Source organism: Dipodomys spectabilis, unplaced genomic scaffold (assembly GCF_019054845.1).
Source record: "Dipodomys spectabilis isolate Male_0828 unplaced genomic scaffold, ASM1905484v1 ptg000053l, whole genome shotgun sequence".
In the NCBI taxonomy this organism is placed as follows: Eukaryota; Metazoa; Chordata; class Mammalia; order Rodentia; family Heteromyidae; genus Dipodomys; species Dipodomys spectabilis.
This window is the reverse complement of record NW_024870730.1, coordinates 3967555-4255912: the sequence shown is the minus strand read 5'-3', so window position 1 is coordinate 4255912 and position 288358 is coordinate 3967555. Positions and strand designations below refer to the sequence as shown.

Sequence of the window (288358 nt, the reverse complement as noted above, 5' to 3'; positions counted from 1 at the left end):
TCAACAGAAGATTGGTTACATTATGGTATAACCATCAATTAAATCTTACTATACATCTCTAAAAGTTGCATTTCTTTTGCAATAGAAAAGACCAATATCTAATATATTATGAAATATGACAGTAACAAACCTAGTCACAGATAAAATTTCGTTCAAAGCTAGTGGTTTTGCAAGAGTTGGGGAAAGCTTAGAAAACATCTACTAAGGGCTGGGAAGGTGGCTCAGTGGTAGAGTGCTTGTTTTGTGTGCATGAGGCCCTGGGTTCGATTCCTCAGCACCACATAAGAAAAAAGAAAAAAGCCGGAAGTGGTGCAGTGGCTCAAGTGGTAGAGCACTAGCCTTGAACTGAAGAGCTGAGGGACAGCGCCCAGGCCCAGAGTTCAGGCCCCACAACCGGACCCAAAAAAAAAAAAAAGAGTTTCAGAAAACATACACTAAATTGGAGATTTAGAGAGTTTTCCTCATTAACATTTTAAATTTGTGTGTCTGTTTATTTTGAAATGGCATCACATCCTGTGGTCCAGGCTGGCTCTGAACTCCTAGGCTCAGGTGTTCTCCTTCCTCTGCCTCCCAAGGAGCAGATGACACATGCTCCTGTGTCTAGGTCTGTTCTAACTTTTCTTTTTTAATACTGGTGTTTGAAATCAGAGTCCCATGCTTCTTCAGCTAATGCTCTACCACTTGAGCCATGTCTCCAATCTTGTTTATGTTGTTTATTTGGGGATGGACTTTCATGCACTTTTTCTCCCGAGTGGTTTTGAATTTCAATTCTCCAGACTTCAGTCTCCTAAGTAGCCATGATGACGGGCCTGTCTGTACCACCAGTGCCCAGCTCCACTTTAACTTTAACACACACATAGATGAATTCTACATCCACACAAATCAACACATTTTTCAGAGGAAATTTGGAGATTATCTTAGGCTAATTCCTCTTAATTTACTATTGAAAAATTTGAGCCTAGAGGATTGTTCAAGGGATCTTTGTCTTTCACAACCCTTACTTTTCATCTGAGCCCAGCTATTTCTTTTTTGGGGGTTCTTTTCCCTGTCTGATGAAGCATAGAAATAAGCACGTGATTCTGCCTGGCCAATCAGAACACTCATCCCCCCAGACACAGGTCTAGGCAGCTAGTTTTTATTGAAACTACTTCTAAAAACACAGTGAATTTGCAGTGCTTTCAATAGTTAGTTACAGGGAGAAGAACTTCACAGTTTTAGCCTAGGCTGATATTTATGAAGAATATATCTCCAGACTTATCTATGCCACCATAGAATGAACCCAAACAGGCAAAGAACATTTAAGAGAGAATTGTACCTGATCAGGTTGTACCTATGGTTGATCCATTCCCTTGGAATTCCTGTTTCTGATGACTAGGTTGAGAGGTTTGTTTTCTTTGGGGGGGGGGGCAGGTGTTTATTTTTTAGTTGTTTTGTTTTGTTTGTTTTTGTTTTTGCCAGTCCTGGGGCTTGAACTCTGGGCCTGGGCACTGTCCCAAAGTTCTTTTGCTCAAGGCTAGCACACTACCACTTGAACCACAGCACCATTTCTGACTTTTTCTGTGTTTAATTGGAGATAAGATTCTCCTGGACTCCAGCTGGCTTTCAACCTTGATCCTCAGATCTCAGCCTTCTGAGTAGTTAGGATTATAGGCATGAGCCACCAACAACTGGCTGAGGGGTTTTTAGTTTTGTTTTTGTTTTGGCCATATAAAAGATTGACCTCAGGGACTTGCACTTGCTAGATATACCCTCTACCATTTGAGCTATTTCCTGGGATCCATTTAGCTTTAGCATTTTGTTTTACTTACTTTTGTTTGTATGTTTGTTTGTTTTTATTCTAAGAGCTACTGTTTTTACCCTGGACAATCTGAACCATGACCCTCCTTTATATGACTCTGGCATCAAAGAGATCACAAGTGCCCGCACTACACTTACCTTTGTTTGTGGAGATGGCATTGTACTAACTTTTATCTGAGCTGCCCTAGAACCATGATCCTCTCAGTCTCTGCCTCCCAGATATCCAGGATTATAGATATGAACCATTTGTTCCTATCTTGCTTTTATGTTTACATTCTGTTTTCAGGAAATAGAAACCACTGATGACTGCTCAAGAGGTCAGAGCTAGACTTATTCCGGGCCTACTACCTCTCATTCTAATGACTGCTCCCCAGTGCTAATTCTTCATGACAAGGCCTAAAGTGTTTGTTGTTCAAATGTATCTCTTTGGTATATACGCACTTGTAGAAACTCTCTACAAGGTCACTGTACGTTGTGCATCATGAGCCTTCGAAAATATCTACTCTGTCCTATGACAAGAGAAAATATGCTGGTGGTAATTATATTCCTCATTGGAAATGAATATATCTCCTGATTTTTATGTCCATACCCTCTCAACTCACCATCTCCATTTGGATAATAGGTGCTATGGAAAGCTCCTAAATTATGAACAAAGGTTTATAGAGAAACATGTTCATATAAAGTAGAAAAATGTGAGGTGTCCAGAGGTATAACAGCGATGAAGCAAATTAGGATGTATGTGTAGAATAGAATATTAAGCAGTAATTTTTTAAAAGCTGTTGCATATTTATGGTTTTTTAATGACAGGAACAATACTTATGGTTAAGTGAAAAGGTAGGGTTTCGTTTGCCTATTCCCGTTTATTACACCTCATATATCTTAGAAATGTTCCACTAAAATTACCTAGAGTTTGAGAAAGAAAATGACACAAGATAGCCAAGAATTAGATTTGTGGGTACAAACTATAGTGGCAGATCATTATTATTATTTAGTTGAGATAATCTCAGTACATAAAATATACATCGCTAAGCACATTTCCAGTCGTATCCAATACTCTTCACATCCTTGCTACCAATGCCCAAGGATCCCACACAGAAAAACCTTCCAACAAGTAGCCCCAGAATGATGCCCTTGAAGCAAGCCACTGAATGAGATGGCAAGCTTGCATGGAGAATTGCACCAGATCCCCTACAGGCAAGCGTGGCCCTTCCAGGCCAGTCACCCAAAGCCAGGCACACAAGAGCCCCCACATAACTAAGACAGGACATTTCCTCTTCAGAATGAATATCGTGTGCCCTCTGGGACCACTCCTAACCAAAGGGGAAGAGTTCTTGCTTACTGCTTACTGCATCAGTAACTTTTCACCTTACCAGGTGTCTCTGATGAGAACGATCTGTGTCACAGGGAATCATGCCTTAATTCTATCCTGGATAGATGGACTAAGATATTTGTATTACTAGGACAAAAATTTGGGAAATATTGATTATTTGGTATATTTTAGAAATTATATATAATGTATATACACGCACACACACTATCCCAGAAGCAGTGTGCTATGGCAAAAAATTTTTGTTTTGGAGTAACAGAGGCCAGAGTTCATATGCTGCTGGTATCATTTTAAAGTATTTAACTTGGCCAAGCTTTAATTTCCTCCAAGCATAAATCCTGCCACGTTTCCAGGCAGCATAAACTTGTGTTTTGCAATCCTGCCAACACATTGTGGAAGCTTAGTAACTGGTTTCTGAAGGAATGTCCTTCAATGTCTGCCTGTGGGTCAGAAGTTTTAAAGTGCATGTGGAAACAATCTTGAGAAAACACAGATTCTGATTGGGCCAGATATCCCAGCCAGCTCCCACATGCAGCCTGCCCTGCTGCTGCACAGGCCAAGCTCTATGCAACCCTTTGTACCACTGGTCCCCAACTTCATTGCACCTTGGAATTACCTGAGGAGCTTTTTATTTGTTTGTTTTGTTTTTGTTTTTTTGCTAATGTGGTGCTGAGGAATCGAACCCAGGGCCTCATGCATGCAAGGCAAGCACTCTGCCACTGAGCCACCTTCCCAGTCCCTGAAGAGCTTTTTAAAATATGATGGAACTCTGTCCTCCGAGCTTCTTGTGGTGTGTGTGTGTGTGTGTGTGTGTATGTGTGTGTGTGTGTGTGTGTGTGTGTGTGGTGTGTGTGTGTGTGTGTGTGTGTGTGTGTGTGTGTGTGTGTGCCAGTACCAGTGGTTGAACTCAGGACCTTGTGCTCTCAATTGGCTTTTTCACTCAAGGCTAGAGCTCACTTGAGTCACATCTCCACTTTCAGCTCTTTGCAGGTTAATTAGAAATAAGAGTTTCATGGACTGTTCTGCCCAGGCTTGCATGAACCATGATCCTCAGATCTCAGTCTCCTGAGCAGCTAGGATTACAGGCATGAACTACCAACTCCTGACTAAAACTGGGATATTAAACATACAAACACACATGCACACACACACACACACACACACACACACCTCCCTAGCTATCTCTGAGGCCCAACACTCAAGTTTGAAAACCACAGCTTCACATAGTATATGTTTAATAAAGAGAATATGCTATAATTATGAATTGATAAGGATCAAAATGATTGTGATCATGATGAATATATAACACACTACAATACTAATATAACCTAATATACAATAGTATATGAATATGTATATATTTGTACTAGTAAGTTAAAAAATACATACAGAGCAGAGAAAATTGTACCAATTAGTGGGCAAGTCTTTTTCGAAAGAAAGAAAGAAAGGAAGGAAGGAAGGAAGAAAGAAAGAGAGAGAGGAAGGGAGGGAAGGAAAGAAAGGAAGGGAGAGAGGGAAGGAAGGAAGGAGGGAAGGAAGGAAGAAAGGAAAAGAGAGAGAGAAAGAGAAGCCAGGTGCCAATGGCTCCTGTGAGACTCTTCTCTCCTATTAAGTGTCAATAAAGTTGGAAATGGAGCTATGGCTCAGTGATAGAGCACAATCCCTAAGCAAAAAAGCTTAAAGACAGCACCTAGATCCTAAGTTCAAGTCCCAGAACTGGTGCTCACACACACACACACACACACACAGAGGAATGTAAGCTAATTTTCTAAACTTTAAATACAACTACTTGAATGTGCATGCAACATTTTAAAGAATGTGTGTGTGAGAAAGAGTGTGTGCATGTGTGGGTGTGTGTATGTATGTGCGCCTTTAAGGGTTCCTCTTGAAGATACACATAGAGAGATTGCCATCTATCTTGCTAACTGAAATGTTTGCGGGGTTGTGTTTTTTTTTTTTTTTTTCTTAACTGTGTAGTCCCATTTCCAACAGAGAGTTGGGAGCACAAGACACACCATACAGCAGGGAGACGGTGGAGACAGCCCTTTCAACCCCAATCACCAGAATGTGAAGGGACACGCAGTTCAGAAGAAACAGCGAAAGTTGATCCCGCCAGGAGACTAGACAGCAGGTGACGCAATGTGATGTGACGCTCCCATGTCAGATCAAACACTGTGACGCGAGAGAAACACTTCATTTGGGAATCAAGTGAATTGTTACAAAGTTAAGAGAGAGAAAGAGGACCGAGGAGATAATAGGACTGGCTTTCAGCCACCACATCTAAGGACTTTGCCCAGAGGAGCTATTCAAGTGCTCATTCAGAACACTCTGACTGCAAGCTTAATGAGAAGTGTCCAGGATTCCAGAGGGACCTGCCAGTCTCTGCCCTCCTCCATCCAAACCCAGGATGCGCCCCCCTCCAATGTCTCCCTTACCTTCGTAATCTTCCTCAAACAGTTCCTATCTCCCCTCCGTGAGATGTTCTTGTATTCAATCAGTTTAATGAGTTTGGCACTTCACTTGAATTTGAACTACCTTATTATACATGCCATTATTTGTTTTTAATTTAAAAAAAAAAATAAAATGTATGCCTGGCCTGGAGCTTAAACTCAGGACCTGAACACTGTCACTGAGGTTTTTGCTCAGGGCTAACCCTCTATCACTTGAGCCACAGCTCCTCTTCCAGATTTTTGGTAGTTAATTGGAGGAAAGAATGTCATGAAATTTTCCTATCTGGGTTGCCTTCAGCCTCCTAAGTAGCTAGATTACAGGTGTGAGCCACCAGCACCCAGCCAAACATGCCATTATTTTTAAGTTTTAAAATCTTATTTCCCCATATTTTCAGATTATCAAGTATCTTTTCATACTCCTTCACCCTAAATAATTTTATGTTTTCTTAAGATTGAACTTCTGTCATTTTACTGTTTGTAGAAACATTTCACATGAAGTAATTTTAAACAGCAGTTAAGTATCACAATAGCAGGTACGCCTGCATAATAATTACCTCTTGAGTGGTCTAGAGAGAAAGGACTGAATGGTTTTCTCTGGAGTTCGGTTAGTCTTGGAGGCTTTCTGTGTTAAGCAAAACATATACTTTTTTCTTTTTGTTTTGACAGTTGTGGGGCCTGAACTCTGGGTCTGGGCACTGTCCCTGAGCTCTTCAGCTCAAGGCTAGTACCCTACCACTTGAGCCAAGGCACCACTTCTGGCTTTTTCTGCTTATGTGGTGCTGAGGAATCAAACCCAGGGCCTCATGCATATAGGGCAAGCAGTCTACCACTGAGCCACCTTCCTAGCCCCTACTTTTTTCTTTTTACTATTTTTTTTTCTTTTTTCTGGTGGTGGGTTTGGGGTTTAAAGTCAGAGCCTTGTATAAAGTGCATAGGCTCTCTGCCTCTTGAGACACACCACCAGCCTCTTTTAGTTGTTTTTTTATAGAGTCTCACATTTATGTTTATGGGGTCTCATTTATGTTTCCTGTATACCTAAGACAGCAGGCATGTGCCACTATACTCAGCTTTTATGGGTCAAGGTGAGGTCTCACTAACTTTGTAACCTGGCTAGCCTTGGAGCATGAACCTCCCCATTAGCTAGGATAATAGAAAGGAGCCACTGCAGCGATTTCTTATCACTTCATTTTATCCATTCAGAAGGATCTCAAAAATATGAACGACTTTTTATGAAAGGGGTACAGTGATCGAGATTCTTTATATTTCTGTGTTACATTTGGAATGGCCACTCCTTTGTAGAGCCATGTAACGATAAAAATTAATTTTTAAAAATTGCTTCACTTTGCTCTCTTTTTCTCTCAGGCCCGTGGCGCCGGCAGGATGGGCAAGTGTCATGGTCTTTGTACTGCCAGGAAGCTCCATAGTCACCGACGTGACAGAAGTGGCATGATAAACAATACAAGAAAGCCCATTTGGTCACAGCCCTAAAGGCCAACCCATTTTGGGGGCGCTTCCCATGCAAAGGGGATTGTGCTGGAGAAAGTAGGAGTTGAGGCCAAGCAGCCAAATTGTGCTATCAGAAAGTGTGTCAGGGTGCAGCTGATCAAGAATGGCAAGAAAAATGCTTGAATTTTATTGAAGAAAATGATGAAGTTCTGGTTGCTGGATTTGGCCGAACAGGCCAGGCTGCGGGTGACATTCCTGGAGTCTGCTTTAAGGTCGGTAAAGTAACCAATGTGTCTCTTTTGGCCCTATACAAAGGCAAGAAGGAAAGGCCAAGATTATAAATTTTAATGATTAAAAACACATTAGTAATAAATTTTCATAGTTTGAAAAATAAAAATAATAAAATAAATGGCTTCATTTGTATCATATATTTTGAAGAAAAATAACAATTTGGAAGGAAAAAAACATGAATGATTTCACAAAATTCCTCACAAAGATACAACTTGAAATTTTTATCAAGGCAAAAGTAGGAGTAGGACTAATATGAACTAGTGGTACAACTTAGGAGGAATTTTCTAAACAATATTCTAAACAATAGAATTATGTTTATATTGATCTTAAGTCTTAATAAACAAAATTAAAAGAATACCACAGAGCTAGTAATGATAATTGAGTTTAAAATATTAAAAATTTCATAATCATGATCAAAGTCATAAAAGACAGAATGAAAGCAGTACAGTACAATGGAACAGAGCAGCCAGAAGGACCTGGCATTGAAGAAGAAAGCTCCATATGTGGATCCACTCAATGAAGCTGAAGGCTGGCTCTCATTCTAAGTACTAGAAGGAAATACAGTCTGCAGGTGAAATGTGCTTTCTCTCGGAAGAGTTTAGTCACAAAAAATGATGCTTGGAACACAGCAGGTACTTAATACCTCCTGGATGGATGGATGGATGGAAGGATGGATAAACAGATGGATGGATAATATATCTGCCAGATCAAAGACTGTGACAGGATAGAAACATTCATTTGAGGAAGTGGCGCTGTGGCTCAAGTGGTAGAGCGCTAGCCTTGAGCTGAAGAGCTCAGGGACAGTGCCCAGGCCCAGAGTTCAAGCCCCACGACCTACAAAAACAAAACTAAAACTAAAATAACCATTTATTTGAGAAGCAAGTGAATTCTTATAAAGTTAAGAGTGAAAAGGAGGACTTGGAAGATAATAGGACTGGCTTTCAACTACCATTCTAAGGATTTTTGCCCAGAGGAGCTATTCAAGTGCTTGACTAGAAGCTTAATGAATACTGTCTAGGATTCCAATAGGATCCTGTCTCTAAATGTCTCCATCCTAACCTAGGGGCCTCCAATGGATGGATGGATGATGGATGGATGGATGGATGGATGGATGGATGGATGGATGGATGGATGGATGGATATTCTGAGTCAGAATGTGTTCCCTACTAAGCAAATCAGAGACATAAGAAATACAGGAGGCCCAAAAGACAGGCAGCATCAGAAATCTCTGCCAGCAGGTGGAAGGTATTCAGGGAGAGAGATGAGAGAAGTTCTAAGAAGAGTAGTACGTCCACCCTAGAAAGAAAATGAAATAAATGGAAAATTGTCAAAATAATAATTCATACATAGGCAAAGAATACAAAATGTAAACAGAAACCAGTAACAAATGAATCTTTTCATCTCTAAAAATATAACAAAACAATGATTCTTTAGTCCTAGATAAAAGCTCAATTCTGAGAGGCACAGGCTGAGGTGTCTCAGAGTCAGTATCCAACTTCACTGGAATTCAGGCATAGGGACAGGGCTGTACTAGCAGGTTCTGAAACCTGGAAGTCCTTAAATCCCTCCTGTATGGAGGTAGAAAAAATTCTGGAGCTCAGGCCAAAAGTAAGACTTACAATTAGTTCATGAAAAAAACAGCCTTAGGGTAGAAGAGATAACAAAAGTTGGGGGGAAAAACAATCTCAGAAGCAAACAGGACACTTGTGACATCAAGGAAAGGGGAAAAAACTACAGAGTCCAATAAAGCACAAATATCAAATCCCATAAGCCATTATAAGTTCTAATATATATACATATATACCCACTTCTCAGATAGCTTGTGGTGACAAATTCAAATCCTCATGTGGTAGTACTTATCTGAGCCAAGACCTATACTTGTGTCCTTGTAACCTAGGAACACTGCTGACACCAGCCATTAACACACACTATCTTCCTCTCCACACACAGTCCTATTCCAGGCTTCCACCAGAAAGACAATTTCTATGTTAATAATCTAAGATACCATCCTTGTACTGCTAAAACTGAGCAAGAATTATGTGAAACATATCCAAAGTCAAAACCAATACAAGGGCTGATCTCTCAGTCTCTGTCTCTGTCTCTCTCTGTGTCTCTGTTTCTCTCTTCCCTCTTCCTCTCCTGCTCTTTTCTCTTCTCTCTTCTTTCTCCTTCCCTCCCCTTCACTCTATTTCAAGACAAGGTCTCTGCTATGTAACCTAGGTTGGTGTAAATCTCACAATCCTCCTGCCTCAATCCCTGCTGGGATTGATGACAGGCATCCACTATGATACCTAGCTCACTCCATTGCTAAGGAATCCCGCTGTCCATTGGGAAGAATGGGAAGTGACCCATTGGGTTCACAGAATCAAAGATCCAGAGTTTGCAGAGGCTATTTCCCTTTGTAGCTCAGATCCACACCCCTTATCGCTTTAAGCAGCTCAGCTTCAGTGACAAAGCTGCTCTCTAACCAGACAAAGCAAAGAGCTGAAGCTGTGACTCAGTGGCCCAAAATGTGAGCATTTTGCTCCTATGGAAAAGAAGCTTCTTACCTACCTCATCAGCCGCCTTTCTAAGGAGCCTCCTGCACATCAGTATTCTGTAGCCACTGTCTGATACCCAGTGGCACTGAGGCTCAGCCGTTGTCTGGGTTTTAGTCCATTCTGTATTTTTAGCTCCCAGCATAGCCTCTAGCCACTTGCACTTGCTTAAGAGGATCATTTGCTACTGATGTTTGCTCGGAGCATCAGCAAGATGTGATGGTGCTGCCTTTGCTTAGCAAATAAACCCCATTTCAAAAGAAGGGAGACAAGCTGCCTTGCAAAGCAGAGTCACTGTGGAAGGCTCCAGAAGGGAAGCTTGGCTTTCCAGAACCAGGGCCTGTGGGTGCCTCAAACCCACAGCTTTGTGAAGCTCCTTACAGAAGCAGCAGCCCCAGCCCTGCGGCAGAATGCAAGGCTAAAAAAGTAAATGAAGTGTGACTTCTTGTACTGAAAGAGCAAAAGAGAAAGAAAAAAAAAACTATCTGAACTCTGAATGTCACCAGAGGAGACACAGCCCCGTGTGGAGCTGTGTAGTTTCCTGTAGGAAGTTTCCTGTCTCACCCACCCCACAGCTCCGAGATGCTGGTACAGAGGCCAGGGGGGTCTCTCCACCATCCCTGCCCTCAGGGCTACTTGATTTTCTAAAGAAGAATTTGGTCAGCCCACGCATGTCTCATACCAGTGCAAAAAAAAAAAAAAAAAAGCAACAACAACCACTCATGTGTGTCTGAGTATGAAGGATCAGGATGGAGTCCCTTGTCCCCTTAGCCTCAACCTTCTGGGTCTGTGCAATCCGTTAACCTTTTAACCATTAATTGCTCCCAAAAAGCGAAAGGAAGGATTGGGGAAAGGACAAAGAAGCAAAGGACATAGATGAGGTTAAGGATGGAGGTGTAGCCAGTGTATTTTTTCCAACACTATTGAAGCTAGCTGTCTTAGCAAATCCTCCATCGTCATTCTGGAAGAAAGTCAAAGGCTTCTCCTCTCTGAGCCTATGTTTCCTCCACCAGAAAAGAAAAAAGAAAAAAAAAAACCTTTATCATAGGCCTGCTGATAGAATTGAATGACATACTGAATATACAGGGCCCAGCATACAGTGCGCATATAGTAAATGGCAACTGTTTGCATGGTTTTCATCCCAAACAAGTCAGATACGTCAGCAACCTGCATACTACTATTGCGTTCACTAGAACTGGGTACAAGTCCCACAAATAGTTCCACCTCACCACACAAGGTGCATGCAATAGTACCCCAATCTTGCTGCCAACCGCTGCAGTCCCTGGGCCCCTGAGCTTTCTCATCCAGGCTAGGAGAGTTCTACAAGACAAACTAGGCTTTGCCGTCAGAGAGGGACTGACCTTTAAACTCAACTGGAAATAAGACCTAAGTTCATTTTTCGAATTCAAAATACCTAGGTAACTCTCTTCTCCATTCCATAACTCTTTCCAGTACTTGCAATTACAGGCTAGTCTCGGGGAACAATGTTGTAATTCTCAGACCAGACTATATCAGTATTTCTTGACTCACCTGAAACCATGTAAGTGCCCAAGAAAATCCTGGGCACTGTAAGATTTACAGACCAATTTCCTAAAGCAGAGTGGTTTGCATAGCTACGATAAGATCTGAAAGTGTGTGTCCTTTATCTAAAGAAAGAAGTTCGAAGATACAGTCCGAGCTTTCCAGGGAGTGGTTTACAGAAATATAAGACCAGGGAAAACAATTATCTGGAAAATGAGTGTTACAAATCAACAGTTCCTACACTGAAAAGGCAAGATACCACATGTAGCGCTTGGAAGTATACACTAGGAATAACTACTAAGAAACAAAAATCACCCATGGAGCCCGAGTTGTCTTTGGACCCTGACTGCTGTCTCTCAGACTATGAAGAAAGGGCTGTGATAAGAAGAGATACTGTCTATCCGGATAATATCTGGGACTAATTAGGTGCCATAAATCTTCACAGGAGCTAACCTCCCATTACAGCCTATATGCACCTCTCACCAGGGAAGTAATGGCAGTTCATGGAGCCCATTCATCTCAGAGGGAGCAGAAACACAGAACTCTGGGAGCTACAGGAGAGGCCCATGGTTTTCTGTTTTCCTCACTGAGTCAGCATCATGTAGTCCTAGAGTTGGGGACTGGGTGGGGGGAGCAATAGTGGAGTTTGAACTCAAGACCTGGGAACTGTCCCTTAGCTTTTTCACTCAAGGCTAGCTCTCTACCATACAGCTCCACTTCTGGCTTCTTGGTGGTTAGTTGGAGATAAGAGTCTCATGGACTTTTCTGTGCAAGTTGGCTTCAAACTGCCATCTTCAAGTCTCAGTCTCTGGAGTGGCTAAGTTTACAGGCGTGACCTACTAGTGCCCGACAGTCCTAGAATTTTATTGGAAAGCCAAGAGGTATATTCTTAGAAGCGGGAACATTTTCCACCTTGTTGATCACTTGAAGCCTTCAGACATCATTTTGATCTTCAAATGAATTTCCTATAATAATCCCATCACTCTGTGATCTCAAAAATAATTTCAACATTGAGCTAATTACCTACTTCCAAGAAATGAACCTCTAAGACCATTTGGAGAGGGATACTAGTAAAGTGGAATCCAAGAGTGAAGGATGGAGATGTTCCATGGGGAGTTGGTATGAAACTGTCTAATTGTATAAAGTAAGTACACAAATATTCTCTCCCGTCCACTTACATCTGCCTGCCTGCAGGAAGGGCATGGCCTCCTGAGCCTTCGCGGCCTGTTAGCGAGACATTTGTAAGAAAAGTGCTTTGCTACCAGTCCCTCTCATTACACTCCCATTATTCACATACCTGTTCCACCTTGAGCGTTTGCCCAATGCTTCTCCTTTCTGCCAGATTCTTCTCAGACAGGAAGTATCTGCAGCACCTGGAAGAGTGTAAGAAATACAGATTCTCAGAACCCACTCCAAACTCCTAAATAAAAATCCTAGTACCAAGATCCCCATGCGACTCCCTTGCACAAGGAAACTGGAGACTCTGGTGCCAGGTAACACCAACCCCATTTCTAAACTCCTTTCCAACTAGCCCCCAAACTCTTACACTGTGTGTGTATATGTGTGTGCGCACATGCGTGTGTACCACTGCTGGGGCTTGAACCAAGGATATCAACCTCTGAGTCAAGAGTGTCATCAGCCAAAACTGAGTAAGATAACAGCAAATGAATTATAGCTCTTGTAGGAAAAAGAATATCCTTTTTAATTAAGAAAAATGCCTAACTCTCCTTTCTTAGAATCGGTGGCCAATGCCTAAAGCAGAAAAGCACCAAGCACCCTCTTGCATCCAAGATGCTTTCTAGCTCCCTCTTAGTAAAACTCTTGCTGGTGCAGATGAAGCCCATTTGACATCTTTACCAAATTAACCATAGGGAAGCAACTGAATACATTTCCATACTAGGTATCAGGTCTGTCTCTTAGCCGGCTTACACCAATATGAATACCCAAAGTGGGAACCTATGTTGCAAAGATGACTTCAAATTCCTTCCACTCTCCCCACATAGTTTTTTAATCCAAGTTTTCCCAATGACTCTGTGTTAATTAGCTGTCACTACCACCAAATACCTGAGACAATTGATTTTGTGTGTATATATGTACTCCTTCTGGGGCTTAAACTCAAGGCCTCGGTACTGTCCCTGAGCTTTTCTATTCTAGTCTAGCACTCTACCACTTGAGCCACAACTCTACATCCAGAATTTTTGGTGGTTAATTGGAGATAAGAGTCTCATGGAGCTTCTTGCCCAGGCTGCCTTTGAACCGTGATCCTCAAGTCTGAGCCTCTGAGTTGCTAAGATTACAGGTCTGAGCTACCAGTACCTGGTGTTATTTTAGTTCATAGCTTTGGGTGTTTAGTTCACCGCTTTGGGCCTGTAAACAGACATCCCACCATTGCATGCACACTCAGGAAAGAAAAACCACTCATCTCACCTCAGGAAAGGAAGCAAAAGAGAGAAAAGAAAAAGCCAGCATCCTCAAATCCTCTTCAAGGTCATGCCCCAATTGACCTTGACCTTCCACTAAGCTCCATCTCTTAAAGACTCCATTATCTCACAATAGCACTACCCTGAGGACCAAGTCTTTAATCCATGGACCATTCAAGACCCAAACCATAGTACACTTCCACATAACCAGCCTGCAGTCAACTGATAGCTTAGCTGCAGTCCAGGTGCACATGAAATAATCACAGAACACATAGCCAAAGTGGTCCAGATGAGCAAGCAGCCAAATATGTGATGATACAGGAAACAAGTGAGCAGAGTGGTAAATGACCTTCCTAGAGAGATGTGAACATCTCCAGAGTGATGACCCGTGAATCTCAGCCAGCTGAGACACCCTGCCACCCTTCCCCAAAAACTACGCACTCTGCCACTTTGATCGATGTTCAGCTCCAATGATAGCATGCTGCTAAAGAGAAGGAAAGGTTCTACACACAAAGTAGTCAGGCTCATCAAAGGAGTGCATGATCTCTAGGAATCACACCAGAGGAAAGTCTCCAGACATTTGCCAAGAGAGCTGGATCGCTCAGAAGCAACAAGCCCCAGCAACCTTCTGATCAAATGCAATCACCCCTCAGACTGCAGTCCTCCATTCTCTTCCAAAGCTGAATGAAGAGCAGCACAATCAACACCCCCATTTAGAATTCATTCCCAAAGAGCAGGAGGCTGAGTGTAGAGAATGGCCCTCCCGAAGGGACTAGAGATCCTGCATGATAAAATCCACCTCTCACTATTCGCAGAGTGCAGCAAAAAGCTATGAGAAAGACAAAGGGCTACAAGCGAACGGGCATGTCTCCTACGTTTCTCAAATGACAACACAGGAAGAATCAAAGTTTGTGGTGTGGTGTACTGGACCATTGAATGAAAAACTCAATAAAAGTTAATGCCTAATATACAGTTGACAATGCCCTGGGGGAAAAAAACACATGAAAAAACTTATGTCAAGTCATAATCACCCAAAATTAGGGAAGCAATTAAAGTCATTAGGGTATATTTATATAAAAGTTAATGTTAGGGCTGGGAAGGTGGCTCAGTGGTAGAGTGCTTGCCTTGCATGCATGAGGCCCTGGGTTCGATTCCTCAGCACCACATAAACAGAAAAAGCCAGAAGTGGCACTGTGGCTCAAGTGGTAGAACGCTAACTTTGAGCTGAAAAGCTGAGGGACAGTGCCCAGACCCAGAGTTCGAGCCCCATGACCGACCAAAAAAAGAGGGAGAGAGAAAACTTACTTCTGATATGGTAAGTGGTTATAACATAATGTTGAGCCATCCTAGACACATGCTTCAAGCTTTCTGTGCCTGTTTCCTGCTCTATAAATGGGACTAACGGTACTATATTTCGTTAACTTTGAGATTCTCATTTTCTCACATTTTATCATCTCTGAAAACAGAAGGAATAATGTGCGGTGACTTATAATTGCTTGCACTGTAGAATCTGGAGCATCTTAGACTTGATGACAACGTAACAACTATCAAACTAGGTAAAGCAGAAACTGAAAAAAATGAAGGAAGGGACAACCTAAAAACAGAAGTGGGATCATGAGGCTATAGAAAGGGACCTGGGGAGAGAAAGGAAAGCAAGGCAAGAAAACAGAAAGAAGGGTGGATGCTCAAGGCACAGTATTTACACATATGTCACATTGAAACCAATGCATCGGCACTGTTGACATGTAGTCATAATTCCAGAAGAAGACAAAAGAGGAGGCTTAGAACTCTGCCTCGAAAAGGCAGGTTTCTTAGAACTGATATCAGATGAGCCATTGCATAGAAGCTCTCACCTGGACAGGAGCAGCTGCTAGGGAGAACTGAGACGCTGATGAGCAGTTTCAGCCAAAACAAATCTGCTTCTGTCTTTATCGCAGTGTCCAACTTCTTAGAGCGTCCCTTCCCATCCCCAAGAGCAGGGCTTCTCAACTCAGTGTGCCAAGAAACCACCTGGGGATCTTCTCAAAATGCCATTGGGAGCTGGCAGTTCATGCCTATCATCCTAACTACTCAAGAGGCTGAGGTCTGAAGATTTCAGTTGAAGCTAGCCCAGAGAAGAAAAACCTATGACGTTCTCATGTCCAATTAACCAACAAAACGCCAGGAATGAAGGTGTGGCTCAAGTAGTGAAGTGTCAGCCTTGAGTGGAAAGTGAGAATGTGATACTTGAGTTCAAGCTGTGTGTGCATTGGACACACACACACACACACACACACACACACACACACACACACACAGGCCAATGCCTGGGATACCATCTTCTTCTCTCCCCTCTTCCCCTTCCCCCACAAACCAACACAACCTGGGTTATAGCGCTGACATTGGGATTTTTTTAACTCCCTAGAGGATTCTGATGAGCACCCAAGTTGGCAAGCTATTGCACTGAATTATCAGATCTTTGAGACTAAATGCCTCTCTAGGAAGAAAATCAATATAGCAGTGCTGTTAAATGCCTGGAGTCAGTCTACTTTCTGCTCCTCCCTTTGACTTGCTCTGTGACAAATGGTTCAACTTCTCACAGACTCAATTCCTTCATTTGTGTATTAGAAATAACACCTACTTGATAGGATTATTGGGGGGGGATAATGAAATATCATCAAATGAGCTAGTCATGCACATTTCATAAGTAAGTTATAATGGGTGTCATTATTTGACCCCTTTGGCATCTACCCAGTGATTTTTTTCCAGAAGAAGTGATTAATAAATATTCATTGATTTGAATTGGGAGAGTGTAGAAAGACACTCCCACGAGAGAAGAGCTTACTTGAAGGGGTAATGAAATTCAAATGCCAGGTAAGGACCAAACTCATAATTCAACCTAGATTTGTCAGGGATTCCCATGGTAGGAGCTCAGCAATAACCATGCCCCATTCACTGGAAGGGAAGCACTCCATCCACCTCAATAACCTCTACCCTCAAAACTCCTGGTTCAGCTTCATGGGGCAGTTAATGGATCACCGATCGTATGTAAGAATTTGGTGAGAAACCCAGCTGCTCGTGGCTCAGACCTGTAATCCTAGCTAATCTGGAGGCTCAGATCTGAGCATCTCAGGTTGAAGACAGCCAGGGAAGAAAAATCTGAGAGATTCTTATCTCCAATTAACCAACAAAAAGCCCATGGTGGAGGTATGGCTCAAGTGGTAAAGCATCAGTCTTGAGAGAAAGGGCTAAGCAAGATCACAAGGTCCTTAGCTCAAGAATTTGATAATAGGCACAATGTGAGAATCTTTTCTTTTTCTTGTGCCAGTCATGGGGCTTGAACTCAGGGCCTGGGCCCTGTCCCTGAGCCTCTTTTTGCTCAAAGCTAGAGTTCTAGCCCTTGAGCCACAGTGCCTGCTTTTTCTGAGTGGTTTATTGGAGATAAGAGTCTCATGGACATTTCTGCCCAGGCTGGCTTCAAACCAGGATCCTCAGATCTCAGCCACCTGAGTAGATACAATTACAGGTGTGAACTACCAGAGAGTAAGGAACTTTATGAACAGGGATTTGAAACCAGAAAACATTCATGCTGTATTTGATGCAATGGTGCTCCAAGAATAAACCCTGGCCTCAAACACTGATCAGACCAAAATTCACCACCCCCCAAAGAAAGCCTGAGCCAGAGCACCAGCCAGCACCTGCCACACTCCATCAATAACCTGTACTAACAAAAATATCCAGGAAAATGAAACCCTATTCCCATTCCTCCCAATAGCACTGAAATTTTCTTCCTTGACAAAACAGAAGCTGGGCAGAAGAGAAGCAAGATGACTTTTAAAACAAAACTACATTGAAAGTCATTTGCTGCCCTCTAGTGGCTGACCTAGTACCCTGTCCTGCCTCTTATTTGTACTTCCTAAGTATTTAAAAAAAATTTTTTTTATTGTAAAGATACTGTACAGAGGGACTATAGTTACATGAGCAAGGTAATGAGTCCATTTCCTATCGAGCACTGTTACCCCCTCCTTTCTTTTTTTTCTACTATCCCTTCCCTCCCCAGCACCCCAACTCCTCCCCCCCCACAAAGTTGTAAAGTTTGTTTTTAATATAGTGTCTTGTGCATCTCATTGTTACAATGGGTCAACCTGTATCCTTGCTCCAGAATTTTGTTATTTCTCTTCCCCAAATTAGAAAATACAATGTACAAGATGCAGGGCACAGGGCTAGGAAGTTGGCTCAGTGGTAGAGTGCTTGCCTTGCGTGTATGAGGCCCTGGGTTCGATTCCTCAGCACCACATAAGCAGAAAAAAAAAAAAAAGTGGGCTGGGAAGGTGGCTCAGTGGTAGAGCGCTTGCCTTGCATGCTCAAGGCCCTGGGTTCGATTCCTCAGCACCACATAAGCAGAAAAAAAAAGCCGGAAGTGGCACTGTGGCTCAAGTGGTAGAGTGCTAGCCTTGAGCTGAAGAGCTGAGGGACAACGCCCAGGCCCAGAGTTCAGGCCCCACGACTGGACCCAAAAAAAAAAAAAAAAGATGCAGGGCACCAGAATCAAATACAGTGACAACAGGAAAGGACATACAAAAGAAACATAAATATCACAGAATACATTAAAAACAACAGCAGCAAAGATAAAAACCTCTTATATCCATATCTTGGGGTTCATTTCGCTTAGCATCATCTTATATGGTCATTTGTATATAGCTTTTGACCTTTTGACCTTTTCTGCTTGTTTGGTAAGATTATCCTAGACATATACTAGTTATTGCAAATAAGGGAAACCAAGGGACCTATATTTCTTTGGGTCTGGCTTACTACAGTTAATATAATTTTTTCCCAAGTCTTTCCATTTCCTAATATATATATACATATATATTCATATATATACATTCTCTTGATCCATTCATCTACTGAGGGCATCTGGGCTGGTTCATATCTTAGCTATGGTGAATAATGGTGTGATAAACATAGTTGTGCTGGTAGCTTTAGTATGGCCTTGTTTGTGATCGTTTGGGTAAATGCCCAGATGTACTTCTTAAATATTTATTAATAATTGTCATTCAATAGAGCAGTTTATGAATACAATGCATTCTGATCAAAGTCACGCCCTTCAATGTTCTCATCCATCTCTCCCAATTCTACCCCTTCCCTCAATTTTCTTAATTTTGTAGGATATTCATTGAACTTATGACTTCATTCTTTCCCTTCTACCTCTCTTCATTTGTCTACATTCCTCCTCTTGATCCCTCCCCCATTTCAAGCACCTACTTCCTGGCATTTATTTTGTTGGAATGTTGAGTTTGCTTTTCTAAATAATTATGTTGAGTTGTCCCTTCAATCGACCATATTTCAGTTAATATACTATGCACATTTGGATATCATCCTAAAGCGTTTACATATATGTTTATAGATTAATTCTAGGTTCCACATATGAGGGAAAAATGAATCTTTCGTCTCTCTGGGCCTGACTTATTTAACATGATTTGTTCCAGGTCTTTCTATCTCTTTGCAAATGATGCAATATCATTCTTTCTAGGGCATGAGTAATATTCCATTGTGGATAAACACGACCTTTTCTTGATCCATGCATCCACTGAAAGACAGAGGCATCTACACTGTTTCCATAACTTGGCTATGGTGAACAGCAATGAACATGGTTGTGCAGTTGGCCTTACTATATCCTAGTGTGTAATCTTTTGCTGAAGAGTGGAGTTGCTGGATCACAGGGTAGTTGTATATTTAGTTTCTTGAGGAATCTCCATACTGCTTTCCAGAGTGGTTGAATAAGTTTACATTCCTACCAACAGTGTACCAGGCTTCCTTTTCACCCACATCTGCACAACATGTTATTGTTTCTACTCTTGTTTTCCTTGGCATTTCCTTTATGGCCAGAGATGATGAGCATTTCTCATATGTCTGTTGGTCATTTTTACTTCCTCTTCTGAGAAGTCTCTTTTTTATTTTGTTTGCCATTATTAATTGGGCTGTTGATTCTTCCAGGGTTTCCTTTTTAAAACTCCCTGTGTATTCTAGGTATAAGGTCTTTGTATGATATATAACTTACAGCGATCACCTCCCATTCTGTAGGCTGTCTTTTTAGCTTGTTAACTGTGTCCTTGGTCATGCAAATATGTTTTACTGTGATGCGATCCCATTTGTTAATACTTTCTCTGCCTCTTTGTAAGACTAGAGATTGTAATGGGGAGAAAAATTCACCTGGAATCCAGAGTGTTGCTGGCATTTGTGATCTACTTACTCATCCTTTAAGATCCAGGTTCAAAATCACCTCCTCCCACATCTCCCAGGACTCAGTCCCTCACACAACTACAACAGCTCTTTGACTTACAATGGAGTTATGTCCTGATAAACCCATTGTAAGTTGAAAATATTGTAAATCAAAAATGCATTTAAAGCAGGGTGCCAGAGGCTCACAACTGTAATCCTAGCTACTCAGGAGGCTGAGATCTAAGGATCGCAGTTCAAAGCCAGCCTGGGCAAGAAAGTCCATGAGACTCTTATCTCCGATTAATCAAACACCAAAAAAAAATTCTAGAAGTGTTACTGTGTTTCAAATGATAGTTCAAGCCCCAAGATAAACAACAAAAAAAAAATTCATTTAGCACAACTGATCTACCAAACATCATAACTTAGCAACCCAGTATACTGTAGAACCAGTCATTTTTACCATTATGGTTGAGATTGATGAGTCAGTAGGCTAGAGCATGCTGACATTGCCTGGTATCTTGAGAGGGAGTCACACTGCCTTCGGATACCCAGGAAAAGATTGAAATGTAAAGCATAGTTTCTACTGAATGCACCTTGCTTTCACCCAATCAAAAAATTGAAAGACGTGTTGAAAATGGTAAGTTGAAGACCACCTACACAGCGTTCGTCAGCTTCATGGATAATCCCCACTTGTCTATCTTTATTAGTTGTGCTATGGTTTGTCCCCCAAAGGTTTGTGTGCTGAAAGCTTGGTCCCCCGTGTGGTAGTGGTGTGATGGAATCCTGAAGCAGTGGGGCCAAATGGAAAGCAATGAGGTCATGTCCTCGTGAATGCATAAGCATCAGTAACCTGGAATAGGTTGGTCTCTTACGTTGGGTCTCTCGCAGTGAATTCATTTTCAGGAGAACCGCTTGTGTTCTGAATAAGCCTTGATTCCTTCTCTGCTCTTCCTGCTTCTCTGCCATATGTTGGCATGACCAGGAGGCCCCCCTCAGAATGCCCACACCCTGCAGGCATCAGAATTAGATGCTAAGTAAACTTTACAAGTTTTCCACTACCTAGCACTGTGGGATATCAACACAGAACATACTAATGCAGCTTCTCGATTGTTAGTCATATATTTCATTTTTAAATAGTTATTTGCAAATTTTGAGAACTATTATTTTTCACACTAAGGTGATCTTTGATCCCAGCATTGTTCGAAATAGAGCTCTTAATAAATTATCTGTCTTGCCAGGCACTGGTAACTCATTCCTGTAACTCAGGAGGCTGAGATCTGAGGATCTCGATTTGAAACAGGGTTGGGCAGGAAAGTCTGTGAGACTCTTATCTCCAGTAAACTGTCAAAAAGCCAGAAGTGGAGCTGCGGTCCAAGTGGTACAAAATAGTTCAAGAGTGCCCGCCTTGAGTAAAATAGTTTGGGGACAGCATGTAAGCCCTGAATTCAAGCCCCACAACCAACACAAAATGAATAATCATCTTGAGGGTCTAAAAGAAATAAGATTGAACTGGGAAGCAAGAAGCCTCAAGTCAAATGCTTGCTCTAACCCAACCATGTGTGGGTAATCTAAAACACTAAATCTCTCTCTCCCTCTCCTTCTCCTTCTCCATCTCTCTCTCTTTCTCTCTCTCTCTCTCTTTCTCTCTCTCTCTCTCTCTCTCTCTCTCTCTCTCTCTCTCTCTCTCTCTCTCTCTCTCTCTCTCTCTCGATTTATTACATGAAGATTTGGATCTAATACTCTCAGAGCTACATCCCAGGAGGAAGCCTACGGGAAGATGAGGATAACAAAGGTATGACACTGGAGGATGGGAGATATTCATTCTTCCTAAGGAAACTACATCTAAATCTGTTTGTTCCCCCTGCCCCTGCCCAATTCTTACCAAGCTGGATTGTTTCCGTAGACTAGCTCCAGCACAGGCACCAGCCATCCAAATCCTACAGCCAAATCAAGACACATTGCCCTGGAGCAATCTGCCCAGGGCTGTACTCTCCTGAGTTGTGGGTTAGAGATGAGTTCTCAGATACTAGAGTATATTAGGGACACTTGAAGGTTCTGAAAACTCCATTACCCATCCAGGTCTTGTGAATTGGCTGTGAATGCGATGAGGACTCCGTTCAAATGTCACTTTCCAGAAAGGCTCAGCCTAACTTCACTGGCCCACTCTCCTACCCCAATAGGTAAGATTTCATCACAACCCTTGTAATTATCTGACATTATCTTTGCTATTTGTTGTTGGTAGTTTTGTTTTTTTTTACCTCTGTGTCCATACACTAACTAAAGTTTAAGCTCTGATAGGAGCAGAACTACTCCCAGGGTTCCCCTAGCATCTAGAATAATGGCTGACACTCGATAAACCTATTTAGTGACTGAATGAATAAAGGTGGTTGGCAAAGTTATATCAGCATCATTCCCATAGTGAAATCTAGAGTTTTGGTGTGGTTTAGTCCTCTTGCCTCAGCATTGTGTTTGAGAAAAATCTCTTTATTGCCCTAATATATATGAATGTGTATGTATGTATTTAGAGTCAGACACTTAGCACCAGAGTGCCCACCGAGGAGGGTTATCCCAGTTTTCCTGTAGCTTTGTGAGAGATACAACAGAGTTCTTCTCATTGATGTCTAGCGCTATAAGCAAGTGAATCTTAACTAATCCTAGAGGAAGTATAATCCATTCCATGCTGCAACACATGACTCTGTCAATTAATATTTCATACAACAGATATCATCGTAACATGTGGATACTTCCTTACAGCAAAAATAAATGCATGGATCAAAGTGGGCTGGTTGACAGCAAAGAAGGCATCCAGTCTCTTTCAATGGCAAGATGAGGTGTATTTTGTGAAAGTCTTAGCCCTTACTGTCTATATAACTTGAACAAGCAGCCTAATTTCTCTTGGGCTTTCTATTAGAAGAAACTAGTGAAATGGTGTCAAGGCTCTCCAGATTGCAAAAGCTTGTATCTTACCAAGGAAAAAGGAACAAGACCTAGAAAGTACAGACTCAAAGAGGAAGAAAGTGAAGATGGAGAGGTGAGAATAAAGGAGTCTTTAATTTGTGCACGGGGTAGCCTAATTGAAGCCCTGGCAAGTGAAAGATTCAAGAGGAAAGAAAAAGGAGTGTTGTTGAGGAGGTGGGAGAGAAGAGATGGTAGGAGAAAAACAAAGGAGGAGGCAACAATGCTGGATAAGAAATGTACTCATCACCTTGCTCGTGGAACTGTAACCCCTCTGTCCAGTATGTTCACATAAAAAAAAACTTATTTTTAAAAGAGGAGAGAAAATGCATGAACAAAGGCATGTGACAAGAATGTAAAGAATGCAAACAAGGGAAGAGGAGGTGAGAAGGAAGTATTGAGGGGCTGGGAAGGTGGCTCAGTGGTAGAGCGCTTGTCTTGCATGCATGAGGCCCTGGGTTCAAGTCCTCAGTACCACATACACAGAAAAAGCCAGAAGTGGCACTATGGCTCAAGGGGTAGAGTGCTAGCCTTGAGCAAAAGAAGCTCAGGGACAGTGCCCAGGCCCTGAGTTCAAACCCCAGGACTGGCAAAAAAAAAAAAAAAAGAACTAAGGCACCAAAGGGCTTAGGGCCTGGCTCAAATGGGAGAGTGCTTGCCTCGTAAGTGCAAGGACCTGAGTTCAAACACCAGTACCTCCAGAAAACAGAAAAGTAGTTCCAACAAGATTAAGTCAACCAGATTAAAGCACTTTCAGAGGGGCTGGGAAGGTGGCTCAGTGGTAGAGCGCTTGCCTTGCATGCCTGAGGCCCTGGGTTCGATTCCTCAGCACCACATAAGCAAAAAAAGAAAAAAGCCGGAAGTGGCGCTGTGGCTCAAGTGGTAGAGCGTTAGCCTTGAGCTGAAGAGCTGAGGGACAGCGCCCAGGCCCAGAGTTCAGCCCCACAACCGGACCCAGAAAAAAAAAGGAAGTAATGAGGCTCTGCTTTCCCCAATTCTTCCTGGGTCTACGGACAGCGCTCTCGCCAGCCTCCACCCCTCAGCCAGTTTGATCAATTTCAACTGGCATTCACGTAAAGCACATGGATCATACCAGAGTTTTAACTTCCAATTCAATTTTATTACTAAAGGTGTCTTTTCCCAACACAGATTTCTCTCAGACTCCCTGCATCTCCCCTTTTCTTGTCATCACATATTAAAGATTTCCAGGAGGCCCTGAATTTCCCATCTATGCTGATGCTCCCATTTGGTATGCTGAAGGTACTTCATCGCCATTCGTTATGAATGAGCTACAACAGTACTGCAACAGCACTCAGCAAACAGCTCCTGACTTTCAGACATCGTTACATGCAAGTTAAACTAAATGGATGAATTTTTAGCAGGAATAATGTAGTTCATGTTGACATTATTCACAGCTTTCCCAAGAAGGCAAGTATTAATCAGACAACACTCATGTAGGTCTCAGTATATAAATATTTGGGTGTCTAGCTAAACAGTGCCCTAACCTTTAAAAGGCATATAGACCTTATGCTTTAAATAGGATCATCAGTATAAAGGGCAATTCAGGACAAATAAATGGAAGAACTTCTTTGCACAGCAGTATGGATGTACGTAGAACTCATTATGTCAAGAGGTCGAATGGCATAAAAATAAAAATAAGCCCACAAAAAATTGCAGTAAGTCAGTAATCACCACATCACAACATTCCACAAATCTTCCCCTCAGAATCATCATGCATTAGAAGCATGCCTGTAATCCCAGACACTCTGTGACAGTGCCCAGGCACTAAGTTAAAGTCTCAGGCCTGTGCACATGTGCAGAGAGAGAGAGAGAGAGAGAGAGAGAGAGAGAGAGAGAGAGAGAGAGAGAGGAGGGAGTACCACATACCTCTTCAGATGAGGACCCATGCATAACAGGTGAATGGAATTCAGAGCTTTGACTACCACCTTGACATATTAATAACAGAACTCCAACTAGTTTGAGGCTGAAGTGATCTCTCAGCTTTTCATTATCTAAAAGGAAGCAGTGGAACCATAAGGTTTGCCTGAAATGTGACATCAGGGGAAATCAAGTCCCAAGGGGTTGCCTGGTTTTATGACACCAGCCACATACATAGGACAGCACAGAAAAGAGGACTGAAAACAAAGACAAACTACCATAAATTCAAGTTTCTATTATGAAGAAAATGTTATGGCAAGAGATGAGAAAAAAAAGAGAAAGAGGCGAATTATCTCCTATCACCCAGAATTTCTCCATCTATCTTTGTGGGCAAAATCAGGCTAAAAGTATGTAAGCAAAAGATGCATCATTTTATACAGTCATATGCACATAGTTATTAAGCTACTGTGCTTACCTGTTAAGAATATTCTAGGGAGGGAGTTCCGGGAAGATGGCGGAGGAGAAGCTGGAATCTGAACAAGCTCTCGCATAGAAAGCAGGTTTAGAGTCCCAGTGAACAGTCCTAAGCCAGAGAATCACACCAAGTGTGCCATCACAGGACAGAGAGTTGGACAAGAGAGGGGAAGCCAAGACAAGGAGACACATCTGAGCGCCTGCCAGCAGCCGCGGCGGCGGCAGGGTCGCAGCGGCGACCACAGCCGCGGCCATACCTGAGCGCTCACACAGAGAGTCCGGGACGAAGGAGCCAGACGCAGCGGGCGAGCGGATTCTACTCAACACCAGCAAGAACCGACAAGGAGCGGACATCTTCATCCTGCAGTTTGCAGACCAGAGACGACCCAGGATCCAAGACTCGGCGTGAGTAGAAGCCCCACTTCCTCACTCCTTCCCAGGGAGCAGAGGAGGGAAGGCCACCCCTCCCCCCCAGCACCGGTGATCTCCATCTTGGATACCGACGAAGCTCGGAGGAGCTGCTAGCTCCAACTCAGGCCTTGGAATAAAACGAGTCATATAACAGGTCACAAGAACTTAACGGCAAAGTGACCTCACAGACTCAGTTCCATCCAGGGAAAAGTCACCCAGCTCAGGCGCCAGCCATTGGAGTGGCTTTCCTCACTGGGTAACCAGAGCCAGAGGCTGCCCCTCCCTCTAGCAGCCTCCACAATCAATTGAAAAACAGAAACCCTGAGAATGGCTCCAGGGTGGGCTCTGTGAATTTTTCACAAAATAGCCCCAGGGAAAAGCTACTGTTTGTTGAAAGGCCTCAACTCTACCAGAACCTAGCCTCATCACCCCTCTTTTGTGATTCTCAAAGCAGATCACCCTCCCATTAAACTAACCTGGGAGGGGGATCTCAAAATCTTGGGTAAAGCAGAGCATTTTTCTGCCTGTTTGAACAAACTGACTCAAGAAACCAATCAAGCCACAGGACCTCAAGCTGACCAGAGACTCCAACAAGAGGCTGGGTACAGACAAAAGGGAGATACAGGATTCTTCCCACCCCTCCCAAAAAAATAAAAAAAATAAAAAATAAAAGAACTTTTTTTTCTTCTTTTTTTCTTTTTTTTTTTTTTTTTTTTGGTACCTTATATATATAAAATTTTTTTTTCCTTTTCTAAAACTTTTATTAATCTTTAATTTTTGCCTTTTTTGAAAAAATAATTGTTTTCCAGTAACTTTTTTTCCCCTCTTATAATTTTTATTTTAGGAATACGTGAATGTACGTTTTCCTTTCTTTTCTTGTCTTCTCTCTCTTTTTCTTTCTTTCTTAATTATCTTTTTGTTTTTTGTCTAGCTCTACTGAACTTCTGATCTTTTTTTTTCTCCCTTTCTTATCCTTTCCATCTTTTCCTCTTTGTTCTTCTGTATGTGACTTAACTCTTGTCCTGCACATCCTCAGATAAACCCGTAGTTAACCAGTAGACCCTACCCCCCATTGTGTACACACTTAATCCACAAACTTATTACTCAATTCAAAACCTCTGAGACTTAAATTCATTAATAGCAGTACTACCTCTTTATACCTATATAATATTTTAAGCATTTTTTAAGTTTTTCACATCTCCTCTATCTCCCTCCTGTTTTCTCATTATATTCACATTCCTCCCTAAATAGATGGTCTTTCAATCTCCATAACTATATTAATTTTTACGTTTCTAATTTTTTTTCTGGTCTCTTTTCATTTCCCTTTCCCTTTCTTCTTTTTCTCTCCCTCTCTACTTGCATCCTACCCAACCTATTTCCTACATTGAGATTAGGACATAGTTAACTCTCCCTGTGCCTCCCCACACCAATCTATTCCTAATTTTTACCCACATCTCTCCCTAACCCTAAAAATTTCTGGTTTTCCAAATTCTTCTCTGCCGTTCGAAGCCCATTAACATATAGTTGTTTGATGTTGAATAGATGTATCTGTTGAACTAGATTGTATCTGTAGACTATTGACTGTACAAATGCAAACTTTGGTTGATGGTTGCCTTAAGATAGTGTTCTAGCACAAAACTGGTGCTATCTTCATCTCAAATGGGCAGAGTAAGCCGGAAAAACACAAGAAAAATGGCAAATCCGGGTATCTCAATTCCCAATCTTGATAATCAGGGGTCAGATCAGATAATGAACAATCTAGAGGAGAGTTCCCAAATAGCTCTACAAACACTGGTGGCAAACATGATAAATGAGAAGTTTGACAACTTACAAAGGACTCTGTATGAGCGTGATAGGGAGAGAGAGGAGGCATCCCAAAAGTTTATACAGGAATATCATAAGCGTGAGGAAGCTACTCAAAAACTGATACAGGATTTGCGTGAACAACTTGAGAATACTCAAAGAGAAAGGGAGGAATGGCATGAGCAGGCTGAGAATACTCAAAGAGAACTGCAGGAATCCCACGAACGGGAGGAAAGAGAACTGCAGGAATCCCACAAACGGGAGGAAGCTAATCAAAGAGTAATTCAGGAATTGAGAGACCAGGTAGAGAACACACAAAGATCACTAAAGGCATTCATGGAATCCATTAACAAAGAGCTGAAGGAAGTCAGGGAGACCACAAAGGGAATGCTGAATGGAACCCAACAGAAGGAATGGGAGTCCAAAGAAACCATAACCAATCAACTAAGTGATTTGAGGACAAACACTGAACACCAAATTAAGGAAGTAAAGAAATTCATACAAGACCTAAAACAGAGCTTCAATAAAGAACTTGAAGCCATCAAAGCTGACCAATTAGAAGGAAAAGAGATAAAAAACAAAGTAGAGAGTCTTGACAGCAGGTTAGACCATGCAGAAGATCGAATCTCAGGGATTGAAGACAGCCTAGATATTATAGAGAAAGAACATACAACCATCCAAGACAAGTCCAAGAAGTATGATAGATCTATCCAACACCTGGAAGACACCATCAGAAGGCCTAATCTAAGGATAATGGGTGTAGAGGAGCACCTAGAAACAGAAGTTAATGGTCTAGGAAATTTGTTTAACAGGATCCTAGCAGAGAACTTCCCAAACATACAAAAAGATAGGCCTATTCAGATACAAGAAGCTTTTAGAACCCCAAATAGACCAGACCAGAATAGGACATCCCACCGTCACATTATAATCCATACAGGATCAACTCAGACCAAGGAAAAGATCCTTAAAGCTGTCAAGGAGAAAAGGGTAATCACCTATAAAGGGAAACCAATTAGAATCACCTCAGATTTCTCAGCAGAGACAATCAAAGCAAGAAGAGCCTGGAATGATGTATGCCATGCCCTAAAAACAAACAACTATCAACCAAGAATACTGTACCCAGCTAAACTCTCCTTCATAACTGAAGGCCAAATAAAAACCTTCCATAGCAAAGAAAAATTGAAACAATACATCTCCACCAAACCAGCCCTACAAAAGATTCTTAAAGATGTCCTACACATAGAAAACCAACAAGACCACAACAAAGGCCAAGAAACTGCACCCAAACTGAGAATCCAAGAACCATAGGAAGAACCCAGTTTTCGCAGCCCCCAAGAAGGTAGATAACATGGCAGGAACTCCCAAATACCTCTCAGTCCTATCTCTTAACGTTAACGGACTGAACTCTCCAATTAAGCGACATAGACTGTCTAGTTGGATTAAAAAACAAGACCCTTCTATCTGCTGCCTGCAAGAGTCACATCTTGCCCGTAAAAACAAACACATTTTCAATGTTAAAGGCTGGAACAAAATCTACCAAGCAAACGGCCCCCATAAGCAGGCGGGAGTTGCAATCTTAATATCAGATAAAATAGACTTCAAATTAAAATTCGTGAGAAGAGATAAAGAAGGTCGCTACATACTAATTAAAGGATCTCTCCTTCAGGAGGATATTACAATTCTAAATATCTATTCGCCAAACAATGGAGCACCCAAATTTATCAAAGAAACACTACTTTCCCTCAAATCCCATATAGATCCAAAGACATTAATTGTTGGGGATTTTAACACACCACTCTCCCCACTAGATAGATCAACTCGGCAAAAACTCAACAGAGAAACCGCAGATCTAAACAGCTGCATAGATCAACTAGACTTAACAGACATCTACCGAACATTTCACCCAGCAGCATCAGAATACACGTTTTTCTCAGCAGCACATGGAACGTTTTCTAAAATAGACCACATTTTAGGCCACAAAGCAAACTTGTCTAAATTCAGAAACATTGAAGTTATACCTTGCATTCTCTCTGACCACAAGGGAATAAAATTAGAACTCAACACCAAAAGCCACCAAAGAAAGTGCAGTATCACATGGAGGCTGAACAACACACTGCTGAATCAAGAGTGGGTCATGGAAGAGATTAGAAAGGAAATTCAAATGTTCGTGCTATTCAACAAAAATGAACACACAAATTACCAGCTCCTCTGGGACACAGCAAAGGCAGTACTCAGAGGCAAGTTTATAGCTCTGAGCTCCTACATCAACAAATTGGAGAGATCTGAAACTAGCAATTTAATGACACATCTAAACCTCCTTGAAAAAGAGCAGCAAGATAAACCCCAATCCAGTAGACGGAAAGAAATAATCAAAATTAAATCAGAATTAAATGAATTAGAATCCAAAAAAACTATAGAAAGAATCAACAAAACAAAGAGTTGGTTCTTCGAAAAACTTAACAAAATTGACAGACCCTTAGCAAATCTTATCAGAAAAAGAAGAGAACACACCCAAATTAATAAACTCAGAGATGAGAATGGAAACATCACCACGGAAACAACCAAGATTCAGAACATTATAAGGGAATACTTCTCAAAACTTTATGCTAATAAGTTTGAGAACTTGGCAGAAATGGACCTTTTCCTAGCAAATATTGACATGCCAAAACTAAACCAAGATGAGTTAAACCAGCTTAACAGGCCCATATCAAGCATTGAAATAGAAACAGCAATAAGAGACCTCCCAGCTAAGAAAAGTCCAGGACCAGATGGTTTTACAGCGGAATTTTACAAGGCCTTCAAAGCAGAGCTCACACCAATACTCCTCCAACTCTTCAATGAAATTGAAAGAGAAAGCTCACTACCGAACACATTCTATGAAGCCATCATAACCCTCATCCCAAAACCAGGCAGGGACTCATCAAAGAAAGAGAACTATAGACCCATTTCTTTGATGAACATTGATGCAAAACTTCTCAACAAAATTTTGGCCAACCGACTTCAACAATTCATCCAAAAAATCATACACCGTGATCAAACAGGATTCATTTCAGGGATGCAAAGCTGGTTCAATATACGCAAATCAATTAATATTATTCATCACATCAACAGGAGCAAGAATAAGAACCACATGGTTATCTCAATAGACGCAGAAAAAGCATTTGACAAGATCCAACACCCCTTCATGATGAAGGTTTTGGAAAAATTAGGAATCCATGGAACATTCCTCAATACAATAAAGGCTGTATATGACAAACCTACAGCCAGCATTATACTCAATGGTGAAAAACTAAAGCCATTTCCTCTTAACTCAGGAACAAGACAAGGATGCCCACTCTCTCCACTTCTCTTCAATCTAGTATTAGAATGCCTAGCTACAGCAATAAGACAAGATGCAGACATAAAGGGGATCCAAATAGGGAAAGAAGAAATAAAACTCTCCCTCTTTGCAGATGACATGATCTTGTATTTAAAGAATCCCATAGACTCCACTCCCAAATTACTCAAGCTGATTCAAAACTTTGGCAAAGTAGCAGGTTATAAAATTAACCCCCCAAAATCAATGGCTTTTCTGTATGCCAACAATGAGAAAAGTGTGGCTGAAATTAGGAAAGCAACTCCATTTGTAATAGCCCCACAAAAAATAAAATACCTAGGAATTAACTTAACTAAAGAAGTGAAGGACCTCTATGATGAAAACTTTAAAATCTTGAAAAAGGAAATCAACACAGAACTTAAAAAATGGCAAAACCTCCCATGCTCCTGGATTGGAAAGATTAACATCGTGAAAATGGCAATACTTCCCAAGGCTATCTACAAATTCAACGCAATACCTATCCAAATTCCACCCTCATTCTTCAAGGAAATAGAAGAGGCAATCCAAAAATTCATATGGAACAATAAAAGACCCCGAATAGCAAAAACGCTCCTCAACGGAAAGAACACTGCTGGAGGAATATCAATACCAAATTTCAAACTCTACTATAAAGCCATAGTAATCAAAACAGATTGGTATTGGCATAAGAACAGACCTCAGGACCAATGGAATAGAATTGAAAACCCAGAAATGAACCTACAGACCTATAGCCATCTAATCTTCGATAAGGGAGCTAAAACAATAGAATGGAAGACAGACAGCCTCTTCAGTAAATGGTGCTGGCAAAACTGGTTAACTACATGTAGAAAACTAAACCTAGATCCTTATATATCACCCTGCACCAGAATCAACTCCAAATGGATCAAAGACCTTGAACTCAAAGCAGACACTCTGAAAACATTACAGGATGGAATAGGAGAAACCCTGGGTCTCCTTGGCTCAGGCCGAAATTTTCTGAATAGAGACCCGGAAACATAACAAATCAAAGAAAGGTTGGACAAATGGGATTGTATAAGGTTGCAGAGCTTCTGCAGCTAGCAAGATCAATAGAAAGCCCACGGACTGGGAGAAGATCTTTACTAGCCATACAACGGACAAGGGTCTCATATCTAAAATATACTTGGAACTCAAAAAATTAAACCACCCAACAACAAATCCTCAAAGAAACAACTGCCCAATAAGTAAGTGGGCGAAAGACTTAAAGAGAAGCTTCTCTGAAGAAGAAAGAAGGATGGCCAATAGACACATGAAGAAATGTTCAACATCCCTAGCCATAAAAGAAATGCAAATCAAAACAACATTGAGATATCACCTCACTCCAGTTAGAATGGCAAAAATCAAGAACTCTAACAACAACAGATGCTGGAGGGGATGTGGACAGAAAGGAACCTTACTTCATTTTTGGTGGGAATGTAAACTTGTTCAACCACTTTGGAAAGCAGTATGGAGGTTCCTCAAAAGACTTCACATAGAGCTCCCCTATGACCCAGCAATCCCACTTTTGGGCATTTACCCTAAGGTTTACAAACAAGACCACACTAAAGCTACCAGCACAACTATGTTTATTGCAGCATTATTTACCATAGCTAAGATATGGAACCAACCCAGATGCCCCTCAGTAGATGAATGGATCAAGAAAATGTGGTATATATACACAATGGAATTCTATGCCTCCATCAGAAAGAATGACATTGCCCCATTTGTTAGGAAATGGAAAAACTTGGAAAAAATTATATTAAGTGAAGTAAGCCAGGCCCAAAGAAACGTAGGTCCCATGGTTTCCCTTATTTGTAATATCTAGTATATGTATGAGTCAAGCAGAAAAGGTCAGATAATGTGATGTCAGGAAAATGAACCCTTAGATGTGTATTTTAATGTTTTTTTTCTTTCATGCATGTGTTTCTAACACATTTATAAGATTATCTCTTTGTTGCTTTGTATGTCCCTCCTCCACAGTATAACCCCTGCTTTCACTATATTTGATGTCAGTATAACTTGTGGAGGAGATGGGGAAAAACCAGTTGTTTAAGGATACAGGTGGACCTGTTGCAACAATGAGAAGTACAAGTTGTCATGTCCAAAACGAGCTTTACAACGTTGGTGCGGGGGAGGGGGGGGGGGGAAGGAGAAGGATTGGGATTAGGGGGGGAGGGGGGAGGCTGGGAAGGGATGTGAAGGATAAACAAAGGAGGAGGCTGCAATGCTTGGTAAGAAATGTGCGCATTATCCTGCCCATGTAACTGTAACTCCTCTGTACAGTATGTTCACAAATAAAATTAAATTAAATTAAAAAAAAAAAAGAATATTCTAGACATATTCTAGTTATTACAAATGAGGGAAAACATGCAGCCTATGTTTCTTTGGGTCTGGTTTACTTCACTTAATATAAATTTTTTTCCAAGAATGGCAATGCCATTCTTTCCAATGAAAATAAGAGGATTTGTTTTCTTTTTGTGTGTGAGTACTGTTTGTAGTTCTTTCTTTTTTTTTTTTTTTTTTTGTTTCTTTGGTTTATTCCCTGTTGTCATTGGTTTTGATTTCTGTACCCTTTGTCTTGTGTATGAGTTTAACTGATTTGGGGAAGGGAAAGGTAATCACAGAAATGGTGGGACAAAGAGTGAACCAATGAACAGCAATGCTCACTCGACACTATGTTAGAAATGAACTTTACAACTTGTGGCAAAGGGGGGTTGAAAATGGAGTGGATAACATTGTTCAAAAAGAAATGTACTTGTGACCTTACAGTTACTTATGTAACTGTAACCCCTTTGTCCATTACCTTTACAATAAACTTGTTAAAAAACATTCATCATTAACCCCAATCTGCTTCCTATAGGATGCACCAATCAACAGCTAAAAAGAATATATCTAAAGCTTCAAGAGAAATCCATACACTGTTTTAGTATAGTCAGTCTCACTAACTAGTTCAATGCATTGAAACAATGTAACACAAATAAACAACTGTGTTTTGGGTAGCCAGGGATGAAGACACCAAAAGTGGGAGATGTCAACCAAAGACTTTATTGGGCAACATGAGTGCTGGGATGGAGAAAAACACAGTGTCAGCCACGGTCAGGACTTGGAATTCATATCCATGGTAGATGTATGTCAAGGAAACAGGAGCTATTTGAATTATGGGGCTATAATTCCATCGAGGGATGCTGAGGAAAGCATAAACCACTTGAGCCTGTAGAAATGACTGCCCATATTTCAGTCACCTGTGTTTTGTCCTGTGAGTAATTTACTGGCTGCCTTCACACAGTGTGTTGTGTCAGACTTCAAACTTTGGGTATTTCGTTGCAATTTGATTTGTCTTTTGCTTCAGAATCTGTCCATTCCTGGAACAAATCTTTATTGAGCATTTACTACGTGTATCAGGCTGTGGACAGAAGTGGGCATTGCATCTTCTTTGACCAGCAGCTGCTGAAGACTTTAAAATCTGAACATTTCCCCAGTAGAAATCAGATGTCCTACAGCCAGCCAGGGATCCCTGCGTAAAGAATAAGAACATGACAAAAATGAAACAAAGCTTTAATCAGGATACAATCACCAGCCATTCAGGAAGGAGCTCCCAGGCTCTGTTGAAGCAGTTTCCTGGACTCTTCTCATAGGAGAGAATGAGTGCATTGTGAGTTGGGGAAGCTTGTTTTAAGGAGAAAGGGACTCTTCGTGGATGCTAAGACATCAGACACATACACACAACCAACCCTCACCACCTGCCTCCAAGCTGCTAACCCAGTGCCATGAAGTAAAACCCAGTCCTTTCCCACCACAGATACACTCCACATCCATTTTCACCAAGCTAGAACACCTCACCACCCCTTCATCATGAGCATTGCTCTATGCTAGTGTTTCTTCCTGTATAAGCAGCTCTGGCAGAGAGCAAATGACGGTGTGAGTAACCTCAGGAGGCCAAGGATGCAATAGATCCTCACACTTAGTCAAATTCAGGTTCCTTCTTTTATGGACTATCATGTCTTAGCTATTCCCAGCTTCTGAAAATATACTTAACCCAAGAATGACTTGTTTACTCCTTTCTCTGCTAGAGACAAGCATTTCTGGTATTAGACCTGGGAGGAAATATATATAATAACCATCAGTACTAGGACATGCAACAATGGAGAGAGGCAGAGTCTGGAAGGACACCTCGCAGAGGCTCCCGTGCTTCCGGGCTGGAAGGATGCTGTCCACCAGCATCCAAAATATCTTATTGTCAGCATCTAGCTTTAGTCAAGCCTTAGTGAGTTCATCCATTATCTTCCAATCAGAGTAGGGCCAGTGTTTATCTTCATAGCTATCACTGAGTTAGGGGTAGGTACCAAGAGAAACTTAACCAAAAGGAATTTGGGAGGAGGAGGAAGAGTCTTGCGATCTGCAGTCTGTAAGCTGAGTACTCACTGGTATAAATCACAGTACTGGAATTTATTCAGAGCCCATGAGCTTGAAAACCAGAAGAGCTGATGTGTAAATCCCAACCTGAGGACAGGAGAAGATGACGGGGATATCCCAGCTCACATAGCGAGACAGGAAAAGGTGAGGTGGAAAGCTTCCTCTTTCCTGTGCATTTGTTCTATTCAGGCACTCAAAACATTGGCTAGGAACCTACTATATGGAGGAGAGTTGGAAAAAATTCTCTAGCTTCTAGAGCTAGGAATAGGAAAAAGTATGCATGGTTTCTGTTCACTTAGATGTTGATGAATTGTTCTTCAAAGGTGGAGGAACATCTCCAGCCCTTTGAGAACGCTTCTTTTACAGTACATGAGTTCCTGCAGTGCTAAACTAATACACACACACTCTCTCTCGCAGACACATCCAAAAAACGTTTCCTTTAGGCACATATGTCCATTGAGGTTGCCACATAAAATTAGCAAGAATAACATTAACATGAGGGTTACTAAAGTTCACCACTCATAACCCACTGACAAAGAAATAATACCTATGGGGATGATGGTGGTGATGATGATTGTGATGTGATGGTGATGGCAATAGTGGTGTTGGTATTGAGGAAGAGGAGGAGGAGGAGGAGGGTGACAATGACAGTATCTCATACGATTGTTCTGAGAACTAAAGGAGTTGATATATGTTAGCTGTTAAGAACACAGTATATAATGTGATGTGTAAATGTTATATATAATTCCTTGATTTGTCCAATAATCTCCTCTTTCCATGAGAGAGAGGTGGAATTCACCTTCGGGGAAGGATGGAAGGTTTGAGCTGGAAGGCACCACAGATCAACCTGCCAGCCTCCTTGTTTTATTCACCAGGGCCTAAGACTGACTCCAACATTATCTTAAAGACAATTGAACATTATACAAATGCAAACTCTTGACCACTGCTATTTTCTCCCCAGCCCATTTGTTTCTACCCCTTCAAGGCTGTGGTTGCACTTTAACCCCTTCGCAGGTTCCAGTCCTGCCTCTCCTCCTGGAGCATCAATGGAAACTTCAGGGTCACCTGAAGGGCCTCCCTCATCCCAGTGACTCTCGTGCCAAGGAATCCAGTGTTTCTTCTCTTCCCGCCTGCACCTGCCATTCCCTCAACCCATTCCCCATCTTAGGCCTCCAGCTCTGCTCTGAGCCACCAAAATCACCAGCCAAGTACTCACATGAATCTTATTTAAACATAGTACCCTTTCATCCTGTTAGTCCTCTGTTCAAAATCTTTCCTCATAAGCCAGGTACTGGTGGCTCATGCCAGTAATCCTGGGTACTCAGGAGGCTCAAATCTGAGGATCCTAGTTCAAAGCCAGACCAATGACACACCAAAAAAAAGCTGAAAGTCGGTAGAAAAAGTTCAAGTGGTAGAGTACTAGCCTTGAATACAAAAGCTCAGAGACAGCACCCAGGCCCTGAGTTCAAGCCCCAGGCCCAGTACCAAAACAAAAACAAAAAAATAAAAAAGAAAGGAAGGGAGGGGTGGGGAGGGGAGGGGAAGGAAGGAGAGAGGAAGGGAAGGGAAGGGAAGGGAAGGGAAGAGAAGGGAAGGGAAGGGAAGGGAAGGGAAAGGAAAGGAAAAAGAAAAAGAAACAAAAAAGCCCTCCTCACAATCTGGGGATATCTCCCAAACACTCTGGCAGCATCGCCCCTCCTCACATACCCATTTCCTGCCTGATGCTGCACTGTCTGATGTTGCTTGGTAGAATTTCTGCCATCTTCCTTTGAATTCACCTACCAAGGTTGAAAGGAGGCCTGTGAGCCTGTGAGGGCAGGAAGTCACAGTGTTCCTGCACAATTAAATCCCCCCTATGTGCATAGGCAGGGGGGAGGAGAGCCCTGGGGAAGCCCCCAGGTGCAGTCTGCCCTGTGCCTTCCTTTCAAGGATCCCTTGACTGTGCCTTTTTTAAGTAGGATTTGCCAGGATGAGTTACCCAGTCAACCACATCCCTGGGAAGGTAAACCTCAGCCCCTATACTCAAGAGGGCTGCGTGTCTTCATAGCCAGAGTGCAGGCCCACAACAGAGCAGGTGCCTTCTGGGACACACAGAGCAGCCACAGCAACATTCCCTGAGAGGAGCTGGGTTTCTCTTCCCTCTTTGTTTTCTAAAATTCCCTTTCATCCAAAGAATACGCTGCTTTAACCTTGGCAGTTTTTAAAAGCAAAGTCTGTTGCTAAGAGGATGCAGCCCAGCTGGGAAGTGTTTAATGGGTGTCAACAGTAGCACCATCCACAAACAACACAGACAGCTCCTGAGTGAACAAGAATCCAGTTCTTCTGCCTCTCCCCAGGAGGAAAGGATGAACCCTTGAGTACTGAATCACCAGAACATTCTGTACAAAGGCAGCAAAGCCTTCGTCTCCACATTTCTGAAGCACAGTATGTTGGAAAAGAAAACAGCTTCCTTCCCTCCAGTGAGTTCCAAAAGGAACAAGAAGAGTAATGCTTCCCTAACAGAACAGACAGCAAAGCTCAAAGTTCAGGACCCCCACACAAGTTCCAGAAGGGTCTGGTGCCCAAATTGGAATAAATGTAGATTCATCATCAAACATTTTTGATTAGAGTTCATGTGAATAAAGCAGGGCTGACTGAGTAGAATTTAATCAAACATCTTCAGAATGTGAGATTTATAGGTGGTGGTATCTAATTCCATGAATTAGATATTTTTTATGACCAGAGGCCGGACTTTTGGATGTTATTTTACTGTAATTTGTTCTAGGTGATGAGAAGCTAATGTGTGAGCATCATGTGGTCAAATTTTAAGATCCTATTTCAAGAATTCTACATGCCTATAGCCACTGCTATCCACGAAAATGTCGCTCCACACATATCTCTGTGGAACATTTAGAAATAAGATTTACATTTCCAAAACCTTACTGTGCATCTCTGACCCCAAAACATGGCCTGTCCAAATTTCTCTTCCGATGCCCCTTTTTTCATCTGTAAAATGAGAACCATGATGACTTTATGAACGATAATACTTATACAAGTAGTTGGTCCATTACAGGGTCTAGCCACAACAAGTCTTAAGGGGTGTGTGAGAGTTGGGAGAGATGGGGTGAATGGTGGAAGGGGTGACACTGACCAAGAAACATGGTACTAATAAACTGACGTGTTGAATTAAAACCCCTTTGAACAACTACTTAGAGATAATAAAAATAAATGTTAAAAACTCTCCCTCTCTACCAGAGTGCTTAACAGGGTAGGACAGGAAGAAGGTGAAAAACAGCATATTCCAGAGGCCTATTTCTATTTTTTTAAATAAAAGTTATTTGAAATCTATCAGAAAGTTACATGTCTAAAAATGTCAACACTTTGTTCTAATTTTACAAGAAGTTTACAACTGAAATACCCCACCTACTCATCTAAGAGACCACCTCTTGGCAGTATGGTAAATGGAGAAATTACGGATCTTCCCGTAGGTTTAAGGTTTCAACGTTCAAATTTGCAAAAAGAAAAGTGAATTGGAATGAACACATTTACAGCAAGCTATTTCATATCTGTTAATTATCATTTACACATCAAATACATACAGCATTAAGACCAAATATACAGAATTTCCACGTTTATATACAGTAATGAACATAGTGCATGGTTCAAATCTATCTTACAATCAAGTGTACAAGTTTAAATATGGCTTTATAAACTATGAACAGTAACTGTGCTAAAGTAACTCACAGGTCCAGAAATAAACACTGGAATACCACCCCCACATCAGGCCCGTGCATCAAGATGCTAGTCGCAGCATTTGCAAACCAGATGGTGCAGGTTAACGTGCTCAGGCAGTATCCACTGCGGGCTCCCTCAGAGCTGAAATGTTGGGTTCAAATGGCAAGACTGGCCCTTGCCATCTCAGATCTGTGAAACTAAATCTGTGCATCTGCCACATCTTTGGATACTCAAGGTTGAAAAGTAGAAGAAAACACATAATCGGTGAGGTGATGGTTTTCAGGTACTAACAAAATTCTCTGGAATGCTCTAACGATATACTGTACATTTGCATTATTTGGGTCTCTTCCCTTTCTCCTTTCTTATTTTGTGTACATAGGTGTATTGTAAACTTTTTTAGGAATTTTCAAGGCATTCTAGATCAAGTGGTCCCCAAACCAGAATTAAAAGAGCAACTATAAAAAGTGGCACCTCACTGTTTACCCTTTCCTTCACTTAAGTGCCTATTAAATAAAAATCAATAAGTACCTTGACATCAAACCCCTGGTCCATGCCTACTGTATGTCTACTTCGCCACACATTACAGACACATGTTTTATGCATCTATAGCCTCCCAAGCACTACCTCTGAAATTCCTCACCCCATTTCTTAGAGTCTATGGAGTACCAGAAAATATATTTCTTAAATTTCTCTATCTGCTATGTTTTGTGTGTGTGTGTGTGTGTGTGTGTGTGTGTGTGTGTGTGTCTGTCTGTCTGTCTGTCTGTCTGTCTGTACTAGTACTGGAGCTCGAACTCAGGGTCTAGACGCTGTGTCTTAGCTTTCTTGCTCAAAGCTAGCACTCTACCACTTCTGCCATAGCTTTACTTCTGGCTTTTGTGTGTACGATCAAGAGAAGAGTCTTGTAGACTTTTCTCTCTGGACTGTCTTCAAACCCCAGTCTTCAGATCTCAGCCTCCTTACTAGGATTACAAGCATGAGCCACAGGTGCTCAGCCCTTGCTATGAGACCAGTATATACATATACAGCAGTGTATACGTATATACATATGTGTATATTACAAAGAAAAACACTGAGAGCTATGCATAGAATGTCTTACTAGTGAAGTGACTAAGCACAATGATTTGGAGCCCACTTCCATAACGAGGGATGATTTGAGTGTCTCAAAACATGTAAAATCCTTTCTACAAAAAAAAAGTACTTTATAAAATGGAAAGTAAATACCCCAACACTTTGGGGAGACTAAGAAAGAGTTCAATATCCAGGGAGGAATATATTAGGGCCAGACCTCCCCTCCCCCACCTCCTCCTCAAGCTTCTCTGCAAGTTCCCAGGCTCAGCTTCAGAAGGGCATGTGCATAGAAGTCAGGATGAAAGCAAAGCTGGTTGCGTACTTTTCTGTGCACTTGTACATCAGCAGACAACCCTTTCCCTATAGAGAGTATATACAGAGACTATATTTGCCTTTGATTGAGGAAACCTGCACATTTTACTGCTGAGTAAAAACAGCACCATGACACATCTTTCCATGTCCATGACACATCTCTAATACAATCACACCACGCGGCTGTTGGTTGCTATTTCCTTCTCTCCTCCCACTCAGGGAAGTTCTAACTCCCAGATGAAGGACTCAGTGCCTCATTTTCCCAATCACGACCCTGAGAAAGCATCGCTCACATCAGTGTTTGAGTTTGTCAGATGTTTGATATGATGCAGTTAACCAGGAAAGCAAGATCTGATCCTCTGAGGCTTATTGCTGGACATAAAATTGTTGGACATGAGTCAACCCTAATGAAGCAGAGACCTCCTAGAATACGTGAACGTTGTCTTTAGTCAAATCTCTCCCATAAAAAAAATATATAACTACAGATTAAACTACAAACATCAAACTTGGTTAACAAGCCTCCAAAGTTAAGGGCATACAAAGGAAATGTGAACGGACATTCATATTCAGCTCTGAATACCTATTAAAAGAGAACATTTGAGAACAGGGCCTGGGCACTGTCTCAGAGCTATTTTTGCTCAAGGCTCATGTTCTACCACATGAGCCACAGTTCCACTTTTGGCTTTTTGGTGGTAGTTGGGGATAAGAGTCTCAAGGATTTCCCTATCCTGTCTGGCTTTGAACTGCAATTCTCAGATCTCAGCCTGCTGAGTAGTAGGATTACAGGCATGAGCCACCAGCACCCAGCTAAATCCTATTTTTAAGGAAAACCATGAGGTAAATTTTTTTATAGTGCTAACAAAAGAAAAAAGAAAAAAATCACTGATCAATGAACATTACTATATTCTGTAGCCACAAAGTAAAAACAAAGAAACAAGACTAATAATTACAGTTAGAAGGTGGGAGGCCAAGTAGTCCACTTAGCAACACTGCTTTTAATAAAATTTACCACTTACAATAAGTGTGAAGTATTACTCTACCATTAGTAGATTATTTCAGAATATTTATAGCTGTAATAAGGAACAATAGTGATTGGCTAATGCAAGATGGCTATCAAATTCATTGCTGAGATTGTCTGTATTCAGAATACCATTCATAGAATGATCAGGAATTTGGGGTTGGCTTGACCACATTCATTCAGGTACTTCATTATTGCAATGGCCCCCTTTATTCATCTGTCAATATACTGGACATTTTGATACAACAATCCTCATAAAATCTGAGCTCCTGAGTTTGTCATGGTCTAGTTGGCAACATGAGTTCTACAGAGCCTGGGTCTGGGAGCAAGTTTCCTGTCTTGGTCAAGGAGGTTGCACCATCTGCTCTCAGACAGCTGGGTCCCTTTCCCCCCAAGCTATCTTTCAGTACCTTCTAGAACCACTGCTAAGGGGAAAAGCAAAAAGCTGCTGGATCCAGCAACCTTACTTTAAGATTTAGGAAATGTAAATATTTTCAAAATGTTCTTGAAAGTTAGGGACTAAAATAATAGCAATGTTAGTAACAATGAGAAAGAGGAAAGGCAGGAGGAGGAGGAAGTGGAATTATTGAAATTGTTTCCAGCACAGAAATCAAATGAGGAAAACACCTCAATTATGCAGGCCTCTTACCCACACCACTAGCCAGAATCGCCACAGACCAGGGCACCTTCATCTCAACCACCAGAGGGAGGGATCCTTATGACCTTTGCAACTCATTCAGCTCCAAATAAAAGTCAGGTACTTCATAACCATGCACAGGTTTGGATTTTGTTGGTTGGTTGGTTGGTTTTGTTTTGTTGTTTCTGGCCTGTTAAACATTGGCTGGAAGAACTCAGCACTCAGACTGGGAATGTACCGATGAAAATCAGCTCTTTTCTGACTCAAACAGTACCACATGAAAAAGAGACAAAAGATCCTAGGACATAAACAGGAACACCAAAAACAACTTTACTCTGCTTAAAAAAAAAAAAAAGAAAGAAAAGAAAAAAGAGGGGAAGGAGAGATACAACAAAAGCCACTGTCTGATTGTGCAGATCTTTTAGAAGAGAAAATCCAGACTCTTCTTTCTACCATTAGCCCATGCTAATTAGCCTACTCACACAGAAGTGGTGGGTGTCATGCTGAAATGAAGGTAAATTAGACCAGGACTAATGTTCAAAAACCAACTTTTGCGTTACCAGTAGTGACAACAACAAAACCCTTTCACTCACAAAATTCCAAACTTGCCCAAACAAAGCTATTTCTCAAATAATATAAAACAGCTAGCTGTTCTTTCTTCCCTACTACCTACCACATTCTCCTGGTAGATAACAATAGAGGCTATTTTTGCTTGTGTATCTCACACCCATTTTCTCTCTAGACTAGATGTGTTAAAGACATGAATAAACTCCAACAGGAGCAGTTGGGAACTCTTTAAAACAAAACCTCTTCAACTTTGGTCTAGGAACTCCCTGAGGAATCCATGATCAATTTCAGGTTTCTAAATCTGAATTTATATGTGAAATTTTAATATTTGCATATATGTATTTTTCTAGAAATAAGGATAGGACTCATTAGATTATCAGTGGAGTCTCTCTCTCTCTCTCTCACACACACACACATACACACACACACTACTTTATAATACAAACCTTTCCCATATAGCCTTCAGGGAAGGAAATGATTTATGCTTTGTTTTCGGAGGGAGGAGAGATTATAATGAGCAGGGAATTCCTCATGCGGAACTAATGAAGTTGGATCTTAAGAGATGGGTATGATTTGTGCCAGTGGAGAGGAGGGTGGGGCACTTTGGGAGAGGGCTGGTATGAGCAGCGGCACCACAGGAGACAAGGGTATAAAATGGAACACCAAACCTTACGGAGTAACCCTTGTTCTGAAGCAATGGGATACTCCATAAGAGCCAGAGAGCTTCTCCCAGAGCTATTCTGGTGGTGATGGGTGGAATGGCTCAGGGAAGGGGCCAATCATAGAGAGAGGGGAAACAAAGCTTATCACAGGAGTCAAAGCAAAAGAGGATCCTGAAATCAGAACACATGCCTGTGTATAGCCCACTCCACACCCAACATTCACCCAAACACAGGATGCTATTCAGTAAATATTCAGTGAAGTGAATTGCACAGATCAATCAGAAGATAAGAAAGAATGAGGAGTTGGTGATGTGGAAATCTATCTTGTTCTTATTCACAGAGCCTAGCAGTGCTGCTCACAGGATACTGAAGAAAAGGTGTCAGAAGTTGTCACCACTATTAACTCTGGAATTGGCCTGGACAAAGCCAGCTAGACACAGGGATGAGAGTGAAGGAAGATTGCAAGCACACTCTGGGAGGGGATGGGGATACGTTAGTCATGTGATAGCTCAGAAGCATAGGTTTTATAAGGAAACCAGGCTGGGTGGTATAACGCAGGGTGGGGGAACCCTATAAAGCAAGGGGAAAGACCTCAGCTCTGGGTTCTGTCTGTTAAATACATAGATGAGTCCTAGGCCAACCTGGGGAGGAGGGGGTATTCCTAGAGCTAATTCTTTGACCAGCTATGCGTTTCCATGATTCTACACTTTCTCTGGAACACATCTAGGCAAGACCAATACGGGAAACTAAAATCTTTCTCACTTCCTTTCCCTGAATTCCATCAGCCTCACAAAGCATGTCCTTACATCTCTGTGTACATGGCAGGCCTCACTTGAAAACTAGCCTGCCATTGTGATTGATGTCCAGATTGTTCTAAGTCTATAGTCAGTCTTCTGGTAACTATGGCCTTGGTATGCACAATTAATTGTGTAACAAATTATGGCAAAGTTTAATAATAGAGTCAATTTCTGCACACACACACACACACACACACACACACACACACACACACACACACACACACATATCTTATCCTTACATCTGCCCTGATAAGTAGCAGAACTTACAACTGTTGCTCATTAATCCTGATGAGTAACAGTGGGATGCAGATACAGGGGAGGATTTTTTTAAATGACAATCAATAAGGCTTCTGTCCAATCAGTAGCATTTGTACTAACATAACAGATCATGATTCCTTGAATGATTTCCCAGTAAAAAAAAGAAACACAGAACTTTAACAAGTAAGCCACATCACCAGAATGTTCATTAAGTTGTTCTTTTTTTCTTATAAGTTAAATGCAAATCAAAACTACAATGAAATTATATCTCACCCTAGTTAGAGTGGCCATCATTAAGAAAACAACAACAAATTCTGGGGAGATTGCAGTAGGAAAAGGAACCTCACGCACTGTTAGTGGGAATGCAAACTACTATAATCATTATGGAAATCATTATGGAAACACTCACTAAACTAAAACTGCAACAACCATATGATCCTGCTATACCACTCCTGAGCCTATATTCAAAGAAATATAGTTCAAGATACAATAGAAAGTCTTGAAATTCCATGTTTACTGTAGTACAGTTTCTAAGAACCAAACTATGGGATCAGCCTAGATGTTCACCAAACAATGTTTGGGTAGAAAAAAATGTAGATAGGTAGGTAGACAGACATACAGACAGACAGACAGATAGATAGATAGATAGATAGATAGATAGATAGATAGATAGATAGATAGATAGATAGATAGATAGATAGATAGATAGATAGATAGATGTGCGTGTATATACACATACAATTATTTGGCCATAAAGAATAAAATTATGTTGTTTGCAGGAAACTGGATGGAACTGGAAATCACCAAGTTCAGTGAAAGAAGACAGACAGAAAAGGGCAAATATCACAGCTTCTCTCTCATATGCAGAATCTAGACATTAAAATTAGTGCAAAACATAGACTGCTTACGATGAAAAAAAAGCAGAGGAAGTTGGGTAAAAGGAGAGAGTTCGAAGTACTTTATACACATGTATGCAAATGGAGCAGTGAAATCAGGTAAAAAAAATGTTTCGAAGAAAGGAGGAGGGGATCGGAAAGAGTAATAGTAATGCATCTGATCAAAGTACATTACATATATGTATGGAAATATCACAATGAAACCCCTTTGTACAAATTATTTATGGTAATAAAAAGAAAAGAAAGAGTAGCACCTCTTCTTCAGATTGGAGAACCCTTCGAACATGGGTAGCTCAAAACTAAAGTGCATTGCATGTAGGCATGCTGGAGGCTGAGATAGGAGAACAGTGAGTTCAAGGCCAGCCTAAACTCATGGTTAGACAGTGTTTTCAAATGTAAAAAGGAAAGAAAGGGAAGGGAAGGAGGAAGTGGAAGGAAAGGGGAAAGAAAGGAAGAAAGAAAGGAAGAAAGAAAGGAAGAAAGAAAGAAAGGAAGGAAGGAAGGAAGGAAGGAAGGAAGGAAGGAAGGAAGGAAGGAAGGAAGGAAGGAAGGAAGGAGGAAGGAAGGAAGGAAGGAAGGAAGGAAGGAAGGAAGGAAGGAAGGAAGGAAGGAAGGAAGGAAGGAAGGAAAGAAGGAAGGAAAAGGAAGGAAGAGAGAGACAGAAAGAGAGGAGGGAGGGGAAAAACACATAAAAACTAAAGCCTTCCTCATAAAGGCTGATAGAATGGTGATTTTGTTTTGGTCATTTTGTTTGCCTAACGCATGCTAGCAAAATAAAACTGGTACATATTCTCAGGTTCGAATTGAAGCCTGCAACTACAAAATGCTAAGTGTCCAGTTATGTACCCAGATCTCCAGGTGGCCATATCATGTCCAGTCATACCTCTGTGAAATGAGCCTGAATGAAATGAGTTGTTCCACAACCTAAGTCTAAGCAATCCATAATAAAAATTATATCTCAATCTACATATGTATCCTTAATCCTTCTTATAGCAAAGAGACATTACACTCAATGCTATAGAGTCAGAAAAAAAAAAAGAATAAACTATTGCTAGGCAACATTTTGAACATTTCCTGCTGAAGATGTAGAGTGAGCAGCTCAATTTTGTGATGTACAGTTGATCTGGTCCTTATGTTCACACATCCAGGCCAGGTTTTCCTTACCCCACAGGACTGCCAGGCTACCCTTAGAACAGTCCTCCCAAATGATGCTAAGTCCCAAATGGGCTTACTGGTGCCTGTCATTTCTACAGCATTCTCATGAAGCACCCAACAGCCCCCTCAACTGGAATGCTCTTAATTAAATATTCACAACCAAGTTTTCTACAGAATAAGAATTTCTATGGTTACCTTGGCATTTATTCCCACTTCCATAAACTCTGAAGTTGCCTAAATGGCAGTTTCAAAAACTCTCCCTCCGGGCTGGGAAGGTGGCTCAGTGGTAGAGCGCTTGCCTTGCATGCCTGAGGCTCTGGGTTCCATTCCTCAGCACCACATAAGCAAAAAGAAAAAAGCCAGAAGTGGCACTGTGGCTCAAGTGGTAGAGTGCTAGCCTTGAGCTGAAGAGCTGAAGGACAGCGCCCAGGCCCAGAGTTCAAGCCCCACGACCAGACCCAAAAAAAAAAAAAAAAAAAAAAAAACCTCTCCCTCCTTTACCCTTTTGTGAATCCACAGCACCCTTGAGATTCTGTGCCCCACCCCCTTCTCCACAACTATGCAAGTTTCTCAGAAGCTTTTGTCTTTTATAAAATCCCCTTTTCAACCCCATACTGAGTACTCCTCACCCGGACAGAAGGGTCAGAAGCAAAGAGCTTTGTTTGCAGTTATAAAGGGTGATGTGACATGCTGGGTCTCCTGGACCAAATTTACAGTCATCCCCAGGGATCCTCACCTTCTATGTCCCTGGACAATGTTCTCAGTCAACAAAGATGGAGTGCTTCTGCAAATACAGGTAACCCAACAGTTCATGTGCTCTGTGGAGAGAGGAGGGAGCAGGGAACAGGAATGGGTTGGGCAATGGTGGAAAATACCAAAAAGACTATATTCATAAAACTGTATGTCTATCACTGTACAGAGTGCTTTGATTGAAGTAACACAGTTCTTTTCCTCTTTGTAATACAACAGTCTTGGCAAGGCTTGTTTGGGGGGAAAAATAAAGACATTACAAGTTGGCAATCCTGGGCCTACAAAAATCAAATACTTTTCCCTTTGTCTCTAGGAACCTCCTATATTCCTGAGCCTTATTCTAAATAAATTAAACATGGTCAACTTAATGCCTCAGAGTCAACAAAGAACGCTCCAATGTGAGTTCAGACAATGCGAGAAACTTTTCTGTAGACACAAGGCAGAACTTGAGACCACTTGTAGCCATGGGTGATTTGTGAAAACACTTTCCAAGAATCTTTCAATAAAAACAATAAGTAGTTTGCACCCAAGCCAGATCATAAAAGGAATGACAACCGAGTCCTAATGGTGGGTTTGTGTTTGCAAGTGGCTGTGGTAACTGTTGGCTTCATGGAGGTGGAGTGCAATAAGGAATAAAATGTGTTCAAGTCCAACACTTCCCAGAAGTTCCCAAGGGCTTTCTGTATGTCACTGTGTGATTCCCCACGACACCCCTGTGAGGTAGGTAGGTGGAGAGTATTGTCACCCCACTTTATGGGTGGGAGAAATGAGGCACACAATAGTTAAAGGACTGGTCCATAATCACACAGCTAGTCACTGGCAGGGAGTAAAGTCAAACTGATACTGATTAGCACCTGGCTTAGTGCTTCACGCATACAGGTGTCCATTAACTACCTATGGACTTGATTTGACTTACATCCCAACATACAATTACACACATAAAGGACAAGCAGCCACAAAGAACCGTCATCTCTACATTTTGTCTGCGGATATCTCTCATGACTTCAAATCCTAGTGGATGGAAGGTGATTCAAAATCCATCTCACGACTGAACTCTTGGTTAGAGAAAATCAACAGAAACACACTAGCGTCAATGACCTGCTTGTTTACCTGCTCTACCACACAAAATTAGTTTTCTAATGAAAACAAAAATGGATTTCAGAAACCATGCTGACTTTGGGGTTTTTTGTTTGTTTAGTTTGGTTTTCTGTTTTTTTGTTTTTGTTTGCCTGTTTGTTTTTAATGCAGCCATCTGAATGGTTCTGTGTTTTGTTGGTACAAAAAAGAAAGAAAGAAAGAAAGAACTGAGGCGGCTATTGTCCAGTTAGCATGTGAAAACTGGGCCAAGCACGAAGATCTCCTCCTCTCCTCTCAGGTTGCATGGCTTACGATCTGAGGAACTGGACCAAGCCAGGAGGCAGTGGCAGCCGAGAAGGCAGAGGGCCACCGGGCCACCGTCACTTGCACTGTTCGTGTTCTGTGTAGTCATCCATGTCCACGTCAGAATCAAAGAGGGAGTGTCCTGTGAAATCCGTGTCTGGGGTTCTAGAGAAGCTGTTTTCTGCCCCCTCGTCTTCAAAGGTCTCTGTCCTTGAGTAAAGGCTGAAGTCCAGCAGTGGGGTGTGGGTTTTGCTGCCTTCACTGCTCTCCTCCGATTCGTAGATGGTGTTGTCGTCATCATGGTGCCACTCCGGCCAGAATTTCCTCCTTATCCTCTCACAGTACATGGCCAGGTTGATCAGCTCCCCTGCAGTGTGGGAGGGACAGTGAAGTTAGTGCTTGAGGCTCCAGAGCTAATAGTGCTCCTGTCAGAATGCCCATGACCTCCCTAAATGCACCTCTCAGGTGATGGCATTAGGAGAGGTGTGGTGGGAAGTGATTGGATTTGAGGGCAGAGGCCTCATAGCAGACTCTCAGAAGAGCTGCCTGGCCCTTCCACCATGTGGCATAGCGTTCACTGTCTATAGCGACTTGTGTGTGTGTATGGACTTGAAGTCATGGCCTGACTCTCTTGCTTAGCTGGTGCTATACCACTTGGGCTATACCTTCACTTCCTTACTCACTGTCTATGATCCAGAAAGTAGGCCCTTACCAGATACTGAATCTGCCATTTCCCGATTCTCGTCATCCCAAATTCCAAAACTAAGAGAAATAAATTTCCATTGCTATTTCATGGAACTTGAAGCAAGATATTGAGCCACTGGGGCTGGGAAATGTGGTAGGGAATAAACTGGGCTACACAGGAACTTTTTCAGGATGGGTATGCAGGTATACACTAAGAATTCACTTTATGGCCCACTGAGCCTACAAAACATTCAGTAAAATTAATATATTTTAATCATTTTAATTTGAAATTAAACACTTTTGTGGAATCACTAACTAACATTGTCTAGACATTTGTCTAAATGTGACCCAGTAGTTGGCTTTTCCCAGTTCTAAAAAGTGAGCTTTTACTTTTCCTCCATCAGATGGCAGCATTGCTTACAAATACAAAATCTGACACCAACTTGTGGAACATTGTTACACTAAGGATATTCTTTGGAGCCACATGAAGATAGATAGATAGATAGATAGATAGATAGATAGCTAGATAGATAGATAGATAGATAGATAGATAGATAGATAGATAGATAGATAGATAGATAGATAGATAGATAGATAGATAGATAGATACACTTTTTCAGTACTGGAGTTTGATCTCAGGGCCTCACAATTAAGCTGGAACTCTACCACTTGAGCCACACCTCTAGCCATAGGTTTTGCTGCTTCCCTTCCCTCCCTCCCTCCCTGCCGTGCTGACATCAAATCAAGAACTTTCTGCTCTCAGCCCCCCACATACACACATCTCTTCGTGACCATTTCCCTGTGGAAGGCTATGAAAGTGAAGATATGCTTTTATGTGCTTTCCAAGGGCATTTGCCCACTGTGTGTGTGTGTGTGTGTGTGTGTGTGTGTGTGTGTGTGTGTGTGTGTGTGTGTGTGTGTGTGTGTGTGTGTGTGTGTGTGTGTGTGTGTGTGTGTGTGTGTGTGTGTGTGTGTGTGGCGCATGGGGCTAGAACTCTGGGCCTGGGCGCTGTTTCTGAGCTCTTCAGCTCAAGGCAAGCGCTCTACCACTTGAGCACCACTTTTGGTTTTCTGGTAGTTAATTGGAGATAAGAGTCTGACAGACTTTCCTGCCCAGGCTGGCTTTGAACCACCATCCACAGATCTCAGCCTACTGAGTAGCTAGGATTACAGGCGTGAGCTACCAGTGCCCTGCTATTTGCCCACTTTTTAATCTATCAAGTAAAAAGCAAAGAAAAAAAATCAACCAAACAAAAACCCCCAATACACCCAATTACAATAAAGCATGGTTGGTAAAAATAGCTGAATGAGATTTTTCTTAGAACACAGATGAGTGAGCTGACTAAAGTATCCATTCTGACTCCACAGTTAAAATGTCACAATTACAAATAATAACAAAACTGAGATTCTTTCTTACTGGAAAAATACTAAAAATGAATTATATTTAGCCCTAATCAAGGAACTCAAAGTAGAAAAGTTTCAGACATTGCTGGTGATAATGGAAACTACTCCATACTCCAAGAGCAAGTAGCTCACTAGGATTTAGCCTCAGGGAACAATAATCTCTACTACAGAATATTAGCAACAATTATTTTAAGCAACTTTTTTTTTTTTTGGTCAGTCTTGGGGCTTGAACTTTGGGCTTGGGTGCTGTCCCTGTGCTCTTCAGCTCAAGGCGAGTGCTCTACCACTTGAGCCACAGTGCCACTTCCAATTTTCTAGTGGTTTATTGGAGATAAGAGTCTCACTGACTTTCCTGCCAGGGCTGGCTTTGAACTGTGATCCTCAGATCTCAGCCTCCTGAATAGTTAGGATTAAAGGGCTCTTAAGCAACTTTCAAGTCCAGAAAAAGATTGATCACATAAATTGTAATATAGCAATAAGAAGGGATAGTATGTAACTACTACAGTGTATTTTTTTTTACAGTGTATTCTGGAAGAATAGTTATTGACCAGGGGACAAGTCAGAATACAGGGATTTTAAAAAACCTGCAGGTTATACTTGAATGTGGTCTCAGTTTGTAAAAATATACACACACAATGGGTAAATAATGAGAATGTATAGTATGATACTAACATAGTGCTCTGTGGATAATTATTTTTATTTTAAAATTTCTCTAGCTTTTCTCAATTTTCTACGGTCAACAAGTAACATTTCCAATCTATATCCATATCAACAAACAGAGATACACACATATATATTTTAAGAATTTCAGAATAGTAAATCATTATGCCTGCAATTCTATCTGTTTAGGATCTCAGTCAGACTGAGGAAAGGAAGTCTGGCAAAGGAAGGCAATCTGGCAGAAAAACCACAAGACTTCACTCCCCAGTTAATCAGCAAAAGCTGGGCTGGAGGTGTGGCTTAAGTGGTGGACCAGTAGCAAAGCAAGTATAACTAAGCATGTTTGAGGCCCTGAGATCAAACTGCTCCCCACTAAAAAAGAATTAAAATTCTTTTTTTTTGTTTTGGGTCCGGTCATGGGGCCTGAACTCTGGGCCTGGGCGCTGTCCCTCAGCTCTTCAGCTCAAGGCTAGCGCTCTACCACTTGAGCCACAGCGCCACTTCCGGCTTTTTTCTTTTTGCTTATGTGGTGCTGAGGAATCGAACCCAGGGCTTCAGGCATGCAAGGCAAGCGCTCTACCACTGAGCCACCTTCCCAGCCCAAGAATTAAAATTCTTATAGCTCTTATAGCCAAATATACCAAAATTGTTTTTCTTTGCACATTATAGCATTGATGATAACGTTTTCTATGGCATCAGACTCGGCATTTGTTGACTTGTTCCTTATTCTCCCACAACCTTGCACTGCCCAGCTCTCTTCTTCTCAGTTTGGAATAGGACAAAGAAATACCTTGACCTCAAATATTGAGTTCAAATATACTTATGCCTATGTTGAAAATACCTAACACCAGTTCAGACTCAAAAACAGCAGTGGGTGTATTGGCTTTACCTAGCCTGCTTACTGCAGTACTGAGTATACCAAAAAGTGATCTATCATTACTGCCTGAAGCACAGTGAAGAAGGCCAGCAAAACACAGGCATTTACTAAACAAAATCCAAGCTCTAGTTCAGCCACAAGTATTAGGTCCCACTGTATAAGTAGCAGGCAGAGAACTGGTCCAGACCCACAGCCTCATGTTTTCATAAAGCACAGTCTAGATCAAAGCATTGGCCCAGAATTCTACCTGCTCCCAGCATCTCCTGAAACCTGAAGAGGTTGGTAGAGCTCACCTTTAATCAGCCGTTCAGGCCTTGTCCCTGGCAAGGTCCACATGGCCTGTGCCAAGTGCCCAAAGACAGTGGCATCCAGAGTGGAAAGTTTGGGACCCATGATATATTTCTTGTCACCTGCAGCAAACAGAAGAGAAGTCACAGGACTGGCCACAGCAATAGCAAGGGCATTCAGCACAGTCTCGTTATACACTCATAGGACTATGCACAAAGCACTGCAAAGCCAAAGTGCATGCATTTTAAAAAAATGTAAGATAAAGTAAGCAATTCTGTAACACATCGACCCAGGAGGTAAAAAAGCAGGGGATTCTATATTCAGAGAAGTGAATGAAAGAAAGTGTTCATGGGGGAAAAAGGAAAAGTGGTCATTAACTGACCACTGCAAGAACCTTCTGGTTTTTAACTGGAGTAATTAAAGCTTGAGAATCCCTGGAAGTTCACTTATGCCATCTCAAAAGTGACCTAAACCAAGTACACTCAACTTTACCACTTAAGTGCTTAAATTAACCCATTTCCTCAGAAGAGCCAGAAGCCTCGGCTACTTGAGAAACATGGAAGTAAGGTTCTCCATGATGCCCCCATGGTCTTGGTAAGTTCTCAACGGGGAGATACCCTAAGCAAACATAAGACATGGCATCCCACCCACACAAGGATGCCTCACACCTCTGCTCCCAGCTCTCTGTATCAGCTGCTGACTTATCACACCTTCTCACCTGGGCCATCACAGAGACAGATTACAATTGCCCCAAGTTATCTCCTGAGCCACAGTCAGGGGTAGGGGGAGTTAGGTCTAGTCTCACCTTAACACCTCTGTTATTCATCCTGATCATTATGTAACTGCTCAAAACCCAGTCTTCCCTGAATTAAAAAAAAACTGGGGATGATAGGAATAGAGCTTATTCCTTAGGGCTATTTTGACAATAGAATAAAACCTATAATCCCAGCATGTGAGAAGCAGAAGTTGGAGGAACAAGAGTTTGAGGCCAGCCTGGACTACATTATGAGACGAAAGAAGGAAGGAAGGAAGGAAGGAAGGAAGGAAGGAAGGAAGGAAGGAAGGAAGGAAGGAAGGAAGGAAGGAAGGAAGGAAGGGAGGGAGGGAGGCAGGGAGGGAGGCAGGGAGGGAGGCAGGGAGGGAGGCAGGGAGGGAGGCGGGGAGGGAGGGAAGAAGAAAAAGAAAGAAAGAAAGAAAGAGAGAGAGAAAGAAAGAAAAGAAAGAAAGAAAGAGAAAGAGAGAGAGAAAGAAAGAGAGAAAGACAGAGAGAAAAGGAGAGAGAGAGAAAGAAAAGAAAGAAAGGAAGGAAGGAAAGAAGGAAGGAAAGAAGGAAGGAAAGAAGGAAGGAAGGAAGGAAGGAAAGAAGGAAGGAAAGAAGGAAGGAAAGAAGGAAGGAAGGAAGGAAAGAAGGAAGGAAGGAAGGAAGGAAAGAAGGAAGGAAGGAAGGAAGGAAGGAAGGAAGGAAGGAAGGAAAGAAGGAAGGAAGGAAGGAAGGAAGGAAGGAAGGAAAGAAGGAAGGAAAGAAGGAAGGAAGGAAGGAAAGAAGGAAGGAAAGAAGGAAGGAAGGAAGGAAGGAAGGAAAGAAGGAAGGAAGGAAGGAAGGAAAGAAGGAAGGAAAGAAGGAAGGAAGGAAGGAAAGAAGGAAGGAAAGAAGGAAGGAAGGAAGGAAGGAAAGAAGGAAGGAAAGAAGGAAGGAAGGAAGGAAGGAAGGAAGGAAGGAAGGAAGGAAGGAAGGAAGGAAGGAAGGCAGGCAGGGAGGGAGGCAGGGAGGGAGGGAAGAAGAAAAAGAAAGAAAGAGAGAGAGAAAGAAAGAGAAAGACAGAGAGAAAAGGAGAGAGAGAGAAAGAAAAGAAAGAAAAGAAAGAAAGAAAGGAAGGAAAGAAGGAAGGAAAGAAGGAAGGAAAGAAGGAAGGAAGGAAGGAAGGAAGGAAAGAAGGAAGGAAAGAAGGAAGGAAGGAAGGAAGGAAAGAAGGAAGGAAGGAAGGAAGGAAGGAAGGAAGGAAGGAAGGAAGGAAGGAAGGAAAGAAGGAAGGAAGGAAGGAAGGAAGGAAGGAAGGAAGGAAGGAAGGAAGGAAGGAAGGAAGGAGCAAGCGAGGGGGGCAGGAGGGAGGAAACAGAGAAACAAAAGGACAATGCTAAGCCTCCCTCAGATAACCTGCAAATTGAGGGATTTATTAGGTACCCAGATGTCTGACACAGTCCCATCAGAATGGTTTGATTGTGATCTCTACCTAGACTATATATTCAAGGAAGAGAAAACACACTAGACCATGATATCTGATTGAAACCCAAACTGAACCCATCCCCCGGAACTCACCCAGTGCCCAGTACATTACAGGCACTCAGGAAATAGGTTTATTTTTTCATGTGAATGGCAATTATCTTATGAGACCTTGTTCTTAAACTCATAGATGAAAACAGTCCCCTCCAGTACTTGATCATATAGAACTACAGGGTCAGAAGTCTGAGGCTCAGCCAGTAAATTACATAGGGACTTGAGCTAATGATTGATAAAGATTATTTTGACCAACTATATTCTAGAACTCACTTTCCTGAGGAGGTGAGATGACTTTGTAAGCATAAAGCACAATTCAGGTCCTTAAGCTCTCATAACAACAGAACTTACAAGGTTAGACCACGGGATGACAGATGTAGAGGAAGAGTGGGAAATGATCAACAATGTAGAAACTTGTATCTCTGGAGACAACCAAAGAATTAAATGAGCCTGCCTTGCAAATGTGAGGCCCTGAGTTCAAAGCCTCAGTAACACATGAAAGAATAAATGCAAAGTAAAATTAAATGCAAAACTCAGAACCTGCAAAATGGTCTCTCACACCCAAAAATATAAGTTGTATTAGAAAGTGGAGTTTGTCTGGTTTTTTTCCGCACTTTTTATTTTTATTAGCACATGTTAATTGTACCACAAAGGTCTACTAAGCTATGTCCACACATGCAAAAAATGTAATGTGATCAAATCCATCTCTATAAAAGCAAAACATTCTGAGCAAACATAATATATGCACATCTGAAATACCAAGGAAAACCTTTTGGTACACAATTAATACACTAAAAAAATGAGTAACAGGAAAATAACACAGACTCTGTCAGGAGGGTGGGGACCAAGGGAAGGGGGTTAACAAAGAGGGGTGAATGGGAATTAATATAGTTCAAGTAGTATGCTCACATGTATGAAAATGTAATATGTTTCACATGTACAAAAGCAGAACAATGGAACCTGTTGAAATTGTTTTACGAAAGAGAGCATACGTGAGGGTGAGAGAAGGTATAAGGTCACTTGGGATACATTTATATATATATGCAGAAATGTTGTAATGAGCCCTTCTTTGTTCAATTCATGTATACTAATAAAAAATTCACCCCTCTATTACACTTAGAAAGTATTTAAGAGGTGCATTGCAATGGTGATTGGGGAAGTTATACAAGGATGAACCGAATTCCATAGAGTTTACATCACTTGGAGTGATTAAATCAAGGTGACAGCAAGTGACTCACGTTATGCTGTGATCAGAGCAAGGCTTCTCTGTGGAGGCGATATTTACAGAGACATGAACATCATAAAAGACCTAGAAATGTACAGATCTACTCTAAAGGAAGATTATTTAAGGCAGACCAGACACTAAGACACGTTTGAAGGTAAGAAGAAACTTGGGGTGTTTGTGAAGAAGAGAGAATGAGGCGGCTGAGAAAGGATTGGGGGGAGAAATGAACTAGAAAAAGGCAGGGCCCAGGCAGTAGAGGATTTGGACAGTTAGGAAGGAGACAAGGCAGAAGCAGCCAACTTAAATGACCTCTTGGCATCTAACTTAAGCAAATGGGGTTACAACCACTAATGGGGTTCCAGGGCTGCTTTCTTGGTGGCACAGTGATGGGTCCCATTTTGTGATGTGCTGCATTTGAGGTAGTTATGGGAGATCAAAATGGAGATCTAGAAAATATCTGGGTTTCAAGAGAGAGAGGATGAATGATGAATGGATGGAAGCATGCGCGATGAAATGAGATGAATAGAGGTGGGGATGAAAACTTGGACTATCAATGTATCAGTAACCTAAAAAGGCAAATCAGGGGAGAAGGGCCAAAGAGATCCCATTAACAAAATACAGGCTTAAAAAGTGTTGTGCAATGACTTCTGGCTCCTCCTGACTTCTGGCTCCTCCTAGACTCCTTAAGTTCAAATCCAAGTTCTTCCATTTACTATCAGTGTCCCTGGGAAGATTATTCTTTTGTGCCTACATTTCACAATTGTGAGCAATTAACAACATATAAAAGGCACCTAGAACAGTGCTGACATGGGTAAATGCCTGTCCGTACTATAGTTGTTACATAACAACCAAGGATCACCTTGAAATAACAAGAGATTAACACCCCCTTGGGGAAGTCTGGGAGTCTAGAGAGCAGAAAATGGTGGATTTAGCCTCCAGAGGAAGAAATAAATGATGGTAGATACATAAATTCTTCCAAATTTATAAAGTGTTGGCCAATTATGTTTTATAGTACAAAGTAAATAATTTAAATAAATAAAAATATGTTGTTGGTTTGAAAAAGAATCAACCAACTGATAATGTATTGGAATATACCAGGCCATCGTTTATTTATAATTAATTTTCTTCCCCAAAGTTTGTTTAAGTCAGCCCAATATAACACAAATGGGAACTGTATCAGTCTGTTTTTGTATCTATCTACATGCATTGGGGGACATATGCCTTCTCATTTGAGATGTTCAGCCCTAACACATAAGCAGCAAAAAGCTGTGTAGCAATAAACATCTTTGAAAATCTATTGGCTAGGTGGTGCTATCTTATCAGGATTTTTTGTTTCATTATTCTTTTATTATAATCATTTGGGAATTGAAAGCTTGAAACACCAAATCCTTCCTTCCTTCTGTCCTTTATTTATTTATTTATTTTTGTTGGTTATAGAGCTTGAACTCAGGGCCTGGCGCTAACCTTGAGCTTTTGTGTTCAAGGTTAGCACTCTGCCATTTTGAGCCACAGCTCCACTTCGGTGTTTTAGGTAGTTAATTGGAGATAGGAGTCTCATGGACTTTCCTGTCTGAGCTGGCTTTGAATTGTGAGTCTCAGATCTCAGCCTCTTGAGTAGATAGGATTATAGGTGTAAGATAACAGTGCCCAGCAGTCTTTCCTTTCAAAGGCAGAAAAATCTAGACTATCCCAGGATAAAATAGATAGCGACTAGGCCAGGCTATTAGAATTATACCTATAAATTTGTATTACTAAATACACTCTAAGGATTTCTAGAACCTCTGTCTTTATAAACATTTGGTAAAGGTAATTTTTTTTGCTTTTATACATCAACACATTTTTACCAACTATAATAGCAACAGTGAAAATGGAAAAGAAATGAACCACAACTTGGGGCTCACAGATGCCTAGTCCCATAAAGATGCAAACATCAGTGGAGAGAGATGCCACTATCTCTGGCAATTTAAGGATCCCAGGTCCCCAGGCAATCATTCCTTGCTCTTCCCTTTGCAAATCCGAAAAATGACAATAAGTGAGAAGAGGAGGTAATGCCTGCTTTCTGAGTATTATAATCTCATGGCAAGCAATTCAGAAGTACTGAATAAGATGGAAATACTTTCCAGAGGAAGTCACTTCCACTTAAATTGGTGAGCACAGGACTCCTATGTTATCTTGGTTTTGGTTTGTTTTGCTTTAAAAAAAAAAAAAAAAAAAAAAACTTAGGTTCAGCCAAGCACCAGTGGCTCACAACTGTAATCCTAGCTACTAAGGAAGCTGAGATCTAAGGATCGTGGTTCAAAGCCAGCCTGAGCAGAAAAGTCTGTGAAACTTCTCCCCAGTGAAACACCAAAAGGCTGGAAGTGGAGCTGTGGCACAAAGTGGCACAGCACTAGCCTTGAGCAAAAAAAAAAAAAAAAAAAAAGCTCCAGGACCTGAGTTCAAGTCCCTGGTAAAAATGGAATTTATGATTTTTTTTTGGGGGGGGGGGTCCGGTCGTGGGGCCTGAACTCTAGGCCTGGGCACTGTCCCTCAGCTCTTCAGCTCAAGGCTAGCACTCTACCACTTGAGCCACAGCGCCACTTCCGGCTTTTTTCTTCTTGCTTATGTGGTGCTGAGGAATGGAACCCAGGGCCTCAGGCATGCAAGGCAAGCGCTCTACCACTGAGCTACCTTCCCAGCCCCGGAATTTATGATTTTCATATCTCATTATCTCTTCTCTTGAACATGACTCTAACAAACACTAATGCAAACACTGAAGTGATCCCAGAGCAGGAGAAGGATGGCTCTGGGCCCACTTCTTAGCCTCTCTGAACCTCACACAGCTTTCTCATCTATTCGATCACAACATCTCAGAGACTGCAGGAAGGAGTTGAAAAATAGAACATCTTCAGGATGCTACTTCAACTGTTATCTAAAATATGGCACACAAAAATCTGCAGTCTGTATGAGCAGATTTTTGACACAGAAAGAAGAAAGGACCAGCCTAAGTATCATGCAGATGCCAGCCAGGGTCACTTTCTCCACATGCTGTGAAGCATGACTAATTTGTTCAGAATTTCATTGCCTCTCTTATAAAAGACTACAATGTTCTCTCTTTTGCTACCAGGCACAGAACCCTCAAGTGGCCTCTTCTATTTTTTTTAACCAACCCCGTTGCCTCTTCCTACCATGTAGGCCTCCACTCCTGATCTATATTGACTTATCAATATACTCACATCATCCACTGAGTTTAAGAAATATCCACAGAATATACTCCCAGTGACTCTGAATTAAACAGCTGTTAATGTGAGCCATTGCTCTGGGCAGGTCTCAAAATTTGGAGAGCACCCAGAACCTGCCTTAGAAAACACTGCTTTGAGTGTTTATTTCTTCTCTAGTTTTTGGCTAGGTCAACATGCATAATTACTTCAATATCTTCATTCTTCTCCAGCCTCAGTATATTCTGAGTGTGCTAAGATGTACACAGATCACAACCTATTGCTTTCATGCTTTCCCACTGAACACTACCCACCATTTTTACCGGGAACCATGGTGTGTTGTTGTTGGTTATTCTCAGTGAGAACTTAGAATTTTTTGTTAGAGGCCCTGGGTATCATGAGATAGAGGAGGGCATGGACTAAGACTATACAGGTCTTATATGTCACATAAATAATGTAGGGAAGTAAGAGATTTAAAATAGTAGGATGGCATGACCCTAGTTTCATTTACTATGCCAGGGGAATCAACAGTAGATTTGTGAATGTGGGAGCAGAGAAGCTGTTGCTGCCAATAAAAGACTAGACAGTGTTTAGACTATGGCGGCGGTGGCAGACTTGAGCAGAAAGGTAAGAATCAGAGCTATATTTTAGAATCAGGCATGATGAAGTCAATTTTTTCTTACATACTTGTGGCAGGGAGCGGTGAGGGATTCTTAATAAAGAGGGATAGGAGTAATCAAATTCTAGCTATGAAAGGAAAAAATCACCATTCATAGAGCTGGGGAATACTGGAGAAGAAATCATAAATTTAGGAATTCAGATAAGCTGAACTTGAGATTCCTACAAGACAAACACTTGAGCAGAGATATCATATATGATAGCAACCTGCATTAGTAGAGAAAAGAAAATGATTTCTGTATATCATGTTAGAATAGCTGGCTAACCATTTGGAACAAGATAAACTAAAATTCTGACTCCATGTCGTACACTTAGATGAATTCCGTCAGTCATAGATATACTTAAAGAAATAAATGATCATTCCTTCAGAGGGTTTTCTGAAGCAGTGAGCTACTTCATACTACTGTACGAAGATATGCGAGTCCCATGGGCTTCACATAGGTAAAGAGTGTTTTTTGTTGTTTTTTAAGAGGTTGAAGTTAGGTGATTACAGGAACAAATTCTAAACATTCAATTTAAAACCTGCTTCCATAGAGGTAAATTGATGAAATCCAAACTAAGTAGGAAGATCACAAGAGTTTTAAAATACAGGCAAACTGAATATTTTGAATATTGATTTTATATCTGTTATGTAAAATTAATTAATTGTTATGCTAGGATCTTAGACAACAAAGAAATGTGAATAGTCTCTACTTCCAGCTTATCTGGCTTTGAAATCCAAACAAACAACATCCAAGGATGTTCCATATGATATTGGGAAATCCTATTGTGATTGTTTACAAATGGGGAGAATAGAAAAAATGTCACAAGTTAGAAAACTGGAGTTAGAAAATCACTATCTCCATATCCACCCCTTGTTTGTGTTGTCCCTCCTCTATGCCATTATTATTCAACTCACTGTGTCAGCCCTGTTCTCCTCACCCAGCACACACTTTCCTAATTCTTACTTTAACTCCACCCCTCAAAGAAGTCTTGAAGCACCATCTCACCCACCCTACCTAACTATCCCCCCTAAGAAATGCCCTCATTGCATCTTGTACTTTTTTCCATGACAGTGCTCTTTCCAGGCACTGTGATTTTATAAATGTTCACCAACACCATCTGGTGGGAGCTATGGCTACTCAGGGCTGTGTCAAACTTGGTCACTCTCACTAAAATCTGCTAACACACAGTTTCATGCATGGCTGTTCCATGCATGTCTATTTGATCACACAGTCCTAAGTCAAAGGATTACCCTCTGTCAGAATTCTAATGGTACAAATGTACTGTCCTTCTATGGCTTCATGAGAAAAAGACTAAAAAGAATATTCATTGGTAGGAAGTTGCAGATTCTACTTGGGTAACCCATTATTATTTATGATCCTTAAATGTATTAACAAAATCAATTTTCTGCTCAGAATATACTGTCAGACCCACAGATTCTGGTGTGATTAGCTATCTAATAGTTGTATGCTGACCTTCACTGATTCTTGTAGTATAAATCAGATTATGAGTACAGTGCTTCTTGGTCAAAGTCTCCCTTCCTTCATTCTTCCCAATTTTCCTCCTCCCGTCCCTACCCTCAAGTTACATAGTGCATTTTTTACATAATGTACATTGGATATAATGACTACATTTGTTCAACCATCTGTCCCTCATTAGCTTACCATTCTTTCCTCAATTCTTTTTTTTTTTTTTTGTCACTTGTGAGGCTTGAACTCTGGGCCTGGGAGCTGTCCCTGAGCTCTTCAGCTCAAGGCCAGTGCTCTACTAGCATTCTACCACTTGAGCCACAGCACCACTTCTGGTTTTCTAGTGGTTTATTGGAGATAAGAATCTCACGGACTTTCCTGCCTGGGCTGGCTTTGAACTGTGATCCTCAGATCTCAGCTTCCTGACTAGCTAGGATTACCGGCACCCAGCTCACTTCTTTTCTTTATTCACCCTTAAAATAGTTACTGATGTCCACTTGTGCTCAGCAGAGCCCCATACTTACTATTTTCCACCTTCTATTCCCCATACTTTCAATTAATTCTCCCCCTCCATTTCTCAAACCAACTCTATTTTCCAATTCTTCATCCACTTTTCCCATGAGGTAACTGTTGTGTTACCATCCAGAGTCTATAAAAGTCTAAAAGCAAAAAGCCATTAGATCTTAGTCGTCTATGTGCCTTTCTGGGGATCAAACACCATTTTTTAAAAACCTGTCACCAAACACTGCCCCACGGCCATCACCAGCAGCCTATTACTATGCCCTGAGCCTTAGGGAGGAAGAGAAATCCATAGAGAAGATCAGGCCCATTTGCAGCTTCTCCCTTCATCTTCCTCACATAAGGAGACTGCCTCAACATTTTCCAATAATTTTGATCTCTGGTCAACTTTATGAAAGCTGCTTTCCAACAGCATCAAAAAGGCAATTTTGTGCTGTGACTAGGAGACATTTGAGAACCATGAGACAAGGTGTACCAAGCCAAAGGAAGATTATGACATAACTTAATGAGAATAGCTCTCATGTTGTCTCTACAACATCCCCCTCCCCAGTCAATGTCCCACAAGAGCCCAGTCTCCTTTGGGGTCTGAGCTTAGAAACAAGCTTTGTCTTCTCTTGTTTTGCCAGAGAAGGGAATCTGTTATGTGTTATTCTACGTGTGTGTGTGTGTGTGTGTGTGTGCACGCGCACCAGTTCTAGGGCTTGAACTCAGGGCCTGGGAGCTGTCCCTGAGCTTCTTCTGCTCAAGGCTAGCACTCTACCACTTGAGCCACTGTACCACTTCTGGCTTTTTCTGTATAAGTGGTACTGAGGAATCGAACCCAGGGTTTCATGCATACCAGGCGAACATTCTACTATTAAGCCACATTCTCAGCCCACTGAGAGATTCTTGAGGCATAATTCTCTTTACTTTCTCTCCAGCACAGCCCCGCTCCAAGCTTCCCTGACATGGCCATAGTTGGCTTATTTCCTCAGCAGCAGCTACACTGTACTTCCAAGCTACGCATCCTGGTCTGTGGGTGGCCTTTCTGGCCAAGGATGGACTAGAGATTTTCTGTTACTAATCACAAATGCTTAACCATGTTGTTCTCTGAGAATATTTTAATCTTCTATATGTAAGTGATCAAATATTTCTGTACTCGCAAAACACTATTGATTTATTTAATCCAACAGCAAAATATAGTCATCCTGACAAAGTATACTACATTGTAACTACACACAGGAAGGTGACATGAAGCAGCAAATGGCTGAGTTTTAGTGCCTTCAGGGGGGGAAAGCACTACTTCGTATTTATTTACTGTTTATTAATAGTCAAGATCACAGATGTTTATTAATAGAGCCAACAGATCCGGTTCTCACAAATGTATAGACCTGATGTCAACGAAAACTCTGGAAAACAATGACACTCTGAGCTATTTTCTAACTCAATAAAACACTTTACACTGGCCAAAAGAGAAAGTATATTAAATTTTTTATTAGTCAACTGAAGCTTGCTGGAAGTCAGTTTTTCTTGCTTCCATTTACAAATCCCATTTATCACTGGGCTGTTTCAGAAGCCCACTGTGAAAAGAGATCTTTTCCCTTCAACTACTTGTACATGTCAGCCTAAGGCTGGGGAGCAAGCCTCCTTGCAAAGAAAGAACACAACCACTTACAAAGCTCAGGAAATCTACATCAGTGGTAACACAGTCTGGAGTGCGAAGTGGTCAGGAGTCTTCAGAGAGGACACTGCAGGAGACAGGTGTGCCCAACCCTGCCTTCCAGGAACAACAAAACAAATTCCAACAAAACAAATTATTCCACCCTCCATCTAGCCTATTGGAGGTGACATTCCTCACAGATTCCAGAATGGGGATGAGGGTAGGTCTGGAAATGAATCACCAGTGGATGAAAAAAAAGCCTATCTTCTGCAAACAAACTGAGCAGGGATATTTGCATGGAGGACTTGGCTTCCTGTGTATTAGTCATCCACCACTGCAAAACAGTGTTTCACACTTTTGAATTGTCGTAACCAAGAATCAAGTCCTGCCCAGTACAGATCCACAGCAGCCCAGCCTACATGCAAGCAGCCAGGCAAGCAAGAGTACACCCATCCTCACCAGCTCATGGATGTACACTGCTCCTTCTCTAAAGGGATTCCCAGACATGGGACAGCCAATTGTTGAAATATATGCAAAATCAGGGTTAAAACATGCTAGTAAAGCTGGGTACACCTGTAATCTTAGCTACTCAGGAGGCTGAGATCTGAGGATCGCAGTTCAAAGCCAGTCCAGGCAGGAAAGTCCATGAGACTCTTGTCTCCAATAAACCACTCAAAAACTGAAAGTGGTGCTGTGGCTCAAGCAGTAGAGCGCTGGCCTTGAGCTGAAGAGCACAGGGACAGCGCCCAAGCCCAGAGTTCAAGCTCCACGACCCTCCAAAACAAAAAACAAAAAACATGCTATTAAAAAAAAAAAAGGAGGGCTGGGAAGGTGGCTCAGTGGTAGAGCGCTTGCCTTGCATGCATGAGGCCCTGGGTTCGATTCCTCAGCACCACATAAGCAAAAAGAAAAAAGCTAGAAGTAGCACATGGCTCAAGTGGTAGAGCGCTAGCCTTGAGCTGAAGAGCTGAGGGACAGCGCCCAGGCCCAGAGTTCAGGCCCCATGAATGGACCCAAAAAAAAAAAAAAAAAAGGAATAAGGATACAAACAAATAAAAATGTTGCACATGCACACTGGGTAAGCAGAACCAGCACTGTCCCGTGTCTCTCAAATTGGACTTGATGTCAATGGACATAGTATCAAACCTTCTGAGCACATGATGTGCTTATAAGTAGAATGAAATTGCCCTTTTCTCATGGTGCATACAGAAACATCAGCATCACTTACAATTAGATAGTGGTGCCTAGGTCTGTCCTATACTCTTTACCCACAGCCTTGCTTCACTAAAAACAGTCAAATAACAGTGATCAAAACAGAATACACTCCTGAGATTTGAGACTTGTTAAATTATGGAACTGTAGCCTACAAGTAAAAGCAATGAAAACAACCAAGTAAGTAAAAAAAATAAGACAGTAAATCAGCAGTGCTTTCCTAAACATGCAAAAAGGATATAAAATACAGAATAGAAAGTGTGGTACATTACCCAGAAGCCCAGCTAACGACCGCATGTCCTTCTCCATCAGCCTGTAAATCTCCTCCTCTGAGAAGCGGCCGATGCCGTGGCCATGCATCTCCCGCTTCACAATTCCTTTGGTTATATGGCACACGACCCACCTCAGCAGGTTACTGAAGGGACCACCACCACTAAGAGAGAGCATCTTCCGGGTCTCATTGAGATTGTCCACCCATTGGCAATAAGCTAGCGTCCTGGAATTGTGCAGAAACAAGTTACTACTGGGCAGCAGATACATACCGGCTGCACAGTCCCTTGTGAGTGAGTTGCTGGGAACTGGGCGCAATCTGGAGGAACTGAACAATTGCAGGTTTTAGTCTGTGAAGCAGATATCAGCACAGGCTCTAGCCAATGCCTAAATGAATGGACTTTGAGAGCAATGATTTTTAAAACCCAGATAACAATGCTATATGTTCCAGTTCTACCAAACCTCGCCTGGCATCCTCCCTCACCCCTCCCCAACCTCTCAGGGCCATGCTTCTACTTTCACTTATGCAATCCCAAAGCAAGCAAGGAGACTCACATTTTCAAGGTTTAAGGCAGAATCGGGAGGGTGACCGCCTATGGCACATGGCAGCAAGCAGCAGCAAATGGGGTACTGGAACCATCTCCTCCACTTTTTGTGAGACAGAGTCTTGCTCTGTAGCCCTGGTTGGACTGGATATTCTCCTGCCTCACTGCCACCCCCAAGTGCCAGGATTACAGGCAGGTACTACCATGCCTGGCTCATTCTCTTCTTGAATAAAATGATGGTCCCATAGGTATATGCACTGTGCTAATTTAAGCTGTACATTCCTATTTTGTACACACTGTGTATCTATTTTATACTTCTTGATATGAGAGGTAGGTTTTTTTTGGTAAAACCTTTCTGTCTCTTTGGTAGAGAATTAAGTAAATGATACATCTGTCCATGGTTATTCTGCAGACTATAAATTTTATGTAAGTGATTTGCTCTCCTAAAAATCAACTCTCCATTTCAGGTTGTATTCAAGAAGAAATACAAATAGTACAGGATCATGGCTGATTTACTTTTTGATCTAGGTGGTGCTTGAGGCAAACCCATCCATCCAAGAGGTCCTATGTAACCTGGACAGTTAAACAGCTACTTGCTGTCCACGAACCTGGGGGCTCAGTTCTCACACCTTTGCTGTTGCCTTCTGAACCTGTGCAACTCCAATATGTCTTCATGGATAATAGTGTTGATAAGCAGGAATGAAAGAGAATGTGGTTGAGAGAGTACAAGTAGAAGATTTTCTAGCTTCTGAGAATGGGACAGGGGAGGGGAAATGGTATCTACTATTCCTCAGATAGGCTAACAGAGCAGTGATGGCCATGTGGAAAAAATCAGAAATGTGGAAAGTATTTTTAGAGAGATAATAATAAATTGTAACAACAAAGCCAGGAGCTAGTGGCTCATACTTGTAAATCTTAGCTTATGAGGATCCCAGTTCAGACACAGCCCAGGCAGGAAAGTCCATAGCACCCTTATCTCCAATTAATCACCAAAATATCTGCAAATGGAGCTGTGACTCAAGTGGTAGAGAGCCAGTCTTGAGTGAAAAAGCTAGGGACAGTGTTCAGGCCCTGCGTTCAAACACCAACGAAATGCTATTTTCTACCTTAAAAAGGGGGGGTGGGAGCTGGAAAAGTGGCTTAGTGGTAGAGTGTTTGTCTAGCATGCATGAAGCCCTGGTTTGATTCCTCCATACCACATAAACAGAAAAAGCTGGAAGTGGCACTGTGGCTCAAGTGGTAGAGTTCTAGCCATGAGCACGGAGAGGCTCAGGGACAGTGCCCATGCCTTGAGTTCAAGCTCCAGGACTGGTAAAAAAAAAATAAAGGGAGGAATGGGGTTGTAATGTTTATCATTTTATATACTTCTGTCCATTTAGATTTTCTCCTCAGGGACAAAAATGAAACTGTTTCTCTAAATTATTTTAACATTCTAATTTTTAAACTCTAATTTTGACTGAAAATTCCTATAATCAATTTTAATATACTATCTATCCTTCAGTCATATATAACTCTATTAACTGTTTAAAATAATACCTATAGATCTTGTTAGTGTAGATTTCTTCTTTTCTTTTTTTTTCTTTGTAACTCAGGATGACCTGGAACTCATAATCCCCAAGCCTCAGCCTCCCAAATTCTGGGATTACACATGTGAACCACCATGCCTAGCTTAGTGTAAAATATGCATAGTCAAGAAAATGAATTGCTGGGGGGTCAGGGAAAGTACATTGCAAAGGTGATTAGTATGTACAATCAGAACATTTGGGCTTTTTTGAACCTCTTTTGGAGCATTTTGAATCTTTTTTTATATAAAATATCACATTCATTCTGATAGGTTCCAAATAGACATGAAAACTATTTTTCTACTTGTTCTTTGTTCACACCTGCAATAATTAGGGTGGCTATTTTCATATTTTAGTAGAATAATTCAGTACAGAGATTCTTATTGTTCTAGATCTAAATCCACAATAAAGTGGATACATGCTGTTGATGATTTGAGAAGTCAATAATCTGAGGATAAAACTCAATCACACTGAGTTGAGAATGACCACATAAAAATAAGATTTAGGAAGTATCCAAAGGTAAAAGTGGAGAACATGTGGCCTCTAACCTGACAGGTTGAAATGATGAAAATAAATTCTCATCAGGCTGATCACACAGGCTTTGTTGTCAGCATCACTGAAGAAGAAACAGAAGTTCACCAGGCATCAGGAAGAAGGTACATGCAAAAGAACACTGTCTGCTGTGGCCTAGATAACTCCAGAAAGTGTGTGAGTGGGATACAGATGCGCACGAGGAAACTTGGAAGAGATGAGGCAACCCATGGCAGAGGTCAGGTCATGGCAGGCCTGAAGAATGCTTCAATCACTTTTATTTTCAACACGGGATTAACTATTACAAAGATTTAAGCAGACAAGAAACATTCGCAGATTTGTGGCAATGTGGTTGGTTGGAGGACAATGTCTAGGCCAGATAAGAACCAGTACACTGACAAAGGTAACAAGAAAAGTGATGCTGAATAGGATCTGTGTGAGAGAGATGCTGAAGTAGAAGAACAACAGTCTACGCTCCAATGGACTTAAGAAACAATTAGGTACTTCCCCTCCGAGACTACTGATTTCAGTGGCTAATTCCACTAAGTGATATAGAAACAAATCTGAGCAGTAAAAGACAAACTAGCCGGTAGCTTCTGAAGATTCCACTGAACTTAATTGACAGGAGACAGGCTTAAACTCTAGATGGAGAATTGTGGTAGTTTGAATCCTGTTTTTAAAAAAGGATTGAGAAGTTGTTAGAGGGGCTGGAAATGTGGCTTAGCGGTAGAGTGCTTGCCTAGCAAGCATGAAGTCCTGGGTTTGATTCCTTAGTACCACATAAACAGAAAAAGCTGTTTTTGGAACTGTAGTTGTAGAGTGCTAGCCTTGAGCACAGAGAGGCTCAAGGGCAATGCCCAGGCCTTGAGTGCAAGCTCCAAGAATGGCAAAAAAAAAAAAAAAAAAAATTGTTAGATGTTATTAGGAAATAAGAAGGGTCTTGGACTGGAAATGGGGCTCTCTCTTTTTCTGAGATGGAGGAAAAAAGGGTGTTGAAAGGAATGAAGAGACACATGTTTAGAACTCCTACATGATGACTTCTATTTCCTCCATGGAGCAGGAAATGTACAAGTGAGCATGTGCAGAAGGTGAGGATGTAGTAAGCAATGGTAGAGAGTAGAAGGCAGTGGGAAAGTCAGCTGCTCTGGGCCCCACAACCTAACAATGAGGACACTCCATCAGTGCAAAGCTGTGAGGTCCTCTAGCTACAGCAGCAGCTTGAACATAAAGCACAGAAGAAGGAAAACTGGCTTCATTCAGAATTTTTCAGCAAGAAGTAACTTCATGACGTGGTCTTCCTTTCTCTTCTTCCTTGTTCTGCTCTTCCATTTCTTTTCTCTTTCTCTTCCTGCACACAAGATTGTGGCTCAGTGTCAAGGCCAATGAAAGCTAGGTAGGATTTTTTTTTTTTTTTTTGGGTCCAGTCATGGGGCCTGAACTCTGGGCCTGGGTGCTGTCCTCAGCTCTTCAGCTCAAGGCTAGCACTCTACCACTTGAGCCACAGCGCCACTTCCAACTTTTTTTTCTTTTTTTCTTATGTGGTGCTGAGGAATCGAACCCAGGGTCTCATGCATGCAAGGCAAGCGCTCTACCACTGAGCCATCTTCCCAGCCCCAAGCTAGGTAGGATTTTTAAGGGTTGAACACAGTACAGTGTGCATCAACTTTAAATACCAAATGGGTGCATCATTGATTCTTCCGTCAGATACAACAGATGGAAACTGTCATATGCTTCCACATCATTACAAGCAAGAATACATCACCCCACTGAAACCACTCCCATCCAAGTGAACAATTATCTCCTTATATATTCAAATACATGATCTTCCATTCTTGGGCCAGTAGCTGGGCTTGAATGCAAAGCTTCACACTCTTCACACTAGACTTTCTTTATCATGTTAAGTGACACTCAACCATGCCTCCAGCATTCTGCTGGTTAATTGGAAATAGTCTCTCAGACTTTTCTGCCCAGGCTGGCTATGAACTGATATCATCCAGTTCTTAACCTTGGACTTCCCAGCCTCTACAACTATGAGGAATAAATTGTCCTTTACAAGACATCTAGTCTATGGTATTCAGTCACGGCAGCCCAATGGTCTAAGATGCTCTCAAACTCCTCCTTCCTGTCTCTAAAATGTCTACAGATGCTGCCCCTTTGCTGGACATCCTAGCTTTCCCATCACCAGCTCCTTTATCAGCCACTCCACTAGTCCCTCGACTGTCATGACATCACTTCATCCCCCGAAAAGCTTTCTCTTATTTCTCCAGCAGGTGCTTGGTGCTTTCCTGAGTTCCTTAAACTCTGCTCAGAAATGACCATCACAAAAACTTGACATCTCTGCCGGCCCATGAGCCATTTGAAGACAGAGACATGATGTCTGGTCACTGACAGTCATTCATTTCATTTGCTAGAGAATGAATTATTGATGGAATAGAAAGAAAAGGCTTTGCTGTGAGCCATCTCAGGATAAGTAGTGTTTCTAAGGGATGATACATACTTAAAGTAGAAAAAAATGGAGACAGAAGTGGCTAAGGGAAGATAAAAAAGGGACAGTCACTCTTATCTTGGGGAATTCCTGGCTCCTCCTTCTCTCCTGGGAGGAAGTTGGCTGCACAGAGAATCATGAATTATTAATCAGAGAGGGTGAAAAGGGCCAATGGAGAAAGTGTCCTAGGCAAGTCAATTAAAGTATTTATCATTCAAGAGTCTATTTCAGGAATTTGAGATATTCATTTTCCCTGTTGCAACTAATGTATCTGACCTCTCCTTCAAAAATGGGATCAAAGAGTATTTTTTAAAAATTATCATAGAAGAATAAAATCTACTCAAGCTTTTTAAATGATCAAGAAGGCAAAGAAATGCTGATGCCTGGTGTTTTAATGAAGATATCTCTCAGAGTACTTCTTTGTTTTTGTTTTGGACATTATTGGCGATTGAACTTAGAGCCTTGTGCTTCTTAAGCATTGCTCTACCACTTAAGCTACACTCCTGTCTTAATGCTATCTCTTATTATAACCTAATATGATGCCAGTCCCATGATAGAAAGAAATATTACATGTAGAAAACTGCCAACCATGGCAAACGGTTGAGTCTCAGAATGTGGCCTCTCCACTCGGGAGAATGTCTTTCTCATGTAGGAATACCTGCTGGTACTCTAACTACTTGTTAGAAGATGTAGGAGTTTATGGGAGATTTGTTTTGTTTTGTTTCACAAAACAAGCCCTTCCAAATGAGAGCCTTATGACAGCTTAAACTGGATAAGGAAGAATGGGGAAAAAAAGAAAAGAAAATATCCATTCAGTTAGAATTGGGGTATATGTCTTGGCTTGCTTTCATTTATTTTTAATTATGTGTGTTGTGTATCTGTCTGTCTATGTGTGTGTGTGTGCATGCTCATGCGGGGCTCATGCATGCACACACACCACAGTACTGGGATTTTTAACTCAGGCTCTGGGCACTATCTCTTAGCTTTTTTTGCTCAAGGCTAGTGCTCTACCACTTAAGCTACAGCTCCACATTCAGCTTTTTGGTGATTAACTGGAGATTAGAGTCCCACAGACTTTCCTACTCACGTTGGCTTCAAACTAGGATCCTTAGATTTCAGCTTCCTGAGTAGGAGGATTACAGGCATAATCCACCAGAACTTATGATCCTCTTTGGTCAGTCATCTTAAGAAAGCAATTCATCTCTCGTAGTTATTGAAACCACATAAAAGCCAAGCATGGACTGAGGATAGAGCTCACTAGTGAAGTGCTTGCTTAGCACATGCAAGACTTAGGTTTCAATCCTCAGTTGTTGTTTTTTTAAAAAAAAATACCAGGCTAAAAATTAATTAATTATGGCTAAATTAGAGCAAATTTGAATTCACTAGCCTAATGTTTTTCTGAGTTAAAATATTATGACTAGGTAACCTGTTGACACCCAGAACACTTTATAAAAGAAAGTAGTACATTACTGATGTCCACAAGGGGGCAGAATGTCACACTACAGCAGAAACTACAGTTACCAAAAATCAATTTCGTTCCAGTCTCTTAGGGATCCTTTTATACCAGTTTCTCCTCATCAACTCTAACTTAAACATTCAGCAGAGCAAATGAGAAAAAGCAGTCCTCCTCATCTTCAGCAATAATCTTTACAATGTATGAAGGCATGCTGCATAGATTTCAAATGCAAATAAGTATGCTTATTTGAGCAGAACTAAGATAGAGCTCCAAAGTTATGCAATGTCATATAATTATTGCATAATAAAACAATCCTGAAACTCAAGTTAATTAAACAATAAATGCAATGGGTTTATTGAATATCCTTTACCCCTGTGAGTACAGGCACAACCTAGAAGTTCAATGATTGTCAGAATGTTAGACGATCTCACAGGAAAGTTTAGTATTTCCCCACATATTGAGGTCAGTTATCTATGCTGGGCCTGGCTTCCACAGGTGGACATTTTGTGTTTGGTCACTGGAGCCAGAAGGGAAAGGAGGAGAAAAGTATCCACGAACTCTTTGCTCGGGACTTAGGATAAGTCTCTTCAGGATCTTCCCAAAGCAAAACTCTGACCAAAGGCTTAGGAATCTCAATGAACAGACAAAGGCTTATTTTTCTTCTTATTATAGAAACAAAAGGGAATTGGAGGAATTAGAAATATTATTTGAAAGTTAGATATTTGCTTCCCAATCCAGACCTGTCCTCCACCTTTACAAGTAGATAATGAAAGCTAACCTCGCATAAAAAGTATCTTTCTAGGGGCTGGGAAGGTGGCTCAGTGGTAGAGCGCTTGCCTTGCAGGCATGAGGCCGTGGGTTCGATTCCTCAGCACCACATAAGTAGAAAAAAAAGCTGGAAGTGGTGCTGTGGCTCAAGTGGTAGAGCGCTAGCCTTGAAGTGAAGAGCTGAGGGACAGCACCCAGGCCCAGAGTTCAGGCCCACGACCGACTAAAAAAAAAAAAAGTATCTTTCTAGCCAGGTGCCAGTGGCTCATGCCTATAATCTAGCTACTCAGGAGGCTGAGATCTGAGGATCATGGTTCAAAGCCAGTCCAGGCAAGAAAGTCCATGAGACTCTTATCTCCAATAAACCACAAGAAAACCAGAAGTGGTGCTGTGGCTCAAATGGTAGAGCTCCTGCCTTGAGCTGAAGAGCTGAGGGACAGAGCCTAGACCCAGAGTTCAAGCCCCACGACTGACCAAAAAAAAAGTATCTTTCTAATTAAAAAGTGAATTCAGGAAATAAAATTATACTTAGGGGAATATATATTTTGAAATATGTATGTAATATATATATATCGCAAATCAAGAAGTGTATGATGCATAAAATGAAGATCAGTCTCTACCAAAATACCACCCAATTGTTTCTCCCTCTTCACTACATCCTCAGCCTGCAGTTCCTCATAGCTGGGCACTGGTGTGGACAGAGATAGGGGTGGGTAGTCCATGAACTTTTACAAGGCAATAAAAGCATGCAATATGACACACATGCTCAGAGCAAAAGACACTGCCATGTGGGAGATGGGAATTTTGCTGAATCAGAAATTTTCTAGCCACAATATGTATTTTTGAGACCATAAAGAAATTAACAAGTTGACGGGGCTGGGAAGGTGGCTCAGTGGTAAAGCGCTTGCCTTGCATGCTTGAGGCCCTGGGTTCGATTCCTCAGCACCACATAAGCAAAAGAGAAAAAAGCCGGAAGTGGCGTTGTGGCTCAAGGTGGTAGAGCACTAGCCTTGAGCTGAAGAGCTGAGGGACAGCGCCCAGGCCCAGAGTTCAGGCCCTACAACCGGACCCCCCCCCCAAAAAAAATTAACAAGTTGTGACCAAATTACTAATTTAAAAAATAGGATTTTCGGGGCTGGGAAGGTGGCTCAGTGGTAGAGCGCTTGCCTTACATGCAAGAGGCCCTAGGTTCGATTCCTCAGCACCACATAAGCAAAAAGAAAAAAGCTGGAAGTAGCACTGTGGCTCAAGTGGTAGAGCACTAGCCTTGAGCTGAAGAGCTGAGGGACAGCGCCCAGGCCCAGAGTTCAGGCCCCACGACCAGACCAAAAAAAAAAAAAAAAAAAAAATAGGATTTTCTCCTTTCAGGTAGCTGACTGTGCTAATTCTCTACATTAATGAACCCATTTATCAAATGATAAATGGTTTTGGTGACCCTTATCAAAAGAAGGCATGAGAATCGAGGTGGCCTTACACAAGCTCTTCATTTCTCTGCATTACTGCAGAGCTAGATCTAAAACTTGGCTATCAGGTGAGATGGCCTCAATCCCACAAGCTTCTTCCCAGAAGTCAATTAAGTCATACAGAGCCATGGTGACTCCTCTACTCAGAGCAGATCGGAAGCAGCTCTCCATAGGCATTATATGGAAAACACCCAAGTTCCTTCTACTAGTCTAGTCTCCACACTGATCTGCACATCTTCACCCTCATCCTAGACCCTTCCCACCTCAGCCCTCCTTCACTTCTGCAGCAAGTGGAGAGAGAAAGTAGAGAGCCAAAGGTGAGAACAAGACAAGAGGCAGTTACTTGAAATGTCAGAGACAGGAACAGAAAGTTTTCCATCTAGAAAGAAAGCAGAATGGATGAAACAGGCAGAGGATGAAGAACAATCTTCTACAATTCATGTCCCACAGTGAGTATCTCCCAGTGGGAAGGAGGTGATTAGTAAGTTCCTGGATGGTATCTGGTCTAGAAGTAGCAATTATACCAAAAGTATGGGCTTAACAATTCTTCATTAAACCTTTGGGACAAAAATCAAATGAATTAAAATCAGAGAAAAACTTTCTCCCAATTATCAGAGTGTTGGAAAAGGGGCAGGTATGCCAGAAACTGGATGAAAACCAGAGAAATGAGTTTGCAAAGCAAGAAGATCTTGACCAGTTTAACCCACAAGCAGAATTGGGCAAGTCATCACCACAATTGTGCTGTTTCTCATTGGAGGACTCCAAGCTTGGCATTGAACAATAAGGGCAAAGGAACTGCAGAAACCATATGCTATACAATTCACAGAGAGTGGTTATTTCAGGAACACTGACAGCAGCACCACAAGAGTTGTGTAATAGATTTCACCTAGGCACTGGATCTTGACTTAGTCTTCCATCCCTCCTTTGGATATTTGATGGAATAGTGAAAGTCAGCCCTGCCTATTGGTGAAGAAAGAATCCTGACCTCAGGCAACTAAAATATCTCCCTGTTCTAGGAAAGTCGCAGTTTAGATCAAAAGCCCAGAAAACTTCAGTGCATACACTGTGAAGCCCTTCCATTTTTAAATGGTTGGAAAATAATCAAAAGAAGACTATGTTGTATTAAATGGAATTTATGTTTCAATGACCACAATCTAGTTGAACCATGCATAAGCAGGCTTAGTCACCGGCTTGTCCTCCTTGGCTGCTTGAGTAATAAAATGGCAGGATGTAGCAGCAGCAACAGAGGCATACGGCCCACAGAGCCTATGCATTTTGTTAGTTGGTTCTCTGCAGGAAATGTCTCTCAACCTCTTATCAAGACAGCCAGAAAGAACAGCTATCACTATGACCAGGAGTCAGTCAGTTTTCTCGTCCTAAGTATTTAAGTCCTGAGTATTTAACAGAAAACTGAGAGGGTGGGAAGAAACATTGAAAGATGGAACTGAACATGGGTTCCCTCCTTCAATGAGGGGACAGGCCAGTAAAAGGGGACTCACCAGTAAAAGTGCTCCTCCACCAGCTTCGTCACCGCTCGCGACACAGCTCTTTCATGAGGGCCAAGGTTTTTGTTTAAATTCACTCCAAGTTTCTCTTCCAGAAAGTCAATTATGAATTCTGTGCCAGAAACTTTTTCATTATTATATTCAATCCAAGGCATTTTCCCCTGAGCAGAGAGTTTTCCACCAAAATAGTTCTAAACAGGGTATTTTTTTTAAAAAAAAGGAAAAAACAATGTTATAATTTAAATTTCACAGTTTGATTCACACAAACATTCAAACCTTAGGTGTAATAGTGTGTGTACTATTTAAGAAAATGACCTCGGCATATAAACTCTTTAAGAAAATAAATGACTACTCTAACAAAAAAAATTTTTTAACCGAAATTAAAATATCAGTTTAAGTTTACTCCCATAGATTTTGTCAAGAGCCAGGATTAGGGGCGGGGGGGGGGGGGGGGGCAGGGTAAATAGGAGAAGTTAAAGCTAATCTTCATTGAAGTCATTCTATCTATAATCTACAAACTATCCAAAAATGTAAGAAGTGAAGACAGACGGTAAGGAAGCTTGTCCCAATTAGGCTACTAAACAAAGAACTGCTTTGAAATCTGGTATTAAACCGGATGTCACTACACTGCAAAAAGGCAGGCCAAAAATTAATACACAGTATACCGAAGTGTTGCAACCGGCTCCACTAGAGAGATTCTTTGAAAATGAAGGCTCCAGCTGGGTGCTGGTGGCTCATGCCTATAATCCTAGCTACTCAGGAGGTTGAGATCTAAGAATCAAGGCTTGAAGCCAGCCTGGGCAGAAAAGTTCATGAGATTCTTATCTCCAAATAATCACTAAAAAGGGCTGGAAGTGGAGGTGTGGCTCAAGTGGTTAAATTCCAGCCTTAAGTGAAAAAGCTAAGGAACAGCATTCAGGCCCTAAGTTCAAGCCCCAGGACCAGCACACACACACACACACACACACACACACACACACACACACACACACACACACACACACACACACACACACACACAAGGTAGATCATAGATAGATATATAGATACATATATAGCTAGACAGATATAGTTGAGAGATGAGAGAAGACAGACAGACAGATAGAATAGGTTTAGAAGGGGTAAGCACACCCTCCTAATGATCTCTATAATAGACTTGGTCTTCACAGGGATTTTGTGTCCTGCTGCGCCACTTAAAAACTTATTAAAAGCTGCTCTGGCCGGGCGCTGGTGGCTCACACCTGTAATCCTAGCTAATCAGGAGGTTGAGATCTGAGGAGCACAGTTCAAAGCCAGTCAGGGCAGGCAAGTCAGTGAGACTCTTATCTCCAATAAACCACCAGAAAACCGGAAGTGGTGCTGTGGGTCAAGTGATAGAGCGCTCGCCTTGAGATGAAGAGCTGAGGGACAGCACCAGCCCCATGACAGGAAAAAAAAAAAATGCTTCTCTGATATGGCAGATAAGGTGGTTAGGCTTCAGGTAAACACATATCTGAAGCAGTGAGCATTTAATCTGAAAGAAAATAAGGAAAGAATAGAACAGCCAGCTGCTGCAGCCATAGCAAACGGCAGGATTCGCACCGCGAGTGGGAGAGTGCATTTGATCTTGAAAGCAGCTACGTAGAAGTTGACTCTTCGTGTTTGAACTCTGCTTGCCCAATGCTGTCATGTGTAAGAGAAGTAATCCAGTGGAGAGTGACGATAGAAAGAACAGGAGCTTCTGGGTGGCAAATCTCTTCCTTCAATGTAAGTCCCTCAGTGACATATACTTCTTAGCGCTGCCTGCCAACACCCAGCTAAACAATCGTCTTCTAAATCTGATCTGATGCATTTAGCTTATTCAAGCCTTGTCCGTGTTTATGGCTATTTTCCCTCTCTTGCTGGCTTAGCAATCCTGCATACTCTTCTCCCTGTTTCTCCTTCCAGATTTACACCTTGCAGACAGACCAGTTCCTAGTCATCAAGACCCTTTCCTGTTCCCAAACATCTCATGTCCACCCTGATTCTCACACAAACACTGGAAGTCCAGTGAGTGCTCCTCCATGGTGCTCCCGCAGGCTCCTTACCAAGCAGGAACTGTGTCATCTTACCCTAGCACTGCCCTAATACAATGCCAGCTCCTCTTCCACACTGACTCTATACACCACAGGAGTCAGGAGGATCACATCCTATGAGGACAGCCTGCCAGCTGGTCTAAGACAACACAAGAAGGCCACCTTGCTGCTTCTTTGTAGGAGACTAAAGGCAAACCCCAGACCAGTGAGTGCCATTTGGAGTAATAGCAGCAAGATGAAAGATTGGGCCACAGTGTCTGAGGAATATCTACAACTCACCTCTTCCCCTTCCTAAACTTCCTTCAGGACACACAAACCACTGTCCCGGCTTTCACGCTTTCCCTTACAAATTCCCAAACAAGGAATATGAACTCCTAAGAAAAGAAGCTCTCAAACCAAATTAGACACCTGAGGAATACAACTACCACAAGAGAAAGGTAACCTATTGAATATGTACAATGTGAGGCAGAGTCACTCACAAAGCAAGAGATGATGGAGAAGTAACACAAATCAAGAGCAAGATGAAGAAAAAAGTTAAAATAAAGAACACAATAGGGGCTAGGAAGGTGGCTCAGTGGTAGAGTACTTGGTTTGCATGCATGAAGCCCTGGGTTGGATTCCTCAGCACCACATAAGCAGAAAAAGCCAGAAGTAGGGCTGTGGCTCAAGTGGTAGAGCGCTAGCTAGCCTTGAGCTGAAGAGCTGAGGGGCAGAGCCCAGGCCCAGAGTTCAGGCCCCATGATCGACCAAAAAAAAATTAAAAAGAACAAAATAGATGAGATAAATAGGATGATGATGGATATAAAAACAGAACAGAGAAGAGCTGAAGAGTAGAGGACAATGATGAGAGAAATCAAAGCAGAGGGTCTGAGATCCAGACAGCAGGGAATAGAAAAAACAAGAGGAATCTGAATTAGCACTAAATAAAAGAAAATATTTAAAGAAAACTGATCATTAAATTTCCCAGAGATGGAGGACTCAGATTAAAATAAAAGAGTTTATAAACAACCAGAGGATACATAAACACCCAAAGTAAGACACGTTAGAGTCAAAAGAATGTTAAGTTTGGGGTGTGTGTGTGTGTGTGTGTGTGTGTGTATGCTGATGTGAGGTTTAAACTTGTAGCCTGGCTATTTGTGCCTGAGTTTTCTTTCTTGTTTTGTTTTTTGTTTGTTTATTTGTTTTGGTTGTGGGGCTTGAACTCAGAGCCTGGGTGCTGCCTCTAAGTTTTTATGCTCATGGTTAGCACTCTACCACTTTCAGCCACAGCTCTACTTCCAGTTTTCAGGTGGTTATTGGAGATGAGTCTCACAGACTTTCCTCTGGCTTTGAACTGCAATCCTCAGATCTCTGCCTCCTGAGTAGCTAGGATTGCAGGCGTGAGCCACCAGCATGACTCCCTGAACTTTTTCATTCAAGGCTAGCACTCTACCACTTAAGCCACAGCTCCACTCCCAGCTCTTTGGTGATTAATTAGAGATTGCAGTCTAGGCTGACCCAAGCATAAAGTGAAATCTTATCTCAAAAATAATCAATGCAAAAAGGTATGGTATAGTGGCTGAAATGTTACAGTACCTGCTTAGTAAGCACAAGTTCAACACATCAGTACTGCAAATAGGTAGGCAGGTAAGTGTGTAGGTACATGCATAGGTATGTAGGTATGTAGGTACTCAGGTAGGTGGAAGGAAGGAAGGAAGGAAGAAAGGAAGGAAGGAAGGAAGGAAGGGAGGGAGGGAGGGAGGGAGGGAGGGAGGGAAGAAGGGAGGGAGAGAGGGAGAGAGGGAGGGAGGGAGGGAGGGAGTTGGGGGTCTTAAGAGCAATCAATATAGAAAGAAAAGTGGGAGTTGTTTTAAATTATAAGAAAAAATTATCTATTAGAAAGCAAGAAGTTAATAAAACAAAAATATTAAAAGTTAAAGTAAGTCCTTACAAAATAATAATTATAAGCATAAGTGAATTAAAATGCATCAATTAAAAGTTTTTAGATTCAGTATAAGTAATGCATTTTCTATGTGAAACAAAGCCACAAAAATGAGCAATAAAATGAAGAAAGATATCCTAAGCAAATATGAATCAAAAGAAAGCTGGAGCACCATACTGGTATCTCATAATACAAAATTCAAATTTTAAGAAATCATAAGGGACCATGATGGAAACTACCTATTGGAAAAAGAAATATAAGAGTAAAAACATGCTCTTCCATATTATATGTATTAATAATATAACTTCATGTATATAAATATGTAAAGTAAGAACTAATAGCAGGACAAGGAAAAGAGATAAATTGACAAAAAGACTTGAATGTTTTTAATTAGCCCTTTTAGAAACTACTAAAATGAGTAGACAAAAACAAACAAGTTTTTTTTAACAAAGAATAGAAATAAACAAGGTCTAAATAATAACCAAGCATGTTCAAGCTAGTAGATATATAAAGAAGTCTATACTCTATGTCTACATCATATAGAATTATTTAATTGCTTTCAACATTTGAAAACTATACACTAGGCCAAAGCTTCAATAAATTCTAAGGAATCAACATCACAGACTATCTTCTCTGAACATAAAATGTAAAAATCAAAGCTTTAAATGAAATGCCTTAAGGCTAGAACTTGGTTAAAAGGGAAAACATAAGGGGAAATCTTTCAAAATACTTAGATTTGAATGAAAAGGAAAGCACAACATGCTGAGTTTGTGAAACAGAGTTCAAGCATTCCTCAGAGGAAACTATGAACCTTTAAACACATTTTCTGCACAAGGGCGTGTGTGTGTGTGTGTGTGTGTGTGTGTGTGTGTGTGTGTGTGTGTGTGTGTGTGAGTGTGTGCTAGTCCTGGAGCTTCAATTCAGGGCCTGAGTGTTGTTTGAGCTTTTTTTGCTCAAGGCTATTGCTCTACCACTTGAGCCACAGGTCTACTTCTGGCTTTTTGGTAGTTTATTGGAGATAAGAGTCTCACAGACTCTTCTGCCCAGGCTGGCTTTGAACCACAATCCTCAGATCTCAGCCCCCTGAGTAGCTAGGAGTGAGTCACCAGTGCCCAGTTCTCTCCCTTGGCTCATTCCTTTTTTTTTTTTTGTCGGTCATGGGGCCTGAACTCTGGGCCTGGGCGCTGTCCCTCAGCTCTTCAGCTCAAGGCTAGCACTCTACCACTTGAGCCACAGCGCCACTTCTGCCTTTTTCTGCTTATGTGGTACTGAGGAATCGAACCCAGGGTCTTATGCATGCAAGGCAAGCACTCTACCACTGAGCCACCTTCCCATCCTCTCTTGGCTCATTCTTTAAGGTAGCAATGAACAAGTGTTTCTCTGAAAGCCTCTTGAACAAAACCCAGGAAAGCTGATAATGTAGACAAAAATCTGTCTGGTGCCTATGGGGTCCTTTAACCCCAGATTAATGAAGAATAAAATACAACACCTTCATGAATAAAATCTACAGAAAAGCAACACATGAGGCATTGCACATTCAACTTTATCAACAGCTTCTTAGAAGGCCTATCAAAACCATCATCAACCAAACGATATTCTATGTTAAAGGAAAATATAGCCTTGAATCCCTGAAAAAGCCTATTGATCCTTGCCAGGTATGGTGGTTCAAGCCTGTAATCCTAGCTACTTGAGAGGCAAAGATCAGGGGACTCTCAGTTCAAGGCCATCCCAGGTTTAAATGTTAGCAAGACTTGAGCTCAACCCACTGCTGAGTGAGGTAGCGTGAGCCTGTCATCCCATTAACAAGGAAAGCACAAATAGAAGGTCACAGTTTAAGTTTAGACCATCCCAGGCACAAAGTATGACTCTATTTTAAGAAAATAACTGATGTACTAAGGGACTGGCAAAGGGGTTAAAGTGGTAGAATGCCTGTTTAGCAAAAGTTAAAAGCAGATGTTTAAAAAAAATAAAATAAAATAGAACTAAACAGGGACTGGAGGCTTAGGTCAAGTGGTAAAGCAATTGCCTAGCAATTGTGATGCCCTGAGTTCAATCTGTAGTGCTGAAAAAAAAAAAACCACCCTAGAATTATATCTCTATCTTACGAAGAACTATGCACTATTACTTTCAGACCTACCTCTACTGGCATCCACTTGTGTGACATTAATACTTCCCCCTCTAACTGATGCTGTCACTGAGAACCAAACATATTTGCAGACAAGTACCTGGTATGGTAAGTCAGCCATCCTTAAATAAGTTTCCATTTTCAAACAGAAAGGAGACAAACTGGGAACACCATTGTTAGGTCTTGCAAACTGATGCAAAATAATAGCATCTTTGGAGTCAAGCTCTTGCTGTTTCCTGTCAAAAACCAAACAGAAATAAAGAACAATCTGCTCATTACACATCCAGTTCCCTTAATTCTTAAGGGGACCACAACCTGCAGGGTACTTAAGAGTACCCAGTACTTAAGAAGATGGATGCTTAGTCAAAACCCCAAAGGGATTACAGCTCTGGTACCACCATGGCCCCAGTGGATCAGAAAACTAACTTAAAATCAACCTGCTTCTGTTACCTGTAGCCTACAGACAGGAAGACTATTTTCCACGTCTTCTCCAATATCTATGTCCTGCCAGGGACGAGAGAGATAGACAAAATATGTCTAATGTTTAATATGTGTCACACATGACTCTGAGTTTCAAAAGTATTATCTTAGCCACGTGCCAGTGGCTCATGCCTGTAATTCTGGCTCAGAAGGCTGAGATCTAAGAATCCTCAGATCTCAGTTCAGAGCCAGCCTGAGAAGGAAAGGCCATGAGACACTAATCTCCAGTTAACTATCAAAAATCTAGAAGTGGAAGTATGGCTCAAGTGATAAAGTGCTAGCCTTGAGCAAAAAAATCTCAAGGACAGCACCCAGGCCCCAAATTTAAGCCCCAAAGACCAGAACACACACACACACACACACACACACAAGTATTGCCTCATTTCATCTCCCTAATGACCTTATAACATAGGCACTATTCTTATACATGTTTCATGGATGAGAACTTTGGTGTACAGAGAATTAACTTACCCAAAGTTACATTGCTAGTAAATAAGAGAACCTAGACTAAACCAGCCTTTCTGCCCCTATGTTCTTGGCTCTTAGACTAAATGAAAATCTCTCCATCATTAAGAGAGTAACGGTGCAGACCAATTGTGCCATGACCCAGTCTACAGGGAATCATATTCAACATTCTGTTCCCTCTTCTAAGCTGTCTTGCTCTCATTTGGCCCATTACCTGTGATATTGTGGTAGCTGGCTTCTAAATGGAGCTAAAATGAACTTCTTCTCCTCCCCGCCTCTCTTTCTCCTCCCCCACCCCTCCACCTCTGCCTCCCTCTCTCTATTTCTTTTTTCTTCCCTCCCTCCTTCTTTTCATAAGGCACCCACTTTGGCCATTGAACATCTATCTTAATAATCCTGGTTTTCTCCTTTCTTCAGTCTAAGCCACACATCCATCTTTTCCTTTGGCCACTTTGTGGTGAGGACTTCCCTAGATAGTTTTTCAATGGCCACCACATAGAAATAACATTGGGTCCAAGTCTGGAAACTTTGGGGATGAAGCATAAGCCCATTACCCCCTGGCCACCTCTCAGCTCTCTCTCTCCTTCCACCTGGAGAATGAGGCCAATACCAATTCTATACTGATGACAGCATGATTGAATAAGAAATTACATCTGTAAACATTTAGTGAGCTGCCAAATACTGAGTAAGAATAGTGAGATATGCCCATTCAAAGAGAGAGGGTCTTCTCCCCTTAAGTTACAAAATGTCCTCATTCCACGGCCCACTCATATACCACCCCTCAGGGGTATTTCCCATTTTCCGTCTCACTTTACCCAGCATTTTCTAATCACATAAACTGCACTCTTCCCATTGCCCCTTCCTAAATTTTTGGTTCTTCCCCAAGGAAAGGTTTCATTCTACATTTAATTCCACCCAAGCAAGGACAAGCTCTCGATCATCATCCCATAAACTCTCACTCACTGTAGAATCCCCACCTTGTCCTATAAATTCTCCTCAACAAATTTGCTACCCATGGGTTGAGCCAACTTAAGCTCAGAAGGACTCACTCTGAAAATACTGGTGTTTTTCTGGCAATATTTGCTATGAAACAACATTATTCCCTTTAGATGAAATGTGTGGGAGCCAAGCTCCAGTGGCTCATGCCTGTAATCCTAGCTACTCAGGAGGCTGAGATCTGAGGATCAGGGTTCGAAGCCACTCAGGGCAGGAAAGTCCCCATGAGGTTCTTATCTCTAATGAACCACTCAAAAACTGGACGTGGAAGCTGTGGCTCAAAGTGATAGAGCACTAGCCTTGAGCTCAGAAACAGCACCCAGGACATGAGTTCAAGCCCCCCACGACCAAAAAAAAAAGCACACACTTAGACTATGTTCATAGAGAGCATGAACTGTAGACTTCACAATTTTGTCCAGTAAAATAGCTCGTATCACGAAGTAGTATTTCCATGTAAATTGGTAAGGTAGAATTTTGAGAACTAAAGGAAGGAGATAAACTATAAAACAAATGTCCTACTAGACAAAATAATTTCACTCTTTGATTAACATTTAATTGTACATAATAGTAAGAATGGGCTCAAGTGCTGGAGTGCCTGGCTAGAAAGTGCAAATGAGTTCAAATCCTTGAGTTCAAATCCTAGCACCACAAAAAAAAAAACTAAAGAATACATAGTGAGAAATGGATATTCATCATATGGCAACCATGTCAGTGATTCATGCATATGATATACCATACATACTAACTCCATAATATTGTGGATAGTGTTATAGTTTAAGAAATCATACCAGTCTTACATTTTATGGGGAGACAAGGTAACTAAATCTCAGCAGAGTTAAATACCTTGACCAAAGAATGCCAATGTAACTTCAAGTCTGTATTAACTCTAGCTCCGAAGCTCTTAAGCACTTCAAAGACACCCAAAATAGGCAACTCCTCAATTAATTTTTTTCATACAGCCAGTTTGACTCAGACCACTAGAGCTATTGAGTGTTAGTGATGGTTAACCTTTATTGAAGGCTCACTAAATGACCACCACTTAGAACAAAGTGCTTTACATGTGGTAACAAATTAAATCAGCCCTATGAGGAAGGGTAATAGTAATTATCCTTATTTTATAGATACGAAACCTAAGGGATCAAGAGCTTATGGTCATATCCAAGGGACATGGTTGGTTAAAAGCAGAATCTGGATTCAAACCCAGGTAAGCCAGAACTCTCTCAGTTTAGTTCCTGTACAGTTTCAGTGTATAAAATGACTTATAATGAGGTTTGAATAGGATAGAGCCTGTAGAGTAACAACTAGCTATTTTAGTAGGGGTCTAGCTCCTTCTCCCCTGGCCCAGGTGGTCACAGAGGACTAGGCCTTCTATGCCTGGCTGAGGAGTCAGGTGTTAGCTTTTGAAGACCAGGGGCTTTTGTACTCAGGGGCCACTTGACTCACAAAGTAAGTTTTCCCAGACAGGCTGAGCTGGAGTGCCAAAAGTACAACTAAGCTACCGGTAATGGAGTCATTGCTTGGTTATACAATGCACAATCAAATTCCAAATGCCCAGTTAAATTTAACATAGCTGCCACATCATCTCTTCTCAGGGAAAACACAGGGTCTAGACAATATTTCTATTTTTCATCTGGAGGTGAAAAAAAATGGATGAAACTCAAAATATCAATGCAAGTAAATATTTCTGTTTAGGTTATAATGACTAATTTGACTTCCTAAATAATTCTCACCTGTCAACTTTTTCACTCTAAAAACATAGTTCTAGATAAAGGTTAAGTTTTGTAACAGAATTCAGGGTGGGGAAGAGTTTTCAGCCGCCATGAACACAGTCAGTGTGGATATGTGTAAGAAAGCATGTGTGGATGTGTAAGTACATGTGCACATCTAGGGGCTTGAACTCACAGCCTTGGTGCTGTTGTTTAGCTTTTGTGTTCAAAACTAGCTCTCTACCACTTCTGTCACAGTTCCAGTTCCTATTTTGGTGGCTAGAGATTAAGAGTCTCACAGACTTTCCTGTCCTGGCTGGCTTCAAACTACCATACTCAGATCTCAGCATCCTGAGTAGCTAGGATCAAAGGCATGAGCCATTGGCACCTGGCTGATAGCATGGTTTTAATCACAATTTTCATCAAACATATTTCAGACTTTTTTTTTGGCCTAAACTATACAGACAATTGAAACTTGGATTTCACCTTACATGGAAGTTTCTACCTGGTAACTCCTGAAATCGGTGTTGACCCTCCCCATTTCCCAATTCCTCTATCCATAGAAGCAGACAGAATGTTGAGCCTCTGCCACGGACCTGCCTTCTCTGGGAAATGCCCCATTTCGGCACATTTCTCTTCCTCTTCCCTCACCAAAACATTTCCAGATGGACACTTTCTAAAAGCCAGGTTCCATTTTTGCGCGCGCACACACACACACACATTCTCACACTTGTATCTAGATCCTGCTCTTCTTCCTTTGTGATCTTTGGCAAGTTGCTTAACCTTCGATTTCTTTATTTATAAAATGGAGATCAAATCTCAAAAATCACAGTTATTAGAAGTGCCATCCCACATTCAAATCAGGATCCCTACTAAGTTCTCAAAAATGGCAGCCCTTCTCTGTTGTCTATTATACTAGAGTTTAAGATTTAAAACTCCTTAACCCACATAGGTATCTTTTGCTGGGGCTGTGATCCTGTCAGTGGAGGAGCTAGCCATGGACACAGGACTAGCTAATGTCTGGGTCCACACCTCTGACCCACTTGAAAGTGGTCTCTGAGCACTCTGCTATTTCTGCAAGGTCATCAAAGCCATGTTATAGACTCAGCCCTGTGAACTTCACTCCCTCCTCAAACTGGAGAAAAGCTGAGAAGATGCATGGTTCACAATGTTCAAAGGATCCAGATTGGTATATAATTGGGAAACAGTTGGTTACCCTTTAAAATACTGCACAAAGGTTTTAACTCTCTCTATGGCTTGAAGTTTAACTTAAATTGAATGCTACAGTAGATACAAATATGGAATCATCTGGGAAGATAATTCTCTGAAATTTTTCTAATTTTGCACTAAGCAAAATCAGAGTTAAATATACATATGTATATGTGTATATATACACACATATATACATAAACTCCTCAATCTTCTACTGTTGGTAACTGGTTTGAAAGTCACACATTTTCCCAGATCTAAAGGATTTCTCTCAGACACAGGAAATATTCAAGACAGAGGAAGGCTGTCCCAATGCCCTCCTGAAATCCCTGCAGGCCCTTGAAGGGTCACTTGCCATTGTCTTTGTTAACCTCTACTGCAGGATGCCCCCTCACTCCCCACTCCCAGAAAAAGACAGTGCGGGGCTATTTCTCCCTCAAAAAATATTGGCCAGGAGGGATATCTCAAGCTATAAAAAACAAAAAACTGCTTACTTCCAATGATCTTCACCCAAACACAGAGATTTTACTCATACATTCAAGTACCAATTAGCTAAAGACTGTGTCCCAACCCTGTGCTGTCCCACTACTCCAATAAAGATCTCTTATGGGGCTGGTCGGGCCCACAGCAGGGGTCTCCAGAGTGTGGAATTTCCAAACCAATCCTGTAAACATCTCTGCTGCAACGGAAGCCAGTGTTTACAGCTTCGGGAGATTCCGTGTTGTGTCAAACACGCCCATGTGTTCCTCCAGACCCTGGATCCCATAACAATAACATCGAAGCCAGAAGATGGTGCTTCATCTTCGCTAGCAGAGAAGCAAGTTAAGGCTGCATCAAAACTGTACACCACTAACCCTTAGTCGTGGGGACCTGCAGGTTTCCAGAGCTTTTCCGCATTTAGGGAGAGATAGAGGAGGTTGCTAGTTAATATTCTAGCATTGTTACCTATCAACCAATAAGGCATCTCATAAAAGTGTACCTACCCTAGCATTTCTGCAGAGCCCAATTCTATTGTTCCAAATGCATTGATCGCACTTGTGATCTCCTTAAGGGCATTTGTCACACCAGTCCTCAAGCTAACGACTAGTGTGACCCGTTGCTTTTCGGCACCAACTGGGCGAAAGACAAATGTCTTTTTCCCTCTGGGTGGCAGTTTGATTCGCCCATCCACTCTCACAGCCCCTCGCGGCCAGGTGTCCACGCCGAGAGCCGGACGCTCGGGCGCGGGGGCGCGTGGTGGAGGGGCTGGGAACCCCCCGCCCCCGCGCCCGCCCTGCCCAGGCCAGGTGCCCCTCTCTGCGCCCCTCTCTCCTCCGGCTCACCTAATGACCAGCAGTTCGTGGAGCAGATACGCAGCTGCGGCCAGCAAAGCTCCCCCAGTCAAGTAAAGGGTTTTCTTCCACCAGGGATCGGAGCCCAGCCCTGCCATGATCCCACCGTAATCCTGCAAAGGGAAAGCGATGATGTCCCCATAAAAAGAGAAGGGCTCCTCGGACCCGGCCCACCAGCCGAAGAAGGAGACACTCTGGTTCCAGCTCAGATCCACCACGCACGGCCTGGACGAAGCAAAGCCAACCCCCCAGTGCATGCTGCGCGGCTGGCTCCGGGCGCCCCTCCCAGGCCCGCGCCGCCCGCATGGGAAGCCAGGGGCCCGGCGGCCCGGCGCGGGCTCAGCGGCGCGCGGAGGGCGCGGGCGGCGGCGGCGGAGGAGGAGGAGGAGGAAGAGGAAGAAGAAGGGCGCAGGCCACGGGCGGCTGGCGCGGCCGGCGAGGCCCCTCGGCCCTGGGAGGCAGCAGCGGCCGCCGGCTCCCCCAGCAGCGGCCTCTCCAAGCCGCTCTTTGTGTTGGATCCAGGAGAAGGCCGCGTGATGTCATTGCTCCCCGGGGCAGGGAAACAGAGGCGGGATAAAGTCACCTACCCCGCACCCTGCCCCCGCCCCGCATCTCTGCGAACGGGCAGGCGGAGGCCCGGGCCGGAGCGGCGGAGCCGGGGCACGCCGGGCGGGCTGGGCGCCTCCAGGAGGCACGCCCAGGCTCCGGGACTGCGGAGGAGGCTGGAAATGCGGTTCCACGGCGTGCGAGCTGCAGTCGGGGTGCGGATCGCGGTCCCCGCCGCTCCCCGGCCTGTCCCCCGCCTTCGCGCCAGCCCCTCCCGCAGGCCGGAGCGCGAGCGGGGAGCGCGCGGGACTCACCTGGGACCGCGCGGAGCTGCGGGCACAAACGCCACCCGGCGGGGGCTGGGCGGGAGGGCCCGGATTGAGGCCGGGAATCAGATTATCTGGACATGCTGGGGAAAACGCTGGGCATGGGTACATCTTTAACACACACACACACTCACACACACACACTCACACACTCACACTTAGGGCATTAAAGTTACCCAGGTTTGGGCAGGGGGCTCACAGAGAGATGTTCGACAAATAACAGATAGGACTCTAGTTGAGAAATACTCCCCCTGGCAGACCCCGCTTTGGGGGTCTTTGGAACCATTATAGAGGAGCTCAGTGATACAGGTTTTGTGGGACCCATCCCTTCGCCCTCCCCCCCCCCCCACCTTCTTTTGGGTGCAGAAAATCCACCAACCAACCAACTGTGGTTTCCCATCCTAACTTCGTTTTGTTTTTCTGTTTTTAGTTCCTAAGTACAAACAACAGGACCGTACACCATAGAAGTTTGTGATGTACACACAAATTCTAGCAAGAGTGTAGATACTTGTATCTTAGAGGAAATGGGGGGGGGGGGGAGAACAAAGACACAGGTGTTCATGATCCTTTAGGTGGAAAGATGAATACAAGAATCCTCCTGGCAGGTTCCTCAAAAGACTCCACATAGAGTTCCCCTATGACCCAGCAATCCCATTTTTGAGCATTTACCCAAATGATCACAAACAAGACCACACTAAAGCTACCAGCACAACTATGTTAATTGCAGCATTATGTATCATAGCTAAGATATAGAACCAGCCCAGATGCCCCTCAGTAGATGAAAGGATCAAGAAAATGTGGTATATATACACAATGGAATTCTGTGCCTCCATCCGAAAGAATGGCATTGCCCCATTTGTTAGGAAATGGAAAGACTTGGAAAAAATTATATTAATTGAAGTAAGCCAGGCGCAAAGAAACATAGGTCCCATGGTTTCCCTTATTTGCAATAACTAGTATATGTCTGAGAAGCAGAAAAGGTCAGATAAGTCGATGTTAGGTGAAATGAACCCCAAGATAAGTATTCAAATGTTTTTGCTTTCATGCAATTGTTTCTAACATATTTATAAGATGATTTCTTGCTGCTTTGTATGTCCCTCCCCCACAGTATAACCCCTGCTTTCACTGTGTTTGATGTTGGTATAATTTGTGGAGGGGAAGGGAAAAAAGAAATCGTTTAAATAGGGATACAGGTGGACCCATTGCAACAATGAGATGTACAAATCATTATGTTGAAAAATGACCTTTACAACTTTGGAGAGGAGGTAAGGGGGGGCAGGGAGGATGGGGGAGATGGGAAGGGATGGGAAGGGGAAACAAAGGAGGAGGCAACAATGCTTGATAAGAAATGTACTCATTATCTTACCCCTGTAATTGTAACCCCTCTGTATGGTATTTTCACAATAAAATTAAAAAAAGAATCCTCCTGGCTTCCCTGGATAGCCAATTGGGATGAAAGAGATTCCTCCAAGGATATTAGCTCCTTAGGACAAGTGGTTCTAATACAATGTGGAGGTGTAGTACATGATTAGCAAGGCTGCTGTCCAAGCCCAGCATTCAGGGGTTCCCCAGTTATCACCTGGAAAGGTGGACATCCCAAAGACCAAGTGTGTGTAGTTATAAGTGAACCTTCTGCTGAGCTCCTGTGGCTCACGACTATAAATACTAGCTAGCTACTCAGGAGGCTGAGATCTGAGGATTGCAGATTGAAGCCAGCCCAGGCAGGCTGATTAAGTAACCTTATCTCTCATTAACTACTAAAAAGCAAAAGTGGGGCAATGGCCTAAATGATAGAGTACGGGCCTATCTACTGAGTGGCCAATAGGCCGGTATCAATCAATCAATCAATAGATAAGACTTGAATGCTGTAAGGTGACCATAAGTGCTGAAGCGTGTTAAAGAAAACCTAACTCTCATATGCACTAAAGGAGTAAGGAAGGCCTTATTCAAGGGACTACTGTAATGGAATGGGTCTCTACAGTAAAAAGATTGAAAAAGGTTCAGCTCAGTTCCAATCACAAAGAAGAACAAAGATGTACAGCCAAGGAGCAACACTAAGGAGGAGGTTCAGAGGATATAAAATGACTCTGAGAAGGGATCTAGACTATGGGGAACCACTGCAAGGAATCTAGCTGAGGGCAGAGCTGGGTGATTAGGTAAAACTTGAGTAACGAGGAAAAGGAAATTTGACTCATTCTTTCAAATATGGAGAATAGAGAATTCCAGCTACACTAACTTAGTTGAGAGGATCTCTTCCATAAGCCTGACTGAAGCTTGATCAAGGGCAATGTTTTTGTCAGGTCTACCTATGAAGGCACAAGCCTAGAGAAATAAGGTGCTACTGCTGATTTGGCAGGACAGGCGCCATCCACAAACACCATCCACTGCAGTTTTTCAGGAACTTGCGAAGGGTTAAGAAGGAGAGGGATAAGACCCTGTGAATAAGAGAAGTGGCCAGAAGAGAAGATTTTCAGTAAACAAGGATTTGATGGGAAAGTTGGACTTCAGGACTGAAGAAGCAGAAACTTGTATCCAAGAATAGTGACAGGGAGCACAAAAGATCTAATCTAATCTTCCTCCCTTGAATTTCATAGAATTTAAAAGTTCCTCTCAAAATGACAAGTGAAATCATTCTCATAGGACAGGCAGGATTCAATTAAGGTGAGAAGTGGAGAGAAGTTGATGAAGACTTGAGGAGGAAGGGAGGTTGGTATATCCTGAATCAGGCCTGATAAAGACGGTAGGTAATTGACCAGCAGTGGTAGGTAGAGTCAGGAAGGACACATTCAAGATAGGCTCTTGGGAAGAAAATCCAAGAAGGAGTCGTTAGGGAGTGTCTCCATGTTGAACAATTATACTATCCATGAGTCTTATCAGCCTACAGGAATAGAATGACTATCTGCTCCAACAGGTTCCTGGAGTGCCAGGGTCCTGGCCTTGAATTGATTGATGTCAGACAAAGGTGTCATCTACAGAACACAGAGAGATCTGTCTCCAAAAGTTAGTTTCACCCTGTATCATTGGCTCTCAGGGAGTACTCTAGGTTTGAAACTGCCAGTTCTGTGTATCTTCAAGCAGGCACCCAAAGGCCTTGTTACTGAGTGGTCTTGGTGTTGTTAGACAGGGACAAGAGCCAAGCTGCTTACATGTCCGGCTTCACAGAAGTAGTTCCTCTTGGCTCTTGGTTTACACTGCTGCTCAGGATCTCAATCTTGCATCCACCATTCAACCATCCATTCTTCCATCCATAATTCTCTCATCTTCCTATCGATGTTCTATTTCTATTTAATGATAGCAATGCTTTCTTCTGAGCTGAAATACTATAAACATATAAGAAATCTGCTTATGAAATAAAGACAACCCTGAGATACCACCTTACCCCAGTCAGAATGTCCCACATCCACAAATCAGCCAACGACAAATGCTGGAGGGGATGTGGAGAAAGAGGAACCCTATTACACTGCTGGTGGGAATGTACACTTATACAACCACTTTGGAAAGCAGTCTGGAGGGTCCTTAGAAAGCTAAAGATTGACCTCCCTTACAAACCAGTCATACCACTTCTAGGCATCTACCCTGAACAACAGGAACCAATATACAAGGACACGTGCACCTCCATGTTTATTGCAGCACTGTTCACAATAGCCAGGATATGGAAACAACCCAGATGCCCCACCACAGATGAATGGATCCAAAAATTGTGGTATCTATACACAATGGAATATTATGCAGCCATTAGAAATGACAAAATAATGGCATTTGCAGGGAAATGGATGGAGCTAGAAGAAATCATGTTGAGCGAGGTAAGCCAATAGCAAAGAGACAAACGGTACATGGTCTCCCTGATAAGTGGATGTTAAATCCAAAATGTTAGGTGATACGACAAAATTAACAGGACCACTACTAAAGATCCCCATGCTGCTGATCACATGTATGGTATATATGTGGTACACCATTATATGTTATAGACCATGATAGACAATTTGCTCCAGGAAAGTTAGAATGAGCTTGTGACTTTAAATGAGCATCATTATTCCACAATACTGTGAAATTTGGGAAATTATGTGATCACTTAATCACAATTAAAAAAAAAAAGAACCTCAGGGAAGGTAGGGAGGGAAGGGATAGTAGGGGGAAAACAATGGAGGGGGTAACAATACGCAATAGGAAATGTACTCATTACCTTACTCATGTAACTGTAACCCTCTGTATAGTATCTTTACAATAAAAATAATAAAATAAAATAACTAATCAGAAAAAGCCAAAAAAAAAAAAAAAAAAGAAATCTGCTTATGAATTCAGACTCGCCTCTACCATTCCATTCTGACCAAACTAAATCTAGACACAACTCTAGGATGACTTCCCAATCCTTTTCAAAATAATACTCCAAAAAGAGCTCATTTAAATCCTGCCCCAGTTTTTTTTCCTTTTCCAAATTATAATGGCTTCATATTGACTTTTATACAACATATAGAAAAACAATAAGATTAATTATATTTTTATTTCCCTGTCATATCCTTGTCATATAAGGACTACAGTTTCCCAATGCAGAATTGTGTGTGTGTGTGTGTGTGTGTGTGTGTGTGTGTGTGTGTGTGTATGGTCCCGAGGCTTGAACTTAGGGCCAGGACACTGTGCTTGAGTTTGTTTGCTTAAGGCTAATGCTCTACCACTTCAGCCACAGATTCCCTTTCCAGCTTTTTTGTGCCAAATTAGAGATAAGAATCTAATGAACTTTCCTGCTTGGGCTTGTTTCAAATCATGATCCTCACATCTCAGCCTCTTGGGTAGCTAGGATTACAGGTATGAGCCACTAGCATTGGCTCCAAGGCAGAATTTTACAGGAGTAATTTTTAATGTTTCTCCAGTCAGGAATTCTTGAAAGTTAAAGGATATTCTCAGTACACTTTTGTTACCTATATCAAGGGTTTCCAGAACCTTAGAGCTGTCTATGGATCTCAAAGACTGGGCCTGCTTTTTAGTCAGGAAAAAACCAGTCTTAGGAGATGTGAGTCCTACACCTGTGTGGTTCTGCCCTGCAAAAGAGAAACAAGGACTCAAGTCTAGTTCAAATCCATATTTAATCTTGAAATTCCATGCCTCCATTCTCAACTTTGCTACCACACTGTCTTGAAAACATATCTTTTTCTTTGGGTCCAAATGGTGTTTTTGTCTCTTAGACAGTGGTTCTTTATATGAGTTGAATCCTTTTCTCATGGAAATACAAGAGGTTTGTTGTACTCATCACAGATTCTTTTGCTTGATTTTCATGAAAACAGTCAGTGTCAGGATGGTTTTGACAGAAAGGATTTGTATCATCTGTATCCCATTAGTAATAGCCAATTAAGAGGCTCCCTTCAAAAGGAGTTACATTGTAAGTTAATAAAAGCAATTATGTGTTGGTTACTCCAACACTTTCATTTAGTCTTTCCATTTTTATTTACATGTTATTTTTTGATATTCAACCATTTCTGTAGCCTATAATGATGTGTTATGACTGTGGACACCACACCAGTCTAAGTATAAAAATTATTTCCAGTAAGTATGATTTGAACTTGTACATGGTTTCAAGTGGTTTCAAAATCACTCCTTAATGCTGCTCAATGGTGTGTTCATTCCAAGTCAGTAGTAACACAAATGCTCCTTTGAGAGTACCTAACACACATTGAAAAGGAGTATTTATGGACATCTACCCAGAACATCACAAGCCAGGATACCATAAAGACATTTGCACATCCATGTTCATTGCTACACTATTCACAATAGCTAACTCAGGGAAACTGCCCAGAACCCCTACAATAGATGAGTGAATCCAAAAAATGTGGTCCCTATACACAATGGAATTTTATGCAGCCATTAGAAAGAATATTAAATTATTTTCAGGGCAATAGATGGACCTAGAAGAAATCATGTTAAGCGAGGTAAGCCAAGCTCAGAGAGATTACACAGCACATATTTTTTCTCATATGTGAAAGATAGATATAACACACTGGGACATGATAAACTACATAGGACTCAACAGTCACACAGTGAAACCAAAGGAGGATATACTTAGGAGAGGAACACGAAGTCTCAATGCCTATGTTCCTCCAATCATGTAAAATAATATTTATCAAATGAACTCCAGGATATAGAAACAAGGTGTTTTTTTCTTTGTTGCTATTTTTGTTTACTTTTTGTCTTATTTATTCATTTATCTGTCTTTGAAAGAGTATGGAGGCACAGAAATGGAGGAACAAAGGTTGGACAAATACAGCACTAGTACCCGCTAGACATTATATTGAAAATGAACTATACAACTTGGTAGGAATGGGAGGGAAAAACTGGGAGTAAGGGAAGGGGTGACACTGTCAAAAAAGAAATGTACTCTTTACTTGACTGTAACTCCTCTGTGAATCACCTTTAAAATAACAATAAATAATTTTAAAATGAGTATTTATCTCACTTAATAAAGGCTATATCTGTCAATATGGCTGTCAACAGCCAATATCATACTAAATGTCAAAACACTAAAACCATTTTCTCTAAAATCAGGAATAAGGCAAGGATGTCTGTTCTCTCTACTCCTCTTCAATACAGTTTTGGATTCCTGGCCAGGATAGTAAGGCAAAACAAAGACAGAATAGGGATTCACATAGGGAAAGAAGTCAAACTATCCCTATTTGTAGATAACATGATCTTATAGCTAAAGGACCCAAAAGATTCTGTCCCCAAGCTCCTAGAGCTGACTAATAGTTTTGGCAAAGTTAGCAGGATGCAAAATTAACTGACAAAAATCAGCAGTCTTTCTGGATACCAACAATGTACAATCAGAGAGAGAAATCAGGAAAAGAATTCTGCACAAGCTTCAAAAAAATCTGGGAATTAACCTAACCAAGGAGCAAAAGACCTTTATAGTGAAGTTATAAAAATTAGAAGAAATCAAAGTTGACATCAGGAAATGAAAAGACCTTCCATGTTCATGAATAGGTGAAATATTGTGAAAACATCCATACTGCCAAAAATAATCCACAAATTTAATGCAATCCCTATTAATATCCAAATGAAGGTCTTTACCAAGGTAGAGAAAATAATCCAAAAATTCATATAGAACAACAAAACACCTCAAATAGCCAAAGCAATTTTAGTTAAAAAAAAAAAAAAAAAGCAATGCTGGTATCACAATCCCAGACCTCAAGCTCAACTACAAAAACAGCTTGGTATTAGCACAAAAAAATAGACCTGAAGATCAGTGGATCAGATTAGAAGACCCAGAAATAAAATCATATATTTAGTTATCTGATATTTGATAAGGGAGCCAAATATATGCAGTGAAAACAGACAGTTTCTTCAATAATTGGTGGTGGGAAAACACAAAATCCATATTCAGAAAACTAAAAGTAGATCCATGTTTGTCATCATTAACTAATATCAACTCAAAGTGACTGAAGACTTCAACATCAGACCTGAAACTTTGAAATTACTGCAAGAAGGAATAGAAGAAACACAAGAACATAGGCAAAGGCAGAAACTTTTTGAAAAGTCTCAGGGACATAGCAGATAGGATGGAACTTGACAAATGGGATTACATCCAAATTAAAATTTTCTGCATATGAAAAAATAAATAAATAAAAGTTTCTGCACAGCAAAAGACATAAACTAGAAAGACAGCCAATAGACTAAGAGAAGATCTTTGCCAGCAATACATCCAACAAAGGCCTAAATCCAAAATATACAAGGAGCTCAAGAAATTAACCTTTCCCAAAGCTAATAAACCAATCACTAAATGGGCAAAGGAGCTAAGGAAAGCCTTCCCAAAAGACATAAAATGGCAAAGAAAAACATGAGGAAATCCTCAAAATCCTTGAAAAGGAAATGCAAATCACAACTACTCTGAGATTCCATCTCACGCCAGTTAGATTGGCCAACATCATGGATTCAAACAACAAATGGCTGGTGGGGATGTGGGGAAAAAGGTACCCTATTTCACTATTGATGGGAATGTAAACTAGTACAACCACAGTGGACAGCAACTTGAAGGTTCCTCAAAAAATGAAACAGGAATCTTCCCTATGACCCCGCCATACCACTCTTGGGCATTTACCCGGAACATCATGAGCCAGGATATGATAAAGACACCTGTACAGCCATGTTCATTGCTGCACTATTCACAATAGCCAAGTTACAGAAACAGCCCAGATGTCCTACAATAGAATGAGTGGATCCAAAGACTGTGGTATCTATACACAATGGAATTTTATGCAACCATTAGAAAGGATATTATATCAGTTGCAGGGAAATGGATGGACCTAGAAGAAATCGTGTTAAGTGAGGCAAACCAAGCTCAGAGAAACAAATGGTGCATTTTTTTCTCATATGCAGAAGCTAGATCTAAAATACTGGAACATGTGGCTTAGTGGTAGGGTGTTTGCCTAGCATGCATGAAGCCCTGGGTTTTAAAAAGTTTCTCAGTACCACATAATCAGAAAAAACAGAAGTGGTGCTGTGGCTCAAGTGGTAGAGCCTTGAGCACAAAGAGGCCCAGGGACAAAAACCAGGCCCTGAGTTCAAGCCCCAGGACTGGCAAAAGGTAAATAAATTACTGCAATGTGGTGATTTTTCAGGACTTTAGGGGAGGAACCCAAAGGCACAATGCCTCTTTTCCTCTGATCATATAAAATAATGCTTATTGAAATGAACTCCAGGAAATGGAAACAAGAGGATTTTTTCCTTTTATTTTTGTCTTTTTTATTCATTTGTCTTTGAAGGGGTAATGGAAGGCACAGTAATAGAGGGATAAAGGTACAGCAGTGAACTATACAACTTGTAGGTGGGGACAGGGGGGAAAAACTGGGAAGGGATGACACTGCTCAAAAAGAAATGTGCTCATTACCTGAAGTATAAAACAGTAATCCCTCTGTATATTATCCTTATAGTAACAATTTTAAAAGAGGGTATTGAAAAGTGTCCAAAATTGGGCTCAGAATGTGGCTTAGTGGTAAAATGCTTGCCTAGCCTTCATAAAACCCTGGGTTTGATTCCTCAGTACTACATAACAGAAAAAGCCAGAAGTGGCACTGTGGCTCAAGTGGTAGAGTGTTAGCTTTGAGCAAAAGCAGCTAAGGGACAGTGTCCAGGCCCCGAGTTCAAGCCCTAGAGAGTGGCAAAAAAAAAAAAAAAAGTGTCCAAAATATTTATCTTTTTTGATTAACTAAGATTTTTTTTTTTTTTTTTGCCAGTTCTGGAGCTTGAATTCAGGGCTTAGCCATTGTCCCTGAGCCTTTGTACTCAAGGCTAGTGCTCTACCACTTGAGCCACAGCTCTACTTCTGGCTTTGCTGCTTAATTGGAGATAAGAATCTCACAGACTTTCCTGCCTGGGATTGCTTTTGAACCATGATGTTCAGATCTCAACCTCCTGAGTAGCTAGGATTACAGTCATAACAATTTTTTTAATGTGTAATATTTTAACTGCATGTTTTTCTTTGATTTATCATTAATATGACAGTGAAAACTGTGTATGGATATTCAAGATCTTTAAAGTATTTTATTGTTATAATTAGTACTACAGTTGTTTTAGTAATAGAAGGGTTATAAAGCCTGGCTTCACCTAAACTTTTTTTTTTTTGTCGGTTGTGGGGCTTGAACTCTGGGCCTGGGCGCTGTCCCTCAGCTCTTCAGCTCAAGGCGACCGCTTTACCACTTGAGCTACAGCACCACTTCCGGTTTTCTGGTGGTTTATTGGAGATAAGAGTCTCATGGTCTCTCCTGCCCGGGCTGGCTTTGAACCGTGATCCTCAGATCTCAGCCTCCTGAGTAGCTAGGATTACAGGCGTGAGCCACCTAAACTTTTATATTAATTTTAACTTTCATTGATGATCCTTGCCTGAATCAGTCAATATTTCACTGTAGACAATATAATTATTTAAAATTTTCCATATGAGTGACTGAATAATAGTTCAAGGAAGAGCACTGGTGGCTCATACCTGTAATCCTTGCTACTCAGGAGGCTGAGATCTGAAGATCAAAGTTTAAAGTCAGCCTGTGCAGGAAACCAAAAAGTTAGTGGTGGTGTTAGGGCTCACTCAAGTGAGGGTACCAGTCTTGGGCAAAAAAGCTCAGGGCCAGTGGCTATGCACTGAGTTCAAGTGCTAGCACTGGCACCACAAAAAAAAAAAAAAAACAAAACGTGAGGATAGGCTAAAAAGGAATAAAGGTATCTAAAATGTGAGAATCAGTTGTGGATTCCTATACCATTCTCTTGTTTTATGGGTGTGCATGATTTTTGAGTTGGATCTAATAAGGAAGCTATTTATTCAACACTTAATTTATAATGGTTGTATGTGCTAGATATTACACTAAAAAATATAGATATGATGCAGATCTTACATCTCAACTAACTCCTTCCCTTTCCTTCTTTTTGGGGGTGGGGGATCAGTCGTGGGCTTGAACTCTAGGCCTGGGCGCTGTCCTTCAGCTCTTCAGCACTTTACCACTTTAGCCATAGCACCACTTCTGGTTTTCTGGTGATTAATTAGAGCTAAGAGTCTCACAGACTTTCCTGCCCAGGCTGGCTCTGAACCGTGATCCTCGGATCTCAGCCTGCTGAGTAGCTAGGATTAGAGGCGTGAGCCACTGGCACCCTGCCTCCTTTTACTTTTTGCTATGGGTCGCACGGTAGCCTCAAACATCTATGTATCCCAGCATGGCCTTGAACCTGTGATCCTCTTGCCTCACCCTCACATGCTTAAAGCAGTTTTCTAACAGAAAGGTAAGGGTACTAAAATGTTACAAACATCCTGGATAGTAATAAATATAAGGTAGCAGAGGGGAGGGGAAAGAATGCAATGGAGATGGCTTTAAGACATGAATATTAGTTCTTCCTGGGAGGGAGTCACAAGTTTATTTTAAGGTCTGAATCTAAACCCAGGACATAGTTAATAACCCATTTGTTTTCCAACAAAATAAGATGTAAAGAAAAATAATACATGTTATCTTCCCAAGTGTAAGTAATAGAAAATGCTAATTGGTTTTTATCAGGCAAGAGTACTATTGAATTAACAAGAAACAAAAAAGATTCCATATTAAGTTAAAATAAATAACAAAACATATTCATGTAAATGTATGTGGGGAAATATGTAATGTATAAGATGAAATGAAATATGCAGATTTTACTTGTAAACTAAAAGCTAAAGAATGTAAACTCCTAGATCACACAATATCTTGATAAAACTTTTTGTCCATAGAATCTCTTGAAAGTAGCACATGATCATGAGTCTTTTCAAAGATTTAGCCTTTTTGGTTGGCCTTTATTTCATGATTTTCTCTCCAAAGATGAACTGAAATTTTTGTATGTCTTTTTAAACTTATAAGCAGACTTTTCAGCCATGCTATTCCAATCCTCAAAAACAATTCATTTCTTTAGCTGTTCATGAACACCTGGACTGCTGGATGTGTTAGCATGGAGCTCTTCTGTTTCACCCTTGAAAACAAACTCAGCAGGCCCCGGATGCTCCTGTGCCAAGGATTTTACAGCATGAGCTGCATAGTTAATGCTGGTGCTGTCGCTCCAATGCCAGTAACCTGAGAAGGGGTTATAGAGCATTCCTGCCACAGTCTGAACTGAGAAACCATCTGAAAAATTCAACAGAAAACATGGATTTAATAACTTTTAACTTCCAAAGGCCAAAAGTCTCTGCAACATTTCATATCAATGAAAATTTATTAGTACTTTAGTGGGCAAAAATACTTTGTAAGCATGTACAGACCATACTTTAGACTAGAACACATACTCTAAAGCAGACTACTTGGGTTCAAGACCTAGCTTTGGCACTCTGTACATGGTAATACTGGACAAATTATTTACCTATTTGCTATGGACTGATTATCTTCCAAGTAAAATCAATTTTTTTGATCTATTATCAAAACAAGAAGCATGACAAATGCAATGACACTAAGTACTCAACAAAACCATCAAGCCAGGCACCGGTGGCTCACACCTGTAATACTAGCTACTCAGAAGGCTGAGATCTGAGGATCACAGTTCAAAGCCAGCCCAGGCAGGAAAGTCTGTGAAACTCTTATTTCCAGTAAACCACCAGAAAACTGGAAGTGGCGTTGTAGCTCAAGTGGTAGAGTGCTAGCCTTGAGCTGAAGAGCTGAGGGGCAGCGCTCAGGCCCAGAGTTCAAGTCCCACAACCGATAAAAACAAAAACAAAAACAAAACCATCAAATGCCAAATAAATGAGAGACAATAGCACTGGACAAGATCTCAACATGTAAATTGAGTGTCCATTATAAGTAAAACAGAGCATAACACTGTATAGGACACAAGAAGATAACCTTACCAACATATCAGGAAAGAGAAAAAAAGTATCCTATAATATACATAACTGACAGTAAATGTGTAAAAAGTAGCAAACAAGTTTGAAATATCTGAGTATGGCAGAATCAGGGAAAACAATCTATAAGATAAGCTAATACAAGTAAGACTCAGAATGGCAAACTGAAGATGTGTAAGCAACAGATATCTGTACCTCATCTTTAAACAACTTAATACTAAATAGAAAGAAACCTGTTCACTGATCAGCTATTTTTTGTTTTGTACTGGGTTAGGTGCCACATGTAAAAGTAGTATTTTATCCATTTCTTAAGATATTTATAACAATTGAGAGACTAATATGTAAAGCATACTGACCTGTTTAAGTGCTAGTAATGTGATTGTGAATTATATTACATAATGCATTAAAAGCTTGAGTAGGCCTTGAAAATTAGAGAAAAAATTTTCCATACTTACTAGATTCCAGAATGCTCTCTAGTGTCTCAGGTGAAACAAACTTCTCCCATGTATGAGTACCTTTTGGTACAATACCTGCAATTTGCTCTGTAAATACAATTCCCAGGGCATAGGACATCTGTGTTTTGTTGATTGTAGTAATAAATAAAGAACCACCAGGCTAAAAAAAATCATATACAGATAAAATTGTATAGAAGTAAAATTTAGCTGGGTGCCAGTGCCTCATACCTATAAATCCTAGCTACTAAGTAGGCTGAGATATGAGGATTGTGGTTTGAAACCAGTCTGGGCAGAAAAGTCCCTGTGAGACTCTGATCTCCAATTAACCATTCAAAAACCATAAGTGACACACACTGTGGTTCAAGTGGTGGAGTACTAGCCTTGAGCACAAAGAGGCCCAGAGACAGCACCAAGGCCCTGAGTTCAAGCCCTAAAACCAGCCCTGATTCTAATAATCAGGATGCTCTCTCTACATTTTCTACAGGATGCTAAGCTTGTTTAAACCTGTTTGATGTACCACAGAACTATGTATCTTACATAAGGGAACAATATGCCAGTAAGTGATCTCTGACCAGAACTTTAACGGTTAGGGTTAAAATGGTTTTGTTTTATGAAAAGACCAAAATAAGCACCAACATGAACACAGGCCATTTACGAGTATATGCAGTCTTCCATTTTTCAGTGACTATATTTATGGTGCTTCCTATGCTTAGTCTCAGAGATCCAAGGACATTGATGTCCCTTCCTTTTATTAAAAATTAAGTCTGAATGGGGAGAAAAATGAAAGATTCCCTCCAAAATAATCATATTATTCTCTATTTATATGTGGTGTGGGAAAGAAACATCTCAAATACCACCCCAAACCAAAACTCTAAAAGAGGATGTCTATTATTGAGATATGTTGTTTAAAGTAAAAGTTGAAATAACTTGAGATGGGTGGAGTTGAGGGAGATAGGGGAAGGGGCAAAGAATGGTGGAAGAGATAACATTAATCAAGATGTAGCACACTCATAAAGTGACATGCTGAATCAAAACTCATTTGTACAATAATAATATAAAATAAATGTAGGGGTTGGAGATATGGCTCAGTTGGTAAAGTGCTAGGCAAAGAAGATATGGCAAGTGAGTACAATGCAGGAGGCTATACTGGTCCCATGACACAAAAATGACATTAGTGAGAAAACTAACGAAATTTAACGGGCTCTAAAGAGTAGTATGCAAGCACAATGTCAGTGTCCAGGTACTGTTCTTGAGAACTGTACCAGAAGAAATGTGCAGGGACGGGGCTTGGTGAAGCTCCTAGGGCCCAGAACAGAAAGAGGTCACCCTTTCAGGGTTTGAAAGTATAGGGTGGGCACCTGAGAGTGAGTGTGTCCTTCATCTTAGTGCTGAGCCTTATTAGTGTTAGTACCAGGGGGAAAAGGTAAAGGGAATACACATTTTCTTGGTAATTCTTCTACAAAGCTAAAATTTGGTTTAAAAAGCTGAAAACACCAGGAACCCGTGGCTCACACTTGTAATCCTAGCTACTCAGGAGGCTGCGATCTGAGGATCACAGTTCAAAGCCAGCTCAGGCACAAAAGTCTGTAAGACTCTTATCTCCAATAAACCACCAAAAAACCGGAAGTGGTGCTGTGGCTCAATTGGTAGAGTGCTTGCCTTGAGCTGAAAAGCTGAGGGATAGTGCCTAGGCCCAGAGTTCAAGCCCCATGACAGACCAAAAAAAAAAAAAAAAAGCTGTAAACTTTTCTATATATAATACATAGATATATATCACACATAAACTTACCAAGTGCTTGTTCTCATGGATTTCAAATATTAATCTAAATCAATTTCTTAGTAATTGTCATATAATGTCCATTAAGTATTTAATGCAGATTGTACAAATGGGAAAATTACCACTATGGATGTATTGTTGTCCTGTTTAGCACCTTTTTTAAGATCCCTAGACATCAAGATACTCATTGGACACTGGAAGGTCTTGCTATTGAGGGCAATCAGAGGCACAGAAATACTTTCCAGCAGAGATGCTACCTCCTAATCCTTGCTTATTAGTTCCTCTCTCCTATACCTTGCCTGCTGGACTGCTAAAATAACATTCTGTTGCTATAGATACATACACATACAGAGAAAAACAGAAAAGTTCTGTAAGTCTTACTTTCAACACTTGACAACAGCACTGTACAAATGCTTCCAGATTAATCACATGTTCTACAACTTCAGAAGCTATGACAGCATCAAAAGTTTCTGCAGAATCTTCCACAATCTCCTCCAGGGAACACACTCTGTACTCTATCCTCTTATCCAGAACTGGATCAAATGATTTATGGTGTTGTGCTATTTTAATGTTTTCATCCACAGGATCAATTCCAGTAACAGAAGCTCCTAGCCGCCCTAGAGGCTAATGGCATAAAGAAAGTTACTCTCAGTAAGAAAATAGGACATGTTAGTAACAAGCAATTTACCAAAAATGAAACAATGACTCCTGATGATTACTGAAGATCATCTATAGGTATTTGGGTTCATAGACCATTTCCTCCATTTTTGTATATATTTGAAATTTTCTATAGCAAAAAGCTTAAATGTGAGAACAATGATCAAACAACCTTACATTTACACGCATGTGGTATAATACTAACATATTTAAAGTGTAATACCCCGTGGGGCCCTGATAATCAGCAGGGCCCAATAGTCAGCGTGGCCCCGTGGCCCGGCCTGCTGGAGGGGGCCGGGCATCAAGAGTTGAGCCTCACTGCTCCACAGACCAGGCTACCAGGCAGAGCAGGGCATTGAGAGGCTGACGTCACCACCCCACAGAGCACCGCCAGAGGGGCCCATGCCAAGGGAAGGGGCGGGGCATACCACCAAAAGGGGTGGGACATGCTGGGGGGGGGTGCTATTGGAGGGGTGGGGTGTTGAGCCCCACATGGTTAGCTGCCTATTGGGATTGGACAGGGGGCAGCTTGGGGAGGAGCACGAATGTCGGTTTGAAACCATTAGTGGGGGCAGGGCGCAGCTTATCCAGAGATATATAGGCTGCTGCTCCGAGAGGGGTGGGGGGAGTAGGAGTCCTGAGGAGAGGTTAGAGGAAAATAGTGGAGGGAGGAGAGAGGAGTCCCGAGGAGAGGAGAGCAAGGGAAAGACAGAGTCCTGAGGAAAACAGTTACTGCAGGGAAGGAGAGGAGGCAGGAGGGGAAAGCTTGCCGGAGCAGGGCAGGTCTGTGCACATGGAGAGGCCCACAGAGCAGGAGGAAGGGTTTCAAGAAAGGGAAAAGCCTTCCCTTTGGGCTTTGGAGGTCTGAGGTTTGGTTTGCATGGGGTCAGCACTGCCTATTGGAGGCTTGGAGGTTTGCTGGTTGGAGGTTTGCGGGTGGAGGCTGCTCCTGGTTCTGGGCATCTAGCCCAGGACAAAGTAGTCTCAATACCCTTTTCCCGTGTAAATAGTGTAAATAAACTTCTTTTGTCCACCTTTCACTGTCCGTGCCTCGATGGATTGTCGTGCTCCCAGGAGATCATAAGTATAACACAACATAGAAAAATCATCTATCATTTCTGAAATATTCCTATTTTTAATAAAACATTTTTATTTATTCTGATAATTGGCCAGTTTGTTTATTTATTTATGTGCCTTTGGCGGTACATGGGCTTGAAGTGTAGGTCTCATGTTTACCAGTCAGGTGCTGTCTCCTGAACCACATTCTCTGCCTGCCTGCCTGCCTGCTTCCTTCCCTTCCTTCCTTCTTTCCTCCCTTCTTTCCTCTTCTCTCTTTGCTTCCCCCTCCCTCCTTTCTTTCTACTTTTCCTTTGATTTTTATCATGGTACTAGAGGGCTAATTTCCCAGCTCCTACAAATAGTTCTTTATAGTTTCTTCTTTTTGTTTTGTTGTTGTTTGATTGATTTTCTGGTGGTTAATTGGAGATAAGAGTCGCATGGCCTTTCCTGCCCCTGAATTGAACCTCAATTCTCAGATCTCAGCCTTCTGAGTAGCTAGGTGTGAGCCACCAGCCCAGCCTTCTTTTGGTTTTGGGTTTTTTTGTGGTGGTTTTGTTGTTGTTGTTAGGCACTGGCGGTTCAGGGCTATAATCCTAGCTACTCAGGAGGCTGAGCTCTGAGGATTGTGGTTCAAAGCTAGCCCTGGCAGGAAAGTCCATGAGATTCTTATCTCCAATTCACCACCAGAAAACTGAAGAGGAACAGTGGCTTAAAGTGGCAGAGTGCTAGCCTTGAGTAAAAAACCTCAGGAACAGTTCCTCGGCACTGAGTCCAAGACCCATCACTGATAGTAAAAAAGTAATGGAGGTGGTGTATATGACTGAGGTATATGTATGCATGTATGGAAATGTCAGAGTGAAATCTCCCTATGTACAATTAATATACTACAATAAAAGAAAAAAATGTACATAGGCTTAATTTTAATCAAAGTCTACATAGTATTTATATTAAAGTTAGTCAAACAAGCCAGGCACTGGTAGTTTACACCTTTAATCCTAGCTCAAGAAGCTGAAGTCTGAGTATTATGGCTCAAAGCCAGCCAGGGAGGAAAGTCCATGAGGCTCCTATCTCCAATTAACCACCAGGAAACCGGAAGTGGCGCTCTATCCTTGAACAAAAGAGCTCAGTGCCAGCACCCAGGCCCAGAGTTCAAGCCCCATAACCAACAACAACAAAAAAAGTCAATAAGCTAAAAGTATGACTCACTGTGTTAGTTTTAAAGCTATAAGACCTGCTACAATACACTAAGCAGGCTGAAGAACACATAGTAAAATCTTACTTTTCTACAATTTATATACCATATACTCTTGATCCTAAGAAATGTATTTTCACATATTTCAAGTTTCCTGAAATTTGGAAGGGTCTACTAACAGATAAATAACATATTTTATGTGCATATGGAAACAACTGTGTATCGAAGAGCTCTGTTAGTGTCACTGTCAACCTGCCTGAGTCATGGACCTTGACAGTAATCACATCCCATTAAACCTTAGCATTTCTGAATCCCCTAGTCACTGAAAATATGTTTCAAGACATTATGATATAGCATCAGCAAAAAGTTTCTGTGCTGACATCAGAATATAAAGGTATACACTTACGCTAAGCTAAAGCAATTATTCTTCACTACTACTCTTCCAATTACTCTAAATCATCTAAGATGGAAAAAGCCCCACTAGTACATAAAAGTCTGAGGATCTATTATTACACAAGTGTAAAAGGACCGCACAAAAACCCTTCTGTATAATTTTCTGAAAGCATACTGAAATACAACAGGAATTGTAGGGCACATGAGATCAGTGTACTTTTATCTCAATTTTTGTAAACCTAAAACCTTTAAGATAATCAAATTTGTCGATAAAAAATCTTCAGGATATTTCCTGAAATTTTCACATGCAAAAAAAAATTTGAAGATACATACTTTTAAACTTTCCAAAAGGCTAAAAATCAACATTATTTATTTAAAAGATAAACATTATTATTTGTCAAAAAGACAAATCAGCTCTAAGTTGAGTTCTCAATTTTCCCCATCAAGGTAATAATATCAGAACAACTCTAAATCACTTACTTCAGTTAATAATCCACCACCACAGCCAACATCGAGAATCTTCAGCCCAGACAAAGGTTTTCCTGGCTGGTGATTGGCAAGTGTTGTCAAAAGATTGTCTCTTTAAAATAAAATTCAAAACATGTAAAAAAATTAGTAATCAGTAAGAAAGTCTTAAACATACGATTTCTAAGAAAATATTAATCCCCATTTTATTTTCTTTCATTTTTCTTCTTGCTATGTAGCCCATCTAGCCTCACACTTGTGATCCTCCTATCCTTAGCCTTCCAAATGCTGGGATTACAAGAGTGTACCTGCCACCATGTCTTAATTCCTTACATAAGAATTTAATTCTTGGGCTGGGAAGGTGGCTCAGTGGTAGAGTGCTAGCCTTGCATGCATGAGGCCTTGGCTTCGATTTCTAGCACCACATAAGCAGAAAAAGCCGGAAGTGGCACTGTGGCTCAAATGGTAGAGTACTATCCTTCAGCTGAAGAGCTGAGGACAGTATCCAGTCCCAGAGTTCAGGCCCCACGACTGACCAAAAAAAAAAAAAAAAAAAAGAATTTAATTCTTAGCCAGGTATAGCTGGCTCACAACTGTAATCCTGGTTACTCAGGAGGCTGAGATGGAAGGATCTTGGTTTGAAGCCAGTCTAGGCAGGAAAGTCTCTGAGACTCTTATCGCCAACTAACCACCAGAACACCAGAAGTGGAGCTGTGGCTCAAAGTGGTAGATTGCTAGCTTTGAGTACAAAAGCTCAGTTACAGCACCGAGGCCCTGAGTTCAAGCATACACATACACACCTCCAAAGAAAAATAATTTAATTCAAATTTACCTAATATGTCCAAAACTGCTTCAAGTTAAGCTGTAAAAAGAGCCTAGGTCTTTGATGTTAGTAAAAGTACATGGTTTCACATGCTGGACATTGAAGAGACTCTCCCTAATTTTCAAAACAAACCTATCCATTTGTTTCATTTTGTTTGTGCTGCTCAGATAAAACAATACAAAACAAAATAAAAGGCTGGTGCTGCACTACTTGAGCCACACCTCTATTTTCAGCTCTTTGCTGGTTAAGACTGTTTTACCTGAGCTCACTTCAAACCATGGTCCTCAGAGTTTAGCCTCCTGAGTATTTAAAATTTCAGGCGTGAGCCACCATCATGAGGCAAGTTACAGCATTTTGAACCTAAGTGTAAACTAAGAGAAAAGTGGATGCAAAGTGGATGGATTATTAAAAAGAGCTGCAGTTTTTAAAGAGAATGATGGAGGGCAAATGATAGTAAAATACATGGTAAGGATATATATATATTTTTAAGTAAAAAGGAAAAATTAAGAGTTGGAAGTGTTACCTAATGAATGGCACCCTCAGGTCATTCATAGAGTGAAGAGGTGCATAGACTCCTTGCTCATCCCACCACTTGTCAGCCAGGGCCCTGAAGGTTTTCACCTCACTGCTGTCGACAGTGGTTTGTGAAGTACTGTATGATTTTTTCCAAGGGGACCTAACAGGTGAAAACAAAGATCCAAGCAAATACCGCTGTTATAGAAAACTTATCTTGTAAGATACCGTGTAGAAAGACATTCTTTTTCATATGTCATTAGATCCTAAATACATAATTTTTTCAGTTTTGATGCTTTACAACCAAGCACTCTCATAATCATTCTGCAACTATATATCATACTGCTTATATGGATATGCAGTAGGATTATGAGATATATGATTAATATGAGCACTATGATTACGAGATACATATCATATATATGATTATGATTATATATACATACATTCACAGAAAAAGAAAATTAATTGACTTTGGAAGTAAGTTATAACTGAAAATGGAATTATATAAACGTAGGCTTCTGGGTCACATTTAAAATAATAAAATAATTATAGTTACCATTTATTGAGAATTTAATAAATATCGGGCAGTAGCTAGGAAATCTAAATATATTCTCTTAATCCTTCAGGCAACTCTACCAGATAAAGGCTATTATCACTGCTTCTAAGGGCTGGCATTATCTAGTCTGCACTGCATGCTATAAAAATACTCATCTGATCATATTATTTCCTCACATAAGCTAGGAGTCAGTGGCTCACGCCCATAATCCTAGCTACTCAGGAGACTGAGATCTGAGGATCACAGTTCAAAGCCAGCCTGGGCAGGAAAGTCCCTAAGACTCTTATCTCCAATTAACCACCAGAAAATTAGAAGTGGCGCTGTGGCTCAAGTGGTAGAGTGCTAGCCTTGAGCTGAAGACCTGAAGGACAGCGCTCAGGCCCAGAGTTCAAGCCCCATGACCACCAACATCAACAACAAAAGGCTTCCAAGTGGAAGCAAAAGACTATAATCCCTAGCAAGAGCTATTGAGAATTATTTAGTCCCCAGTTTCCTCCCTCTCCAAACTCAACTCCATTTATTCTCGTTATTCTCCCCTCTGGAAACATAGGTCTTTTTCAGTTCTTCAAATTGACCATGCTTACTCTTCCTTGGGTACTTTGTATACATTGTTCCTTGTGCCTGGAGCATTTTCCCCACATTCTCCCTTTCATTTTCTATACTAATTTCTTCTCATCCTTCAAGATCTTTTTTTTTTTTTTGTGGGTCGTAGGGCTTGAACTCTGGGCCTGAGCCCTGTCCCTCAGCTCTTCAGCTCAAGGCCAGTACTCTACCACTTGAGCCACAGCGCCACTTCTGGTTTTCTGGTGGTTTATTGGAGATAAGAGTTTCACAGACTTTCCTGCCTGGGCTGGCTTTGAACCTCGATCCTCAGATCTCAGCCTCCTGAGTAGCTAGGATTACAGGCGTGAGCCACTGGCGCACGGCAACATCCTTCAAGATCTTAAAATGTTGTCTACCATGTCTTCCTTGTTCTTCAAAAGTGGCTCATATTTCCCTATTTTTTTTTTTTTTTAATTTTTAGTGCCAGAATTTAGGTCCTGGGCCATGTCTATGATTTTTTTTTCTCAAGGCTGATGGCTGATGCTTTACCAGTTGAGCCATACCTCCACTTCTGGCTTTTTACCACTTAACTGAAGATAAGAGTAATACACACTTTTCTGCCCCAATTGGCTTTGAATCATAATCCTCAGATCTCAGACTCCTGAGTAGCTAGGATTACAGGTGTGAGTCAGCACCTAGCTAGATGCCCCTATTTTAATTCCCCTATACTAATGTGTACTTCATGGGACTATACATATTTGATTGTGTTATCCACTAATGGCAGACAAGGAATGGACTCTCCCTTACTATTTTGTTCCTAGTGATTAGCACAGATCATGAAACATAGAAGATACTCAGGAGACATCTGCCAAATAATCTGAAAGAAAACTCAGTATGTTTTGCCTAAAATAAAAATAACATAAAACCAAAATTATACAATGCATTGAGTTCTGTCATAGTATAGTAGGAAGAAATACTCTCACTTGAGAGTAGGTAAAAGATAGTAAGATTACTCAAAAAAGGTAATAATATTCAAATTTTTAGTTTTTCTAAGCTACAAATAGAGCTAAAAATCCTGTCAATTCCATGTTACCTACATTCAATAGAATTTCACATATGCTCACCTGCCTTTATAGAGGGCCTAAAAGTATATTAATATATTCATATATGCATATTTTATTTTGTATTATGTATATATGTATGTATGCATGAATGCATGTATGTGTATATGTATATATGAATATATGTATGTATATATACTACATCCTAAAATAAACATTCACCTAGTCTATATATTCAAACTTATAGAAGGATGTTTTATGAGTAAAGCTAAATCTTTCCAAATGGAGAATACATACTACACTCATTACTCTTTAGCCTTTTAAAATTTAAATATCACTTTTCTTCAATATTATCTTAAGAACCTTAGTTTCAGCTGGTGCCAGTGGCTCACATCTGTAATCCTAGCTACTCAGGAGGCTGAGATCTGAGGACTGCGGTTCAAAGCCAGCCCAGATGGGAAAGTCTGTGAGACTCTTATCTCCAATAAACCACCAGAAAACCAGAAGTATCACTGTGGCTCAAGTAGTAGAGCACTAGCCTTGAGCTGAAGAGTTCAGGGACAGCACCCAGGCCCAGAGTTCAAGCCCCACAACCGATCAAAAAAAACAACAAACCATTAATTTCCTTTTCCATATATCATTCAAAACTGCAGTAATCTAGGACTAAATGATAATTGATAACACTAGGTAGATGCTCAGCTGAGGCACCCAGTCTTAAAAGTGATACTTCCAAGAAGCAGGATCAAGTACCTAAAACACAGTGATGGCTGTAATGCTATGAAATATTTTTCAAAAGGTCAGAAATTGGATTATAAAATATAAATACTCCAAAAGATATTACTCAAGCTCAACTTTAGCTAAAATACATATATAGCCACCTTATATATTTATGTTGCTCTGAAATCATTTATAATTTTAGGCATAAGGGTTTTTGTTCTTTTTCTTTAAAAAAAAAAAATCAGTGAAGTCCTCTTGTGTGCTAAGCAAGTGCTTTACTGCTGACATATACACTTAGCCCTGAGAATGACATTATTTGTGGTCTGTCATAAGGATATTATACAGAAATTAAAATAACTTCTCCAAGCAATATAGTATTTTATAATACATTAAAAAACAATCTCTGAATTTGAATGAAGGTATGCACAGGCGTAATGCTGTATTCTTTTATTGACTTTCCAGCAGACTTGAAAAACTTTAAATCTAAAAGCTGCTAAAAATTAAGAATATTTAAATAGTCAAACCATATAAACTATTACACGCTGACCAAGTTTATGAAACATAATCAATAAACATATACAATAAATATTAAATAAATAAATCATATACAATAAGTATTGTATATGATTATGTAAATAAACTTACCTGTAATTTTTTATTTTATTCAAATAGGAAAAAGTCATCCTACAAGGTTTAAACCACATGGTTTTGTATTCACTGAAAACTTGTGGTTTAATTCGCAGAGACCAACTGAGTTTATTTTCTGAGTAAACTGAAAAGAAAACCAAAATTAAATATCTAGAGGAAAGCATCACATAGTAAGAACTCTGTAATTCATATAACTGAAGAATTCTACTTTATATGGTAATCTTCATTATGAAAATTGATAAAGGAGTTTCTTAATTTTTTATTTTACTTTTAAAAAAATATTGTCAAGGTAATGTACAGAGAGGTTACAGTTATCTAAGTAAGGGAGTGATTACATTTCTTGTCTAACTTGTTACCCCCCATTTATTTGACTTTAAAAATAAGGCTCTTGAAAAAAACAATAATAAAGCTCTTGCTTTCTGCCATTTAATTCCAACCAGAGTTCTGAAATTATAATTAGGAAATGAGAGTAATAATATTAAGTAAAAGCTTTTCAGGCCAGTAGTTTTTGCACACACATTATACAAAATTACAAAGTGTTATTTAAATGTAATCTGTAGCAGTTTTAGTTTTATTATACAGTACTTGGATTTGAACTTGGGGCTTTGCATTTGATCAGCTTGATTGCATGGATGGTGCTCTATCACTAGAGCCATTACTCCAGCTCTGCTTTTTGCCAGTTAATTGGAGATGCAGTCTCTCAAACTTTTCTTCCTAGGCTGGCTTTGAACCATGATCCAGATTCTAGCATCCAGAACAGGTAGGATTACAGGTGTGAGCCACCTTTCATGTTAATTTAATATTAGCTATCTTAATTAGATTTTAAGTATGCTCGCCATCCTTTATTGTGTTTGTTCTCTCTTTTTTAAAATGAGTAATTCTCAGTCTGGCCCAAATCCATTTCAAAGTTATCATGCACACTAAAAGAAATTCATGCTTTTAGGGCTTTTTTGTGTGTGCGCTGATAGTGGGGCTTGAATTCAAGGCCTACGCACTGTCCCTTACTTAGCCTTTTCACTGAAGGTGGGGACTCTACCACTTAAACAGTATCTTCATTGCAGGCTTTTTGTTAGTGGTTAATTGGCAACAAGACTTTCACTGACATTCCTGCTGTAGCTGGCTTCAAACCTTGAACCTCCAAAGTAGGATTGCGGGCATGAGTCATTAGCACCTGGAGCTTCTATGCTTTTGCTCATATTATTCCCTCTTCCATCAACTCTATCATGTCTACCTTATAAGGTCCTTTATGAGTTTATGAGTTTAGGCAGGTAAATAAGATGTTATATAAAATTACATAAACTTCAATATACAAGTAAGGAAATACAAAGTATTATAGAACTAAACCTCCTCAGAGATTTTGCTGGGCCAGTGGCTCTTGTCTGCAATCCTAGCTACTCAGGAGGATGAGATCGAAGGATCTTGATTTGAAGCCAGCGTAGGTAGGAATGTCTATGAGGCTCTCATCTCCAATTAACCACCAAGAAGCCTTAGATGGAGAGGTGGATGGAGTGCTAGATTTGAGAAAAAAACAAACAAACAAACAAAAAAAACAACTCAGGTACAGCACCCAGGCCCTGAGTTCAAGCCCCAGAACTGGCACCAAAAAACAAACAAAACACATCCCAGAGATAAACCACCTCAGAGACTTTAACAGTACTTGCCTCTACTCAGTGCCAACCACTGGACTTCTTTTGACTCCCTGTATTTCTGGAAAATTAGTCTTGAGTATTGCTAGAATTCTCAGGAGCTTTAAAATCCTCCTTCCCACAACATAAAGTGACCAATTGAGCTTAAATTTTAAACAGCACATTACCAATTCCTTCTCTCATTTGAATCCTAGTATTTAAAGGAATGTAGAGAGAGGAAGAACTTCATTTAAGTCATATATTCAGTATTTAACAAGCATTCAATATCTGGATTCCTCTCAGGACTGTCTTAGAGCTCCATATGCTATAGAACTGCCAAATGTTATTTCTAAGTCTGATGGCGTTGCTTCTCACATCCTCAGGAAAAGAAAATCTCAGGTTATGTGTGGCTTTTTATGAACTTGTCATGACCATTAATGTTCTCTGCTCATCCCTTTCCTTCACTGCCCATATTCCATCCATACTCTACTTTTCAGGAAAAATTTTTATTTCCCCAAACTCTCCCGAATCCTGAATATTAGGCAGATGTTCCTCTATGGTTATCCTTCAAACTGAAGCCTATGGCTTGGTTTTCCCCCCTACATTTCTGATTATATAAGACACACATGCTTAATGAAAAACAGTTCAGAAAAAAAAGTACTTAAAGGATGATGATAGACAATCACCTACTCCACTACAGGTAATCACTGTTAAAGTTAGATATACATATATAGATAGATAGACAGATAGATAGCTCTATCTATATGTCCATATTCATAATATATAATAAAAACTTAATTCTGTGTTACACACTAGCCTGGAGCTGGTAGCAAATGTTTGTAATCCTAGCTACTCAAGAAGCTGACTCTAGAAACCTTGAATTCAACTCGAGCAGACAAATCTAAAAAAATGTTATCTCCAATTGATGAATAAAAAGCTGAAACTGGAGGTGTGGCTTAAGTGGTAAAGTACCAGGTTAAGGTGGGGGGGGGAGGGTAAGCAAGACAGTGAAGTCCTAGATTTAAGCTCCATTATTGGTGTGGGCATGTACAAGGACACACAAGGACTCACAAACACACACACACAGCCCTTAATCATTTTCCCATATGGAGATAAATGGATTTAAATAGTTGGTATTGTGTTTTGTGGTTGTTTCATCTGATTTGTCCTGTTTTCTTTTTAAATGACTAATCAAGTCTCTTGGTGGATTGATTTTCCATTATTTTCTTCATTATATCTTGATTTTAGTTCTATTTGAACATTTTCTAAAAACCTCTTTCGAAGTGTAATTCATTTTAGATTCTCAGTGTCTCTAAGAGTTCTTACCAAACAACAGTTAATGAGTTCCCTGTGAGGGATGAACTTAATTCTCTCGTAAATAATACTAAAAGTTTAGCTGGGTGCTAGTGGCTCACGTCTGTAATCCTAGCTACTCAGGAGGCTGAGGTCTGAGGATGGTGGTTTGAAGCCAGCCCAGGCAGAAAAGTCTGTGGAACTACTAGCTCCAATAAACTACTCACATGTGGCTCAAATGGTTGAGTACTACCCTGAGTGAACGAGCTCAGGGACAGCGCCCGGTCCGACTTCAAGCAACAACAACAATAATAATAGTGACAATAGACTTCAATAACCAGACTTATCCACAAGCACCGAATATAATCAATTATTTCCTTGATCTTATTTGCAAATAATGAACTAGCCCAAAAAAGCTTAGCTGCTGCCTTAAGTTCTGGACAAATGACGCCAACTGCGAGCATTCCGAGCACTGACGTCCGCAGTGGAGCACTTGGGAGCGCAGCAGGTGTCTTCCGGGGCGGGCTGTCGCGGGGCCGGACGGCGGGCCTCGGCTCTCCCTCAGCCGGGAGAACCGAGTCCAGCGGGAGGACAGCACTCAGATCCGGGATTCCACGCAGGCCCGGGGCCGAGACGCCGCCCTCGCGCAAACCAGCGGCCAGCGCAGCCCCCCGCCCCCCGCCCCCGGCCTGCCGCCGCGCCTGCGCAGAACGCCCTGCGCCGTGGGAAGGAATTCCGCGCACACTCACCCGCCCACGAGGCGACCCTGGGACGCTCGGCTCTTGGGCCCCGGAGTCCAGACGTAAACTTTCCTAAAAACCGAGTCTCCCAGGAGCCCCAGGCCCGGCGTCCCCACATTGCGATTACAGTGCCACTCCCCTTCCGGTCCGTCCCTCCGGATCGCCGACGGAAAGGAAAGGTTCCGCGCCCACTCCGGCCGCGGTGGGTTTGCGGCGTGGTTCCCGCCTGGGTGTCCGGCGGTGGGGGTGCCACCGCTGGGCGCTGCGCCCTCTCCTCCAGGACACGGTACCACCGAGTCCCCCCGCTAGCCCGAACACACTGGTCTTACACGGCTGCACACACAGGAGTTTGGAGGCGTTTCTTCTCCAAGGGCAGCAGTTTCCTTTCCAGACTCAAACGCACTAATTCTGAAGGGTTTCCCAACTCACATCAACACACATTATCCGGCAAAAGACTATCACTCAGTGCTCAGGCCTGTAGTCCTGGCTACTGGGGAGCCAGAAATCTGGGAACAAGGTACACCAGCCAGGGAATGAAAAGTTCACAAGTCCACATCCAACCAGTGGCTGGGCATGGCGGTGGCCGTGACAGCTACAGAAGCAAAAGGACCCTACCACTAAAACCTAACACCAAAATAATCCCCAAAGAGTAGCACTCACTCTGGGCCAACTTCTAGGGCCTTGAACGTGGTAGCCAAGATTTAAGACATAAAACGTCTCATATGTTCAAGTCAGGGTCAAATAAGCCAGGGGTCCTTTAATTGGATCCTTTGACATTACTGCTTGGAAGGTCTCCAACCAGTCTTCTGAGTTCCACTCCCTAAATATAAGGCAGAAATAGCACAGAAGGAAACTTGGCCTGTCTTGTATGTGTTTGGAGAGATAAACCAAGGAAAAACCCAGAGTGCAAATGTGATTAAAGTTCTAAGAACTTTGTAAGTGTATTCTTTGTATCGCATCGCTTTGGGAGTTTGAGCCTTCTCACATTTGGCAGTGGTTTGCCTGAATAGGAAAACATTTTCTTTAAAACCCCCAGAACCAGATATACAAAACTAGTTCAAAGTACTTTTCTCTACAAGCATCAACAAAAGCTTTTCCAATGACCACTGAACCTGAGTGTGTTTAAAGCTGTGTGGACTGTAATACAATACATGAGGTTATTGCCTACACTATCTCTGTGGTCTCACCCATAAACTTGTTGTGTAAATACTGATTTTATCAGGAATCTTTTAATGCCTATTTAATATTCTGTAGTTTATTGCTTTATGTGCATTTTTTCACTAAAGCAAAGGTAACCAAGTTTTCTGCTTTGAAATATAACCACTCAGTTTTAACTGTTTCCTTATTTACCAAAAAATTCTAGCCAATTTGTCAACTTAGGATAACTATATAATTTGAAATATTATAAGACTGTGATAGACATAACAAATGCACTAACAGGAAAATTTGTGGATGATGCCTGGTTAACGTTATGGTACAAATGTAACTCGTTAGGTGTACTAATCTAAGAACCGATAAAAAAAAAAAAAACTTATTTTCTCTTTTAAATTTTGGGGATTATAAATAGTACTTAAAACTAAAGTGTCTAAGACCTTGGAGATTATCTAATTTTTTCCTTACACAGCTGATGAAGTTGGGTGATTTTCCAAAACCATTAAGTTACCAGACAGGTTAATTTAACTCTAATACTTATTACTTCCATTAAACGATAACAGTATAGTGTAGAAATTGCAATAAGTTGTGTGAGAAGACTTAAATGTGAAAGTATGCATAAGAACTTAAAATGACTCCCATAAATTCTCAAATGAAAACATTTTTAAACCTACTAGTAGACGTCATGTATATCTTTGAGAAAGAAAAAAAAATAGACTGTTAGAAAATGTCTGTTGTGTACTACCCCATTAGAAGGCAACAAAAGCATATCACAATGGCAAAAAACATGTACATTAATGAGATTCCACACCAATCTTTATTTATATTTTGGGACCTGAAACAAATTATAAGTACTTCTTCCAAATTACATCTTGTTCTGTTAATGGTGTGGTTTACCCTCACTCCACAAAAACAAGGATGACTAATTCACTAGAAATATTTTAAGAGACTCTCTTAGTTTGTATTAACCAATCCATATCAAGGTCTGTCTCAAAAAGCTGAATCTATTAATTTTCTGGTATCTTTTTAGAAAAGATTTTTATAACAAATTATCCTCAACCTAACTTTTGTGAACATTTTAACATTCAACATTTTAAAAGCCCTAGTTTATAAATTCTTGCCATTCAAGTTAAACACTAAATCACATGTAAAGGGAATTCTCTACATTATTGATAAAAATCTGAAAATTTCTAATATCTAATTATTACACTGACATATCTACTAATACAAGTGTCATGATGCACTGGGTTTTAAATCTACAGGTTTAAACTGATAAGAACCTTGGAAATTGTGACAGTTAAAAACATTACTTGTTTTTTTGGCTCTAGCTCTTATCCAAAAATGTGTATATCATAGCCAGGATAATTTTTATGTAGAATTTTATTTTGAAAATAATATTTCACTTGAAGATTGATCTAAAAACATTTTAAGATTCAAAAAATGTTATACAACTTATTACAAATTAACCAGATAGTTTTTCAATTAGATACACTGTGTTAGTTCACCTACATAAAAAATACTGCACATTTTCCTTTATTTCCAGATGTTACACTGATGACTAAACTATATAGAAATCCAAACTATCGTAAAGTTGTTCTGTGAAATGTCAACTTTATAAATATCAGAACTAAATGCACTGTAAACAGTCATTTTGGTAAACATGCATTTATTCACAGTTGATTTATTTCCTTTAGATAAATGCATAACTGCTCAAAATTATTTAAGAACCTACTAGAGGTACAAGAGCACACCATACAAATCTATTTTATCTTCATTTTGAGGGAACACTGATCTTGGCAAAAATCTGGCATTATTTTTAAAATGAGCTATTGCTGGTAAGAAGGCATACTTTAAAACTTTTTGTGTCCTGCACTTGCTTTTACTTTTTAAATTAAAACATTAAAGCATTTGTTTTCAAAGACTCAACTATCACTGCATAAATGCGTAGTCATAATAAAAAATGGACCCTGAAAGCAGTTGAGCACTTAAGTTAAAATGCCTTGAGAGCCTCATTTCACTCATAAGTTATGACTGCCTTAAACTAGACCACCCACTCATCATTATTTTTAAACTGACAAATCAGACCATTTTATTCTTTTGTAACTGATATAAGCCTGTATAATACAGTATTCCCCTGCTGAGTTTAGATCATATACTTTAAAAATAGAAATAAATATATTGAATTATAAGTTCCATTTCCATAGTAACCCCATGGTGTTAAAATATGCCTGTAAAACAGAAGTGGGTGACTGTATAGTTTCAGACTTGACTATTAGTGTCAAACACAATTTTTCATCACAAGTAACTCTACTGGTGCATTGGCTTGATTGGTTTTTAGCAATTTCATTTTACAGGAGTGAACCATATTGTATACACACAGAGAAAAATCCCCAAAATAAGAAGAAAACTTTAGAAAGCCAATCAAGTGCTTTCAAATGAAAAATAAAGGTCTTTTCTGGCCCTCTTCCACACCCTGAAAGTTGAAATTTGACAAGTCCATGGGTACAATATACAAACTTTGACAAACTTATTAAGTTAAAACCATTTTCTTTGGGGAAGGTGGGAGGAAGTACCTTTAAAACCTGTTATACAAATTTCCAGCTGCCTTTTTATAAAAGTACGTTCCTTAGATTAAAATCATAAAATTAAGGTGCAAGAATTTAACAAAAATGAACTAAAGAGCTTTATTGACATCACAGTACATTCAAGAATAATTTTAAGAACATTACAGCTGAAAGAGAATGGCATATTTATAGTCTTATTATGCACTATTTCTTGAAAAAATGTAATACAAAGAAATCCTATTAAGTAACTTGGAGCAGCATTTGGAAAAAGTACACCTATTTACAGATTAAAAAAAAAAAATTCTGGTTTCACCTACACAGCCACATTGTGCCTCTATAATGAGACAAGCCCTTAAAACTCATGGAATTTTTTTAAACAACATCATGGCATTCTTGCCAACATCATTCCTCAGCGCTTACGACGGGGAGGGGTTGTTGATCTGAAAAAAAAAGGGAAAAGACAAAATTTAAAAATAAAAATGTATTTTAGACTGAAAATCTGCAATTTTCAATAAATACTATTTTATAGGATTTCTAACATTATTTAAAACTATGATCATTTATCAAGTACCAAACTGAGTTTATTAAAGAGAGAGAGAAAGGACACTTTCAACTTTGAATAAATTCAGTCAATTTTTTTTTTAAAAAATCAGACAAAATACTTTAAAAAGTATACTACCTTGATCGAGACTTAGACTTGTGTTTGCGGCTTGCCTTCTTACCAGACCTTTGAGATTTCTCCATGGATCGCGATCGACTATGTTTAGGCTTCTTAGCCTTCTTTTCTTTGCTACTTCCTGGAGATTCAGAACTGCTCCTTCCACTAGAATCAGAGCCTGAATGCTTCTTACTATCTTTGGTAGTACTCTTCTTACTGTCCTGTCTAGAATCATGTCTTATGATTTTAACGGATATAGAGCCACTTCTGGAAAATGTTCTTTCACTTTCCCGTTTCCTTTTTAATCTATCATCCTGGCTACTGAACTTAAAATCTTTTTCTTCCCTTTTTTGTTTCTCTTTTCTTTTATCCTGTTCACGCTCCCTTTCTTTGTCTTTCTTTTTCCTATCTTTGTCTATGCTTCTACTCCTCTCCTTTCTCCTCTCTTGTTCTTTAGCCTCACCTTTATGCTTATGACTGCTCCCACTAAGATTTCCACGTTGATCCTCAATTTTACGCCTATCTCGACTCCTACTGCGACTGGAACGATTGGTTCGTCTATCCCTTGAGCGACTTCTACTTCTACGTCTCTCTCGGGAAGGACTCCGATTTCTTCGTCTTTCTCTTTCAATACTACTTCTATTAGATCTCCTCCTATCCCTAATTTTTACCCTAGCCCTGTTGCTCTCTATTTTAATTCTGCGGGAGTAGCTTCTACTCCTGCTTCGTCTAGCTTTTATTGTTGGAGATCTACTCCTACTATGTCTTTTTTTCCTTTTAGGAGAAGAAGACCGAGAAGAAGTGCGACTACTACCTGAGCTAGAGCTGTATGAAGAACTAGAGACAGTACTACTAGTACTACTCGTTCTGCTATTGCTGCTGGAACTACCACTGCTAGAACTCCCTGATCTACTCCTTCCTTGTTTCTCCTTTTCTTTATGCTCTTTTTTGGGTTCTAAAACTGATGTAGTTTCATTTGGAGTTCTTTTCTTTTCATTAACCATATCACCATCTGCTTCTCTTGCTTCTAGTATTGATAAATTATTTTGCTCTTTATGGATAAATTCGTTCATCTCTTTTGTAACCCTTTCTGTTTGTTGTTTTTCTTCTGCAAGAGAACAAGACAAAAAAATTTTAAGATGAAAATAAAATGAAAAATTCTCATATTAGTAAAAATGAAGTTAGCAAACTAAAACAAAAATAAGAAACATAAGCTTTTTGCTGTTGTTGGTGCCAGTCCTGGGGCATGAACTCAGAGCCTGGGCAATGTCCCTGAGCATTTTTGGTTAAAGCTAGTATTCTACCACTTGAGCCACAGCCTTTTCAGCTTTTTTGGAGCTTAACTGGAGATGAGAGTCTTATGGACTTTCTTGCCCACTTGCCCAAGGGTGGCTCTGAAGTGTGATCTGCAAATCTCAGCCTCTTGAGTAGCAAGGATTATAGGTGTGAGCCACAAGCACCTAGCATAATTCAGAACTTTGTAGGAGCCACACAAACAGGTAAGATAGAAACAAGTGAATTAATTTCAGTATTTTACAACCCCAATATATCTAAAATGTTATCATTTTTTGGTGCAAGTACTAGTGCTTGAACTGAAGGCCTAGAGGTCTCACTTGGCCTACTCTGCTCAAGGCTGGCACTCTCCTACTTGTGCCACACGTTCACTTATAGCTTTTTGCTAGTTAATTGGAAATAATAGTCTCACAGCAGAGGTAGACTGCCAGCATTAGAGGGCAGCAGTCTTATGGACTTTTCTGCCCAGGCTGATGTCAAACTGTGATCCTCAGATCTCAGACTCTTAAGGAGTTAGTATTAGAGGTATGAGCCACCAGTACCAGGGTAAAATTAATTACTCTAATATGTAATCAATTAAACTTAGAGAAACATTCAGCTTTTTCTTTCATGTTAAATTTTCAAAATCTTTTATATCTGTGGCATATCTGTATACATACATTTAATAGCTACAAGTAGTCAGCTATCAGTTTATTTTTGGCACTACTGGGACTTGAACTTAAGGCCTTTTGCTTGTTAAACAAGCACTCTATCTCTTGAGAAATGCTCTGTCCCTTTTTGCTTTAATCTTTCCACAAACAGTCTCATACATTTTGCCTTGAATAGTGATTTTCCTACTCGTTGCCTTTTCCAAATGCCATGTACCACCATGCCTGGCTTATCTGTTAATATGGGGGCTGGCTAAATATTTTTACTTGGGATGACCTGAAAGTCTCTGCTGGCTACATAACTGATTACAAGGCCATGTGTGCTACCCTGCCCAATAATGTATTTAAATATTTCCTCATTTCTTGGCTTTCATTTCAACAATTTTAATAAGAAATAATGTCTACAGATACTAAAATAAATTCTAAAATAAAAACAAAAACAATTGATTGAAGGTACGTCATGTATTATTCATCTAGCACCAAATTTTGTTTTTTTTTAGTTTTGCTTTAAAAGTAGTTTATAGCTGGGCTTTGGTGGCTCAAGCCTGTAATCCTAGCTACTCAGGAGGCTGAGGTCTGAAGATCACAGTTCAAAGCCAGCCCAGGTACGAAAGTCCTTGAGACTCATCTCCAATTAGCCACCAGAAAACCAGAAGTGGTGCTGTGGCTCAAGTGATAGAGAATAACCCTGAGCTGAAAAGTTGAGGGACAGCACCCAGGCCAAGAGTTCAAGCCCCATGACAAAAAAAAAAGTTCATATAAAACCGGACATAAACTACATAAATCTAAAAAAATTTACCTTCCATCTGTTTATCATGTAATAGCTGCTGTTCTTTTTCTTTTCTCCAAAAAGCTTCCTGTTTTTGCCGGATTCGGTGCCGTAATTCTTCATCATCAGTATCAGATGACTCAGAGCCTCTGTCGCTCCTCTCATCTTCACTGTCTCCTGATCCATAACCACCCAGTCCACCTGTGTGCATAAAGCTCAGTCTATCATATGAAAAAGACATGCGCTCCACTAAAAACTTTTTAAGATTAGAGAAGAAAGCTCTTTTTTTTCATTGCCTTTTCCTGGAAGATATGTTTATTCCAGGTGGGTAGAGGCATAAATTCAAATGTTTAAGGAGTTCAACGAACCCTCAGACAACAGTTACATAGTGTTCTTTGTAAATGTTTCAAGCAAGGAAACATTTTACACCCTTAAAGAATTAGAATAATGGCAGGCATACATAACCATTTAACAGGGCAATAATGAAGCCTCATTAAAACTTAACCAATTCAACTATCTTAATAAAATTTATGGTGATCCTGAAAGTATTTTTAACATGGACTCTTTTATTCTTCATACTTTTAGAATCTGATAGGATGTTAAGCATTTTTTTTCCTTTAAAAATTAGAAGATTGTAATTCTTATTGGCACAGAAATGGAATGAACTCCCCACCCTGAAGTGATCCAAGTAATTATTGTAACAAAACCACATGGCACTTTATCCTACCCCTCTCCCTTCTTCCTAACAGAAATGAACATAAAACATGGAAAAGGCAAATTCAAACTTTAGAGTCTTGGATAATATGCAATTAGCAAAATTTCAATCTAGCACTACTATTATACCATGACAAAAAAAACCCTTTCCCTCTATGTTAATACTTGACTTGCTGCAATGCAATTTATGTAAGTCATTATAAGCATTAGTGGATAGATAAATCCCTAAAATATGTATGCAATAATTCTCAAAGTGACTTTAGATACTATTGTGGCTAAATGACCTATACATATATATACAAACTATACATACATATATATATATATATATATATACCTACACACATACATATATATATATATATTCATATCCATACACACATATCACATATTGGAGCAATTAATAAGGAAATTTTCCATTCAACTTGCCCCAATAAACTGAATTAATTACATTTTTAATCGTTCCACTGTGAATATTTTAGTCAAAAAAAAAAAAAGAGTCAATCTCTTAGTGACACAGAAGCTTAGGTTTCTTAACTGAGTAGGAATAATCCAGTGTCAACACAGAACATGTAGAAAGACAAGGTAAGTGCGTATTTTCCCTTTAGGCCCTCTCACAAATAAGGAAAACACTTACCGAGTCCAGTGAGGGAAGCCAGTGCACTGGACTGTGCCAGCTGTTTTGCAGGAGCTTTGTATCACATCAACAACAGGAGCAACATGTTAACACAAATAGCCACGATTTCATAGTCATGAGAGTCTATGGTATTGTTAAATCTACTACTATTGCTGCTTTTTGGGGAGAGAAGAAACATTAAAAACATAACATTCATTTTAAACCAGTAGCATGTCTGGCTTTGAAATTATAATTCTGATGTGAGCTGAAATTGGTTTATAATGAAGAAAAATGTTGACTGTTATGTCTAATTCTGGTATGAGTTATGGTTTTTATTTTTTTAAGTGTTACTAAAATCATGGGGAAGGGTAGAAATTACTTGCTTTTGTAAAAGCTGCAATTGATTAAATTGAAAATTCTCAAGGTTCATAATTTAAAATTCACTGTCACAATAAACTGTATTTACAAGCCATCTACCAATACCCTGGTATCATGATGAAATAAACTTAAATCAGGTAAGATAAACTGAACACCAGGAATTTTCCACAATACATTTTTCAGGACAACAGCGTGATTGCTATTTTCAGGTAGGACAGATAAAAAATATATATAAATAGAATTGTATAGTCTCAATATGGTGTCTACATATCTAATCTTTCCCCAAGAGTTAAATCATGCAAGAAGAGAATATATAAATATCTGATAGCAATCCAGAGGAAAACAAAAAGTCCAAATGTTCAAGAAGCCAAAATTCCCCCACAAACCAAGAACACCCACAATATACCTTTCGTTGCTTTCCGATGTGCATCTTTGGCTACATAATAAATTTCTTCGTCTGTGACATCCAGCAGAATTTCAGTTAGAAGCATTTTTGTCAGCAACATCTAAAGACAAATATTTTATATAGCATTTCCAACTTAGTTATAATTACTGCTTGTTTTCTAAATTAAAATGCAAAGAAACAGATCAGACTAGCCATTCCTAAAAAAAGAATATTTTAAACATTATTCTAAAACACCAAAGCCTGAAAATATTTCAAAATCATAAGTATCAAAGAAAAACTATACATCCATGCATAGTCACTGAATCCTTACTTTAGACACAAAAAAGTAAGAAACTTAACAGGCTCTCTATTATTAAAAAATTCTATGAGTGCTTTAAGTAGAGCACATTACCAAATAAAACCATACTAGAGAATACCAAAAAACATACTATTATTATTATATACTAATACATATTATTTAGTATCATAGTATATCAAATAAAAGAATACTCTTCATTAAAAGTATACTTTTATTAAAAGGATACTACTTTTATTTAGTAACACTGGTAAGGTTTACATTACTACTTTCTTAAGTCACTTCCAAAGGTTAAATTACAAGTCTAAAGAGGAGCCAAAGACAGGGGGCTCACCCCTATAATCCTTGCTACTCAGAAGACTGACAACTAAGGATCCTGGTTCAAAGTCAGCTGGGGCAGTGAAGTCTATGAGATTTTTATTTCCAATTAATTACTGAAAAAAACAAAAGTGGCACTGTGGCTCAAGTGGTAGAGTGCTAGTCTCGAACAAAAGGAGATCAAGGACAGTGCCCAGGCTGAGTTCAAGCCCCAGACCTGGCACCAAAAAAAAATAAATAAAGGGGAAACTGTGTGAAGGCAGCTCATGACTACAGTTCTAGCTATTCAAGAGGCTGAGACTAGAAAGATCAAGGTTCAAAGCCAACTGGAACAGAAATGTTTAAGAGATTTTCTTCCTAAGTGATAGCTGGGTAGGGTAATGAATGTGTCATCCTTGCTATGTTGGAAGCTGAGATTAAGAAGATGAAAGATCCAGGCCAGCCTCAGCAGAAATGTCCATGCAACTCCAACTCAATGGAAGAAGCTGGATATGACAGCTCATGCATGTCATCCTAGACACAGTGGAAAGCAAAAAATAAGATTGAGATCTAGGCATAGATCCGTGAAAGAATGAAGAGTCTTAAACAGCACAAAAGCCTAGACCCACCAAAAAAATTAATATAACTTTAAAAAAAATAAGAAGGATATTACTCCATTCTGCTGAAGTTCTACTACTCATAAACTGTAACATCCTTAAGTAAGAGATAACACAATATAAAATGGAGAGCACAATTTGAAGAGCTAGATGTTAGCTCTGGATTGGCTACCAACAACTATTTGAAATGCAGATTCTTAGTTCTCCAGTCTCTCTCTGCCTCTGATTTACTCATCTTACTAAAATTAGAGTTGACCAAATTAGCATCTTCTAAATGCATTCCAAAACTCATGACTCTTTCAATATGAGAAATGCAACAGATTCAAAATCTGACAACATAACAATTATAAAAGCTTAAGGAATTTTTACACAGAAGTATGTTCTTACACTAAAAAAGTATTAACTTTGTTCAGTCTAAACCTATTTCCCCCTCAATTCCTTTAATATTTCTTAGTATTTCTATTTAAAAGAAACACTTCAGAAAACAAATCAATAAAAGTTCCTCTGGTTTTCATATAGTAAAATATTATTTAATTTTATCATTGGAATTACGAAATAAGTTTAATAACTACTTGATAGGCCACAATTTTGTATTTTAATTACTATCTGAATATTGAGCAGTGGGAAAGGAGATAGGTGTACCATCTCAAATTTTAGACACAATTTGCCTGACAAAACGTGTATGTACTTTACAATTTTTCTGAGTTCTCAGTTTAAACATTTTATAAAATTAATACTTTTAAAACATTACAAACAAAATAAACCCTGCACATGGTAAGAAATTTGACATTCTACCATCTGATACTCTTTCTCTTCTTCAGTCATCTCTGGTTCGCTATGTTCTTCTTGGGGAACTGGAGATGGACTTCTGGTAACTTTCCCACTGCTTGCAGCCTCAATGTTTTCAGCATCTTCATCTTCCTCATCACTATCCTGTAAAAACAATATGGTAGCCTGAATTTATGCTTATAATGCACAGTTGATAAGAGAAATGTAAAGGTAAAATTCATTTCTGAATTGTGTGACATTTCTTTTTGGGTACTGAGGATCAAAGTAATGCTTCATGGATACAAAGAAAGGTACTTTATCACTGAGCTACATCTCCAGTCTCTATATTTTTAAGTAAGTTTTTAAATTATTTAAGACAAACCAGATTTTCTATTTTCTTTTCTCGAGACAGGGCTCCAGCCTTTAAATTACATTTTTGTAATTTGGTAACTTCATTTGGTAAGTTGAAAAAGTGTAATGTGGAAAGAAATGAAAGAGTAAAGAAGGAATTATGAGCTAGGCTCTGGTGGCTCATGCTTGTAATTGTAGCTATTTAGGAGACTGAATCTGAAGATCAGGGTTCCAAGCCAGCCCAGGCAGGCAGTTAAAATCCAATGAACTCTTATCTCCAATGAACTACCAAAAAGCCTAAAGTGAAGCCGGGAGCCTGTGGCTCACACCTGTAATCCTAGTTACACAGGAGACTGAGATCTGAGGATCATGGTCCAATGCCAGCCTAGGCAAGAAAGTCCATGAGATTCATCTCCAATTAATCACAGAAAAAAACAGAGATGAATCTATGGCTCAAGTGGTAGAGCACCAGACTGAGCAAAAGAAGCTCTGGGACAGTGCTCAAGACTTGAGCTCAAGCCCCATGACCAGAACATACATAAAAAACAGTCTGAAGTGGAGCTTTGGCTCAAGTGGCAGGGGTGCTAGTCCTGCACAGAAGAGCTCAGGTATTTAAAACATTGTTACTTTCAGTGCTCATGTCAAAAACAATAAAAATTATTTTATCTCCAAGTGTAAGTACATCTAAATATTCGCAAGGCACATTTATTCCTCCTATGCCACTGAATACTTTTGTTTCACTGAATCCACTAGAGTCAGGTACACAATAATTTAAGATCATGGATTTATTTATTTATAAACAATAAGATCATATGTAATAATATCTCTCTGAAATAAAGCCCCTTTTTCTCCTTAATCCATCCTCAATAGCACATATATAAAAACACAAAACCCATCATGCATTGTGACACGAGTATTTTCCTATGGGCTAAAATATTCATTTCAATAAACTTTTCAGGATAAAATTTTCAGATGAGTCTACTTACAAATTTACTTCTCTGAGGTAAACGAGGACCATCTCCTCCTTCCGCATCTTCAGTGGCCTTCTTTTCTTTTTTGGACAACTGTGAACGTTGTTGTTCCATTCTTTCTTTTTCCAATTTCTTCTGCTTTTCACGTTCCATTTTTTCGAGACCTTCACGAATCCAAGCTGGAAGAGTTCTCCGTTTTACTGCATCTATTTACACAGGAAAAAAACATTTTACAAGTCAGTTAAAGGCATAATAAAACAAATGAGTTCCTTAACTTTGGTTGTCTACAAACTTTTAAGTAAAAACAAGGAAACAAATCTGTTAACATTAATGGGACATGCCTGTGCTCCTAGCTACTTGGGAGATAAAGATCCAGGGATGATGGTTAAAGACTCCATTTCAACCAATGCTGGACACAATGGCATGCATCTGTCACCTGAAGTGACACTGAGAAGTACAACCCAGGCCAGCTTAGGCATTGAGACCATAACTGGAAAATAACCAATGGAAAAACAGGGTAGAAACCTGGCTCAACCTGTAGCATGTATCCCTAGCAGGCTGAAAGTCTTAAGTTCAACCTCAAAATGAATTTTTTTTTAATACCATCAACATTGGGCTTTTTGAAAAACCAAACATGTTTAACAGCAGCAGGAAATGTTTTTTTAATGCTTGCAATTTTCCAGGGCACAATAAAAGAATATTAAGCTGTTATTTCATTTAATCTATACAAAACGCCTCAAAGATTTCTACTATCATTCTTTTTTGTTAATGAGAAGACTGAAGGGATAAAGCCAGTAAGTGGTGCTATGGAATAATTCAGAACCAAGTTTGTTACCATTATTTGATCTCTTTTTCTCAGGTGAGAAAACTGATGTGATAAAGGGATATGCCTGAGGTTTAAAAGCCAGTAAATTATGATGTGGGCTACAGAAAAATTCTTTTTTTTTGGGTCTGGTCGTGGGGCCTGAACTCTGGGCCTGGGCGCTGTCCCTCAGCTTTTCAGCTCAAGGCTAGTGCTCTACCACTTGAGCCACAATGCCACTTCCAGCTTTTTTCTTTTTGCTTAAGTGGTGCTGAGGAGTTGAACCCAGGGCCTCATGCATGTAAGGCAAGCACTCTACCACTGAGCCTCCTTCCCAGCCCCAGAAAAATTCTTATACTAAGCTGCTGCCCCAAAATATGAACATACAGCAGAGTCAAACAAAAGGCAGGACAGATTTTTTACACTAAGATCTTTCCATACATTGAGAAGCAGTTAGAATATTTCTAAGGAGGGCTGGGAAGGTAGCTCAGTGGTAGAGTGCTTGCCTTGCATGCATGAAGCTCTGGGTTCGATTCCTCAGCACCACATAAGCAGAAAAAGCTGGAAGTGGCGCTGTGACTCAGGTGGAAGAGAGCTAGCCTTGAGCTGAAGAGCTGAGGGACAGAGCCCAGGCTGAGTTCAGGCCGGCAAAAAAAAAAAAAGAGTATTTCTAAAGAAAGGCTTAATGTTCTGCTCTACAAAATGCTGAATGATTCTGAAACATTCCAGTTAAAATGTGGCATAAGTGTGTAACTTCTCACTAGCAATAACCTACGTCTGATATTTAAATTCTAAATTTTCTGCCAAAATACTTAAGAATGTGAAATAATCAAAGGAAAATTGAAAAATTTTTGAAAATCTAAAATTTGAAAACTGTGTATCTTATGAACTAAGAGTAGAAAGAGAACTAAAACAGGAAACCATTACGTTTTGTTTTCTTTGTCTGTGTATGTGCACATACAGGTGTGTGTGCCAGTTGTAGGGCTTGAATTCAGGGCCTCGGTGCTGTCCCTGGGCTTTTCTGCTCAAGGCCAGTACTCTACCACATGAGTTACAGCATTACTTCTGTTCTGGTTGTTAACTGGGTGATGTTCCTGCCTAATCTAGTCATGAACCACAATCCTTAGATCTTAGCCTCCTAAGTAGCTAAGATTACAGGTATGAGCCACCAGCCCCCAGTTTAACAATTAGGTTTTGAAAAGGAACACTTACTATACCAAAATTTTAACCCAGAATAAGAAGATGCTATGAAAATCAAAAAAATTACACTTCATCACAAACTAGTTTATGACAAAAGATTTGAAGAAATTACTTGAAACTTTTTTTGCATCAATCTTTTTGTAGTTTTAAGATTTATGATTTAAAAATTGTTTTAAAGTACCACTATTTCAGCTGTAACAATTTATGAAACAAAACATTGTTTTTACAAAGGTTTCATGACAACTGTGTTTCACCGAACTCATTTAAATAGCTACCAATTTGTGGAGGCTCCTGCTTCACCGGAAGTGCAATAGGTGAACGCTGACGATCCCTGAATGATGAAGGTCTTTCTCTGCGGTTCTGGGGAGGTGCTGGAGGTCCTGGAGGTCCTGGTTGCCAATAAGGAGGATGAAATCCACCTTGCGGTGGACCAAAAGCAGCCCCATGCTGAAAGAGTATTGTATTTTATTTTTCTTCAGTTTAACATAATATACTCCCTGGGACACATGCGTGTTATGAACTGGGACAGTATCCATGTGTGAAGCAAATCCAAGAATCCCATGGTTCTAATATCTACTAGTATTTCTGAAACCCAAAGAACCTAATTTTGTTTCTTAAGAAAACCAAATGATTCACCATCTTCAAGAACTGTATGTGTGTATATGTACATAGATGTGTATGTATGTATATATGAACATTTTCTAGACTAATTTGTAAACACTACCACCACCACAAAGACTTGGTATTTCCTCTTCCTTTTTATTTTTTGAAGTAGGATGTTGCTATGTAGCCTGTTCTCAAACTCTTGATCCTTCTGCCTCTGCCTCCCAAGTGCTGGGATTATAGACAAGGGCCACCAGGCCCAGCCAATTTTTAACTAGAAAATACAAGTAAAGGCTTTTGTCAATTTTAAATTCCTTTTTCTAGTGAATTCAACTTGCTTTTATAATCTCACAGGATATATTTACTTATAATCAAAGACAGTTACTTAATTATAACAGTAATTTATTTTTAGCTTTGCTATATTTAGAGGTTTTCAAGGCCAGTAGCTAATAGCTTTGTTTTCTTAATATAGAATCCACCAATCAAAACTAGACTAAAAGAAGTTCCCTGCTACTACATCTCTTCAGAAATAAAAGCTGTCATGTGTATTAACAAATATGAGCACAGTACAACTTATGTGACTGTGTGTTAACTAGAAAATGACTACTTCAAGGTGAATATATTATCAAATCTATCTTAGAATTAAGTGGGACTTTCCAAAATTTTATATTATAGCAATTTAGTTTATAAAGTAACAATAGTAGTAAGTTATTTCACAATGACATCTAGCATTATCATTTAAGGATCGTCAATTCTCACAGAGGATATACACACATGGTACTACTATTCCCCATAGAGTTCCATGTCATGAATTAAATGTTACAGAAGAAATCATGTACAATTATGCCAGAATGGGGAGGAGGAAAGGAAACACTGAAAAAACAGGTGTAATACTACACAGATGGAACTGTTAAAAAAAAAATCTATGTTAAGCATCTTAAATCATGTCTTAACCATAATCTATTATTGACAATGTATTCAGCTACCATGTATTTTCTAAACTTTAACAGCTATTACACCAACTCATTTTTCATTTTATCCAGATTTCCCCCAAATGATCCTTTATTCATTTCCTAATCAAAGAAATATTCAGAAAATAAAGTCTAATGATTTAAATAAACAAAAATTGATAAAGTCTCTCAAATACTGTAAATGCTTATCTGTACAACTCTGCACACATATCTTAGATATTCTTCATGAGACACTTCCAAAGAATGGATACGTGCACATCTATGATATTAAGGCAACAAAATATCTTTCACCTGATAGTCAAACTGGTTCACTGGCCCCACTGCAAAATTATCGGGTGGTCCACCAAAGTTGTGATTGTTCTGGTTAAATATATGCCTGTTGTCAGGGGCAAATTCCCCACTGTCCTGACTGTTGCTGTCTTCAGAAGGAGGAACAATGTCCATTGGGCCTGGTGTTGGTGGCATCCATGGCTGATCTGGAGGGGGATGTGGGGGCTGCTGATGCATTCCCCATTCTATTTAGGATTCAGGCATAAAAACATTCAACAGGGGGTTATAATAAAATCAATACAGAATTTTAACATCTCAAAAAAGCTACATTTTTCAGTAAAGAAACAATAAAAACAACTTATGACTTTTTGGTCAAATTCTTTCTATATTAATCTTAAAAATGAGCAAAGAACTAATAAATTGCCTAAGTTCAAATAAGTTAATTCCATTCTAATTTACATCCTAAGTCAATAAAATCCAAATGCTCAAAATTAACTTTAATGAATAGAACACAATCCAAAGTAACTTTTGTTGAATCTATTTTGTTCAATAATGACACCATAAAAATTACTTAATATATAATTTCTTTCTTCCATGAACACATTGATCCTCACAACATCCCTGTGAGGTAGGAAGAAAAAAGGTACTATTTTTGCCAATTTCAGGAGGGGGAAGGGAGGCATACAGAGGTAAATAACTTCCCCAGGGTTACAAAGAAAGCCAATAGAGTAAAACTTTGGAGGGTGGGAGAGTAATGTCAGGGTGAATCATTTATAAACTTAAAACTGGGACACCAAAACAGCTTCATACTTGGAAAAATTTGGCCTCAAGAAGATAGAAATGGACACCTCACAGTATCAAAGATTGTTATTCCTTTCAAAGTAATGTTGGAAATGCCTGTTTTCCACTCTTACAGTAATAGAAGAAATATTAATAGCAAAAGAAGGATATGGCTTCACCATCAGCATGACCAAATATAAAATTCGTCTCGTTTTCAGTGTTTATTAAAAAATAACACAACCATAGAAAACTGAATTAGCATCAAGAAATCTAAAACATAAAGAAAAAAAAACATAAAAGCTTATGGAAGATCATGACTATCTGAAAAAAAGGGAAGAAAACGGTGGGTGCCTGATAGGGGCAGAGTATGCTTGACAGACTTGTCACATGGTGACACAATTTTTCTTTAATTAGAAGCTAGACATATTTTATTCTGCCACTGCTGCTTGTGTAAAGGCCAGAGGTTGCAACAGAGAGAATGCTCTCTCCCCTAGGTGCCAAGTGAGGTTTCCAGAGTGTTCCCAGCCCCTGTCATCCTAGGAATGAAGAACCAAGAAAAAAATCAAACTGAGTGCCACAATGCTAGCAGACTGAGTACAGAATATTTTTAACCACATATATTTAAGGTCAAATAAAATTGAGACTGACATAAAATTAATCCAACTAAATAATTTACTAATGATCTTCATGTTCTTTAAAAAGTCTTAAAATCTAGATAACATAAACAAACCTGGTTGCCACATTCTGTTAAAGTTTGAATCTCCTTGAAAATTTCCATGATTGTTTGGACCAGATTCCATTGGAGACATATCTTGTCCATTTGGCATCATTCCTGGTGGTTGTTCTACAATGCTTTGCTGTCCTGAAGCTTCTCTTTGGGCAATCCAAGCTTGAGCCAATGCAGCCCAGTCAATTTGGCCTAATGTAAATTAACAAGATTTCAGCATTCAGAAGAGAAGCTAAAATAGCAGTGCATCCATTAAAATAAACATCTCAAATTACTCTGTAGTACATTTTAAATATAGAGTATTATGCCTGAAAAAATGCTTAGAAAACAGTCCGTACTTAGACCAGACCAAAAATTACTTAAAACTTTTCAGAAGAATCCACAGAAGAAGTCTTAGCCCCTTTCCAATATTATTCCAAGAAATCAACTTCCTGTATCTTTATCTTACTCAATTTAAAAAAATCAGCTCCCCTCCTTTAAAAACAAATAAGCAAATACGGTAGCATGTCCTATTCTCCATTTTAGGCATACTTTGATTACTGTAGCTATCTATCCCAGTTCCTCCTCATGGCTACCTTTCTTTAAGGCTTACTGGTGGCCCAAACACATCTCTATAATAACTTTTGCCATCCTTTACTAAAAATTTATTGTCCCTATTATTTTGGAAGTCTTCCCTTCATTATCTTCAAAGATAACAGCTTAAGGTCTAATATTACTAATAAAATAGAACATTTTTTCCCATACTTCAGTTTAGTAAAGAGTAGACATTCTCATAATGTTTTGTTGAAAGATAAAACTGGAATAACCTGGATGGTGTTAAACTTGTTCATCTGTATCTAAAACTTTCTAAATCTAGTCTGGGTGTAGTGGCAGATGCCTATAATACTAGCTACTTGGGAGACTGAGACTGGGAGGAAGTAGTTTGAGGCCATTCCTAGCAAAAAAAGTTAGGAAGACTCCACTGCAATAAACAAGTTGAGTAGGGTGGTATACAAATATTATTGTAGCTATGGGGTACAGGTAGGATGACTGAGGTCCAAGGCCAGTCCAGGATAAAAATATGAGACATTAAAAGCAGAAGAGAGCTAGGAATATGGCTCAGGCAGTGAAGTGTTGCCTAGCAAGCACAACGCTCTGAGTTCAAACCTCAGTACCACCAAAAAATAAAGAGAATTTTCTAAATCTACAACGTCATTTGGCAAACCTTGCTCTTTTATTAAGAAAGTGACTGGACAGTGACTAATACATGTATATATGCTTGTGTTATCTAAAAGAAAGAAAAAGTCAAATATCGAGAAATCTCAGCACTTGGGAGGTAAGACAGGAATAGTATGAGTTTAGTTTAGCCTGTGCTACATAGGAGGACTCTGCTCAGAAAGGAAAAGTAAGAAGAGGAGGATATGGAGGGCATATTGCAGGATTTCTCAGACAAGGCAGATTAGTGTAAGAAAATATGGATGAAACAAAATCAACTATAGTTAAGTAAATACTAAAGAAATAAATGAGGACTCTATACTCTAATATATGCTCAAAATACTTGAAAAGTTAAAAATATAGTATATCATAGTTGAATATCATGTAATTGAAAGGTCCAGAATAAAGAAGTATATGCTAGTTATACAACTTTAATGCTTTTTCTTTAGAAAAATGAGACTAAATCAGTTTAAGAGTAAAATTTTCATAGAGCTTGTTATCCTTTGAGAAAGCCAAAAAAAAATCTCACTTTTTATTATATGGTAGGGTTATTTATAAGATCACATTCTGAATACGGTGATTAAGACAATCAATTGGTTTATCAACCAAGTGATAAACCAATTCTACCCCCACACCTATCTCCTACCCATCTCCATTCCCTTCCCAGCTTCTTCCACGTTCATTTTCTTTCTTACTTGGATCTTGCTGGTGCTGAAATGACTGCATCCACTGCTGTTGGTTCAAAGGCCATTGCTGCCAAGGCTGTCCTCCTTGATCCCACATCCTTTCTTACAAATGTACTGATTTTCTATCTTCAAAAATTAAACACAGTTTAAAAAATACAGTAAGTCCTTTAATTTTCAAACCACACATATCAGAAATTATTATATGTTTTTACATAAGAATTCTAAACTGTTGGTCAATAGATTGTCACAGACAATTAGAATTTTAAAGTTAGCAATCAGGAGTACAAAATATTATGTTAACATTGATGCCACAGTTTGGTGGTAGTCTAGCTCAAAGAAGGTATATTATATATATATATATATATATATATATATATATATATATATATATATATATTTTCCTTTTCTAAAAGTACCCATATAGCACTAATAAAATTTTTTGCAAAAAAATTATAGCTAATAAGTGCAGAATGTAAAATAGAATTAGAAAACTGTCCTATTGCCCTATTTAATAATTGGGAAAAGAAAAGGTGATGAGAAATCAAAAATCCAAAGGTTGCCAAAATATCACCTTCACAGATGAAGTGGCCATTAAGAGATAGTAAGAAGTACACCGAATCACTTAATTTCCTCATCAGAAGTGTTTAATCAACCCAACTGAGCTACCAGTATTATTACAGTGTTATTATTGAGCTTCTAGTGAAATTATAAGGGGGGGAAGGATAAAAGAACATGACTATTTGGTATCAGAAGAAATAACTAGACAATGTTAGAAAGTACAAGTCTTTAAGACCTGCTTTTTTCTTTTCTTTTTTTCTTTTTGGCAGTACTGGGGTTTGAGCTTAAGGTCTCATGCTTGTTAGGCAGGCACTTATGCTCCAGTCCAAGAACGAAATAGCAACAAACAAAGGGAGGATAGTAGTCTGGTAATGTCTAGTCTGTCTAAGAGGAATCATTATAGTAGTCAACTTTTCTGTAAACAAATATGCAAACTTTTCAAACACAATTTTTAAATTCCTACAAATCTACCTTTGCAATTTACCCCAAGGTAAAATAAATTACCTTTGTCTTTCAAAACCAACTCTGATATAAAGCTCTGTTTAAGAATTAATGTCATACACGGTAATCACAGTATGTTTCTTCTTTATTTCTTTATCCCTAGGCTTAGCATACAGCCGGCATTTAATAAATGTTTACTAAATGAAACCTTCCTTCTAGACTCTTCCTTTCCTCTATCTAGAACCAAAACAAAAGCAAGCCTCAATACCGCAAATGAACAACAACTAATGAAGACAGATAAGAAGGAAGTGAAGATACCCACTCTTATTTGATAGATGGCTATTACAATTCAAACTTTTAAAGCCTCCAGCCTCTGTAGCATTCTCAGAATGTTAACACAGTTCTATCAGTGGCAATTCTTACTTCTCCACTGAAGAACACTGTAAGATACATTTCTTTATTACTCTGGTTTACTTATGAGTCTACTTGGGTTATAGTTACATGAATATGGCCTATTAAAGGGTATTAGAACATAATTAGTATAGTGTTCATTACAATGGCATTACAGATTATGTCAAAATGAGTACTCCATGTACCACAATTGAGGATAACATCTAGACCGGTTATCTTCAGTTACAAGCTAAATAGACTTCTTTTTCTAATCTTTCTTCAATGTTTGTTTCTTCTCTCCCATTTTTTTCTTGTTTCTCAATTATATCCTGAAGCTCAAGGCATCATTAGAACTTGTGAAAAGTCTACTTTCATTAAAAGTTAATAAATACATGAATAAATACACGCCAAGAAAAAAATGTCAACTGCTACTTTAACTGACCTCAGAGGCTCAACTTCTGGTTAAAACTTCGGCTGGTTAGTTTACAGCTTGACAGCATAACAGCAAGAATAGTTATGCCCTGAGGGATGAGGGTGGGAAAAAAAAGTGTTCACTCATATACTACAGACCTATAGACATTACTGTAAACATAAGACATTATTACTGTATTTATTCATAGACTGCTGTAAAAATAAATTCTGGGGATACAATCTGTAAGTGTGATCATTTCCAAATTGACTAGAAGCTCAAAGTTATTTTCTATAAATCTTTTAGCAAAGAATTGCTTTGCCATTATTAATAGAGATCAGAAAGAAAAAGTCAAAGATTTCTGACATCTTTTTAACTTTCAAACTATCTTTATCTTTTATCATTTCTCTTGTGTTTACAATATACAACACTATCAAATAATTTAGAAAAAAACGAAGAACAAATATTTGAGGTAGTTTAGAAGTAGAATGCTTGCCTAGAAAATATGAGGCTAGGCACTAGGAAAAAAAAAAAAGAGAAGTGGAAAAGATTTCATCTGGTATTAAAGTAAGGAAATAAAATTACCCATGGAATTCTGTGGAATTCTACGGAATTCTGTTTAGAAACTAACATCAGCAAAGGTATCGGTTTGTCCCTAAAATAGTCAGCAAAGACATCAGTTTGTCCTGAAATAGTATATCTTTCATCCTGCTAGCAAAAGTTTTTTTCTTTTCATCAGTAAGGATTTATTTAAGCAACAGTTCATCTTCTAACAGCATTAATTCCTCTTCTCTTCTGATTCTTGTTCCAATTTCATCTTTTATTTAATTCCTCTTGATCTCTGGAGTATTGTTTCAATATCAGCTGGTAAATACATATTCCTCCAGCAATTCCAAGGATAGTAGCAAAAAGCATTTGGGGAAGAATCAGCCTCCCAAACATGGTTGCAACACAGCCTAATACAAAGGTGGTGTTGAAAAGTTACATCTTTTTTTTTTTTTTTTTTTTGGTCATCCTGGGGCTTGAGCTCAAGGCCTGGGCACTGTCCTTGAGCTTCTTTTGCTCAAGGTTAGCGCTCTACCACTTGAGCTACAATGCCACTTCCAGCATTTTCTGTGGTACCGAGGAATCAAACCCAGGGCTTCGTGCATGCTAGACAAGCACTCTACCACTAAGTCACATTCCCAGCCCTTAAAAGTTATCTTATGTGCAGCCAATCTCTTCAGATTTGAGAGGTAAGACCAGAGAATCACAGTTCAAGGGCAGCCCAGACAAAAGTGTGAGATTCTACGACTGTAGTGGCCGCTGGGGCCCTTGGCTCAGCACTGACCCTGCCTCACCAGCCCCAAGTAGGTTACAACCCAGCTCCTTCCAGCTGCCTTCTGGGCCGCCAAAGCAGAGTTTTAGGACTGCAGCGGGACTGGCGTGTACCGTGCATGGTGCAGGAAGGTTCAAAGTTGTGGCACTAGACAGTAAGGACTGCTTTAGCAATAGTCTTCTAAAGCAGATAGATAAAAATCATTTTTTATCTTCCATAAAATACAAAAAAGTATCTTAGCCAGGCACCTTTCATCCTAGCAACTCAGGAGGCTGAGATCTAAGGATCGTGGTTCAAAGCCAGCCCAGGCAGAAAAGTCCGTGAAACTCTCACCTCCAATAAAGTACTCAGAAAAAGCCAGAAGTGGTGCTGTATCTCAAGTGGTAGAGTGCTAACCCTGAGCACAGAGGGTCAGGGACAGAGCCTAATAAGCCCCGAGTTCAAGCCCCTGGACCGGCAAAAAAAAAGAAAGAAAGAAAGAAAGAAAAGATCTTACACAAAGCAGGCACAAAATAAATACGAACAGTACCTGAGAGGTCACCAACTCCTTTTTGTTTATTTTTAAAAGGACAACGATGAGAAAGCTGTTGACTTACAAGAACCAAGCTTTGCTCTCTTTTGGCAAAGCTTCAACAGCTTATCAGAGCTGAACGCACATTTTTCCTAGCCCAAGTTGTAATAAATTTACAATGTAGACATCGATCTTTATGCTGGTGCCAGAAGGGATGCAAATAGCAAAACCGCTCTCATGAATGTATGGACTACGATAATTTCCAATACATAAATTTCCTCTTTCAGAAATCACTAAAAATAGGTTTTTCTTACTCATATCTAATGACTGTCAAGACAACTTTTTAAGTCTTATGAGCTCATTATGCCTCCCAACAACCATTCACAATGTGTGAACACAGGCAAATTACTCTCAATCCTTAATTTCACATGTAAAATGGAAGCCTAATGTCTGCCTTATAGAGTTACTGATTATTGTGAGAAACGCAGAAAGCTCCAGTTGATTAATACCAGAGCTTTCTTCCCATCACTTCTGCAACTATCAGAAAAAAAGTTTGATAATCAAGCCAACACAGTTCTTTTTTTTTTTTTTTTTTTGGGTCCGGTTGTGGGGCCTGAACTCAGGGCCTGGGCGCTGTCCCTCAGCTCTTCAGCTCAAGGCTAGCGCTCTACCACTTGAGCCACAGCGCCACTTCCGGCTTTTTTCTTTTTGCTTATGTGGTGCTGAGGAATGGAACCTAGGGCCTCAGGCATGCAAGGCAAGCGCTCTACCACTGAGCCACCTTCCCAGCCCCTCAAGCCAACACAGTTCTAATTCAACCAGAAGTTCTATTCTCCAGAAGTAATCTAAGACCTATCCAGATCACTCTATCTTTGCAATAATTCTTTAGTTGTAAGCTTGTCTTCCTGTCCTAAATTCTCTCAAAAACCACAGACTAAACTGGGAGACAGCGAGGGAAGGGGTGACATAGTACAAAAAAAAAAATGTATTCTTTGCTTGACTTATGTAACTGTAACCCCTCTGTGTACATCACCTTTATAACAACAATAAAAAAATTTAAATCATAGATTATTATTATTAAAATTGAATATGATGGCTAATACCAGTAAATCTAGCTACTTGTGAGACTGAAATCAAAATAATCAGTTTGAGGCCAGTCAGGACAAAAAAGCTCTCAAGACACCACTGAAATCAATAAAGAGCTAGGTGTGATAGTACATCCCCAAACCTCAGGTATGCAGAAAGCATACATATGAGGATCAAGGTCAGGCAAAAAAAAAAAAAAAAAAAAAAAAAGAGAGAGAGAATTAAAGCAATAGGGAATGGAGGTATAGTCTAAGTGGTACAGCACGTGCTTAGCAAGCATGAGGTCTTGAGTCCAAACCCCAGTATGCACCCCCCACACCCAAAAAAGAGCCAGGCTTGTTGTCAAATTCCTATAATCTTAGCTACTAATCAGTTCAGATAGGATTGAGTTCAAAAAAATCTGGGCTGGGAGCTGATGGCTCACGCCTGTAATCTTAGCTACGCAGGAGGCTGAGATCAAAGCCAGTCCAGGCAGGAAAGTACGTGAGACTCTTATTCCAATAACTCCCCCCCACCCCCCCACCAGCCTTGAAATGAAGAAATTAGGGATAGCACCCAGGCCCAAAGTTCAAGCCCCATGACCAAAAAACAAAAACAAAACAAAACAACAACAGCAAAAAAAAAAACCTGGGCAATTTACTTAGACAAAGCACTAACCTGAAGCATTTTTTCAATGTTTCCTGATCCTGAGCTCTTTTGCTTGGATAGAGCTCTACACTATGAGCCATAGCATCACTTCCTGGTTTTCTCATGGTTAACCAGAAGTGTGTGTCTCATGGACTTTCCTGTCCAGGCTGCTTTTGAACTGCGATCCTCGCATCTCAGCCTTCTGAGTAACTAGGATTATAGGCATAACCTGCACCCAGCCTCATTAGTATTTTCAAACTCAATTTAGGTAGTCTGCTAAGTCCTAGAATGGCAGAATCTGAGGATGAAATGGGTGTCAATAGACTGAGCAGAGTCCTGTGGCTCTCAACTTCTGTGAACCAGAAGCTGCCCAACAGTCCTCAATCATCGAACAGTAATCACTAGGAACTCTTCAGCTGATTCTAACTATCTGGTAGAAAAGCTCAATACTGTAGAAGAACTCCAAGTTGCATGGGTATTCAGGAGATGAGTATCTCAAATTCATGCCAGTAGTACCCCATGGCTCTTTAGTAACTCTTTCATAAAGAAACACTTCCGAAGGAACCCATTTAACAGAAAACATCAACAAGCACATAGAAGGCAAAGAGCTAGTCGCAGTTGTGACTGCCACAACACTAACTCATATTTAAATTCCTGGTGATTTGTATCTCAAAGCATTTTCAATGTTTATTTCAAAGCAATTTTTAATTCTGTTAGGCTTTAATTTGTTCGGTAAATTAACACTGTCAAGATCTGCAACACTAAAGACAGGAGAGATGAATTGTTGCTGTTTTGTGGGGCTTAAACTCTGGGCCTGGGCACTGTCCCTCAGCTCTTCAGCTCAAAGCTAGCACTCTACCACTTGAGCCACAGGGCCACTTCCGGTTTTCATGGACTTTCCTGCCTGGACTGACTTTGAACCTCAGATCTCAACCTCCTCAGTAGCTAGGATTACAGGCATGAGCCACCGTGCCTGGCTGAGTTATTTTTTATGTACACTCTAAATTCAAATGCTTTCTATGTCTACCATGCCCAAATGTATTCAATTTAAATCATTACTCAGAAAAATCAAAAGGTAGTTTATCATTATAGTTTCTATCAAAATTATAAATACACACTCCTCTGTGCCAGCATTTCCACTTGAGAATAAAATCAAGGATGAGGATAATCACAATATAACTAATAAAATCTGAGCAAATTTTCTATTAAGCATAAACTTTCAGTGACATTTCATTTAAAAGTTAGGTAAGGGGGCTGGGAAGGTGGCTCAGTGGTAGAGTGCTTGCCTTGCATACATGAGGCCCTGGGTTCGATTCCTCAGCACCACATAAGCAGAAAAACTGGAAGTGGAACTATGGCTCAAGTGGTAAGAGTACTAGCCTTGAGCTGAAGAGCTGAGGGACAGCGCCCAGGCCCAGAGTTCAGGCCCCACAACCGACAAAAAAAAAAAAAAAAAAAAGTTAGGTAAATTACAGTTAAGTGAAAAAGTTAAGTAAATTCCTGAATTACAAAATACCCCTTACCTAAAACCTTAAAAGTGGTCAATTCTAAGAAGGAAAAACCAGGACCAGGGAACTGTGATTTTGAAAAATATCCTTTGGATTTGTTTAAAGTATATTTTTAGAAATACGTAAATTTTAAAAGATAAGAGAAATAAAGGGAAACCAGTAACTATACTCTACTAGTATAGGGAGTAAAAATTACATGAAAGTAATGCATTGTGGGCTGGGAAAGTGACTCAGTGGCAGAGTGCTTGCTTTGCATGCATGAGGCCCTGGGTTCAATTCGTCAGCACCACATAAGCAGAAAAAAAAAGGCGGAAGTGATGCTGTGGCTCAAGTGGTAGAGCGCTAGCCTTGAGCTGAAGAGCTGAGGGACAGCACCCAGGCCCAGAGTTCAAGCCCCACAACGGGGGAAAAAAAAAAAAAGTAATGCAATTGTGAGACATGGCATGAATTAGCTAACCTTTGTTTCACTGTTTTGTAAGATTTAGTGTAAATCTTAATATTCTAGTTGAAAGTAAGTACCTCTGGTCATGAAAATTAACTTCAATTATGCTAAAGTTTGCAAAAAATATTTTAGGCAAAGACTTTATAAATTATAATTATTGAAATATTTAATACTGGCACTACACTTTATTGTTTCGTTAAATATTCTTTAAAAAAATTATCTGGCAAGGCTCACTCCTAGTACTCAGGAGGCTGAGATCTGAGGATCACGGTTCAAAGCCAGCCTGGGCAGGAAAGTCCATGAGACTCTTATTTCCAATTAACCACCAGAAAACCAGAAGTGGCACTGTGGCTCAAATGGTAAAGTGTTCCCCTTGAACTGAAGAGCTGAAGGACAGTACCCAGGCCCAAAGTTCAAGCCCAATGACCAACCAAAAACAAAACAACAACAACAAAAAATTATGTGATGTCAAGGATTTAGAAGCCCTATTCTTTCCATCTCTATTTTCACTGCAAAATATTCAATATTAACAAATTTACATGCAGCATCTGGAAAACAGATTTTGAATACAGACACACTACACAGCAATCAAAAGATAGTTTTGAAACAAGTCCCTGACAATTGTTTTTGGTAATTAACACAGACTCCTTACTTGGGACCATAAGTTAACTAAAAGGAAATAAAAAGTTGGCATTTCAGCCTCTTCCATTTCATATCCAGGTCCTCTGTACTGAGCCATTCTTTTCTAATGTCATTTTATAGATATTGTGGAAGCCAGGAAGGAGTGGACAGGAGACAGAACCACCTGCCCAGCATCACTGACAAGGTTCCTATGGTTTGGACCTACGTCTGAAACTCGAGTTTCACCTCTTCCTCATCTTTAGGAAATTGGCCCAGGATCCCCTTAGGGATACCAAAATCTACAGATGCTCAAGTTCCTTATACATAAAGTGGAACAGTGTTTGCAAATAACATACACACTTCTTCCCATATACTTTAAATTATCTCTAGGTTACTCAAAATACTGAATACAATGTAATTTATATATAAGCAGATGGTGTTGGTATTGTTTAAAGACATATATTCAAGCCAGGCGCTAGTGGGTCACACCTGTTATCCTAGCTATTCAGGAGGATGAGATCTGAGGATTGCAGTTTGAAGCTAGCCCAGGCAGAAAAGTTCCTGTGAGACTTTTTTTTTGTCAGTCATGGGGCTTGAACTCTAGGCCAGGGTGCTGTCCCTGAGCTCTTAAGCACAAGGTGAGTGGGTGCTCTACCACTTGAGCCACAGTGCCACTTCCAGTTTTCTGGTGGTTCACTAGGGGTAAGAGTCTCATGGGGGCTGGGGGTTTAGCACAGCAGAAGGGCGCCCACCCGGCGCGCGCATGACCCTGGGTTCGGTCCTCAGCCCTGGAAAAAAAAAAGCTACAAAATTATGGACTTTCCTGCCCAGGCTGGCTTTGAACTGTGCCCCTCAGATCTCAGACTCCTGAGTAGCTAGGATTACATGTGTGAGCAATGGGTGCCAGCCCTGTCAGACTCTTATCTCCAATTAACCATTTAAAAACTGGAATTGGCACTATGACTCAAAGTGGTAGAGTGCTAGCCTTGAATGAAAAGAGCTCAGGGACAGTGTCAAGGCCCTGAGTTCAAACCCCATAACTGACAAAAAAAAAAAAAACCACTATTTATTCAGTGTAGATGGACTTCCCCCCGCAACCCTGTATTTCTGATCTTCAGGTGACTGACTCCAAAGATGTAGAACCTACTGACAGGGTGGAAAATTGTATTTTTAAATTTATTGTGTCTTTTTAATTTTTTTCTTGAGGTACTAAAGATCCAGTCCAGAATATCAAGCATGCTAGGCAAGCACTCTACCACCAAGCTACACCTTCAGCCCTACTATGGTTTAATGAATACTATAACCTGATACCATTAAAAATGATAATGAAGCACTGGTTTAATAATGATTTGGAAAATACTGTTACTGCTAAAGGTAAGTGCTCATTACACTTCTGCATTGTTAAATTTTTTCCCCTAAGTTAAAGACACAGTAGTCTTGAGTTCTTATGGTTGTTTTGACTCAAAGAAGAATCTTAAGAGCAAAGTAAGTTATTTGAATTATCCGTACTACATAGTCCATGTGGTTAAATATTTTAATCATCTGTTAAAATATGCTATCCAGTCAATATATTAATATTTAATCATGCAAATGGCATTTTAATACTGCTACTATGGTGAACATGGTGGAACACATCTGTAATCCTAGCACTTGGGAGACAAGGCTGGAGGGCGGTGTGTTTGAGATCAGCCTGAGCTACCTAGTAAGTTCAAGGTCAGTCTACACTGTATAGTGAAACCTTGTCTCAAAAACAAACAAGAGACAAGAGTATGAGCTCATGGGGTCAAGTGATAGAACACCGGTCTATTCATGCATTCAAGCCCTAGCACCACCAAAAATTAATAATAGTAATAAGTATCAAATACAAAATCAAAGATATAGAAACATAGGTGGATGCCAGTGGCTTACAATTTTATCTAACTACTCAGGACACCAAGTGAGACCTGAAGGATTGTGGTTCCAAGCCACCTTGGTTACTAAGTCTGAGAAACTGTATTCCCAACTAACCAACAAACAAGCTGGACTGGAGGCTGGGCTCAAGTGGCAGGTCACTAGCCATGAGCAAAAAAGCCAAGAGAGTATTCAAGGCCCTGAGTTCAAGCACTGGTATTGTCAAACACTCCTCACCCTCCCCAAAAAGAGCCACACAAAAACACATATTCTTTGAGCATATGGTAAAACAGTTCCTATCAAACACAACTCTGCTAAGTTAAAAAATAATTATTTTTATCCCTGCCACAATACGTTATGACTAACTTCTAAGTCACAAAGAATTTATTTGTTCAGTGACAAACAAATGGAAGATAGATAATGATTAATTTTGTAATGATTAATTTTGTAATCATTTGGAATACTGTGGATTTTTTTGGCTACCTGCTTGATTTCATGTGCATTTATGTTCATTTGAAATATTTTGAGCTTATAGCTCCAACTGACTAGTTGGTTATAAATACCCCTGAAAATATTGATGATCAAAAACATTAATAGAGAGAAGGCCTACAACACCCTGGTAAGAACAAGCACACCTAGGCACCTAGAAGGTTCTAGTACCATTCTAAAATAGAATATGGGCTCTCCAAAGAAACAGATTCTAGTACTGAAGGAAGAATACTAAAATATAAGCATGAACCATCTTTTAGTGCTAGCAAATAAGAAAATAAGAATGTAACATGATTTAAAATACAATGGAATGGCTGGGAATGTGGCTTAGTGGTAGAGTGCTTGCCTAGCATGAATAAAGCCCTGGGTTCAATTCCTCAGTACCACATAAACAGAAAAAGCCAAAAGTGGTGCTGTGGCTAAAGTGATAGAATGCCTGCCTTGAGCAAACGAAGCTCAGGGACAGTGCCCAGGCCCTGAGTTCAAGCCCCAGCACTGGCCAAAAAAAAAAAGGAACATGTAAAAGGGGAACAGTAGAAAGAAATTATGTCAATGGTTCAAACTGGAACAATCTGAGTAACAAAATGTCATACTGGAGGGGCTGGGAAGGTGGCTCAGTGGTACAGTGCTTGCCTTGCATACATGAGGCCCTGGGTTCGATTCCTCAGCACCACATAAGCAGAAAAAGCTGGAAGTGGTGCTGTGGCTCAAGTGGTAGAGCACTAGCCTTGAGCTGAAGAGCTGAGAGACAGTGCCCAGGCCCAGAGTTCAGGCATCATGACTGGCAAAAAAAAAAGTCGTACTGGATTATAACACAAATTATGAAACAAATATTCCTAAGTTCATACTGATATAAATAATAAAGTAAATTAACAAATTTGAGGGATACATCTCTCATGAAGATTTCTAAATAAATTATAAAAATACCAAAGGGAGAGCTTAATTCCCCATTCTTTCTGAGATAAAAAGCAATTGCTTTCCAAAGAAAATAGAATGAAAGGGAGAATGGATATGTTTCTTAGCAGAGAAACTTGACAAACACTCTGAGGAGCCATTAGTCATTATCAGCAAGTGAAGTCATATTGAATGCATACATTTTGACAATGAGATGAGATGAGAAGAGAACCTTACCTCTGATTGTTCTCCCTCAAATCCATAACACTATTTCAATCAGGAGGAAACTATCTGACAAATTCCAACAGAAGAGGATCCTGACAGACATTCTCCAAAAAGGCCAAGTCACTTTAAGTTAGCAAGGGCTGCCATAGTAACACACCACAGACTAACTGGCCAAACAACAGAAATTTATTTCCTCATAGGTCTGAGGCTGGAGATTCACAAACAGGTGGGTTTCATTCTCTTTTCTTGTAAGGACAACATTCATGCTGAATTAGTCCACCAAAATAATTTCATTCTACCTCTGTAAAGACCCTTCCTCAAAATATACTCAGATTTCTGAGGTAGAGGTTAGAACTTGAGAGAAGGGAAGGAGGGCCTATTCAGGACACAAAAACAAGAAAGCCTACGAAACTGTCTTGGCAAAAGGAGCCTAAAGCATATGACGACTAAATGTCATGTGTTATCCTAGACAGCATCCTCACAGAGAAAAAGAACTTTTTGAAAAATTAAATAAGAATTATCAGCAATAATTTATCAATACTGATCCGTTAATGTAATCAACGTCCCATACTAATACAGTCATTGGGGAGGAAAAAAAAAAAACCTAAGTGGTGTGATTTGTTCCTGTGTATGCTCAATTTTTCTGTAAGCTAGAAAAAAAACGGTTCTAAAATATAAAGGTGGGCTGGAAGATGGCTCAGTGGTAGAGCACTTGCCTTGCATGCATGAGGCCCTGGGTTCGATTCCTCAGCACCACATAAGCAAATAAAAAAATGCCGGAAGTGGCGCTGGGGCTCAAGTGGAAGAGCGCTAGCCTTGAGCTGAAGAGCTGAGGGACAGTGCCCAGGCCCAGAGTTCAGGCCCCACGACTGGACCCCCCCCCAAAAAAAAAATTACACACACACACACAGGCTATTGGTAATCTAAAAAGCATCAACTTCTCAAGAACATCTTAAAAGAATTTATTTACTATTAGTCTCCCTGTAGCATGCTCTGGACGCTTCACAAAAGAATTTCACAGTAAAAAGTAAAAAAAGTTTAAAAATTAAAAAAAAAAAATCCTGAGCGTCCGTGGTGGTTTTTGCCTTGTGGCAGTGAAGTGAGAAATTCCAAGCTCGTTTAGTTGAATGTGGAGCCAAGGAGAAAAAAAAAAAAAAAGGATTTCCGAGGGATTGGGGATCCGAGAAGATAAATTTAAAAGTGTACGTCCCCAACCATCATCAAAATCGGTCTGGTTAGTGCTCAGTGGGTTTAGGTAACACAACACAACTTATCCACCACAGGGCAAAGCAAGTGAACATTTCACAGGCGACTTTATTTCCTCCGTGACGGCTGACACGTAATAGCCATCACGGTGTAAGAATACAAGAAAAACAAATAGGGAACCTCATTCATTCAAACAGAACGCAGGCACCCCTGGCCGCGCCTGCGCAGTCGGAGACCCAGGGGGTGAGAGCTCCGGGCCCCGGTCCCGGCCCCCGCCCCCTCCGGCCTGCGGCGCCCCCTCCCCACTAGACCTCCCACTGCGCACGCGCAGTACTTAACGGCCGGCCCGGAGCCCAACAATTAGCCCATCTCCTCCTAGGACTCCTTTCATGGGGAGGGGCCGTGAATTCTCTCTTGTACGGACATTTCCTTTCACCGAGGGCCGCGATCTGCTCAACCAAGGCAGGCAGACGCCGCTGCGTGAGAAGAAGTCCAGCGGTCGCGCCAGGCAGTGTACGCATCCCGGTTAAGCCCCGCTGCCATCCCTCCGGAACCGAGAGGGCCGTAATAGTGCGGCGGGCCCCCACGCCTCAGTGTTGTCTTCATCACTTACCCACTCTCGTTCCGGAACACCACCGTCGCCACCGTTCCTGGGGTACCTTCCCAACCCTTTCGATGCTTCCACTTCTTCACGAACAAGACAAGATGGCGCCGGATGGGTCTCACCCGGAAGTGAATGGTAATAACATCCGCCCGGTCTCTGAAGCCATACCAGCTCTCCTCCGGGCTTCTGCGCACGTGACTGCGGCTTGACGCGCCTCCGCGCCATGTTTGTTCCGGGCAATCCCCACCGCCGCTTTTGCCAGTGGATGGTCTTGTCAAGTACAGGTTATTATGGTCGTTAAAATTGTGTTGTTGTGGTTGAACTCAGGGCTCACATCACGGGAGCCGCGCCTCCTTTTGCGTTAGTTGCGTGTCAGATGGGGTCGCCTGCGGGGTGTTGTCCGGGACCGGCCTCTGATGGCCATCTTCTCCCCGGAGTCTGCATCCCCGACCTACCGGAGCGTTTGCCCGGCTCGGTCGCGGTTTCGCTTGCGGGGTGTGAGGCGCCGGCCTGGCGCTGCGGGTCTCCACGCCCGGCCCCCGTGAAGTGCTCTTGCTGAACCGGCGGCTCACAAGCTCTTATCCGCGCATCGGGCCGAACGCCCCCGAAGAGGCCCCGAAGAGGGCCCGGGAGCTTCGCCCGGAGGCCGCCGGCGCCGGCGTCTCCGCGCCCGCAGGTCAAACCCTGCGAACTCGGCTGGATGCGGACCGAGGGGCTCGAACCCCGCAGTGCTCCGACCTGGGGTCCCGCCCCGCGCCCGCCCCCCGCAGAGCTGGCTGGGGGCGGGGGGCCCAGGGTGAGCCCAGCATCCCGAGACCTGACGCGACCCTCGGGAACCTCAAAACCTCGCGCCCCCTCCGGGGGACCGGCCCGCCACCGTAAATCCTGATGGCAATCCGTGGTTCCTGTGGAGTTAGGGGCGAGGAGAGAAGAGTTTCTGTCCTCGTCCTCTAGATGACGTGCGCGGTGCAATTCCCGGGAAAGACAGCATTCAGGGCTCGGGTATCAGAAGAACCGATGTCCGGACTTGCAGCCTCGAGTTACAAGCAAAAGTTCTCAAAGTACAAGTGTTTCCGTTGCGTATTGCATTTAATAGAAAAATATAACCAATACAATATTAGTATTGTATTTTAGTTAAACCTGGAAGTGTCTTCCAAGAAGTGAACTTCTGTGATTGAAGAAAGAGTGCACTAAGTAATTGGCCAGGCGTGGTGGCTCAAGCCTGTAATCCAAGGCTATTGAGGAAGCCGGTATCTGAGAATAGTGGTTCCTAGCCAGCTTGGGCAGGAAAGTCTGTCTGTGATACTCTTATCTCCAGTTAAGCATGTGCATATGATACTTATCTACACACACACACACACACACACACACACAGCCAGAAGTGGAGCTGTGGCTCCAGCTCAGGAGCATGGCCCCTAAACAGCGAATTAAAATAAAAGCTGGAAAAGGATAACTATAGGCTTGACATGATGGATGCTCTTTGCATAAAATTCAGGTCTTCATTAAACACAAGCTTGCATTCCTGGATTATGATTAAAATGCTCTCTAGCTAAAGATATGCTGGTCGTCAAATTTAAGTAACTTTTAAAATGCAATTTTACCTTGAGAGAGATGTTTACTAATTATACCATGTGGATCCTACTGGAGTCAGTAGGGGTCAGTGGCTGAGGTCAGTAGCTCATATCTGTAATCCTAGCTACTCAGGAAGCTGAGATTTGAGGGCTGCAGTTCCAAGCCAGCTCAAGCAGAAAAATCGGTGAGACTCCTCTCCAATTAACCACTCAAAAAATGCAAGTGGGCCCTGTGGCTCAAGTGATGAGTGCTAGCCTTGAGCACAAAGAAGCTCAGGGACAGCGCTCAAGCCCTGAGATCAAGTCCTACAGCTGACAAAAAAAAAAAAAAAAAGGAAAACATTTCTGGCCCCTTCCCACTTAGCATAATGAAATCTGTGCAATGTTCTATGTGATCTAAAAAAAAAAAATCATTTTACAGCCAAGTGGCACTGGTTCAGAACCCTAGATACTGACCAGGCTAAGATCTGAGAAGTGGTTCAAGGCCAGCCAGGGCAGGAAATTCTTAGTTCAGAGAGAGAGAGAGAAAGGGGGGAGGGGGAAAGGAGAGAGGGTGAGAGGGAAAGAGAGAGAGAAAGAAACACCAGTTATGGCTCAAGTGGTAGAGCTCTACTCTAATGAAATTTTCATGTATTCCTACATGAAGTCATCCTGCAAAAATAATCTATTAAGCTACTAGGATTACTATTTGGGGCTGTTAACCCATCTTATAATATCAACTTTCTGTTTGGATGCAATTTCTTCAGTGTACCAATTTGATATTTCTTCTTGGGTATGATTTTTTTAAATATATGAAACTGGTTTAAGGAGATTCATGAACTTTGCAATTATATACAAAATTTTGGGCGCCAGAATTAGAACCCACTTTTCCTCCAACGTTCAATTCTCAGAACAATTATCCCTTTTACCTGCTTGACCTTAATTCTTATACAGCTCTGCAAGCAATATTGTTTGCTTTCTCCATACTGTTAGCATTTGCCATCCTTTCCCCTTACTCATTTTAGACTATTTCCTCATTTCTAGCTTTCACTTCTGTAGCCCTACTGCCAACCCCATTAACAGTTATAAACTTATTCAATGATTGCATAATAAAAATATATTTAAATAACTTTCAGCATACCCTCAAAGAGTATCATGACCCAAAAGAGTTAATGCAGGTAAAATACTTCCTAATAAATGACTTTGTCTAAATAACTCAAGAATTTTGAAAATGTCCGAAAGGATGAAACCTGAGGATCTGGGTTAAATTTGAGTGTGGGGCTTAAACTTAGTGCTTGGGCACTGTTCCTGAGTTTCTTTGCTTAAGGGTAGCACTCTTATCACTTGAGCCACAGCTCAACTTACAGTTTTTTGGGTAGTTTATTGGAAATGAGTCTCATGGCCTTCCCTGCCTGGACTGGCTTTGAACTATAAGTCCTCAGATCTTAAGCCTTCTGAGTTGCTAGGATTATTTTTTTTTTGAGGGGGGGCGGGCAGTGATGGGGCCTGAACTCTGGGCCTGGGCGCTGTCCCTCAGCTCTTCAGCTCAAGGTTAGCGCTCTACCACTTGAACCATAGTTCCACTTCCAGCTTTTTCTGCTTATGTGGTGCTGAGGAATCAAACCCACGGCCTCATGCATGCAAGGCAAGCACTCTACCACCCAGCCACTATCCCAGACTTTTAATCATTTTTATTAGAATAACTTTATTAGTTTTCAAGGGGAGTTTCATCCCTTGTGAATGAATACATGAATACAATGTATCAAGACCAATCTAACTCCCTCTAACACTCTTTCCTTCCCCACTCATCTGAAAACAATCACAATATCTTGATCCTGGTGGCTTATGCCTGTAATCTTATTCAGGAAGAGGATCAAAGTTTGAAGCCAGCCCAGTAAAGTTCTTGAGACTCTTATTTCCTAATCATCACCAAAAAAAGCCCGAAGTAGAGCTGTGCCTTAAATGGTAAAGCAAAGCGCAAGCCTTGAGCAAAAGAAGCTCAAGGATGTTGCCCAGACCCTGAGTCAAGCCCCAGAACCAGCACACACACACACACACACACACACACACACACACACCAATGCCAATAGGTTTCATTCTCATACATGCAAATAAATTACATCAACCATATTCCTTTCTTTGTCCTCCCGTCCTGCTGGTGCCCACCTCCATCACAGCCTGTTTAAATTTCTTACAACTTCTTTAATGCATGTGATTTATTGTACCAAGAAGTTTCCCTATGGTACTTCATATGTGCATATATTTTATTTTCAGATATGCATTTCTAAAAAATGGAGAATATTTAGAATACAACTAAGATGTTACAGAGTGAAGTTAACACCTCCTGCCAGGGCATGTGGAAGCAGAGTCTTAGGGAAAGTAGGTAATGAGAGAAGAGCCTCATAACAAGGTTTATGCCTTCATAAAACTCCCTTGTCCCTTTAACCACGCGAAGAAACAATGAGGACTGTGCTGGCCCTCACCAGACACTGACTCTGTTGGTGCCTTAATCTTGAACTTTCCATCCTCTAGAACTGCAGGAAATAAAGTCTGTTGATACTGCATGATACTGTTGCAAAGGGGACTAAAAAATGCAAATATAATATTAAAACATTGTCTATAACATGTATGAAAAAACTCTCAATCTTACAAGGAAAATAAGAATTTAATATTTATTATGATGCTTATAACACCAAAATAACTCAATAAGTTACATAGCTATTATCTAAAAACACTGCAAAAAAGACAACAGTAGAATGACACTCAAAATTGAAAATATATTCATATCTTTTAAGGAGATTTGAACTTATTTCTATATGAACAAGAACATTTTAAATATAGAAAGTCTTTCTTAATAATGGACAAGATTCCATTATCTAACGGCTCAATTTTATTGCACATATTTCATTTATGCTTATATGATCAGGTGTCATGCAGAAAAATATAAATATCAAGCCAAGAGAAGTACGCAGGATGTCCGTCTGTACTGCAAAAAATATGAGGGTAATATATTTTACAGCTATTTTATTCAACTACGTCATAAAACCACTGACTAAAGTCATCACACATGCAAAGTTAAGAGCTACTATATATAGTAAACTAGCTCTGAATCAACTCTGAATTGATATCAATGACCACTCTTTTAGGCTACCTAAAAAGGTGGTCTTCATATAATTTTTAAAGCATTGTATGACAAAATTTTAAGTGTATGTATATATGTGGTTATGTCAAATATTTGTATAATTGGCACATAATCAAAACATTATCATTTTATACATGGAAAAGCTAAGGGACTAAGAAGGGCTATACATACCCTGTAAACCAGTTTCTAAACAGAACTAGTGAAACTTCTGGGTTTGACTTATTAAATTCATTCAGTTAAACATCATGTAGTTGCACTGATGGTCTGTAAACATTCTCATTTACCTGTACAGTTTCCTGAACTACTGTTATTACTGTAGCCTCACAATTTAAGAAATCCCTGCAAATGTACTTTGGAAAATTTCAAAATCAAAACAAAAAAAATAAATGCAAACTCATGTGCAATTCAGTATGCTTCATGTACTATTTAGAAAATCCCTGGGTATTAAAAATCAGTTGTTTTACGATTTTTCAGAGACCAAGAAAAAAGTGTTTATACACTTTAGGCCATAAAAACTAGATTTCAAAATCAGCTCATATAACACTAAGGAATTGAAAATAAAAAATATCTTATTTGCACACTTCTGGTAAAATAATATCTAAACTATATAGATCATACAGGTATTTCCATCTTTTTTTTTTTTTTGCCAGCCCTGTGGCTTGAACGGGCCTAAGCACTGGCCCTGGGCTTCTTTTTGCTCAAAGTTAGTACTATACCACCTGAGCCACAGCTCCATTTCCAGCTTTTTCTTTTTATGTGGTACTGAGAAATTGAACCCAGAGCTTCATGCATTGCTAGGCAAGCACTGTTACACTAAGCCACATTCCCAGCCCCAGGTCTTTCCATTTTTAAAGATGATAAAATGATGTCACCATAGTACATAATGCCTGGTGAATATAGGTATCTATCTAGACATGTATTTTAAAAAAAAAAACAGGTTCTTTTTCCTTGAGAAGTGTGTACTTCTTTAAAAGATATGAGATTTCTAGAACAATAAATTGCTTGAGGGAGAGCTGACAGCTGCTACTTCCAAGTAGGCTGAGCTGACTGAGGAAATTTAATTTTTTTCAAAAAATTAATCACTGCCTGGAATCCCAGCTACTTGGGAGGCTAAGATCTGAGGACTGAGGTTTGAAGCTAGCCCTGGCAGGAAAGCCCATGAGACTCTCATCTCCAGTTAACAAAAAAGCCAGAAGTTGGGCTGTGGTACAGCACTAACCTTGAGCTTACAAGCTCAGGGACAGCACGCAGGCCCTGAGTTCAAGCCCCAGGACTGGTTGTTGCACACGCACACACACACACACACACACACACACACACACACAAACACACACACAGATTAATTGCTCTGACACTGAAACCTTCATTGTTTACAGATTAAAATTTCCCCTTACTAACCAAAGCAGATAACAAAGATGTATTTCTTCATTTTCACTGTTAAAAATCAAGAAAACACTACTACTTAAATCTCAACAGCAATTTCAACAATTCTAAAAATAGAATTTGTGCAATGACATTTTAAAACTCTGCATTTTGTAGGCTAGTTCCATCTTAACACCAATCACAATTCTACTCATCCATATATCAAAAGGTAGCACTGTTAACCTTGATAATGGATATACACTTGGATGTTAAAAACCATCAATCTTCAATATTTTCCCCATATTATCTTATAGTCACTATTCTTGTCCTGTCCTCACTTTCTGCACACTCATCTAATGCTTCCTGTCATCAATCACTGGCATTAATGAGAGGAAACTTGGACCACATAGTAATGTTTTGATTTAATACTATGACAGTGAAGTAGATATTCTTTTTTAAAATTGAATAGTAATAATAGTAATATTTCTCATGCTAAGTCTTGACGACTTTGTTATATTCTAGGGGCACCAGTGGCTCATACTTGTAATCCTAGGAACAGGAGGCTGAGATCTGAGATCACTGTTCAAAGCCAGTCTGGGCAGAAAAGTCCCTGAGACACTCAACTCCAATAAGCTGCTTTAAAAACCTAAATAAAGGCTAGAAGTGGGCTATGGCTCAAGTAATAGAGAGCTAGCCTTGAACAAAAGCAGCTCAGGGACAGCACCTAGGCTCAGTTCAAGTCCCAAGACAGGCACAATAAATAAATAAATAAATGTTTTGCCACTATTTAATTACTTAGAAAACCAAAGTGCCAAAGAGTGAGGGAAAGGGTGACATTGTCCAAAAAGAAATGTACTCATTTTCTGACTTATGTAATTGGAACCCCTCTGTACATCATCCTTTATAACAATAATTTTTTTTAATGAAAACCAAAATGCCAGCTCTGTGCCCAATTAAGTCCACATAACCTTTTAAATTACTGAAGACAAAAGTGATCTCTACATCCTGAAACTACATTTATTGAAAGACAGAAGTAGAAATTGTATTATATTTCCTTGTATAAGAATATAACTATCATTTATTTACAAATATAATTTGGTAACGAGACTTCAGAGGTTCCCATGGTCCCAACTGGATTATCAACTTCTATTTACCAATTTTCATGTATAAATTATCTATAATTACATTTTGCCTTTGGCCAACCACTTGCAGATTATATTTAACTCTACCATGAATAGGCTGCAAATGGTTTATTTATGAAATGTTTGAATAATCTTAAAACGTCGAAGCACGAGGGAATCAATTTATTACTTGAAAAATTCACACTATCAAAATTATAGTGATACCTTTTATATGGCTGCGTCATATAAAATATGAGAAGGTAAGTGCATAACATTAGGCATTATTCCATATAGTTACAGTAATGTGTCCCAAACAATATTACACATATACCACTATTAGCCCTGAGATGATTTTTTAAGTGGAGTGGTTCATGGATAAATAATTTCTTCTATGGTTATAAATTTGATGTTTATTACAAAAATAACAAATACATAAAATGTTAATTACAACTGCTCAGAATAAGGTTAAGGCTAAAAAGACTAAAACATTAAAAGTAAATAATGGCATAGGATATACTACAGGAGATCAGAAAAGCAGTATCTTAATGAGAAAAGAGTATCATTAAGGAATAATTTCATTAAGCCAGCATCCTTTCTGAATGCTTGTAATAATGAGCCATATCATAAAGAAAATTCTCTTACTATTGTCAGTTTTGATATTTTTGTCCCTCATAACATGAAATAAATCTTGTTTTTACATTCAGAAATATAAACTTGAAAGCACTGAGTAAATTTAATTTACATTAAAAGGATTCACAAAAATGGTGAAAATGCTAAGGAGCCTTTGAAGGTCATGCTGATCCTACAGAAGAGAGAATACCAAGGCACATTACATATTATAGTTCCCGTTGCAGCATTCAAATAAAAGTGAGCTAAATAATCATTGCCGTTAGCAAGTAATAAATAACTATAAAATTCTTTCATAAAAAAGAAGATAAGCTTGTGCACTCAGTGCTCTTGATTCTGGAACCACCTGCACGTAAGTGTCACTGACGTAGACCCAGTGGCCTCCTGCCTCACTGGCAAGTTCTTTCAAACCTAAGGACACAAAAGAGTACAATTTTACAACAAGTATTCCTTATATTCCCTAAATGCAAACACCAACATATTCATTACACAGTACTTGCTAGGTCTTACTGTTCTTTCTTTGGTCAATCATTTTCTTGGGTTAATCTTTTTTACAAATATTATGGGAATAATTAGTAATTATTTCCAGTTACTAACATTTTTAACTAGTGAAATATTAGCCTTGTAAATACTTAATTGTTCAGAAAAAAAATTAAAGGGGAAAAATAATGAAGTTAATTTGATCATCCCTAAGCACAGCAAGCAAATTTCTAACTCTTAACTCCTGTCTATTTTGAAGACCTGGTATGTCTTCAAAAAATTGTGTATTATTTTTTGTGTTCATTTCATTACTCTGAAATGCTGTGTCACCTCACACCCTACTTATTAGAAGAATTCAGTCTTACGAAAATTAAGATTAAGAAGTACTTAAAGCGAACTCTTACTTAACATTAACGAAGTGAGATACTTTTTAATATCTCTGGGCTGGGAAGGTGGCTCAGTGGTAGAGCGCCTGCCTTGCATGCCTGAGGCCCTGGGTTCGATTCCTCAGCACCATATAAACAAAAAGAAAAAAGCCGGAAGTGGCGCTGTGGCTCAAGTGGTAGAGCGCTAGCCTTGAGCTGAAGAGCTGAGGGACAGCACCCAGGCCCAGAGTTCAGGCCCCACGACTGGACCCAAAAAATAAATAAATAAATAAATAAATAATATCTCATCTTCCAAAAGAACAACCAGATTTACATATTTTGTTAAGAATAAAATACACTTAGGATGGCATACCGGGCACATTTTTCCTCCCAGTGGTCTGTTCTGGTAATTTCCTGCAGGGAACTCTCACTTTCACATAAGCAGTGTAATGACCTCCTCTCATAGAGCCACTGTGTTCCACTATGCCATACAGACCATAAAGAACCTTGTCTCCCATATTTACATTCTTTGAAACAGAGAGAAAAATCAGTTTTAGTAACAGCTAGTGAAATGCTGTGACAAAAAGTTATGCACATACTGCTTAAAGAAGATGAATGAATTATTAGCCAGGTACTAGTGGCTCATACCTGTAAACCTAATTACTCATGAGGTTGAGATCTAAGACATAAAGTTCAAAACCAACCCAGGCAGACAAATCTTAATATCTTATCTTCAACTAACCAGCAAGAAGACAGAAGTGAAGGTGTGTCTCAAGTGGTAGAGTGCCATCCTTGAGAGCAAAGGCTAAGTTCGAGCTCTAGACCCTGAGTTTAAGCCTAGTACTGACACACAAAAAACAAAATGTAATGACTGAATTACTTCCCCATACTACTAAGCTGGGAAAATGCAAAAGCTGGAGAAGTTCCTCTGTGGCTGATCAGTACTATAAAAGGAGTGATTGCAGAGACTGCATGTGGGAATTCAAAGGGGTATCCTCTTATGCAGTGGTATTTCATGTTCTCTAGTGACCTTTTATCTCTCTCTCTCTCTTTCTTTCTCTCTCTCATCCTTGTATTTGTCAATCCCAATTCTAGGATTTTATCCCACAACTACATGAGCAAATGTAAAAAAACTAAACTATTAGTTGCAGGATTATTTTTAACATCATATGACTGGAATAAACTCAAATGCCCATAAATTAAGAACTGGTTAAATAAACTATAACACATGGACACAATATATTATGTATGGTGTCTGTAAATGAAATAGGGGGCTGAGGTAGCTCAGTGGTTAGCATGAGTTCAATCCTGAACTTCACAAAAAAAGAAAAGAAGGGATAGAGCAGGGTGGGGCAGGATGAGGTCAGACAGGACAAGAAAAATATAATGTACACTATCCCTAAATAATCTCTAGGATATAATGTTCAGGAAAAGATAGAATATTAAAAAAAACTGAATTCACAGAGTAAGTAATCATTATTTAAGCTATTCAAGGGGGATGAAACAAATATACATACACACATATACATATATACATACACATCTGCTTATACTTTGAAAACAAGCATGAATAAGCCATATTTTTAAATGGTTATTTATAAAAGGAAGGAAATAAATAGCATAGACACAGATAAAAATCAGACTTCTTATCTTTTTTAGTATATTTGATATAATAACTATACTTTCACAGTTATTAAAAAAGCAACCTCTATAAAGGAAAATTTTTAAATGATAAAAATGAAAAATTACACAAATGAAACATTCAATGATGGCATAACTCTTATTAGAGGGACTAGCAGGGTCATGTGTCTTTCAGTGATCAACTATTAACACATTAAACTAGTATATTAGAGAATGAACAAAAAGACTAATGTAGCAAACTTAAAAATGTAGTTAGTATATTTAAATCCACTAATAATAATGATAAATTATAAAATAATGATAAATCCATAAATAATGATAAATAGAGGATACTACTGGTAACTTACTACTATTATGGTGTTTGCATGTGCGTGCCAGTATCAGAGCTAGAACTCAGGGCCTCAGGTACTTGCTCAGCTAGCTTTTGTGCATTCTACCACTTTAGCCACATTGACATTTCACTGGTTAATTGAAGATGGAGTCTGTGATCTTTCCAGGGCTCATCTTCCTGAATAGCTAGGATTATAGGCATGAGCCATCAGTACCAGATAATTAGTTTGAAAACTAATTTGGAGTCAACTTGTTATTCTGCATTATGTATAAGAATTATATATTAAGTAACCAAACAAGGAAATTTCTCTTTATATAAAAATATTCTAGCTAATAAATAAAGAAGTGCCAATATTATAATGTCACCATTCTGTTTTTTGTTTGGTTTTGTTTTTTTAATTCGGCTGTAATGGAGGTTGAACTAAGTGTCTCCTGCTGACTAGAGATAGGCATTCTATCAACTGAGGCATGCTTCCAGTACTTTTAGTTTTAGCTATTTGAGAATAAGGTTTTATGCTTGTCCCAGAACTCAAGAAGCTAAAGCAGGAGGAATATAAATTTAAGCCATTCCTAAACCACGGAGTGAGACATTGTCACAAACTAACAAAGAAACAGTAAAGGTAATTTTTGTATTCTATAGCTACATGATGCAATGTTTATGGGTGAAATTGTGCCAATATTTGCCTTAAAATAATACTATAGTATGGAGGAGAGGAATATGTGAATGGGGAAAGACTCGGGGCTGAGAAGGTGGCTCAGTGGTTAAAGCGCTTGCCTTGCATGCCTGAGACCCTGAGTTCGATTCCTCAGCACCACATAAGCAAAAAGAAAAAAGCCGGAAGTGGCACTGTGGCTCAAGTGGTAGAGTGCTAGCCTTGAGCTGAAGAGCTGAGGGATAGCGCCCAGGCCCAGAGTTCAGGCCCCACGACCAGACCCCCCCAAAAAAAAAAAAATGAATGGGGAAAGACTGGCCATAGCTCTCAAGTTTTAGGACTGGAGGTTCATGTTCTTTCTATTTTGTATATGTTAGAAATTTCGTTTTTAACAAATGTAATGATCTCATAAAGTTAACATTGAACTTAGTAAGCTTCATTATTATTTACATTATCAAATTTTAGGAATAATGAATGTTAATGATTGACAGTACTGGTATTCTATAGCAAATAAATTAGATAAACTGGAAACCACACTGAAGGTATGTTCACTTCAAGAAGCATTCTATTGGGCTGGTGACTCATACCTGCAATCTCAGCTACTTGGGAGGCAGAGATCGGGAGGATTGCAGTTATAGGCCAGCCTAGGGCAAAATGTTAACAAGACCCTATGTCCAAAAAAAAACCAAAACAAACCCAAGATAGTAAGTGACACAAAGCTGCAGCCTGTAACCCTACTATGTGGTAGGCATAGGTAGGCTCAGTGCCTGGTGAGGTTAACCTAGACAAAAAAACACTGGACTCTATCTGAAAAAAGTAAAAAGGGCTGGAGGTAAGGTTCAAGCATTAGAGGTTTCTAGAAAGTACAAGGGCCTTTAGTTCAAACCTTAGTACCATACACACAAAATAGTAACAGCAAAACCCCAAACAAGCAAGACAAAATCCTATAGCATACCACAAGATACGGATTTTAGCTACTAAGCATGAACAGGACACCTTATTACCCTAAAACTGCTTGGTTTCATCAAGAAAAGCCATCAGTTCCATCTATACAATTCTTATGTACAAGTAAGTATAAGCAATTATAAAGCAGTCTGCTTTCTATTTTCTATTAGTAAGATATTAAGAATTGTGAAGTATCATACTCAGTAGACACGTATACCACTCTCAGTATTATACATGAAATGGCATAAAAATGCATTGTGTTGACTTGCCAAAAATCCATACCTATGCTAAAACTGCTCATTATGCAGATTAAACACAAGAACAAGGTAAGGCACCAAACCTGCTCACTTCTTACAGCAACCTTCATCTTCTAACAGCATTTACAAGCAGCTTGTATCTTCATAGTCATCATGCCTAGTGTCTTACTCATTTTTCTCCCAAAGGACAAAAGTCCTATTGGGTGCAGTAAGTGTGACACAGGTTTCTGACTTTACTTACTCAAATTCTCTTTTAGAAGAGAAATTTATTTTACAAACAACATTTTCTTTAATCACAGAAGCATGACCTAATAAACAACATAAAGATTTAAGCATTTGTTTGCAGCTTAATTACCTATCCTAACATACTGTACCTTACAAGCAGATGAACAGAATGGTGCTAAATCCAGCATAAGTGGAAAATCTACGTGCCGGTTTACTTTACGAAGACTCAAGCCAGCCTTAAACAAAACAAAATATATTTTTTTTAATTTAACAAGCTTAATTGGTTCCAAGGCACTATACTAATTAAAATTGAAGAGAGATTCCAGGCATCATATTTTTTTAAATTGTTGTTGTTGGTTGTGGGACTTGAACTTGAGGCCTGGACACTGTCCCTGAGCTCTTTTGCTCAAGACTAGTGCTCTACCACTTTGAGCCACAGCATCACTTCTAGTTTTGTGTTGGTGTATTGGAGATAAGACTCTCATAGACTTTCTTGTCTGGGCTGGCTCTGAGCCACAATCCTCAGATCTCAGCCTCCTGAGTAACTAGAATTACAGGCATGAGCCACTGGTGCCTGGCTACTGTTAGATTTTTTTTTTATAGACAAAAATAAATGTGACTAGGGCTGGGAAGGTGGCTCAGTGGTAGAGCGCTTGCCTTGCATGCATGAGGCCCTGGATTCGATTCCTCAGCACCATATAAGCAAAAAGAAAAAAGCCGGAAGTAGCGTTGTGGCTCAAGTGGTAGAGCGCTAGCCTTGAGCTGAAGAGCTGAGGGACAGCATCCAGGCCCAGAGTTCAGGCCCCACGACTGGACCAAAAAAAATAAAAATAAAAAAATAAATAAACGTGACTAATAGTCAGTTGCTATGACTAAGTTAAAAAGTTGGATTTCGTAAATTGATAGTACAAAGATGGTTCTTTTACATGAGGATTTGTACCAAAACCAATAAAGGCAATAATTATCCTCCCTCTGGTTATCCAACACATAACAAAAAAATTAATTTTTTTTTTTTTTGGGTCCAGTCGTGGGGCCTGACCTCTGGGCCTGGGCGCTGTCCCTCAGCTCTTCAGCTCAAGGCTAGCGCTCTACCACTTGGGCCACAGCGCCACTTTCGGCTTTTTTCTTTTTGCTTATGTGGTGCTGAGGATTCGAACCCAGGGCCTCTGGCATGCAAGGCAAGCGCTTTACCACTGAGCCACCTTCCCAGCCCCCAAAAAATTAATTTTAAGTGATAAAATCTAAGCTACTGCTGGGCACTGGTAGCTCAAACCTGTAATCTTAGCTACTTAGGAGACTGAGATTTGAGGGTCACAGTTCAAAGCCAGCTTAAGCAAGAAAGTCCACGAGGCTCCTATTTCCAACTAACCAGCAAAAAGCCAAAAGTAGAGGCATGATCCAGTGATAGAGAGCCAGTCTTGAGTGAAAAAAGCCAAGCAAGAGCTTGAGGCTCTGAGTTCAAGCTTCAGTAGCACATACACATGCACACACACACATAATTTAAGCTCCAGACTATACAGCTATCATGAAATATATCCAACATAAGAGTCAAAATGTGGCTGGGTACCAGTGGCTCACACCTGGAATCCTAACTATTGAAGAGGCTGAGATCTGATGATTGCGGTTCAAAGGCAGCCTGGCAGGAAAGTCCATGCTCTTATCTCTAATTAACCACCCCAAAACCAGAAGTAGCTCAAAGTGGTAGAGCGCCAGCCATGTGCAAAAGAGCTCAGGTACAATGTCTAGGCCCTGAGTTCAAACCCCACAACTGACAAAAAAAAAAGTCAAAATGTGTTTAGGCCTAATTCAATGACCTTTTAACAATGAACTTAATTCTAGACGGTTTAGACAGTTTTACCTACTTTATGCAGAAAAAAGGCCCATTAGGTCTTTTTTACTACCAATTTTCCAGTCATTAAAATATAAATCAGTGTCCTACACACTGGACATTAGGCTTTACATTCGGCTTGATCTATACAAAGAACACTTCTGTTTATGTGTTTATTTCCTATTTCTTATAGGTTCTTAGAAGTGAATTATTTACTGAGGAGTATTTTTAGTCAAAAACTGTTGTACTGAAAAACACTCCTTGTCTTTTTGTTGTTGTTGTTTTGTTTTGTCTTTTCTTTTTTGGTACTGGGGACCAAACCCAGGATGTTGCACTTGCTAGGCAAGTACTTTGCTACTAAGCTACATCTCAGCCCACTCCTTGTTCTTGATACCCATTTCTAACTTACTTTTTAGAAGACTGTGTTAATTTACATTCCCACTGGCGATAAACGAGAATGTCTATGCCCCAACGTCATCTTTATCAGCACTACTATATCTTTGCTAATTTGAATAGGATACAAAAGGAAGGAATCTGTCATTTTACTTGCAATTCTTTTGATGGGAAGGCTAGGCCTATTTTCAGTTTCTTGGAATTTGTACTTCCTCTTCTAGAACTGTTAATTGGTCATTCTTCACTCATATTATATCTTCATATTTGTCTTACTGATCCTTATTTTATTTGTGCCAGTCTTGGGACTTCAGGACCTGTGCATGGCCCTGAGCTCTTTTGCTCAAGGCTAGCGCTCTTACACTTGAGCTATTCCACTTCCCGCTTTTTTAGTATTTACCTGGAGATTAACAGTCTCATGAACTTTCCTGCCCTGGCTGGTTTTGAACCTCAATCCTCAAATCTCAGCCTCCTGGCTAGTTAGGATTACAGGTGTGAGCCACCAGATCCTGGCTGTCTTATTGGTATTTAAGAGTTCTTATAGTTGGGTGCCTATGGCTCATGCCTAATCCAGATACTTGAGAGGCTGAGAATGGAGGGAGTCCAGTTCAAGATCAGTCTGGGCAGAAAAGTCAGCAAAGCCTCCTTCTCAGCCCATAAGTGATTACAGTGGAAAGTGCATGTTATCCAAAGCTCCAAGAAAGGCTGAAAATGGGGAGATTGTGGTGCCAGATAGCTGGGACACAAAGGATTGAGAGACTCCATCTTTCAGATAGGAAGAGAAGGGAAGCTGGAATTGGTGATGGGTGCCTAGAATCCCAGCAATAACAGTAAGCTTAAAAAGTGGGCAGATTGTAGCTCAGGCATTTGCACAGCTGGGATAAAGTAGAGATGGAGGCATGGTATTGTACCAGTGTTGTACCAGTCTATCATGTTCCAGGCTCTGAGTTCAAACCCCAGTAGCAGCAAAAAATAAAATTAAAATTAAATTAAAATATGTTGACCAAATTATAATGTGTTGTCTTCATAATGTACATGATTACTTTTAAAATGTATTTATTGTGATTAGCAGAGATCTCAAAAACCAAAATAAACATACTGTAAAGTCCAGTCATCACAGAAGATATGAATCATATGCTAGAACTTTTTTCTATATATGAGGTATAGAAAATAAAAACTTGGCCAGGCACTGGTGGCTCACGCCTGAAATCCTAGCTACTCAGGAGGCTGAAATCTGAGGATTGAGGTTTAAAGCCAACCTGGGCAGGAAAGTCTATGAGACTCTTATCTTCAATAAACTACTCAGAAAAAAAAACTTAAAGTGATGCTATGACTTAAGTAGTAAAGTGCTAGCCTTGAGCCAGATAAGCTCAGGAACAGCAGCACCCAGGCCCAGAGAATTCAAGCCTTAGTGCCCGCAAAAAAAAAAAACAAAAAATAAAACAAAAAAAACCCACAAAACTTAAACCCAAAACTTAATCTTTTGGTCAATAGGGTGAGATATAGAATAAAAGCTCTTCCTGCTCATCAATAGCAGGAATGTTGTACTATATAATCAAAACTTTCAATCTATGTTGGGTTTATAATGCAGTAGAGAATGCACAGTTAGTATACACAAGATCCTATGTTTGATCTATGGACACACAAGACAACTTCAATCTTTTCCTTTCATGGATTTTATTTACTTATTTATTTATTTATTTATTTTGGGTCCAGTCATGAGGCCTGAACTCTGGGCCTGGGCGCTGTCCCTCAGCTCTTCAGCTCAAGGCTAGCGCTCTACCACTTGAGCCACAGCGCCACTTCCGGCTTTTTTCTTTTTGCTTATGTGGTGCTGAGGAATCGAACCCAGGGCTTCAGGCATGCAAGGCAAGCACTCTACCACTGAGCCACCTTCCCAGCCCCTCCTTTCATGGATTTTATACTTAGAAAAGTCCCTCACACTGAGGTAGGAGCAAATACTCATTTAATTTCATCCTACTCTTGTTGATAATTGGTTTTGTGCACTAAAATATATTAGAAAATAATATGGTGATCTAGAGGAAGCTCTAAATTTTTATTTCTTCAAGAGGTATTTTTCCCTAAGTCCTTTACTAGATAAGTCCAGTCCCCTTCCCATCTTATTTGCAATTCTTCCTTTATCACATGCAATTGCTTTAAATTATGGTCAGATTTTAGTAACAATTTCAGTCAAACTATTTGTTTCTAGAATTATTTTAAAACAAGTATAAAAAAATAGCTTCTATGTTTTTGGTGTGTGTGTGTGCATGTGTGTGTATGCATGTGCGCGCTGCTCCTGTGTGTGTGTGTATGCATGTGTGTGTATGCATGTGTGTATGCATGTGTGTGTATGCATGTGTGTGTATGCATGTGTATGTATGCATGTGCGCGCGCTGCTCCTGGGGCTTGAACTCAGGGTCTGGGTGCTGTCCTTCAGCTTTTTTGCTCAAGGCTAGTACCACTTTCAGCATTTTCTGTTTATGTGGTGCTGAGGAATCGGACCGAGGACTTCATGCATGCTAGGCAAGTACTCTACCACGAGGCCACATTCCCAGCCCCCTTAAATGTTCTAATACTGTGAATTAAACATTTCTTTGGCAGTACTAGAATTGAACTCAGGGCCTCGTGTATATGCTAGGCAAGTGCTCTGCCACTGAGCTACACCCTTTGCCCTTAAAACTGTTAATCAGCCAAGTCTTATAAACTGTTTTGAGTGGAAATGCAGGAAATCCCACATGAAAAATATTTAAATTTTATAAATGACTTTCTAACTTGATGGCCTTTTACAGGACTTAGGGCTCTGCAGAACACACAATGAATGGACTAAGTTCTACCAGAGAAGTTTTTTACCTGATGGAATCTCTTAAGATGGAGAATCAGGATAGCTGGAACAGCAGAAATGAGCAGTTGCTTCCTGGCATTCGTATAAACTCCTTCTGCTTTCTTTTCTGCATAAAAAACGATAAAGTTACTATATTTTACCCACCATGTAACACAGTAAACATTCACTGAGATCGTCATTCCACATTTTTTAGTACAATGTTAATAGAATTGGACTTCTGATGATAGGTTCCTCTATTCCTTTCCAATACTCCACTGAAATAAAAGCAAAGGCTTTCATAAAAGGCACACAGTAAAGACAAAGAATAGGAAAGGTGACATTTGTAGCAGAAATCTGGAAACTGGAAAGATTGGTAGTAACTTAATGTCAGTACATTCCAGCCAAATGCCACCAGAAGCTCTTTTTTTGTTTTTGGTTTTTTTTAGGTCCCAAACTGGGACTCAAAATTCAGTACAACCTGCTGCTTTTGCTCATTGGCTAGCTCTCTACTGACTGAGCTCATTTAATGGTTTCAGAAGTTAGGTCTCCTACTTACTCATTGCAGCAAAGGGAGAATCTACACCATGGGGATTCATAGAACATTTCAGCAAAAGTAGTTACAAAGGATTTATGATAGGATTTGAATATAAACAACTGCATATTTAACTTGGATTCATGTAAATGGATATTTCTTCTCCCATCTAGCCATTTCTTTAATTACTAGTGCATGAAGTATGTCTTTATTCTGATGTTTTTATATCCATGGCCTTGCTCATATTGGAGAGTCAATCCTACCTCGGGCTTTCTAATTTCTAGGAATAGCAATCGACTTAAGTGTACCTTTCATATAGAACCCACTCTGCCAAGACCTTGATCCCAACAGCCTTATTAACTGGGTTCTTATACTTTGGGTCATGATCTATCTGCCCTATCACTCCAGCGCCAAGTACCAGGTAATTCAGGACAGCCTCTATGTCCTAGAACCCACTAACATTATCCAAGTAACCATTCCTAGGCCTCCTTTAATCAGCCTCACCCAATCCTCCCCTCCATAATCACAATAAAGTTCTTGCCCAGTTACCTTTTTCTCTAATCTCTGCCTCCTGACTGACCCTTAGACTTCCTCCTGTGACCCATGGGGCATCAAATGCCCCCAACTTCTTGGGAACTCAACCATTTTTTCCAATATGGCAATCATCTCTTGATCTCTTTAACTTCACCAAAAGAAAAAGGTAGGCACAGTAAGTATGCTTTGCATTTGATTAAGGCATTTGTGGATTGAGATTGTCATCAATCTAGCCATTAATTTCATTAGCGATATGCCTGTACCCTTTAGGGATAAAGTTTTGGATAGCTAGTTCCTTCAATTAAGATTGTGGAGTAGGGCTGGGAATGTGGCTTAGTGGTAGAGTGCTTACCTAGTATACATGAAACACTGGGTTTGATTCTTCAATACCACATAAACAAAAAATGCTGGAAGTAGCACTGTGGCTTAAGTGGTAGAGTGCCAGCCTAGAGCAAAAGAAGCTCAGAGACAGTGCCCAGGCCCTCAGTTCAAGCCCCAGGACTGGACTGAGGGGGGGGGGGGGGAGGATTCTGGAGTAGGACTTTCAAGGCTGAGATATGTACCTCTTACTCTTCAATTTAATTCCACAAAAATCTACTGGAAATGTAATCTGCTCAGCCAGTATCTTAAATGGCTAAGGCACAAACATGAATAAGACCATTCCTGAGACACTGACTGACTTGCAGGCTCCTCCCTGTGGAAATCTATAGCCCACTACTCACTGATGATCTTTCAAAATAATATAAAAACAAGTTAAGATAAACATGTACCTGCAGAACTGCTTTCCTTTAAGTATTTCTGCTTCTTTTGAGTACAATTCTCACAGAGAAGCTTATTATTACCCATTAGTAATTCCATAGATGTAAACTGGTAGAGACAGGACTGAATTGAACATTCTTTGGAAGTAGTTACATAGCTCTGAGAAAGAGTCTGAAAAGCATTTTGGGGACTGTGAGGCCTCATATGTTTCCTATCTGGAAGACATAGGTTGTTTGGACCATTAAGGGGATGATTTTCTCTGTCAAAATCTCTATCTCCAGTTGCAGTGTTGTTCAATCGAAGGTCAGAAATTGCTTGAGCTATTCCCTCATCTCCACTGTCAGTCTTGGAATGTGGCAGTTCAGGTGATGGCAGCAGCTGACGGTGCCTATGTGTGTGCCCATGGGCTTCACCATGGGATCTAGGCAGCTTGCTCTTCCGGGAAGTGCTTTCCGATTCTGAAGCCTCACTGTCAGCATCAGCGCTAGATTCAGAATTGCTTGCCGCTTTGTCACTGCCATCTGTAGGGCTTTCTGTCAGAGACCTTGCAGTACTCTCAATGCTTGCAAAGGCTGATGATTCCCCACTCCTTTGGAGGACTTCATTATTCTCATATATAACAGCAGAGTTTTCTCCAGGTGATAATTTTCTTCCATGTTTTCTGCTAGTAATTCCTTGATTCTGTAAATTGGCAGTGTTCACAAAGAAAAGAATCTGTGACCTTACTGAAAATAAACTGAAAGTCCTATTTAATTGTTCTATAACTATTAAACATGCTTTCTATGACATCCATTTCCAAAATCTACCTAAACTAAGATCAACAGAAAATATACTAACAAAGAGTTCTAATTTAAAACTATAACTGAGCTGGTATGTAGTTCAGTGGCAAAGCACTTGCCTACCACGGTAAATATCCTGGGTTTGATCCCCAGTACCAAAAAAGAAAAGACAAAAACAAAAAGTTAAAACTAAAACTTTATTTGGGAACAAACAACAGTGGTCACCTGTTTTTGTGGAAGGGAAAAACATTTTTGGAACCCAGGGTTATGAAGAAAACGTAAATCTTTTCGTACATGAATTTTATAATTTGAAAATGTACTATGTATTTTTTAAACACAAGAAAAATTAATACATTTCAAGCTGTCTCATGATTGTATTGATGGTTGCCGTGTGTGTGTGTGTGTGTGTGTGTGTGTGTGTGTGTGTGTGTGTGTGTGTGTGTGTGTGTGTGTGTGTGTGTGTGTGTGTGTGTGTGTGTGTGTGTGTGTGTGTGTGTGTGTGTGTGTGTGTGTGTGTGTGTGTGTGTGTGTGTGTGTACTGAGGCCTGAATTGATTTTTGGTGGCTAACTGGGGATAAGAGTCTCAGAGACTTCCTTGCTGGAGCTGGCTTCAAAGAATGATCCTCAGATCTCAGCCTCTGAGTAGTTAGGATTACAGGCATGAGTCACTAGCACCCAGCTAGGTTTTTAAATCATAGTTAGCGCAACTGTTTCTTGTTGACTGTGTAACAGAGGTAAAATAACCTAAGTTTGACAGTGAAGAGAATTATCCATTCACTTAATCTCACTATTTTACTAGCAGATCAGCATGTATGTCTTATTATCGATTTTAAAAGATGGAAGGAGCTTCTTTTTTTGTTATACACACAGTTAAATAATGAAAGGAAAATTCATTTTAAATCTTAAAAATGTAGGGCAGATAAAAATATTCCAAGAAGAAATGTATCTCTTTTATTTTGTCTCAAGGAATTCTCAAAGGGCCAGGGGCCAGTGGCTCATGCCTGTAATCCTAGCTACTCAGGAGGACAATATCTGAGGATTACAGTTAGAAGCTAGCTCCAGCAGGAAAGTCTATGAAATTCTTTATCTCCAGTTAGCCACCAAAAAGCCTGAGCTCTATTTGTGGCTTGAGTGAAAAAGCTAAGGGACAGTGCCAGAGTCTGAGTTCAAGCCCTAGTACAAGCACAAAAAGAATAAAAAATAAAAAATCCCAATGATTACTGAGTGTCCATTTTGTACAGTCTTGACACTTTGAGGCCTCAGTTACTAAAAGAGTAATTTAAATTTTGTATGTGTCAATTTGTCAAATCAGTATTGATCATTTTGCATACAAAATTTTTTTTTAAGTGAAGAATAATGTGGATTGATAGCTTTCCATTTCCTAAGCAACTGGGGGAAAAAAAAATTGGTCAGAACCTATCTCAAAAACTAGCAGGCCAGGGGCTGCGAAGGTGGCTCAGTGGTAGAGCGCTTGCCTTGCATGCCTGAGGCATGCACCACATAAGCAAAAAGAAAAAAGCTGGAAGTGGTGCTGTGGCTCAAGTGGTAGAACGCTAGCCTTGAGCTGACGAGCTGAGGACAGTGCCCAGGCCCAGAGTTGAAGCCCCACGACTGGACCCAAAAAAACAACAACAACAACAAAAAAAAAAACTAGCAGGCCTGTGTATTGACTTTCCTGTCCTTCATAGAAAGCAGGAAATGTTTCTCTTCCTTTTGTTTACTGGGTGTAGTTCAACTGGTACAGTGCATGTTAGCAAACACAAAGCACTAAATTCCTTATCTGGTACCCAACTTTTATCATTATGATGGTACTATGCTTTTACACAGAGTATCTTTATTTTTAAATACTTTTCTGAGATTTCTGTATTAAATTCAGAACCTTGAGTATGCTACGAAAGTACTCTCCCACTGAACTATATCCCCAGCTCCTAAAGAAGATCCTTTAGATTGTATCGTGACAGTAGATTTTGGATTTATTTCAAAATAATCTGGAGTAGAGAGAGTGATAAAGTGAAAGCATGATTTGCTGAGTTGATAATTATGAAGGTGAGATGGGAGTATGGAGGGCTGGGGGGAGGGCTCCGGCGATGGCCTCCTTAATAAGTATAAGGCCCTGAGTTCAAACCCCAATACCATCACTACCACCAAAAAAAAAAAAACAAAAAACAAACTAGAAATATGGGTATTAATTATTTGATTTTCTCAACTTGTAAATGTATAAGATTTTTCTTTATGAAAAAGAATTAAAAAACAGGTGTATAACAAATGTGAGTCCTACCTTATCCTTAGCTGAGGACTGCTTCCTGGCAGCTCTGGGCTGCTGAGTACTCTGCACAGCGACTGTGTCCCGGTGCTGGTCATGATCTGCCTCCTGTAAACTTCTACATCTGTTCATTTTCCCAGAAAGTACAGGTTTTGAAACCTATATAGATATAATATATACAACAAATAAATTTAGCAAATAAATGCTGGATATTGTCTTTAAAAAAAATCTCTAACACACTTGAAAAAATAAAAAGATGATTTGTTTAACTTTGATTCATAAAAATAGAAAGCATAAGGATTTAATTTTCTGAAAACAAGAACTATAGCAAACTCAGTAACATGTAAAATGTGATGTTCAGATATCTAATATTATGTTCCACAAATAAATATGGTCACTAAATAAATGAATGAATAAATAAAAGTTCTTCAAAAAAATCCTTATGATTCCTTTTGTTTTCTTACCCTTTCTTCTATTATAGGAAGTGAAATATCAATGAAAGGATCTTTTACTGTGGAGATCTTAAAAAGAAAACAGATTGAGAACTTCAGTTAGAATTCAAGTGTAGTCATTTTATTTTTTAAAAGATGCAAACTAATCAAATTTCCCAAGCAACTTAAAACTTCTAAATTAGAATAAATTACATGAAGTGTTAAGATAAAGCCATAAAAAAAGCAGAGCCTCTGAAAAGGTGTTTGTAGATTCCATAGGATATTTCAACTTTAAAGGACACCCTCTAACCTTTGTAAGAGAGAAATCAACTTCTGTGTTCAGTTTTCTGAACATTTAAGTAAGCACCATGTTATCACTTCTGTATTTCAATGTAACAAGCTAGAAGATATAGTTTATAATCCTGATTTCATAAGGATAGAGAAAACACAGAAAAGTATTCTATAATCTGGGACAGAAAAAAATGCACATACAGACTCCTTTTTATCATTAAAATCTGATAAAAGTCTAAATGTGTATCTTAAGCCCTATGCTTTCAAAAATATTGCAAAAGAAAAAAAATCTACAAAAATTTATGAATGCTTTAAATTGTAAAAGACGATATTTAAAATAAAATTAATACTAAACTCAAAAAAATGGGTGAGCTTAATAAAAATACTTTGTCACATCATATACATACAAAGTTTAAATCAATTGTTTTACAATCATCCTACTATGTTACTATGTCATTCTATTGGAACTAGGACATTGCAACTTAACATAGTTACTCTCGCCACAGAAATTTCTCTGACACTTCCATCTAAATAGGCAGCTAGTATAGATAGCATATTAAGATAGCCTTGCCCAGCATGGTGGCATACACTTGTAATCCCAGCCCTTATTAGGATGAGGCAGAAGGACAGTCAGTTCAAGGACAGTCTGGCTACATAGTGAAACCCTGTCTCAAACAAACAAACAAACAAACAAAAAATACTGGCTATGTTTCTACTGCTAATAGTTTTTACATGCCAGACTTGAGTGTGGACAAGTACACAATCATGTAAGTAAATCAACATGGTTTGATTACACAAAACTGACCAGTCCCAAGAAACCATTAATGTCTTTGAACTCATGTTTGTGAGTGTGAAATAAGTAGAATTTGAACTGGCACTGAAATTATGTCTACTAAATTATGTTCATGTCCTGACTTTATCTACTTGTACCCATCAATAAACACTGTGATACTTGAAAAACAAAAAAAGTAACACATAATAAAAATGATGTGGCTGTAATCTATTCCATGAAGTGAATTCCAAAGTACCTACGTTTGCACATTCTTCACACATGACTGTGCTAGTTAATTCACCAATAAAGATCCGATCTATGAAGTTCATTTTTACGCCTTCTTTTCCATATGCTGTAAAAATCATACTTTTTAACACAAAAAATCAACCATCTAATAGTGTTACATGCTATTAATTGTCTATTCAAACCTAATGCAAATAGGGAATTTTTTTTCCTGTATTGCATTTGGTAGTATAGTTTACTGTAACAATATAGGGTCTTTCACAATTCTGTAGGGCAAATATGACTACCAACTACTATGATTTCCAAAAACTAGTTGTTCTTAAGAGGAAAATAAAGCTATAACCACTATCCCTACTATCCCCCAACTGTTTCATTAACCCATTTAAAGCCTTTGTGCCTTAAGCTGAGTAGAAAGAACAATGAGGAACACTGTTTTCAAGACTAGCTGACAGGCCTCTGGCTATGAAAAGAGTTGTAAAAGACAAGTTGACATATCATAACCTAAGGTATTAACATGGGCAATTAACAACTCTTAGAAACACACATACATACATACATGCTTAATAATATTGTAAAAAGTTGAAAGTGAAGTACTTATAAATCAAAGGAAGCTGTGTCAATCATTTGTCACACAATAATCTGGGGTTGGAAAAATAGATATTCAATATATGCCATTAATGTAGTCTTGGATGAGTTATACACATTAAGAGGCTACATTATTCAATGATCTCTACTTTAAAAATGTCCTTAATAAACCATGAGGCAGAAATATATTAACAAAATTTAGCCCTCTTCAACTTTTCTTCCACCATTTTTGTGCCTCTACCCTCAAATTTCATAGAAATAGCTTCTATGGGGGGGGGGGGGGTATGTGTAAGGTCTCATACTCTCTCTTATCTTCTTACTCACAGCTGCCATTATATAAAGCCATGCCTCCAGCTGGCTTTTGGCTGGCTAACAGGAGATAAGAGTCTCATAGATTTGTCAGCCTGGGCTGGCTTTCAACCTCAATCCTCAAATCTCAGCTTCCTGATTAGCTGGGATTACAGGTGTGAGCCACCAGCACCCAAGCTTAAGTCATTAAAATCATTCAAAACTATCTTAAATACTGAATAACAGAGCACTTACATTTGCAAGTATCAAACATTTTACAGTAACTCTTCAAAATACTGGTGCATTAAAAAAATTATTCAAGGAATTAAAGGGAGTAAGATTACAGAAAGGGCAAGAAAAACAAGGTTGCTATTGTAAACATGCACTAGATGGCACTATCTCAACATAAAAAAACAAGAAGCATAACTGAAAAGCTAAAATTCTTGAACTCTAACTGTAATAGAGTTTAAGAGCATATAGTAACTATATTTAAGTAACTATATTTAAGAGTGTATGTAACAGTATATATGTATTTGGTTACAAAGTATAAGCATGTAGTATGAATATTATAAAATGGCAAAAATAGAAGTTAGAAATAAATAAAACACAATGTTTAAATGTCTCCTAAAACAATGACTTCACACTAACATTAACTGATAGCACAAAGCAGAACACACTTAGGATAAGGTAAATTATTAATATCAAAAGATAAAAATTTACACTATAATATCTATAAATGTGATACGCTTTCATTAATAATTTTTTTTTTTTGGCCTCACAATTGGCCAGATAAAGAGAAAGCACTAGAGTAGGTAAGATGTTCTTAGGGTTGACTATTATCAATCTCCTTAGTAGAATAATTTATTTACAATTTCTTTGGCACAGTTAAGCATACGTTAGAGAAAACTAGTTAATGAATTCATAAACCTACTTATCAAAATGTTAAAATACCTAAAATGTTACAACTTCTGAGGGAGGTTGCTACTTTCAACAATCTTTCAAGTCTTCCCAGATCTTACAAAAGGGCATGAGTGGTGTCAAGTTATTCGTTTGTTTTTTTAATTCCTACAATACATTCTAACATTTTCTATGTCTTACTAAAGTATCTTATAGCCATTGGTGTATCCTTTCAACAGTCCTACTTTAGAAAATTAGCTCCTACAATAATCAATTCTCCTACTATAAAGAATAGTGAATATTTTTTCTTTAGAAAAAAGCTTTAACAATTAAAGAGTCAACATACCTTTGACTTTTTTTCTAGTTTCTTCATCAGCAGTCCTAGTAGTTGGGTTGTTAAATGCTTTTAGAATGCTAGCTTGTATTCTCTGTAAAACAAAGTCAGTAAAATCTAGTCTATTATTAGTTAACCCAAGCCCATCCTATTAATAAAAGCAATTGGCTGGGAATGTGGCTTAGTGGTAGAGTGCTTGTCTCACACGCATAAAGACCTGGGCTCAATTCCTCAGTATCACATAAACAAAAAAAGCTGGAAGTGGTGCTGTGGCTCAAGTGGTACAGTTCTAGCCTTGAACAAAAGAAGCTCAGGGACAGTGCCCAGGCCCTGAGTTCAAGCCCCAGGACTGGCAAAAAAATTAAAGATTAAAAAATAAAAATAAAAGAACTTACAAATAGCAATGTAGAATTCAGCTCCCTAACTCTAAAAATAAATACTCGAATTCACAATTCAAAAAATACAAGAATTCAAACAAACACATGACCTTCCTTTAAGTCCTAAAATCCCATGTACCACCATGTTCAACTCTCAAAGATAGATGTGTACACCTAGGATTCCAGCAGTAAGAAGGCTGACTGAGGCAGAAAAATAGCGAGATTAAGGTTATATAGTGAGACCTGGTTTTTATAGTAAGAACTTGTCTTAAAAAAAAAAAAAAGAGGGGCTGGGAAGGTGGCTCAGTGGTAAAGCGCTTGCCTTGCATGCAAGAGGCCCTGGGTTCAATTCTTCAGCACCACATAAGCAGATAAAAGAAAAAAAAGCCGGAAGTGGCGCTGTGGCTCAAGTGGCAGAGTGCTAGCCTTGAGCTGAAGAGCTGAGGGACAGTGCCCAGGCCCAGAGTTCAGGCCCCACGACTGGACCAAAAAATTAAAAAAAAAAAGACAACTAGATCCCCAACTTACACCTTGTACTGGTATCAAGTTGTAATGGATCAAGACTAGAAACTGTGAAACTACTACAGGAAAAAAAAAAAATAGAGAAAATACTATAACATACAAGCATAAGCATTAACCTCCCGAATAGAACTCCAATTGCTCAACAAGTAAGAAAGAGCAAGGACAAATAGGATTACATCAAACCAAAAAGCTACAATAAAAGAAATAATCACTGGACTGAAGAGAAAGCCTATAGGAGAAAATTGTCATCAGCTCTATATCTAACAAGGGATTAACAACCAGAATATACAAAGAGCTAAAAAAGCTAACCCCCAAAGGATCAACAACCTAGTTAATAAATGGACAAGTGATCTGAACAGACCATTTTCAAAGGTAATACAAATGATCAGTAAATGCAAGATGAATGCTCAATATCCAGGTTATAAAGATAATGCAAATCAAAACAACGTAGAGATTCCATCTCACTGAAGTCCAAACATCCATCATCAAGAACACAAACAACAACAAATGCTGGTTGGGATACAGAAGAAAAAGGAGATCCTCATCCATCCACTATTGGTGGAAATGTAAACTAATGCAACCACTGTGGAAATCAGTATAAAGGTTCTTAAAATACTAAAAACAGAACTACCATAAAATCCAGCAATACCACTATTAGGCATAGATCTGAAAGAACATGGTTACAATAGAAACACTTACACACCTATGTTCATTATTCGCAATAGTCTAGCTGTGGAAACAGCCCAGATGACAACTGATGAATGGATCAAGAGAATGTACATATCTGTACATATCAGTAAGGAAGAATGAAATTATGTTGTTTTCAGGAAGATGGATGGAACTGGAGATCATCATGTTAAATAACCCAGATTTGGAACTTATCTGTGAATGCTAGACCTAAAAGATAAACAGATATGTAAGCACATACAAGATCATACACACAGATACACACAAATACTCTCTTTCTCTCTCTACCATATGTAACCGTGGGACAACTTGAGGGAATAAACGTTAGAGGGTGAAAATATTGAAATACATTGCATTGGTGAATGAATACAACAAACCAAAACTCACTAAAAGCTTTTGAACAGTAAAAGGTAGTGGGGATAAGATGACAGTAAATGAGGGACTGTATTGTATGTGTGAAACAGGTTCTGGAGGTTTTATCTGAATTTAGTTGCTAATAGTGATCATGTCTTTGGCAACTCTTAGTAAAAAAAAAAAAAAAAAACAAGTTTCTATTTTTACAGCTGTGTGTTGCTGAGATCTGAATCCAGAGCTTAATACACACTGGGAAAGCACTTCTACAACTGCGTAGCTACAGCCTAAACACTATTATTGATTGATTGATTGATTTTTGCTGGTCTGAACTCAGGGCCTGTCTCTGAACTTCTTTGTGCTCAAGGTTAGCACTCTACCACTTACTGCTTTTTTGAGAAGTTTATTGGAAATAAAGGGTCTCACAAGGACTTTTCTGGTCAGGCTGACTTCAAACTGTGATCCTCAGTGCTCAGCCTCCTGATTAGCTAGGTTTACAGACATGAGCCACCAGGACCCAGCTTATTTCTATACCTTTTGTATACATTTTATGAGATTCAATCTCACCAGAAGCTTTAAAAACTAAATTAAGCTAGGCACTGGTGGATCACGCTTGTAATCCTAGCTACTCAAGAGGCTGAGATCTGAGGATCACGGTTCAAAGCCAGCCCAGGCAGGAAAGTCCGTGAAACTCTCATCTCCAATAAACCACCAGAAAACCAAAAGTGGCACTGTGGCTCAAGTGGTAGTGCTTGCCTTGAGCTGAAGAGCTGAGGGACAGCGCCCAGACCCAGAGTTCAAGCCCTACTATCTGTGGGAAAATGTTTTCCTGTCTTGATCACAAGTTTTAATATTTAACCACTGTCTGAAATAGACTTTTATGGAGTGGAAATAATGTATCAGCTGATCTACCAATTTTGCTTCTCTGTTTAGAGAGACATTGCTACAAGTATTGCAAATAGCTTGTACAATAAAATTCTTCTTAGCACTGTAATTATGCAGAAATATTGAAAATAACAGATATTCACCAAACAAGGATTGGTTTGATGTTAGGTTGAAGAAAACAAGTGAACAAGTTTTCTGTTTTCTGATAGGAACAGATGAATATTACATGTTAAGTGACAAAAAACAAAGTACAGGAAAGTGTACACATGTTGTGTATCTCTTATCCAAAATGCTTGAGACCAGAAGTGTTTCTAATTTTGGATGGAAGATGCTAGACTTACTTCTGATATGTAAGCAATAGCGGGGCCAACACACAAGAATCCAAGAAGAATTAATAGGTAATTTATCAAGTAGAATAAAATGAATGAGTTAATTCCATACACAACCCTCCCCCCTTATTAGTTGCTTAAACTCTTAGGTTAAAATCATTTAGAGTAGAGACATTGGCCTGGGAACTACTAATATGTACAGCCCTCTAATTAGTTAGAAAGAAGGCTCAACCATTTATCTCTATCTGAAACCTCTTTCAAAGACACTAATATTTACTATAGTTTAAGTCAGTTTCAGACAACCTTCTTTAAAATAATTCTGTCCCACAGTGCATTAAGATGATATATTTTAAGTGGGTTTTTATTAGTTATTCCTTCAAGGTACATCTTTATTTTCAGGGAGAGGAGAGGGCTCTGCCCCAAGGCTAGCACTCTACCATTTTGAGCCACAGCTCCACGCCCAGTTTTGGAGTGGTTAATTGGAGATAAGAGACTCATGGGGATTTTTCTGCCCAGGCTGGCTTTGAACTGGGATCCTTAGATCTCTACCTCCTGAGTGGCTAGGATTATAGGCGTGAGCCAACAGCACCCAGCTGTCAAGGTATATTTCTTGGTTCAATAATCCCAGAATCTTTTTAAAACCATTCTTGGGATACAAGTATCACATTTAAATCTAGAAATATATATAAGGATGGATTTCTCATCACGGAAAAAAAAGACAAACTCTTTTAGAATCTGGAAGAGGAGCTATGAACTGGCAGGAGGTATCTGTTGAATAAAGGAGATCTTGAACTAGACACAAGCACTAAATTTTCTATGACCTGACGTAGGGGTTAGGTTTGGAATTAATATGAAGCTAACATCACTCACTGATCCTACTGAGAGAACAAGCAGAAAATAGTATCCATTAAGAACACACAAAAAATATATGGGTAATTGGGCGCTAACACTGGTTGGTAACAGATCTCATAAAGTGATATATCTTTTAAAAAACAATAAAAATGTTATATTAATGACGAGTCAAATTAGAAGAAAAACAAAGACGCACAAATTTATGTTGAGAGGACTGCTTTTAAAAGAACTGCTTTTTACAAAGGGCAAACAAATTCAGCAGTGGTACTCAGTAGACACTATGCTGAAAATGAACTGTACAAACTTGTGGTGGGAATGAGAGGGAAAAATTGGGAGAGAGTGAGGGAAGGGGTGATGCTGTCCAAAAAGAAATGTACTCATTACCTGACTTACATAACTGTAATTCTTCTGTACATCACCTTTATAACAGCAATAAAAATTTCTAATAACTGCTTTTAGTAAATGTTGACTATATAATTTGGACATAAAAATGCAGAACTTCTACACAAATAATCCCTTTAGCATTATAGTCAATCAACTGTACAGTCATAAAAGAAATGAACAATATGAAAGGAGGTCAGTAATTCTTACTTATTTCTAAAGATTCTGGTGGCAGCCCTAACACTGTAGCTTTTCTTCAATCAAAAACACATGGCAGTGACACACTCCAACCCAGCACGATTAACAGCTGTGGCGTTCCCAGGTCAGACAATACAGGTCCTGTCTGAGTGCTCACTGTGACTGACCGCCATGCTGCTCTGGCCTATGAGACTGAACAGACCCACAGACTTGACATTTTAAATCTGCTCATACTATCTAAAGCCCTCAAACAGCATTAGAAAGGTAAGAGCTTTCAAAACCAGTATGCCTGAGTCATTAAGATACTATGTAGTGAGGCCCAGGTCAACACTTTAGACTGTGTTTAAAGAATGGCCTTAATATTAAAAGACTGAAAGGCTGGGTAGGGAATTGTTCAGCAAATCCCAAGGAATTGGCTAATATATGACCATGGTTATTAAATGTAAATAATGTGGATAAAGGTTAGTTAACCGTTTGTGCAACCTTGCAGTGTTTGTAGTATGAAAAATAAATCATATTGACCACCTAGAAAAAAAAAAAAAAAGATACTATGTAGTATTGTGAAAAATATAATGCAAAGAGCCAATTTGAATCCATTTGTAATGACACATTACTACTATGTAATACAAATATTTCTGCAAATATACTTCTGAAAAAAAAATGCTAGCCCACTGATAGTATGAATTAACTGAGAGTAACTAGTTTATCATCTGTAGGTCCAGGGCAAGTAAGTTGCATTTATTTCATAATATAAGGAACAATCTCTCCCTGTCTTATGTCTACCCTCTCAATAAAAATATTAATATACTATAATGTCTGAATCCAATTTGATACTCTTTTAAATAGTGAAATCACCATAGTTAAACTTTAAATGGGAGGCTTAAAATATTGTTGCAACTGATAATAAAAATTAGCTAATTTGTAAGTGGTTAGAAAGACTGGAGTTTGAATTTCTATTCTAAATACAATTTCCTAGCCATAAGAAAATATGATCAAATATTACCTCAGAGGGATTATACTATTGTCCAAAAATGTAATTATGAATCTCTTAACTGATTTTTAAGAACAAAATATAGGCAAAGCATAATAGTTACTATCCTGTCGAATTATCACTTTACTCCAATTACAACATTTCCCAGAAATTAAAAATCCCTGAGAAAGCTAGCTAGAAATAACTTATTTCCAGGATTATTACTTGTTATCATCCCAATTCAAATTCTCAGAAGAGGATGCAATGAAGTTAAAGCACAGATAACTCATTCAACAAACATTCACAGAGCACTATGACAGGCCCATGGGATGGAAAATACACAGCAACATCTTTCAAGGACAGCATAAGAGAGGTGACAGACAATGACACCTTCTACAGAGAAGGTCATAGCTACATAATCAAAGTCTATATAGAGTGAGACCTCGAAAAGGGAGGAGCACTTTGAGAAGCTGAATTCAATATTTAACATGAAGGTCAAACAGCAATAATTAGAAAATTGTACTTTGTAACAGAAGGGAGAGATTAATTCATTTTTTAATTTTTAAGATAATTGTAATAAAATGCTAGAACCATAACTATCCACAGAAAGCTGGCCATTAGTAATTGTGCTACAATTCAAACAAAGTAGACCTTAAAAGGCAGAAGAGAAGGGCACAAGAGTATAACCCAGTGGTAGCCTAAAACTTGTGAGGCTCTAGACTTAATTCCTAGACTCAGAAGAAAGATAAAATAATATATAATGCATTAAAATAGAAAGAAAAAAAAGCACACAGCCTAAAGTCTACAATGTCTAATAATATGTAAAACAGACATGTAAACATTTCATTTATATTTGGCTTTTTGTTTTTTTAGCCCGTCGGGAAGCTTGAACTCAGGGCCTGGGCTCTGTCCCTGAGCTTTTTCACTCAAGGCTAGTGTTCTGCCATTTGAGCCATAGTGCCACTTCTGGATTTTTTTGTTTATGTGGTACTGAGAATCAAACCCAGGGCTTCATTCATGCTAGGCAAGCCACATTCCCAGCCCATCTTCACTTGTTTGTTTCTGTCGGTCATGGGGCTTGAACTCTGGGCCTAGGCACTGTAGTCCATTGGAGATAAAGAGTCTCATAGACATTCCTGTCAGTGCTGGCTTTGAACTATGATACTCAGATTTCAGCCTCTTGAGTAGCTAGGATTACAGGAATGAGCCACCAGCACCTGGCTTATATTTAGCTTTTTTAAAATCACACATTACCAACTATATTAAGTAGTACATTTGCTGGAATGGAAAACAGATTTTCATTTTTTTTATCCTAATTTAAATTGTCAGAGTGGTCCACAGTGGTATACAGAGAACAATTCTGAAGCTGAATGAAGACTCACCAGTGTCTTCTGTGAGCAAAAAGGGACAAATGAATGTCTTACTCTATTTTCCATTACTGTAACAAAGTACAAGAACCCAGTAAATTCATAAAGAAAATTTACTTAGGACCATGGCTATGGACTCAATGTTTAGCATCTGGCCAAGGCCCTTCTGAGGGAATTACTATGTAGCAGAAGGTATCACATGGCCAGACAAATACAAGCATGCTGGCTTGAGTGCCTCTTCCATTTCTTGTTAAACCACCAGTGCAGTTATGGGGCTTTACCCTCAGGACCCTCAGGACCCTATCTAATCCAAACTACCTTTTAAAGGCCCCACTTCCAATTACCACTAGCACATGTCATTAGTGATTACAATTCTAATATATGAACTTTTGGGGGGCACATACAAATCACAGAAATGCAGAACATGTGTTCTGTATTTGACATCTGTAATGCTTATACTTTTTCTAATAAATTATATCCTATCTGCGTAGTACTTCCTCCTCAAGAAACTGAATTTTACTGATTCACAAGGCTGAGACTACACTCCCAACCTGATCTTGAATGAATCTTACTTAGCCCAGCACAGGAGACTGGGAGTTTAGAACTGGGAATCACAAGCAGCCAGTTGAACTTTTAAATACATGGAACTGTAGTATGCACGTTATGGTGATTATATAAATGAAAAAACCTACAGGAAAAATACCTTCAGATTCTTGATACCGTTCCTGTGTCACTGTGTCTATATCCCTATAATTTTCTTTGGCCTCAATTTTTTTGGGGGGAGTCGGTCGTGGGGCTTGAACTCCGAGCCTGAACTTCGGGCCTGGGCACTGTCCTTCAGCTCTTCAGTTCAAGGCTAGCGCTCTACCACTTGAGCCACAGGGCCACTTCCAGTTTTCTGGTGGTTTACTGGAGATGAGAGTCTCATGGACTTTCTTGCCCTGGCTGGCTTTGAACCATTATTCTCAGATCTCAGCCTTCTTAGCAGCTAGGATTACAGGCATAAGCCACCATTGCCTGGCTCAATTTTGTTTTGTTTTAAGAGGAATATTTCTATACAAACTTGGACTCGGTGCTCAAGGAATCTTCCTGAATATATGGAACTACAGACTTACACCACCACAGTGCCCAATTAAAATATCTACTTTTGGACTGGGAAGGTAGCTCAGTGGTAGAGTGCTTGCCTTGAGTGCATGAAGCCCTGGGTTCGATTCCTCAGTACCACATACACAGAAAAAGCCGGAAATGGAGCTGTGGCTCAAGTGGTAGAGTGCTAGCCTTGAGCAAAATAAGCTCAGGGACAGTGCCCAGGCCCAGATTTCAAGTCCTAAGACTGGCAAAAAAATAAAAAATAAATTATCTACTCTTTATTTAAGTTAGTTGAATTTTTTGTAGCCAAAAGGCATTAATAATTGATAAATTATCTCTAAAAGTATAAAAGAAAATACCCTTACAGAAAAAGAAAAACAGAATACCAAAAAATTCAAATGACTTCATACTGTATTTTCAGGTGACAGTAAGAATTAAGTCTCCCAATCTTTTTTTTTTTGGGGGGGGGGAGGAGGTTCTGGTTGTGGACCTGAACTCTGGGCCTGGGCGCTGTCCCTCAGCTCTTCAGCTCAAGGCTAGCGCTCTACCGCTTGAGCCACAGCGCCACTTCCGGCTTTATTTTTCTGCTTATATGATACTGAGAAATTGAACCCAGGGCTTCATGCATGTAAGGCAAGTGCTCTACCACTGAGCCACCTTCCCAGCCCTAAGTCTTCTTGTCCTACATGTGTTAAGAGCATTAAGTAACATTACCTTTGTTTCTTCTGTCCTCACTGCATCCAGCAAATAATGAAGAAGCTCCTGACTATCCTGCTGTTGGAAACCTTTAAATCGGGGTGCCCTGTCATAAAAAACAAACCAGGAAAGTAAACAATAATCAACTCTCACTCTGTTATTCTTTTTTTTTTTTTAACAAGTATGCAGATACCATTTATTTGGTCCATAAGTACAGAATAGTTGTTATTTGAGTTTTACAGAACATCAAATATAAATAACCTGAAACTGTTAACAATACACAAAAACTGGCTCCTGGCAGACATACTAGGCAGTACGAACTGAAAATCTGAGCAAGTGAACATTGTTTTACACCAATATACAGAGTGCCAGTTAACATTTAAAAACAAGTGTCAATGCATAGCACTTAATACTTCTTCCGAATTTGTATCAGGTTAAGAGTATCACTCTGTTATTCTTATTCAAAATCACTGTAAAATAAGTCAATGATTGCATCTATTTCCTTCTCAACCTAATAGAAAGATGTGATTCTTAGATCTTAAGTTTGCACTGGGAACAAAACAGCTACCATTTATTAAGCAATGACTCTATGTCAAGTAAAGAACAGTAGTTTCACATAGTTTAAGTCATCTAATGCCAAACAATTTTACTGAGATGTGCTATCTTCTGTAGCTTATACTTGAGGACTCAGAAGGGTTATTTAAATAATTTGCAGTCATATAGTTAGCAAAAAAAAACTTAAACAAGGGGCTGGGAAGGGGCTCAGTGGTAGAGTGCTTGCCTTGCATGCATGAGGCCCTGGATTCCATTCCTTAGCACCACATAAGCAAAAAGAAAAATGCTGGAAGTGGTACTGTGGCTCAAGTGGTAGAGCGCTAGCCTTGAGCTGAAGAGCTGAGGGACAGCCCCCAGGCCCAGAGGTCAGGCCCCAGGACCGAACCAAAAAAAACCAAAAAAACAAAAAACTTAAACAACAATAACAAAAAAATACTCAAATCCAAGCCACTGTGGGTTTGATAAGGCCACATTTATCGTCTTTTTTTATTTTTTGGTATGGGGTTTGAACTCAGGGCCCAATGCTGTCCCTCAGCTTTTTCACTGGAGGCTGGCGCTCTACCTCTGGAGCCACAGCGACACTTCTGCTTTTTAGTAGTTAATTGAAGATAAGAATCTCAGGAATTTTCTTGACAGAACTGGCTTTGAATCTTGCCTGGGCTGACCTTCAGATATTACCATCCAGAGTAGCTAGGATTATAGGCATGAGCTACTGCCCTCAGCTTTATCTTTCTGCCTTGAAAAATAAAAAGTGGGGACTAAGAATGTGGCTTAGTGGTAGAGTGCTTGCCCAGCATGCATATCAAGCTCCAGTACTGGCAAAAATAAAAAATAAAAAAATAAGGTCAACTCAGGCATAACAATTTACCGAGACTCCATTCAAAATGTATTTCTTGGGCTGGGAAGGTGGCTCAGTGGTAGAGTGCTTGCCTCATATGCTTGAGGCCCTGAGTTTAATTCCTCAGCACCACATACACAGAAAAAGCCAGAAGTGGTGCCATGGCTAAAGTGGTAGAGCACTAGCCTTGAACTGATGAGCTAAAGGACAGTGCCTACATCTAGAGTTCAAGCCCCAAGACTGACAAAAAAAAAAAAAGCTTGTCGGTCTAGGGGCTTGAACTCTGGGCCTGGGCGCTGTCCCTCAGCTCATCAGTTCAAGGCTAGTGCTCTACCACTTGAGCCACAGTACCACTTCTGGTTTTCTGGTGGTTTATCAGAGGTAAGAATCTTACGGACTTTCCTGCCTAGGCTGGCTGTGAACCGTGATCCTCAGATCACGTGAGTAGCTAGGATTACAGGCTTGAGCCGCTGGCACGTGGCCGTATTTCATTTTAAATGCACAACATTAAGGAAATCCTAATAAACATGAATTACATTTATACTTGAAAAAAATGAATTTTGTGTAGCGACTTGGATCCTCTTCAAGAGATCTCATATGTAAGATATATGCAAAAATAATCTGAAAAACATTAAAAATTAAAAATCATGCCTGTTTTGGTATGTGTTGATGTCTAGACACATGAGGATTTTGCTTAAAGCATACAGTAGTACCTTAAAACTATTTGCCTCAAAGCTCATCTTTAAAAATAAGGAAGTAGAGGGCTGAGAATGTGACCCAGTGGCATTGTGCTTGCTCCGTAGGCACAGACCCTGGGTTAGATACTCAGCACCAAAAACCAAATAAAATAATTTCAAAAAAGGAATCTAGATCACCTTATATCTTTATACTTTTTTGTGCAGTTTACAATTCTTTAATTTTCTTCCTTTTGTTTTTGGTGGTCACAGGGGCTGAACTGTGGGCCTGGGCTCTATCCCTCAGCTCTTCATGTCAAGGCTAGCAGCCTACCACTTGAGCCACAGGGTCTCATGCATGTGGGGCAAGCACTCTACCACTGAACCAACTTCCCAGCCCCTAATTTTCTTCCTTTACAGTACTACATCAGAGACTTGAGTTAAAACAGACTTCTATATGATTCTCAGCTCTACCATTAAAGTACTTGTTGAGCTATTTCATCTCTGTGAGCTCTCAAATCCTTATTATAGGAATGATCACTTCTTAAGGATTATGACATAATCTGCATGAAGCACACACTTTCCTTCTATAGTCTGGGCAGTAACAACAACGTAAAAGTAGGACTAAAACATCTCAAGTTAAGTGATGAATACATTCATCTTTTGTAATGTGATTATTTGTGTTCAGACTACAGGTGCACTCACTTCTGACAAAGCTGGTTAAAAAGAACTTTAGGAGAAAGTGGTCCTTTTTCTGACTCCTTCATGCTGTGAAGAAACAGGAACAAGGCTGAGGTCAGTGGTCCAGGGCTCGCAAGTTCCACCACTAAGGGGTCCTTTAAAAACATAATCAACTTTATGTCAGGAATATAAAACTTCTTATTTTTAAAAATTATTTTTAAGTAGTGGTACACAGGGGTTTCAATATAACGTGTTATTTTATGAATACCTTGATCAATGTCACCCTTCTATCATTCTCCCTCATCTCTCCCAACACCCTCTCATTCCCTCACGTTATCTGGCTCCATTTTCATATACACATTAAATATGTGCATTAAATATTATGACTACATTCACCCATCGTTCCTCTTTCCATATATTTTAAAACACTGTTAAGAATTTAAGAACTATACTTTCTTTAAATGGTAATAACTAACTGCCCAAAAGAATATTAAGAAACTCTTCCTTTAAATTTGAGTATCTAAAAAACAAAACCGGATTTAGTGCCTTGTTATTCTCTGCGCTTTACTTAATAAAACCAGACTGAGTGAAATTACCAGTCTTTATTGGCTTCTAACTTTCCCTTAATGTGCTGTCCTGCATTTTCCTACAAGGAAAATTACCAACCTACTTGATATTTGTTCATCTTCACAAATAATCATGTTACATATACCAGTAAAACTCCATGTCATTCTTTTCTTCAAATATTTTAGTAATAAAAGAATGCATGGATAATTATGTGTGAAAAAATTGGTACTTTTGTGTGTGTGTGGGGTGGAGTTGTGGGGCTTGAACTCTGGGCCTGGGTGCTGTTCCTCAGTTCTTCAGCTAGAGGTGAGCGCTCTACCACTTGAGCCACAGAGCCACTTCTGGTTTTCTGGTGGTTAATTGGAGATAAGAGTCTCACGGTCTCTCCTGCCCGGGCTGGCTGTGAACCATGATCCTCAGATCTCAGCCTCCCGAGTAGCTAGGATTATAGGTGTGAGCTACTGCTGCCCGGCTGCTACTTCCTCTTTTAATGGAGAGAAATATAAAGCCTGGCAAGAGTAGCTAAAATTGTGATAAATTTATCTATTTTTGATTTTTTTCCCTACCAAATTTTGGTTTAGAAACCTTTTCAAACCTTTTCCTTCTGTCTTTCTTCTTCTCTCTTTTCCCTTTCTCTTTTCTTCTTTCCCTTCTCCTTCCCTTCTTCCTCTCTTCCTCCCTCCCTTCCTTTTGTCCCACTACTAGGGCTTGAACTCAGGGCTTCCAATACTTGTTTAGCTGAATTTTTCCCTCATGGGTAGTCCTCTACCATTTGAGCCACACCTCCCTTCTGGAGATAAGATTCTGGCAGCAGGAGCTTTAATGGAGAGCCTTAGATCTCTGCTTCCTGAGTAACTGGGATTGCAGGCAGGAGCCAGTAGTGCCCAATGCCTTTGTCTTCCAAAGCTGCCAGTATACTAGTATGAACAACCTAGATCACCACAATGGGCTAAGTATCTTTACAGCTATTTTTAATTGTTATGAAAATGCAGATCATAAACTATATACTGATCATAAATACAGATCATAAACTCTTCTTTTGGAAGAGTTCTATGTACAGATCATAAACTATACACATACTAGAGAATGCCAGAGAATATATTAGAGAATACATTAAGAGGATTTCCCCTCTCTTCTCCTTTCTTTTTTCTTTCCTTGCTTTCTCCCTCCTTTCTTTCCTTTTTTCCCCCCCAGATGGGTGTCTTGTCTTGCCAACTTCCCTCCTGCTTGCCAGGAACGAGACACACCCCTATGTTGGTTCTCCATTTCTAAATAAAACCATAACTACCTGTGTCAATGTTCACCAGTCCATCAGAACACCCCCAGAGCAGATAAAGTCAATTGATTACTTGGTGCAGTGAGATAGAACCCATCTTAGTCTCAGTGAGATGGTGTTATACAAGAACCTACATAGGATTTGGATTTTGATCATAAGAAGTGTAGAGTCGTTCTACAGGATGTCATCAGCATGGTATCATCACATGTAATTAGGTATGCCAATGAGAGCATATTCTTCACTTCTCATGTAGCTATTCACTTCTCATGTTGACCAAGAGAAAGGATATTGAGATTTTTCTAAATGGCAGTAACTCTGTTTTTGTCTGTGTTGAGATATTATGCAATATACCCTTAGTTTAGTGCAAACTCAGGGAGAGCTAATCTGTGTCCACTTCCCTCTGAGAGGATTTGACCGTCGTCTACCTGGGTGGGATTGAGTAGGAGTGGAAGGCCAGCTCTCAATGTCAATGGTTGGCTCTTGTTTCTTGTTTCTGTTTTCTTTCTTTCCCACTAAAAATCCATTACAAGATTAGACTTCAAAGAACTCCAGGGCTAAGAATGTGGCTTAGTGGTAGAGTGCTTGCCTTGCATGCATGAAGCCCTGGGTTCGATTCCTCAATACTACATACACAAAAAAAGCCGGAAGTGGTGCTGTGGAGCAAGTGGAAGAGTGCTTAGCCTTGAGCAAAAGAGCTCAAGGACAGTGCCCAGGCCCAGAGCTCAAGCCCAAGGACTGACATACTTGCATACATACATACATACACACATCAATCAATCAATCAATTGAAAAAAACTCCAGATGCTCACTATTTAAATCTAAGAACAAAAGTACTGAATTTAAGTAAATGTCACCAGTAAGTACAAAATATTAATCCATCCATTTTGCTCAACAAAGCAGAGATGTTTTCATTTTTTCCAGTGTAATTTTGTTTAAAGGCTGTCTCAATCTTTGAATTACTGGTTCAATGATATATTTGAACCGTACCATGAAGAAATTTTGGAAACTAACTGATTATTTACTTTAAAAAAGTGATTTTGAATTATTTTGACTATCTGACATTATACACACGTTATACATCTCCACACCTGTTTACAATATATTCAGATCCGTCTCATCCTATCACTGTCCCTCCCCCCTTCCCCAAACAATTTCAACAGATTTCATGTTGTATTTCTTTTCAATTATTTATTTAAAGCTCTGGAACTACCTTCCCAGTTTACAAATCTGAAAAACAGAAAAGTTGACTTTGGTGATATTGGTAGTTCATCTGAAAACAAGTATTATCCAGAGAGGTCTATTTACTCACCATCTGGGAATCTGGAGAGAGAGCAATTTTCAATTTTGTGCCATCTTCTCTAATCTCATTCATCGTGTCAATAAGTATGTAAGTTTGTGCCAAGTTCTAAACAAAAGTAACATAAAATTCAGATTCGCTTATCTTGTGCCTCTATCTTAGGAAGCTAATACTCTGACAGAATTTCATCTAGCCTAGCCCAAAAAAAAGCATTTAAAACATTTAAATTTTAATTAATTTAATTAATATAATTAAGTACACAGGCTAAAATCACTACCAGTGATGTTAAAATAGAGGACCTTTCGGAAGCACAGCATGAAGCAAAGGAATATATGTTTGATAATGGCCAAAGAAACTAAAAAGAAAACAGGAAAAGAACACTAAAAGAACAAATATCCAGGAATCATATGGTGGTCCGCATGTATGCCATGTATACCCATATAAATTAATTAGGTGATTATTTATCTTTTATAAAGCTTTTTGATGACTTTTACCTGGATGACTGCATTAAAAAAGCAGGTATTCCCTAAGTTTGTAATTCCTTTCACTGAGGACACACTGATGGCTTGCCTTCCCTTCTTTATTTCTCCCGTTTCATATTTTTCTTCACAAAGCTTTAGGATTCGAGCAAATGCATCTACAAGTTAAAGAAAATGTCACTGACATGAGATATGAAATTAAACGTCATTTGATAATTTAAATATATTATTTAAAAGTAAGTAAGATTGTCTCTTCGAATGAGTGTTCCTCAAAGACAAAAATACAATGCAAGCCCGGAGCCAGTGGCTCATGCCTGTAATTCTAGCTACTCAGGAGGCTGGATCTGAGGACTGAAGTTCAAATCCAGCCCAGGCAGGAAAGTCCGTGAGACTCTTATCTCCAATGAACCACTAGAAAAAAGTGGTGCTATGGCTCAAGTGGTAAAGTGCTCGCCTTGAGCTGAAGAGCTGAGGGACAGCACCCAAGCCCACAGTTCAAGCCTCACAACTGACAAAAAAAAAAAACCCAAAAAACAATGCAAATGTCTTTGGTTATATATTTTATTGCTATTACAGCTAATATAAACTCATTTAAGTATAAAAGAGCTATATGTCACATAATATTCTAGGTAAATTCTAGTTAATTATAAAGGAAAATAATTGAAAAACAAGTAGGAAAGACCTAGCTTCTAAATAGCATTTCCTATGAAGATCAGGATTCCTTAAAGCAAAGGCTGATTCTAAGCCTAGAGAAGCAAAGATGAAAAAGCAACTTAGTACTCATTACCTTACGTATATAAATCACCCTCTGTAAATCACCTTGTCAACAAAATTTAAAAAAGAAAAAGAAAAAGAAACCTATACCATTTTGTGCTGTATCAGGCAATAATGAAGTGGTAGAAGGAGCTCAAAATACACAAGCACTAATTTGGCCATCACAATAAATAAGGACAGAGTAATAGATTACTCATATAAGGAGACAGAAATGATCAGAGATTATTTTTTATTGTTACTGTAAAGATGGATTTTTTAAATGAAGAAAAAGGGAATGGGAAGAGTTCCTTATAAGAGAAGGAAAACTAATAAGCAGAAGAAATAATGAGTCAAGATTTTGTTATATTACTCTTTCTTGTGAGCTTTTCTGTTATCAAAGTTAAAAGCTTAAAAATGCCAGGTACCAGCAGCTCACACTCCTAGCTACTCAGGAGGCTGAGATCTGATGATCACAGTTTGAAGCCAGCCCAGGTAGGAAAGTCTGTGAAACTGTTATCTCCAAATTAACCACCAAAAAGTCAGAAGTGAAGCTGTTGCTCAAGTGGTAGAGTGACAGCCAGACTTGAGCAAAAATATTAAGGGACAGTGCCCAGGACTTAAGTTGAAGCCCCAGCACTGACATACATACATACATACACACATACATACATACATAGTTCTGGTTTCCAATGGAGCCAGACTAATGTCTTACCTATTCTGTTGCTTCAAAGTGGTCTGACCCAGTACCTGTGGCTTTTGCAAGGAGGAAGGGGCCTCCCCCCTCCCCACATACACATTAGGCCCCATTATCATTCAAATGGAAATAATAGGCTTTCTCTGAGGTTTCATAAAGATTAAATAGGCTAAAAATTGAGAGTACAAAGCATAGGAAGCATCATTTAAATGTTTGAAAAAACAGCTCTGATAGCCCCATCAAAAGAGATATTTGTGCCAAAATTCATGAGCCATCTTTAGTAATACATCACCTTGTCTGCTCTCATATTTTTTCTTCTGTTTATTCTTGTACATTCTGGGCATTTTTTTTCTGATTAGTTTGCCTTTCATACTGATTTGTAGTTTTCATGTCTCAGCCTTTTTTCCCATCCCTCCCTCCTTCTTCCCTTCCTTCCCACTTCCTTCATTCCTTCCATTTTTTTTTTTTTTCTTTATGGGACTGGAGACTGAACTCAAAAGTCTCACACATGCTAGGCAACTGTTTTACCACTGAGCTATACCCACCTCAGCTGGGTTTTTCTTTTAAAATGTGGAAACAGGGGCTGGGAAAGTGGCTCAGTGGTAGAGTACTTGCCTTGCATGCATGAGGTCCTGGGTTTGATTTCTTAGCACCACATAAGCAAAAAGAAAAAAGCCGGAAGTGGTGCTGTGGTTCAAGTGGTAGAGTGCTAGCCTTGAGCTGAACAGCTGAGGGACAGTGCCCAAGCCCAGAGTTCAGGCCCCACACCGGACCCAAAAAATAAATAAATAAATAAAATAAAATAAAATAAAATAAAATGCGGAAACATCTTATTTCACTGAGAAAAATGAGCTGGAGGTTTCTGTTTCCTTCATTACTTACATCTATTTTTTGCAATTTTTTAATCATAAAGATACTGCGCAGAGGGGTTATAGTTACATGAGTAAGGTAATGAGTACATTTTTTCTTTTTTTTTAATTGTGAAAATACCATACAGAGGGGTTACAATTACATGGGCAAAGTAATGAGTACATTTCCTCTTGAGAATTGTTACCCACTCCTTTGTTTCTGCCCAACTATCCCTTCCCTTCCCACCTCCCCAACTCCTCCCTCCCCACCCCGTCCCAAGTTGTAAAGCTTGTTTTCAACACAGTGTCTTGTATGTCGCATTGTTACAGTGGGTCAACCTCTATCCTTGTTTCAGCATTTTGTTATGCAAATCTATATCTTGAAAAAGATTTTTCTTCCAAGTCCTAATAACTTTTTTTTTTTTTGGTCCAGTCATGGGGCCTGAACTCTGGGCCTAGGCGCTGTCCCTCAGCTCTGCAGCTCAAGGCTAGTGCTCTACCACTTGAGCCACAGCGCCACTTCCAGCTTTTTTCTTTTTGCTTATGTGGTGCTGAGGAATCGAACCCAGGGCCTCGAGCATGCAAGGCAAGCGCTCTACCACTGAGCCATCTTCCCAGGCCCAGTTCTAATAACTTTTAAGTGATGCTGCAGCATCTTTTAATAAGGTGAAATTTCCCTTCTTTCCTGTTGCACACACGTATACACACACACACACACACACACACACAAACAGGGCCTAGGCTCTGTTCTTGAGCTTCTTTTTTGCTCAAGGCTAGCTGTACCACTTAAGCCACAGCTCCACTTTTTTTCGGTAATTTATTGGAGATGACTTTCCTGCCCTGCCCAGTCTGGCTTCAAACTGCAATCCTCAGCTCTCAGACTCTTGAGTAGCTAGGATTATAGGCATGTTTCACTAGCACCCAGCTTCTGGTTTGCTTTTTTAAAAAGTATTTATTACTGGTAACTGATGTCCAGACATTAAAGAGTTATATTTAACTCTCAACTCCAGACTCCTGTCTTGCTAGCTCTTCTCTGCATTAACTTGGGATTCTGACATGGCTCCTGTCTGGGTTTGCAGACAGAACAATTTGCCTCTTAGCCCAACTAGAACCTAGAACAAGTAAGTTTCAGACTCTCATTCTATCTGTTGATAATAGATGTTTTCATAGTAACTTTTAAGATATTCAAGATAAAAGAGTAATTCAAAGTACTACTCCATTTTTTTTTTCTTTTTTTTGCCAGTCCTGGGCCTGGGCCCTGTCCCTGAGGTGTTTTTTTACACAAAGCTAGCACTCTACCACTTGAGTTAAAGCGTCACTTCCAGCTTTTTCTGTGTATGTGGTACTGAGGAATCGAATCCAGGGCTTCATGCATGCAAGGCAAGCATTCTACCACTGAGCCACATTCCCAGCCAACTCTACCTTTTTAAGCAAAGCAGTTAAGTGATTTTTACATTTACAAAACTTAAGTTCAGAAAGGTTAATTAGTATTTCTCAAGACCATAATAAAATTATAATTATAAATCCACTGTCATTTTGCTACCTATATTCTCATGAATAATTTATTTTGAATGAGAATAATTATAAAAGGGCAGATTCTTATAGATTTGAGTATATGAAACCCTGACAAATGACTCAAAACATTCTTGGTAATGTTAAAAGAAAGTTTTAAGAATGTAAAAAAAATAATGTGGAAAAAGTTTTAGCTTTTAATCTGAAAAATGAACAGTTGCAAGAAAAAAAGTTACAGAATATTTAATATTTAATATATGTAAGTATAAACACTCACTTATAAAAAAATAAATAATAAAAAAAAGAGCAAGGAAAAAATAAAAATAGTCTCAGAAATAAATTATCTTTTAATCTTAAAAAAATTTAGAAATCATAGCATACAATAATTTATATATGTATGTACCATGTTTACCCATTAGTTTTTTAAAACATCTGGGATAACATCCCAAAGTAAACAATGTTCATAAGACCATCTGGACAAAACTGCAGGCAAAAAAAAAAAAAGCATAAACATATGGAAAAACAGATTTTCTCCTTCCCTTCAGCAGAAAGGGATGACAAATGTCAAACCTAGATATGTCCACGCTTCAGTGTACGATGCTTTTCAGCACCACCTGGCTCTCCATGCACAGCCACCAAATATGGACAGCACTGCCAGAAAGAACATGTCCACAGGGCAATGGCAATAAAAACTGTTTATTTCATGGTTAAATTGCCACTTCACACACGTGGCAAGGCTCTGTTGACTTTTATATGTCAGTCTGTGAGAAAATATCAACATCAACCATGTTATTAGGTGTGAGGATCAAATAGATCAGATCATTAATTTAACTGGAAAACAGAGTAACATTTTAGTTTTGCATTTTAAAAGTACAAGTTTTCTAATATATAACAAGTTAAATTGATTAATCAAATGTTTATGGGGTGTCAGACAATATATGAAGCACAACAGTAATTTATACTAAATTGCTTAGCCTATGACTAGAACATAAGAATATAATATGAACAGCACTATTGTGTTAGGCCTTAAACTTATAGCATTAAACATTATTTCAGTAAATCCTCTGTAAACTAAGTATCATGTTGTCTATTTGTTTAGTATTGTATGCTCAACTGCGTATGGCAGCATATGCTTAATCAGCACCATGGAGACTGACATGAGCTTGGTCTAGCCTGAGCTATGGAGAATTTTGCTTCAAAAGAGCAAACCAAAAGACAGAAAGAAAAGAAAAGAAAAAATATCGGCTGAATATCTAGTTCAAAACAGAGGTATCAGACTAGCATTTCAATTATTTGACAAATATAGGTATGTGTGTTTTAGTAGGACACAATTTATAACTTCTAAGAATGATTGTCATTTCCTTTATAGAGATGACAAAGCTTTCTCAGTTTGGAAGTGTGGATGTTTTAAAAACAACTCTCTTCTTCTTTCCAAACAGAAAATCTAATAGTCTAAAAACTAGACCTCAAGATGTTTTGCAATATAACTAAAAAGACAACAACAAAAACAAACTGTGAAATTGTGATTATCAATTGCTTTGTTCATTTTAAGTTTATTTGCATTTACTTTTTTAAAAAGTACTACTTATATTTGAAAGCATTTTATTAAAAAGGATTTAATATATTCTACTGACACTGTCATCAGAAAGCCCCTTATACAGTACAATACAAGCTTAAAAGACAAAGAACATTGAGAGGAAACTGAGGTAGTGTAGCGAACATTTTTGTTTTATTTTTCATTTCTAGTTCTAGGTACAGAATTCAGGGCCTATGCAATCACTCATTTTACTACTGTGCTACACCTCCAGCATTCTAATATTTTTATTTTTATTTATTTTTTCAGTCATGGAGCTTGAACTCTGGGCCTGGGCACTGTCCCTCAGCTCTTCAGCTCAAGGCTAGCGCTCTACCACTTGAGCCACAGCATCACTTGCTGTTTTCTGGTGGTTTATTAGAGATAAAGAGTCTCATGGACTTTCCTGCCCTGGCTGGCTTTTAACCTCGATCCTCAGATCTCAGCCTCCTGAGTAGCTAGGATTACAAGCATGTGAGCCACCAGTGCCCAGCCTAATAGTTTTATTTTTTACTACCTAAATTTCTTAAGTATCTTTTATGGATCTGTAGTTGACTTTGAAGGCTGTAAGCCTACAGGGTCTGTAGTACACAGAGTTGCTGGTTGAGTAAACCTCATAGGCATTTTTTTTTCCTCCCTTTCTTTCTTGATGCTGGTACTAAACTTTTTTTTTTCCCCTCAAGGTACAACTCCACTTCTGGCTTTTTGCTGGTTAATTGGAGATAAGTCTCATGGACTTTCTTGCCCAGGATGACTTCAAACCAAGATTTTCAGATCTCAGCTTTTTTTTTTTTTTTTTTTTGTCAGTCTTGGGGCTTGAACTCTGGGCCTGGGTGCTGTCCCTCAGCTCTTCAGCTCAAGGCTAATGCTCTACCACTGGAGCCACAGCACTACTTCCGCCTTTTTCTGTTTATGTGGTTCTGAGGAATCGAACCCAGGGCCTCATGCATGCAAGGCAAGCACTCTACCACTGAGACACCTTCCTAGTCCAGATTTCAGCCTTTTGCATAGCTAGGATTACAGGCACAAACCAAGCCCTCCTAGATCTTGTACAGACCTCTGATGATACAGGACAGAAAACTGGCTGAAGAGCCAGAAAAAAGTAAACAATAAAAACACACCAAACCAACACACAAATTCAAAAATTTCTACCATAGTAATGATTTCAATACTCAAATATTAGACAATTGACTCTCATAAAACAAGTTAAAAGATACTAAATGATAAATGTACAAATAAAACCACTGGTCCTGGAATGTAGTTTAGTGATAGAGCATTTGCCTAGCATTCTTAAGACCCTAAGTTAGATTATAAGTACCACCAAAGAAAACAAAAACAAAACAAAATTTTTTTGGGGGGGTGGGGGTGGGTCGTGGGGCCTGAACTCTGGGCCTGGGCGCTGTCCCTCAGCTCTTCAGCTCAAGGCTAGCGGTCTACCACTCAAGCCACAGCACCACTTCCGGTTTTTTTTCTTTTTGCTTATGTGGTGCTGAGGAATCGAACCTAGGGCCTCATGCATGCAAGGCAAGCGCTCTACCACTGAGCCCCCTTCCCAGCCCTAAACAAAGCAAATTTTTTTAAAAAAAAACATAGTTGGGCTTCCGTGGCTCATGCCTGTAATCTTATGTACTCAAAAAGGCTGAAATCTGAGAACTATGGGTTGAAACCAGCCAGGACAGGTAAGTTTGTGAGACTTATCTGCAATTAGCCAGTTAAAGACAAAAAAGGCCAGGGCTGGGAATGTGGCTTAATGGTAGAGTGCTTGCCTACCATGCATGAAGCCCTGGGTTCGATTCCTCAGTACCACGTAAACAGAAAATGCCAGAAGTGGAGCTGTGGCTCAAGTGGTAGAGCACTAGCTTTGAGTACAGAGAGGCCCAGGAACAGAACCCAAGCCCTGAGTTCAAGCCCCAGAACTGGCATTTAAAGTGTGTGTGTGTGTGTGTGTGTGTGTGTGTGTGTGTGTGTGTGTGTGTGTGTGTGTGTGTGTGTGTGTGTGTGTGTGTGTTGTGTGTGTGTTGCTAGACATATATTCATAAGTGACTATCTTTTTAATCAGGTAACTATCTTTATAATCTTAGCAAATGTTTTCAAGAAATGTCAATTCAGGATTCCTGGATTTACATTTCTGCAGGTTAACTTAAGTTGCATTTCAAATATCCAATACCTTTTTTCCAACCCCTGGTATATACAGAAATAAGATTTTAGTGCTCAATTTTGGAAACACAAATTTCTGAGCAGGACATTACTTTATAGCAGAACAAACTTACTTAAAAAAAAAGAAACTATCAAATTGCTACTATGAACGGTCATAATATATTTAATCTCAAATATCCACTATACAATTTACTGCTTTAGTTTCAAATGAAGGTTCAGAAAACTTACACCTTCTACAACCAAAAGAACTGGGGTTCAGAATGTAGCTTAATGGTACATGGTTGATGCCTTGTGTTTAATTCCTTGGGACCACATACAAAATAAATAAACCAAAAGAACCAACATAATTCATGACATTTGTATACCAGAATTTATAATTTTTAACAGAATATGCTTAATTATTTTGAGTCTTGTTTAAAATGGTTTACCACCAGCATTAAAACTGAGTCAAATTTACTTGTCTAGAAAAGAATGTGGAACTGTCAATTATCTGTCTAGTTAACAGAAAGCAAAGCAATCAAAACCAGTATTTTAACAGAATTTTATCAGAATTTCTGTATTCTGTAAGTACTTGTAGAATAGACCGATGACCTGTTACAAAAATAATGAAGTAACATTATCTCATGAGCCTTTAAGGAAACACAGATCACTTTTTAACACTAAACATTTTTTTTTTTAGGTTGTAGAGTCACAGCAAAATTGAGCCATTTGCCTCTGTCCCACAAGTGGCTAGCTTTCCCCATGACCAACATCCCCACTAGAATGGTTCTTCTGTTATAAATGATGAACCCACACTGACACATCGTTATTACCCAAAGTCCAGAGTTTGCATTACGCCCACTCTTGTGGTGGAGTTTATGGATCTGGACAAATGCATAATGACACACATCCATCCCTGTGTCATCAGAGTCATTTCACTGCCCTAAAAATTCTCTCTTCTGCTTTGCCTATTCATTATCCTCCCTATTTTCCCAGCCAACACCCCAGACCCCAATCTTTTTATCATGTGCAGCTTTTAGGTCTAATTTTAATAACACTTATTTCTGACTGAGTTTCATAAAAATGTTTATTTGACCTTTTTCAATCTTGTGTTATAGAGGACCTTTTCATTATGTATATAAAGTGGAGGGAGGGGTTTGGTTTGGTTTGGTTTTTTGTTTTTTCAGCAAATCTGAACATCAGATGTGAAATCTACACAGCTGTAAGCATTCTTCTGGGAACCTGCACTAGGGTTCATCTCAACTGCTTAATGCAATTACCTAACCCAGTCATGTAGTAATAATGTAATTTGCCCATTTCTACAGCTGAAAAGAAGTTTAATCTTGAAAAGGAAAATCTTGCTTCCTCATAACTTCCCTACCTTGAAACTGCATCATAATTAGCTTACCTGTTTATTCTCCAAATCAAACTGCCAGTTAACCATTCTCCTTAGAAATATGTATTTAGTCATATGACATTAGTGTAATGAATAGGCAGATGTGTGTGTGAGTGTGTGCATGTGTGTGAGTATGCATTCCTGTTTTCATATTACAAGTAACCTATCTAAAATACAAAACTGCCTTCAGGAAACACTCTAAATTAACACTGCTTTAACCAATTCTCCTACTTATCTACTAAGTTTCACTTCTCACCATCCCCAGCACCACAAAACTCCTTTCTGCTCTGTACAATTCCCTAGAACTATTTAAAAGCTATTTCCTCTGCCTGGAACATACCTTTTCCCTTTTGGTCTAGATGGTTTACAAAGCTTCTTTTCCAAACAAATTTTTCCAAAAAAAATTTCCTTGCTGTTAGTCTATATTAGATACTATTCCAGAATGTTCTTATTAGTCTACTGCACGTGCTTCATTATGGCACTATTTAAGCAAGCAATAACAAATTATGATTTCTCTATATCCTTTACAACAACATTTTATATTCCTTCTGAATTACCATGTACCAACATTTTTACATGTCTTCAGTTACTATTTTAAAAAAACTGCAAAATCAGATCCAGAATTCTCACAAATGTTAATATCAACTTCCTTCCTTCCTTCTCTCCTTCTCTCAAACCCATTTTTGTGTGTGTGTGTGTGTGTGTGTGTGTGTGAGTGTGTGTGTGTGTGTGTGTGTGAGTGTGTGTGTGTGTGTGTGTGTGTGTGAGTGTGTGTGTGTGTGTGTGTGTGTGTGTGTGTTCCGCTGTAGGGCTAGAACTCAGGGCCTGGGCACTGACCCTGATATTTTTGCTCAAGGCCACTTTGAGCCACAGCAGCACTTCTGGTTTTCTGGTGGTTAACTGGAGATAAGGTCTCATGGACTTTCCTGCCCAGGCTGGCTTTGAACCACAATCCTCAGATTTCAGCCTCTGGACAAGCTAGAATTACAGACTTGAGATCCCAGTGCTTGGTTTAATGTCAACTTTCGTCTATGATTTGCCAAGAATGTTCTAAAAATACTCTGAAGCTTCATACTAGAGTATAGCAGATTACTAATCTAAAACACTTAAAAATGCCTTGGGATCTTACTTTAAATCAAACTTGCCTGTTAAATCCTGTAGCTTGGCCCACAAAGAGAAACACATTTTTCTCTGGAACTTCTGGCCACCAAGAACTCAGAACTCTGCTATTCTGGAGACTCTGCTCACTCTCAAACTACTTCAAAAGCCCATGTGCCAAGAATTCTGAAGGCTTCTGTTCTGAAGGCTTCCACAAAGTCAAATAAGGTATACTCAGTGCCTACCACCACCTGAAGTGATTTCTTCTCTCCTCTCCACCTGCCCCAAATTCGGTTCTCTGAGAGTCAGCCTGAAAGCCAGCTCCATGATTTCTTTCCTTTTCAAATGATCATTACATGCACCATATCAATTAAAACAGAAATCTTGCTCTGCTTGTATTCTCATTACTTTTTTATATCACATCTTTCAGCTCTCTTGAGGTTGAAAACTTGGTCTCCAGCTGGTGGCATTATTTGGGAAGACACTAGGTGTGGCCTAGCTAAAGAAAGTAGATCACAAAAAAATGTGGTATATATACACAATGGAATTCTATGCCTCCATCAGAAAGAATGACATTGCCCCATTTGTTAGGAAATGGAAAAACTTGGAAAAAATTATATTAAGTGAAGTAAGCCAGGCCCAAAGAAACGTAGGCCCCATGGTTTCCCTTATTTGTAATATCTAGTATATGTATGAGTCAAGCAGAAAAGGTCAGATAATGTGATGTCAGGAAAATGAACCCTTAGATGTGTATTTTAATGTTTTTTTTCTTTCATACATGTGTTTCTAACACATTTATAAGATTATCTCTTTGTTGGTTTGTATGTCCCTCCCCCACAGTATAACCCCTGCTTTCACTATATTTGATGTCAGTATAACTTGTGGAGGAGATGGGGAAAAACCAGTTGTTTAAAGATACAGGTGGACCTGTTGCAACAATGAGAAGTACAAGTTGTCATGTCCAAAACGAGCTTTACAACGTTGGTGCGGGGGAGGGGGGGGGAAGGAGAAGAATTGGGATTGGGGGGGAGGGGGGAGGCTGGGAAGGGATGTGAAGGGTATACAAAGGAGGAGGCTGCAATGCTTGATAAGAAATGTACGCATTATCCTGCCCATGTAACTGTAACTCCTCTGTACAGTATGTTCACAAATAAAATAAAATTAAATTAAAAAAAAAAAAAAAAAAGAAAGTAGATCACTAAGAGTGTGACTTTGAGGCTGTACCTTGCCTTAGCCCCTTGGTGACTTGCTTTCTCTACTTCTTGGCCATCAGAAGGTGTACAACCTTGCTCTAGCACATGTTTGCTGCCATGATGTGTCCTGCCCCACCAGAAGGATATCCTGCCGACTGAAACCTCAGAAACTGTGAGCCGAAATAAATCTCTCTTTTTGAGTTGTTTCTATCAGGTTTATCACACTGTTTTTTTTTTTTTAAAGGACTCCCTTGCTTACTGTCATAAATATTCCAGAAATTTGTAAAATCGAATCAAAATCAGACTAGCTTTGTCCTTGAACTCAGGTTTTAAAAAAATGCAGAAAAAGCCAAGTTTTAGTGGCTGTAATCATAGATACTTAGGAAACTGAGATCTGAGGATCCAAGTCCAAAGCCAGCCTGGGCAGGAAAGTCCATGAGACTCTTATCTCCAATTACCTACTTATAAAGCCAGAAATGGAGCTGTAGTTCAAGTGGTGGAGTGTCAGCTTTGAGCAAAAAGCTAAGGCGGGGTGGGGGTAGGGGATGGGGAAAGGATGGAAAGGGGAAACAAAGGAGGAGGCAACAATGCTTGTTAAGAAATGTCCTCATTATCTTGCCCATGTAATTGTAACGCTTCTGTAGTATATTCACTATTAAAAAAAAAAAAGAGGGGGGGGGAAGCTAAGGCATTATACACAGGCCCTGAGTTCAAGCCCCAGTACCAACACACACACACACACACACACACACACACACACAGCCAGAGAAAACAATTTCTATAATTGTAGTTTCATCAATATTTATATTATATGTCTAATATTATGGCAAACAAAACAAATGCAATGTGCATGCCCTTCTCAGGAGACAGCAAGTAAGGCCAACTTCATTTGCTGACATATTAAATATCTTTCATCACCACATTTTCCTGCTTTTTTGTTTTGTTTTTTGCTGGTCTGAGACTTGAACTCTGGGCCTGGGCTCTGCCTCTAAGCTTCTTTTGCTCAAGATTAGTGCTCTACCATGGTGCCACTTCCGGCTTTTTCTGAGTAGTTTATTGGAAATAAGAGCCTCATGGACTTCACTCCTCAGACTGCTTCCAACAGCGATCCTCAGATGCCAGCCTAGGATTACAGACGTGAGTCACCAGCGCCTGGCTTTCCTGCTTCTTTATGAGAGCAGAAGTGGAACCATGGCTAGCATCCCTGCCACAAAGTAAGAATTCAACAAATAGCCGTTGAATAAGTAAATGAAGAAGTAATAAAAATTAGTCACTCTCTTGCTGTCCCAGAGGCTGGGCTTACTGCCTCCTTCTCCAACCTCTTCATTACTCTTTCATTAGTGATACACAGCTAAGAAAGACACCTATGATAGAAAATAATTGGCAGCTATGTTTTTCTTTTGTCTTGGTACTTGTACTCTTACATAACTTTTCAGTTTCTGTTGTCTAATTGTTTGCTTTTTTTGTGTATATTCTGGTAATGTGGCTTGAACTCAGGGCCTGGCACTTTCACTTGACTTTTTCACTCAAGGCTAGTGCTCTACCTCTTGAGCTACACCTCCACTTCCAGCTTTTTGCTAGTTAACTAGAGATATAGAGTCTCTTAGATATGTCTGCCTGGGCTGACTTCAAATTATGATCTTTAGATATTAGTGAGATGATTAGCTGGATTACAGGTATGAAGCCACAAGTGCCTAGCTTGTTGCCACTTTCTACCTGGGGTAGGGAACTTTTTCTCAGCCAAGGGCCACTTACTTATAATATCATTTTAAATTATCAGTGTAAGCCAGGTGCTAGAGGCTCATGCCTATGATCCTAGCTATTAAGGACACTGAGAGCCGGGCACTGGTGGCTCACGCCTGTAATCCTAGCTACTGAGGAGGCTGAGATCTAAGGATCGCAGTTCAAAGCCAGCAAAGCCAGCCCGGGCAGGAAAGACCGTGAGACTCCTATCTCAAATAAACCACCAGAAAACCAGAAGTGGCGCTGTAGCTCAAGTGGTAGAGTGCTGGCCTTGAGCTGAAGAGCTGAAGGACAGCACTCAGGCCCAGAGTTCAAGCCCCATGGCTGACAAAAAAAAAAAAAAAGGACACTGAGATCTGAGCACCTCAGTTCAAAGCCAGCCAGGGCAAAAAAATCTGAGACTCTTATCTCAATTAACTACCAAAAAGCCAGAACTGGAGCTGTAGTTCAAATGTGGTAGAGTGGGGATTGAGAATGGAGCTTAGTGGTAAGTACTTGCTTAGCATGTATGAACACAAAACCTAGCCTTGAACACAAAACCTCAGGGACGACACCCAGTGCTGAGTTCAAGCCTTAGGGTGATGCATGTGTATGCACATGCGCACAAGCACACACATGCAATTATAAAGGCAGACAGCTGTGGGCAGCTTACAAGAAGCTGAGTACCAAATGATTTTGAGGTTTCAGATGGCCCACCACTGTCTAAATACTTTAATTCTGCTTCAAAAGCACCTCGAACTTACTATGTACATTTACTGTCCCTTGCTTAGATGTTCAATGTCCTGAAATTTGTACTTAATTCCTCTCACTCTCCTTTACCTTCTTTCCACTAAGATTGTACTAGCCTCTCACCTGCCCCACCACAATACCTCCTATAATTGCCCATCCCTTCCCCTACTGGGGGTTGAGCTCAGGACCTCGCCACTGCTAGGGAAGTACTTTACCACTTGAGTTATATACCCAGTATTACTTTAACCTTCTTAATGACTCCTACTCTTAATCCCACCCTCCCATGTCATCTTTTTTTCCCCAAAACTGAAGTGACTGTGATTCTCCCTTGCTTACAACAAATTTAATAACTTCCCTTACAATTCCAATCAAATACACATTATTTACCATGGAATTCCTTATGGCCCACCAGACTCATTCTTCTCTCTTCTAATAAACCACACTTCAGCCACACTGCCTTTGCTGTCTTTCCTTTGCACACACCAGACTTTAAGTATTTTCTTATAATTTTTTCTGACTATAAACCCCAAGACAGCAAGAAAAATCTATTTTTATTTCTCTACTACAGACTGAGTATAATGCCTAGCACTTTCTATATTTGGATGAAGAAACTGGTACCCTATATACTTTTTTTTTTTTTTTGGTCGGTCAGGAGGCCTGAACTCTGGGCCTGAGGCACTGTCTCTCAGCTCAGTTCAAGGCTAGCACTCTACTACTTGAGCCACACCACCACTTCTAGCTTGTTCCGCTTATGTGGTGCTGAGGAATTGAACCCAGGGCACCTCATGCATGCAAGGCAAGCACTCTACCACTGAGCCACCTTCCCAGCCCCACCCTATATACTTTTAATTTATATTAATATATACCATATATTTCTCATGTTAGGTAACAGTCTATACATATTAATATACAATATTCTTTTTTTTTTTAAGTCCAAGACCAGGACTCAAACTTGATACTTGATGCTTTTGCTCACTGGCTGGCACTCTACGAACTGAGCCATACCTCCAATCCCTCAACATGGAATATATAATGCATTATTGTCATGTTATAAAGGTTTGGGCTGGCTTTTGATCCAGTTTCCTGATAAGTAGTCTCTAAAATTTTGCAGTTTCCAGAGAATCAGGAAGGTTTTGTCATTCATATGGGTCTTTTCATAGTGGGTTTGTAATTCATAGTGTCATTCATAATGGTAATATGGAAGATCACTAGAAGGTTCTACTAAGGAGCTGACTCAGATCAGACATGGTAGCTCATACCTACAATCTCAGCTACTTGGGAGGTTTGGGATTTAAGATCAGTAGTTGTCAGTTAGATGCCAGCCCTTAAGCCCTACAAACCTTATCCAAAAAATAACTAAAGCAAAACAGGGGTAGGGTTGTTGCTCACGTGGCAGAGAGTCATTAACTAGTACATTAGTACACATGAAGACCTGAGTTGAAATACACAGGGGGAAGGGGGGAGATAGAGATACAACTCAGGACAGGGGCTGTCCATGCTGGAAAGACAAACCATGTGACTAGATGGTCAAGGTAACAGAAATCAAAGTAGCCAATGATTCAATCCATCAAGCCCACTAATGAAACCTCAGTAAAAGTTTGGAACACTAAGAGCTTCCCTACACAGACTGCTACACACCCCTGTGGGTATGGATATGAGGACGGGTATGGGTGTAAGGATGAGAGGTGGTAGCCTCACTCCCTGTGGAATGGACCCAGAAGTCTCGTACCTGGCAGATCTTGCCCCGTATTTCTCTTGATGTATTGTGAAGTATATTCTTCTGTGTTACCAGAAAATTATAATTGTGAAGTATATCCCTTGCCTGAATTCCTAAATTATTCTAGCAAATTAGCAAATCTGAAGAGGGTAGGAATGGTCCAAATTTGTAGCCAGGGGCCTAGACATGCTTGAGCTTTTGGCTGCTGCCTGATGTGAGAGCAGTCTTGTGGGCAACTTGAGCCTTTAGCAGGGCAGTCTGGCTACATCTAGGAGTTAGAATCTGAACTATGATTATGTAACAAACAGCAACAGATACTAGCAACAGAAATGTGTCACAAGCTGAATGCAAGTATTTTTACACACATTATTTCTAAATATTTTCAAAATATTATTTCTAAGCCTCACAATATGATCACATAATAATCAAAATGTCCCACAGCCAATAAGTAAGAAAACCTAAGTACAAATTCAGGACTGTCTGGTTTAAAAGCCCATGACACAGTCACTCAATACTTCTACTTCTCCTATTGTTAGGTAAACATCTCACAGAGCAATATTATGAGACTGCTAGCTAAGGCTTTGTGATATTACATCCTTGTTCAAATTATAGACTGCGATATCACAGTGAAATCTAGGGCACTCCACAATTTGTTTTATACAAAGTATGAAATCTCATATTTTAATATGAATTCTTTTAACTGCTTCACTTACTTGTTTGTGTTTTAGAAAAATGTTTCTGGAGAAAATCAACAATCTGAGCCAAAACCTTCTTATTACAATGTGTTGATAATTTTTCATCACATTCGTAACACCTGAAAAAATATAAATATAAACTTTAAGCAAATATTATGACTATACTTCCAGTAAGTTTGCATATCAGGTAACAAAGTTGATATACAAACACTTTTTGCCTCTCTTCTTTTGGCACATTCTGAAATGTACTCTTTTGTCTTATAAGGAAATTAGCAGAGAACACAATGTGGAAGGCATTAGCTAAACCCAGAGAAATAAGCTAGAAGAGTTCATACAAAGCCTTCTACTTTAAATGAAAGGTTCTGCAGTTTACCTCGAATGAAATGGAATGCCATGAGGGGTTTTTAAGCAGGGCAGGAGTATGGCCCAATTTATATTTTAAAAACATCACTCTGACTATGTGATAAACTAGATTGGAGGACATCAGGAATAGAAGCAGAGCAGTACAGCGGCATGAATCTGGAGCAAAGGAGACATACTGATTATCTATGTCCAGGCAGAAACAGCTTTACATTCAATATGAAAGATGAGGGAGACCAAAGAGTCAAAATAACTGCCACGAGAAGAGAGTAGTAGGGTAGCACATATTAGTGAATTGAAGTATGGACTAACTGTTTCCCAGAGGACAGTAACCCAATACTCAGGCATGTTTTGTTTACTTCCTGGCTGTTTCTGGCAGTAGAGGCCAGAGAAGCTGCTAACTGTCCTATAAAGTCAATGGTGCTAAGATGAAGAAACCTTGGTGAATATAAAACAAGACTAGCTGTTAGTTGATAATGTTTAAATTAACTGGTAATAGGGATACAGGAACACATTATTGTTATTGTTATTATTATTATTGTTATTGTCAGTTGTGGGGCTTGAACTCTGGGCTTGGGCACTGTCCCTCAGCTCTTCAGCTCAAGGCTAGTGTTCTACCACTTGAGCTACAGCTCGACTTCCGGCCTTTTCTGTTTATATGGTGCTAAGGAATTGAACCCGGGGCCTCGTGCATATAAAACAAACACTCTACCACTGAGCCACTTTCCAGCCCCACATTATACTATTTTGTCTACTTCTGTTAGAAGGCTAGCAATTAAAATGAGATAAAGGAAGAAAGGAAGAAAGAAAGGAAGAAAGAGAGGAAGAAAGAAAGGAAGAAAGAAAGAAAGAGAGAAAGAAGAGAGAGAAAGAAAGAAAGAAAGAAAGAAAGAAAGAAAGAAAGAAAGAAAGAAAGAAAGAAAGAAAGAAAGAAAGAAAGAAAGAAAGAAAAGAAAGAAAGGCGGGCTGGGAAGGTGGCTCAGTGGTAGAGCGCTTGCCTTGCATGCATGAGGCCCTGGGTTCGATTCCTCAGCACCACGTAAGCAAAAAGAAAAAAGCTGGAAGTGGCGCTATGGCTCAAGTGGTAGAGCGCTAGCCTTGAGCTGAAGAGCTGAGGGACAGCGCCCAGGCCCAGAGTTCAGGCCCCACAACTGGATCCAAAAAAGAAAAAAAAAAAGAAAAAAGAAAGAAAGGCCAAAATATCTGTAGGCTTGTAGCTTGATTATTCAGCAATAGACAAAGACAAAGCTTTTTTATCTTGTTTGGAGCTGATCTGTAGACAGTTAGGTAAAGTATTTTTACTTGTAATTAAGTTTTATTTGTGGTTTTAGTATTAAGATGTATCTTTTCTATATTACCCCTACTTCCTTTATCATCATGGGATCTAATGGTCATATAAAAATATTTATTTGGCCAGGCATTGGTGGCTCATGCCTATAATTGTAGCTACTCAGGAGGCTGAGGATCACAGTTCAAAACCAGGCAGGCAGGAAAATCTGTGAGACTCTTCTCTCCAATTAACTACCAGAAAACCAGGAGTACTCGCCTTGAGCAGAAGAGCTGTCTCATGTGGTCAGTCTTCCTCACTGTAACTACTAGTGATCCAGAGATTATTAATGGCTATAAAGTAGACTTGGATTCATTTTCAAAATGGCATTCAAAATGCATTTAAATACTTAACCTGCTCAATACAATCTCCCTCTGCTTTGGAGATGTGATACAGAAAACATTACCAAAAACATTTTTTCTCAACAGACCAAGTTGGAATTCAAACAATTTAGGTGCAATTGTCAGGCTTTCACCATATTAGATGTTCAATATTTAACTCACTTGACTTGTGACAAAAATAGTAAGAATATAAAATAATTGTTGATTTACAAAATACTGAGATGTCAAGAAATGTTTGCTAATATAGTTGATTTGCTACATAATCCACTGTTTTAACTTTTATATAACAAAAAGAGCAAGTAAATAAAAATCAGGATCATTGCAGAGAATTTAGAGTTAAAAAAAGACAGTTCAAAATAACAATGTGGTGGATGCCGACTCAAAACAACAAAATAATTTAAATTGAGTTTTTGGTATACAACAGGCACTATACAAAGTGCTTACACGATCTAATTATTTTAAGTGTATCTTCATAGAGTATATGTTCTTTCTACAGGAGGGCTCATAAATCAGTACTTTAGTAGAAGTATAGGAAAAATGAATCTTCAACAGACAACTTTGAGTACTTAGAAAAATTCATCAACAGGTTAACTTTAAGTTTAAAGCATGATTGAACTCTGTTTAGGTTTCAGCATGACCAACAGGAAGAAATACAGTAGCCCTGATTGAATAGGTATGGTTTAAGAGAGGACTGGTAGCAGCTATGGATGTATTAAATACTCCTGTGTGACTCTGACATGAAGTCAGACATAAGAACCGATGCTCAAAGCAGTCTTGCAACCACTGTAAGTACCTCTTTATTGCCCCAATTAAATAACCAAATCTGTGATTCACCTTCCTTTTTATACAGTTCAGGTCTCTCTACTTTAACCTGGCTTTCCACTGAACCTAAATTAATGAAGTTTTGTACTGAAATTGTTTCTTATATTGTTGTTGTTGTTTCACAATCAGGAAGAAAAAAAAACTGCACAGCAGTTAAATTCCTATAAAAACATTTGACAAGCTTATATAGCTTCTTGTTATAGGAAAATAATTCTACAAGCCCACAAAAATGATTTTAATCATTTTCATTTTACTATAAATCTAACATACATATAAAAAGTAGTAAATTAATCATCTTTCTAACTCTATGTAAATATAAAAGCAAAATAAAGTATATTAACTATAGACAAAATATCTTGGTGCCAGTGGCTCACTCCTGCAATCCTCACTAATCAAGAGGCTGAGATATGAGGATTGAGGTTCACCACAAGGATAGGCAGACAAATTGGAGAGACTGATATCTCCAATTAACCACAAAAAAGCTGCAAGTGGAGGTATGGCTTCAGTAGCAGAGTGTCAGCCTTGAGTGAAAAAGCTAAGCAAGAGTGTGAGGCTCTGAGTTCAAGCCCTAGTACTAGCACAAAAGATAAAAGAGACGTGCTAGGCACCAGTGGCTCTCTGTAATCCTAGCTGCTCAGGAAGCCAAGATGTGAGAATCACAGTTCAAAGCCAACCCAGGCAGAAAAGTCAGTGAAACTCTTATCTCCAATTAACCAGGAAAAAAAGCCATAAATGGAGCTGTGGCTCAAGTGATAGAATGCTAGCCTTGAGCACAAAAGCTCAGTGACAGTGCCCAGGCTCTAAGTCACAGAACAAAAGAAAAAAAATATAAACTGATAAAATATCTTTAGTTTACCTTATAAAGTTCAAAGAAAAAGAGAAAGACTTTAGTTTGTTTGTTTGTTTGTTTGAGTGGACACAAGTACTAATGAATTTAACTTACCATATAATCCATGTACTCAGACTAACTGTAATACAATGAGAATCTGTTCTGCAACTCCGGAAGTGCTTCAGTGAATGCTGGCCTTCTGAGTTTTTACCACATCCCTGAAGATGAACAGATGACAGATGCATGATGTACATCCAAGCTTGTTTCAAATTAACCAAAACTTAAATTGACTCAAACATACTGAAAAGGTTTTGTCTTTAATTTCAGCAGGAAAGAATAGTTTCAGAAAACATACAGATTCTTATTCAACTTAAATTTTTTGGCAGAGGTTAACTTCCTTTTTTATTCTATAGTATTTAACTAAAACAATCATAAGCAAAGTTAATTTTCCGAACATTTAGAAAGGCCTACTACATCTTCTGTCTTGCACACTGTTGAACACTAAAGATCCTGGCAGGCCAGTAGGACCCCTGCTCCAAACATACATTTCCCAGTCCTGGACTCACCTCCACCCCAACCTCACTGAGAACTAATACAAGTAATTTCCCTCACTAGATACAGCAGGAAATGAACCCAGTCAATTCTAATGAGCATGATGTGAGAGGAAGAAGTAAAGTCTAATGGATATTCCCAAGAAAGGTTTACATTTTTTTTTTTTTAAAGATGTACTCTTTCCTCCTCTTGATGATCTCTGGAGATTGTAACAGGAAGCATAATGTCCAAATTATCTTCAGTCATCCTGAAGCCATAAAGTTGGGATGACACAAAAAAAATGAAAGAAATCTCAGTTTTGCCTTTGTTGTTGGTCTGGTACCAAGGTCTGAACTCAGGGTCTCATGATCTCACTTGACTCAGCTTTTTTTTTAAATTGTGACTGGCACTCTACCACCTGGGCCACATTTTTAGACTGACATTTTGCTAATTAACTAGAGAGTCTCTCAAATTTTGCTGCCCAGGCTGGCTTTAAACTGAGAGTCTCTAGGTATTAGCTTCCTGAATAGTTAGGATTACAGAGATAAACCAGTGACACCAGGCTAAAATAGCAAAGTTTTACTGATCTTTCTCTTTAATTAACTAAGTCTAAAGTGTCTCTACTTCTGGACTTTCTATATTAGATAAGATAGATTCTTTTTTTTTTTTTTGCTGGGTGCTAATGGCTCACTCCTCTAATCCTAGTTACTCAGGAAGCTGAGACCTGAGAATCACGGTTTGAAGCCAGCCCAGGCAGGAAAGGCCATGAGACTCTTATCTCCAACCAACTATTCAGAAAAAGCTGGAAGTGGCACTGTGACTCAAGCAGTAGAGCACTACCCTTAAGCAAAAAAAGCTTGAGCTCTGGGTTCAAGCCGCAGGACTGGCTTTAAAAAAAAAAAAAAGGTAGGGGCTGGGAAGGTGGCTCAGTGGTAGAGCGCTTGCTTTGCATGCCTGAGGCCCTGGGTTCCATTCCTCAGCACCATATAAGCAAAAAAAAAAAAAGCCAGAAGTGGCACTGTGGCTCAAGTGGTAGAGTGCTAGCCTTGAGCTGAAGAGCTGAGGGGCAGCGCTCAGGCCCAGAGTTCAGGCCCCACGACCGGAACCCCCCCCCCCCCAAAAAAGGTATATATTCTTATAAACTTACCATCTAAATAAGAAATATACTTATTTTAAGATTATTTTAAATTTTATTTACAATTTCTTATTATTTTAAGATCTAAGTATGACTAAAAGTCCAATTCACAGAAAGCATTTTTTAAAAAATGTACATACAACATTTTCTTACCTGATAACCACACTTGAGACACAGCCAAACATCAGAAGGAAGTACTGGCTGTCCATCACAGAATCTTCTTTCTCTTAAACATTCTGAGCAAACTGACCATAGGTTCTCGGCTATTGCTTTCTTCACATGATTCACACTGACAGCGTGACTTACGTGTTGGCAAGTTAAGGCTACTAATTAAGATGAAACAAAATGAAAAGCTTTAGTTAATAAGAGCATTAAATACTTTAAACTTCAAAAAAGCATCATGATTCAAAAATAAACTAACTCAAAATGATACCTAAATATGAATCCATTTATATAACAGAATGAAAGAACTAATGACTGGATTAGTGGTTCCTAGAAGCTATCAATGGGAAATGGGTACCATGCAGGGAGGTGATAGTATATGCAAGTTCTGTGAAGTATATAAGACCACACAGGTCATCAAATGGCACACATACATACACATACACACACACTCACACACACACACAAGTGTGTGTGAATCTGAATAAGCTAAGGATTATACCATTAAATATACTGCAGTCAGGTAAGATTTAGTACCAGGGAAGGCTGGGTGAGTATATCTCTGTGTGCTTTGTTGTGAATCTAAATTAGTTACAAATAATAAACAATAAACAAAATTAAGAGGTTCAAATATTTATTGAACAGCCAGTATGTTATTTATTGAACAGCCAGTATGTGTCAAGTCCTTTAAAGGTATTTTAAGTCTACTAAAATAGCACAGGCTGGTGAGGCTATAGCCCAGTGTGGTGCAGATACAGAACTTGTGTGAAGCTGTGAGACCAAGGCCCAACATAAAAAAAAAATAGAAAGAAAAAAGAAAAGAGAGCAAGATACATATAAAATCTTTTACATAAGCTAACTTTGCTATTTTTGTCATAGCACATCAGAAGAAAATTTCTCTTTTATGAATATTCCCAAATGACAAATTATTTTGCCTTGCCACTGTGTGCACTGTGTGGAGACAAATTGCTAACATGACCCTAAAAATATATCTTTAAGTCTTCAAATAACTATTTCTCTTCCCAAGATCAGTTATGCCTTCATTTTTCCCAAATACCTGGACACCTTAATTTCTCTGCTTCAGATATCCCACATATCAAAACTACATCTACCAAAGTCAAATAGCAATGGAAAGAGTAACTCCAAAAGGAAAATAAGATGGTGTACATTTCACCTATGCCTATCTTGCTTTCCAAATGTAAGGAATTTCCTTTTATCTACTAATCAACTAACAAGAGGTAAGCTAACCACGCCTTAATTCTTCCTCCTGAACAGTAAGAATGCAAATCTTTAAAGGTATTTATAATAATTAAATATTTAAATTTGAATTAAATAGTAAGACTCTTAATTTTACACTAAGAGAAAGTTATAAAAACAGACATAGCCAGGCGCTGGTGGCTCACACCTGTAATCGTAGCTACTCAGGAGGCTGAGATCTGAGGATCACAGTTCAAAGCCAGCCAGGGCAGGAAAGTCTGTGAAACTCTTATTCCAATAAACAACCAGAAAACTGGAAGTGGAACTGTAGCTCAAAGGTAGAGCGCTAGGCTTGAGCTAAAGAGCTGAGGGACAGCGCTCAGGCCCAGAGTTCAAGCCCCACGACCCACCAAAACAAAACAACAACAAAAACAGACATAAAAAGAGAAATCCTAAAGTCTAAATTCTTAAGTATGTTTCAAAAGCAAGACCACACCACTAAAGAAAAGACTGCTCAAGCCGGGTGCCAGTGGCTCACGCTTGTAATCCTAGCCACTCAGGAGGCTGAGATCTGAGGATCACAGTTCAAAGCCAGCCCGGGCAGAAAAGTCCGTGAGACTCTCATTTCCAATAAACCACTAGAAAACCGGAAGTGGCGCTGTAGCTTAAGTAGTAGAGCACTCGCCTTGAGCTGAAGAGCGCAGGGATAGCACCCAAGCCCAGAGTTCAAGCCCCATGACTGACAAAAAAGAAAAAAGAAAAGACTGCTCAGGGAAAGTCCTGTATCAGCAAGTACAGGATCTAGAAATGGTTCGACAAATGTTTTGTCTGAATTTTACATTTTAAAATCCTAAAGAAAAAATCATTTAGATGTCTTCTATATAATCTCTGTGTTTGGCTCTGGCCAAAGTACAACTAAAACATTCTCTGATTCTATTATTCATGCTCCATTCCTGGGTCTGGGGGCTGTCCCTGAACTTTTGCTCTCAAGGCTAGCACTCTACCCCTTGAGCCACAGTTCCACTTCTAGGCTTTTTGGTGGTTAATTGGATATAAGATTTTCTTATACAGATTTTCTTGCCCAGGCTGGCTTTGAACCATGATTCTTATATCTTTGGCACTTGAAGAGCTAGGATACAGATGTAAGAGATCAGTGCCTAGCTATTCAGACTTTTAAATGTGAAACTGTTAATGGGTTTACAGATAAGTGAACTAAAACTGAAAAGGTTTAAGGGCCTAATGTACATTAGGCAGGCTTCAACTGACTCAAATCCCCAGTTGCTGAGATTAAATTGTGCAACACCTTCAATTTAGGAGCTGGAAACATTTGGAGGCCAGAAATCCACAGCTTACCAGTAATATCATCTGAAGAATCTTCATCATGAGGGATTGAAGGTCTTTTATTTCTTTTGCCTTTTTCAGGTAAATCTGTGGATGGATCTTTTACCCGCATCTGTTATTTACTAAGAAAAAAAAAGTAGAAGAAAAATATAATAAATACACTTTAAGCTTCAAAAGTAAGATTTTATGGACTTTCTTAAATATATGTATATCAAAACAACATAGAAAAATGATAGCAAGACCAGCTTTTTGATGGTTCTCAAAATCAGTAAACAATGAAATCTCTCTCCCTGTATAACTAATTTATGCTAATGAAAAGAAGGTCAATATATAGGACTGGAGGTGTGTGTAGCTCTATATTCAAAAGGAACATTCCATTTGACTCTAACTAGCCACCTTATTATGGACTAAATAGATGTCTAGCACCCTCTCCTCAATTCACATATTGAAAGATAATCCCAAGTCCTGGAGATGAAATCTTTGGAGGGTTAATTACCTCATGAGGACTCTACCCTCATATTGTGCCCTTATAAGAGACCAGAGAGCGAACCTTTTATCTATGGAAGGACACATAAATGTCCTGTTTAATTGGGGTCTGCGTTGCCCCCACTGAACACCAAGTCTGCTGCCTTCCCAGCCCTGCATTTTATTTGTTTTATTTATATGTGAGCACATTATTACATTTGACCTAGCCTAGGTCGAAAAATCTTTTTTTTTTACCAGTACAGGAGTTTGAACTCAGGTCCTTGAACATGCCAGGCAGATGCCCCACTCCCAAGCTCTTTTCCCAATTATTTTTCAGACACAGTCTTAAATTTTTTTCCCAGGCTGACTTGGTCTGTGATCCTTCCACCTATACTTCACAGGTAGATGTGATGACAGGCATGTACCACCATGCCCAGCTTTTCTGTTGAGTTGAGAGCTTTCATTAACTTTTTTGTCGGTATGCTGTTCTTGGGGCTTGATTTCAGGGCCTAGATTCTATTCTTCAGCTTTTTTGCTCAAAGCTAGCTCACTACTTCAGCAACAACTTCACTTCTAGCTTTTTTGATGGTTAACTGAAGATAAAAGTCTCACTGAGGGGCTGGGAAGGTGGCTCAGTGGTAGAGCGCTTGCCTTGCATGCATGAGGCCCTGGGTTCGATTCCTCAGCACCACATAAGCAAAAAGAAAAAAGCCGAAGTGGCGCTGTGGCTCAAGTGGTAGAGCACTAGCCTTGAGCTGAAGAGCTGAGGGACAGCGCTCAGGCCCAGAGTTCAGGCCCCACGACTGGACTCCCCCCCCCACACACACAAAAAAAAGTCTCACTGACTTTCCTGCTTTGGCTGGCTTCAAATAGCAATTCTCAGATCTCAGCCTGAGACGTGAACCACCAATATTGATCTCAATAACTTTTGACTCAGATGGGCTTCTAACTTCAATCATCTGCCTCCAGGTAGCAGGGATTACAGATATAAAACGTAATATTTTACAAATTTGATGTTTACGTGTGTGTGTGTGCGCGCGCGCACGCGCGCATGCTGATCCTGGGACTTGAACTCAGGGCCTGGGTGCTGTCCCTGAACTTCATTTTGCTCAAGGCTAGTGCTCTACCCCAGCTCAACTTCTGACTTTTTGGGTGGTTAATTGGAAATAAGAGACTCACAGACTTTACAACCCAGGTGGGTTTTGAACTGACATCTTCAGATCTCTGCCTCCTAAGCAGCTAGTTTTATAGGCATGAGCCATCAACACACAGCTCTATGATGATTTACTTTGTGTGTGTGTATGAGTCGTGGGGCTTGAACTCTGGGCCTGGGTGCTGTCTTTCAGCAATTTAGCTCAAGGCTAGCGCTTTACCACTTGAGCCACAGCACCACTTCCAGTTTTCTGGTGGTTAATTGGAGAAAAGAGTCGCAGACTTTCCTGCCGTGGCTGGCTTTGAACTGCGATCCTCAGACCTCAGCCTCCTGAGTAGCTAGGATTACAGGTGTGAGCCACTGGCACCAGCTATGATGGTTTACTTTTTAATGATCAAAGTAATGACTCATTTATTCCAATATAAAGTCTTAAATTTGGATTTAGTTGTTCCACATCTCAAATAAGAGATTTATTTTTATTTATTTATTTATTTTTTGTCGGTCATGGGGCCTGAACTCTGGCCCTGAGCACTGTCCCTCAGCTCTTCAGCTCAAGGCTAGTGCTCTACCACTTGAGCTACAGCGCCAGTTCGGTTTCCTGGTGGTTTATTGTAGATAAGAGTTTCACAGACTTTCCTGCCCGGGCTGGCTTTGAACTGCAATCCTCAGATCTCAGCCTGTTGAGTAGCTAGGATTATAGGCGTCAGCCACTGGCACCCAGCTAGAGATTTATTTTTGATGAAAGGGGGTGCTGCTGGGGCTTGAACCCAGTGCTCACACACGCTAAGCATACCCTCCACCTCTACCACTTTGCTACCATCTTCTTTTAAACCTAAAAACATCACTCTTGAATTAGATTGCAACAAATTAAAGGCTTTCTTCAGGGTTACAGGTTAAGGACTTACTCTGTATATAAGGCTAAGGATTTTATTACAGGTTACTTTATACATAGTCTGATCCTTTAATCACTTAATATTGAAGTACCTTCTCCCTAAGTGCATACCCTCCTCATGTACTGTCAAAATAATGCACAGAACCAGGTCTATGACTTAGAATCAGTAGATAACCATAACTTTGGCAAAAAATGATTCACTCAAAATTATCTTGGCAGAGAAAAGCAATTCTTGAACACCTGTATGGTAATAACTAAACACAATTATTTTGCCACAATAACCCACAGTAACAATCTATACTGTTGCTTTTCTAATTTCCATTTAGTGCAAAAAAAAAATTGTTATTAGAACTCCAAATACTTTCTCTTTCAAATTGAATTTAGCAATCTCCAAGACTCCTTCCAACTCTCTCTCCAACAAGGAATATACAGCAATACACGTAAGTAATTCTGCCTGGGGAAACCTGGCAGAGTTGGAGCCTAGGAGTTTTAGGGAAGCTGATAATTTCAGCATAAACATAGTATTCAGCATAAAACAAATTCTCTTAGGTAGGCACACTCCCAAAATCTAAGTTCCTCATACAACAAACAGTGGCCAACCTTGAAAGCACGCCTTTCAAAGGATGGCACTCAGGCTTGCTTTATTAACTCTTTTCTGCACAAATATGTTGGCTATTTCCTCAATGGTTTTTCCAAACTTGGAACTTTACAGTTTTTGACATCAGCATTATCTAGGCCTGGTCTTTGCTCTAACTTACTTGAAAAGTTGTGGTTGTCAACAGACTACACGAACAAAAAGCCCATATTTGCATATATATATATACATAATATGTTATGTATGGGGCTTAAACTCAGTGCCTGGGCACTGTCCCTTCTTTTGCTGAAGGCTAGCACTCTACCACTTGAGCCACAGCACCACTTCTGGCTTTTTCTGTGTATGTGGTACTGAGGAACAGAACCCAGGGCTTCTTGCATACTTAGACAAGCACTCTACCACTAGGCCACATTCCTAGCCCTATATATATTTTTTTCTTTTAACTATTTCCCCCAGGATCAGGGGGAAAATGGGGAGAGGGGGGACAAGCTTCTCCAGGTACCCAGATTCAAAATGATAAAAAGCACTTAAGAGTTTTGCTGTGTACCATGCTTATCTCTGAGTGCTGGTGAGTATTAATTCACTCAATCCCCAGAGCTACTTTTTATTTGTGCCCTCCTGGGGCTTGAATTCAGGGCCTGAACACTATTTCTGAGCATTTTGGGGCCAAGGCTGGTGCTCCACCACTTTAGCCACAGCTCCACTGCTGGCGTTTCTGTAGTTTACTGGAGGAAAGTCTCAGGGACTTTCCTACCCAGGCGGGCTTCGAACTGGGATCCTTCAATTCTCTAGCTCCCGAGTATCTCGGACTACAGGCGCAAGGCCCCGGATCGGATTGCGGCTACGCTCGTCTCATTTTACACCTGACTCAGGCTGCGGGGCTTGCAGAAGCCGGGGAGCCAGTAGATGGTGGATGGGACACAACCGACCCAGGCTCCGGAGCCCCTAAAATAAGCCATGCTGCCAGGAAGCCAAGGTGAGCCCCGCTTCCTCCGCCCACTAACAAACGCACCCCGAGTTACCCACGAGGAACTGGGCCGAGCTGAGGCGGCGGGGTGGGGGGTCACCGCGGTGCGGGCCCCCGGGGCCCCTCCGCCCGGCTCCCGGCCGCCGCCCGCACCCCCCCCCCCCCCGGCGGGCCCGGCGGCGCCCACGCGGCCCGCAGCCCCGCGGGATCGGACGGGCCAGGGCTGTGGGAAAACCTCCCGTCCAGGCCCGTTCTCCCGCAGAGGGGGCTTGGGTCACCGAAGAGCGGCGGCCACCGGCCCCCCGCGGGGACCCCACGGCCGCCGCCCAGACTCACCCCGCCCGCCGGGCCGCCGCGTCCACGACCAGCCGCCAGTGCGCGTGCGCGGCCGGGAGCGCGCCCGCGGAGGGCGGGGCCTGGCGTCCCGGGCGGGTTCGGGGCCGCGGGCGCCGCGCAGGGAAGGCTGGGGGGGCGGGAGGGGGGGGGAATGATGGAGTGTCCGGAGGTCCGGAGTCGGGAGGACAAGGTCACCGGGAAGGGCAAGGTGGGGCGGGGCCGGGTGTCCCAGCGGCTCTTTGAATAAACAGCCCCCCCCCCCCCCCGATCCCCGCAGCCCTGTTTCCCCCGCTTGCTGCCTTTGCACCGCTCCGAGGTCTCCATCGCCCGCCCCGGACGTGATCACCTCTTACACACAGTATCTGTTCCTTTTTCTGGTTCTCCCTCCCTAGCGAGGCAGTGCCTGGGTGGACTCACACCTGTGCTGCTTCAGAGTCCGATGACCTGTGGGAGGGGCTACGCGTGCAGAGTCAAAACAGTTGCTATGAACGAAGTCTGCCGACTGACTTTGCAAACGGCCCCCTGGTTCATAGGCCCTCAAGTCTCCTCGTGTCCGCAACTGTCAGGTGGACTGAGCACGGCATTAGATGCTCAAGGACACCAGCACTCCATCTCCCCCCAGCCCCCATGTACAAGCTTGGTAATGGGGGTTGCTGTTTGTTCACACTGAATTTTTAGAAAGCAAGAATGAATGCAGCTCAGGGACAGTGGCTCGTGCTTGTAATCTTAGCTACTCAGTACTCGTGGCTCAAAGCTAGCTGGGGCAGGAAAGTCCATGAGACTCATCTCCAGTTCAAGACTACAAAACCACAAGTGGAGCTGTGCCCCAAAGTGGTAGATCTCTAGCCCTGAGCAGAAAAACTCAATGGCCAGGCCCTGAGGTCAAGGTTCATGACCGACAAAAAAGTAAATAAAAATAAATGTCCATATGTTCTGCTTTAAACTGAGCCAACGTATCATAATCATGTTATCTACTGAAATTAATTTAACTGCTAAATCATAGCATCCTCATGTTTTGTACTTTACACTTTAAAACTTCCTTTTAAGCTTTTTTTCTATTTTTCATTTTTTAAATTTTATTGTTATTATAAAGGTGATATACAGAGGAGTTAAACTCCTTTCACTAAAAACGAAACAAAAAAAAGCAAAAGCAAAAAAAGAAAAGAAGGCAGGACTCTGGTGGCTCATGCCTGTAATTTTAGCTACTCAGGAGGCTGAGACCTGGGGATCTTAGTTCAAAGCCAGCCCAGGCAGGAAAATCTGTGAGAGTCTTCTCTCCAATAAACATCAAAAAGCTGGAAGTGGAGCTTTGGCTCAACTGGTAGAGCATTAGCCTTGAACAACAACAAGAAAAAGGGGACAGGACCTCGGACCTGAGTTCAAGCCTCATAACTGGCTCAAAAAGAAGAAAGGAAAAGGAGAACAAGCGTAACTCTTACTTTCTTTCCAAATGATTTCCAAGATTTTTTGTTTTTTGTTTTAATTGTGTGAACAAAATTTGTTCAGCATGGAAGAACCAATTGTTCTATTAAGGAAAACAAATACAATCTTACGGCAAACTTTGTAGTTTATCCATGCAAAGTATATAGGAGAAATTTTGATACTAGTTTTCAGAATTTAATGTATTTGGTTAAAAAAAATCATGACCGTGTTAAAATAGTAATTTTACTGATCACTTAAATACATTACAGTGATAAGCTTTCGGGATGTGAGGAAAAGAGCTCAAAAATTTCTCCTGATCACACAGTCTTCTGATTCTTAGTTATTAGTGATAGTGCTGCCCAGTTCTGGAAGCTGCGAGATTTTAAGCTTTCCTACTAGAGACTTTTTCAGTGGCAGTACCCTGTTCGGCCGGCGTCGGCTGGGGGGGCGCTCAAGAGCCCGGAGGAGCGGGCAGTGCGGCGGAAGAGCGGGGACGAGCCGGGAAAGAGCACCCGAGACCCGCAACCTGTCCTTGCGTGGAGAGCACCGGCCAGGACCATGCGGCCCCAGCTGGGGTTCGGATCTGCGGTTCTCCGGACGGCGGTGACTGCGCTCTGCGGTGAGCCTGAGCCCCGGGAAAAGGGGAGGCGCCCCGCCTCGGGTCCCGGGGAGCGCAGGGCAAGGACGGGGTCCTGGCTCCCGTGGACCCGACGCTGCGCGGGGCAGGGAGACGGGCGGCCCTCTCCCGCGGTCCCCCCCGCCCCGGATACCCGGCTGTCGGAGGGATCCTTGGGGATGGCAGGCGGGGAGGAAATAAACACCGCACCGGGGCTCTTGTGTAAGTCGTTTGCTATTTTTGGGGGCCACGCCTCCAGTCCTGCTTTTTGGACTGGTGAATTGGAAATAGGAGTCTTTCGGTCTTTTGTGCCTGGGGTTGGCTTTGAACCGCGGTCCTCAGATCTCAGCCTTCTAAGTAGATAGGAATAGCCCACTGGTGGTGGGTATCTAAGGCATTTAGAATAACCTCGGTGCTCGTTTGAGACTTGAAAGGCCATTCCAGACTTAAAAGAGCCAGGCCAGCCCAGCCCCTGCTGGGGAGGAGCTGACAGGCCCAGCCTTGCTAGAGAGCCTCTCTCTCTCTCTCTCTCTCTCTCCCCTGCTGGGGAGGAGCTGACAGGCCCAGCCTTGCTAGAGAGCCTCTCTCTCTCTCTCTCTCCCTCTCTCCCTCTCTCGTTCTCTCCTCTCTCTCTCTCCCCCCCCCCTCTCCTCCAGATTATCTCCAAATCATATAAGGTGTTAGTGTCTTCCCTTGTTTTATGCATGGGAAAGCTGGAGGCTGAGAAAGGAAAAGGGGGGGGGGGGGGTGTTGGGCCTAGAGCCCAGAGCAGGCCTAGAGTCCCTGCTTGTTTTTTATTTTATTATATTTTTTTTTGGTCGGTCGTGGGGCTTGAACTCTGGGCCTGGGCGCTGTCCCTCAGCTCTTCAGCTCAAGGCGAGCGCTCTACCACTTGAGCTACAGCGCCACTTCCGGTTTTCTGGTGGTTTATTGGCGATAGGAGTCTCACGGTCTCTCCTGCCCGGGCTGGCTTTGAACCGCGATCCTCAGATCTCAGCCTCCTGAGTAGCTAGGATTACAGGCGTGAGCCACCAGCGCCCGGCTCCTGCTTGTTTTTTATATGCTGCTTTTCCTTTAGACTCAACTTTTATCTGTGGGCACAGATGCATGGGTGCGGGATAATAGCCTGCCCCACCCCCACCTCCATTCCTTACCTTCATCTGTAGTGTAAGATGGTTTTTTCCTAAGCACATTGTCTCCTTTTTTTGTGTTTGCCAGTCCTGAGGTTTGCAGGGTGTGGGTGCTTCCCTTTAGCTTTTTTTTCTCTCAGGAGTAGGGTTCTATCACTTAAGCCAGAGCTCCACTTGGGCTTTTTAGTGGTTAATTGGTTGCAAGAGTCTCAGGGAGCTGGGAAGGTGGCTCAGTGGTAGCGTGCTTGCCTTGCATGCATGAGGCCCTGGGTTCGATTCCTCAGCACCACAAAAGCAAAGAAAAAAGCTGGAAGGGGCACAGTGGCTCAAGTGGTAGAGTGCTAGCCTTGAGCTGAGGGACAGTGCCCAGGCCGAGTTCAGGCCCCACGACCGGACCCCCCCAAAAAAGTCTCAGGGACTTTATAACCATGATTCCTAGATCTCAGCCTCCTGACTCCTGAGTAGCTAGGATGACATGTGTGAGCCACTGGCATCCAGCACTTTTTTCTTGGTCGGTCGTGGGGCTTGAACTCTAGGCCTGAGCGCTGTCCCTGAGCTCTTCAGTTCAAGGCAAGTGCTCAACCACTAGAGCCACAGTTCCACTTCCGGTTTTCTCGTGGTGAATTGGAAATAAGAGTCTCATGGATTTTTCCTGCCCCGGCTGGCTGACTTTGAACTGTGATCCTTAGATCTCAGCCTCCTGAGTAGCTAGGATTACAGACCTGAGCCACCCGGCATGATGGCACTTTTAAGCTAACTAAATTGTTTTTTCTTCCCCCCCAACCCCCAGGTTTAAAGTCCATACAAGGAAGCTGCCATGTTTGTACTGCTGTTCCTAAGCATATCACTTACAAGGAACTAAAAAACCTGTTAACTTCTGGAAACATTATGTTAATTGATGTTAGGGAGACATGGGAAATTCTACAACATGGTAAAATCCCTGGGTCTATTAATATACCATGTAAGTAACATGCCTTAAACCCATTCATTAAATATTTACTCAGTAACTTATTGTGTCCAAAATTTAATTGAGACTCTTGAAATTTTCCTTTAGTGAGTGAAGTAGGCCAAGCTCTGGAGATGAACCCAAGAGATTTCAAAGAGAAGTATCATGAAGTAAAGCCATCTAAATCTGACAGTATCGTGTTTTCTTGTCTAGCTGGAGTGAGAAGCAAAAAGGCTATGGACACAGCAATATCTCTAGGCTTCGGCAGGTGTGTAGATGAAGGCAAATCTGGATCCAGGAATGTGTATCACAATGTTTTGTATGCATTCATTTAGACAGATACTTTAGTCATTGATGATATAGTTCAGTAGGAGTGTTGGTTTAGTATGCAGAGGCTCTAGGTTCAATCCCCACCACCACAAAAAGAAAAAAAAAGGAAAAATATGTTTAATTACTGTTAATAAAGACACAATAGAGAGATTAAGAACCTACATCTTTCCATCTTATTCACAAGTAACTGAATTTTTTAAATAAACCCCTACTTTAAATAATATCAGTAGCTAGCAATATTGCATTATTTATCTCGAGAATTCCTATCAACCCTATTTTAAAACAGGAGAGGAAATACTGATTGCACTATTTATGTTTTCAGTGCCCAACACTATGCTGGAGGATGGAAGGAGTGGGTAACCTATGAATTTCCAGAGAAGAAACAAGGACATTGAACTTTGGAATACAAGATGACTTTCCTTGTATACATGGAGTGTAAAATAGGATCGAGGCAAAAGAACAATCAAATCCTGGCGCCAGTGGTTAAGCATAAGAGCAATCTGTGTAAGCCAGTTGCTTGTTGAATTGTTTTGTCTGTAAATTGAGATACTGCTCCTTTGATAAAGTTCAAAGGCCACAGGACTGAGATAAAGTATGTGTGTGACTTACCATGAAACCATGAAAGGTTAGATTGTAGGAGTAATTTTTTAAGTGGTTTAGTACCGTTGAATTTGCATTCTCTAAGACCAAGTCACTATTAATCATATGACTAATTCTGTGCTCCTTTTCATCAGAGGCAGACTATAACAAATTAACAAGTAAACTTTATTAAAAGAAAAATCAAAGCCGGCCGCCAGTGGCTCATGCCTGTAATCCTAAGTACTCAGGAGGCTGAGATCTGAGGATCACGGTTCAAAGCAATCCCAGGCAGGAAAGTCTGAGACTCTTTATCTTGAATTAACCACCAGAAAATAACGGGAAGTGGTGCTGTGGCTCAGAATGCTTGCCTAGAGCTAAAGAGCTCAGGGACAGCGCCTAGGCCCAGAGGTCAAGCCCCATGACCCACAAAAAAAAGAAAAAAAAAAAAAAGAAAGAAAAATCAAAGCTTATAGAATTCACAAGCTTTATAGACCAAGATAATGACAATTTGCCTTGTGAAGGTTAAAAATGTGTTTGTGACTTTAAGTATCACTATCCCACAATACTTGGAAATTTGTGAAATTTATGTAACCATTTAATCTCAATAAAAAAATATTAAAAAAAAAAAAAAAGAATGTGCTGGGCACCAGTGGCTCATGCCTGTAATCCTAGCTAATCAGGAGGCTAAGATCTGAGAATCATGGTTCAAAGCTTGCCAAAGCAGGAAATCCAGGAAACCCTTATCTCCAATTAACCACCAAAAAGCCAGAAGTGGCATAAGTGGTAGAGTGCTAGCCTTGAGCACAAAAGCTCAGAGACAACACGGAGGCCTGAGTTCAAAATCCAAAAAATCAAGATAGAGAAATTGATGAACAATGAATATATTAAAATCATCTAAAAGCTTGTCAGTGTGGCGACCAGTATGAAAGTGATATAATTCATAATTTTAAAGTAAAAATTGCTTGGTAGAGTGGCTTATACTTGGAATCCCCACAGGCAGAGATTACCTGGTGATAGAAATCAAAACAAGGGCTGATGAAATGACCTCAGAGTTGAGAAATACATGGAGGAATGGTCAAAAGTGACAAAGGAGTCTTATTGGCCAGTCAGCAACTGCCTTGTCCTGCGATAGCTCAGAACTAAGAGCAGCAGCGACCTCCCATGGGGCAGGGTTTATAGAAGGCCAGAACCACATGCAGGTGGTAGTTTCACAAGCAAGCTAATTTACAGAAGTTCAAAGCTCTTTAGAGGTGAGGATATTCTTCAGCTGTGGTTAGGACCTGGCGGACAGCATTCTACTGGCATAGCTGGAGGCTAGAGATTCAGAAGTAGAAGTGGGAGTCAACAAGAAAACTGGGTTCTTACACTATATCTTTGGAGGATAGAAGATTTCACTGGAAAAAGCCAAAAAGAGAACTTTCTAGGATGGTACAAATGATCTGTGTTATAAATAAGTACTAGTGGGCTGAGAAGGTGGCTCAGTGGTAGAGCATTTGCCTTGCATGCATGAGGCCCTGGGTCCGATTCCTCAGCACCACATAAGCAGAAAAAAAAAGCCGGAAGTGATGCTATGGCTCAAGTGGTAGCTTGCTAGCCTTGAGCTGAAGAGCTGAGGGACAGTGCCCAGGCCCAGAGTTCAGGCCCCACAAAAAGAAATAAATAAATAAATACTAGTACACAGGTAAGTATATCAAAATTCATTGAAATAAACACAAAAATGTATGTTTTCTATGCTGTTATTCCTTCAATTTAGAAAGTAAAAATAGAAAATTGTAATTTTCTTCAGAATGTTAATTCCTATAGTTAATGTGTTAGTGTGCTGAGCAAAATAAACCTATTTTCTTTCTTATTTGTTTTTACTCTCGCTCACATAGTAGTTATGTAGGTCATATAGGGCCTAATAACTAATTTCAAGGACTTGACTTATCCTAAATGAGATGGAAAGCCACTGGGCAATCTGGGAATGTGACCACCACGAGCTTCAGATGTCCGTCTAACTTCTTGAAGATGAAGTTCCCTACCAGAACTTTAAAAAACTGAACACACATGCACACACAATCCATTTAAAGGCATTACATGATGAAAATAATGAACACCAAATTAAGAATGGTTCCCACTAGAGATAGAGGGGAAAGGTAAGCATGCATTACTAGTGTCATCTTTTACATAGGACAGCATGTTCCACTTGACATTTAAACAAGATTATACAGTACTTTTGGATTCTTGGTAAACTTTTACTTTTTTGAGTCTCATTACCTAGCCTGTACTGCTTAGGAACTCATCTAATCCAGAATGGCTTCAAACTTACGATCTCCTTTCCTCAGCCATCAGAGTACTAGAATTATAGGCATGTGCCACCGTGTAAGATCCAGTTTTTTGTTTTAAAAATAGGACAATGTACTCTATTTACACTTAATTACACTTAAATCTTTGAAGTAAACAAACTAGAATAACTTCTACATTAGATCTGATTTATGAGGACAAGGTTGTTGATTGTTCTGAAGTAAATGTTTAAATCATTGGCAGTACTAAGGTTCTAAACTTAGGGCTTTGGGCTTATTATTCAGGTGTTTTGCTACTTAAGCCTTTCTGGTTTTGCTTTGCTTTTCAGGTAGGGACTTGGCTTCTTACTGTCAGCCTGGACCATAATCCTACTTATGCCTCCCTTGTAGCTGGAATGACAGGCATGCAGAGCCACACTCAGCTTTTTCTTTTGTTATTTGTGGTGAGATGGGAAGGTCTCATTAACTTTTTACCCTAGCTGGCCTCAAATTGTGGTGCCCCTGATAATTGACTCCTGAGTAACTGAGGATTACAAGTATGAACCACTACACCTGGCCTAACAAATCATATTTCTTAAATTACATGGACAAGTACAGCAAAACTCCCAAAGCCATAAAGTTCTCTGGCATCAAGTGCAAAAATATTGCATTTGGCTGAACAAGTAGTTGTTTTATCCCAATCATGAGCGAATACCATATTTATTTTTATAATACAGGGGTAAGTCAAAGTTTAGAAACCTAAGAGAAAAGCAGAGTTCTTTTTTCAGTTCTTTACATCATTTTTACAATGAGGTAGAAGTCCTAAATTAAAGTGCCTCAGGTTTCATTCGTTTTTTTTTTTTTTGGTCGGCCGTGGGGCTTGAACTCTGGGCCTGGGCGCTATCCCTCAGCTCTTCAGCTCAAGGCGAGCACTCTACCACTTGAGCTACAGTGCCACTTCCGGTTTTCTGGTGGTTTATTGGAGATAGGAGTCTCACGGTCTCTCCTGCCCAGGCTGGCTTTGAACCACGATCTTCAGATCTCAGCCTCCTAAGTAGCTAGGATTACAGGCGTGAGCCACCAGCGCCCAGCTTCATCCGTTTTTCTTACCAGGTTTTTTTTTTTTGAGGGTCCAGTCATGGGGCCTGAACTCTGGGCCTGGGCGCTGTCCCTCAGCTCTTCAGCTCAAGGCTAACGCTCTACCACTTGAGCCACAGCGCCACTTCCGGCTTTTTTCTTTTTGCTTATGTGGTGCTGAGAAATCGAACCAGGGCCTCATGCATGCAAGGCAAGCACTCTCTGACTGAGCCACCTTCCCAGCCCCTTCTTACCAGTTTTATAATCTCTATGAGGTCTCCTGGATTCTGGGATAAAGTGGCTGTCTATGTATATGTATGAGCTGTGAGAGCAGTGATTAGAAGCTAATCTGAAAGGACTTGTTTATTTGAAGTACTGGGACTTAAACTGAGGGCTTTGCACTTGCCAGGCAGGCACTCTACCACTTGAACAAGGCCTCTAGTCCAAGAAGTGTATTTTTTAAGCATCATTTTGTTATTAAGGTGTCGTAGAAAGGGGATACCATTTCCTAAGTCAGGCACAGAGTACAATTCTTTGGAGAATGTCACCCTTTCCTTTGCCTTCCCCACTTCCCAGAACCTCCCATCACTGCCCACAAGCTCCATTTTCCACCTGGTGTAGAACTGAACACCATGACTACATCTCCCAGTCTGTTGGCTAACTTTCTGGTTTAGTAACTATGTCCTTGGCTATGCAAACTTTTTATTTTAAAGTAATCCCATGTGTCAACTCTCTATTTGCTCTAACTCTGGAACTCTTCAAACAGTTCCTATCTATGTCTAAAGGTTTTTTCTAATGTCCTAATGTTTCTCCTACTCCACATTGTAGTAGCTTCAAAGTTTCAGATGGGACATGAAGGTCTTTGAGCCACGTTGATATTAGTGTATGGTGACAAACAGGGATTAAATGTCAATTTTCTACATATGAATGGCCAGTTTTCCCAACACCAATTGGAAGAGGCTTTTTTATACCATATATTTTTTGACCTCCTGGTCAAATATCAGATAACTCTAGATAAATGTATTTATTTCTAAATCTTCCATTGATCTTCAGGCCTGTTTTTGTGCCAGTATTGAGCTGTTTTTGTTATTGCTTTGTGGTAGTTTGAGGTCTGTGATTATGATACCAGCAGCATTGGTTGTTTTGTTTTTGCCTAAAATTGCACTGGCCATTGGAGATCTTCTGTAACTCTGTGTGAACTGTTTATCTCATTGAAAAATGTCAAGAAATGTACTCTTAAAGACAACTGAACCAAACATGGTAATATAACTGCAGCAATTAGAGGAGGGTCTGTGAAGCAGAATGTGAGACCTTGAAAGACTCTCAAATAAAGGCAGAAAACAAACTAGTTCACCAACAGATAACACTTTGTCTCTTCTGTCCATTCACACACATCCCCTAGGCCCTGGGTGTAGGCCTTGTCCCTGAGATTCTTTGTACAAGGTTAGTTTTCTACCACTTGAGCCATGGCTCCACCCACTTTCAGCTTTTTAGTAGTTAACTGGAGGTAGAGTATCAGGGACTTTCCTGCCCAGGCTGGTTTCAAACCTTGATCTTTGGATATCAACCGTGAGCCACTGGAGCTCAGCTTTTTGTGTCTCTTCTTTTTGTATGTGTGCTGGTCCTAGGGCTTGAACTCGGGGCTTGAATGATGTCCCTGAGCCACAGCTCTACTTCTGGCTTTTTAGTGGTTAATGGAGATAAGAGTCTCATACATTTTCCTGCCAGCGATGACTTCAAACTGCAATCCTCAGGTGTGAGCCAAAAGTGTCAGGCTAAAGTTAGCAATTTATTAATGGAAAAATAATGCTGCAAATTTTCATTTCAATGCTACAAGTTTCTCCAGGAGCAAGTATAAGAGAAAAGAAAAAAAAAACTGTGGGGGAGGACTTTAATAAGGTATTTTAATGGTAGAATCTGTTTGAAGTGTATCCAACTTCTTAACTAAGTAATTGTTCGATCTCCAATACTATGCTGCTATGATTATTTTTAACGTGTGAATCTATACAATATAGTACTTGTTCATGGCCACTTGATATAGATTAATAATACACATTAAAAAGGAGGGTGGGTATAAAGCCAAGCACCAGTAGCACATGCCTATAATCCTAGCTACTCAGGAGGCTGAGATCTGAGGATCATGGTTCAAAGCCAGCCTGGGCAGGAAAGTCCATGAGACTCTTATCTCCAATAAACCACTAGAAAATCGGAAGTGGCGCTGTAGCTCAAGCGGTAGAGCGCTCACCTTGAGCTGAAGAGCTGAGGGATAGCCCCCCGACTGACAAAAAAAAAAAAAAAAAAAAGGAAGGTGTAACTTCTAGCTAGACATCTGAGGGCAGAATGTCAATGAGATCCTTTCCAGAAATCAAGATCAAATGAACTTCTGAACACTGGATAAAATACCTCCATCGTTACTCTCACCTGTTTCTTAATGCTGAAGGCTTGCCTAATATTGCCTGAGATAAAAAGGTACAAGATTCCTCTCTGAAAAAATGGACCCATTCCAAAGAAAAGCCAGAAAATGATGTTGGAGATGAGAGGGTGACCACGTTTTGTTGTGCCTTGATTCTACAACAGAGCCCAACCTGCAGACTTTGCAGTTACCGTTCCCTGTGTCTCTCAAACAGGAAGGGTTCTGAGCACAGCAAGAATCTAACATGAAATATTTTTTAAAAACTATGTGGAAGGAAAACACTTGAAAAATTGTTAAAACAAGGAACAAGCCTGGCATAGGTGCTCAGGCCTGTAATCCTAGCTACTCAGGAGGCTGAGATCTAAGATAGTGGTTGGAAGCCAGCTTGGAAAGCAAAGTCCGTGAGACTCTCCAATTATCTCCATTTAGCATAATTACCTTCAGTTATCTCCAATTAACCACGAGAAATATGGAAATCACAGTATGAGTGAAAAAGCTCAGGGTTGGGGCCCAGGGCTCTGAGGTTAAGCCCCATGACCAAAAAAAAAAGAACAAGGAAAAATTTAAAACAACCCTTAATTTAATATCACCAGATTAACATTATTCTCTCAAACAAGAACAAGGTGCTACTTAAGACTTGGATTTCCTCTATAACTGCCTAAAAGAAATCAGTGAGGTCACAATATGACCACTTCTACAATAGCAGCAAGACCACCTGGCTTAGAAGGCAGCCAGTCCAGACTGGAGGATGAAGGATTTGGAAAAAATGTTTTCCTACGGGTGATTCTGAGTAATGATTCTTGTGTAAATGATCGTGCTTGCTAATGATTCTTGCATAAATGAACATGAAATACAAAGCAAATTGAACAAATTATAACCAAGCCAATTCCTAATACAAAAATAAAAACAAAAATATCTTACAAGTATACTTCAAAAGACATGTTTTACATTAGATATACCTAATACTGAAAAAGAATTGAAGAAATCCAAATCTAAGTTGTATCACTCTCTGTGACTGGATAAATTACTTAACCTGAAAAACAAAGGAGGAGGCAACAATGCTTGATAAGAAATGTACTCATTACCTTGCTCATGTAATTGTAACCCTTCTGTATGGTATTTCACAATAAAAAAACTGGGCTGGGAAGGTGGCTCAGTGGTAGAGTGCTTGCCTTGCATGCCTGAGGCCCTGGGTTCGATTCCTCAGCACCACATAAGCAAAAAGAAAAAAAGCCGGAAGTGGCACTGTGGCTCAAGTGGTAGAGCGCTAGCCTTGAGCTGAAGAGCTGAGGGACAGCGCCCAGGCCCAGAGTTCAGGCCCCATGACCGGGCCAAAAAAAAAAAAAAAAAACTTATTAATAATAATAAATAAATAAATAAGTTACTTAACCTTCCTAAGTTTTCTCATCTTTAAAATATGATTGCAACTGGGTGCTGGTGGCTCATGCCTGTAATCCTAGATACTTAGCTAAATGACTAAAGTTAACCAGAAGAGTGGGAAATGGGAATGACAAGGTAGAATGAAACAAGGATCTAACATTTTCCTTAGGATATAACAGTACTTTAAAGCTTCTTACATTCAAAAAGTTAGAAGAAAAAATTATTTTTAATATTTTATTTCATCCTATGCATTCAAAACTAATTACCATTTAAAAAATTAATCATTACAAACTGGTTATCTAATTTTCACAAACCTTTTTTTGTATTAAATACTTAAAATTCAATGCATATTTTACATTTATAGCACATCTCAATTCAAACTAGCCACATCTTAAATGTTCAATAGGCATAAGTGCCTTGTGGATAAATCATACTGGAGAGTGTTGCCTATAACTGATTTTTAAAAAATCAGCTACTGTATACCTGCTAATGGAAGACTACCACCTTATATAGTAATAAATGCCATCCCCCACCCCATCCCAGTTTACAGAAAATACAGAAGACAAAAGAACATTTTTAAATGGAATATCAAGGATGCAATCAGCAAAGTTCAGGTCTTGAGAAACTTAGACAAAGGGGAATTTTAAATGATATAAGAAAAACTTTAAGGACTAATGAATTGAAAGATATAGTACTTACTTGAATCTTAACTGCCATTATTCAACAATTTTTATACTGATCAGAGAACCAAACTTTGAGTATTTGATAATCAAATTATTTTGTGCAAATTTTTAGGCACAATTACTTTTACAGATTTCTTTTTTTTGCTGTTGGTCGTGGGGTTTGAACTCTAGGCCTGGGCGCTGTCCCTGAGTTCTTTAGTTCAAGGCTAGTGCTCTACCACTTGATCCACAGTGCCACTTCCAGCCTTTTCTGTTTATGTGGTGCTGAGGCATTGAACCCTGGGCCTCATGCATAGCCAGGCAAGCACTCTACCACTGAGCCACCTTCCCAGCCCCACTTTTACAGATTTAAAAGAGATATGCTTTCAGTACATCCTGAAATATTAATGGATGAAATGACACGATAATCCGGGTTTGCTTCAAAATAGTATGTAAGATGGAGGTAGTGGGTAGGAGTTCCGATGAGGAAATTGTTGCAACGGGGGGGATAGTAACATGGAGGCTCATTCACTGCTTTACTCTTCTTGTGTGTCGTTTTAAATTTCCCACAAAGAGGTTTTGAGGCATAATTAATGAAAAACAAAACAAAAAATACACATAAATTTAAAGAAAAAAAATCACAGTTGATTGCGATAATCACTCTGTTCATCTAATCCAAGTTCAACATTAATTCTTTTAGATCAGAAGAGTTTGTTTTCTTATTACCCTTCAGTAAGCTTGGGGAAACCATACTGGTCATTGGTTCGGATTTTATGAATCTCTTTTCCAGCTCATCTGATATTTGCCCTAAGGAAGCAGAACTTTAATGTTTGTTTATAAAACCTTTGGTGTTATTTTTGATTAAATGTGGAAGACTTTTACCTAAAATTTAACTGGAGTCTCAGACTAGGCAGTAGTGACACATCTATTATCCTAGCTACTCAGAAGGCTGAGATCTGAGGATCGTGGTGCAAAGCCAGCCCAGGCAGAACATCCATGAGACTTATCTCTAGTTTAACCACCAGAAAAATGGAAATGGAGCTGTGGCTCAAAGTGGTAGAGCACGCTTTGAGCAAAAGAGCTCAGGGACAGCACCCAGGCCCTGAGTTTGAGCCCCAATACTGACCAAAAAAAAAAAGAAAGAAAAAAAGAAAAAGTCTCAGAAAATAATAAAAGAGAAATTCAAAAGGATGAATTGAAGACACTAGTCCAATAGAGTGGAGATCTCACTTTTATTCTTGATGTTTTATACTAGGAAATTAACACTTAATTTAATAATCCATTTTTCACAACTGATTTATAAAAAAAATCCTTAATTGTACATAAATTTCCTATGATCCCAAGTTTTATTTATCACTCTCCTTCAAGTCTGAAGAAAATGTTTAATTTACTAAACTCCACAGACAGCACAGTACTACTGATGTAACATTTAGTCTTTAGTGCTACACTCATATGAGAATTAAGAAACTGGCCTAAAACCTGATTGTTTTTCTGGTTCAAGATAGCTGAAAAAAAATCTAACTCCATATGAAGGCATAAAAAAATTAAGCTGGGGTATAGCTATCTCAAAAAAAACCCTTTTTATAGTAGATTAAAAATGAACATTTGTATTCAATCTATATTAATTATTGCAGGCTTTCAAAATGCCTGTTGACTGTGATCGATCCAAATAACCTTATGTAAGATTTAAAAAAATTTTTTTTGCTCAGCATTTCAAAATGGTTGCAGAATTAACCTTAAAAATGTCAGAGTATACTATACATATTGCACTTTTCTACAAGACTGGGTTAGCATCTTCTGTGGAAAAATACTAAAAGTACTGAATATAAAACATTTTAAAAGCAATAAGTACTTGATTAATTTCCCTGAAATTATCATCATCATTATCAAAATCTTCCAGGATTTTTAAAGCGTTGAATCCCCTTAAGTACAATTTTAAAGTAAAATGGGGGGGTCAGGGAGGGGAAGGACCAAAACCCTCATAGGATTTTCTTTAATGTCCTTTTTTGTCTTACTGACCGAAATGGATTTCAAACAAATTAGGCTTCATGATTCCTGCCTTAATAAAAAGCTAAAAAAGTTCTATTATCCAAAATCAAGAAATAATATACTCATTAAAAGCTCTTAACTTTGTAATGTCTATGTCTGTCTGTAGGTCCCCTTACAGCCCTTCTGCACTGTTTTAATCAAGAGATTTTAATCAATGATGTACTAGAACCAAATTGGGTAAAGAACAACTTATTTTCCAAAAATAAAATCACTTCCCAACATGCTTGACAGAAGCAAGCTATTCGTTTTCATTTGTGTCCCACTGAAGACATTACTGAAATTGTCCAATGGTTTATTTCCAAGTGCTCCACTAGACTTCTTCGGAATGTTTTAAGATTGGCTGTAGCTAGAGTTCTGAGTTCCATTTGGACCCTGCTCTCCTTCACTGTTCAAATGGGGAAGAAAGAGATTTTATACCAATTAAAAGATTCATTTTTCAACACCCTGATACACCTACTATCTTCTGAAGGTCATTATTCTGTGGCATCATCATAAAACAAAGATATTCCTGATTATAAGACACCAATGTAGCAAAATTAAAATACAGAAAACTAACATTTGGTTTTATGCTTTTATTCTTCTGTAACTTTTTGCCCTAACACACAACAAGCAGTCTAAAAGTTAGTGTCCATTTTACACTCAAAAAGTTTAAATTAGTGTATGGGGTTTCATTATTATTACAGGTATCACTCAACATAGAGATTACACCTTTTTTCTGAACAAATTTCCTATAAAATTAAATCTTAACATATAAAATTCTATTTCTACTATTTAGGGAAACCAAAAGTGTTCTTCCAAAAAAGCAAACATACAAACAAAACTGTTGTCTAATGGCATAATAAAATCATATGTAATTACAGCAAATCTTTAAATCAGAAAAACACGGTAATTTCCTAAAGCTGAAAGTACCAGTGACTGTGGCAATAGGATTATTGCCTTATCTTCTCCACCATCATCTTGTAGCTCCAGGCCCTGCCACTAGTGGAGAATCACTCAGGGGATTTCTGTAAAAAACGCATCCAAAGGTAGCTGTTTGAATGACTGCCTTGAACAGCTCCTTGTATAAGTCAAGTATCATTTCCTTCCAAATTGTAACATTAATCAGTTGCAATCTACCATTCTAGCTTAGTGCTATCTATCAATTATCTTTCTGGATGACTAAGATGGATAGCATTTATTTTCCTCTGCCTTTAGTCACTACCTCAAATGACGTGATAGTGAAGGCTGAGAACCACTGAAATAAATGAGCAGATCTTAAGACAACAATAAAAACTTCTTAGCATAGGAAATTCACATTTGGCAAACTGTTATGGTATATTGTGGGTCACTCAAATGCCAAAGTCCTTTATAATATATCAGATTACTCATTAAAATTTTTGAAAACTGTTACTGAAATTTATAAAATAGAGGAATAGCCAGGGTGTGTGTGGCACAGAATCAAACTGGTACAGAACTAAGGAACTCTTTATCCTTGAATTTCATATAAACTTGTTTAACTCAGTTCTGTTTAAGTATATGTACAGTATGTGGCTGTATGTTGAGGAATACCTGTAATAGACCTCCGTTCCATTAGGAAATATTGCTAATCAGATGATCAGATTAATTTATTTTAAAAACTGAAACGTTCTCTGATGAAGAGGGTGACACAATGCATTGTATACATAAATGGACATGTTCAAATGAAACCCCCTTGAACAACACAACTGATGAAAGAAAAGTGAGAGATTCTCCATCTATTAAGTCACTTTAAAAAGCATGCACGAGTCATGACATTTTGGTAGGGAAAGATATAAAACAACATAACCTAAGAAATAAAATAAATAAATGAAACCATTAACTAATCATTTAAAATACCTGTTTGGAGGTGGTTTTGGTTTCGGCATCTTACTAAGAATAGTAGCCATTTCTTTTTTCTCATCGAAATTCTTCCACTGCTCATACAGTTTTAAAATAACCCTGATTATTTCCAAAATCTAGAAGAAAGTATTTGAAAAGTTCTCAGTAACTAAAATAAGCAACGTATCACTACAAAAAAAGAACAAATCCGGAGAGCCAATTGTGGCAGCAAAGGCCCCTAAGCCCAGCACTCAGGAGTCTGAGGTAGGAAAATGAAGGATTAAGGGGCCAGCTTGGGCTATGTAGCAAGAAATTATCTCAAAAAACAAAACACACAAAAACCCTACATCACATACAAGTCTTCCTTCCAAGAACAGTAAAAAAGGGGAAACTCTCTATCCTTAAGTAATCAGGTTAAATGAGAAAATACTGATAAATAGAAAGCACTATTTTTTAGCACATTGCTATTTATGTTTTTCTTTCTCATCTGTCATCTGTATGCACTTGCCCAGCCTTACTACTTACAAGTTATTTTTCTTTTATCTGAAGGCACTTTAAAACAAAAATGAAAGCTGAGTGCTGGTGGCTTACGCCTGTAATCCTAGCTACTCAGGAGGCTTGAGATCTATATGAGGATCTCGGTTCAAAGTCAGTTGAGGCAGGAAAGTCCATGAGATTCATTTGCAATTAACCACCAGAAAACTGGAAGTGGTGTATGGCTCAAAGTGGTAGAGTGCTAGCCTTGAGCAAAAGAGCTCAAGGACAGTACCCAGGCCCTGACTTCAAGCCTCATAACTGACAAGAAAAAGAAAGGAAGGAGGGAAGGAGAGAAGAAGGAAGGGAGGGAGGGAGGGAGGGAGGGAGGGAGGGATAGAATAAATATTTTAATCATGAAGAGCATACTCCTCTAAGTGTTCTAAACAATGTAAGGGAAAGTATTGCATATAAAACATTGTTTCAGTTCTCTTCATTATTCCACACATGAGACAATCAAAAACCAGCAGAGCTGGGTATGGTGACATATTCCTATAATCTCAGAACTCAAGAGCCTAGGGTACAGCCCACTGCTGGTGGCTCCTGCCTATAATTTTAGCTCCTCAGAAGAATAAGATCTGAAGATTACAGTTAGAAGCAAGGCAGACAAATCTGAGAGGCTGTCCACTTAACCAGCACAAATAGCTAGATGAGAGGTGAGATGTGGCTCAAAATGGCCAAGTACTAGCTATGAGTGAAAAAGCCAAGCAAGAGCACGAGGCTCATAGTTCAAGCCCTAGTACCAACCCCCCACCCCCCCACCCCTCCACCCCTGGGGGCGGGGGGGAGACTAAGACAGAAGAATAAGGGAATCTGAGTCTGAGGCCTTCCTGGGCTACCTAGGAAGACTGTCTTAAAAATAAAATACAGCCGGGCGCCGGTGGCTCACGCCTGTAATCCTAGCTACTCAGGAGGCTGAGATCTGAGGATCATGGTTCAAAGCCAGCCCGGGCAGGAGAGACCGTGAGACTCCTATCTCCAATAAACTACCAGAAAACCGGAAGTGGCGCTGTAGCTCAAGTGGTAGAGTGCTCGCCTTGAGCTGAAGAGCTGAGGGACAGCGCCCAGGCCCAGAGTTCAAGCCCCACGACCGACAAAAAAAAAAAAAAATACAAAGGAAGTGGCCCTGTGGCTCAAGTGGTAGAGTGCTTGCCTTGAGCTGAAGAGCTCAGGGATAGCACCCAGGCCCAGAGTTCAAGTCACACGACAAAACCAACAACAAAAACCAACAACAACAACAAAAGCAACAACAAGCCAGGCGTCAGTAATCATAGCTACTCAGGAGGCTAAGATCTGAGAATCGTGGTTCAAAGCCAGCCCAGGCAAGAACATGAGACTCATCTCCAATAAATCACTCAGGAAACAGGAAATAGTGCTGTAGCTCATTTGGTAGAATGCTAGCCTTGAGCTGAAGAGCTGAGGGACAGTGTTCAAGCCCAAAGTTCAAGCTCCAAGACTGACAAAAAAAGAAAAAAAAGCAACCACAAAAAAGTAAAACAAGAAAAATCATCTTGGCAGCTAGAATCTACCACACTCAGTTTCCTAAAATTAGCCCTGTCTTCTCTAAAATAGATCCCATCTTAGATTAACTTTATGATTTCAATATTTGAGCAGAAAAGGTACAAACAAACAAAAAAAAGGAGCAAGCATTTCTTCCCCAGAAATAGTCTGTTATCTAAGTTCACAGTAACAATTAGTGGTCACTATATAACTTTTACAAAGTCACAGGCTACTCTGCAACCAAATAATCAAAAGTTGACCACTATGTTTAACCCTAAACCAACTAACCAAACAAAACTTTAAATATCAACATCCACTCCTCTCACAAACAGTATGATTTGGGAGCATGCTCAGTTGGTGCACTATCACCTCCAACTCTTTTTTGTATACTGGTTATTTAGGGTGTCATATCCAGCCTGGGTACATATCTGGAATGAGATCAGCTTATTCTCACTTCCTGTCCCAGCTTAGACGACAGGTGTGTATGACCATCTCTAACTCATTTCATTAAGATGCAAGTATTGGATTTTTCTGCCCGGGCTGGTCTAGAACCGCAACCTTCCCAATCTTAGTGTTCCACATAGCAAAAGGTATGAGGTACATGCCACCACACCCAATTACGGTGTTGAAAAAGGATCTCATAAATTTTTTGGCCTGGGCTAACAGCCTTAAACCATAATCTTAGTCTCTCAGGTAGCTAGGATTACAAGAATGAGTCACCCATGCCCTATTACAATATGGATTTATAAATGTCCAAGGCTATAGAATCTTAGGAAATACCTTCTCCATGTCCACAGAAAGTTCAGCAAACCACTGTCTGGCATCTTTCTGCTGTACAACACAGGCCACATGTAGGCAAGCTGAAAAAAGAGAGTTGTTCAAGTTTAACTGCATACATATAGTCTCAGAACAAGATTTTCATAAACTGTACATTAGCCTCATACTGTTTTAGTTATATTTAATAGCTACTACTGATCAGCTCATCAATTTACTGTGATAAAGATTAAAAAAATTAGTAGACTACATTAAAGATCTTTATATCTGCTCTTCACTGTGCATTAATTGTGCCAAATACCTTGAGAAATCATAAGACAACCACAATCCAATGGGGAGGTTACAACGGGAAAGTCATCTTTGAACAGCAGCACAGAGTAGTCAAGTTGCACAGAAGTCACTGACAAAAACAACAAACTAGCTCATCAATACACTCATGTTTTAATAGCGATTATATTTTGATATTGCAATTAAAAGTAATATTGCCTCTAATTTTTTTTAGCTTTTACCCATTTTCAGCACACAGGTAAATTAGTGGTTTAGTGACAAGTGACCACACTGGTCAAGAATCAGTGCTGAGATCAAATATTAGAAAAAAATGTAAGGCATTGCATATAATTATACAAATTATACACAATCAACGCTAACAAAGAGCTTATAGACAATAATCTATACAATTCCCACTGTTTAGCCTGGCTATCCTGATTCTATCCCAGTTTATGACAGAGTCATAGTCTCTGGTCTGGTTATCTGTATGACTTTGCTAAGAATGATAATGTAGACAGCAATCCAAGGGGGTTAAGATGTGGCTTGGTGGTGGATTGATTGTCTACTTTGTAAGCCCTGTTCTAGTCTCAGCGTTCCAAACAAAAAACAAGATTAAAACAACAACAAAAGAAAAACCAGTGTTTTGGCACATGCCTACAATCCAATATGCCACTATTGGCTAGAGAGGATCCTTGTTTCAAAAATTAGCCCGAAATTAAACAACAACAAAAAAAAAAGCCACTAAAATGTCAACTGGCATACTGTTTGCCCACGTTAAAAGAAGCAACTTCAAATATTGCAGAAAATGCCATGAAGAGGATTGAACAAATCCTAAACCAGACTGGTGACATGGGGAAGATGGTAGGAGGGTGTTTAAAAAAAAAAGTGAGAAGCGGAGGAAAGAAGAGCACATATGTAAATGGTAAAAAGAGGCTGTAGATTTTATCCATCAATTGAGAGGTACAATAAAAGGTTTAATTGGGAGACATATTCTGCATTTTAAAAGGTTTATTCTAGTCAGAAGCAGTGTTCGTGCCTAAAACCCTAGCTATTTAGGTGTTGGAGACTGAGAGGCTACTGGTTCAAGGCTAGCCTGGACAAAAAGTTATCAAGAATAAATCTTACTTTATGGTTAACAATTTCTAGCTAATGACTGTGACCCCAGCTGTTACTTTGGAAATGGTAGGTATAAAGAGGAAAATGTGATCTAGGCTGATCCCAGAAAAACAAAACAAAAATCTGTGAGACCTACGTGAAAAATAATTAAAGCATAAAGTGCTAGGGTTGTGGTTCAAGTGGTAGAGCACCTGTTTAGCAAACATGAGGTCCCGATTACAAACCCTAGTACTGCCAAAAAATTCAAAATACTAAAAGCCCTATTTATTAGCTCAGAGTTTCTCAACCTTGGCACTACTGTCATTCTTGCTGAAACTACTGAGATTGTCTTATGCATTGTAGGCTGCTAGCAACAGCCCAGCTTCTACCCACTAGAAGCCAAGTTGTATCCCACTCCAGTGTGAGATCTAAAGCCATCTCCAGACACTGCCAAATGTTCCCTAGGGAAAAATTACCACCACCTCCTACCCGCATTGAGACTCACTAGCCTCACTCAACAGTAGGGAGAACACACTGGCTCTCTGAGCACAGGGATGACAAAAACCATCAGCCAGTTAGAAGACTGCTGTGGTTTAGCCGGAAACCGGTGGCTCATGCCTGTAATCCTAGCTACTCAGGAGGCTGAGATCTGAGGATCATGGTTCAAAGCCAACCTGGGCAGGAAACTTTGTGAAACTCTTATCTCCAAGGGTAAACCATCAGAAAACTGGAAGTGACACTGTAGCTCAAGTGGTAGAGTGCTAGCCTTGAGCTGAAGAGCTGAGGGACAGCGTTCAGGTCCAGAGTTCAAGCCCCATAAGCGACAAAAAAAAAAACCAAAAAAACTTCTGTGGTAAGTTTGATGGAAATGAGAAGATTGATACCACTTTAGAGAAGGGACACAAAAGGTAATAGTCACTAACTACATGTAGCTATTCAGAGGTTCAAAGAATCTAATTGCTGGTTTCAACTAAGATAACTACTTAGTTCTATTCACCAAGCTAAGAAAGACATTAAAAGAATCATATTTGGAGACAAGAGTTCAGTCCTGAGTCTGAAATAGTGACATGCCAAGTACAGCTGCGTAAAAAGGGTGATGGATATTAATAACTACTTAGGAATGCAGTCTTGATTAACCAAAAGACTGGTGGAGGCCATGAGCCAAGACTAAACAGAAATGACAGAAGACCACAGAGAGGGCACTTACAGCAAAGACATGGCCCAAAATATCTCCTCCTTCTTGTCTACAACAGATCTTAGCATTTCTACCCACTGAACACAGATGCCATTTCAGAATCCTTCCAAATCCAATGTTTTACAATCATCATCAGTGATACAAAAGCATAAATATATACCTAAACCTATTTGTCACCCTTGATGTAAGAAGGCTAAAAAATAAAAATAAATCAACATTTAAGAACTAAAAGAAAAAAAGAGAAATCAACAAGATTCTAACTTAGTAAAATAGGAAGGAAAGTTAAATAACAGGGAAAGTTTAAAGGATAAAATAGTGGAAATCACTGGGAAGGTGGCTCAGTGGTAGAGGGCTTGCCTTGCATGCCTGAGACCCTGGGTTCGATTCCTCAGCACCACATAAGCAAAACAGAAAAAACCCGGAAGTGGTGCTGTGGCTCAAGTGGTAGAGCACTAGCCTTTAGCTGAAGAGCTGAGGGACAGCACCCAGGCCCAGAGTTCAGGCCCCATGACCGGACCCCCCCCCCCCAAATAAAAAATAGTGGAAATCAACAGAAGGAAAGAAAAGGAATAGAAACTAACAAGTGCCTAGAAAACAATGGGCTATTTGATAAGCTATCTCGTTTAACTCTTAAGAAAATTCTATTAGCAGAATCAGCTCCCTTCTTTTTTACAATTAGGTAATCAAAGTATCAAAGTCAGAAACAGTAGGTGATTTTCCCACACTGTAAAGGAAGTAAAGTCTAAAGGCAGGATGATCTGACTCCAAAGACTGTTCTAACTCATTACTGCCTCCATATACAGTAGAATGATAGCTAACTTTACTCCTTGCAAGATAGACAGAACCACATTTGCTTCTCTATTCAATCTCTGAGTATCTAGGTAGGCCCTAGAATTAAAAAAGCTTAGTCATTTTATGACAATGTTAACAAACTTAATTATTTCCCCTTTAAATAAAAATGTTCTATTTTTTAAAAAAGAAAGTGGTAAAGTTGTTTATATAATTTAAGAAAAAAGAAACTTACAAAGGGGGTAGGAGGACAATAATCCTGATTTGTGACAGTTGCAGTTCATATTATTGAAAGTTTACATGCAAGACTTAGTCTATTACTTTATGGACCATAAAAACATAAAGTACAATAGGGTGAAAATTACTTTAGAATGACCTAAATAGATTCCTAAGAACTTTTTAAATAAAGGCACACCACACTTACATACCTAGAGCTATCATGAAAGGAGGATACAGTAGGCAAAGATCCGTTCTGTAGGTATCATTCACTATTCTCCTATAGAAATATAAATCATATATTAATGAAAACAGAACCAAATCATTTTTCTCCCAGAAAGGGCCAGATTTCCTATCTTTGTGCCTATTTCTCTTTTTTATTACTAAACACAGAAATAAAGATAAAAACATCAAGGTAAAGGACAGATATCTGCACATGCCAACAAGGAAATATAGTAAATTTTGAAAACTCTCAATAAATTATATAAAACAAGCACCTTTTTCTAACTTGTGAAAAATTAAGAAAATGTTTAATACTACCAAAAATACATTTTAAAGACAAATTCACTCATAATTTTTCCTTATTTTTTCATACAAAATAAAATTTTAGCAGGTAGCAGTCATCAAGTAGATCATTTAAATGAATATCACTAACATTTATAGCATTATATTCATTAAAACTTAAGCTAATCTCTTGCTCAACACAAATTTATCTTGGAGGAACTGGTTTAATGACTTTAAAAATACTAAATTTCCTATTTGTCAGTTTTCCTATCCACAAACACAGTACACTATTAATAAACTTCTTTTCTAATTACCATGCAAGGGGAAGCAACATGTCTTCTTGGCCCATGTCCTGCACATACTGGAGCAAAGGTCTGTAAGGATGATACACTATCAAGCAACAATCCTAGAAAGAGTTTAACAAATGTGCATGTGTAAAAGCAGATTATTACAACACAAAAATGGTATCATTGCCCAACTGATTTATAGTTGTGCATTTCAAAATGTTATTTCTCTAATTCATTTTGCTTCCCTCTTATTCTCTTAAAGCAAGTGATACAGCCCTGAACTCTACTGTAACAGTGAAAGCAGTGCTCTCTCTGGAATATACCTTGGTAAATCGTTGGCAGTCTATCAGCATCCATTCATTCCCTTAAAGACTGAAAGTGTCACATCCGTATTACACTGAAACCTCTCATTAGCCTGAACGTCCATAATTCCCAAATGAAGGAGCAGAATTCTGCCAAAGACATGTCTACCTTCAAATAACACTGCACACATACACAGACTGTGCACATAATTTACAGTGGTTTAGACTTGTTTGCTTGTGATCCTTTAATTATGGGTACAACAGAACAACTTTTTTTCATACTGAGTAGGATATGCGAATTATTTCCCAACATCAGAAAGGAAACAGGTAATGATGTTACTAGATTACTATAATTTCACCAAGTATCACCTGGTTTAAAATGTACCTCCCTACAAATCCCTTCATTAAATTATTCCTGGCTTTATTAAACATAGAAATAAACTTTACTTCAATTACTACAGGAAAGAAACACTCACCATTAGTTCTAGTAGATAGAATTCACATTCTAATATCTGTTTAAAAAAAAAATTATCTACTGTCAACAAGAAGCCTAATTACAAGTCTGCTTGGTTTAAAATAACAACTCATGAACATTTTAGTAATTTATTATATACTCAACATTTTTAAATCAAGAAAATAAGCAGGATAGCTTATATTAGAAAGAACATGCACAACAAAAATTATTTTACTATTATATAATTCATATAATTACAATTAAAAAGCATTTAAAAAGATGTAAGGAAAAAATCCTTTTTTTGGTGCTGGGATTAAAACTGTTACATCGAGCCTACCATTACCAGCCCCCGCATTTTCTTTACTCATTTCTATTTAAAATATGTTACAGGATAAGTGTGTATATAGCTCAAGTGATAAGAATGCCCATACCAAGCAATCATGAGATTCTGAGTTCAAACCCCAAACAAAAGAGAACAAAGAATAACAAAGAGAAAACTACAAAATCATTTTTTTTGTTGTTGTTGTTGGTCATGGGGCTTAAACTCTAGGCCTGGGCACTGTGCCTGAGCTCTTCAGCTCAAGGTAAGTATTCTACCACTTGATCCACAGCACCACTTCCAGCTTTTCCTGTTTATGTGGTGCTGAGGAATCAAACCCAGGGCCTCATGCATGCAAAGGAAGCACTCTACCACTGAGCTACCTTCCCAGCCCCCAAAATCTTCATATTTTTCAATACTTTCATACAACAAATGAAAAATGCAATTATATCTAAAACCATTTTCAAAAACATGAAAAATCCCCTGCAACATGAAAAAAGGATATACCTAGCAAAATAACAATAGAAACTCATCTTATTAAACAATGTTAACTTTTCAAATATGCTTTCATCCTGATCCATTATTGTAGTTCTCAACCCCAGATGCACATTAGTGTCACCTGGAAGCTTATAAAGAATACGAATGCCAGAGCTTCCAAGTGTAAGAATTAATGATTTAATGTGGAGTATTAAGTTTCTAGGTGACATTGGAGGTAGTTCACTCCTGTAATCCCAGCTACTCAGGAGAATCACAATTCAAAGTCAATCCAGACACAGGTGAGGGAGGCATGAGCAGGAGGATTGCAGTTCAGCCTGGCCTGAGCAAAAACTGTGAGACTCTCTCCATAAAATAACTAAAGCTAAAAAAGGCTAGAAGCAGAAGCAGAGCCCAACAGGTAGAACACTTGCCAAGGTGATATAATGGGCAGCACAATTGCTACAATACATTTTTTAAAAATAATGATTTAGAAGCTTTGTGCAAGCTGGGTGTCAGTGGCTCATGCCTGTAATCCTAGCTACTCAGAAGGCTGAGATCTGATGATCCCAGATCAGAGCCAGCCCGGGCAGGAAAGTCTGTGAGACTCTTATCTCCAATAATCTACCAGAAAACTGGAAGTGGCACTGTGGCTCAAGTAGTAGAGCGCTTATCTTGAGCTGAAGAGCTGAGGGACAGTGCCCAGGCCCAGAGTTCAAGCTCCACAACCAAAAAAACTAAAATAAAATAGAAGGCATTGTGCTTTAATTTAAAATATTATATATATTCTTGAAGTATTTGACATTTTACTGTTAAATACAGCTATTTCATATACTGTCTTGATGAGTGATTTATATAATATACTTACATGATTCATCTTATAGGGGAATTCCTTTGGGAAGGCATATGAAAATCTAGTTTTCACTGCAGAAAAAAAAAACAACTTAGAAAATGTCTAAGTGAATTAACTCAATTCCTTTATCACAGTAGAGAATATTAGAGAGTATGTCTGCAAAATTCTGAGTAGTCTCTCCTGACAATGCTTAGGAATCTGTATCTTTTCTTTTAATTATATTTTAAAATTATTTTTAAGTATAAATAATGAAGTACAAAGGAGTTACCATTCAACAAATCAGTTCATGAATGCAATGCATCTTGATAGATGTGGTCACCCTTTATCTCTGTATCTTTATTTACTTCCAAGAAGAGAAAGACAAGCTGGTATATACCCTATACCATAATTTGAGGTTCAATTTTAACTTTATATTAAAGGATTCTGCTGTTGTATCAAAACAAATTCAGAGAGTGAAAAAAAAAACACTGACTTTTTCATCATGAAAATCATTCTAGTACTAGAATGATACTGTTCTATTCTCCAGTAATTCAGTTTAGAAGGGACATGGGAGTTGTACGTGTTCACAAATGTTATATAAATGCCACTTTCAAATACTATATATGCTTGTAAAATAGAAAGGAAAGAGGGAGGAAAGGAAAAAAGGAGTAAAAGAGAGAGGGAGGAGTCTTTCTTTTTTCTATTCCAGGAATTTATCTGAGATACTATATTACACACCTCTTTAGACTTTTTAGACTTTGGCTGTAAGTTTTCCAGACTTTCTCTATTCTTGATGATTTGTAATTCTTAGTAGTACTAAGCTACGCTAAAGGTGCCCCCTACTGAAATAGGCCTGATGTTTTCCCAATGATTGGACTGGGATTATGGAGTCTTCAAGGTAGACAAAGAAGTACCACTTTTGTCATTAACACATCAAGGGTTCCCAATATTAATGTATTTTATCACCACTGCTATTGATCTTGATCAATAGCAGTTGAGTGAGGAAGGATTTTGCCAGATTTCTCCACTATAGTTACTTCTTTTCTCCCTTTCCATAACATATACATTATTGAGAGCCATTGGGAGCTGACAGTAAAGCTCAAAGGTCATCTTGACCCCTGTGCTCGCTTAAAGGCACGTACAAGGAACTGGCTTACTTAAAAGACAACAGGTGCCCAAGATTGCTTTGCTATGTCTGCAGTTTGTTTTAAATTTTCCTTGTTTTTCTGGACTATAGTAGAATGGCCTGAGTGTGGGGGCCCACGAGGATGCACTGTTCCGCATGTTTGGAACTCCCAATACCCAGGCTGCTCCCATATTCTGAAGAGGACGACCTTACGAGATACGGACTTTTATATATGCCCAGGAATTAATTGAACTGCTTCAGACATTTCTAACTGATGGGACTGATGTTTACTACTCTGCTAGGTGGGGATGTGAGGTAACTGGGACAGGCTCTTGGATCATGCACAAGGGCCCTCCCATCCTTGTTTGGCGAATCTCGCCCCCCAGACATGCCTCGAACCCCCTGCGTGGCCAATGCTATCCTTACCAATGTAATCCTGTTAAAATAACCTTTACAGAGGAGGGAAAAGGATAACTAACTAGGAGGTGGGTCTGCCATTAAAACAAAAAAGGGGGAATCTGTAGAGTACATGGGCAGCAAAGATGGCGCTGAGAGGGAGTTGAGTGGGCAGAGCCCAATTTGCTTTACGTTCAGCCCGTGAAAGCTTAGGTTCATGATAGGGTGTGACCTTGACAGTGATTGGTTCCTCTTCCTCCCCTGCCATGCCACCCGCTCTTTTTTGCTTTAAAAAGGGCTGCTCTGTGTTAATAAATGAGTTTTCCTGCTTGAGTTGACTCCCCGTGTGTCTGATTGTCTCCTGGGCTGAGGGAGGCTGGGGAATGGGCGAGTGGCCGCACTTACCTTTCCTCAGACCCCGTCCCAACAATACATTAGCAGGAAGTTACTATATAGTCAATACTTTAGAAGTAGGGATTTATTAGTCCGAGTCAAAGAGTAACTAAATACATCAGTTAGCATTTAGAATTCTTTCTTTTGTTGGTTCAAGAGTAGGACTTGAACTCAGTACCTGATGCTTCTGCTCACTGGCTAGTCATCTACCCACTGAACCACATCTCCAACCCTCATTTGCAATTATTTTGCACACATGAAAAACATTGGACTAGATTATTATGTACCTCTCAAAAAAAGATGATGACCTCAAAATATAAAAATCACTCAGCTTGGTTCACAGAAAACAGAATGGTTTCACTTGTGTAGATCACAGAAATAATTTTAAAGGTCTGAATGATCTCGTCAGATAGTCTTTTTGCTTAATCTAAAAAGATAGAGCATACCACAATATTAGTAAGCTGTGTACAGTAGTTCTATATTATTTCATAATGTTATTTCTATTTAAACCCTGATTCATATACAGCTAAACATCCATCTTTTTAGATAAAGATCCAAGACCAAGCAACTTGCTCAAGGTTATACAGCTGATTAGGGACAAAGCACAATTATCAAGAGACAGAACTAAGGCTGAAAGTTAGCTTAGTGACTACCCTATGTAACATTTTTCAACTTGGAGGTATGATAATTCACAATTCTCATCGAATACATACATTACATTATAGTTACTACAGAAAGGGGTGAATCTAGCCCAAAGAATAACGATAGCTAGTTAAAACAATAAAAATTGGAAAATGATTTTTTTCATCCTCATAAAATTAAGAACTCCTGACTCAATGTTTTAAGGCTGATTGTTAATACTTATTTTTAAAATTACAAGTACTGGGCTGGGAATGTGGCTTAGTGGTAGTGTTTGCCTAGCATGCATGAAGCCCTGGGTTCAATTCCTCAGTACCACATAAACAGAAAAAGCCGGAAGTGGCACTATGGCTCAAGTGGCATAGTGTTTACCTTGAGTAAAAGCTCAGGGACAGTGCCCAAGCCCTGAGTCCAAGCCCCAGGACTGGCAAAAAAAAAAAAAATACAAGTTCTGACTTTTGTAATTGCTCCGTACAACTTAGTATTTATCAAAATAAGAATCAGGAAGTAGAGACCTGTTTTGGGGAGTAAGCAACGGGAGGGCACAGAAATGGAGGGAAGAAGGGGAAGCAAATGTAGCCTATAATTATAGCCAATGTACATTAACTATGTAAATTGAGGGTAAGGATAGGAGGGGGATAATGAAGGAAGGGGTGACAATGACCAAGAAGCATTAGTACTCATAACCTGACTTATGGAATTGTAAACTCCTTATACAACTGCTTAGTAATTTTTTTAAAAATATTGCCTTAGATGTGGTTAACACCTTTTTAACTTATTTTTGACACATATGCTAGTAATAAAGTTATTCTTGGGAGATATAATAAACTCAACTACATGTGTCTTATAAACTACAAAATATCTGTGTACTATGGAGCTTTCTTTAGATTACGTGGTTAAAGCAGAGCATACTTTTTGCACTTACATACAGAAGTAGCAGCAGCAATCAACCTCGTATTAGAAACCACTCCAAATTCCTAGAGAAAGAAAAAGTGGATGTGATCAGATACACAGTAATCCAATAAACATCAGGTCTATTCAAAAGAGTATCTGCAAACTCCTTTCCTGTTTATAGTCTTCAGCTTCTAACTTAGGTATGAAATATTTAAATTTCTAAATTTACCGTTCCTTGAAGCTTTCACAATTTACCTACATACTGGTGGTTCATGCCTATTTATAATCATGAGAATCTGCAGTTTGAGGTCAGCCCAGGCAAAATAAGTTCATGAGACAACATCTCAATCAGCAGATGGGTGTCATGGAGTATATATACCTATCATCCTAGCTCCAATAGAGGCTGAGTCTGGGAGGATTATGGTTCCACGTCAGCCCAGGCAAAAAAAGGTCTTGAGACTGCTCCCCCCCCCCAACAGAAAAAATTGGGCATGGTGGTTCAAGCCTATCATCTTAGCTACAACAAATCACAAGTAGAACTGCAGTGTAGGCCAGGTGCAGAACAAAAAGACCTGGAGGTGAGGCTAAGTGACAGGGCACCTTGCCTAGCAGTGTAAAGTCTTAAGTTCAAAATCCTGTACTAACTCACAAACTAAGGCAAAATTTTAAATAATTTCACTATTTAATCTCAATAAAAGAAACCAATTCCAAAAAAAAAAGAAACCAATTCCTAAAGTGACAATGCCAGTTTCTGCTAATAAACCCATTTCCAAGAAAAAAATTTAAATTCTATACTAAACCATAAGAAGCAGTATTCAGTATCTATCCAACTGGACCTGGACTAATGAACAGATACTTCATATCATGAAAGTATATCAAATCTCTGAATAATATAAACTTTGGCATTACTTAGAAGACTGTACAAGTATCTACGACCTTTTCTGAAAGAGAAAAATAAGAATGTATGATAAGACTTCTAAGATAAACTGTCTTTTCCTCTTTCAACTCAATATATTACCACTGCCCATCATTGGAATTATCAAGTGATCCACTTCACATATGTTGTACCATTTAATTTCACATAAAACCCATTAAGGTCTCTAAAGCTTTCATTTCATTTTAAAAAGGAAAAACCAAGATTGATTCCTTATCCAACAAAACAAAACAAAACTGTTCATACACTTCAACCTATATCCTTTGTAGGGACAATATAAATGTGTATTTATATTAGCATTTTCAATCCTAGCAAGTGAAAATAAAAATGAAAGCCTGAGATGTATTACTAAACACCATCTGTATACAATTTCCATAATTAGATAAAAATATTTGATTAGATTAAAAACAAACAATAACGCTACAATCAAATCCAAAAAGATACACTGTCCCCTCCCCCCAATAATTCTTGATCCAGGTCATACTGATGCTCTACCACTTGAACCATGCTTCCAGTTCTAAATAACTGCTTGTCAAAAGAATGTTTGAGGGCCGGAAAGGTGGCTCAGTGGTAGAGTGCTTGCCTTGCATGCTTGAGGCCCTGGGTTCGATTCCTCAGCACCACATAAGCAGAAAAAGCCAGAAGTGGCACTGTGGCTCAAGGGGTAGAGCACTACCCTTGAGCTGAAGAGTTGAGGGACAGTGCCCAGGCCCAGAGTTCAGGTCCCACAACCGACCAAAAAAATAAATAAATAAAAAAATTCATATGGTGAAAAATAAAAGTTGAAAACTTTTACTTGGCAAAGTAACAGAGCTGTACTCAGTAAATCATAACAAAACTTTTATTTTGGTTCTGTAGTAATAGGAATTGAGCCAACACACTAAGCATTCACTTTATCACTGAGCTATACCTAAAGTACCAAATAACAAACAAGACAAACTAAATTCCCACTAAACTACAAGGGTGGAGGTTTACAAAGATTTTGTCTTGGTATCCCATACTAGTTGTGCTTAAGATATATAAATTTATTTATTGGGAGGGGGGGGCCCGATCGTGGGCCTGAATTCTGGGCTTGGGTGCTGTCCCCTCAGCTCTTCAGCTCAAGGCTAGCGCTCTACCACTTGAGCCACAGCACCACTTCCAGCTTTTTTTTTTTCTGCTTATATGGTGTTGAGGAATGGAACCCAGGGCCTCATGCATGCAAAGCAAGCGCTCTACCACTGAGCCACCTTCCCAGCCCAGGATATATAAAATATTATACTTTAGTGAACTAAGCAACTCAAGGGCAGTGATGGGAGGGAGGAAATGAGAAAGGGGGAACAGCTTACACTAAGCAAAAGGAAAAAAATGTACATATCTCCCAGGTTGGAAAAAATAGCTGTAGTGTCAAAATTTGTAGAGACCATAAGCTTTAATGATAATGACAATGAGCCTCATGAAGCTTAAAATGTATGTGTGACTTTAACTAAGTATCACTATCCCACAATCCTGTGAATTTTGTGAAATTTATGTAATTACTTAATCTCAATAAAGAAAAAAAATACACTTTTGGGGGAAAAAAACCACTCTAGAGTAAGGGCCATTTACAAACTATTTATTTTCAATTAAATAACTTAGATTCTACCTGCTTAAAATACTTCTTGTAGCTGGGCGCTGGTGGCTCCCGTATGTAATCCTAGCTACTCAGGAGGCTGTGATCTGAGGATTGCAGGTCAAACCTAGCCTGGTCAGAAAAGTCCATGAGACTCTTACCTCCAATTAACTACAAGAAAACTGTAAGTGAAGCTATGGGCCAAAGTGGTAGAGTGCTAGCTTTGAGCAAAAAGAGCTCAGGGACAACGCCCAGCCCCCAGTTCAAGCCCAATAACTGACAAAAAAAAAAGTAAAAAAACACAAACTCCCCACAATTAGAACCTTAAATTTTAGAATGTTCTTCTTAATATTATTTCTAATAAAGTCAATTCTCATCATTTAGGTAATTTACTCCTAAACAATGGCTAAAACAAAACTAAATTAGGGTTGTTAACACTAAAGACTACATAGATTAGTTGTACAAAACACCCAGTTTTCATAGTCTGCTATTGTCTTGGGTTTAGCTAAGTGCTGAGCTATCAAAAAATACTAAAAAAGTGTCAGGTGCTAGTGGCTCACTCTTATAATCCTAGCTACTCAGGAGGCTGAGATGTTAATATAATGGTCCCAAGTCAGCCCAGGCAGAGAAGTCCATGAAATTCTTTTTTTTGGTTTTTTTTTTTTTTGGGTCCGGTCGTGGGGCCTGAACTCTGGGCCTGGGCACTGTCCCTCAGCTCTTCAGCTCAAGGCTAGCGCTCTACCACTTGAGCCACAGCGCCACTTCCAGCTTTTTTGTCTTTGCTTATGTGGTGCTGAGGAATCAAACCCAGGGCCTCAGGCATGCAAGGCAAGCGCTCCACCACTGAGCCACCTTCCCAGCCCCGTCCATGAAATTCTTATCTTCAATTAACCACCAAAAAGCCTTGAGCACAGAAACTCAGGGACAGCATCCAGTCTACCACTCTGAGCCATAGCACCACTTCTTAACCAACATATATTAACTATATTTGATGTAAAACAGAAAAATATTTTATACCTCTACTTTGGATGCCAAAAACACACATGTAGGAGCCATTAATACAGGATCTATACTTTTCAGAGAATACCTAAAATATGACAAAAATAAAGTTAAAACATTACAATTTAGAAAATACAGTGGGGGGAAAAAACACAACAACCCTGGCAAACAAGCAATTCATTTACACTAAGGTTTGTCAATATTAGAAAAACATTTCAGAAGCTGGACCCACCTAGCTCACACCAGTAATCCTAGCTACTCAGAAGGCTGAGATCTGAGGATTGAAGTTAAAAGCCAGCCCAGGCAGAAAATCCCCCATGAAACTCTCATCTCCAACTGACCACTCAAAAACCAGAAGTGGAGCTGTGGCTCAAAGTGGCAGAGTGCTAGCCTTGAGCAAGAGTTCCAGGACAGCACCCAGGCGCTAAGGTTCAAGACCAAGGAAGGAAGGAAGAAAAGAAGGGAGGGAGGGAGGGAAAGGAAGAAAGAGAAAGAAAGAGGGGGGAGGGAGGGAAGGAAGAAGGAAGCAAGGAATCAAGGAAGCAAGGAAGGAAGCAAGAAGGAAGGAAAAACATTTCAGCCAGGTGCCAGTGGCTCACACCTGTAATCCTAGCTACTCAGGAGGCTGAGATCTGAGTATCACAGTTCAAAACCAGTCCAGGCAGGAAAGTCATCATCTTAAATTAACCACAAGAAAACCAGAAGTTTGCTGTGGCTCCAAGTGGTACAGTGCTAACCATGAGCTGAAAAGTTCAATGACAGTGCCCAGGGCCAGAGTTCAAACTACACAACTGACCAAAGCAAAAAAAAAAAAAAAAAGAAAAATATTTCAGATAGCTATAACATAGTCCCCAAAATAAAATAGCCTTACCTGGCATAGAATCTCTTGAAATAAACGGTAGCAGTAGCAATAACTTGTTGTCTTAATTTAAGATGTTCACCTAATGCTTGGATAACTAAAAGGAAAATGATAGTTTTTAAATAAATCAATTGGCATCATGACTATAATGTTAACTTTCAACAATAACTTCTCCAAGTTTAAGACATGACTATATTCATTTTTAACAATGGGATAAACCTGCTATAAAACTCTAACTCATAGTAATTTAGTGCTAGGATTTGCAAAACTAGTACAGATAAACAGAAAAGAGAAAGTGCCCCCCCCAAAAAAGTTACTCTTTTAGTAACGAAGTTGAATGATAGTCCCCTCTATCATCCAATATTGTAATGATTTTCATTTTATGATATAAAAAGAAAACATTAGCTATCCTCCTGAGTATAGCTATAACTTTATTTATTTTTTGGTTGGTCCTGGAACTTGAACTCTAGGCTTGGGCGCTATCCCTGTGCTCTTTAGCTCAAGGCAAGCGCTCTACCACTTCAGCCACAGCGCCACTTCCAGTTTTCTAGTTGTTTACTGGAGATAAGTTTCACGGGGGCTGGGAAGGTGGCTCAGTGGTAGAGTGCTTGCCTTGCATGCATGAGGCCCTGGGTTCGATTCCTCAGCACCACAGCCAGAAGTGGCACTGTGGCTCAAGTGGTAGAGGGCTGGCCTTGAGCTGAAGAGCTGAAGAACAGCGCCCAGGCCCAAAGTTCAGGCCCCATGACCAACCAAAAAAAAAATTAGTTTCATGGAGTTTCCTGCCCAGGCTGGTTTTGAACAGCAATCTTCAAATCTCAGCCTCCTGAATAGCTAGGATTACAGGTGTGAGCCACCAGCGCCCTAAAGACAAAAATCCATAATGTGCCCTCAAAAACAGTTAAGTTTGCAGAAGAGTAACTAAGGTTAGAAAAATCATATGACAAATCCCATGGCAGACTAAAGGTTTCTGGCCAAATCCCTTTCCCATAGTAGGACAATTCTAGGGTAAAAATATCAACTGCAGGATGTCAATTTCAATGAATCACTTATCCTGAGTATTTTTTTTAGCCAACTTTAAACTGAGTTGCATTATAAAGACTCAGTAAGATTAGTCATCACTATCAAATTATCTTTCATATGTAAAATTCAAACAGCTTTATTTAGATTAACCAGAGTGCTAACATGATAGATGAATATGCAACAGTTTATCAAAAGTAACCATATATAGCATCTTGACAATAAAAAACAAACAAACAAGTAACCATATAAAAACACTAAGAGAGCCAATTATATACCACTTCAACCAACAACAACCAAAAATAGTTTACCATTTGTAAAAAATATTTGTAACTTCCAATACTCTTCTTCTGAGAGAAATTTTAAGTCCTTTTGGCGCTCCTTCAATAGATCTTGTTTATCCAAAATCCATTGCAAACTAAAAAATAAATATGTAAAGTTATGTTATAGAAAATGAACAAAGTCGCAGAAAACACACTAACACTTAACAAGCAGTTCATATTCCAAGATGCATAAGTTTAAGAAGTAACCATAAAAGCCAATATTGGGCATATGCTGGGAATATAGCTGAATGGCAGAGCACTTGCCCAGCATATGCAAGATCCTGGCCTAGATTAGATTTTTAGCACCATCACCACAACAAAAAAGCAAAACAAAACAAAATAAAACAAAAACCACAATTATTTCTCTCACTTCTTGAAATGTGGATTATTAATGAGAATTATCTCACTAATAAAGCAAGTATGGCCCTGAAAACTATTCCAGTCTAACCTCGCCCCTCTCCTCTGTAATTTCCTCTTTCTAATACCCAGCAACAATGACATCTTAGTATTTTATTTAGTAGCATGCTTACTCTTTCTTAGTGATTCATTAAATAACAATGGAATTATTAGGCATCATTTTATGGTACCTAAGACATTTAATTTCCTTGCTTTACAAATTTTAAACATGTTAAAAGCTACCTCAGACTTTATTACACTCATAGTCCTAGACAAATGAACTTCTTTTGAGCAGAGATATGAAATAAAATTTAAATGACTCACAAGATACTATTCTGAAATCTAAGTGCTCAGTATATATAGGAAGTATTTTAAACAATGAATTTGTTATTTGGTATCCTTTTAAACTGCTACACAACAGTTAAGAGTGAATTATCCAATTCTTGGCAGACATAAAAATTAACTATTTCTGCATATTTGATTAGTAATATATTGGATACAATTTCTTAGAACTGATAAATAGATCTGTTTTGCTGGCATCTTTGATACATATTGTCAGCTTGCTCTCCAAAACAAATTACAACAGTTTCCATTCATACTAACAGTTTATATGTTCTAAGGCTTCCCTTAAAGGTAAGCAAGGCATGGTGGTATGTGCCTATAATCTCAGCTACTAGGGAGGCGGAAGGAGATCATAAATTTGAAGCTAGCCAGAACTACAGACTATGTCCCAAAACAAAGTGAAAAAAAATGACTAAGGATGTATGTAGTTCAGTAGTCCAGCATTTGCTAGGCATGTTAGGCTGAGTTTGATCCCTATCACATAAGATAAAAGTAAAGAAGATAAAACAAAAAAGTTCTCTAAACAACATGGCTGATACTCTGGATGATCAATAGACACATCCATAATCCCCACAACTGAAATCATATGTTCAAGACCAGCCTTGTTTGACTGCACAGCAAGTCTGAGGCCAGCTTAGGCAACATAATAAGACCTTGTATTTAAAAAAAAAAATCAAATCCTATGAGTTACTGCTAATTTTTCACATACTTCAAAAGTTAGAGGTAAGCCATGTCTATAATGCAACTACTTGGGGGATTGAGGCAGGAAGATCATGAGTTTGACCCTACCTCAAAATAAAGCAGAAAAGGGCAAGGATATAATTCAGTGATAGAGTGCTACCTAGGATGCACAAGGCCCTGAGCTTCATTACCAGTACTACAAAAACAAACAAACAAAAATCTAATAACAAAAGCTTAAAGGCAAGGTAAAGCAACTTAGTGTTTCCCACTAAAGTAAAGATCTCATTATGCCTTCATTGGCCAAATACACTTAATTTATCTATTAATTCTAATATGATCATTTTCTAGTAAAGTTGTCATTTTTTTCCAATTAACAGCTCCTTTTGATGTCAAATTAGTATAGTGTGGAGGAATCATTTATAAAATAAGCTGTAAAAATTTCTGCAAGGGCTGGGAGTGTGGCTTAATGGTACGATGGTACATGCATAGCATGCATGAAGCCCTGGGTTCGATTCCTCAGTACCACATAAACAGAAAAAGCTGGAAGTGGCATTGTGGCTCAAGTAGAATGCTAGCCTTGAGCACAGAGAGGCTCAGGGACAGAGCCCAGGCCCTGAGTTCAAGCCCTCCCCCCATCTTCAAACTTACATATTTCTTGATACTTTTAATTTTTTCTTTAAATAGACCATCATTTACTTTGCTATATACTGAAAGGCCTTCTCTTGTTTAAAATAATTTCTAAAACTTCACCCAAATTTCTCAATAGCCTTAGGTTATTTTCTTTTAGCTGCTAATATGTTTGGAGTTTATTTTGGTATAGATGTAAACATAAGATTCAGCTAAATGTCACTGACATACTGATTTATAATGTCCTGTTTTCAATTTATTTTCCCTGTTCTATGTCCTTACAACATAAAACATTAAGAAATTAAAATACAGAAAATAAATCCATGCTACTATTCTTTAGAAACTTTCCACTGCTATACATTACTATGCTATCACAATTTTTCTTAGATTTGATGTACAGGATCATTGTACCCCCCAAAAAAAAGGAAAAAAAAAAGGGAAGTCATCTTGCAATACTAAAATCAAACTTCATTTATTAAAATAGGTTCCACCATGGAGTTTTAAGGCTTTCTTCCTATTTTATTCATCTCTTAATTTTATTCTTTAATATTTGATGTCCTCTTATCCACTAAAAAAGAAAGCATTTAATGATTCTCATCTAACTACTTTTATCTCAACATACTGATAACTTGTCTTTGTGTGTATGTACAGTTACCATAGCTTAAGCTCAGGACTTTATTTTCTTCTCATAACTGGTGGTCTACCACAAGAGGTACCCCTCCAGTCTAGAACTTTTTATTTTTACTGGTTAATTGAAGGTAAGAGTCTGAAGAACTTTTCTCCCAGGCTCTAACCTCCCGATCTCTGCCTTCTGAACAGATAGGATTACTGAGGTGAGCCACTGATACCCAGTTAATTTTGCCTTTTAAAAAAATACCTCAGGGGCTGGGAAGGTGGCTCAGTGGTAGAGCGCTTGCCTTGCATGCCTGAGGCCCTGGGTTCGATTCCTCAGCACCATATAAGCAAAAAGAAAAAAAGCCAGAAGTGGCGCTGAGGCTCAAGTGGTAGAGCACTAGCCTTGAGCTGAAGAACTGAGGGACAGTGCCCAGGCCCAGAGTTCAGGCCCCACGACCCAACCAAAAAAAAAAAAAAAAACCTCAGTCTATCAATTCCACTGACTAACATCAGAAACACATGAAAAGATAACCTAAATTTCCTAACATTTTAAAGACTATGTTTTTTATGTTAGGGAGCATCTTATTTCCACTTCATCTTTTTTGCATTTTAACTTTCCCCAAGCAACATGGTATGATTAGTATTAAAGTTTCCAAAGCATTCCATCTCCCTGAAACCATTTTCTTCCTTTTTTCCTTCCTTCCTTTCTTTTGCCAGTCCTAGGGCTTGAACTCAGGTAGAAGAAACTGTTCCTGAGCTTCATTTGCTCAAGGCTTAGCACTCTACCACTTGAGCCACAGCACCACTTCTGGCTTTTTCAGTTTATGTGGTACTGAGGAATCAAAGCCAAGGTATCATGCATGCTAGGCAAGCACTCTACCACCAGGCCACATTCCCAGCCTGAAACCATTTCTCATGGAAGAAATTCACCATCTTTAGAAACTGGCTTACAAGTCCAATGTTTCTTTATTTCTCATGCAAAGGACTAAAAAGTAACTGAACAACAGGAACTGATCCTATATGTATCCAGAAAATTTTACAATTATCAATGATCACTAAAAATGATTAATATTTAGATATCTTCTTTAACAAGTCCTGTTCATCTTTCAGCTAAACAATGGAAAACTAAGTCAGTGTTTAACCAGCCCCCATCACATAGCTTACTTACTTTTTTTATTACTCCAGTTGGTCAGACAGAAACTAAAATTTACTAGTGAATTGTGGCAATCCAGCAAATACACTTCTTTTTCCTTTACTTATGCAATACACTTCTTTTTTTTAAGTACATTTTTATTATCTTTAAGAAGTTGCCATTCAACATGCCAGTTTGTAAGTACAATGTATCCTGATGGGTAACATCTCTTGGATCATTCTATCCTAGAAAATACATTTTTGTTTTGTTTTGTCTTTTGTGCTGGTCCTAGGGCTTCAATTCCGGTCTGAATGCTATCTCTCAGCTCTTTTGCTCAAGGCTGGCGCTCTACTCCTTGAGCCACATGTCCACTTTCGGCTTCTCGGTAGCTAACTGGAGATAGGTCTCACAGACTCAAGCCAGGTTAGATCCTCAAGACCTCCGCCTCCTGAGTAATAGCTAGCCATGGCCTGAATCAACGGCGCCCAGCGAAAATACAGCTTAAAAAAAAAAACAAACTATCAGCTACAAGCTAATGAATGGATAAAATCTTGGGGGTACAAGACCTATACTTTATCAACCTAACATCCCAACTAGGCATTAACGAAGTAGAGTCTGGAAACGTTGAGGTCGTTAAAAACAAACAAGCTTGACACATTCCTTGGGTGATGAAAACTACTCAACATAGAAAGTACAAAAGCAAGGATCAGCAAGGCCGTTTCTCTGATCACATCCGGGCCAAAAGCCATCCATAAACCTGTCCTAAACCCGCCACCTCCCAGCCCTCCCCGGAGACAGGCTTCCCGCGCCAGTCCTCACAGCATCTCCCCCCACACACACACACAGACCCAGACAACCCTGGGACCCCCAAATTCACCTCCTTTCCTGCAGACTTGAGTCCCTCCCTTCCCTGATCCCTTCTCCCCCACCAAATCACCCGCCAAAACCCTGCTGGGGAGAGGAAGTCGCCCCCTCTTCACCGTCCCCCCCCCCCCTTGGCCATCACAGGTCGCTTCCGGTTTTGTTACGAGACGGGGGGGGGACATGGATCCAGGCCCGGGGGAGCCGCAGGCCCCGGCTCACCACCCCTGTCGGCTCTCCATCGCGAACCGGCCTCGGATGCACACCGGAAAGGTCACTTACTAATGGGAGCTCTGCCAAAAGTTCCCTGCCATGGAATACAGCCCTCCCCGATGAAACAGCACCAGCCGGCGAAGCGTTCCGCGGAGCGACCATAGACGCGGCCGGTCTGGGGACCGCGCTCCGGGATCTGAGTCGCTCCGCTTCGCTTCGGGGCCGCGACAGGAAGAGGAGGGCACCCTGTCCTCCTCCCCTTCCCCGGCGAGCTCCACCGTGCAAAGCCGTTCCTACGTACAAAAGTTCCGGCCCGCCCTGCAGTAGCCATGGAAGCGGCGGGCGAAGGAGGCTGCGGATCGACGCGCTGACACAGGAGACCGGAACGAGCTCCCGCCGGGGCGCAGCGGCGCAGCGGCAAGTCTCGCGAGATGACCTGCAGGCTGGGCGCCCTCCGAAGCTCCCGCCACGCTTCTCTCGCTGTGGCTCGGTGCTCTGACTTCACCTCCCAGGCTCCAGAGATCACCACGCTGTCATTTCTTAAGATTGGGAAGGAAATAAATGAAGATGATTTCGGCCTCAGGATCCAGCATCCCTCAACTCAAGATGATTTTGAAAGTTCCTTGTGGCATCGAGCCCAACACGTTCTTCATGGAATTTAGTGTGGTAGAGAACCACTCATCTATTATAGATATAGCGATAGATAGATAGATAGATAGATCGATAGATAGATCGATAGATAGATAGATAGATAGATAGATCGATAGATACCTATGTGTATAGGTATATATGTATACACAGACATGTACACATATTTATACAATGTGTGTATGCAGATATACATGTACATATATGTATTACGTGTGTCTCTATGAGGATAAATTTGCATTATAATCTTCAAGTCATTCTACAAAGGATTACAATTCAGCATGCCAATCTGTCAATACAGTGCATCTTGATCGATCTTTTTTAAAAAAATTAGTTTTTGTTTGTTTTCCATGGTACTGAGGTTTGAACCCAGGGCCATGTACTTGCTAGGCAAGCACTCCACTCTTGAGCTATTCCCCTAGGCCCCTTATTCTCTTTCTGGTCATAGTATATCTTCTGCATGCCTAACTCACACCTTGAACACGAATCCTTCCCTTCAATATGATTAGAATAGGCTTTTGCATAGTCTATCCCAAATGGTTGCCTTTCTCATGGTTAATAGTTATTTTACTCTGTGAAATTCATTTTCATTTCAATTGAGTATTGGCTTCCTTGCTGGTTTGTTTCCTGGCTGGTTTGTCTGTCAGCTTAGATTTATGCATGTGCTTTGAAATTTCAGTGGCTAGTTCATTTGGGGAAGAGTTTCTGTTTCTGTCTAACACTCACTTCCTCTATGACCACCTCCTACTCTAATTGCATCATAGCTAAGTCTGCCAGCTCTCTGACCCTTTGGCACAGCCAAGTTTTACAGTGGTATTTTGCACTCCTGTCTCATGGTCTGTAGTCAAACTCACCACTGTGGTATCCATCTGACTGCTTATACACCCTCTGCCACCTGCAGCTACAAGGCTGTTAAACCACAGCTGGGGATGGTGGTCAGCATTGGCTCAGATGCTAGAGAATGATATGGGAGAAATTGCTGTTCCTAGAACACAGATTTCATGGCCTTCTCTGTCCCATTCTTTCTCTTTTGTCAACCTAGAGGGCCACCAGGCACTGGCTAGAGTATGATTGTGGACCCTGTCTTATTTATTCCTTTTTAGCCTTTTCAGTCACAGGAGCCACGACTGCTCCTGAGCAGTTCACTGAGTGCTTTGAGGTTTTGTTCCTTCCATTCTGCTCCATCATGATGCATACCTAGATTTCCTCCAGTTCTCTCTCCTTCTTTCCTCACTTCTTCCCTGCTTCCTACCTCTCAATCCTTTTCCCTTTTCAGAACATCTAAAAATATGAATGATGGGCTGGGAAGTTGGCTCGGTGGTAGAGCGCTTGCCTTGCATGCATGAGGCCCTGGGTTCGATTCCTCAGCACCGCATACGCAAAAAGAAAAAAGCTGGAAGTGGCGCTGTGGCTCAAGTGGTAGAGTGCTAGCCTTGAGCTGAAGAGCTGAGGGACAGTGCCCAGGCCCAGAGTTCAGGCCCCACAACTGGACCCCAAAAAACAACAACAACAAAAAATAAAAATATGAATGAGCATGTATGGACATATATGCACATATGTCCCAAATTGAATCATTGCAATAAGTGCAATAATTGAATTTTATAAGATTAAATAATACTGTTTCTAGCTCTTCCAGAAAGAGCAAAGATATATTTTTCTAATTTGATGCAGCTGTATAGATACACAAAATGTGAAATGCATATATTCATGAATTAGACTGGATGAGATGAGCTAGACTAGGCCAAAGTAAGATAACATTTCCCCACTCCGAACTCTTGCCTCCAGTATTCATAACTTAGCCTAGGAGTGTCTTGTAGGTCTCAGGTCCTTCTCATGAAGTTCCAAAAAGTCTGCTGGCTATTGTTGATCATGTTCCTATAGATCATGGATATGTCTATCTTCCAAATATTCCATCTTAACTTTCATTGCTTCCAAGTTTAAATCTTCCAGGATTCAAAGCACAGAGGACTCACATTAGCTCCTAGCTATATGGCTTTAGGAGCTATGAAACAGAAACAACACAATCAGAATAGACACAGGCCTCCAACTTGATTGCCAAGGAACCCGAGAAATGTTGGGGAGCCCATAATACATATGTGAATATCATTGTTTGTTTTCTTGCCTCTTTCTTTCTTCTTACTTTCCTTCCTTCCTTCCTTCCTTCCTTCCTTCCTTCCTTCCTTCCTTCCTTCCTTCCTTCCTTCCTTCCTTCCTTCCTTCCTTCCTTCCTTCCTTCCTTTCTTTCTTTCTTTCTTTCTTTCTTTCTTTCTTTCTTTCTTTCTTTCTTTCTTCCTTTCTTTTTTTTTTGTCATTGGGTTTGAAGTCAGGGCCTGGGTGCTGTTCCTCAAGGCTAGCTTTTGCTCAAGGCTAGCACTCTACCACTTAGGGCCACAGTGCCACTTCTGATTTTCTGGTGGTTTATTGGAGATAAGAGTCTCGCAGGAGACGTGGTGCTGTGGCTCAAGTGGTAGAGCGCTAGTCTTGAGCTGAAGAGCTTAGGGACAGCGCCCAGGCCCAGAGTTCAGGCCCCACGACTGACAAAAAAAAAAGAGAGAGATCTGTACAGCAGCTATCAATCATTTGAGCCGGGCGCTGGTGGCTCACGCCTGTAATCCTAGCTACTCAAGACGATGAGATCTGAGGATCTCGGTTCAAAGCCAGCCCTGGCAGGAGAGACCATGAGACTCCGAAACAGCACCTAGGCCCTGAGTTCAAGCCCTGGGACCAGTACATGAAGGAAGGAAGGAAGGGAGGGAGGGAGGGAGGGAGGGAGGGAGGGAGGGAGGGAAGGGAAGAAGGAGGGAAGAGGTAGGGAGGGAGGAGGGGAGAGAAAACGAGTTTCACACACTTTTCTTCTTTAATTCCTGCACTGGATTCAAACTGCGATCCTCAGCTTTCAGCTCCTAATTAGGTACGATTACAGGCATGAGCCACCAGTACCCAGATCATTCATTACCTTATCTCCAGAATTTTGATCAATTTCCTTCCTTTCATTTATTCTTCTTTCAGATCTATATATTATTATCAGACTATTTTAGTTGCTACATCACTTCTTAGCTAAGTTCACTATAGAAAGGAACATGATTTTTCCAGACTAGCAACTAGGAAACTATCAAAATTGAAGGGGTATTCCTGCCTGCAACACTTAGGTTTTCTTGTTCCAAGTGGCTTATAGTAGCTCCTCATTTTTTGTATTTTTGTCTATTTTAACCTGTGCTCTTTATATCAGCTTTTCTTTATATCATGAAGTTTCATGTTTCTAGTCTAACTCATTCCTTATTTCTATAGTTTGCTTGTTTATGTCTATCTCTCTATAGATATATCTAGATATATGAATATATGACAGATATATCTACAGATAGATATATAGAGGTAGATAGGCATATAGATAAGTAGATAGATGGATAGATAGGTAGACAGACAGACAGACAGAAGTCTCTGTCTCTCTGATTACAAATGCATCTGACATCATCCCATACAACCATGCAAGGATGGACATATTTGGCTTAGTATAATCAGTGATTCCTTCTTAAAAATACCTTTATTGTTATTATAAAGGTGATATACAGAAGGGTAACAGTTATATGTGAGGTAAAGAGTACATTTCTTTCTGGCCAATGTTTTACCTTCCCTCTCTCTCTCCAAGTTTTTCCCTCCCATTTCCACCCACAAGTTGTATACAAGTAGTACATTTTCAACATAGTGTCCAATGAATATCATTACTGCATTTGTTTGCCCTTTGGCCAGTGATTCTTAATCTTGACTGTACTTTAGAATTAAGTGGTGTGTTTGTAAAACATTCTATTTCTCAGATTCTATTTTCAGACCAAATGCTTTCTGTAGAACAAAATACATACAAACATAGAGACACATTTCTATGCCTTTGTGTTTATTACATTTAGACTTGGCAAACTATATGGAAAGGCATGTATTATGACATTAAAATAACAGGCATAGAGGTTTAGGGAAAATAAGGATAATCCCAGCATGTGAGATGTTAGGAAAATTTTTATGGAGTCTCTTTCTGTATGTGTGTTTTGATTTCAAAATGAGTGAGTAAACAGATAGTAGATATTGGGAAGTCTGTTTTCTCACTATCAGAGAAAGAAGTTCAAGTAATTAAGGGAAGAAGCTAGACTAAACTATGAACATGGATTAGAATCAGATTACATAATCAGATCAATTTTTTATATACTACCTTAGGTTTGGCTGCTAAAATAAAATGATTTAGAATGGACAATTAATAAGCAACATAAATTTATTGCTCACAGATATGGAGGCTAGAAAGTTCAAGATCAGGGTGCCAGGAGATTAGATGTCTGCTGAGAACCCACTCCCTGCTAGCCATGTTTACACATGGTAGAAATGGGTCTAAGAGTGTTTTAGTCCTGTTTTATAAGGACATTAATTTCACTTATGAGGATGGAACTCCTGTGACCTAATCATCTCCTAAGGACACCTCTTTTTTTTTTTTTTTTGGTCGTGGGGCTTGAACTCTGGGAGCTCTTCAGCTCAACTCTACTACTTGAGCCACAGCCCCACTTCCGGTTTTCTGGTGGTTTATTGGAGTTAATAGTCTCTCGGACTTTCCTGCCCAGGCTGGGTTTGAACTGAAATCCTCAGATCTCAGCCTCCTGAGTAGCTAGGATTACAGGTGTGAACTACCAGAGCCTGGCCCCACCTTTTCTTTTATTTATTTTTTTGTCAGTCCTGGAGGTTGAACTCAGAGCCTAGGCACTGTCCTTGAGCTTTTGTGCTCAAGGGTAGTGCACTAACACTTTGAGCTACAGCTCAAAACACCAGTTTTCTGGTGGCTAATTGGAGATAAAAGTCTCATAGACATTCCTGCTCCAGCTGACTTTGAACTGTGATCTTCAGATCTCAGCCTCCTGAATAGCTAGGATCACAGGTGTGAGCCCTGCAGCCCCACCTTTTAATACCACATTGGAGATTACTTGCAAATTTTTGCTGGACACAGTCATTCAGACCATAAACTATGCAAATATACAAATAAATAATGATAGAAACTAGGCACTGGTGATTCATAGCTGGAAATCCTAGCTACTTTGAAGCCCAAGATCAGGAAGATCACAGTTGAAGGACAGCTTCAGCATACAGTGAGATCATGTCTTAACCAATAGGTAGGCAATGTGGCATTCACCTGTATCCTAGCTATGTGAGAGGTTGAGACAGTATAGTTGCCAGGCTGACATGGGAAGAAAAGTCTTAGAGACTCCATCTAATGGAAACAGAATATGGACATCATAGTGAGGCTCTCATCCTAGCTACATTGGGAAAGCAAAAAAAAAAAGAGTAGGATTTTGGTCCAAGTGTGAGCCCTAACAGGAAGCTAGACTTTAACTCAAAAATAACTATGGAAAAATAACTAGGTCATGTCTTAGTGATAGAGCTCCTGACTAGCACATATGAGGCCCTGAGTTTAAAACTCCTGTACTACCCCCTCCAAAGAAATAGTGATAGATAGGTTTGTAAAGTTGTCCTAGTATACACATGACCTATTTCCTAATTTTCTGTTATGTGTGGCTGAAATCAGTGACATCCCAATACCAATGAGTACATCTAAATTTTGTTTTTAAGATATCATTCTTCCTGGATGCCAGTGGCTCATGCCTGTTATTCTAGTTACTCAAGCGGCTGAGATATGAGGATTGCAGTTCAAAGCCAGCCTGGGAAGTTTAGTTAATAAGACTCTTGTCTCCAATTAACCACAAATAGCCCAAAGTAGAGCTGTGGCTCAAGTGGTAGAGCACTAGCCTTGAGCACAAAAGCTCAGGGATAGTGTTCAGGCCAAGAGTTCAAGTTCCTGGGACTTTGATAAGGAGAAATGTTTAATTCTAAGGCTGTGCAGAGAAAATATAAGATGAGTCTGGTGCATTTTATCCATAGGTAAGGAAATCCAAGCCCCAAAAAGCAAAAGGATGAGTGAAAATATGTCAAAAGAGCACAGGATTTATCCTGAAAGAGCTCCTATTGGTCTAAGCTGGAACAGCATAAGCAAAATAATAGTGTTAGGGTTCTCCATAAATGCAACTAACAGGAATTATATAATTATAGAAACTGAAAAGCCCCACAATCTGCTGTCTACAATATACAAACCAGGAAAACTAGTAGGGGTAGGTCTAGTCCAAGCTTGATGTCCTGAGAATCACAAGTACTATCTTCCCAGATTAGGATGTAATAGATGTCCTAGATCCAGAAGAAGGAGCAAATCCACACTTCCTTTGTCTTTTTGTTCCATTTGAATCCCAAACAGAGTAAAAGATGTCTCTCCACACTGATGAGGTTCATTTTCCTTATTTAATGATTCAAGTGCTAGTCTCTGCCAGAAACAATCTCATGACATCAGAAATAGTTTTAACCAGCTATTTGTGTTAGTATTATCCCCAGCTTTGGTCCTCAGCTCCACCCAGACCTGGAGTTGCCACCACACAGCTGGCCCTTCCCTCTCTCTGCCCAGACCCACATGAGCTCCCATTTACCTCACTTCTGACCCCCAGACTCTCCTGCAACCAGGATAGGGGCAGGTGCCATGGTGCTCCCTCTCGGGGGAAATATGGCTCCTCTAATAAACCTTACAATAACCTTTCTCCTGTGCCTGTCTGCCTGTGCTATTATAAAACAAATAATAAGATAAATGCACTTGAATTTATACTGATATAAATACCTTATTTTCTTGAATTAATAAGTGAGCAAAAAGAGATACATTTTTTCTTCCTAGAGAATTTCAGGTCTGGGAATGAGGTTCAGTGGTAGAACAATTGCTTAGCATATGCAAATCCTTGGCTTTGGCCCTAATTACTATAAATTTTTAAAAATGATGAATGTGGTAAACTTTAGCTGGTATGGTGACCTCAGCAATTAGGAGATAGAGGAGAAGCAAAAAGGTCATGAGGTTGAGGGCAGAATTGGCTACTTGTAGAAGCTTGTCTCAAAAAGGATAAAGGATTGAAGGACATAATGCCAACTAATACATAGTAGTTTCCCCTTATCTGCAGTTTTGCTTTCCAGTAAACCACAGTCCAAAAATGCTATTTTTTCTTCTCTCTTTTAAGAGCACACGAGAGGGACTATCTTTGCATAACTTACTAGAATTGCTGTAGTGATTTTATTTTTATTATTATTTTGTTCATCTTTATGACTAAAAGATTTCAATTTCATTTTACCATCAACATGTAAATATAGGAAAAAGCACTATGCATAAAGGATTTGGTGTGAACTGTGGTCTCAGATATCCACTGGAGGTCTTGGGACATCTCTTTGGGAATAAGTGGAGTTACTATAAATCAATCACTTCCTCCTCTGAATATGGGCTAACTATAGTGTCTTCCTTACAGAGAATAGATTCTGGAAAAGAAAACTAGTAACTTCCCAGTGGAAATCCTGTGCCAAGTACAAGGTGAAGGATCAAGATTACAGATAAACAGCGACAAGTGATGTTGATAGTAAATTTCTCCTGACATCATGTGCTGAGGGGGCCTATGCTTCTGTAGTTTTCTTCTTTAAGGTCCCAAATCTCATATCTTGTTTGAGAGAAGAAAATCAGACAAACCCAGATTGAAAGATATTACACAGAACACCTGATCATTACTCTCCCAAACTATCAAGGTCATTGAAAACAAGGAAAGACTGATAAATGGTCACAGACCAGAGGGAAGTTAGTAGACTTCATAACTAAATATAATGAGCTTTTTGGGGTAGGAATGTTGGCACAGGAAAAGATCATTATAGGAAAAAGTGGTGTGATCTGAATAAAGTGTGTGACTTAATTAATAGTTACAAGCCAAAAGCAATCTCTTCGTTTTGACAAATGTATCACAGTTATGCAAGAAGAGCCTGTCTTGTGGGATATGAGAGAATAAAGGAGAAATAGGACATATAGAGGAGCTCTGCAAGCTATTTTTCTAATGGCCTATAAATTTAACTTTTTCTAAAATAAAAAGTCAATTAAAAGAAATAAACTCTGAGCAGGGCACCAGTGGCTCACACCTATAATCCTAGCTGCTCAAGAGGCTGAAACTTGGAAGGCCACGTTTTGAAGCCAGAACTTAGAACAGTGAGCTAAAGTGTCAGACACTAGCAAGTGCTCTCCTGTTTCACATCTACCCATCTGACCTGAACAAATCACTTATGTGATTTGCAGTTTTAACACTTGAGAACATACTCATATAACTGTAGCCCCTCTGTACAGTATTTTTTACAATAAAAAATACAAAAAACTCTGAAAAACAATACCTTCTGGGCTTGATCTCTAATGTTGGGACTATGAATGGAAAAAAAATTTGGAAAGTGCGATTTCTTGAAAAAAAAAAAAAAAACACGAAAAGTTTCAGAGTCTTAAGTTTTACATTCCAAGACACCCACTAGAAAGGGAATCATGCAGTGGAGGCGGGAGGGGAGGGTTTTCCCTGGTTCTGTTTCTCCTGTCCTGCCCCCCCTTTTTTATTTTATTTTTTGGCCCTCTCCTGGGCACTGTCTGTGCTCTAGAGCTCTACCACTTGAGCCACAGAGCTACTTCCAGCTCTTTTTTTGGAGGGGGGGGGGTAGTTTATTGGAGAGAAGAGTCTCGTGGGGACTTTTCTGCCTGGTTTTGCTTCAAACCAAAATCCTCAGATTTCAGCCTCCTTTGTGTTAGGTTTTTAAAAAGAGGTAGCCGAGAGTAAGAACAGCACCAGCACGCACGTGGTATTCAGGTAAGGGGTAGGTTTATTCAGTAGACCTGCTGGGACCAGGCAAGGTTGGCACTCCACGTGGCTGGGAAAGGCCTGGGAAAGAGAGAGGAAGGAGCTAGAGCAGAGAGAAAGCAGAGAGAGCTAGAAAAGAACAGAAAGAGAGAGAGCGAAAGAGAGAGAGAGAGAGAGAGAGAGGAGAGACAGGAGAGACAGGAGAGAGAGAGAGAGAGACAGGAGAGGAAGAGAGAGAGAGAGGAGAGAGAGAGGAGAGAGAGAGAGAGGAGAGAGAGAGAGAGAGAGAGAGGAGAGGAGAGGAGAGGAGAGAGAGAGAGGAGAGAGAGAGAGAGAGAGAGGAGAGAGAGAGAGAGGAGAGAGGAGAGGAGAGAGAGAGAGAGAGGAGAGAGAGAGAGAGAGAGAGAGAGAGGAGAGGAGAGGAGAGGAGAGAGGGAGAGAGAGGAGAGAGAGAGAGAGAGAGAGAGAGGAGAGACAGGAGAGACAGGAGAGAGAGAGAGAGAGACAGGAGAGGAAGAGAGAGAGAGAGGAGAGAGAGAGAGAGAGAGAGGAGAGAGAGAGAGAGAGGAGAGGAGAGGGAGAGAGAGAGAGAGAGGAGAGAGAGAGAGGAGAGAGAGAGAGGAGAGAGGAGAGGAGAGAGAGAGGGAGAGAGAGAGAGGAGAGGAGAGGAGAGAGAGAGAGAGAGAGGAGAGAGAGAGAGAGAGAGAGAGAGAGAGAGAGAGAGAGAGAGAGAGAGAGAGAGAGAGAGAGAGAGAGAGAGAGAGGAGAGAGAGAGAGAGAGAGAGAGAGAGTCTGGGCCTGGGCTAGCCCTTATCTAGGGTATGGGCGGAGAAAGGTGTGGCCACATCAAATTCAGTTGTGACCTAAGCAGATGCAGATGTGACCTCTTCCAGGTGTCCCAGTTGCCTAGGTAACGCAGGTACTGGGTGGAGACTTTGCTGCAAGGAGGGTGGAGTCTGCTAGCCATCCAGGAGCGGACCTTACACTTTGTAGCTAGGATTACAGGCAGCAACCATCGGTTCCCGGCCTCCTGCCCTTTTTGGAAGTGGACTAGAATGAACATCTCTTCCACAGCAGTTCTTGGCACACTATTTTTATTTTCTTTTGTATTTTGTCGGTTGTAGGACTTGAACTCTGGGCCTGGGCGCTGTCCTTGAGCTCTTCATCCCAAGGCTAGTGCTCTAGCATTTGAGCCACAATGCCACTTCCGGTTTTCTAGTGGTTAACTGGAGATAAGAGTCTCATGGACTTTCCTGCCTTGAACTACGATCCTCAGATCTGAGCCTCCTGAGTAGCTAGGATTACAGGCATGAGCCACCGGTGCTCCGCTCTTATTTATTTATTTATTTAGAAACATTTTCAACCAACTGAAAATGCAAGTTTCCTGAAGCCAGAGGCCTTGTCTATGTTGTTCACGGTTGTATGGGGGCCTGGCACACGGTAGGAGCTCAGTAAACACTTGTTAAATTGTGTTGAAAATGAGGTTACAAGACTCTCTTTGAGGATAGAGTCCCTAACTCTCTTTATTAAACCTACTCCTTGAGGGTGGGAGGAGATCAGGGAATAGGATGGTTGGGGGACTCCAGGCTCAAACCAGTTCTAGGTGGGCACTGGGTGGCGCGCAGGTTGCCAAGTCCGGGTGGCTGGGTCCAACTCCTTGCTCCCCACGCATCAGTACATCTGCAGAGCCAGCCAGGACTTAACCGCGCAGCTCTGAGCGCCAGATGAGTCCTCCCAGGGCACCTTCTCCAGGGGTCACCCTCTGGTGCCAGGGTTGGGCGGCACACAGCTGTCACTGCCCCCATCCGGCTGAGGCTCAAGGCCTCTGGAACTTCAAGGAGACACCGCTCCCCCCTCAGCGAGCAGGGTTCAACTCAGAACCACAGTGGAGCCTCAAAAAGAAACATAAGAGCCGGGTGCCTGTGGCTCACACCTGTCATCCTAGCTACACAGGAGGCTGAGATCTGAGGATCACGGTTCAAAGCCAGCCCGGGCAGGAAAAGTCCGTGAGACTCTTATCTCCAATAAAACCTCCAAAAAAAACCGCAAGTGGCGCTGTGGCTCAAGTGGTAGAGTGCTTGCCTTGAGCTGAAGAGCTGAGGGACAGTGCCCAGGCCCAGAGTTCAAGCCCCACGTCCGACCAAAAAAAAAAAAAAATATATATATATATATATATATATATATATATATATGCATATATAATTCCCCAGGACGGAAACTGTGCCAAGCCCCCGCCCTCCCTTACCCCCTTACTGGTGGTGGGTAGTGATTTCACCACTAGGGTCCTGGAATGGTTACTCTTCACCCAGCCCCAGGGTGATCTGGAGCCACAAAAGGCTTCAGTGGCCAGAAGCTGGCCTCACAATTGTAAAGAGTGTTTGAAATTCTTCCTATACATATCAAGAGCCCCAGGAAGCACCAGGCTGCTTGCCAGGTGGAGTAGGTGGGGCGTGGGGGAGGGGAGCGCTGGGTCCCCTGCTCACCACCAACCTTTGCCATGAGGACGCCCCTCAGCGCCTTTCACTTAAGCAAGGGCCGCTGAAGCCAGTCTAGCATCTCCAAACACTGCCAGCCCAGCGGGTGTTGAATGGAGAACTCTGGGGAGAGGGTGGAAAGAGAAATAGCAGAGGTAGAGGACCCAGAGCGACATTTCATCTACACCCTCGTAATGGGTGCTTTATCTAAGGATGATGTTAAACTTCACCAGATGTGTCATTGACAATTTTAACATTTTCACTCAACAAAATATTTTCTAGAAAGAAAATGTCTTCTTTTTACTTTTTTTTGTTTTTTCCTTTTGTCAGTTATGGGTCTTGAAGTCAGGCCCGGGGCTCTGTCCCTGGGCTCTTTTACTCAAGGCTAGTACTCTATCACTTCTGGCTTTTGTGTGGCTGATTGGAGACAAGAGTCTCATTTTTCTGTCCTGGCTGGTTTCAAACTGTGTGTGACCCTCCTATCAAAGTCTGCTGAGTTGCTAGGGTTACAGATGTAAGCCACTGGCACCCAGGTAATGCCTTTATTTCTGGTCAGCATAATTTCTTGTGTTTCTTAATGTGCAGAATCATATTATCCAATAGAAAAGGAAACCAATGGCCAACTTTGTCTTGCAATGCCTTCCTTGCTTTGCCTTGCTGATTCTGGATAGCACAAGTATTAATAAACAAAAATATATGCATAAGTAAATACAACATGTTACTGGAAAGATAGGATAAAGTGCAAAGAGAAGAAGAGATCAAACAACCAGAGCTCAAAAAGCTCCATATCAAATTCCAGTTATTCCAGTTACAGACCTAAAGGATACACTGTCTGCTCATAGTCTCCTAGGTGGAAAGAGTAGCCCACATCACTGCTCTTGAACTTCCTCCCAGAAAAGCAACCTAACTGACAGCAATGTGACATAATCATAGTTATGTTAGAAGATGGAGATACTGAGCAGGATAACAGAAGGCTGATACAGTGCTAAGGCAATGAGTGACACTTAAGCATGCTTTTCCTTCTTGGCTTTGTCCTCCTCCTCCTTTTTTTTTTTTTTTGTCAGTCATGGGCCTTGAACTCGGCCTTGGCACAGTCCCTGAACTTTTTCACTCACAGCCAGTGCTCTACCACTTTGAGCCATAGCACCTTCTAGTTTTACGGTGGTTAATTAGAAATAAGAGTCTCATGGATTTTCCTGCCTGGGCTGGCTTCAAACTGTGATCCTCAGCCCTCAGCCTAGGACTACAAATGTGACAAGAGCTGGAGCCCAGCTTCCTCATTCTTTTATGGAGAATCTGTAAAGATCTTTTAATTATGAGCAAGGACTATCCTGCCTTCTTATTCCATTCTTTCCCAACTTGTAAATCAGAAGCTTATGTTCCCAGGCTTCTTTTGCATCCAGGACACAGTCCTGTGGATTAGATTGTAAGTCAGGTGCTACCACCTAGGACTTGGGCTTTGTTTTGTTTTGTTCTTTTTCCAGTCCTGGGGCTTGAACTCAGGGCCTGAGCACCATCCCTAATGCTTCTTTTTGCTCATGGTTAGCATCCTACCACTTGAACCACAGCACCACTTCTGGCTTTTTCTGTTTATGTGGTACTGAGCAATTGAACCCAGGGCTTCTTGTATGCGAGGCAAGCACTCTACCACTGAGCCACCTTCCCAGCCCAGGACTTTGGTTTTGAAGTGTAAGTAATATGGGAAAAAATCCTCTGTGGAATCCTTTCTGTGAGGGCAGCAGCAGAGATACCAGATTTCCTGAGCCATCAGTGGAAGAGATCCATGCGGTGACTGTACTGTAGAGTTTGTACCCTTATGTTTGCCAGAGCTATTGTAACAAAGTACCACAAATTGTGTTGCTTAAACAATAGCAATGTGTCATTTCATACCTAAGAAATCTGGAATTCCAAAAGCAAGTGGTTAGTGTTGGGGATGTAGCTCAGTGGTAGAGTACTTGCTTAGTATGCACAAGGCCTTCGGTGTGATGATCTTTACCACTGCAAAACAAACAATCATCAGTGTCAGGGTTGCTTCTTTCTGAGGGCTGTGAGGGAAGGATTTGTTCTAGGCCTCTCTCCTTGACTTGTAATTAGTTGTCTTGTTGTTCCTATCATACTATCTCTATGGTGTGTCTAGGTCCAAATTTCCTCTTCTTATGAGAATACGTGTGTGTGTGTGTGTATGTGTGTGTGTGCATGAGTGCTACCAGTCCTAGAGCTTGAACTCAGGGCCTGCATGCTGTTCCTGATTTTTTAAAATCCAAAGTTAGTGCTCTATCATTTGAACCATAGCTTCATTTCTGGCTTTTTGGTGGCTTATTGAAGATAAGAGTCTCACAGATTTTTCTTTTTTTTGTGGGGGTGTGTGGGCTGGCTTCAAACAGAGATCCTCAGATTCCTGCCTCCCAAGTAGCTTGGATTACAGACATGAGCCAGACTAGTGCTTGGCTCCAGTCTTTTTTTTTTTTTTTTTTTTTTTGGCAGGTCGTGGGGCTGAACTCTAGGCCTGGGCGCTGTCCCTCAGCTCTTCAGCTCAAGGCTAGCACCCTACCATTTGAGCCACAGCGCCACTTCAGCTTTTTTCTGCTTATGTGGTGCTGAAGAATCAAACCCAGTGCCTTATGCATGCAAGGCAAGTACTCTAACACTGAGACAACTTCACAGCTCTCCCAGTCTTATTTTATTAGAGCTTATTCTAATAACAAATTTCTGAGAGAGAGAGGGAGAGAGAGAGAGAGAGAGAGAGAGAGAGAGAGAGAGAGAGAGAGAGAGAGAACAAGCCTGTACTAGGGCTTAAACTAAGGGCCTTGAGCTCTTGCTTTACCACTTGTGCTTTACCATTTGTGCCACACCTTCATTTCTGGCTTTTTTCTAGTTAACTGGAGATAAGTCTCTTAGATATGTCTGCCCAGGTTTGACTTTGAACCTTGGTCCTCAGATCTCAGCCTTCTGCAGAGCTAGAATTATACAATTGAGCCTGGCTACTTCTTTTTATGTTGCCTACCTTTATAAATACCTTATTTCCAAATAAGGTCACATTCAAAAGCACTTGTGAGTGGGACCTCAACATGTGAATTTCTGGGGACACAATACTACCCACAACACCACCTTAGAAACTGGACTGATCCAAACATATCTCGGACATTAAGTCAGAGGCAGAGTATCCTGAAACTCAATGATAATGCAGAAGAGTCTTCCACTCTTGCTATCTTCCAAACTTAACTTTAAGGAACAAACGTAAGTGATAAATACAGACTAATTTCATGGATTTATATAAAAATGATATTACACACGTAAAAATCAATATAAGCCAATTACCACTGATCTAAGGTTCAGATCATATTTGGTAGTATCTCTCCAACTAAAAAGAGAATAACAAATTTTGTTCAATGTTACAATGAGTAATTTTTACAGTGAAGCCTTTACACCATACTTGTGGAATATACCACTGTAGTTGTGAGGAGTAGGATGTCTATTTAGATTGTGGACTCATTAATGCAGTGCGTTCTTTCCAGCTCATCCAGAGCAGCACATTCTCTGGTTTATATAATTCAAAAGATCACAAAACTACAGAACTGGTTTCTATCTCTAAGATTTCAGAGGAATATTGGCAACACACACACACACACAAACACACTGCCTTCCACATAGTTCTTCTCCACTAGCCTTTAAAATAACTTATTTCTGCTGAGTGCTAGTGGCTGATGCCTGCAATCCTAGCTACTAAGGAGGCTGCTATTTGAGGATGAAAGTTTGAAGCCAGCCCTGGCAGAAAAGTCCCCATGAGACTCTTACATCTAATTAACCACCCTCAAACTGGAAGTAGTGCTGTGGCTTGAGTGTAAAGAGGCTCAGGGACAATGCCCAGGCCCTGAGTTCAAGCCCTACAACCGACAGTAAACAAAACAGAACAAAAAACTTATTTCTGACAGGTGCTGATGGCTCACACCTGCAATCTTAGCTACTTATAAGGCTGAGATCTGATGATCATGGTTTGAAACCAGGCTAGGCAGGCAAGTATGTGAGACTCTTACTGACATTAAACTATCAGAGCACTCGCCTTGAGCAAAAGAAGCTCAGGGACAGTGCCCAGGTCCTGAGTTCAACCCCAGGACTGGCACAAAAAAAACATTTTTTTTTCTGGACACTGGGATAGGCCTTTATTTGAATTCAGGAATATGCAGCATTTAGGTTTTTTTTTTGAGATTTCCAGTTTTTTTTTTAATTTTTTATTGTGATTAAGTGATTACATAATTTCCCAAATTTCACAGTATTGTGGGATAGTGATGCTCAGTTAAAGTCACAAACACATTCTAACTTTCCTGGAGCAAACAGTCTATCATGGCCTATAACATTTATGAGTTCTATGAGCTTTGTGATACAGTTATTTCTTCCACATTGGGTGGTATGTATATTTCTTTTGTTTTGCATAGCATCAGCTGTTCCCTCTTTCCCATTTGTTCCCTCCATCCCATCGCTGCCATTAAGTTGCTTAGTTCATTTTGGTCAATATCCTGTGGAGCTAATGGGTCCCGCTGTTGTATGTTTTTCCCTGATTCCCTCTAGTTCTGTGTCGTCTTCCTGGTTCCCCTCCAGTGTACACATATATACCATACATGTGATCAGCAGCATGGGGTTATTTAGTAGTGATTCAACCAGATGAGTGGAAGTTCTTTGTTTCTTAAGTCCTGTTAATTTTGTCATATCACATGATTTCTTCTAGCTCCACCCATTTCCCTGCAAATGCCATTATTTTGTCATTTCTAATGGCTGCATAATATTCCATTGTGTATAGATACCACAATTTTTTTGATCAATTCATCTGTGGTGGGACATCTGGGTTGTTTCCATATCCTGGCTGTTGTGAACAGTGCTGCAATAAACATGGAGGTGCACGTGTCCTTGTATATTGGTTCCTGTTGTTCAGGGTAGATGCCTAGAAGTGGTATGACTGGGTCGTAAGGGAGGTCAATGTTTAGCTTTCTAAGGACCCTCCAGACTGCTTTCCAAAGTGGTTGTATAAGTGTACATTCCCACCAGCAGTGTAGTAGGGTTTCTCTTTCTCCGCATCCCCTCCAGCATTTGTCATTGGCTGACTTGTAGATGTGGGCCATTCTGACTGGGGTAAAGTGGTATCTCAGGGTTATTTTCATTTCCTTCACAACCAGGGATGGTGAACATTTCCTCATGTGTTTCTTTGCCATTTTTATCTCTTCTTCTGAGAAGTCTCTCTTTAGTTCCCTTGCCCAATTAGTAATTGGTTTGTTAGGTTTGGGAGGGATTAGTTTCTTGAGTTCCCTATATATACCCTTGTCTGATATATTGCTGGTAAATATTTTTTCCCAATTAGTTGGTTGTCTTTCTAGCTTGGTTGCGATAGCTTTAGCTGTGCAGAAGCTTTTTATTTTAAGGTAGTCCCATTTGTTGAGTCTCTCTCCAATTTGTTGTGACCCTGGGACTCTGTTTAGGAAGTTCCTTCCTGTGCCTATTAGTTCAAGTGTCTCTCCTACTCTGTCCTGCATTAGTTTCAGAGATTCAGGTTTGATGTTAAAGTCTTTAATACATTTTGAGTTGATGTTGGTGTATGGTGATAGGCTGGGGTTCACTTTTAGTCTTCTGCATGTGGCCGCCCGGTTTTCCCAGCACCAGTGGTTCAAGAGGCTGTGTTTCTTCCATTGTATGTCTTTGGCTCCTTTGTCAAATATCAGCTGACTGTAGGCATATGGATTTATTTCTGGATCTTCTATTCTATTCCATTGGTCTTCAGGTCTGTTTTTGTGCCAGTACCATACTGTCTTTGTTATTATAGCCCGATAGTGGAGTTTGAAGTTCGGCATGGATATCCCTCCCATGTTATCTTTATTCCCTAGAATTGTTTTGGTTATTCTAGGTCTTTTGTTATTCCGTATGAATTTTTGGACTATAAAAACTTATTTTTAAAATACCATTCTATTTTGAAAAAATCAACACATTCAAATGTAAAGGGAATAGTTTAATGAGCCTCTTTATGCTTATCACTCAGACATTTATCAACTTATGGTCAAGTTTATTTCATCTACACTGATTCTCAAGAGGAGTGGTTTTGTTCCCTGGGGACATTTGACAATGTCCAGTGTCACAATTGAGAAGATACAGCTGGTAGAGTCAGGGATGTAGACAAATACCAAGGAATGGTGAGATAGTTGTCATGAACCAATGTTACTACGTCAGGATTGAAAAACTTTGTTCTACATCATATTGAGTGAGATAATCCAAACTTAGAAAGACAAACATTGTATATTTTCTCTAATATACAGACTCCACATTTAAAATTAATAATGATAGCAATATTATAACATGATTGTAAAAGGGAGACTGCTGATTTGGGGAACTAGTACTAAGGGAAAGAAGAAATGGAGATGATGGAGGTGAATATTAGAGAAATACATTATATATATATATATGTATTATGTATGTTTGTATGAAAATAGCATAAGGAAATCCACTAAAAATTGCTAAAAGGGAGGGTTAAGAAAAAATACAACAATGAACCACCTTTGCACAAAAGGCCCTGAATAGCTAAAACAATCTTGGGCAAAAAGAACAATGCTGAGGTATCAAAATTCCAGACTTCAAACTTTACTACAGAGCTATAGTAAAAAACAAAACGAAAAAAACCCAGCGTGGTACTGGCACAACAATCAACCTGAAGACCAATGAGTACACTAGAGAACCCAGTAATAAATCCATAGATCTACAGCCATCTGCTGTAGGGAGCAAAAAATATATGTTGGAAAAAAGGCAGACTTTTCAACAAATGGTGCTGGGGAAACTGAACAACCATATGCAGATTGAAACTAGGTCCCTTTCTGTCACCATGTACTAATATCAACTCAGAGTGGATCAAACATCTCAGTGTAAGACCTGAAACCTTGAAACTACCAGCTAAAATAAGAGAAACACTAGAATTTATTGGTCTAGGCAGAAACTTTCTGAGGTCCAGGAGGTCAGCAAATTGGAGAATTAACAAATGGGATTTTTATCAAGCTAAAAATATTTCTGCATAGTGAAAGACATAGTTATAAAAAAAAAAAGGCCCCTGACAGAATGAGAGAAGATTTATGTATTTGGCAAAGGCCTAATATCCAGAATATACATGGAGCTCAAGAAACTAAACCCTCAAAGAATAAAGAATAAATAACCAAATAGAGACTTCTCAAGAGAAGTTATAATTGCCAACAAACACATGAAGAAATGATCAACATTTCTGACCATAAAGGAAATGCAAATCAAAACAACAGTGAGATTGCATTTTACCCCCAGTAAGATTGGCCATCAATAAAAATATGACCAACAACAAATGCTGGTGGGGATATAAAGAAAAGAAAAAGAACCCTATTACAGTGTTGGTGCGAATACAACCAATTTGGATATTTTTTAAAAAAGAACCATAGAACTACCCTATGATCCAGTAATACTACTCTTGGGTATCTAGCCAGAATATTACAAGTCAGGATATGGTAAGACACTTGTACACCCATGTTTATTGCTCCACTATTCACCATAGCCAAGTTATTATGGAAACAGTCCAGATGCCCTACAAAGGACAAATGGATCAAGTAAATGTGTGTGTGTGTGTGCATGCATACACACACACACACAAACACACACACACACTGGAATTTTACTCATCTATCAGGAAGAATACTATACTATTTGCAGGAAAAGGGATGGACTTGTAGAAATAATATTAAATGAAAAAAGTCAGGCTCAGAGAGACAGATGACACATATTTTCTCCCATGTGGAAGTTAGATATAAAATTTTAAACATATGATGACATATATAAGATCATATAAATATATACAATTCACTAAAGAATGGTATACCCAAGGGAGTATTTCAATGCTGTAACTCCTCTGAATGACTAACAGTTTAACAAAAATACATACCAGTAAGCTGAAACATGTTTGTCAGGGGAAGGGTGATGCAGAAAGCGAGTGAGCAAATATAGTAATTATATTCGACGTACAGATGTGAAAATAAAACTAACTTGAGAATGTGGATGGAGTTGGGAAAGATAGAAGAGAACCACAGAGATGGTGACATTGATCAAGCTGCATCGTCCTTCCAAATCGATTTGTTGAATTGAAACCCCTTTGTACAACCACTTAAAGGTAACAAATATAAATTAAAAAATAAAATAAAGACTTTCTCACCTCAGCCCCCAAATCTCAGCAACCACTCACTCCAGGTGGAAAGTTACAAGCGGATTGCATATCAACATGCACAATCTAAATGCATAGGGATATTTATCAATATGCTTGTGTTTTAACATAGTGTGTATATATTTAGCACACATCCGGAAACATTTTCATTGATAATTTGAACATGACATTCTTAACCTTCAAAAGATATTTTTTGTTTCCTTTGTGACTCCCTCCCCCTTTCTATTTAATGTATCCAAGTGTGTTTATTATTGCTTCAAGGGCGGGTATGTTCTTTAGGGAGTGGGGGTAGGGGCACAGATAAAAAGACAGCCAAGCTCTTCAGGGGAAAGAGAAAGAAAAGGGGGTGGTACCGTCTGGGAATCTCAAGAACATCTTTATTTCGCCTTTTAACTCTCCGCCTTTCTGATTAAAGAGTTCAGACCTGCTCCCCTCCCGCGCTCAATTATCCCCAGCATCTTTTCTTCAGAAGCTGTCACCTCCACTTGCTGAACCGCAGTCCCATCCTGAGCCATTCCTTTCTGCTTTTCTTCTTCCTCAGTTTCTCCCCGCAATCTTTATAAATCTCCCTTGGAGGAGGAGTGTCGGAGCGGGTGGAAGTCTGAACACAATGTAACCTGAGAATTTCTGTCACTCTCTGCATATGCTCCTAAGTGCTTTAATCCCAATTAGGGGCGGCTGACACACGGTCCTATTCATTCCCATCGGCTCTTGAATACATTTGCCTAGAAATGAACTTCACAAATAGAAGCGCTCCTAAATGTGTCCAACAGCAAGGAAAATCGAATTGAGGGCGCATTGGGCAGAGGCCGGCCGAGAAGCGCTGAATGTGGACATTGCAATTCAGCAACACGCTCCCTGACTTTTCTTTACACCATGTCAACCGAAAGAACCAAGAAATAAGTTGGGAAAACTCCGGTTAAAAGGCAACTTGAGACAGACTGAATACTTTTATTGAGTCGTTTCCAATGGAAGACTTAAAAAAAAATAACAACCACAAAACCAAAAAACAAAACAAAAACAAAAAGTAAAAGGCAACCACAAAACCCACCAGCGGTGTCCTGGCTTGGTCCTTGGCTGTGAATTTGGAGCATCTACCGGCCACGCAATTAAAGGGAAAATGGCCCGGGCTCCGGCGTGTCATCTGGTGGCGTTCCCAGAGCCCGTGGCCCCCGCCTCATTCAGATCCGGCCTTAATGTGCCACCCGCGCTTGGGGGCAGCGCAGCTGGTCCGCGCTGACCCGCCCGCTGACACGCCCGAGGGGGTGCGTCCCACGCCACCCCGGACCCCAGCTCGGCCACTGTCTCTGTCTCTCCTGGCTTCGGTTCCCGCTGGAGACCTCGGCTCCACGCTGCTCTCTCCATCCTGGGTGGGGGGACTGTGCGATCTGGAGACCAGGAGAGCAGCGTGTGGGTGACTCCCCGACATCCAAGTCCCTAAAGCCCAAGGCCCGTGGTGTGTATGTGTGGCGGGGGGGAGGGGGTGGTGGCATCCAAGTCTCCCCCCCATCCCTACTCCGGGACCCGCCCCAAGTCCAAGGTCTTTGCGCCACAGCGACAAACAGCGTTAGCTTTCACAACCCCTCATCTCAGTGCCCAACTCTTTTGGGGGCTCCTTTCCTCTAAGTGGAGTCTAGGCGAGTCACACGTGCTTGGCGCCCGCAGCGTTCTGGGCCGGGCGCGGGGATCGGGTGACGCGCACGCGCGGGGATCAGGGATCCGCCCCGGCCTCAGCCGCACCCCAGGCTGCGCTGGGAGCTGAGACTTCGTTTCCGGGCCTTTCCTGCTCACCACAGCCCCGGGAGCTCCTGAGCGTCCTTAGGGACAACCTGTTACGAAGCCGGGGGGAGGGGGGCAGGAAGGGGGGCAGGAAGGGGCGCTCACCCCGGCGGTTCCCCGGTGGGCAGGGAGCAGCACCGCCCCCAAACCAGACTCCCCAAACCTCACCCCGGCGAAGAAGAAGGGACCTTGCTTTAACAGGGCCTCTGGACGCCCATTTTAAGTCGATAAAAAAAAAAAAAAAGCCGAGTGGAATGTTTTGATTGAGTCTCAACATTGTCTTTGAATAAGGCTGAGACCATGTAATTAATGTGTCTTTTTAATAAGGGACAATACGGCCGTTCAAGCTATTTAATTTCATTTAATTTTCCATCCCATTTGCTGCGCAGCCCGCTTTTACTTTTAACACCCAGCCTTTCACGGGTCCATCTTGCTCCACTGGGCACATTAGATTGGTTTCACCCTTGCTTTTTAGGGGAGGAAAAATAAAAGAAAATGTGTTCCTTTCCTCCTTTGTGGACAATTTATTTCACTTGGGGAACTTCAACTCCGAGCCACAGGACAGAATAAAACTCGGCGAGCTGGTGTGAATGCCTCTGGCGCAGTCTCTTTCTTCTCGACGGGCTGGGATCCAGCCACAATTGGCTATATTAATAAATAACTTTCCTCACAGTCGGCCTTTACATGGTCCTATTGATAAAATTGTTCGCGTGTCGTTCACGCTTTTTCACTCATTAAGGAGGGCTGGAGAGGCGTCCCGAACCCAGGCTCCGAGCTCGCCCTTCCCGCTTGCAACGCTGGTAATTTAAACTGGGTGTCATCTTGGAGTCGCCAGGCCAGAGGTTAGAGGGACATGTTCATGGCTTAAATTTATTGCCCTCGACTCTCCAGAGAGGCTTCCTGTCCTCCTCCTCCCCTCCCCCGGCTTTTGCCATTCATAGGCTGCTGGATCAAAGGTCCCCTTCCTCTCTCTGGGACAGCCTTCCCTGGCCCACAGAGTGGCGATTGGAAGGATAAGAGAAAACTTAACTGGCAGCTCACTCAGAAAGTGGCCCATGGCATGTAGCAAGGTCGGGGGGGGGGGGCAGTGGTGTGGCTGCCCAGACCCACCAAGCTCTTCTTTACGGCACTAGCAGCCATATCTACACAGACACCTCCACACCCGACAGTAATGCCTGAGATGTTTAGACTGTATCCAACAGCCCGTTGTGCAGATTAGATAGACTCCGAGGCTCTGAAGCAATTTACTGAAGGTTTCCTTGTATGAACGAACACAGGCACAATAACTGCAAGTCTCCTGAACCTGTCCAGTGTGGTGACCACGTTTCCACTGAAGAGACTCAATGAGCTTTTCTGGAGAGACTTCATTAAACTATGGAGTGGCACTGAGTTGCCACTTTGCATCTGGCCACCCTTGTTAACCAATCACACCAGCTGGAGTGAGTAAAAGACCTGCACCCATAACTTGGGCAAAGCCGGGGGGCGGGATGCTGCTCTGGGTCTTTGCCTTTCACGTAACTGGGCTTTTGACACCAGGAGGACACTAGCATCACTCAGACCCCTCTGAATTTGGGGGTGGGGGGCCATGTTAACAGTGCAGGATTTGGAGGAAAGTACCCAGGACTCCAAGTGGGCAGCAAGTGCCAACAGGATTTCCCTATTGAGCCCAATTATCTAGTTACTAGTTCATTAAAAATAAATGCTCTCACACAAACAGAAGTTTTCCTTTAAAAGGGGTAGAGGGAATTTGGGTTTAGCTTGAAATAACTTGTCCTGTTAAGGAACTGAGCATTAGCACAGCTTGACTATATTCACACACACACACACACACACACACTTCAGTCCTCTTTTCTGCATCCTTTGAATCTGAGGTTTCAAACTGGTTGTTTGCTTTTAACATTAAGTAAGTCTGGCACTTTTGACTCATGCCTATAACCCTAAGCTACTCAGGAAGTTGAGAATTGAGGATCACTGTTGGCTCAAAGCCAGCATGGGCAGGAAAGTCTGGTGAGACTCTTATCTCCAAGTAACCACCAAAAAGCCAGAAGTGGAGTTGTGGTACAAGTGGTAGAGCACTAGCCTTGAGCACAAAAGTTAGGGGATGTCAGCCAGATCCAGAGTTCAAGCCCCAGGACTGGAAAAAATTAAAATAAATAAGCAAATAAAGTAAAACAAACGATTTCAGGGAAGCTGGACTGAGGACTTTCTCCCCATTTTAAAGTTAAAAGCAAAACTATTTGAGTCGATCGGTCGTCCTGTTGGACGGTCGTTATAATCAATGCCGCGCAGGCATGGAACTCTCTTTAACCCAGTGCTCAGAACTTACTGCCAGGTCTCTTATAAAGCCCTTGGTTAACCGCATCTTCTCATTCTGCAGAGAAAGTGCGTGTCCTGGATTCGCCAGGAGCTGCACTGATAACCAATTTCGCCTTCTCAAATTGTTCCGGAGGTTTCATGTTTCGGGACAAAATGGGCAGAAGGAATAATAAAAGCGGTTCTGAATAGACGACTGGCCTGAACCCAATCCCCTGAAATGGTAATATGGTCGTGATTTAAAAAGTGTAGGTATTTTCTGGTGTTTTCCCATCAAGTACCTGCCTAATTTCTGTATGGCACACGCCAGAAATCAATAGAAGTTAACAAGTCCTCCAAACAGTCCCCATCTCTTTGTTTAATCTCCTTTACAATAAAGCCAAGGGGAGAGAATTAAAAATCTTTGAAGTGGACCAAGGCTCAAAGGAATCAGCCAAGTAGACTTAAAGTAGTCACTTATTTCCCAAAACTGGTTTGTCGGAGAACAATAAAAGGAAGTAAAATTTATGGAGAAATTATACAGTGGATTTGTCACTTAAAATATCGTAACTGTCTCAGGGACAATACCCCATGCTGAGGATTAATGGTCCCGCCGGACCTTTGATTCACTAGCGCCTTTTCTTCGCCCTTGACAAATTGGATTTTTAGGAATGGGAAGGTCGCCTGGACCATTGTGTTCTAGCCATTCAGAGGCCTAGATTATGCAGGGGGCTGAGGGAACCACTCCATGTGACCCTCTCGGGTGGGACTCTGCAGCTGCTTCACCGCGCAACTCTCTCACCAAACTCCGCGCCCTTGCGCTCCCCGGTGCCAAAAGGCGCCCGCCCTGATTGAAAAGGCGCAGTGCATGCCCTCCCGCGTCACTCCGCTGGCGGAGGACGCACGTCGGGGCGCGGCTCCCTAGCTCGCGTGCACGGCTCGGGCTCTGTCACTCGCGCCCTGTGGAGGACTGGGCGCGTCTAAGAGCTTGCCTGGCGGCGGCAGCGACGATGCACGGAAACACCCGCGCTCCAGCCACCAGCGTGAGTGCCGACTGCTGCATCCCGGCCGGCTTGCGCCTTGGGCCGGTGCCTGGCACCTTCAAGCTGGGCAAGTACCTGTCAGATCGCAGGGAGCCCGGGCCTAAGAAAAAGGTATTAGCTATTCTGATCCCTGTTCCTTGACGATCGCCTCCCTTTGCCATGATCCAAGAGAGGGGTAGAGGAGTGGAGAAAGGGGATAATTGGATCTTTACCTGGCAATCCTGCTACGCAGAAGGGGATTCCGATTATATTTAGTATGACTTACTGAGAGCAAGACGAGGACTGGAATAGGACGCGGCGGAGGGGGGACAGTCCCTGGGTGAAGAGTTCCGGGCTCTGCACTACGTTCAGGATCTCTGGGAACTAGCCCGGTTTCTCTTCGCGGCTCAGATATCCTCGCCGAAGTGCTGGGGGCAGTCTCAACCCTCCATCCCCCATATACACACTTGGGTCTTCGCCTGTTTCCTCTGTGGACATTAGGCGTTGAGGGCTTTTCTTACTGCCTTTGCTTCTATCAAATAATTTGAGGTTTAAATTTTTTGCATGAATTTCATACAATTTCCTCCCGAAAAAATTATTCTTGGGCAATCTCTAAGGTCCTGGAACATCCTCAGAATTTTCTCTCTGCCAGTTTGGAGTAGAGACAAGGTGAACTAAGTGTTGAAGACGCAGGCTGTGAGAACCAGGGGCGCTCACTCTCGTGGGGCACCGGAGTGGGGGGCCTCTTAGCTCGGCTCTCTGGGTCGAGGGTAGCATCTTGGAGTTGCCAAGGACCAACCCACTAGCATCAGGATCATTGATCAGAGCTAAGATTTATAGATTCTCACCTGCCCTGGGATCATTTCAGTTGCCAAAGATTGGCAAATAACCATCCGAAAAAGAAGGCAGAAGTTTAGCGGAAAAGGAAGGACTTTTGTTTTCCTAACTGACTACTGCATTCTTGTGAGACTATTTCCCAGGTCCAGCCAGCGGGACCAGTATCTCACCTCTGATGCAATGTACCCTTTAGTTTTACCGTCTCCCGTCTAAAGTTGGGTTTTGGAGTACAGAGCCTTCCTCTTTAAAGGCAATTTAATTACTTTTAAATGGCCTGATGGCTACAGGAAAAATTTCTCTTCAGTGCTTTGTTTCAACAATTTATTTCCCTGCTTGCTTTGCTTGCACCTAGAGGCAAAGGTACTGGGAGGTAGGGGGAATTGGAGACAGACTTTGCAAAGTCTTTTCCTTGGTGTTAGAGCTGCTTTTATGGGGAGAGATAGGGTGGTGGGGGATGTTTTGGTACAAAATGATCTAGGTCCTCAAGAAAGATGCCCTATCTAGGCTTGTGTTGTCAAGGTGTGTGTGTGTGTGTGTGTGTGTGTGTGTGTGTGTGTGTGTGTGTGTGTATGCCCTAGTCAGCTTCTACTCTTTCTCCAAAGGAATTGCTTCAGCAACCCATAGCACTATGCATGGTAAAGCGAATGCAAACTTTTTTCTGAGTTGGGTGGGGAAGGTTATGCTCTGGGTTGTGGTCCCAGCCATGGTGTGGGAAGAACGACCACTGCTTGTGTTGCAGGTACGCATGGTGAGAGGGGAGCTGGTGGACGAGTCGGGGGGCTCCCCTCTGGAGTGGATAGGGTTAATCCGGGCAGCCAGGAATCCCCAGGAACAGACTCTGGAAGCTATTGCAGACTTACCCGGAGGACAGGTACTGTGGGCTCCCTCCACCCCTGCCAATGCTATCCACCCAACCTTCCCTAAGGCAGCCAACACATTTAAGAGCCAAATGCTTTAGCTAGGGGTTTCATTTAAAGGTCCCAACGATCCTGTGAGGTAGATAGGATTATGTTGTTTTTCCTTTTAAAAGATGAAGGACGCAATTCAGAAAAAATCCAAAAGTGTCAGAGTCAGGGTTTGAACTTTAATTCTCAGTTGCTCAGGAAATAACAGAATTATTTTTTATTCTTTGCATCCCAGATCTTCTACCGAGCATTGAGAGATGTCCAGCCAGGGGAAGAACTGACTGTGTGGTATTCTAACTCCTTGGCTCAGTGGTTTGACATCCCCACCACTGCAACTCCAACTCATGATGAGAAAGGTACTACCTGAGCTTTCTGGGCTGGGTGGGTGGCAGGAAGCTTAGCCTTCCCTGGTGTTGGAAGGCATCCTGAAGGGCTGTTCTCTACCTAAAACTGATTTCATGACCTCTATATAGGCAAACAGGAAATCTCTTTAGAATCAAATCAAATCAACAGTAAAGCCTCCCTGCCTCCATACTATAGGTGGCTCCTTCCTGTAATCCTAGTACTTAGGAGGCTGAGATCTGAGGATCACAGGTCAAAGCCCTACCAGGCAAGAATGTCTATGAGACTCTTATCTCCAAGTAGCTACCAAAAATGTCAGAGGTAGAGCTGTAGTTCAAAAGGTAGAGTGTTAGTACCCAGGCCCTGAATTCAAGCCCCAGGACACACATACACACATACACACACACACACACACACACACACAGCTGAAAAGGAACAACTAAGAGAATAATCATCTTATTCACAATACTCTTTGAAGTTCCTGGGCTAATCTTTTCCTGTGGCATATCCACAATGACAATTATTTACTCAATTAAGGATAAAAAAATGGAGGCTTAATATAGTGTTACAGTGGTTATATACCAAGTTCTAGAAAGCATCCAAAAATGTGGAATTCTTTTACAAGGTGGGAGGGCATCTCTTCTCCACTGGTTTTGGAGAACGATGTATTTTTCCACAACATTTTAGAAGCATTTTGGTACTTACAGCTGGTTAGTTGGCAGGTATTTAGGATCTTCCATTTAAACGGTATTTATTCATTTCCCCCTCCTAAGACTACTTAAATTGGATCTGGGATGTATCCCAGTTTCTTCTTAGATTTATTTGGTTGAAAGCTAAGAGTGGATTTATGCAAATTAAAGTGTAGCACTAAAGAGGAAAACATTTTGAAATCCTCCCTGAATACTTCCCCTAGAAAAGAAAGGCTGAGACTTGCTAAAATAATAAGGTCTTAAGAGTCCTTTCTCATTCACAAGCTATGATCATTTTTAATTTGGGATCTCTCTTAAAGATCAATTTATTATTTAAGCAACATGAAAATCCTATGAAATATTTTGACATAAACTTCCTAAATCACTTTTCAGCACCATCACTTTAGAAAGTAATAAAACTGTGACAATTAGGAAACACTTCTTGAATAATAAAAGAATGAAATTTATTCAGAACAATGAGTTATTTCATCCAGAGTCTCACTGTTCTCTATACAAAAAACTTCTATTTATTTTGCGAATAGATTTGTATACACCACATAAGAATTAGCCTAATGTCGTTCATTCCTTGTGTCACATTATAAAATTCTCTTGTCAGGCTCTTCTAGTAAAAGAAAAGCAAAACAGCCCCATAGTGGAGAGAATGCTCAAATCTTCCACTACAGAAAAAAACAGGAGGGATTTAGGGCCCTGCCTTTTCTAGATACAATATCCTTACTTAGGCACTCCCAAATAATGCCAAAGCAACTTGTTTGAGTAGTGGCTTCTGTGTTTTTACTTCAGCTAATTGAATTCATAAACAACATATTGTAACACATTGAAAATGCCTTATTATTGGGTTCTTTTGAACCTGACATAACTAGTTTGGAGATGCTTGAAATCTTTACCACTTTAGAGTTAAAAGAGGGGAGGAAACAGAGTTACTTAAGAAGTATGTCTGATACACTGGCCATAAGTTGGACTTCAGAGCCTGCAAATCATGTTTATGACAAACAGGAGACCAGATGTATTGAATCAGAAAATACTCATTTTGCTTAAATCTTGAATAGAGGAAAAAAATAAGTAGGGGTGGCATTTATGCTTCCATCACTGACTGACCTCAGTGGGTTTCAACTTTAAAGGAAAGTTGAAGTGACCAACGCTCCATCCTAAGAACCAAGCTTACTGGATTGCATTGGTTGAGGCATTGTGGGGCAGACTAAAACTCTCTTTAAACAGATGAGGAGAGGGAGGTTCTGAACTAAAGAAAATGGTGCTTAAATATTAAATTAACACACTCATCAAGAAAACTCAGGGGATCATTTTCTGATCTTGCCTTTTATTTTCACCAAGATTTCACATAGATGTGCAGTGAAATATAACAGAAATACTGACCTAGTTTTGTTTGAGTCTTTTTATAAACAATTAGAATAGGCTATCACAGGCAAACATAGGCTATCACAGACAAATCCTTCTCACCCTCCCTCCACCATGCTTAGCCTTTAAATTTTTCTTGTTGTCCTTAGGCTTTTGTTAAAACAAAGTACTTCTTAAGTGAACTTCTATCTTGTTATTTAGGAAGACTACTTGTTTTTATGAAAAGCCAAAATTAATATGCAAGAAGGGCAGACACTTTGGAAAATTTCCTTTGTTAATGCTATAGTAATGTTGTGGAAGTTTGAGCTGTTTGAATATAAAAACAAATAATTTAACTTGCCCATTAAGTCTTCAAAGACCACATACATTTTAGATTCTTCTTTGTGGGTCAATAAACTTCTTTCTTACAGATATCCTTCCCTTCTGTATTACCGGTCAACCACATTTAAATGTTAAACCAATTGCAAGATTTCTTTTCTACATACAGAAGTAACACGACCTTTTCAATTGGAAATTAATGCCTGCTGATTAGATTCTCATATATACTTCTTTTGAATGTGTTCACAGATGCTGTCAAAATTAAAAGCAATGCTAATAAGACAAAGTACCAAA

The 288358-nt window shown here is 40.2% G+C and overlaps 7 protein-coding genes, 1 long non-coding RNA gene and 2 pseudogenes across 18 annotated transcripts in view; 3 read left to right on the top strand and 7 right to left on the bottom strand.

The window, feature by feature from the left end:
• Nucleotides 1-6926: 6926 nt before the first annotated feature.
• On the top strand, nucleotides 6927-7409 carry LOC122107775 (annotated as a pseudogene).
• Nucleotides 7410-48334: 40925 nt separating this feature from the next.
• Nucleotides 48335-87984, bottom strand: Faxc (failed axon connections homolog, metaxin like GST domain containing). The gene is made up of 6 exons (XM_042679625.1): nucleotides 87469-87984; nucleotides 81391-81526; nucleotides 75185-75381; nucleotides 64878-65101; nucleotides 52415-52531; nucleotides 48335-48863 (listed from the first exon to the last, which is right to left on the bottom strand). Exons 1-6 carry the CDS (start codon nucleotides 87732-87734, stop codon nucleotides 48574-48576), a joined length of 1230 nt encoding a protein of 409 aa, XP_042535559.1. The 5' UTR covers nucleotides 87735-87984; the 3' UTR covers nucleotides 48335-48573.
• Nucleotides 87985-97846: 9862 nt separating this feature from the next.
• On the bottom strand, nucleotides 97847-98772 carry LOC122107801. The gene is made up of 2 exons (XR_006147414.1): nucleotides 98171-98772; nucleotides 97847-97937 (listed from the first exon to the last, which is right to left on the bottom strand). It is a non-coding gene; the product is annotated as an uncharacterized LOC122107801 (long non-coding RNA).
• An 839-nt stretch (nucleotides 98773-99611) lies between these two features.
• Coq3 (coenzyme Q3, methyltransferase) lies at nucleotides 99612-115319 on the bottom strand. The gene is made up of 7 exons (XM_042679542.1): nucleotides 115198-115319; nucleotides 111528-111654; nucleotides 108013-108165; nucleotides 106682-106781; nucleotides 103282-103524; nucleotides 101124-101283; nucleotides 99612-99961 (listed from the first exon to the last, which is right to left on the bottom strand). The coding sequence occupies exons 1-7, from the start codon at nucleotides 115304-115306 to the stop codon at nucleotides 99741-99743; spliced, it is 1113 nt and encodes a 370-aa protein (XP_042535476.1). The 5' UTR covers nucleotides 115307-115319; the 3' UTR covers nucleotides 99612-99740.
• Nucleotides 115320-117702: 2383 nt separating this feature from the next.
• Pnisr (PNN interacting serine and arginine rich protein) lies at nucleotides 117703-148258 on the bottom strand. Of its 7 annotated transcripts, none has more exons than XM_042679591.1 (13): nucleotides 148146-148258; nucleotides 136749-136827; nucleotides 134927-135043; nucleotides 133041-133229; nucleotides 131552-131775; nucleotides 129962-130133; nucleotides 127700-127890; nucleotides 126390-126527; nucleotides 124386-124485; nucleotides 123623-123676; nucleotides 122302-122472; nucleotides 120026-120670; nucleotides 117703-119344 (listed from the first exon to the last, which is right to left on the bottom strand). In XM_042679591.1, the coding sequence occupies exons 3-13, from the start codon at nucleotides 135012-135014 to the stop codon at nucleotides 119307-119309; spliced, it is 2010 nt and encodes a 669-aa protein (XP_042535525.1). In that variant the 5' UTR covers nucleotides 135015-135043; nucleotides 136749-136827; nucleotides 148146-148258; the 3' UTR covers nucleotides 117703-119306. The 7 variants fall into 7 exon arrangements, with proteins under 7 accessions (XP_042535525.1, XP_042535519.1, XP_042535521.1 ...); XM_042679585.1 differs by having other exon boundaries at nucleotides 119000-119344; nucleotides 119584-120670; XM_042679587.1 differs by having other exon boundaries at nucleotides 119000-119344; nucleotides 119584-120670; nucleotides 134927-135039.
• On the bottom strand, nucleotides 137422-137986 carry LOC122107770 (annotated as a pseudogene).
• A 7448-nt stretch (nucleotides 148259-155706) lies between the features above and the next one.
• Nucleotides 155707-218243, bottom strand: Usp45 (ubiquitin specific peptidase 45). Its single transcript, XM_042679610.1, has 18 exons — nucleotides 218193-218243; nucleotides 213797-213906; nucleotides 211238-211410; nucleotides 209533-209636; nucleotides 205758-205858; nucleotides 189668-189810; nucleotides 189186-189281; nucleotides 186058-186188; nucleotides 183304-183391; nucleotides 174594-174675; nucleotides 172495-172586; nucleotides 171205-171261; nucleotides 170756-170899; nucleotides 167710-168379; nucleotides 165903-166000; nucleotides 160984-161070; nucleotides 157157-157310; nucleotides 155707-156349 (listed from the first exon to the last, which is right to left on the bottom strand). Exons 2-18 carry the CDS (start codon nucleotides 213894-213896, stop codon nucleotides 156219-156221), a joined length of 2451 nt encoding a protein of 816 aa, XP_042535544.1. The 5' UTR covers nucleotides 213897-213906; nucleotides 218193-218243; the 3' UTR covers nucleotides 155707-156218.
• Nucleotides 218244-220098: 1855 nt separating this feature from the next.
• Nucleotides 220099-223148, top strand: Tstd3 (thiosulfate sulfurtransferase like domain containing 3). The gene is made up of 4 exons (XM_042679584.1): nucleotides 220099-220233; nucleotides 222151-222321; nucleotides 222415-222574; nucleotides 222959-223148. Exons 1-4 carry the CDS (start codon nucleotides 220173-220175, stop codon nucleotides 223029-223031), a joined length of 465 nt encoding a protein of 154 aa, XP_042535518.1. The 5' UTR covers nucleotides 220099-220172; the 3' UTR covers nucleotides 223032-223148.
• A 9073-nt stretch (nucleotides 223149-232221) lies between these two features.
• Ccnc (cyclin C) lies at nucleotides 232222-258861 on the bottom strand. Of its 5 annotated transcripts, none has more exons than XM_042679534.1 (13): nucleotides 258778-258861; nucleotides 253598-253704; nucleotides 252279-252363; nucleotides 251426-251495; nucleotides 247915-247966; nucleotides 244472-244527; nucleotides 242833-242868; nucleotides 242082-242173; nucleotides 241476-241543; nucleotides 238003-238101; nucleotides 237708-237787; nucleotides 234912-235030; nucleotides 232222-233442 (listed from the first exon to the last, which is right to left on the bottom strand). In XM_042679534.1, exons 4-13 carry the CDS (start codon nucleotides 251462-251464, stop codon nucleotides 233388-233390), a joined length of 696 nt encoding a protein of 231 aa, XP_042535468.1. In that variant the 5' UTR covers nucleotides 251465-251495; nucleotides 252279-252363; nucleotides 253598-253704; nucleotides 258778-258861; the 3' UTR covers nucleotides 232222-233387. The 5 variants fall into 5 exon arrangements, with proteins under 5 accessions (XP_042535468.1, XP_042535466.1, XP_042535465.1 ...); XM_042679532.1 differs by lacking the exon at nucleotides 258778-258861 and adding an exon at nucleotides 258546-258729; XM_042679530.1 differs by lacking the exons at nucleotides 232222-233442; nucleotides 258778-258861 and adding exons at nucleotides 233615-234061; nucleotides 258546-258677.
• Nucleotides 258862-283445: 24584 nt separating this feature from the next.
• Prdm13 (PR/SET domain 13) overlaps nucleotides 283446-288358 on the top strand; it is a 7710-nt gene continuing 2797 nt past the window's right edge. Inside the window, 4 exon segments of the mRNA XM_042679628.1 lie at nucleotides 283446-283519; nucleotides 283521-283731; nucleotides 285176-285307; nucleotides 285577-285697. Of these exon segments, the coding sequence (XP_042535562.1) occupies nucleotides 283446-283519; nucleotides 283521-283731; nucleotides 285176-285307; nucleotides 285577-285697 (538 nt within the window).

Coding starts and splice junctions, on each gene's coding strand:
- Coq3 (XM_042679542.1), bottom strand. CDS start 115,306: ATGTGGGGACGCCGGGCCTGGGGCTCCTGGGAGACTCGGTTTTTAGGA. Junction 101,284..103,281: donor GCTGTTGTCAAGTGTTGAAA/GTAAGACTTACA, acceptor GATTTTTTTTAG/CCTGGTGGTTCTTTATTTAT. Junction 99,962..101,123: donor AGAGAGCATTCTGGAATCTA/GTAAGTATGGAA, acceptor TGAATTTTTCAG/ATGGTTTCTCAGTTCAGACT.
- Usp45 (XM_042679610.1), bottom strand. CDS start 213,896: ATGCGGGTAAAAGATCCATCCACAGATTTACCTGAAAAAGGCAAAAGA. Junction 183,392..186,057: donor TTTAACCAGCTTTGTCAGAA/GTGAGTGCACCT, acceptor TTTTTATGACAG/GGCACCCCGATTTAAAGGTT. Junction 168,380..170,755: donor AGTCCTCAGCTAAGGATAAG/GTAGGACTCACA, acceptor GCCAATTTACAG/AATCAAGGAATTACTAGCAG.
- Tstd3 (XM_042679584.1), top strand. CDS start 220,173: ATGCGGCCCCAGCTGGGGTTCGGATCTGCGGTTCTCCGGACGGCGGTG. Junction 220,234..222,150: donor GGCGGTGACTGCGCTCTGCG/GTGAGCCTGAGC, acceptor CCCAACCCCCAG/GTTTAAAGTCCATACAAGGA. Junction 222,575..222,958: donor ATATCTCTAGGCTTCGGCAG/GTGTGTAGATGA, acceptor TTATGTTTTCAG/TGCCCAACACTATGCTGGAG.
- Faxc (XM_042679625.1), bottom strand. CDS start 87,734: ATGCACTGGGGGGTTGGCTTTGCTTCGTCCAGGCCGTGCGTGGTGGAT. Junction 81,527..87,468: donor CACGAACTGCTGGTCATTAG/GTGAGCCGGAGG, acceptor GGTTTTTGACAG/GAAACAGCAAGAGCTTGACT. Junction 48,864..52,414: donor GCCTGAACGGCTGATTAAAG/GTGAGCTCTACC, acceptor CCCACACTGCAG/GGGAGCTGATCAACCTGGCC.
- Ccnc (XM_042679532.1), bottom strand. CDS start 258,577: ATGGCAGGGAACTTTTGGCAGAGCTCCCATTA. Junction 252,364..253,597: donor ACAAATATTTTTTACAAATG/GTAAACTATTTT, acceptor TTTTCCTTTTAG/TTATCCAAGCATTAGGTGAA. Junction 233,443..234,911: donor CCAAAACCACCTCCAAACAG/GTATTTTAAATG, acceptor CCATTTGAACAG/TGAAGGAGAGCAGGGTCCAA.
- Pnisr (XM_042679585.1), bottom strand. CDS start 135,014: ATGTGGGATCAAGGAGGACAGCCTTGGCAGCAATGGCCTTTGAACCAA. Junction 130,134..131,551: donor TGAACCAGTTTGACTATCAG/GTGAAAGATATT, acceptor ATACTCTTTCAG/CATGGGGCTGCTTTTGGTCC. Junction 127,891..129,961: donor GCAGGAGCCTCCACAAATTG/GTAGCTATTTAA, acceptor CTGTGTAAATAG/ATGCAGTAAAACGGAGAACT.